The 215000-nt window shown below is 42.0% G+C and overlaps 5 protein-coding genes and 1 pseudogene across 10 annotated transcripts; all 6 read left to right on the top strand.

Moving 5' to 3' along the window:
* Window positions 1-8082: 8082 nt before the first annotated feature.
* Window positions 8083-11346, top strand: LOC144539932 (uncharacterized). The gene is made up of 3 exons (XM_078286281.1): window positions 8083-8416; window positions 8599-8715; window positions 10715-11346. The coding sequence occupies exons 1-3, from the start codon at window positions 8083-8085 to the stop codon at window positions 11344-11346; spliced, it is 1083 nt and encodes a 360-aa protein (XP_078142407.1).
* A 17167-nt stretch (window positions 11347-28513) lies between these two features.
* On the top strand, window positions 28514-98065 carry LOC139917261 (protein NLRC3-like). 4 transcript variants are annotated; one of them, XM_078286342.1, is made up of 15 exons: window positions 28514-28569; window positions 29621-29686; window positions 31696-31798; window positions 31911-32024; window positions 32325-32438; window positions 85493-85603; window positions 85904-86017; window positions 87317-87395; window positions 87583-87811; window positions 88065-89859; window positions 90854-91027; window positions 92217-92390; window positions 95625-95798; window positions 96694-96740; window positions 96985-98065. In XM_078286342.1, the coding sequence occupies exons 3-15, from the start codon at window positions 31710-31712 to the stop codon at window positions 97518-97520; spliced, it is 3750 nt and encodes a 1249-aa protein (XP_078142468.1). In that variant the 5' UTR covers window positions 28514-28569; window positions 29621-29686; window positions 31696-31709; the 3' UTR covers window positions 97521-98065. The 4 variants fall into 4 exon arrangements, with proteins under 4 accessions (XP_078142468.1, XP_078142467.1, XP_078142469.1 ...); XM_078286341.1 differs by lacking the exons at window positions 85493-85603; window positions 85904-86017; window positions 87317-87395; ... (5 more) ...; window positions 96694-96740; window positions 96985-98065 and adding exons at window positions 33012-33090; window positions 33278-33506; window positions 33760-35572; ... (5 more) ...; window positions 52492-52538; window positions 52783-55129; XM_078286343.1 differs by lacking the exons at window positions 85493-85603; window positions 85904-86017; window positions 87317-87395; ... (5 more) ...; window positions 96694-96740; window positions 96985-98065 and adding exons at window positions 33012-33090; window positions 33278-33506; window positions 33760-35572; ... (3 more) ...; window positions 52492-52538; window positions 52783-55129.
* On the top strand, window positions 56384-73343 carry LOC144540752 (protein NLRC3-like). Its single transcript, XM_078286348.1, has 9 exons — window positions 56384-56845; window positions 61608-61887; window positions 62512-64333; window positions 66752-66925; window positions 68103-68276; window positions 69401-69574; window positions 70825-70998; window positions 71903-71949; window positions 72194-73343. Exons 2-9 carry the CDS (start codon window positions 61617-61619, stop codon window positions 72721-72723), a joined length of 3366 nt encoding a protein of 1121 aa, XP_078142474.1. The 5' UTR covers window positions 56384-56845; window positions 61608-61616; the 3' UTR covers window positions 72724-73343.
* A 730-nt stretch (window positions 98066-98795) lies between the features above and the next one.
* Window positions 98796-113332, top strand: LOC144540695 (uncharacterized; annotated as a pseudogene). Its single transcript, XR_013505920.1, has 12 exons — window positions 98796-98904; window positions 100656-100758; window positions 100871-100984; window positions 101285-101398; window positions 102728-102806; window positions 102994-103222; window positions 103476-105294; window positions 106160-106460; window positions 107651-107824; window positions 111059-111232; window positions 112128-112174; window positions 112419-113332. The product of XR_013505920.1 is annotated as an uncharacterized LOC144540695 (transcript).
* A 2253-nt stretch (window positions 113333-115585) lies between these two features.
* Window positions 115586-129176, top strand: LOC144540711 (protein NLRC3-like). 2 transcript variants are annotated; one of them, XM_078286346.1, is made up of 11 exons: window positions 115586-116188; window positions 116301-116414; window positions 116715-116828; window positions 118166-118244; window positions 118432-118660; window positions 118914-120726; window positions 121720-121893; window positions 123084-123257; window positions 126846-127019; window positions 127915-127961; window positions 128206-129176. In XM_078286346.1, exons 1-11 carry the CDS (start codon window positions 115992-115994, stop codon window positions 128745-128747), a joined length of 3657 nt encoding a protein of 1218 aa, XP_078142472.1. In that variant the 5' UTR covers window positions 115586-115991; the 3' UTR covers window positions 128748-129176. The 2 variants fall into 2 exon arrangements, with proteins under 2 accessions (XP_078142472.1, XP_078142473.1); XM_078286347.1 differs by lacking the exon at window positions 123084-123257 and having other exon boundaries at window positions 115591-116188; window positions 128206-129172.
* Window positions 129177-134759: 5583 nt separating this feature from the next.
* Window positions 134760-150500, top strand: LOC144540918 (protein NLRC3-like). The gene is made up of 8 exons (XM_078286354.1): window positions 134760-135156; window positions 138524-140336; window positions 141263-141436; window positions 142328-142501; window positions 143562-143735; window positions 148172-148345; window positions 149262-149308; window positions 149553-150500. The coding sequence occupies exons 1-8, from the start codon at window positions 134880-134882 to the stop codon at window positions 150080-150082; spliced, it is 3363 nt and encodes a 1120-aa protein (XP_078142480.1). The 5' UTR covers window positions 134760-134879; the 3' UTR covers window positions 150083-150500.
* The last annotated feature ends 64500 nt before the right edge of the window (window positions 150501-215000 follow it).

The raw sequence follows: 215000 nt of genomic DNA on the forward strand, positions 1-215000 counted from the left end.
ATTCAGGACGTTAATGACCAGTGACGCGTCATTTTCAGACTCGGGTCTCTAGCATGGGGAGACACACGTATGTGTTACTTTTCATTACAACGCATGTTAATAACATCGTTGTGCCAATAAACAATATGTTGTTATTGACACGTGTTGTATTGAAAAAGACGTCAAATGAGTGTTGAACATGAACTAGAAACATGTTCTGAAAATAAGAGACTTTACTCCACAGCTATGAATCTGAGTTCTGCAACATTGTAGAGGAGGAGGATGATGATGACGATGATGATGATGATGATGGTGATGATGATGATGAGGATGACGAGGATGATGATGACGATGACATTCTATGTGTCTACCAGGTTTGGGTTCTTTATTGATGCTTGTGGGGAAAGCAGCAGCAGATAGTAAAATAATACAGGATAGAGAACCAGAATATAATAAGAAAAGAGCAGATGGAGGTCTGTAAAGATACTCAGAGACAATTTAACACTCGATCATATGAAGTGGAAATGTTTGAAGTGTGACAAAGGTTTACAGGATTGTTGTTTATGAAGAAAAACAATAGCCTGTATGAAGATGCTTTCACTCCCTGAGGAGCCAGAGTGACTTTTATGATGACTTGGACTTGAGACTTGACATTAATGACTTGGACTTGACTTGGTAATCTACATTTAGACTTGGGACTTGACTTGAGACTTGTGCTTCAAGACTTGAGACTGACTCGGGACTCGAGCAAGTCGACTTGGTCACACCTCTAGTTGTTATTGAGGCATGTTCAACACATCTGTCTGATCTGGCTCATGAGTCCCAACAGAAACCCTCTGAACCGGACTGTCTCCACACCGGCTGAGCAGCAGAAGCCTTGGCTGGGAAAAACAAACCAACTGTTGCTGTTCCCTCAGGACTCGGCCTCTTCAGCCTCTATAAACTCTTTGTTTTCCCCGTTTTATTGCACCACTTTCTGTACTGACTCTTTGTCTGGTCTAATGAAGCTGTTAATCTGTTTGTTTTGATTCTGTTTTCAAATCAAATCAGAATGGAATAGAATTGAATAGAATGAAAAGTTGAAAAAAAAATTTTGTTGTTTTTTTATTGATTTCCAATGAGACAACATCAGGCAGTATGAAAAACACAACAGAAAATCCACTGTGATAAGGTAGTGGATTAGGATAAGGGAGAAATAACAAGTACAAAAACAACAACAACAATATAATAACTTTGATACAAGATACAGAAATATGAAAAAGTATCATAAATAATAAATGAGCAAAAATAATAATAAGCAGTCAAAGTGCAGAGGGGTTATTCAGGTAAAGATTCATCAAAGTGTTTGAAAAATGTTTCTGATTGTTTTGTTCAGCACTTCTGTGTTGAAATTGGGCAACCGCTTCCTCACTGTAAAAAACGAAGGCTAAATCAACAGCGACCTCTACCGGGCAATGCGGGTTATTGGTCGGGGATGATCCAATCCGAGCCTGGCTCCCGGGTCATGTGACCTGTGCCGCCGCGGCAGGGAGGAGAGCCGAGCTGCAACAAACATGGCGGTGTGCTCCTTCAGCCTGGCAGCGGACAGGTTCTGGACGGAGGACAAGGAGCGCGCGCTCATCGCCTTCTTCTCCAGTAAGTCGAGCAGTCGGCGGCGTTTTTCCCGCTAAACTGTTAAAGTTCGTGTTTTTGTTGCCGCGTCGGCAGATGCTGCAACATTTAGGGCAACCGTTGCTCGCTGCCAGCGGCCGTTAGCAATGGGCAATATAGCGAGAGATAACCAGCAATGGCGATTAGCAACCGGACCGAAGTTATTCTCCGAAAAGCATCAACAACGAGTTTAAGATTTATTTTCTTTTTATAAACCTGTCAGCCGCCTGGATATTAAACTTTGTAAATAACTAGATGTGCAGAGTAAACCCGCAGAAAGTCAGTTTATGGAGCTTTTCACTGCCTGTCCGGTACAGGCGACAGCAACATCTGTGACATGAAGTCAGCACATCATACCTGTCAGCTGACAGAGTTATGACGGTGGGGTCTTTTGTTTTTGTTTTTGTTTTATCGGGAAAAAAAGGCACAAATAATGTTTTTTCTGAAACTGATTTTTCTATATATTGGTGGCTGTTTGTTTTATGATAAATATAGGGTCTTTAATTATTTTTTTCTGAAAATATGATCGCTTTTTTTATATTGGTGGCTGAATGGCTTATGATAAAGATAGGGTCTTTAAAATGATAAATAAATCAATAAAATGTTTTTTGATTTTCTGAAACGAATTTTTTTTTTTTTTGTATTGGTGGCTGTTTGCCTTATGATGAAGGTAGGGTCATTTATTTTGTAAAGCAGCTCGTAAAATCTGTTTAAGAAAGGTGCTATATAAATACAGTTTATTATTATTATTATTATTATTATTATTAATAATAATAATAGTAATAATTATAATGTTTTCCTGTAAATATAATTGATTTTAGCTCATATTGGTGGTTGATTTCTTTATGATCATGACTGCAGGTGAAAGTTATCATCATTTTTATTAACCGCCACATCATTGATAATATACACAGTCTGCAGTCTGTGGAGACTGATTTGTGTAATTAACACACTTCTTATTTCCCACTGAACTCCATCACTGACTGGACGGATGAATCTGTTTTATCAGCAGACCTGCTGCCAGCTGGTCCAGAATAAGTTTTATTTCACTGTAAATGCCAAAGAACCTCAACGAACTGAAAGCCGTACGGCCAGCTAGAAAAAAAACCAAATCTAAATCTCAGTGTGAACTCGTCCTCTTGTTGCTGGACGCCCTGGTGAACGCTGAGAGTGTGTCTGCGGCGCGGCGGGCTGCGGCGCTGCAGGAGTGAATGATCTGAGTGTTTGTGCGTCTGTCTGTCCGGCGGTCAGAGCGTCGGGAGCCCGCCGCCGCTCAGAGTCTCCTACCCCGGGTCTGTCGTCTCGTTTCAGAGCACAGCTGTCTGTGGAACCACAAGTCGGAGAGCTACAAGAACCGGCAGCTGAGGTGGAAAACTCTGGAGCACCTGAGGATCCTCCTGTCAGCGCAGCACCCGCCTGCTCCGTTCACAGGTAACGTCCGTCCACAGCACACCTGGGCCTCACCTGGGCCTCACCTGGCCTCACCTGGGCCTCACCTGGGCCTCACCTGGGCCTCACCTGGGCCTCACCTGGGCCTCAGTGTTCAGTACTCTAATGAAAACAGCATCTCTGCAGTAAACTGACGCTATTTGACACATACTGTAGGCCTGTCTGTGGTTGAAAAGTGTCTGTAGGTCTGAGTCTACGCCGAGTCGCGCACTCTGATTGGTCGATCATAGGGGCGATCATGACGTCATCCAACTCTTCAAGCTCCAGCTGCTCCATCGCATCCCGTTCCTCCAGCTGTGTTGCTGTAGGTTCAAACCTCCATGCTGCTGAAGTGTCCTGGAGCAAGACACTGAATCCCTACTGGGGATGCTGCTCTCTGACCTCTGACCTCTGACCTCCTGTGGAGGGCAGAATCTGTCTTTAGTTGCGCTGTGCATTACGTCAGTGTCAAACTGAAACATTTTCAGCCTGGAGGGAAGTCGCAGCCTCTTACAGTTTTCTAGTGAGTAACGTTCACTTTATCTTCATCCTCCGGTTCAGAAAGTCTCCTCATCCTCTGTCAAGACGATCGCTGACGTCTTCTTGTCCGTTTTTATTTTCAGCATCGTCCCCTTTGTTGCTTCAGGTGATCTAACTAGCGTTAGCTAGCTGCAGAGCAACTACAATGATGTAGACCAGTGATTCTCAACCTTTTTCATATCAAGGACCCTAATTTAGTCCACATTAGAGCCACAGACCCCCATTTGATGAGCCAAATCTGAGAATATTTTTATTGTCAGATTTGATTTTGTCCAGAATCCCATGACTGTCTGTATTGCAGGTAGAGAGATAACAGAGAAACTATGATCAAAACAGTCTTTCTTCTACATTCTCTAACTGTGTTAACTTCTTGTAAATTAAATAATGCTGAAGTTTAATAATTCATCAGTTTGCTGGGGACCCCCTGGAACCCCCTAAAGCAGAGGTTCTCAATTGTTTTTCAGCCAAGGACCCCTTACAAGATAGAGAATATACCGGGGACCCCCTCATTCTGATTTGTAATTTTTGATTGATGAAAAATTGAATTGACTTGACTTGACATGTATGTCCCTGGGAATAATCTGACGTAGCCTATTTTTTACACTTCTGTAGTCTTAGTCATGTGAAAGAACAACACAAGAGAAATGTATTAGAAAGATATTAGATATGTATTAAAAATATTTGCACCATCTCAACACAGAATACCCATAAAACAATCAATCAATTAGCTGCAAGTAACACTGTACCTAAACAAAATATCGAAGGGAAATCAAGAGAAAAGTGCTAATTTGTAGTGCATTTCAGAACATACACACACACACACACACACACACATATCAAGATAAAGTGTTTCACTCTTAGTTCATACGTAATGATTGATAAAAGTCTAATCATAAAATAAATGCAGGCTATAACAAACTGAACACATGCCTGCATTGCAACATCCTGTATGTATCCAGTAGATTGCAAAACATCTGCAACATCGCTACAATCACAAACCACTTTGTCAGCATCTGTTATTGCTGGCAGTCCTCGCCCTTCCTCGCCCTTCCTCGCCCTTCCTCGCCCTTCCTCTCAGAAACAGACCGCTCTTTTTTTACATCATCTGGATGCTTGGTCTCGAGGCGCCTCTTCAATCTGGCTTCATCGCCTCATTGGCAAGACACCGCAGGCGTATAAGACATTTCGGCCTCCCTTCCACTTCAATAAATCCATATTGGAGATACTCCTCATCGTATTTCCTTACTTTTGTTTTTTTGTTTTTCATTTACTTCATTTGTAGCCGTAACCGGTCGTTTTAAAAATCTGTCCATCTTCGTAGCACGCTAGCAGCCGGAGGCACGCTCTGACCGACGTACCGGTTATTGTTGTTTCCACGGTAACGGGTGACGTGCTTGACTTTTAAATTTATAGATTCGTTAGATTAGAACGTAATCTATGAACTATTTTAGATTTAAAAAATAAAATATTATTCGTTGAACTATGAAGCCTTTTGTAAAAAAAACAACAAAAAAAAACAACTTTTTTTTTATATCAGGATAATTTAAATGAATGAATCTGAAAGCTTTTCACGGACCCCCTGGCAGAGTGCCACGGACCCCTGGTGGTCCCCGGACCCCACGTTGAGAACCACTGATGTAGCGCTCCTTGCGCCCTCTGACCTCCTGCTCTCTCTCTCTTAGCACTGAAAAAATCGTCCTGTCTGATCACGGCCCAACATCTCTCTCTCTCTCTCTTTTCTTTTTTCCAGTGGAAGACATTAAGAATAAGTTCAAGAACCTTCGCACCACGTTTCAGCGTCAGTACAAAATGGTGAAGGCCAGCAGGGCGTCCGGGTGCGACGACGTCTTCGTGTCCCAGTGGAAACACTACCAGCAGCTGATGTTCCTGCAGAACTGCTGGGACCAGGAGGAAAGTCCAGACGACCCCCAGCCGCCGCCGCCGCCGCCGCCGCCGCTGCCGCCTCATTCAGCGGTCTCACAGGAGGAGCCGCTGAAGCTGGAGAGCCAGCCCGTCCTCGCCGGCCCCGGTCTGATCATCTCCTTCCTCCCCTCCACCTCCACCTCCACCTCCTCACCCTCCTCCTCCTCCTCCTCCTCCAACACCATGGGGAAATGTTACTGGACGGAGGAGAAGGAGCGTGCGCTGATATCGTTTTATTCTGGTGAGCACACTGTGTCTGCAGATAGTGTTTTTCATTAAAGGGGCGTTGCACCAATTTCAGAACTCAGTGAACTTTGAAATGTTTTATGTAGGGATCGGTACTGAAAGACAAAACGGTGCCGTCTGAGTTTTGGTTTCCGTAGTAGAAGAATATTATATCGAGAATATTGGATTCTTACAATGACAACACAAGTTTTTTTATAGATAATTTCCTAAGTCTGAAAATCTATTTGATCTCAGATCAGGATGATATTTAGGGTATTTGATGTTACAGAATCACACTTCCTAACTGCAATGAGGAAAAAATCCTGTCTTATCTTAAGATAAGAGTTTAGCTCTTACAGAAGGGTCCGGACTGTCGGCTCGGTCAGGAAACTGGTTCCAGGTTTCACTCCTGGAACCAGTTTGGTCAACCAGTGCAGGTGGAAATGGAATTATAGTTTTCAGAATATATTGGTGAATATTTATGAAATTCAGATCACAGCTGTCTGTCTGTTGTTCTGCTCAGATCACAGCTGTCTGTCTGTTGTTCTGCTCAGATCACAGCTGTCTGTCTGTCTGTTGTTCTGCTCAGATCACAGCTGTCTGTCTGTTGCTCTGCTCAGATCACAGCTGTCTGTCTGTCTGTTGCTCTGCTCAGATCACAGCTGTCTGTCTGTCTGTCGTTCTGCTCAGATCACAGCTGTCTGTCTGTCTGTTGCTCTGCTCAGATCACAGCTGTCTGTCTGTTGTTCTGCTCAGATCACAGCTGTCTGTCTGTCTGTCGCTCTGCTCAGATCACAGCTGTCTGTCTGTCTGTTGCTCTGCTCAGATCACAGCTGTCTGTCTGTTGTTCTGCTCAGATCACAGCTGTCTGTCTGTCTGTCGCTCTGCTCAGATCACAGCTGTCTGTCTGTCTGTTGCTCTGCTCAGATCACAGCTGTCTGTCTGTTGCTCTGCTCAGATCACAGCTGTCTGTCTGTCTGTCGTTCTGCTCAGATCACAGCTGTCTGTCTGTCTGTTGCTCTGCTCAGATCACAGCTGTCTGTCTGTCTGTCGCTCTGCTCAGATCACAGCTGTCTGTCTGTCTGTTGCTCTGCTCAGATCACAGCTGTCTGTGGAACAAGAAGTGTGAAAACCACAACAACCGGCAGCTCAGACTGAGGACCCTGGAGACTCTGAGGAGCCAGCTGTCTGAACAGCAGCCGGTGCCTTTCTCAGGTAAACACTCTGCTTCTGTTGGGGTCAGCAAGGCACTAACGCTGCCGGGGGGGTCGGGGGTTCAACTCCCACCGGAGCTACCCAGACGTAAACTGCCTCAGGTCACAGGATTTTAGCTCAGTGGTTCTCAAACCTTTTGGTTCGTGACTCTTAAATCCTCTTGGTGCCTCCTGACCCCTCCCGGCCCCTCCTGGCCCCTCCTGGCCCCTCCCGGCCCCTCCTGGCCCTGGTCTCAGGTTGCACCAAAAATGATTTTCCCTTTTCAGGTTGTTTCATTGGTTAGAGGAGGCCTAGACACCCAGAGGGTCCCGACCCCCAGGTTAAACATTTACGGGTAATTATGATACTAGCAGAATCATACAGTATACACGTATAGCGTTAGCATATAAGTATGTAAGTTATTTTTCTTTACCACACATATCACAGTGTGGAGGAAATCTGTATTTCTGAACTTCTGTCAATCCAAAAGTGTCTTGTTATGAAGCATTAGCATCAGCAGTAGCCATTGTTTTAGATGAGGAATGCTAAAGATATGATACAGACATATATATGGAAACCTTTTTCCCCATAATAAGCGTTTAACAGGCTAAAATTCAAAATGTTTCTGTTTAAGCCGTTTCAAGCAGATTGGCAGTTTTGAAAATATAGAAACCAAACCAGGGTCAAGTCAAATGGATTTGTGAAGCGCTCTTAACAAACAGGTTTGTCACAACAAGAGGCTTTACTGAGCAGGACCGCTGAGAAAAACAACAACACACAACAAACATCACAAATCTGAGACAGGAGGCCAAGATATACTGCATGAGTATTCCTGCACAGTGACTCCTCTGTTGTGGTTTTGCAGTGGAAGACATAAAGAGCAAGTTCAAGAACCTTCGGACCGTGTTTAACCGTGAATACAAGGCAGTGACCGCCAGCCTGTCCGGCTCCGACAGAGTCTACGTCTCCAAGTGGAAACACTACCAGCAGCTGCTGTTCCTCTGCGAGTCCTGCGACGAGGACGACGGCTCCGAAGACCTGCAGGTCCTGCTTTCACAGGGAGAGAAAGATCTGGAACGTGGAAACCAGGTGAACTCTAACGGCCTGAGCAGCTTCCCCTCCGGCACCGGCCAAACCAGCACCATGTCCAGCTGCTCCGCTCCCTCCGGCTTCACCTGTTCTCCCTCCGTCTCCGGCCAGTACGACTCTAAAGCGAACGCCGCCGCTCCGTACCGCCTCTTCCTCTCAGCGACCCCGGACGGGCTTAAACTCGCCGGCCAGGTCGCCCCCTCCGCCCTGCCCGTGTCTCCGTCCGGGTCGGTGTGGCTGGACACCAAACCCAGCTCCGGGACTCCGAACCCTTCGCCTCTGAATTTCTCTGCATCGAGTCCCGTTCAGCCGGACGCCAGGCTGAGCGCCGACGCCCGCTGCCACTGGACCGAGGCCAAAGTGCGGGAGCTCATATCGTTCTACTCCGGTAAGTGGAAACTATTGACGAGTGCTAAGTGAACGAACGAATGAATTATGGTATTAATAAGAAGCGATGGTAAATATTGGCAACTTTTAAATCAAACGGACATATTGAAGATTGATACTGAAGTGAATGTATTGTGGTAATAACAGAGATAAATAACAGTAACAGAAGTGGTGTCGTTTCAGAGCACAGCTGCCTGTGGAACCACAAGTCAGAGAGCTACAGGAACCGGCAGCTGAGGCAGAGCACCATGGAGACGCTGAGCCGCCTGCTGTCTGACAGCCAGCCCGCCCCCTTCACAGGTCACTGTGCTGGCCAGTCAAGCCATTTAAAGTGCAGAAGTCCCAACACACTTTACAGAAGATAAATTAAAAGAACAATAACACAACGCACAGCACATATAATCCTACTATAAAATGAGGAAAACTCTGTCCATCCGTCCGTCCGTCCGCATCCATTTTGCTCCTCAACGGGTCGGCCAATCGATCTGAAACTGCACATGGGCATTGAGCATTGGCATAGGCAGGGACTGACGAAGCTGATTTTTCCATTTTCCCAAATTTACGCTGTTTATGCGCCTTTTTGGCAAGAGTTGTGGCGCGCGCATCCCCGGGTATGGACTAGTATGATGTAATAACATAAAATAAATAAAACAAGGGAAGCAAGAGAAATCTAGAAAGGACAGTAAACAGCTCATATTACATAGAATATTATATAATGCCATATAAGACAGTATAACACAAGGATGAAACAATGCAAAGGAAATAAAACGATACATAAGGAAGAAGAATGTTACATGATATTGGATATCGGACCAGCTGGACTAATTAGGTTTCACCACGGAATTTACACTAGTGTCACGAGTCACGACACGACAGGTTTGACTTCGATACCAACGCCAAGTGTAATATCTCAAAATTTGATATTGCTTTACCACGGCAAGCAAGGAAAACAATGTCAAGCAATGCCACAGAACAAAGTTACTTCTGTTACCGCACTTTGTTCCACCTTGCACCAGTTTGTGAACCAGTTTAGGTGAACTGGGATCCAGTTCAAGACCTGGTGAACTGTCTGGTGCTGTTTGGCTGTCAGGATCCAGACTGACGCTGCGTTCACAGCTTCCTCCGTTGTTTTAGCGTAGCGTCATCCTCAACACAGTCTCCGCCCCCAGAGAGACGTGCCGGCAGGCTCGGTCCGACGGAAGTTACAACGAAAAACAAACATGGAGGAAAGCTTGGTACTTGGTACATACCTTTATGACCCTGCTGCTGGTAGCTGTCGCGACCGAGCTGCAGCATGGGAGCAGATTTCACTGCAGTTAAATGACCAGATTGGTGTTTAGCATCATATAGTCTACTGGTTTGTTTTGTTTATGCTGAGCAGTGCAGGAGAGAGAGAAGGATCAGTGATTTCCTTGAGTGGTCATTTATCTGAGATGTCAGATAAATAGATATGAAAATGAACTAAACCGCCTCTCAGAACTAACTTTTTGTCTCTTCCGGCTATTTCGACGCTCCGGTAACAACGCAGAGTTTAGGAAAATCTAAAGCGTCCGTCATCCGCTGGCCAGCAGAGCTGCGGCCACTAGGGGCGCTACTCCATCACTGTCCGTCAAAACATCCTCCAGTGGAATTAATGACTTGTGAAGGAGGCGTAACGCTCCGTCTGTTCCCGTCCTCCTCCTCCTCTTAACTATCCCACTCTGCAGGTTTCGCCCTCTGGTGACGCTCAAATGGTTTGTCAGCTTGCAGAACGCATTCGGTCAAACTATCGAACGTTTATAACATTCTGCATTCAATTAAATCTTAAGCAACGGTATCAAAGTAGTATCAAAATTTGGGTTATTGTGACAACACTAGTAGCCCAATAAGCCACATGTGTCATACATGTGTGTGACCCCAGATGGCTTATGAAAACATCTCACCCCAAAAACAACAACAAGCCAATGAGTAACAAATATGTCTAACAAATATGTTTTGACCTGTAATTGTAGCGTGTTTCTGGGTTGATCCGTGTCATTTTCAAAATGCCATGTAAGATCCTTCATTCCCATCATCCAAGTATCAGGAAAATCCAATCAGTGATGTCTGAGATGCATGTCACATGACAAACCTCCTTTGGGCCAATCAGTGTCATTTTAAAAATGCCACAACAGAGAGAGAGATGCATCATTCCTTAATTCATTAAAATCTGCTCAGTGATCTGAGATATTGTGACAGATCTGATAGTGTATTCTACATGTTTTCATCGCCCTGCATTAATGCGTGGAGGCTCACATGTTCTCTATTCTGAATTTTTCAGTGGAAGACATAAAGACGAAGTTCAGGAACCTGCGCACCATCTTCCAGCGCGAGCACAAGGCGGTGAGCTCCAACAAGACGTGCGGCTCGGAGGACTTCTACCTGCCCAAGTGGAAGCACTACCGCCAGCTGATGTTCCTGTGCGACTCCTGCGACGAGGACGACGGCGCCGACGACCCCGACGACCTCCGCTTCCACCAACCGCAGGCGGACGGCCTCCTCGAGCTGGGCAACCAAGCGCCTCCTTCCTCCCTGCACTACCCGGCCTCCGCCGCCGGCCACGCCAGCCAAACGGACGCCAAGCTAAACGTCGCGCCGCGGAGCCACGAGGCCCCGCCCTCCCCGACCCCCCCCGCCTCCCAGCTCTCCTCCCCCTCCTCCTCCCCCTCCACGTCCTCCTCTCACGCCGACCTCAAGGTTTCGGGACGCAAGCGGCCGAGCCGCTCGGCGCCGCCCGCCGGCAGCGAGGCGCTGGATTTTATGAGGAGTTTTTGTCAGAGCGCGACGGTCTCGCCGCACGCCGGGTTCTTAAAGTACGTTGAGGAGTGTCTGAACGAGACGCCGCCAGACAAGGTGAAGAAACTGAAGAAGAAGATAATCGAGACGATCCACAGCGTGTCGGAGGAGTTGTAGCATTCAGCGGTCTGTAGACGTTTGACTCACCGTGTTGCAGAAACACGAGGAAGCAGCCGGCTTCACGCACGAGTCTTCAAGGTCACTGCTGCGTCTTTGACCTTGTGACTGTTGTTCTGCTGGATTCTCCAGAGAGCCTCAGACACCAAAACTCTGATCAGCAGGACTGGACCGGTAGGCTGTGAGAAAAATGTAAACAAATTCACCTTCATCCCCAGTGTCCAGAGCGCCGTCTGACCCGCCGTTCATGTTTATTTCACTAATTTGATTCTTAAATCTCACTAAGAAATCTAAAAGTTTCAAGTAACAAAACATCAGTAGGGCTTTGTGTTGCTTCTATGAAATCTTTCGCCTCATTCAAACTCTACAAACTGGTCCAGCTGCATCTCATCTTGGTCAGTAGATTATATTCTGGTTTTCATAATAACCTCCATGTTAAAACTAAGTGGAATATTGATTTAAATACCGGTGAGTTTTTTCTACTCTACAGGTAACCAGCCGTCATTCGGAGTGATTATTTAAAGTTTATATCTGCAATCCATCTCCTTTTAAAATCTATGCATGTAAATATTGTTTAATGTTCATAAAATCCGTATTCAGTGTTTTACATTTATATTGTCAGTTACTGAGGAAATATTTAGAAGCATCAGCAGTTGATTTTACCACCAGCTTTGATTGACAGCATATTTAAATGCACATTCGTTTCAGAATGATAAATTAACAATCTTTCTTTGGCCTTTGCCTTTTCTGTGTGAATTTGACTTGGTGCCTTTTCACAGTTCCAAAGTGCAGCAGTCTGTCTTGGGGATGTTGCTCCATTTATGTACACTGTAAAGTGTGTGTGAGTACAGCAGGGGTGGAAAATACCAAAATATCCCGCTCAGGTTGAAGTTGAAATTTTACTTAAGTTGAAGTATAATTACCAGTGTAATTGGTAAAAGTAAGAAGTAGCCTATTTAAAATACTTACAGGATCTTTTGGTATTTTCCACCCCTGCTATTATTCACACACACTTTACATTATACTGCACAGAAATGGACCAACATCACCAAGACAAATTCCTGCTCATCTGCTGTACTTGGAAATACAGTTACTGTGTAAAATATATATTATATTATATTATATTATATTTTAAATGAGCTATATCAGTTACTGAGTTCAGTTTTAGAAAAGAGAACGTTGTTATCTGTGATCGTTCCCAGGCAAATCTATAATGATGAGAGAACACAGTTCAACTAGATTATTTATATTGGGGGAAAATAAAAATAATAAAGTCCGATCACTCTGCTCTTCTCAGCTGACTGCCCATTCACTGTGAGTGACAACATTTTGACTTTGTAATAGATGTCATTTAAAATGTAGCAAAGAACAATACTTGAGTCAAAACATACTTAAGTAGAAGTAAAATGTCTGAGTTCATTTACATGAAAAAGCTCAATTTCAGTAAGAAGAGTAATTAGTTACTTCTCTCTTGACCAATAGAAACGCTTCAAACTTTGACACACGTCCCTGAGAGAAGCGCTGTCTTCATTATTCCTGTTTTCAGCACAAAGGGATTTTCTGTCCTGTTGGACGCACTTTACATCTTATATTCCACCTGACTGCTGAAACACTGATGGACAGAAAACTGATGGACAGAAAACTGATGGACAGAAAACTGATGGACAGCCTGAGTGAAAACACTCGTTACGTTACGTACCGTCAGTTTGATTACCTATCACACTCTCTGTCTCACTGTCTCTAATGACGTGAATAAAATATTATTTATTAATAAAGCATTTCCTGTTTATATTTTGAGTTTATTTTCTGACTATATTTTCATGTGCCTGTCTTCCTCTTGCTAAATTGATGTCCTACTAGTTGACTCTCTCTCTCTCTCTCTATCATACCATAAAGATGAAAATGTCTGTAAATCAACGTCGTCATGGAAACTGAAACCCATCAGTTTTCTCCAAACCAACTGATCAAAACGCACATCAAAGTCACAAATGACTAACTATTTTTTATTAAAGTCATCAGGTCAATTCAAAATGAGCTTTATTGGCATGAGTTGAATACAAACAAGCGTTGCCGAAGCAGATTGTGACATCCCATTATCAATAAATGAATAAATACAATGTTAAAATCCATAACATTACAATGTTCCAATCCCAACAGTAATGAAGCCGTATCATTGGATAGAAAAGACACTTAGTGAAAAGGTTCTGTGTTCAGTTGGTACTATATAGACACTATAGATTCAGTAGACAAATTCATAGTGAAAAATGAGAATACGTTACCTATACGATAATAATACGTTAAGGACATTGATACTGGACTATGATGTTAGAGTGTGAATGAAGCTACAACATCCCCCTCCTCCACCATCCACACACACACACACACACACACACACATACAGCAAACCACACACACAACACAGAGAGAGGGATAAACTCGTTCTCTCCACCAGTTTCTCCTCCAGACGACGGTCCAACTGACCCGGAGGCATCGCCGTGTTTCCTCCTCTGTGTGTCTGTAGAGCCTGCTCACCTGCCAGTACAGGTGCTGATGTCAGCCGAAGACAACGCTCCTATTGGCTGTTGACAGTGTAACATTATAAATCGCTTCGTTGACCATCGCACACCTTTTGAGCCAAGACTAAAGACTTAAGATAATATTAAACATGTTTGATTTTGGTCAAGACGAGAAAAAGAGAAAGACTGCATTAAGATGCTCCGACTGAGTTTTCCACCTAATGATTGTGGTGAAGGGAGCGTGATTTTATTCTGACTAAATAAAAAATCGCTTCAAATATCGTCTGGTGTGAGGTCAGCATTAGTTGTAGCCTAGCTAAAGTGACTTGTGTGCAGAAATTGATGACCTTGCACCTCTGTAAACACCTCCCACAGTAGCAGTCACATGTTCGTAGGGGTGGGAGTCTTTGGTTTGACTATTCTGTTTTCTCCTGTTTTTAGAGAGTTATAGAGAATTTTATCCCTTCCCATAATGCTTTGCTTTAGCAGTTGTTCCGATCAATGCGCTACCTGCTGACTGCCGTTCAGTCGTACTGAAGAGAGTGTAATACTGTTGCTGTAACTTAATAAAGTGTAAACAACTATATGAGTGTTAATATGACTTGCATCGGACATTTCCAACTCGTCAGTGGAACACCAAGTACTGTTAGTGAATAAGATTTACTTGAGATATTTGGTCACAGTTAGCTAGGTTAGCTAGGCAGCTAGCCAACGTTGGTTAGCTGCAGTTTAATATAATTCACGCTACAGTGCATCTTACACTGATATATTTGGCAGTACAACTTCATAAATTTAGTTTTGCACGGATTATCTTACATAATGCTATTGATTCTGGTTAACAGTTGTTATCGGCACTATATGCATTTAAAATCCATTTGAAAGAATTAAACGTAGCGTCTTTGACTCTTGTCCACTCATTGATGAGTCGACACATCTCATCCACGCTTTTCTTCTTCAGCTGATCAAAACAACAGACTTATATATTAAACTGCAGCTATACTAACATTGGCTAGCTCCATTTGTTTGTTTACATCTGAAACTGTTCAGATGTGGGAGTTGTTGTACTGTTGCACACGTGGGTCAGTTCAGTGGAGAGATCTGTTCAGACCAAGGAGGTTCTATATTAACTGGAGGATGAATGGAAAAATGGCCGCCCATTCATTTGAACGTAAGCTGCTCACCCAGCGCGTACGCGAAAAAAGTTTTTTTCTTCCTGGTTTACTTTCATGATGTGCGGCCCACGGTGCGTGCGCAGTAGTGTCTGCTTACGTACCCCCGCCAGAAGTAACGCGCCCACGAGCGAGCCCTGCCGCGCTCTCGTCATCAAGTGAGCAGGTCCGGAGCGAGCAGCTGCAGGTCGGGAGCGAGCAGCTGCAGGTCCGGAGCGAGGGAACGGACAGTTTGGTGGAGGAGGGGCGGCTGTGAGAGCAGAGTAGAGAGTTAAAAGTTCATATTTGTCTGCCCCTCAATTCTTAATGTTCATTCAGCGTCAACATGTAGATCTAATTTAGTTTTTTATTTGTAAATAACCTATTCAACTTTTGTAAGAGGATTTAGAAAGTTATGTACAAGATGGAGCTGTTATCTTCGACTCAAACAGGCGTACTCTTAATTAATCCAATCGAATCTGACTTTACATTCTGACATTTAAATGCAGCTTCAGTTCCTTGCTATTTTATTTGAGTTACTTAGCAGAACTAGGTAATGAAAATCATGAGTTGGCTCTGTATCCTTGTTCAAGCATTTACAGCACTTTGCCATGGTAGTTTGACAAGATGTACAGTCAGTTTATCTGTCAAAACTAAATGTCGACCTGGTTCACTTCCCTACACAGCGGCCACACACTTCTGTTTAGAAACACAGTGCAACTCTGACTGGCAGCTAGACTCACAGTCACTATGCAGGCAGGTTAACCACACAGCACCATACAATACTGTCATGAAACTGAATTAGAAATCGTGTACAGGGCAAGTTATTTAAAATCGTTTATTTAAAAAAATTAAAAGAACATAAAGTTAATTCACAACGTAATACAAAAGTGATGAATGGCATGACTAGTTGGGTTCGCCAGACAGACCTGTGGAATACATGTCGAATACGCTAAAAACAAGGCTAATAGTTAGCTTGCTGTCTACATCTCCATGTCTGTATGTGTTCGGAACCGCATACTAACGTACTATTCATACTAAGTATGACGTGAAATTGAGTATGTAGTGCGTTCCAACTGCATAGTATGTGAATTTTGTGTACGCGAGAAATGCCCGGATGTATACTAGATTAGCAAGAATTTCTGAGTATGCGGCGTGAGCTTACTGGACAAACTCAACCGCCCCAAAATGCATTGCGTCTCTTCAGACTGCGGAATGGCGGACTGTGAGGCAGACGGTCCTGGCACCAGCCAGCGACAGAGCGCGTACAAATGTGAGTAACCAAACTATAATACGGCTTGTATGTGGTCAAATAATATTCGAATGACGGGGTTTATATTCATAATGAACGTATCTTTATTGTTGTTGGAATTGTATGTACTGGCCGGGTTTGTTTTCCTTTAAATCTCCGAAAACATTGCAGCAGATTTACAAACAGGCGTTATTTGGATAAACTGACCACATATTGGGAATCTACATGGTTACTTTCTCGCCTGAAAAAATATTAAAACTTAATAAAGTGACATATTAACAGTCGTAGAGCCAAAATTACAACAGCTTTTAGCCTGCTTTAAAGTCGAGATGAAATGAAAAATGCCTTTTTAACCCTTTTAGATCACATCCCCGGTCATACTGTGCACCTATTTAACAATATATGCCAAAAAAAATACAAAAAAATCAATTTCTTTGTATTCTTATATCAAAATTCAATCATGTTTTCTTCCTGTAAAACAAAATATGCCGTGTGCTTACGTAAGCATGCCCATAACCAATTTCAACCAATAATATCATGACATCCACCCATCAATCAATCTTCAACTTTTAGCGCACAGAGCTAAGATTCATTAGTTAGCTAGCTAGCAACAGCACGGTACTTCGGTGTGTCTTCGGGTGTTATGACACGCCCACTTTTCAACGTTCAAATCAAATTCCTCCCAACGTTACGTCCCGCCTGTCTTTCCTGTTTCACTCGGAAATACGTCACGATACGGAAGTTAGATACTCTCGAAATGCCGTTTCACCTCGACTTTAAAATCCCTGCTATCGCTGCCGGCTGGTGCGAAATGCATTCTGGGATACTTGGCTGTATACTTCAGTGTGAACAGTCTGCTGGTAATGGCATACTTAATTTCATAATTTAAATCATTTAGTAGGCAGTATGCAGTACATACTCATTGAGTATGTAGTAGGCAGTACGTTAGTATGCGGTTCCGAACATACGTCATGAACAAGCACAGAAACACACCTAATCCCAAACCTCTGTTTTCGGTGATCTGTTCTTATCTGTACATATTAAATACCGGTGGGCTACTCATGTAAAATACTTCATATTTTAATAAAAGCGAAGCCGGACTGTAGGAACACAGCTGACAGACAGACGGAGCAGCAGAGGAAGCAGGGCGCTCGTCCCCGATGCAGAGCTCAGAGGCGCGTGCTTTGCTCGCACCCTGGGGTGACGTCCCAAACCTCATCATAAACTGATCAAACCGTGGATAACTTCACCCATCATGAAATCCTTGAATTATAAACATAGACTGTACAAAAAATATCTTCTCAGGCCCACTCCATTTAATCTTGTCCAATTTAAAAATTATAGAAATAAATTAAACCATATTATCAGAGGAGCTAAAAACCATTACTACAACGTAGAATTATCTAAACACAAAAATGACATGACCCTTCTTTGGAGAACAATTAACTGTATCCTCAACAAACAAAATAAATACAAGCAGTTACCTAATGAATTTAAGGTTGATGGGGTTCTTATTACTGATCCACAATTAATTGCTAACAAGTTTAATAGCTTTTTCTCAGAAGTTGGTCCAACTTTGGCCTCCAAGATTCCACCTAGTAATCATAGTCCTCTTCAGTTTATGAATTCTCCAATCAATGACCATTTTCATTTCTTACCGGTTACGGAAGATGAGGTTCGGGAGGTCTTAATCAATCTAAAAGATTCTTCTCCAGGTTATGATAACATTGACAGTAAACTACTGATATCCATTCATGAGTACATTGTGAAACCTCTATCTCACATTTTCAATCTCTCATTGGAAAAGGGAATTGTTCCTCTTGAACTTAAAATAGCCAAGATTATTCCTATTTATAAAGATGATGACCCAGCCGTCTTCAATCATTATAGACCCATCTCCATCCTGCCTGCTATATCAAAAATACTTGAAAAGCTTGTCTATCAAAGATTAATCGAACATCTTAATAAGTACAATATTATATATACACATCAGTATGGGTTTAGAAAAAGACATTCAACATATATGGCACTTACACATCTAATTAATGAAATATATAAAGCTAGAGATAGAAAGGAAAACACCATAGGTATTTTTTTAGACTTATCAAAGGCATTTGACACAGTCAATCATATTCTTCTTCAGAAGCTCTCACATCTTGGAGTAAAAAATAATGCACTGCTCTGGTTTACAAGTTACCTTAAAGATAGACAGCAGTTTGTATCCTATAATGGAACAAATTCTCCTTTTCTTCCCATACTCTGCGGCGTACCACAAGGCTCAATTCTTGGGCCCTTGTTATTTTTGATATATATCAATGACCTCCCCAATGAATCAGACAAATTCGCATAAAGATCCTGACACCATTATTAAGGTGTTAAATGAAGAACTTAGTAAGCTGTCTATTTGGTTTAAATCCAACAAATTATCACTTAATATTAAAAAAACAAGCTTCATCTTTTTTGGTTTTACATCAGGGATTTTTAACTCCTCGTCTAAAATTGTAATCAATAACATCTCCATAACTGATGTGCGTTCCACACGATTCCTTGGCGTTCTGCTTGATGAATCCTTATCTTGGAAACCTCATATCATGGCCATAACTACGAAAATGGCCAAGAGTTTTGGTATACTATGCAAAACCCGTCACTTGATCAGCACTAAGGTAGCCACTATGTTATATTATTCTATGGTTTATCCGTATATTAATTACTGTAATATAGCTTGGGCTAGTACTCATCAGACCAAACTTGAGCCCATATACCGTCTTCAGAAACGAGCTCTAAGAATAATAAGTTGTGTACATCAAAGACATTCCTCTCAGCCTCTATTTCTTCATTTAGGTGTCCTCAGCGTTTATCAAGTGAACCATCTACAGATTGGTTTATTTGTTCAGAGTTCCTTAAAAAGAACCCTTCCCCCTTTTTTTCATGACATTTGCATACAATTATCAATTCCATAATTATTCTACACGTAGCTCTTGTCTTATTTTTCCCGAATTATGTTTTTTTCTTTTTCTATTGGGATGCATAATATATCTGTATTAACGTCACAAACTGTGAATTGTGGGCATGTTCCTCAGAAAAGTCTGCTGACATGCAGACTCACAGAGAGACCTACATCATTAAACTCTAACTTTCACCCCAAAATCAGTTTTCTTTCACCACAAAGTTCCTGCATTTTCTTCTTTTGCCAAAAGACATCATTTGAGAGGCAGAGGCTATAGGGTGTAGTTTTACACAATCAAATACCGCTTTTGATTCAACTTCTTGCATTAGTACTGTATACACTGGTATTAGTATATTAAAACACAAAACTCAATCAACCAGCTACCAGACCATTTGTTTTAACCTAAGCAAAAAAGACAGAACTGAAGTTTTCTAAATGATGCTTCATTGAGATAGAGCCAAATTGCAGCTGTAGTTCAGAATCACACAGTAAAAACTGTTTCATTTGTAGCCTGAAAATTCAGTTTTTGGCATTCTTAAAAACTGCAACACTTGTTAAATACTGCCGAACCGGTGATGGTTATTTGTTGCCACCTTGTGGTCAAATCAGACCTTTACCTCCACTTGACTTATTTTCTACACAAGTACTCTGACTTGAGTTAAATCTGACTAATTACAAGTACTACAAACATGGAGAGAACATGCACATTTTTTATTAGGTTACAATGAGAAAACCTAGAGAAGTGTTTTCTTCAAGATGTTCAAGTTATATGGTGAAACATCTGGTCACAGATGAGAAGAAGCGGACGATGGGATGCTTCGGCTTCTTTGGAGGCACTTGGCCACAGTTTGGAGCATCACTGCTGCTTTCTTTGTCCTTCTTTGGTTTGCAGCAGTGCTTTTTGTCTCTTCTCAGGAAATTGAAGAATCTTCTTCCAGTCTTAGGGGAATCAGTCCTGGGAGAGCTGCTGACATTTTCTTTGTCAGAGACTGGTTTCTCTTGGCCACAGTTTGGAGTATCACTGCTGCATTTTCTGGTCTTCTTCAATTTGCAGCGGAGCCTTCTCAGTCCTCTCAGTAAATAACATTCAGATGATTCCTTCTCTGCCCTGGGAGAAGGATATATCTGCAGCTGAGCTGTCAAGGCCTTGACAACAGCATTGTTGAAAACCGGATCCCGATGTGCCACGGCCTTGTGCATCGCCTCATCGGAGCCAAACTGCTGACTAAGTTCGCTGAACACAGCCCTGCGGATCTTTTTCTTACTGAAAGAGTTGGGGCTGGTAATGCTCCTTATGCGATCAAGTTCTGCCACTGTCTTCTCTGACAGACATTTTATCATGTCATTGAATTCTTCACGGGACAGCGGTGTCTGGCCGGTGAAAGCGGTATGCGCTAGAATCCTCACAAGCAGCTTAGAAACAAAGCGGCAGTACTTCGTGCCATTCTCGGACATCACTGCTGGCTGAGAAGTGGCTGTGGCAGAAACAGCTGACTCAGTTGAGGCACTATCACTACATAGATGGCGAGGTAGTGAACAGGATGAAAGAGAGCCCGAAGGACTAGGCAGAGACGCTAGGTCCGAACTCATCCCTTCATATCCAGAGTCGTCTGTTGAGACGGGTGTACAACTCTCAGAACTGTCTTCTGGAGTTGCTGACAAGTTATCAACTACATGACCGGTCGGCATCTTTGAGAACAGATGCTCAATGTCATATAGTGCAATAGACACCCGGTCATAAGGGTGATCAGCTGCCATGTTTGAGCATGGAATATTGGTGTCAACGCGTGGAGTTTGGTTTGGTGACTCCACGGTGAACCAGATGGCGGCCCTCTGTAAGAAACCCATGACTGCAGCCTCTGTCTTTGCATAAAGCAGTGAACGGCATGAGTCAGTGGCTTCCCCTTTTAACTCAACAAAAACGGTGTCAGACAGACTCTGTCCCACTGCCGTTATGGGAAGTGGATAGGTCTGTCCACCCATCACGTGTTGATAGATGCTGTTGGTGAGCTCTTCTGAATATCTGCTGAGCTCGCCATTGGAGATGATATTCTCCATCCTTCTGCAGATAGATGATGCACAGTTGTCGCTTTGTGCTGCCTGCTCTCTATCCTGGAATATCATGTCCACCAGACTGTCAGCTTTGTCACTGACAGCCTGCATGTTGTCACAAGGACAGTCCTCACTGTTATCACTGACTGGGGTCCTGCTGATAGGAGCAGAGACCTTGGTAGTGAGTGAGGCATTGGAAGACTCACATAAATCACCTGGTAGAGAAACTGAGTCCCATGAATTCGGAGAACCATGACGCATTGACATGCTGCAAGACATGGCACGGTCTTCCTTAAGTTTCTCCACCATGTGACTGATGTAAGCTTCGGCAAAGTTCAAAAAGCTTCTTCGGCATCTTTGGTAGTCACCGAGAGCAATTTCTTGTGAAGCTGACGAGTCAAAAAAACCCTTCAGCTTAGTCGCCACTGAATTTGACAAGTGGGAAGTGAATGTGAAAATTCTCCCACTCGTTTTCTTACCTGTGGCCATCATCTGACAGATCTGCTGGTCTTCAACAATTGTTTTGACAATGTCAGATGCTGCAGCATACACACCCGCAGAGGTGCCGTATGACTGCACAGCAGATTTGATCTCAGCTGTACTATCAGTAGCCGAGCCGAGCGTCACAGTGCTTCCTCTAGCCCGATCAACAAGGATTTCACTCACAGCCTCAATTGTTGTTGTGACAAAGCTGTTAAATGTCAGTTTCTCCGTACATTCTGGCTGCACAGAAGAAGTGGATGAGGAGCGGGAATCCTTGCTTGGAGCCAACAGACAGAACAGCGCTGGCACCGCTCTGTCCTGGACGTTGACTGAGGAAATCGTACCGGCACGGTCGTCACTTTTGGGCTGCCAACACTTTTGTCGTGTGCACCGGCCCATGAGTCGAGTCACGGACCTCATCAATATGGTGGCGACGTGGACCACCATATCGCGTAGTGCACTTGTGCAAGAGATGCAGCCACTGTCAGAAACAACAAGCTTCTTATCAGACTCCAAAAAAGGGGCCTGGCTGACCGCAGCTAGCACAGAGTTGACCCTCAGTGCAACCTCTCTCACAACCAGCTCGGTCAGTTTCACCGAGTTGAGAGACGCCTGGGCCCTGATCCTCATGAGGTCAGCAAAGCAGCGCAGGAGGGAGTCCCCCAGGCTGGCGTGGATGAGGTCCTCAGACACGGTGACGCAGGACTCCATGATGTGTGAAGCCTGAGACGCCGGGGGAGAAGGGGTCCTGGACCCCACCTGAGGCAGCAGCGAAATGTTGTCATCGTCGCCGGTGTATCTGGCAGCCAAAGGCAGCGCAGATGCCAGGGTGGCTTCGGCGACCGTCTGAACGACGTCCATGCACATGTTGGCCAGCGCAATCCTCGTCGCACTGTCAGTGTGTCCGACTGACAACAGCCCCCACTGCTTTGTGGTCACTTCCTCTAGGAATGGCTGGATCGCTGAGCGGAGCAGCTCCGGCTCCATCCGAGGCAGGTGCATCGTGCACATCTGTGGTCCCAGTTGGTCCGGCGGATTCTCTTCAGATATTAAAATCTGAAAGACAGAAAACAACGTTAGTATTATATCACATTATGCATCGTAAGAGGCACACTCATCGCTATGATCAAAATAGAACAGAAACAACTGTGTCTCTCAACAGAACGACTACAGATTATTACTTGTCAATAGTGTGCACATTGCTGCCGACCATCTCTTAATATAGAAATTCAGGCTTAAAATCTCCAAACTATTTCCATTCAAATGTTGCCACTAAAGACCAGGAAGTGATTCTGTGATGTTGGTGATTCTGTGTGATGTTTCTTGGAGTCTCAAAATAAAAGTTCACTGCTATGTTGGACTTGAAAAGCAGCCGTAGAATTGACTGTCAACTTGAAAAAGCAATTGATTTTACAAACATGCAATGGAATGAGAGTGTGATGATTTAGAGAATAGTTTTGTCTCTCTCAACATGTGTGATGATGGTAATTACATAACCTTTTACATTTTATATTTGAGCCCCACTGAGATACAACCATGATAATAATTCAGGGTTAAAGTGTCAAACTTGATAGGTATTTATTTTAATACTGTGATGGCCCGGCCATGACAAGAAAGGGAGACGCACGTGTAGAAAGTAATCAAATTTTTTAACAAAACAACAACAAACCCACACCAAAACCATGTGGTGTGTCAATCAGTGGCACTAATGGTGACTCCGCCCACCAGGACCTGAAGGGAGACACACACAGACAACAGGCCCTGACAGAGCAGAGTCAATACTAATATATTTCATAGAATTGAATTTCGTCGTTTTCATAGTAGTTGACGCATTATAGATCTATATACAATGCAATGTAGAGCTATGCAATGTATTTAGTGCAGCAGCCACTATGAAAATGAGAAAAGTCCATTTAATAACCTATATTTCTATTAAAAATGTACAATAATAATAATAATAATAATGAATGTTTAAAATGAATACCTATCAATATTAACTCTTACGCTATGAATTATTACGGTTGTATCATTTAGTGGGACTGTAATTAAAAACAATGTTTAAAAATACCACGACAATCATTACACACGTGAGGAAAAAAACCCTATCCACCAACTCATCACACTGTCATTCTGTTGCACGTTTGCAAAATCAATTGCTTTTTCCATATGGAAGGAAGTGAGTAATACTTAATCGCCAGTAGAGGGCGTTCTTGCACTTTTTGTGTTTCGTCCTGTTGAGTTGCCGTAGTTTTGACTCTTTTGTTCCTCCGTAGCCACCGTAGAGCCAGGTCTGTTTTCAGTGCTATCTAATATTCGTCCGCAACAATCGATATTTAAATGTGTTAGATTGCCCGTCCTTGTTATGTTTTTATATACTATGGTTGTTGTAAATGTGTTTATACAACAGAGAGGATTATTGTTTGAAAATTGAAGCCGAATTTGACACTTTGTTGTATTGTACGGTTGAGCTAGCTAAACACAGTATTGGTTAACATGATAAAATGTTAGCAGGCTAATTAGGCTATTACTTGGTAGGCTATTGATATTGTTTCATATCGACTGAGCATTATTTGAGTCTTGTAAAGTTGTTTGGTCTCAGAAACTTAGCAGTTCTGTTTTGATTTTACAAGACGAGCGGCTGCCTGTCTGCTGTGTGACGCTGCCGGAGAGAAAACAGGCTGTTAATGCAGAAAAGCTGCTCTGCCTCCATCAGGCCTGCTGTCTCCCTCCTGCACCTCTGTCTCCCCCCTCCGTCCACCCCGGAGTCTGGATACTTTCAAATCAACACAACGCAGAGACTGTGCAAGGGGCGCGAGGGCCGGCAGACAGAAGAAAAGGGTTACACATGTTTGACAGCCAGTTCTGTTTTCAAAGGCAACATGGCGTTCAAGTTTTCTTTTGACATCGCCAAGCTGGACTGCGTCCGACATTGGGTGAGTCCGTTTTTGTCCTGTTTCGATCACAGCGGCTCACCGCCTGTCTCCAGACAGAAAAGAATAGCGGCTCGTTATGGACTCTGGTGCACATGAACACAGTTAGTACCAGGGTCCGTACGGGCTGGTACTAGTCTGAGGTGTTAGGCCGGTTATTATTCAACTTACCTGCATGGTTGGCGGCCCCTGAGGCCGTAAGGCGAGCTTGTAGCAGCGGCGTTGGGAGTTAGCTTAACTCACTTCGTTGTCCGTAGAGAAACTTGGTGCGTCGACGTCTCCGAAACGAGTTTGGTGCAGGCATTCAAGTCGCACTGAGCTCTAACGGTCAAACTCCCTCTTTTATAGGGTGGTGTAGGTCAGTGACTTCATCATTATGGAGCTGTTGTGAGGTCAGAGCTCCGCCAGGCCAACAGCTGACACTTCGAATTCTGCCGTTTCCCATTCATTTTTGCCATAGAGACACTGCGGAGCGCGTCATACTGCGAAAGCCACGCCCACCGTGGGGGAAAACAATATCTAACAAACCGGCAAAAGCGGTGAATGGGAGGAAATCTTTTCAGATATGGACAGCCTGACAAGGTTTTTCCTGTTTTCGAGTAGACAAGTCTGTCAAAGAATTATTTCGGCGCACTGCCTCCAACAGAGAGGGAAATGTACATTGAAAAAATGAACTTAATTGGCCTCCATCAATGTCCTTTTTCGTTACTCCAATAAAGCTGGATAAATGATCCCACACAGTGACCTGAAGTGAAATACTTTGAGATTTACCACTACTTAATTTAATCACCAGGTAAGATAATAAATTGACCTTGAATAATTTCACTTAATATTTAAAAATCTGAAATACAGCTATGCTTTTCAGACTATAAGTTTGAGCGACGCTGACGTGACGTTGGTTATTAAAGTGGATTGTTGCTAAGTTAACTATCTTACTTTAGCTAACAAGTCAGTGAGATTTCTCATTACTTTTGCACCCTGGACTGACAGTCAATACAGAGCAAACTATCCTGAGACCCACATGAACACAATTCATCTGTTTTATAGAGAGGAACTGGCTCAGTAATGTTAGCTTAGTAGCAGCCTAATGTTAGAACAGCATGCAGCTTTTAAACACATTTTAACATACAGGTTATCTGACAAGAATATAACTAGATAACTACTGGTAACTTACTTACCAGTGACAAAATACTGGCCACATTATAAGTGTATTTACTGTCGGGGTCCCAAAGTTTCCCCCTCTTCTACCTTGAGCCACTATCAGCACCTCTCTCCTTAGGGTCTGGATCCACAGACTGCAGCTGGATTTCCCACCTATGAACATGCGGTACTTGTCCTTCTCGTTGGCCTTGCAGCGCTCCTGCACCAGGGCGTCCATGCTGCACCCCAGGGTGCTGTGGCGCCTCTGCTCCTCCGCCAGAGCCTCCTTCTCCCGCCGCAGAGCCGCCACGCTCCGCCTCAGCGCCTCGCACAGCTCCGCCTGGTGCCGGGAGGAGAAGAGGATTAAATCCAGACGCTCACTGTTGTTTCAGAGGGTCGATCTGATCTTTAGAGGCATGTTGCTGCTTTCTGGAGGCGGTCTTCAGGTTTTTACTACACTGGTGGTTGTTTTGTTGGTGCGGTGGTTTGTGTGTGTGGTTGTATTTGCTTCTGGCTGCAGGCTGCGTACTCGCTTGTTTTCTGATCAAAAACTGATTCATTCTCCTCACCCAGAATGCACTGCACTGGAGAAGAAGATTCCCCCGGTCAGAGGCTGATGAATCCCCTACAGCAGCCGGGGGGGCGGCAGGCAAACCACAATATTTGACAACTCAACAAAAAAAATGCCAACAGGGTGAAATCTACTCTATGTTTATTGCCCTTTATTTTTAATTTCATGGGAATTTTATTCTGACCCTGAACCGCGAAGATGAATTTTGTGGAGGCTGCTGGGAGTCAAACTCTGGTCTCTCATTGAAACATCAGAATAAGGTGAAGAGAATGTGAGCGCCTTGATCAGCAGATGTTGTCTCACTGTTCAAAACATCATCATTACATCGTATGTGTATTCCCTGTATAGTGACACTATTTATTCATATTTGGTACTTTGGTCAGACACTAAATGCATCTTACCACTGAGCCTGTAAAAAGCCCCTGGATGAGCCACTCAGTCACCACACTTACTGTATACACTGTAAATATTTTCAGGAATCTCTTCTCTCTTTCTTCTTTGTCTCTGATGTTTGATATTTAAATTCAGTTTGTAAAGCTTGATTGCTGCTTGTCTGTGTGTCTGAATGTGTGTATGTTGCTCTGCAGCAGCCTCACCAAGTCAAAGTCCCCATCTGTTCTGAGTCACAGGTTTGAGACGACTGACACATGGATTGTGCAACTAAATACTGACAGGATGCTCCTAATAGTGTCGGACCGATATACCAGTTTCAGGATGATATTGACCTTTTATTAAAAATCACATATTGGCTGGTCAGTGTTGTCCATCTCTGATATGATGGATATGATGCAGTTTGAATGAATGAATGATTCTTATCCTGGGTTTCAGTGGAGAGTTTTAGTGTCCCATGATGGTCCAGATGCTGTTTCAGAGGCTTTCCCATCCTGAAAGAATAAAACTGGAGGAAACACTGACTGGTTTGACCCAGAGGCTCAAAGTGCGGACAGCTCTCTGCACATTCTGATGTTCTGGGTTCAGAGTTTAGGCCTCGAACCTGTTCCTGATCCTTAATCCTAATCCTGCAGACTGAAACACAGAGAATAGTGATTATTATTATAAAATGAAATGAGACAAAACTTTATTGATCCTGTGGGAAATCAGTAAAAAGTAACAGGATACAGTAAAGAAAAATATGATATAGTAAGAATCTATTAAAAAGACGGTTATATAAAGAGAACAGGCAGAATAGAAATATATGTATGAAAGTATGAAAAAGTATTTATTCAAAAATAACAGCAGTGGAGCTTATTGAGACAAAGACAATCAATTAAAAATATTTACCTACCAGGCAGAATAAATATGTGCATTTGAATAGTAAACCTTTGTGTTTATACAGAAGTTTTTATCTATTCTAAATTATCTCATATTTCCGACCCCCTCTGGAGGGTCAAACTGTGGCCCGGGGGCCAGTTTGGGCCCCACAGTCTTAGAGCCTGTTGTTGATGATTGACAGGTTGAAATATCTTTCTTTAGCAACATTTGGTATTTTATTGTCATCTCATCATTCCAAGCTAAACTTCTATCTAGTTTTCTGTAATTGTCAGAATTAAAGTTTCTCCTAAATGAACATTGTTTGGTCTTCATCTTTTCCAACAAGCAGTTTCAACTGTGAGAGAGTGAAAGTCTCCTAACGGCCACTAGGGGGCAGATAGACTCTGACTCTGAGGGACAGGGAGGGACCAACACACACACACACACACACACACACATTTGGCCTGTTAGCCTCATCAGATTAAACATCGCAGGTCGGTGTGAAATGTAACTATAATTACAACTAATCTCATATCTGTTTGGAAACATTTCACCCCATTGAAAATCAATGGAGCAGCCAAACCAATACACACCACTAGAACTGCAGTGCATGTAATAATTCACATTGTTTAGATGGCAGGTTAAGTTAGACTAGAACAGATTCAGCCTCGTCAGTTTAGACCAAAACATGCTGTGGAAAGAAGCTTTAGATTTAATACAGGAACAGAGACATTGATATTTACTGGATCAAACCAGTCCACCTCCCTCTCTCTCTCTCTTTCACTGCCCGCCCCTCTCTCTCTCTCTCTTTCTGTCTGTCTGTCTCTCTCTCTCTGTCTCTCTCTCTCTCTCCCTCCCTCCCCCTCTCGCGCTCTTTCTCTTAGTTTCACTTTCACTTCTCGTCGTGTCGCAGATCATTTTCTCCACCAAAAGGTATTGTAATCATCAGTTTCCATGACAGTTTCCAGTGTATTTTTCTTTCCTGACTCTCTCAGCAGATCTTGTATGTGACTGTTACCGCCTGCTGTTAGCTTATTTAGACTAGAAGAGGAAATCTACAACTCAGCCGTTAAAGGTTTGTCTGTGTGAAAACCGGATGTTTAGCTTCAAAACACAACTCGACGCTCTTCTAACGGGTTTCCAACATCTTAGTGTTAGTGTGTTCATGTTCAAATCTAAATCTACTAAAAGTAGAAGTAGTTAGTAATTAGTTGTGTTGCTTTCTGCCTGCAGGTTTGAGGGAAAAAGCTTCAGTTCCCTTTGACTCTCACTAGCAGCCAGCGATGCTAACAGGAGGCTTTCTGACCATTTCTTAACAAAAACACCAGTTAAAATAAGGTTTATCACACTAGTTCAGCATTAATGATGTTGTGGAAACTATCTTTTCATGTCTTATATTTACTTATTTAACCAGGCTGCTTTCACTGACTTGCTGCTTCAAGGCAGACCGGGCCAAGGAAGACAAATATGAAAGATAAAGCAATACAGACGTTAAAATATAAGAAATGTCACAGAAAATAAAGTGCAATGTAAAACAATGTCATCAAAAGACAGTAAAATCTCAAACAGAAGAGTTTAACTTCCTGTCGCGTGCTCCACCTCGGCAGGAAACGTTTCATTTTGTGTGACGTCAGACAGATTTTAGATCGACACTCTCATTCTCGCTCTGTCATTGAATTTTAAAGCGATATAAATTTCTCCTCCTCCATCATTACATCTGTGTGTGCTGGTCTGCTGTTTAGTTGACTGTAGATGATGTGGTTAATGTCTCCATCTAGTGGACACACAGTAGAACTACATCACCTGATCTGTGATTTCTCTGCCTCAGACCTGGTTTCTGGCCTCAGGTTAGACCGGTTTGGTGTCAGACTGATGTTTCTAGACTTTGATACTGAAGTTATGAGGAAGTGACAGCAGCCTCAGATCAAATGAACACAGACACCCAGAACTGACGAAGGAGAATAAGCAGCGTCTTCTCTGTCAGTGTTTCCTCTACAGATGAAGGCAGAACGTCTCTGGATGTGAATTCACCAGGCAAACATCTTCCAAGGTAACATTACTGTTTGATGAATACACCAGCTGACACTGTATGATGTGACTGTATAGTCGACTGTTGTAAGACAAGCTGCTAAAGTCTTTCAAATCACCTGCTGTTTGCAGATGGCGTTCATAGTGCCATAATATCCAACATTTGTTCCCTTTGTGGCCATAAAGAACATTTTGTTTTATTTGTGACTTTTAGTGGAAGCCTGATAAACTCTAGTTAGGTTGTAATCTCAATTCACTGCATTGGTGAAATATGCAGGAAGTGTCAGAACTAGTGTGACAGCTCAGATACATGTTGTGTTTCTGTTGATACACTGTGTACAAAACACTACAACCTCCACAAAACTGAGGTTCACTCCATTTCACACTAAAACCTTTTGAACCTTTAAAGTCTCAGTCGTCCCCAAGGCTGAAAAATCCTCCTGTCTGTATAAACCTGCTCAGTTCATCTGTTGGAGAGAGCAGGTCTTCCTGCTGTTTTCTACATTCATACATTCAGCTGATGGTTCAATACACAATACTGGGTTCTGATCTCAGTAAAATCTGAATGAAGACAATTACAACTGACAAAATCCATTTTAGTAAAAAAAACAGTAAAGTATTGATCTGCACAACCAGGGACATTTCTGACTATAAAAGTAGTATAAAGAGAAACAACTCAGAGCTGTAAAACTATATTTAAGACTCAATCACAACATTTAACAGATACCAGACTGGAGTTTTTTATTGTGATGTGTGTGTGGCACATTGAAAGTGTATGTATGCAATAGTGCTGCACTATTTCATTCCTAAACATACACCCCCGCCCCATGTTCCTTTGTCATTTTACTTGGGATTTATATGGCTATCCAAGGCAGTCAGAATTTAGAATGCAGACATGGTGAGGTGAGCTCGCGCTGGTTTGTCAGTTGGCAGTTATCAGCAGAGAGAGAACTATATTACCAGCTACCAGCCGACTCACTTCACCATTTAATTGTTATTTTCAGGTCAGTAAAATGTCACCGAGTACCTTGATACAACAATAGTAATGTATGTAAGCTAGCCAAACTATTAATTATGCTCTCATTTGGAAATGTAGTGTTTTGTGGTAAGATACCCAAAATAGCCGTTGGTCGCTGCCGCGGCTAGCAAACGATCGCTATTAGCCGGTCGTGTTGCCACTTAAAATAATATTTGGAGTTAAATGTCGGGTTGGGTTGACTCACCGGCATGTGTTACTTGTTTGGGTTTGTGTGTACTGTTCTATCGGATGATTTTAACTTGAAGGGAAGCCAGAGTACGGGTTCGTTTTGGCGATCGCTGACGCTAACATCCGATCGGCTGTACTAGTGTTTAGACCGTCGCCATGGTAACAGGGCGCAGGGCGGACATCCGCTGTAAATACGTAGTGAATCAGTTTTTATGAATGAAAGTGTAGAGTAACATTGTTATTTATTTGTAGAAACATTATTACATTAGAGAATGATCATTTTTGGATATTGTATATAGAGAATGAATAAGTTAGTGTAATTCAGGGATGTTTTATGAATCTAATGTAATTATAATTTTCTATTGTTGTTGATATTTTGATTATTTCTGTATTAGTAATCACAATGATTTTTACAGTATTTGTTTGTCAGTCGGCAGTTATCAGCAGAGAGAGAACTATATTACCAGCTACCAGCCGACTCACTTCACCATTTAATTGTTATTTTCAGAATAAACACCATTCACAAAATATGCCACTCTGAGTCCAGTTCTGAGGCTCATGAGTGCAACATGTGCAGCGTGTTGCTCGTGTTTCTGTTAGCCAAGGCTCTCTTAATACTTCAAACAGTCTTTGTCTTGTCAGTATTTGTCTTTTTGACGTTTTCTTCATTAACTGGATTCATTTTGTTGAATCCAACACTCAGTGTGTATTTGTCATTTCACTGTCAGGAATGATCCCAACAGCAGAAGTGATATATCCTGTAATGAAACCTTGTTGTAATGAATCAGTCCAGCTAACAGCATGTTGGGTGTGTTTGTGTAAAGGTGTTCGCTCTACTATGAGTCAGTCTGAGGAGAGAGAGGAGGGGCTCCCTCCCTCTAAAACCACTCTGTCTGGGGAACATGACAGCCGGACCAAAGCTAAGAGGTAAGATGAGGATCTCTAACTGTCCATGACTGTTCTCCATCTCAGAGCTCAGCAGTGAAATCATTACAGCATCATTATTCAGAGTAAAAGCTCTGTCTCTGTTGTGTTGAAGCCCAGTCCAGCAGGAGAGACCAGACTCCCCTGAACCCAGCTGTGTGTCCATGAAGAGCGACGGGTCTATGGAGAAACCTCCTAAATTTAAAAGAAAACGTCCTTCTGAAACACAGTAAGTCAACATAATGTTACTATATAATGTTAACATTAACAAAGCATTATAAAGAACAAATCCCCTCTGAAGAGAGTAAGATATTAACAATAATATGTAACATTGCTCTTGTTTTTTAACCTTTTTCATGTAGAGAAAGTTTGTCAGCTACAATAGCAGCTGTTGAGGAAGAGGAGAACGTTTCTCATTCACTCTCCTCTCACAGATTTTCTATCTGGTTCTGGGATTTGAACTGGAGTCAAAATCCTGCTTCACTTCAGGTTCAAACTGCCCTTCTTTTGTCAATCCTGTTTCTATCAGGATCCAGCAGGAGAGACCAGACTCCCCTGAACCCAGCTGTGTGTCCATGAAGAGTGACCGGTCTAAGGTTCGCATTATTAACTCCAAAGATGGACAGCACTCTGCTGAGCAAAGGTAAGAATTTAAAACAGATGAGTTTGTTGTTATCCATCTCTCCTGAGAAGAGGAATCAAGTCATGAGATATAGAATTGGTCCGGCCCTTCATACTCTGTTGATTTAGTTTCCTCTTTCAAAACATTATTTATTTATTATTTATATATTTTGACAGTAAGGTTTGGGACAAAAGGAAATGCCTCTAATGTTTTGATGTTGTGGAGCTCAGAGTTTAGGTTGGACAGTCTGTCTGCTGTAGGATCTCACCTTCACCGCTCCTGCAAAGAGACACTTGAAGTCTCACGACTAGATGAACGACACATTTCATGTGCTGCTTGAGTTGAGAGTTTTTTCAGGAAAGCTTCGTGAAATGAACGAATGTCTTGAAGAATGACTTGAAGATATACTTAGTGCTACGAACTGCTTTGGGAAAGACACTCCAGAGAAACATTTACAGTGGAGTTCACCTTGTGTTTCTGCCAGGATTCATCATGACAAAACACAACACCTTTAACAACCTGAGTGTGTGTGTGTGTGTGTGTGTGTGTGTGTGTTGATATCTGGAGACCTAATACTTAATGTTTTCTCCACAGAGTCCACCAGGAGAGGTCAGAGGTTCCCAGTGGTCAGTCTGCCCAGGAGCATCAAACAGACCTGGACTCCATATTTATGGTGTGTAAATGTTCAACAACACCTTTTACTTCAGCTACAAAGAAAATGCAAAACAACCATTCTGGTCATTATAGTCTCCACGCTGCACTCTGTAGACCAGCGGGCTTTCAAACCCTGCAAGATGGATTTGATGTTGTGTTCCATGATTTTAATATGAAACTTTAATCTATGTAATATTCTGTTCCAGCTTCTTGAGGAGAACATTGTCACTTTTGTGAAGAACGAGCTGAAAAGGTTCCACAGGGTTCTGAGTCCAGATTACCCAGAATGCTCAGAGAGGCAGAGGGAGGATGAGGAGGTGGTGGATGGTGAGGAGGAAGAGCAGAGGAGGAGCAGCAGAGAGGCTTTTCTGCAGATCACACTGCACTTCCTGAGGAGAATGAAGCAGGAGGAGCTGGCTGAGTCTCTGCAGAGCAGTAAGAGGCTTTTAACAGGTTTAACATGATGGAAAGAGGAAATGGTGGAAAATGAGAGAAGTTTACATTTCCAAACTCTGCTGTAAATATGCTGAACACATCTGCATCAGATCTATACAATTCTTCTGGGCTGCACACAGTCAGAACATGTTTGTCCGCTACTGATGAGCTGAATAGATATCATGGAGTGGAAAAATATATACATCCACACTGAAATCCACTCATTGATTTCATTTTTTGTTTGTTCATTCAGAAACTCCTGCTGCGTGTCAACATCAACTCAAATCTAATCTGAAGCAGAAGTTTCATTGTGTGTTTGAGGGGATTGCTAAAGCAGGAAACCCAACACTTCTGAAGCAGATCTACACAGAGCTTCACATCACAGAGGGAGAGAGTGGAGAGGTCAATGATGAACATGAGGTCAGACAGATTGAAGCAGCATCCAGGAAACCAGCGAGACCAGAAACAACAATCAAATGTGAAGACATCTTTAAACCCTTACCTGGAAGAGATAAACCAACCAGAACATTGATGACAAAGGGAGTGGCTGGCATTGGGAAAACAGTCTTAACACAGAAGTTCACTCTGGACTGGGCTGAAGACAAAGCCAACCAGGATGTACAGTTCACATTTCCATTCACTTTCAGAGAGCTGAATCTGCTGAAAGGGAAAAAGTACAGCTTGGTGAAACTTCTTCATCACTTCTTTACTGAGACCAAAGAAGCAGGAATCTGCAGGTTTGACAAGTTCCAGGTTGTGTTCATCTTTGACGGTCTGGATGAGTGTCGACTTCCTCTAGACTTCCAGAACAACGAGATCCTGACTGATGTTACAGAGTCGACCTCAGTGGATGTACTGCTGACAAACCTCATCAAGGGGAAACTGCTTCCCTCTGCTCGCCTCTGGATAACCACACGACCTGCAGCGGCCAATCAGATCCCTCCTGAGTGTGTTGACATGGTGACAGAGGTGAGAGGCTTCACTGACCCACAGAAGGAGGAGTACTTCAGGAAGAGATTCAGAGATGAGGAGCAGGCCAGCAGAATCATCTCCCACATCAAGACTTCACGAAGCCTCCACATCATGTGCTACATCCCAGTCTTCTGCTGGATCACTGCTACAGTTCTGGACCATGTGTTGAAAACCAGTGAGAGAGGAGACCTGCCCAAGACCCTGACTGAGATGTACATCCACTTCCTGGTGGTTCAGTCCAAACAGGGGAACGTCAAGTATCATGGGAGAGCTGAGACAGATCCACACTGGAATACAGAGAGCAGGAAGATGATTCTCTCTCTGGGAAAACTGGCTTTTGAGCAGCTGGAGAAAGGCAACCTGATCTTCTATGAAGCCGACCTGACAGAGTGTGGCATTGATATCAGAGCAGCCTCAGTGTACTCAGGAGTGTTCACACAGATCTTTAAAGAGGAGTGTGGGCTGTACCAGGACAAGGTCTTCTGCTTTGTCCATCTGAGCATTCAGGAGTTTCTGGCTGCTGTCTACAGGTTCCACTGTTACACAAACAGAGAAGAGAAGGTACTGGAGACATTCCTGGGAGAAGATAGAAGAGATAGAAGAGAAGGTAGATCTGAAGACAGTGAACAATCCCTGGATGTCTTCCTGATGACAGCCATGTTCAAATCCCTGGACAGTAAAAATGGCCACTTGGACCTCTTTGTCCGCTTCCTTCATGGCCTCTCACTGGAGTCCAGCCAGAGACTCTTAGGAGGCCTGCTGGGTCAGACAGAGAGCAGACCAGAAAGCATCCAGAGAGCCATCAGCAACCTGAAGAAGATGGACACTGAAGATATCTCTCCTGACAGAAGCATCAACATCTTCCACTGTTTGATGGAGATGAACGACCAGTCAGTACATCAGGAGATCCAACAGTTCCTGAAGTCAGACACCAGATCAGAGAAGGAACTCTCTGAGATCCACTGCTCAGCTCTGGCCTACATGCTGCAGATGTCAGAGGAGGTTCTGGATGTGTTGGACCTGGAGGCCTACAACACATCAGAGGAGGGACGACTGAGACTGATCCCAGCTGTGAGGAACTGCAGGAAGGCTCGGTTAGTCCTGATGTGAATACCAACAGTATAGAACAGTGTAGAGCGACCTTCATACCTGACACCATCAGAATTACAATAAAGATCTATAGTTCCTCAAACATACACACTATTAACTGTTGTTCTACATAGCAGTGGTACGGTGTTGGGCGTAACACGTTACAAAGTAATGTGTCACTGTAATCACATTACTTTTCCCTGTAACAGAGTAAAGTCATTACTGTTCCAGGTTCAGTTTCACATTCCAGTTACTGATCTAACAGATCGGTTGTTTCTTGAGTTTCATTCTTTAGTCTAGTTCAACTCTTTATTGGTGTAATATCTATGAAAGATTCTCCTCGTCTTCTCCTGCCTTCAGCTCATGTCAGAAATATCAGAATTACAGAGAGCGACATGAACGAGCCGACAAAGTGGGAAATACGACTCGGAAAGTTGGAATTTAATGCTGTAGGCTCAAAACCTTAAAAGTAACTAAACCCCAACCAAATCTGTGGTGAAGCCGGACTCTAATGGTGTCAGGCTGTTTTACTGAGTTGTTTTACCAGAAGTTGAACTGAACTGCCTGTGGAGCTCAGGCTGAAATCTCTATCATTTTTCATTCTTTTTTTAAACACTTTTTTACAGAAATGCTTTCATATAATTGCATTTATGTATTCTTTTCTGTTTGGTTTCTGACTATATTATACATTAACCACTTTTGGGAAATTTCAAATTCTATAATACAAATTATTGTCCTTATTATTATTATTATCATTATTATTATTAGTAGTAGTAGTATTAGTAGTAGTACTAGTATGCTGTATAAGTTTTGATTGGTATGCTAGTCTCAGCTCTGCTTTGATAATCTCTTATTATACATTAAATCTGTAAACAGACTTTCTGGCTGTGAACTCTCAGAGACCTCAGCTCTGAAGTCCTGGTCTCAGCTCTGAAGTCCTGGTCTCAGCTCTGAAGTCCTGGTCTCAGCTCTGAAGTCCAACTCCTCTTTTATTCTTTATTCAGACTGAGTGGCTGCAGCTTGTCAGAGACTCACTGTGAAGTCCTGGTCTCAGCTCTGAAGTCCAACCCCTCCCATCTGAGAGAGCTGGACCTGAGTAACAACAACCTGCAGGATTCAGGACTGAAGCTGCTCTCTGCTGGACTGGAGAGTCCACACTGTAGACTGGAGACTCTCAGGTCAGACATCATATTTAATAATGTGCTGATATGAATATTATATGAATATTGTAATTTGAGGACATCTGTATAGAGTCGATCCATCTGAAATCAGACAGGATCTGGTTTTAGAGGCTTAGATCTCAAATTCCTCATGTTGTTTTCACACAATCCTTTTGTATTCAAATGAATAACGATGAACTTTGTTGATGATATTCTCCATAGTTTTAAAGATACAGGAGTCCAAATGGCTCCAAAATGGCCTCCATCTACTGGGGGCAAAACTTTGATGTGAGAGTGTTGGAGGCAATAAAGGAATTAAAGATCAGACTTTTATTGTGGTATTTACCCAAAACGTATAGAGACATAATCACCCAGGTATTGATCCAACTATGGATACACAATGTATTAAAGATATTTTCTTTTGTGTATCTTCAAGGATAAAAGGTGCACTTCGGACACCAGAGGCGTTGCACTTTGTAGGTGTTTCCACAGACTTAAAGGGATGTGAACTCTGGTAGAACCTTGGGTTGTGTCACTTCCTGGACTTGATAAAACCCCCAAATCTGTGATTCACTCTCATCTGTTGCTCCGGTAGAGACGATTGGAGGGTTCGGGTCAGGGCCGGTTTTAGCCTGCTATATTAGGGTGGGCTGGTAGAAATAATAGGTGGGCAACTTGTGGTAGAAGAAGGACTACCTCCGTGACAGGCCTAAGGAACAGCCTTGGGGTACCGTCCCTGGTGATCTTCACTTCAATCTTCCTTACCTTCCCATCATCGCTTGGAAAAGTTTTTGTAACCAGCCCAACAGGCCAGTTATTCCTCTTGGCTTGGTTGTCCCGCAGCAGAACAACATCTCCTTCCTGCATGTTGGGCCTTTCGTTTCTCCATTTACGGCGTCCTTGGAGATCGCTGATGTATTCCCGTCTCCACCGTTCCCAGAACGTGTTGGCCAGACTTTGGACTTGTCGCCACTGACGCCTGAAGAGGTCGCTGTCATCAAACTGACCTGAAGGTAAAGGAGGTGTGCCGACCTTCTGGGTAAGGAGAGTTGCTGGAGTGAGAATTATGGGGTGCTCTGGATCTGTGGAGACTGAAGTTAACGGCCTGGTGTTAACTATCGCTATGACCTCTGCCATGAGTGTCGTCAGAACCTCATGCATCAGTTTTGCAGTTCCAAGTTTGAGAAACATAGCATCTAGGATACGGTGTGTGACCCCGATCATCCTTTCCCAGCTGCCGCCCATATGTGAGGAGTGTGGAGGGTTAAACTGCCACGTGCATCCTTGCCCTGTCAGGTAGGTCTCAATCTGCTTGTTGTTGCAGCCTTCGGAGTCAATTTGGAGTTCTTTGCAGGCTCCCACAAAGTTGGTTCCGCGGTCTGACCTGAACTGCTTCACAGGGCCCCTGATGGCAAAGAAGCGCCTGAGAGCATTAATGAAACTCGAGGTATCCATTGACTCCAGTACCTCAATATATATTGCTCGTGAGCTCATACATGTGAAGATAACTGCCCACCGTTTGCTGTTCGCTTGGCCTCCTCATGTTCTTCGCGAAGTGACGGGCCAAGGGCCAAACACGTCGAGCCCTACATAAATGAAGGGAGGGTCTGTGCTTAGGCGGTTGGCAGGGAGATCCGCCATCTTCTGCTCTTCTTTTTTGCCACGTAGCTTGCGACAGGTCACGCAGTTGTAGATTGTGCTGCTAATGGATCGCTTTCCCCCAACGACCCAAAATCCAGCTGCCCTTACGGCTCCTTCGGTGAAGTGCCGGCCTTGGTGATGAACTTGCTTTTGGAAGTGTCTGATTAACAATGTGACGACATGATGACTGCCAGGTACAAGTACTGGGTGAGATTCATCTGACGTGATTTGTGCCTTTGCTAGACGACCTCCAACCCTAAGGAGACCATGTGAGTCGATGAAGGGGCAGAGTTTGCTGAGTGGGCTTTGTTTGGGAACAGGCTTTCCGTCCTGGATGCAGTTAATCTCTTCTTCATAGACTTCACTTTGCACAGTGAGAATGATTCTAGCTTTAGCCTGGTTGAGTTGCTCTTTGGTAAGAGGCTTATTGCAGGTATGCCAGCCATGGCAAACATTATCTTTGGAAGCTCGGACGAAAGAGTGAGCAACGTGTGAGAGCCGGGCAACAGCTCTTGAGAGAGATCTCCAACTAGAGAAACGCTCAAAACGTGCACCGCCGAGCTTGTTGTCTGAAAGACGAGTAGTGCAGGCAATAACTTCAGGACGTCAACGTCTGTTCCAGGATCTATGAGGTCAAAGGCTTCCTCACGTGGTTGACTCTAATCGGTGAGGAAGGTGGGTCCAGTTAACCAGGAAGACAGAGCAAGCTGACTGGCTGGGATAGCTCTAGTAGCATGATCGGCTGGGTTTAGATCGGTGGAAACGTAGTTCCATTGGCTAGCTTGCGTGGATCGTCTGATGCGCTGTGCTCAGTTGTGGACATAGACGTAGAATCTTCTTGATTCGTTCGATATGTAGCCGAGCACCACCTTGCTATCAGAGAAGAACTTGACGTCGTCCACTTTGGTGTCCAGCTCCTCTAAAATGACTTCTGCCATCTCGACTGCCAGTACAGCAGCGCCAAGCTCAAGTCTAGGAATAGTGAGGTCAGGCTTTGGAGCCAGTTTCGCCTTACCTAAGATGAACCCCACTTCACTCTGTCCTTCTGCGTTTGTCACTTTGAGCTATGCAACGGAACCGATTGCCTTGGTGGATGCGTCACAGAAGACACACATCTCTTTCTTTTGCGCTCCAGAGAATGGCAGTGTTGTGTACAGCCTGGGAATCTTCAACCCCTGAAGGTCTTGCAGTGAATTCTTCCATCTTAGCCACTCCTCCAATTTCTCATTGGGGAGTGGCGCATCCCATTCACAGGCATCAGTAGTAAGCTCTCTCAAGATGATGCGGCCCTGAATGCTAACAGGTGCAGCAAATCCCAGAGGGTCGAATAAGCTGTTGATGGTCGACAGTACACCGCGTCGAGTGAAGGGTTTTGCGCTGGCTGCCACATGAAAGGTGAATGTGTCTGTAGACAGGTCCCATCCAAGCCCCAGACTGTGTTGCATAGGGGGGGAGTCTTGGCAAATGTCGAGGTCTTGTAAGCCTTTAGCAAGGTCTTCTCCTGGGAAAGCTCTCATGACATCAGTGTTGTTGGATGCAATTTTGTGCAGTCTGAGGTTGGACTGGGCCAACATGTCTTGAGCCCTTTTCAGCACATCGATGGCCTCCGTCGCGCTGGAAAATGATTTAAATCCATCGTCCACGTAGAAGTGCCGTACCACAAACTGTTTTGCTTCAGTGCCAAACTCCTTTTCTCCCTCCATAGCGGTCCTCTTCAGGCCATAGATTGCCACAGCCGGTGAGGGACAATTGCTGAACACATGGACCTTCATGCGGAAGTCCACCACTTCGTTGTCAAGCTGGTGGTTGTGAAACCACAGGAAGCGAAGGTAGTCACGGTGATCTTTGCTGACCAAGAAGCTGTGGAACATCTGCTGGATGTCAGACATGACTGCAACTGGCTCAGTCCTGAAGCGGACGAGGACTCCAAGCAGACTGTTATTGAGATCTGGACCCCGAAGGAGCACATCGTTTAGAGATATTTTGTTGTACTGAGCGCTTGAGTCAAACACAACCCTGATTTGCCCCGGTTTCTGGGGATGATAAACTCCAAAACTTGGCAGGTACCAGCACTCTTGGTCCTTTTTCAGTGTGGGAGCTGGTTCGGCGTGTCCATTGCTGAAGACTTTCTTCATGAAGTCCAGAAAGTGCTCCCTCATTTCGGGTTTCTTTATCAGAGTCCGGCGGAGTGCCATGAGGTGTTTGAGAGCTTGCTCCCGATTATTGGGCAATGGGAGGGGGGCCACCCAACTGTTGCAATCATCCTTGGAGAACTCTTTGTTCATGATACGGAGGAAGGATTCATCGTCAACTGAAGGTGCGAGTTTGTCGTCGTCGACCGAATGACTGAAGATGAGTTTGCCTAGGTTCTCAGGAGGAAGTTTGTGTTGTTCATCTGTGAAATTCTCTTTCACGTAGATGCTACTTTCGCACGGTCGGAGTTAGCTGGGGCGTCCGTTTTCCAGGATGCTGGTCTTGAAAGCATTCACAATCGGCTTGTGAGCTCCCCTGAAGCAGACGTCACCCACGATAACCCCTCCCAAGTCGAGCCGTTGGGCATAGGGTGCATTGTGTGGCCCATTGCACTGACTGCGAACCTTGTGGGCACGGATTATGTCCCTGCCGAGCAACAGGAGGATTTCAGCTGAGGGGTCGAGCGGTGGAATTTTGGTAGCCACCGCTTTCAGATGAGGATGGTAGCTTGCAGCTTCTGGCGTAGGAATTTCTCCTCTGTTATTAGGAATGAGGTTGCACTCGATGAGAGTAGGCAGTAGCAGGGACACTTCGCCTTCAGCCGACTCCACCACAAACCCGCTGGCCCTTCTCCCAGTGGTGTCTGTTGTGCCAGAGCATGTCTTGAGGGTATAAGGACAAGCGTTCCCGTAGATGTTAAATATGTCGAAGAAAGCAGACCTTGCCAGTGATAAGTTGCTCTGGTCATCTAACATCACATACATTTTCTTCTTCCTGTCAGGATGTCCCTTAGGGTAGACATTGACCAGAGTTATCTTGGAACAGGATTTACCTTGGATGCCTTCCCCGCAGACCTCAGTGCAATTTGAAGTGGCTACCGCTAAAGCCTGTTCAACTTGCTCCCCGCCATGCTCTGTGGCAGGTGTGGTGGACCCCTTTGCTGCCCAGGTGGGTGGACCGGCATGAAGAGCTGAGATGTGGTGATCACTGTCGCACTCTGAACAGTGGATGTCAGCTTTACAGTCTTTAGCTTGATGGGTCGTCGAGGCGCAGCATTTGAAGCATATGAAATGCTCTTTTAGAAAGCCCTTCCGTTCGTCAAGTGGCTTTTCCCTGAAGCTCCTGCACTTTTTGAGGGAGTGTGGCTTCTTGTGGATGGGGCATTGTTTGTCTGGGTCCTCATGAGACTTGTTTTTAGGGTCTGGGAATGAGGAGCTCTTAACTTCTGTTTTGCTAGCGGAGATAAGTGTCTTAGTTCTCCACTGCTTTGCTGGAGGCCTCTCACTTCTGAGAGTTACAGCGCTGGAAGCTTGGAAGGCAAAGCTGGGGTCCATTCTCATTTCGGCATGACTGTGCACAAACTCGACAAAGAATGAGAAAGGTGGGTATGGAATTTGATGTTCCTTTTTGTATTTTGAACCTCGGGTTATCCATTGTTCTTGGAGGTTGTGTGGTAGTTTCTCTACAATGGGGTTTACCCCTCTAGATGTGTCAAGGAAACTGAGGCCTGGTAAGTAACCCTGGCACTTAGCTGCTTCTACTTCAAGGAGCAGATCCGCAAGTTCTTGGAGCCGCTGGAAGTCTTTATTCTGAATTCTCTGGAAGTTTTCTAGCCTTGTGAAAAGAGATGCTTCAATGGCCTCTGGAGAGCCATAACTGTTAACCAACTGTTGCCACACCATGTTCAGACCGGCCATAGGGTAGTTAACATAGACTGCCCTGATTCTCTTGGCATGCTGCAGTGACTCCCCGCCAAGCCACTTGGTGAGTAAGTCTAACTCCTCGTTGGGTTTCAGGTTCAACCCCGCTATGGCATTGCAGAAACCGGCTTTCCAGGACAGATAATTTTCTGGCCGATTGAACATCTTCAGCCCCGATAAGACGAGGTCTCGACGGGCCAGGTATGCGGCGAGGTCGGAAATATCTGAAGGTCTGGATGTAGGTATGTGTGATGGACTACCTACTCTAGGTGAGTGGTCTGCTGCATTGGTGTAATGTGATGAGGAGAGGTTGGAGGTTTTGACAGTGTAAGAGGAGCTTGTAATCTGGGGCCCTCGTTGATGTAGAATTGTAGGAGGGGGACGTGGTGGGGTCTGAGTGACGTTGTGAGGCTCAGTGTGTTGAGGGCGTGTGGGCCGTGAAGCATGAGCAGCCTGCGCTTCTTCATTTTCTGTATGTTGATTGCATGCGTCATTTTGTTGACTGTTGAAATGCGCATTGACATATTCGCTAGTGCGCAGCAAAGACCGCTGTGCTGATGAGAAGAGGCTAGACTCCCTCATGTGTTCTTTAGCATCTAGGTCTACAGCTGCTTCGAGCACGTTTGCTGCTGCTATAGCAGCCTCAGCCTCTCCTTCTTCCTTGAGAGCATTCAATGTAGCATCTATGCGTGCTCTGTCCACATCGATGCGTGCTTTCTCTACTTCAATGTCTATTTGACGCTTTGCATAAGCTGCCTTTGTACGTGCAGCTTCAGCTTTTGCACGAGCCTCTGTTGCGACCATACTGACTCTAGACTTACTAGAGCGTCGTGATGATGATGTGTTGCATTCTGACCTGACCTCCATGTCGCGATGATCAGTGGAGTTTGGGGCGTTGGACATTGTTGCTCTCAGCAGTGATGCAGGGTTTCCAGTCCACGGGGATGCTCTTGAGGTGAAGTCAATCGTTTGACTCTTCTGCCCTCACTACGCGTTTGTGTACGTAGCTATGCAGTGAGTTAAACACTCTCCCAAAAGTACCCAAGACAGGAGCTGACTTTAGGTGTTTTTAATGGAAGCGGTGTGAAACTGAAAACAGTACAAAAGCATGAGTTCCACATAATAACAATAAATCTCTATGGACATTAAAAAAAACCATAAAAACTACAAATGGAAGAATATGAATTATTGCCAAAAGCATGACACAATGCTATACTCAAAACCAATATGAGCTATGAGATACTAAAATATACTTTACCTCATAATCAACCAAGGAAGATCTAAACAGGTAAGTATTTAAGGTAAGTGTAATACCATGACTTAAAAATGTAACTAGAGTAACATGGCATAGCTTACTGAAGTTATAGGACACTAGCTAACACGGTAGCGCGAAAGACATAACATAGCTAGCATAACAATGTACGAATGTAAATAAACATCTCAAAGTCGACATCCTCTCTAAATAAAGCTTGAAGCTATAACGAGTGTCTGAACAAATATACTCACAGATTATGCTTTACAAGGGCATAAACAAAGTGGAAGGAGGAGATATGTACGTCGAGAAGCTGCATTCTTCAACGTCTAATTGTCCATGAAATGGGGGATTCAAACTCGATAACTTTAAGAGAGAGAGAGAGAGAGAGAATGAAGAGAGGGAGCGGTGGTAGCGAGAAAGCTGGTGAATCAGAGAAATAAAACGTTATTTTCTGATTGTTTCACAGCGGTTACGTTCTAAAGCACAAATAAACACGCCCACACCTCCGCTCAACCCTGCGGGAAGTGCCGCAACGCCTGATTTGGTGTGAATACACCACGCTCTGTGCAGCAGACGGGTCTGCTTCAGAGCTCTGTGTGTTTGTGCCTGAACACGACGGGGGCGGCAGTGGGGACTTTGGAGGCGGGCTGTAGGCTGCCCACCCAATCAGAAGTTAGAAATGGCACTGGTATTTTCTGTGCTATTTTTCCATTGGCTGAACAAAAAATACCACCCCTGCCCATAGCTACTGCTGGCCTTGGTTCGGGTTAAGTTAGGGTCAAGTTAGGGTCCAGTTAGGGTTCAGTTAGGGTCAAGTTAGGGTCAAGTTAGGGTTCAGTTAGGGTCAAGTTAGGGTCCAGTTAGGGTCAAGTTAGGGTCAAGTTAGGGTTCAGTTAGGGTCAAGTTAGGGTCAAGTTAGGGTCAAGTTAGGGTCAAGTTAGGGTTAAGTTAGAGTTAAGCTCCCCATCCAACTCAAATTCTGCTTTTTATCACAATTATTTCAAGAGAAACTGCCATCTGAAAATATTGTTCCAATAAAAAGTGGATTCTGGACCTTAACTAAACCTTTATTTATGTGAAACTACTTGGCATTCAGGGCCCAAACTGCAGATTTATTCATCTGGTCAGTTACAGAATGTGTTCAAGGAAAATGGACCAATCCTGAGACAGAGGTGTGACAGCCTGTCTGGTTTCAGATGGAAAGACTCTATGAGGCCGACATGATGCTGATCCACACTGACAACATGCTGAAGTCCATTGGATTGTGAAACACTGGATTGTTGAAAGTATTCAGGAATATTTTATTTTATTTTATAGCTACATGCTTTATTCTTTATTCAGATTGAGTGGCTGCAGCTTGTCAGAGACTCACTGTGAAGTCCTGGTCTCAGCTCTGAAGTCCAACCCTCTTTTATTCTTTATTCAGATTGAGGTCCTGCAGCTTGTCAGAGACTCACTGTGAAGTCCTGGTCTCAGCTCTGAAGTCCCATCTGAGAGAGCTGGACCTGAGTAACAACAACCTGCAGGATTCAGGACTGAAGCTGCTCTCTGCTGGACTGGAGAGTCCACACTGTAGACTGGAGACTCTCAGGTCAGACATCATATTTAATAATGTGCTGATATGAATATTATATGAATATTGTAATTTGAGGACGTCTGTATAGAGTCGATCCATCTGAAATCAGACAGGATCTGGTTTTAGAGGCTTAGATCTCAAATTCCTCATGTTGTTTTCACACAATCCTTTTGTATTCAAATGAATAACGATGAACTTTGTTGATGATATTCTCCATAGTTTTAAAGATACAGGAGTTCAAATGGCTCCAAAATGGCCTCCATCTATTGGGGGCAAAACTTTGATGTGAGAGTGTTGGAGGCAATAACGGAATTAAAGATCAGACTTTTATTGTGGTATTTACCCAAAACGTATAGAGACATAATCACCCAGGTATTGATCCAACTATGGATACACAATGTATTAAAGATATTTTCTTTTGTGTATCTTCAAGGATAAAAGGTCACATGTCTCCATATTAGTACACTCTTGTATCTTTCACAGTTTAAGCATGATGATATGGAGTTAATGTGTGCAACATTTTATCTCCCTGATAAAATTCCTTCATGGTAAAAACTAATTGTTCTATCATAACTCCAATTTTAATGCATATTTTGATGTAAAATGCACTTCGGACACCAGAGGCGTTGCACTTTGTAGGTGTTTCCACAGACTTAAAGGGATGTGAACTCTGGTAGAACCTTGGGTTGTGTCGCTTCCTGGACTTGATAAAACCCCCAAATCTGTGATTCACTCTCATCTGTTGCTCCGGTAGAGACGATTGGAGGGTTCGGGTCAGGGCCGGTTTTAGCCTGCTATATTAGGGTGGGCTGGTAGAAATAATAGGTGGGCAACTTGGGCGGTAGGTAGCCCAGAGGTTAGAGAAGTAGACTAGTAGTCCGAAGGTTGCCAGTTCGAATCCCTGGCCAGATGGCACAAAAATCTGGCAAAATGACAGCTGGCAACCGGAGGGTTGTCAGAGTCAAGATCAGATGCAAGCTCCTGCCATCGTGCCCTCAGGCCTCTCCAGCTTATGGCTGTGTGTTTGTGTATGGGGTGTTTGGATGGGTTAAATGCAGAAGATTAATTTCCCTATGGGGATTAATAAAGTACTATTCTATTCTATTTTATTCTATTCTAATTTATAAAGAACAATTTGAAGCAGGGAAATTGGGAGGTAGTGAAGCAGCATTTCTAAGTTTGCTGCTACCCTATGATCTGAGTCAGTGGAGGGCAGATTGATTTACCCTAAAATAAAATAAATTCTTCATCCAGATTTTAACATAATCAACTCCATAGCATTTATTTTCATTGGATGAGCTTAGTTCTCAAATAAAATTAAAACCTAATCCAGTGAGTGAAAAGACTGAAAAGTGACAAAGAAAACAACTAAATCAACTAACTCAAGCCTATACTCAAACTTCAATGTGACTATATATATATACACTGAACAAAAATATAAATGCAACACTTTTGTTTTTGCTCTCATTTTTCATGAGTTGAAATAAAAGATCTAAGACTTTTTCTATGCACACAAAAGGCTTATTTGTCTCACATTTTTTTCACAAATTTGTTTAAATCCGTGTTAGTGAGCACTTCTCCTTTGCCAAGATAATCCATCCACCTGACAGGTGTGGCTTATCAAGATGCTGATTAAACAGCATGATTATTGCACAGGTGTGCCTTGGGCTGGTCACAATAAAAGGCCACTCTAAAATGTGCAGTTTTATCACACAACACAATGCCACAGATGTCACAAGTTTTGAGGGAGCGTGCAGTCGGCATGCTGACTGCAGGAATGTCCACCAGAGCTCATGTTGCAGCATGATGATGCACGGCCCCGTGTTGCAACGATCTGTACACAGTTCCTGGAAGCTGAAAACATCCCAGTTCTTGCACGAGCTGCATACTCACCAGACACGTCACCCATTGAGCATGTTTGGGACGCTCTGGATCGGCGTGTACGACAGCGTGTTCCACTTCCTGCCGATATCCAGCAACTTCTCACAGCCATTGAAGAGGAGCAGACCGACACTCCACAGGCCACAATCAACAACCTGATCAACTCTATGTGAAGGAGATGTGTCGCACTGCATGAGGCAAATGGTGCTCACACCAGATACTGACTGGTTTTCAAAAAATGCATATCTGTAGCCCTAGTCATGTGAGATCCATAGTTCAGTGCCTAATAAATGTCTTTTTTCAAGATAAAACAGCACATTTTAGAGTGGCATTTTATTGTGACCAGCCCAAGGCACACCTGTGCAATAATCATGCTGTTTAATCAGCATCTTGATATGCCACACCTGTCAGGTGGATGGATTATCTTGGCAAAGGAGAAGTGCTCACTAACACGGATTTAAACTAATTTGTGAACAAAATTTGAGACAAATAAGCCTTTTGTGTGCATAGAAAAAGTCTTAGATCTTTTATTTCAACTCATGACAAATGGGAGCAAAAACAAAAGTGTTGCGTTTATATTTTTGTTCAGTGTGTGTATATATATATATATATAAATATATATATATATATATATATATATATATATATATATATATATATATATATATATATATATGTATGTGTGTATATATTATTCTATTAACTAATATTGTTATTCACATTTTTTGTTAATTTCATTCCTTAACATTGTCTTTCATAATCGTAATTGTGCTTTGGCAACACATGTCAAATGTCATGCCAATAAAGCCTAATGAATTGAATTGAAGAGAGATATCGGGTTAAGTTAGGGTCAAGTTAGGGTCCAGTTAGGGTTCAGTTAGGGTCAAGTTAGGGTTCAGTTGGGGTCCAGTTGGGGTCCAGTTGGGGTCAAGTTAGGGTCCAGTTAGGGTCAAGTTAGGGTTCAGTTAGGGTCAAGTTAGGGTTCAGTTAGGGTCAAGTTAGGGTCCAGTTAGGGTCAAGTTAGGGTCAAGTTAGGGTTCAGTTAGGGTCAAGTTAGGGTCCAGTTAGGGTTCAGTTAGGGTCAAGTTAGGGTTCAGTTGGGGTCAAGTTGGGGTCAAGTTAGGGTCCAGTTAGGGTTCAGTTAGGGTTCAGTTAGGGTCAAGTTAGGGTCCAGTTAGGGTCAAGTTAGGGTCAAGTTAGGGTTCAGTTAGGGTCAAGTTAGGGTCAAGTTAGGGTTCAGTTAGGGTCAAGTTAGGGTTCAGTTAGGGTCAAGTTAGGGTTCAGTTGGGGTTCAGTTAGGGTTCAGTTAGGGTCAAGTTAGAGTTAAGTTCCCCATCCAACTCAAATTCTGCTTTTTATCACAATTATTTCCAGAGAAACTGCCATCTGAAAATATTGTCCCTATAAAAAGTGGATTCTGGACCTTAACTAAACCTTTATTTATTTGAAACTACTTGGCATTCAGTGCCCAAACTGCAGATTTATTCATCTGGTCGGTTACAGAATGTGTTCAAGGAAAATGGACCAATCCTGAGACAGAGGTGTGACAGCCTGTCTGGTTTCAGATGGAAAGACTCTATGAGGCCGACATGATGCTGATCCACACTGACAACATGCTGAAGTCCACTGGATTATGAAACACTGGATTGTTGAAAGCATTCAGGAATATTTTATTTTATAGCTACATGCTTTATTCTTTATTCAGATTGAGTGGCTGCAGCTTGTCAGAGACTCACTGTGAAGTCCTGGTCTCAGCTCTGAAGTCCAACCCCTCCCATCTGAGAGAGCTGGACCTGAGTAACAACGACCTGCAGGATTCAGGACTGAAGCTGCTCTCTGCTGGACTGGAGAGTCCACACTGCAGACTGGAGACTCTCCGGTAAAATCAGTTTACAGTTTTTCTCAGTTGATTCGACACATTTCTCCAAACTAAGGTCCGTTCTCTTAAAACAGGACTCCTGAATCTGCAAAGGTCGCCCTGCAGGTTTTACATGAGGATTTGAGTTTTATTGATCCAGCTTCATATACACAGCAGTGAAGCTCAGTGACTGAGAGAAGATCATCCATGCTCTGATATCTTGTCATTAGATTACTGGACCGCTCTCTGTTCCTCTCAGCCATAATTCACTGTCACATCTCCAGCTGCTTCAGAATAGAGCAGCTAGATTTTAACCAGTGGGAAGGTGACATCATCATCTGCCCAGTTTTAACATCTGTCCTCTGGTTACCAGTTAGATAGAGAATTCATATTAAAATGTCACTGAACACATTTAAAGCAAGCTAGTTTTGGTCCTGAATTACACTGTGGAGCTCTTAGTTCCCTGTGAGCTGAGAGCCAGCTGAGATCTTCAGGTCCTCCTGACTTTCCCTCAGTCCAGACTCAACACTGAAGGTGGTTTCACTTTAGTCCTCAGGGCTTCCAGACTGTGGAAAGCCTTCCTGAGGGACTGAGGCTGCAGATTCACTATCATCTTTAAAACTCTTTGTAAAACACACTTTTATTGACTTGCTTTTGTGTCATTTTGTGTAATCTTTTTTGTCTCTCCTCACTTCTTCATCTTGTTCTCGTGTTTATATTTTATATTATTATTTAAATCCACTTTTTTTTAAAGTGTTTCCTAATTTATATTCACTTTATTTTCTTTTTTATGGCTCGTTGTGCAGCGTAACAAAGCATGTGCCATTTGGTGGATTTATTTATCCAATCACCTTACAGCACCGTGTGTGAATACATTGTTAGCATGGGCGGCCCAGTGGGAATCAAACCAGTTTCCCTGTCAGTGTTAGTGCTCCAGTCAGCTCAGTATACAGCACCATGCAAACACACTGGGACCTGCTTTAGACCAGGCCTCATCAATACAGTCTGTCAGTAGAAATAATACAATAATGACATTAAATATAAGGGTCAGTTAGCCTCATCAATACAGTCTGTCAGTAGAAATAATACAATAATGACATTAAATATAACAGAGTAACATTTCCACATGTCTTCTTGTCCTTCAGGCTGAGTGTCTGTCAGCTGTCAGAGAGAAGCTGTGAAGCTCTGGCCTCAGGTCTCAGCTCCCAGTCCTCTAGTCTGAGAGAGCTGGACCTGAGTAACAACGACCTGCAGGATTCAGGACTGAAGCTGCTCTCTGCTGGACTGGGGAGTCCACACTGTAGACTGGAGACTCTCAGGTCAGGATCACTGTTACTGTTCAACAGACCGTTTAAATTCTGCTTTACATGCACATTAATGTCAGAGAAAATACCTGAACTGTCATTTTCCTGCTGATGTGGTTTTTGAAAGCAGCTGAGAAACCAACATTCATATATTCTATAAATAGACCATCTTCCATCGCAATTTTGCTGCAAGATGGCGTCAGCTGCCCCCGCGACCGGGGGCGCTCGTTAAGAATTAAAGGGCGACATGGACGACATGTTTTTTGTACACGTTTAACAATGTAAATAACACCAATGCCCCCTGGTGGCGACATCAGGAAGCACATGTTGGAGTTTAGTTTAACACCAGCGACTTACAAAGCAAGACCTTCACATAATGATTCTTATTATGGGGATCAGATCCTTCATGTCAAAATGGTAGAGGTATTTTGAAAGCGCTGTCTGCATGTATGAAATACTTTGAAGCCTCTTATTTTGTTGATTCAGTGTTGTCCAAGATCATGTTGAGATGATGACATCACCTGTGTCTTTCCACACACCTGTGACAATTAAGTTTCCCTACATATAGAGGAAAAAGATGAGTTACTATCAGACACTGATGAAAGCCGGAGGGCCGAAAGCGTTCTGTTATGAAATAAAATAAGTGCTTAACAAAGTAACTTTCCATCGTGTGCGACTCCATCCTTTCAACTAAATAGTCGAACCAAACGTCAATTAAAAATCACAGCAGCAGGATCTGCTGTTGAATCTGTTCACCAACGTGTTCAATGGCAGTTTCCATTCAAATGAATGGGAAGTAAAAATCTGAACTACAAACTGGTCCAGCTGCATCTGGTCTTGGTCAGTAGATTATATTCTGCTTTTCAAATAAATAACTTCATGTTGAAACTAAGTGGAATATTGATTTAACTGAAGCTACGTAAAACTCTACAGTGAAGGAAGTGATGAAATGTTGAATCCATCAATCTTCATGACTAAAACTAGGAAAACAAGGTCCAGGTTGAAAATAACCAGAATTCTGTTTTAAGAGAGAAACTCTGCTGTGATCAATATTATTGAAAATTATCAAGCTGCTTTTATTTTGAAATCGAGGAAAATTTATCAATATTGTCTTATCACCCAGAACTACAAACTATACATCACTGAAGAAAATGCAACAACATGTTGCTGTGTGTGTGTGTGTGTGTGTGGGTGTGTCTCTGTGTGTGTTTCTCTGTGCCTGTGTGGGTGTGTGTGTGTGTGTGTGTGTGTCTCTGTGTGTGTGTGTGTGTGTGTGTGTGTGTTTGCAGGCTGTCAGGCTGTCTGCTCACAGAGGAAGGCTGTGCTTCTCTGGCCTCAGCTCTGAGCTCCAACCCCTCCCATCTGAGAGAGCTGGACCTGAGCTACAATCATCCAGGAGCCTCAGGAGTGAAGCTGCTCTCTGCTGGACTGGAGGATCCACACCGGAGACCGGACTCTCTCAGGTATGGAGAGGCGACGTCCGCTAGAAGGCCGAGAGTCTCGCGCGTTTTCTCCGTCGGACCGGCCGCGGCTAAATACGGCCGTCGCTCCTCAATGGAGCTTCGTCCCGTTCGGTTCGCACACGGTTCGGTTATTAAGGAGAGCGAAGCTTTCTACGACCGAACTCACTACCTGAAACATTCAGGTGTCGATACTGAACCCGAGAGCGGATTCGGTCGGTCCGAGTAGCGTGAACCGGAACCGGACCGTACAGCCACTCGTTATGTGAAGTCGGGCTCGACACTCGTTACGTTACGTAACTTTATCATCGTTAATTTGAAAGAGACGGAGGGAAGAGTTGAGACATTCTCACATTTTCTATCAGTCTGTTTCCTCAACACTGCAGTCGCTCCACCAGTTCTGTGTCTTGAGGCTGAATGTTGCGTCTCTTTAAAGTATCGAGTTCATGAGGTGGAAGAAGAGAAACCACGCCGCTGTCGGTGGAGGTTTATTCAAATCTGATGGATAAACTGACGCCTCTGGTTACTGGTGTTACTGGTGTCCAGTAAACTGAAAACACAGGCGATGGGAGCCGCCATATTGGTCTGCAGTAAACGTTACTATGGTTACAGACATTATTTACAGGAGTGGAGTGACTCCTGTTACCGTACAGACTCAGTCTGGTCGTTTTACTCCGCTCTGCTCCAGTCTGTACCAACATATGAACATTCACTCTGATTCATAAATTCAGTGTGAACGGAGCTGCTGAGAAGCTGAGGAATATTGTTTAATGTTGAATGGAGGATATGAGTGACGGCGTCTGGAAAATCACTCATATGGAAGGTTATGAAGGTTATTTGTTCATTATCAAAGAGATTATGCTGTCTGACTTTATTTACCCCCCCCCCCCCCCCAGTGTGGACCATGATGCAGTGCGGTGGTTGAAACCAGGTCTGAGGAAGTGTAAGTGTGTATTTAGTTTGATTCATGAAAACAAAGCAGCACATTCAGTTTCTATTTAAATAGAAAGCTCATGTGTGACATCTATTCATTCAAATCCTACTCTGAAGAAAGATGGCTGACAAAATGTGTCATCATGAAACTGAAGAAATGAACAGTCAATCTGTTAATAAATCAACCAATAATAAACACAACAGGTGTATTAGATGAGAAGCTGCTGCTGTATTGAGTCTTGTTCTCTCATCAGATGCCTGTGAACTCACACTGGACCCAAACACAGCACACAGAAACCTCTTCCTGTCTGAAGACAACAGAAAGGTGACCGAGGTGAGAGAGGAGCAGCCATATCCTGATCACCCAGAGAGATTTGATAACTGGCCTCAGCTGCTGTGTAGAAATGGTCTGACTGGTCGCTGTTACTGGGAGGTCGAGAGGAAAGGAGAGGTTCATATAGGAGTGACTTCCAGAGGAATCAGCAGGAGAGGAAGGGGTGGAGACTGCTGGCTTGGAGGGAATGAAAAGTCCTGGAGTCTGTCCTGCTCTGGTAACAGATACTCTGCCTGTCACAATAACAGACCAACAGTCATACCTTCCCTCTCCTCCTCTGGCTCTAACAGAGTAGCAGTGTATCTGGACTGGCCTGCTGGCTCTCTGTCCTTCTACAGAGTTTCCTCTGACACACTGATCCACATCCACACCTTCCACTCCACATTCACTGAACCACTCTATCCTGCGTTTGGGTTCTGGTTCAGGTCTGGTTCCTCAGTGTCTCTTGTCAGATAGAGGAGGGAGAGAGAAACACTCACACTGCTGACCAAAGACAGCTGCTGAGATGATAGTTCACTCTGTACAGGAACACACACACACACACACACACACACTTTACTAAATAGAGTGTATTGTGTGTGTTGGGTAACTGAACAGGGTTTTAACAACAAGAACATGGACATTTTATTATGAAAATGAAATGAATGAGAAATGAAACCAGACAGAATCAAGTTCTGGTTGTTCATCTTAGAGTCTGTTGTTGATGATTGACAGGTTGAAATATCTTTCTATAGCAACATTTGGTATTTTATTGTCATCTCATCATTCCAAGCTAAACTTCTATCTAGTTTTCTGTAATTGTTTGTCAGAATTAAAGTTTCTCCTAAATGAACATTGTTTGGTCTTCATCTTTTCCAACAAGCAGTTTCAACTGTGAGAGAGTGAAAGTCTCCTAACGGCCACTAGGGGGCAGATAGACTCTGACTCTGAGGGACAGGGAGGGACCAACACACACACACACACACACACACACACACACACACACACACACACACACACACACACACACACACACAGTTATCATCAGCAGTTTCAACTCTGATATAAATAATGTGATGGATGAAGCTTCTCAGCTGCTTCTAGCTCAGTGAGATCAGCAGCTGCTTGTCATGTAAAAGGTTGCTGACCTCTGACCTCTGACCCCTCTGGTGACATGTGGACATGTACACAGACCGGACAAAATATTAGGAACACTTAACTCTTTTCATGAGGCAAACGGACAAAGTGAATCCAGCTGAAAGAAAACTATCATGTTAAATCTATTTCAGCCTGAAGGAGGAGATGTAGAATTACAACAGATAGAAATGTAAAGTTCACTGAGACTCTGAGACCAGATGTTCCTGACAGTCCAGCTCTGATGTGATGTGTGATGCAGTTTGAATGAATCAATGTGATGATGATGATGATGATGATGATGATGATCCTGGTTTCAAGGCTTGGGCCACTTCAGTGAGTTCTCAAAGCCAACCCAGTAAAGAGTGAGAATCTGAAGCAGAGCCACATCTGACGGTTTAATAAATTATATTATTGCCACACTAACATGAATACTGAAGACTATTCATAATACATCTAGAGACCAGAGAGGTAATACTGATCAATGACATCATATCCCTTATGTAGCTCTGGAGGAATCTGATTGGATGTTGGGGGCAGGCGGGACTGGTGTCAAATATAATAAATCCTTAATCCTGATCCTTAATCCTGACCCTTAATCCTGATCCTTAATCCTGAACCAGAGAATAATAATAATTATACAATGAAATTAGTCAAAACTTTATTGATCCAGTGGGAAATCAGTAAACAGTAACAGGATCCAGCAAAGGAAAATATGATATAGTAAGAATCTAGTAAAAAGACGGTTATATAAAGAGAACAGGCAGAAGAGAAATATATGTATGAAAGTATGAAAAAGTATTTATTCAAAAATAACAGCAGTGGAGCTTATTGAGACAAAGACAATCAATTAAAAATATTTACCTACCAGACAGAATAAATATGTGCATTTGAATAATATACCTTTGTGTTTATACAGAAGTTTTTATCTATTCTAAATTATCTCATATTTCCGACCCCCTCTGGAGGGTCAAACTGTGGCCCGGGGGCCAGTTTGGGCCCCACAGTCTTAGAGCCTGTTGTTGATGATTGACAGGTTGAAATATCTTTCTTTAGCAACATTTGGTATTTTATTGTCATCTCATCATTCCAAGCTAAACTTCTATCTAGTTTTCTGTAATTGTTTGTCAGAATTAAAGTTTCTCCTAAATGAACATTGTTTGGTCTTCATCTTTTCCAACAAGCAGTTTCAACTGTGAGAGAGTGAAAGTCTCCTAATGGCCACTAGGGGGCAGATAGACTCTGACTCTGAGGGACAGGGAGGGACCCACACACACACACACACACACACACACACACACACACACACGCATTTGGCCTGTTAGCCTCATCAGATTAAACATCGCAGGTCGGTGTGAAATGTAACTATAATTACAACTAATCTCATATCTGTTTGGAAACATTTCACCACATTGAAAATCAATGGAGCAGCCAAACCAATACACACCACTAGAACTGCAGTGCATGTAATAATTCACATTGTTTAGATGGCAGGTTAAGTTAGACTAGAACAGATTCAGCCTCGTCAGTTTAGACCAAAACATGCTGTGGAAAGAAGCTTTAGATTTAATACAGGAACAGAGACATTGATATTTACTGGATCAAACCAGTCCACCTCTCTCTCTCTCTTTCTCTCTCTCTCTCTCTCTCTCTCACTGCCCGCCCTCTCTCTCTCTCTCTCTCCCTCCCCCTCTTGCGGTCTTTCACTTAGTTTCACTTTCACTTCTCATCGTGTCGCAGATTGTTTTCTCCACCAAAAGGTATTGTAATCATCAGTTTCCATGACAGTTTCCACTGTATTTTCCTTTCCTGACTCTATCAGCAGATCTTGTATGTGACTGTTACCGCCTGCCGTTAGCTTATTTAGACTAGAACAAGAGGAAATCTACAACTCAGCCGTTAAAGGTTTGTCTGTGTGAAAACCGGATGTTTAGCTTCAAAACACAACTCGACGCTCTTCTAACGGGTTTCCAACATGTTAGTGTTAGTGTGTTCATGTTCAAATCTAAATCTACTAAAAGTAGAAGTAGTTAGTAATTAGTTGTGTTGCTTTCTGCCTGCAGGTTTGAGGGAAAAACCTTCAGTTCCCTTTGACTCTCACTAGCAGCCAGCGATGCTAACAGGAGGCTTTCTGACCATTTCTTAACAAAAACACCAGTTAAAATAAGGTTTATCACACTAGTTCAGCATTAATGATGTTGTGGAAACTATCTTTTCATGTCTTATATTTACTTATTTAACCAGGCTGCTTTCACTGACTTGCTGCTTCAAGGCAGACCGGGCCAAGGAAGACAAATATGAAAGATAAAACAATACAGTCGTTAAAATACAAGAAATGTCACAGAAAATAAAGTGCAAAGTCATCAAAAGACAGTAAAATCTCAAACAGAAGAGTTTAACTTCCTGTCACGTGCTCCACCTCGGCAGGAAACGTTTCATTTTGTGTGACGTCAGACAGATTTTAGATCGACACTCTCATTCTCGCTCTGTCATTGAATTTTAAAGCGATATAAATTTCTCCTCCTCCATCATTACATCTGTGTGTGCTGGTCTGCTGTTTAGTTGACTGTAGATGATGTGGTTAATGTCTCCATCTAGTGGACACACAGTAGAACTACATCACCTGATCTGTGATTTCTCTGCCTCAGACCTGGTTTCTGGCCTCAGGTTAGACCGGTTTGGTGTCAGACTGATGTTTCTACACTTTGATAGTGAAGTTATGAGGAAGTGACAGCAGCCTCAGATCAAATGAACACAGACACCCAGAACTGACGAAGGAGAATAAGCAGCGTCTTCTCTGTCAGTGTTTCCTCTACAGATGAAGGCAGAACGTCTCTGGATGTGAATTCACCAGGCAAACATCTTCCAAGGTAACATTACTGTTTGATGAATACACCAGCTGACATTGTATGATGTGACTGTATAGTCGACTGTTGTAAGACAAGCTGCTAAAGTCTTTCAAATCACCTGCTGTTTGCAGATGGCGTTCATAGTGCCATAATATCCAACATTTGTTCCCTTTGTGGCCATAAAGAACATTTTGTTTTATTTGTGACTTTTAGTGGAAGCCTGATAAACTCTAGTTAGGTTGTAATCTCAATTCACTGCATTGGTGAAATATGCAGGAAGTGTCAGAACTAGTGTGAAAGCTCAGATACATGTTGTGTTTCTGTTGATACACTGTGTACAAAACACTACAACCTCCACAAAACTGAGGTTCACTCCCGTTCACCCACCAAACGAGAGACAATGTACCTCAAAGCCCATTGCACACCGTTTCGAGGAAACATGACGTTCAACCAGGAAACCGTAGCAAAAATATTATGCCTGGTCTTTGAAAAGAGTGGACTCACAAATAGGCTAGACATCTGTGTTATCATTCTGTACTTCTTTGAGGAGAGTTGCATTTATTTTTCTTAATTTTATTCAAGTTTAAACTTTGTGAAACGTGCTTACAGTCACACCATATGAGCTTTTTCATGTTTGGTTGAAAATTGTGAAAAAGTGAGTGATGAATTGCATGAATGTTCAGTATGTTCACATAAAGCAGCATGTTCTGAACAATATAAAATACATTTTTGACAAATTGAATTTTTGTTTATTTGTGTTTGACGCTCGGAACCACAAAAAGGCCATGTCATGCCAACCACCCATATACATATACCTTTGGTTACCTTTGGTTGGATACCTTGAATAGCCAACCTTGCCACCTGGGGAACTGCACCCCAGGGTGAGACTCACTGTTCAACGTCCTGAACATGTAAATTAGTTGTAATGCTTTTAGTGAGGTTAAAGTTCACCATTTGACAGACGCATCATAAAACTGCTTCCTGATTCTCTGCCACAGACTTCAGATTGGACTTTGATCCTGATGTTATCTTATCGCTGCTCCTAGTACTGCTTTGTAAACATTTAAAAGCACATTCCACTTAAACACTACTTCTACTACTACTCATACTTTTAAAGGCATATTCCACTAAATTGTTACTTCAACATATTTATACTTTCAATGGTATACTCCGCTAAAGTGCTACGTCTACCACTACTCATATTTCTAAAGGTCTACTACACTGAAACCCTATTTCAACTACAAGTCATACTTTTACAGTATATTCTGCTAGAACACTGTTACCGTGGCTACCATTGTTTTTTAGATCCATAAACTTCTTTATTTTAACTTAAAATGTGAAAGAAGTTTATCTGCAAGCAAGTGTGGTTGAATGGTATTAAATGCAGATGAAAAGTTGATGAACAACAACCTGGCATAGGTTTTAGGGCCCTCAAGGTGTCTTAGTACAAGGTGTGACAATGTCAAGGAGGAATCCTCTATGCCCCTAAATGCCCTATAAGCAAACTGTAAAGGATCCAGCAAACTGTAAAAGATAGAGGAGGCACATCTTCCAAATGTCAAGAACAAAAACCACAAAGCATTCAGGTACCAACTTACACACAACGCGTTAACAGGTCATATCCTAACAAAATTGGCTATAGCTCATTGACCATTCATCTAATCAAGCCAAAATTTGAAACACATGTTGAGGAGAGTTGCTTGAACACGCCTACAAAAGCATTTTGAGCTCTACCACTAGTGAGCGCTACAAATGCAAAAAGTTTATATCTCATAATTGACTGCATAGATTTTTATGAAATTTTGTACACATGTTGTAGGATGATGTCAAAGTCGACCCATGAAATTTGGTCATGATTGATGAAAGTGGAAGTCAAAACCTCAAAAATTCATAAAAATCAGCCGTATGTCCTGCTGAAATTTTCAGAACATGTCGGCTGAAGTGAGATAAAACTTTCGTACACTGGTACCTACCCCCGATTCTGAAGTCGCCCCCCTCTATTCATAGCAAAAACTGACTGTGATCCCACAGTGTTGTCCTCCTAAACTGTACATTACAAAAAAACAACATGATTTTTGAAATCGTCATACCTTAATTAGTAAACAGCCAAAAAATGTTTATGATATCTTGAAAACTGAGTGTACGGTAGATGGAAATGCGCAGCTGCAAATAGTTTGATAAATTGACAATGTGACATGTTCAAGATAGTTTGATCAATCTTCATCAAACTAAATACAAATGATGTCTGGACTCTCAAGATGGTGTCTGTAAAGCCATGTGTAAATTGATTTATGTGGGGCGCTAGTTATAGTTATAATATTGCTTCTGAGGCTTTCAATATGGGTTGGACTTTCACCTATGAATAATCACTTGTCCCTTTGTTGTGTTTTCTGGCCCATGTGACTCAGTATTGTTTTATTCGTTAACGGAGAGCACTACAAAGTTCTATGAAGTGATTAGAACTGTCAATCATAGGCTGCAGTATCACAATACTTGGGTGGGTTCAAATCCAGGCTTGTCCCTTCCGAAGTCATAAATCGTCAAAAACAAGGGGCATTCTCCAATAGAAGAACTGCAATGAAATGATAAATTTGACAGCAGTCACACTAAGTTGTCTGTTTAGAATGAAGCAAGTTAAGTTGAGTCCCTGCTGCAAGTCAAGTCATTACAGTGGTCATGTTGACTGTTGTTTTCAACATTAATTAAATTAAAACGAAATAAACCATAATGGATTGTATGAAATGGAAATGTAGCCCTATAGCTTAGTGCTTTAAAGTGAAAACACAGAAGTACAAACCAAAACTGAACATCACAATGCTAAGCCTCCTGCCCGACTCCCCCTCAGGAGGGTCACACTGTGTCCTTGTTTTCCTACTTATGTTAACTGTTTTTGTGCACTAAAAGTATTACATCACAGCCAAACATGACTGAATAATGTATAAAATAAACAATTGATACAACGAAGTATATACAAACTAAACATGCATGGTTCAGCAGCTATTTCTCTGGCTGTGTACAGTCTGTGAGAGTAGAGGTTTTGCTGTCTGACCCACTGGCCTTGTCCATGGGTGTTCCTCAGGGGTTCATTCTTGGTCCAACCCCTTTTCAAGATTTACATAAATAATGTTGCCTATGCTGCTGGCACCTCTCATATCCATCTGTATGCTGATGACACCATTCTGTACACCTCCGGCCCCTCTCTGAACACTGCTTTGACTTCCCTGCAGCACAGCTTCAACAACCTCCAATATGCCTTTTTCAACCTTCACCTTCTAACAAACACCACCAAAAAAACAAAATGCATGGTCTTTAACCGGAACCTACCCCAAGATGCCCCCCCCCCCCCAAAAAAAAATAAAAAAATCACCTCTGGATGGATCAGAGCTAGAATTTGTCATCTCATATAAATACTTAGGTTTCTGTCTTGATAGTTCACGTTCCTTTCAAACTCACATCAACACCCTGTTATGCAAAGTCAGAACACAAATTGGTTTCCTCTACCACAATAAAGCATCTTTCACCCATTCTGCAAAACACATTCGTTAAAATGACCATTTTACCAATCTTGGATTACGGTGACCTAATCTACAGGATTGCCCCCAGAAATAGGGTGACCACATTTTCAAACCCCCAAACCGGGACCCTTAAGTGTACCGCATAAGGAGGTTCTATATTATTATTATATTGTTGTTCTATATTATATTATTATATTCTATATTAATTATTATTAGGTTCTATATTATTGAGCGTGGGAATGGACAGTTTGGTGGGGGAGCGGCGGCTGTGAGAGCAGAGCAGAGAGAGAAGGAATCTCCTAAAGTTCATATTCGTCTGCCCCTCAATACTTAATGTTCATTCAGCGTCAACATGTAGATCTAATTGAGTGTTTAATTTGTTAATAACCTATTCAACTTTTGTAAGAGGATTTAGAAAGTTATGTACAAGATGGAGCTGTTATCTTCGACTCAAACAGGCGTACTCTTAATATGGCTCTGGGTTAGACTAGCTGTTTGTGCATCTGGCATTCTAACTCCTTACACTAGGGATGGGCATTTCAAGCAAAAATACTATTCGATATTCACTGGGAACTATTCGACCATATGCTTGCTAGTTTAGACCTATAGTTATAGTTGTATAGTTGTTGATTAACTGTAGTGTTATTGATTATTGATTGATATTGCTAAAGTTAAATAAACTCTGTTATACTTTTAAAGAGAAGTTGTCTGTGATTCCTTGTGCATATGTGTTGTAATAACGGCTGGTTGTGAGGGCCTGTGTACGAATTCACCCTTCACTGTTCACTCATAAATGTACAGTGGTACTTAAACACTGTCATTTGGGGGTGAACAGCCATTATGAGACTACATTAAAGGTTCGGTTATTGGTCCCTGATTCCAGGATGGTGCCCCGTCAATATTGACTCCCGTCAATAATTTTATGAATATTAATAATTTCACGATTATTAATTATTGATTGCTAATAACCAAACCTGCCCCTATCAAAGCCCAACACCACATTGCCATTTGCTTTGTCACCGGTGCCCCCTCAGCACTCATCACTGTGACCTGTATTCTCTAGTCAAAAATCCCATATAATAATCCCTCTGTTCATTACTCAACAGGGCTTAATTACATTACCAATTACTTGTGTGACCTGGCTGATAAAGTGATATTACTATCTTTAGACACACCTCTAAAACATTGGTACTGATGAGATGAAGTCATTCCTGTGGGAAAAATGCATAATTGTTCTTAGAGTTGAATATTTCCTATAATTTTACCAGGGAGCAACGATGGCAACATTTGTAGAGCTGCTCTTCAAAACTTTGGAGGATTTGGGAGACGAAGAGTTCAAGAGCTTCAAGTGGTTCCTGGCTGAGTGCCTGGAAGGGTTCCCAGCCATCCCAAAGAGCCGACTGGAGAAGGCAGACAGGCAGGACACACTGGATCAGATGGTGCAGACCTACAACACAAACACTCTGGAGGTGATCAAGAAGGTTTTAATGAAGATCAACAGGAATGATCTAGTGCAGAGTTTGTCAAACACCAGCTCAGGATCCAAAGGTTAGTCATGGGAAAATTTAAAATGGGGCATTTGTAAAAAGGATCCAATTTATGCAATCATGCATCACATGTAATGATTTATCATATAACACTTCATATCAACAATTTATATAGAGTGCAAGCTGTGCCATCTTTAAGTGTACTTTTATTGGCCTACATCCAGACAATAGATGTGTAAAGAGAGACAGGCAGCCTTGTGAGCGTCTGTGTTTATTGTAAGCTTTAAAGTTTTAATTGTTAAGTTTTTATAGTAGTTAAGTACTTTACATACATGAACATAACAAACAGCACAAAGTGAAAAGGAATGCAGCTAGCTGCTTGGTTAACACAAAGTTTGTCAACACAACCATTAAAGCACAGCTAGCAGAGCTTTATGGGAATCAGCACAGTGTGAATGTGTTTTGAAGGAATCCGATTGGTTGCATGAAACTCCTGGCTGAGTAATAATAAAAGATTCTACAACAGCTACCTTATACCTTATACCCAGTCAGGACCTGTTTGTCCACCCACCAGTAATGAGCCGAATAGATTCCATGGAGTTGGGAATGTGGTCATTTACCAGAAAATGTTTGCATTACTCATTACTCACCTCTCATTGATGTCATCTGTTGTTTATTCATTCAGAGACTCTTGCTGCCATCTGCCAACATGAATTCAAATCCAGTCTGACGGAGAAGTTTAAGTATTTGTTTGAGGGGATTGCTAAAGCAGGAAACCCAACACTTCTGAAGCAGATCTACACAGAGCTTTACATCACAGAGGGAGGGAGTGGAGAGGTCAATGATGAACATGAGGTCAGACTGATTGAAGCAGCATCCAGGAAACCAGCGAGACCAGAAACAACAATCAAATGTGAGGACATCTTTAAACCCGTACCTGGAAGAGATAAACCAACCAGAACACTGATGACAAAGGGAGTGGCTGGCATTGGGAAAACAGTCTTAACACAGAAGTTCACTCTGGACTGGGCTGAAGACAAAGCCAACCAGGATGTACAGTTCACATTTCTGTTCACTTTCCGAGAGCTGAATCTGCTGAAAGGGAAAAAGTACAGCTTGGTGAAACTTCTTCATCACTTCTTTACTGAGACCAAAGAAGCAGGAATCTGCAGGTTTGACAAGTTCCAGGTTGTGTTCATCTTTGACGGTCTGGATGAGTGTCGACTTCCTCTAGACTTCAAGAACAACGAGATCCTGACTGATGTTACAGAGTCGACCTCAGTGGATGTGCTGCTGACAAACCTCATCAAGGGGAAACTGCTTCCCTCTGCTCGCCTCTGGATAACCACACGACCTGCAGCAGCCAATCAGATCCCTCCTGAGTGCGTTGACATGGTGACAGAAGTGAGAGGCTTCTCTGACCCACAGAAGGAGGAGTACTTCAGGAAGAGATTCAGAGATGAGGAGCAGACCAGCAGAATCATCTCCCACATCAAGACTTCACGAAGCCTCCACATCATGTGCCACATCCCAGTCTTCTGCTGGATCACTGCTACAGTTCTGGACCATGTGTTGAAAACCAGTGAGAGAGGAGACCTGCCCAAGACCCTGACTGAGATGTACATCCACTTCCTGGTGGTTCAGTCCAAACTGCAGAACGTCAAGTATCATGAGAGAGCTGAGACAGATCCACACTGGAATACAGAGAGCAGGAAGATGATTCTCTCTCTGGGAAAACTGGCTTTTGAGCAGCTGGAGAAAGGCAACCTGATCTTCTATGAAGCCGACCTGACAAAGTGTGGCATTGATATCAGAGCAGCCTCAGTGTACTCAGGAGTGTTCACACAGATCTTTAAAGAGGAGTGTGGGCTGTACCAGGTCCAGGACAAGGTCTTCTGCTTTGTCCATCTGAGCATTCAGGAGTTTCTGGCTGCTGTCTACATGTTCCACTGTTACACAAACAGGGAAGAGAAGGTACTGGAGACATTCCTGGGAGAAGATAGAAGAGATAGAAGAGAAGGTAGATCTGAAGACGGTGAACAATCCCTGGATGTCTTCCTGAAGACAGCCATGTACAAATCCCTGAAGAGTAAAAATGGCCACTTGGACCTCTTTGTCCGCTTCCTTCATGGCCTCTCACTGGAGTCCAGCCAGAGACTCTTAGGAGGCCTGCTGGGTCAGACACAGAGCAGACCAGAAAGCATCCAGAGAGCCGTCAGCAACCTGAAGAAGATGAACACTGATGATACCTCTCCTGACAGAAGCATCAACATCTTCCACTGTTTGATGGAGATGAACGACCAGTCAGTACATCAGGAGATCCAACAGTTCCTGAAGTCAGACACCAGATCAGAGAAGAGACTCTCTGAGATCCACTGCTCAGCTCTGGCCTACATGCTGCAGATGTCAGAGGAGGTTCTGGATGTGTTGGACCTGGAGGCCTACAACACATCAGAGGAGGGACGACAGAGACTGATCCCAGCTGTGAGGAACTGCAGGAAGGCTCGGTTAGTCCTGATGTGAATACCAACAGTATAGAACAGTGTAGAGCGACCTTCATACCTGACACCATCAGAATTACAATAAAGATCTATAGTTCCTCAAACATACACACTATTAACTGTTGTTCTACATAGCAGTGGTACACAGTGTTGGGCGTAACACGTTACAAAGTAATGTGTCACTGTAATCACATTACTGTCATTACTGTTTCAGGTTCAGTTTCACATTCCAGTTACTGATCTAACAGATTGGTTGTTTCCTGAGTTTCATTCTTTAGTCTAGTTCAACTCTTTATTGGTGTAATATCTATGAAAGATTCCCCTCGTCTTCTCCTGCCTTCAGCTCATGTCAGAAATATCAGAATTACAGAGAGCGACATGAACGAGCCAGCAAAGTGGGAAATATGACTCAGAAAGTTGGAATTTAATGCTGTAGGCTCAAAACCTTAAAAGTAACTAAACCCCAACCAAATCTGTGGTGAAGCCGGACTCTAATGGTGTCAGGCTGTTTTACTGAGTTGTTTTACCAGAAGTTGAACTGAACTGCCTATGGAGCTCAGGCTGAAATCTCTCTCATTTTTCATTCTTTTTTTAAACACTTTTTTACAGAAAGGCTTTCATATAATTGCAGTTATGTATTTTTTCTGTTTGGTTTCTGATTATATCATACATTAACCACTTTTGAGAAATTTCAAATTCTATAATATAAATTTTTGTCCTTATTAATTGTTTTTGATTATTATTATTTATCTTCTCGTGCCCTAAAAGTCTCTGGATCTCAGAAACCATAAGCCCCACAGCAGCCAAACTTTCCACATAGGTTGGAAATCTCACCCACTCCTCAGGAAACAAGACTAGGTCAAAACCTAGTATATGGCTGGGCCGTGTTCCGGCCGACCAATGGTGTAACTTCATCACTCAGTCAGTGACAGACATTCGCGTTTATAGGGCTGGCCCTGCTGTTGCGGTCCAACCAAAAAAAAATTACACCAATCTACCTGAAGGTGGCGCTATAACAGCCCACTTCACGTTTTGGTCCATAACTTCTGAACTGTGAGTCATAGAATCAAAATTCCTTTTTTTTTTTCCATTCCATTTTGAATTTTCTCAAAAACCAATTTTTGCGAACTCCTCCTAGACCGTTGAAGCAATCACCTCCAAATTTGGTGTGCGTCATCTCTGTATGCCCATAATTAAAAGTTATGAAAAGCTTTTTGATATTCCATACCGTTCTGATATAATTAGCTTCCAAAGTTTAGTCAAAGGTTGTGGGCGGGGTCCATTTTACAAAAGTTGCCAACTCATGAGTGCATTGTGCTACCTGCACCAAATTTGGTACACTTGTGCAGATGTCTACTCTGAGATACAAGCCAGAATTTGCTGTCATTTTGCCCATAGGGGGTGCTACAGCAACATTGTAGATTTTAAATGCCCATATTTCAGTAACTATAAATCATAGAAACAAAATTATTTTTTTCCCTGTATTCCTTAGGTGAAGCCACATCATATTCATAGGCCCCGCCCATTGCAGCCATATTAGATTTTCTGCCATTTTGAATTTTCTCAAAAACCTATTTTTGCGAACTCCTCCTACACCGTTGAACCAATCCACTCCAAATTTGGTATGCATCATCTCTGGATTCCCTTGATTAAAAAACATGATACACAAGATGTTTGGTACTCCATATCGTTTGGCCGCTATATGCCAATCAGTTTTAGGGCGTGGCACATATTTGACATCATGAGCCATAACTCAGGAATGCAAAGGCCAACACTCATGAAACTCAACATACATCATCAGGTATTGGCCTCTGGTAAGCCAGCAAAATATGGAGGGTTTTGGCCCATAGGTGGCGCTATAGCAACAATATAACTTTAAATAGCCATACACATTAATTCTATTTATATCTCAGTCATTGTATACAGTATAAACTCCATTCAAATTTCAAAATGCTTAGTATGGCATACTGATCAACCATCCCTAAGCTCATAATGATGACATGTATACTTTATGAGCTATAAAACACGTTATTCGATGGAGCTCCCTTCACTTCCATTTTATCATAGTATCTCCCCTAAATGTATCTTGATCATAGAGACAAAACATGCCACAGGGATCAAAACTTGCACATTGGTCCACATCATGCATTCACCTCAGAGGTCACCAGGTGCTTGGACCCTGTCATTGCCGCCTGCCGCTATATTTATTATTATTATGATTAGTAGTAGTAGCAGCAGTAGTAGTAGTAGTAGCAGTATGCTGTATAAGTGTTGATTGGTATGCTAGTCTCAGCTCTGCTTTGATAATCTCTCATTTTACATGAAATCTGTAAACAGACTTTCTGGCTGTGAACTCTCAGATACCTCAGCTCTGAAGTCCTGGTCTCAGCTCTTAAATCCAACCCTCCTTTATTCTTTATTCAGATTGAGGGGCTGCTGGTTGTCAGAGACTCACTGTGAAGTCCTGGCCTCAGCTCTCAAGTCCAACCCCTCCCATCTGACAGAGCTGGACCTGAGTAACAACAACCTGCAGGATTCAGGACTGAAGCTGGTCTCTGCTGGACTGGAGAGTCCACACTGCAGCCTGGAGACTCTCAGGTCAGACATCATATTTAATAATGTGCTGATATGAATATTATATGAATATTGTAATTTGAGGACGTCTGTATCGATCCATCTGAAATCAGACAGGATCTGGTTTTAGAGGCTTACATCTCAAATTCCTCATGTTGTTTTCACACAATCCTTTTGTATTCAAATGAATAACGATGAACTTTGTTGATGATATTCTCCATAGTGTTAAAGATACAGGAGTCCAAATGGCTCCAAAATGGCCTCCATCTATTGGGGCAAAACTTTGATGTGAGTGTTGGAGGCAATAACGGAATTAAAGATCAGACTTTTATTGTGGTAATTACCCAGAACGTATAGAGACATAATCACCCAGGTATTGATCCAACTATGGATACACAATGTATTAAAGATATTTTCTTTTGTGTATCTTCAAGGATAAAAGGTCACATGTCTCCATATTAGTACACTCTGGTATCTTTCACAGTTTAAGCATGATGGTATGGAGTTAATGTGTGCAACATTTTATCTTCCTGATGAAATTCCTTCATGGTAAAAACGAATTGTTCTATCATAACTCCAATTTTAATGCATATTTTGATGTAAAATGCACTTCGGACACCAGAGACGTTGCACTTTGTAGGTGTCTCCACAGACTTAAAGGGATGTGAACTCTGGTAGAACCTTGGGTTGTGTCACTTCCTGGACTTGATAAAACCCCCAAATCTGTGATTCACTCTCAGCTGTTGCTCCGGTAGAGACGATTGGAGGGTTCGGGTTAAGTTAGAGTCAAGTTAGGGTCCAGTTAGGGTTAAATTAGGGTTAAGTTCCCCATCCAACTCAAATTCTGCTTTTTATCACAATTATTTCCAGAGAAACTGCCATCTGAAAATATTGTCCCAATAAAAAGTGGATTCTGGACCTTAACTAAACATTTATTTATTTGAAACTACTTGGCATTCAGGGCCCAAACTGCAGATTTATTCATCTGGTCGGTTACAGAACGTGTTCAAGGAAAATGGACCAATCCTGAGACAGACGTGTGACAGCCTGCCTGGTTTCAGATGGAAAGACTCTATGAGGCCGACATGATGCTGATCCACACTGACAACATGCTGAAGTCCATTAGATTATGAAACACTGGATTGTTGAAAGCATTCAGGAATATTTTATTTTATAGCTACATGCTTTATTCTTTATTCAGATTGAGTGGCTGCAGCTTGTCAGAGACTCACTGTGAAGTCCTGGTCTCAGCTCTGAAGTCCAACCCCTCCCATCTGAGAGAGCTGGACCTGAGTATCAACAACCTGCAGGATTCAGGACTGAAGCTGCTCTCTGCTGGACTGGAGAGTCCACACTGCAGACTGGAGACTCTCAGGTAAAATCAGTTTACAGTTTTTCTCAGTTGATTCGAAACATTTCTCCAAACTAAGGTCCGTTCTCTCAAAACAGGACTCCTGAATCTGCAAAGGTCGCCCTGCAGGTTTTACATGAGGATTTGAGTTTTATTGATCCAGCTTCATATAAACAGCAGTGAAGCTCAGTGACTGAGAGAAGATCATCCATGCTCTGATATCTTGTCATTAGATTACTGCACCTCTCTCTGTTCCTCTCAGCCATAATTCACTGTCACATCTCCAGCTGCTTCAGAATAGAGCAGCTAGATTTTAACCAGTGGGAAGGTGACATCATCATCTGCCCAGTTTTAACATCTGTCCTCTGGTTACCAGTTAGATAGAGAATTCATATTAAAATGTCACTGAACACATTTAAAGCAGGCTAGTTTTGGTCCTGAATTACACTGTGGAGCTCTTAGTTCCCTGTGAGCTGAGAGCCAGCTGAGATCTTCAGGTCCTCCTGACTTTCCCTCAGTCCAGACTCAACACTGAAGGTGGTTTCACTTTAGTCCTCAGGGCTTCCAGACTGTGGAAAGCCTTCCTGAGGGACTGAGGCTGCAGATTCACTATCATCTTTAAAAGTCTTTGTAAAACACACTTTTATTGACTTGCTTTTGTGTCATTTTGTGTAATCTCTTTTGTCTCTCCTCACTTCTTCATCTTGTTCTCGTGTTTATATTTTATATTATTATTTAAATCCACTTGTTTTTAAAGTATTTCCTAATTTCTATCCACTTTATTTTCTTTTTTATGGCTCGTTGTGCAGCGTAACAAAGCATGTGCCATTTGGTGGATTTATTTATCCAATCACCTTACAGCACCATGTGTGAATACATTGTTAGCATGGGCGGCCCAGTGGGAATCAAACCAGTTTCCCTGTCAGTGTTAGTGCTCCAGTCAGCTCAGTATACAGCACCATGCAAACACACTGGGACCTGCTTTAGACCAGGCCTCATCAATACAGTCTGTCAGTAGAAATAATACAATAATGACATTAAATATAAGGGTCAGTTAGCCTCATCAATACAGTCTGTCAGTAGAAATAATACAATAATGACATTAAATATAACAGAGTAACATTTCCACACGTCTTCTTGTCCTTCAGGCTGAGTGTCTGTCAGCTGTCAGAGAGAAGCTGTGGAGCTCTGGCCTCAGGTCTCAGCTCCCAGTCCTCTAGTCTGAGAGAGCTGGACCTGAGTAACAACGACCTGCAGGATTCAGGACTGAAGCTGCTCTCTGCTGGACTGGGGAGTCCACACTGTAGACTGGAGACTCTCAGGTCAGGATCACTGTTACTGTTCAACAGACCGTTTAAATTCTGCTTTACATGCACATTAATGTCAGAGAAAATAACTGAACTGTCATTTTCCTGCTGATGTGGTTTTTGAAAGCAGCTGAGAAACCAACATTCATATATTCTATAAATAGACCATCTTCCATCGCAATTTTGCTGCAAGATGGCGTCAGCTGCCCCCGCGACCGGGGGCGCTCGTTAAGAATTAAAGGGCGACATGGACGACATGTTTTTTGTACACGTTTAACAATGTAAATAACACCAGTGCCCCCTGGTGGCGACATCAGGAAGCACATGTTGGAGTTTAGTTTAACACCAGGGACTTACAAAGCAAGACCTTCACATAATGATTCTTATTATGGGGATCAGATCCTTCATGTCAAAATGGTAGAGGTATTTTGAAAGCGCTGTCTGCATGTATGAAATACTTTGAAGCCTCTTATTTTGTTGATTCAGTGTTGTAACAAGATCATGTTGAGATGATGACATCACCTGTGTCTTTCCACACACCTGTGACAATTAAGTTTCCCTACATATAGAGGAAAAAGATGAGTTACTATCAGACACTGATGAAAGCCGGAGGGCCGAAAGCGTTCTGTTATGAAATAAAATAAGTGCTTAACAAAGTAACTTTCCATCGTGTGCGACTCCATCCTTTCAACTAAATAGTCGAAGCAAACGTCAATTAAAAATCACAGCAGCAGGATCTGCTGTTGAATCTGTTCACCAACGTGTTCAATGGCAGTTTCCATTCAAATGAATGGGAAGTAAAAATCTGAACTACAAACTGGTCCAGCTGCATCTGGTCTTGGTCAGTAGATTATATTCTGCTTTTCAAATAAATAACTTCATGTTGAAACTAAGTGGAATATTGATTTAACTGAAGCTACGTAAAACTCTACAGTGAAGGAAGTGATGAAATGTTGAATCCATCAATCTTCATGACTAAAACTAGGAAAACAAGGTCCAGGTTGAAAATAACCAGAATTCTGTTTTAAGAGAGAAACTCTGCTGTGATCAATATTATTGAAAATTATCAAGCTGCTTTTATTTTGAAATCGAGGAAAATTGAATCAAGATAATTATCAATATTGTTTTATCACCCAGAACTCTAAACTATACATCACTGAAGAAAATGCAACAATATGTTGCTGTGTGTATGTGTGTGTGTGTGTGTGTCTCTCTCTCTCTCTCTCTCTCTCTCTCTCTCTCTGTGTGTGTGTGTGTGTGTGCAGGCTGTCAGGCTGTCTGCTCACAGAGGAAGGCTGTGCTTCTCTGGCCTCAGCTCTGAGCTCCAACCCCTCCCATCTGAGAGAGCTGGACCTGAGCTACAATCATCCAGGAGCCTCAGGAGTGAAGCTGCTCTCTGCTGGACTGGAGGATCCACACCGGAGACCGGACTCTCTCAGGTATGGAGAGGCGACGTCCGCTAGAAGGCCGAGAGTCGCGCGCGTTTTCTCCATCGGACCGGCCGCGTCCGCGCCGCGGCTAAATACGGCCGTCGCTCCTCATTGGAGCTTCGTCCCGTTCGGTTCGCACACGGTTCGGTTATTAAGGAGAGCGAAGCTTTCTACGACCGAACTCACTACCTGAAACATTCAGGTGTCGATACTGAACCCGAGAGCGGATTCGGTCGGTCCGAGTAGCGTGAACCGGAACCGGACCGGACAGCCGCTCGTTACGTGACGTCGGGCTCGACGCTCGTTACGTTACGTAACTTTATCATCGTTAATTTGAAAGAGACGGAGAGAAGAGTTGAGACATTCTCACATTTTCTATCAGTCTGTTTCCTCAACACTGCAGTCGCTCCACCAGTTCTGTGTCTTGAGGCCGAATGTTGCGTCTCTTTAAAGTATCGAGTTCATGAGGTGGAAGAAGAGAAACCACGCCGCTGTCGGTGGAGGTTTATTCAAATCTGATGGATAAACTGACGCCTCTGGTTACTGGTGTTACTGGTGTCCAGTAAACTGAAAACACAGGCGATGGGAGCCGCCATATTGGTCTGCAGTAAACGTTACTATGGTTACAGACATTATTTACAGGAGTGGAGTGACTCCTGTTACCGTACAGACTCAGTCTGGTCGTTTTACTCCGCTCTGCTCCAGTCTGTACCAACATATGAACATTCACTCTGATTCATAAATTCAGTGTGAACGGAGCTGCTGAGAAGCTGAGGAATATTGTTTAATGTTGAATGGAGGATATGAGTGACGGCGTCTGGAAAATCACTCATATGGAAGGTTATGAAGATTATTTGTTCATTATCAAAGAGATTATGCTGTCTGACTTTATTTACCCCCCCTCCCCCCCCAGTGTGGACCATGATGCAGTGCGGTGGTTGAAACCAGGTCTGAGGAAGTGTAAGTGTGTATTTAGTTTGATTCATGAAAACAAAGCAGCACATTCAGTTTCTATTTAAATAGAAAGCTCATGTGTGACATCTATTCATTCAAATCCTACTCTGAAGAAAGATGGCTGACAAAATGTGTCATCATGAAACTGAAGAAATGAACAGTCCATCTGCTAATAAATCAACCAATAATAAACATAACAGGTGTATTAGATGAGAAGCTGCTGCTGTATTGAGTCTTGTTCTCTCATCAGATGCCTGTGAACTCACACTGGACCCAAACACAGTGAGCAGAAAGCTCTTCCTGTCTGAAGACAACAGAAAGGTGACCGAGGTGAGAGAGAAGCAGCCATATCCTGATCACCCAGAGAGATTTGACTTCTGGCCTCAGCTGCTGTGTAGAAATGGTCTGACTGGTTGCTGTTACTGGGAGGTCGAGAGGGAAGGAACGGTTCATATAGGAGTGACTTACAGAGGAATCAGTAGGAGAGGAAGGGGTGGAGACTGCTGGCTTGGAGGGAATGAAAAGTCCTGGAGACTGTCCTGCTATGGTGACACTTACTCTGCCTGTCACAATAACAGAGGAACAGTCATACCTCCGCTCTCCTCCTCTGACTCTAACAGAGTAGCAGTGTATCTGGACTGGCCTGCTGGCTCTCTGTCCTTCTACAGAGTTTCCTCTGACACACTGATCCACATCCACACCTTCCACTCCACATTCACTGAACCACTCTATCCTGGGTTTGGGGTTGGGTTTGGTTCCTCAGTGTCTCTTGTCAGATAGAGGAGGGAGAGAGAAACACTCACACTGCTAACCAAACACAGCTGCTAAGATGATAGTTCACTCTGTACAGGATCACACACACACACACACGCACACACACACACACTTTACTAAATAGAGTGTATTGTGTGTATTGGGTAACTGAACAGGGTTTTAACAACAAGAACATGGACATTTTATTATGAAAATGAAATGAATGAGAAATGAAACCAGACAGAATCAAGTTCTGGTTGTTCATCTTAGAGTCTGTTGTTGATGATTGACAGGTTGAAATATCTTTCTTTAGCAACATTTGGTATTTTATTGTCATCTCATCATTCCAAGATAAACTTCTATCTAGTTTTCTGTAATTGTTTGTCAGAATTAAAGTTTCTCCTAAATGAACATTGTTTGGTCTTCATCTTTTCCAACAAGCAGTTTCAACTGTGAGAGAGTGAAAGTCTCCTAACGGCCACTAGGGGGCAGATAGACTCTGACTCTGAGGGACAGGGAGGGACCAACACACACACACACACACACACACACACACACACACACACAGTTATCATCAGCAGTTTCAACTCTGATATAAATAATGTGATGGATGAAGCTTCTCAGCTGCTTCTACACTGTAAAAAATAAAATCCTAATTTTACGGAAAATAACTAAATTTTTACAGTAGTTTATGTTTTTTTTTAAATTGTATACAAAACTCTGTAAAATTACAGACATTATCTGTAAATTAACAACACAACTGTTATTTTAAGTATTATGCCAATAATGACAAATTACATATATTTCTCATTTTTGTACAGAAAAATTACTCTTATTATTTATACAGTATTTTTTCTGCTTTCTTAAATTACATACAAATTTATGTAAAATGACAATAATTATCTGTAATTGAATATGTAGCTCATTATATAAAGGTTTATGTCCATACTAACAATTTAACGTTTTTCTTTGTAATTTTAAGGTAAATCTTATTTTTGTATTCATGTGTACTTTTACATTCAAACTCTGTAATTCTGGATACAAATTTAGCAAACTTTGTTCATGACATCAAACATAATGCATAGTCTTTTTTTAAAGAGTACAAAGCTGCACTGCTCTCGAGGTTGAAACTTTCAGGCATGTTGCGCCTCTGGCCACACCCAATCAGTGATGTCACAGTGAGTAAAAGCACATACATGCCAATGAATGTGACAAAAGTAAAACGAGTAAAGGCAAAGTCAGGAAAACAATGCATTGCAATAGTCCAGGCAGGAAGTAGTAGAAGCAAGAATGATAAGCTTCAAGTCCTTTAGAGTAGCAACATGCTTGAAAGTTTCAACCTCAAGAGAGCAGTGCAGCAGAAACTTTTTGCCATATGTGATTTAGTGTGGACTTACTATTAAAAGTGTTCACAATAGGCAAGGCTTCAGAACGGAGAATAACACAAATGAAGAGTGAAGCAACAAACACCCTTTATTTTTAGTCAAAGCCTTGGCAGAAAAGGCATATTACAAAATAAAGCCTTCTTATATAACATTTTCTTGGTGTTAACACTCCTGGACAAACCAGGGAAAAATCAAGGAACATGGACAAACAAATAAAAAGAAATATAGCTCTCATGCTGTTAACACTCCTGGCCAAACTGGGGGACATCAAGGAGCATCAAGAAACAAACAGCTCTCATGGCAACGTCCATAACATCCATATTGTGCTTCTGTATTGTGTCATACGGGGGCTGGGGGGGTCCAGGGAGACCCTCTTTACAAAACTCTTTCCAACATCAGATATCTGTAAGGAAAGAGAAGAAAGCACTGAGTTTGATTAAACCACAATTTTAAAATTGTTGTTTCTTTCCTCTACACAAACTGGTGTTTCATATCAGAAAGTATTTTTCACCATTTTATCAATGCCAATACATGAAGATGAAGAAATGCAGCGGAGAGAGGCCGAGGCTGCGGCTGCAGTGCGCGATGCATGCAGTAGGCACTGCCGGCACCAACTCAGCTTTCTCCCTCAATACAGCACGCACTGAGGAATTTATTGCTTCAGTTGACTACATTTACCATCAACACTGAATTTCCAAGTCACTCCATGTGGATGAACATGAAATGATTTCAATTGTCCATTAGATGTCACTATAGGGCCCCATACAAGTAATCAATCACCTTCATCTGATCTTAATATGAACTACCACACACCAGTAATTCTGGAAACGTTGACAGGTCATAATCACATTTCTGAACGGCTTTTTGCATGTGAGCATGTGCAGGAAAAGAGAGCGGATAAGGAAACTGACACAAAAAAACACAGTTAACAGACCAGGGCTCCAAACGAACGCTGTCCCGACGTCCCGGGAACGGTCAAAAAAATGTGAGGTAACGTTAGATTATCATTCGGGACAGCTTCGGGACGACAATAGAAAAGCCTGTCAGCGGTGCACGCGTGATCTATTGTTGCAAAGCAAACTAGGCCTAGGTTTTGGGACAGTGGGTTTGAGCCCTGTAACACACACCATTTAATGTTTGGGAGAATAAAAACTTAACTGACTGTTCTACATGTTAAAGGATGCTTAATAATTTTATGCCAATGTTACCGTTAAAATTCCAGCAACCTGCTTCACTTACTAGTCCAAATACACAGTGGCTGAAAATCCTTTTCTGCCGCTCACCAAGCTGTCCAACCCAGTTCTGCCCAGAGTGGAAGCTCAAAGAAGCTGCCACAAAAGGCCGGTTATTCAGTGAGTTTCTCCACTCAAAGGACTTGGCTTGGTTTGGTTCCGAGCCGTTTGCTGCATGTCATCCCCTCTCTCTCACCTGCCTTTCCTGTCTCTCTCTACTATCGCTATCAAATAAAGCAGAAATGCCCAAAAAAATCATCTTTAAAAACGCAACTTTTTCAAAACTATTAATGAGTCCAGATTTATAAGCCATTCCACTCTTGAAACATAACCATTCTCAAGTTATGGTAAATTTGGCCTGATCTGAAGCCCAGCTAAATTTCTCATAGAACCAGCTAACCAGCAATGATGTACCCACTTTCCTGCTCAAAATGAACAGAAAATTCCTAGGCTGTTTCTAGGGTGTATCAGATGGTTGATGGATAGTTATAAGCACTCATAAATATCCATAATGCTTTATAACAATAATCATAACACATTATAAAGCATTTTATAATGACTTATAAGGTCAAGTATCATAATACTTCATAATTGCTGGTCACTCACTGACATTTTTTTTGCAAGGATCATAGTGTATTATAATTCTCATAGCTGTAATACATTATAATCATTTTATAATGCATTATAATCACTGTTATAATGCATTATAATGTGATTATAAGTTACTCTAAGTGGTCATTGGGCGCTTTAAGTAAAGTAATGAAATTCCTGAGGTAGAGGCAGATATAATACATTACAAGCTGGTTATAACCGGGCAGAGTTGGACGGCTAGGAAGAAACCACAGATACAGCATTCTAAGAAAGTACAACATACATGAGTCTCTCTCTCTCTCTCTCTCTCTGTCTGTCTCTCTGCCTGTCTATCTGTCTGTCTGTCTTACTTGGCAGATGCACTTTTGAAGAATATTTTGTTGTCATTATTATAGTTTTCAATCCCTGACAGTTTCTTCTAAACCAGTTGATTAGATTTGGTGTTGATCCAGATCTGGGATTTCTTCCAGATTCTGCCAATTTTTTATAACTGTCATGCTGCGTTCAGGAGCTGGTGGGAAAGTCCGACATCTGGGTCTTCCAAGCCGGCTGCTAAACAGCGCTGCTTTCACACGCTGTTCAGTCAGAAAATCCAAAATGGAAGAGAAACGATAAACAAATGAACCGTTACAGAGGCTGCAGCTTTGTCAGATGGGGATTTGTTCAGCGTTGGTGGAGGTTTGACTCTACTGAGAGATTTCTACTAAAGTCTTGAGCTTCAACTGTCTTTTTTTTTTACTTTTACATGTCTTTCTCACTGGGAGCTGACCAGTACAGCCACAGTCTTCTGACAGCAGCTGCTGATGGAGGAGTTTCTCTTCCACTTTCCACACTGAGCTGAGCGTCACTCACCTGTCTTCAGCCACAGAGCAGCGTCCGGCTTCAGAGGAGAAAACACCAAACAGCCTCAGGTTCCCTGCAGGGACGTCCTGAGACACACACACACACACACACACACTGTCCTGTCGGGGCTGGAGCATCGCTGGACCTCGGCCAGGGCAATCTCCAGGCGGGTCAGCGGGTGTTCTCGATCTCGTTCTCTCTCCCAGTGTTGGTGATGCAGAGCCGCGGAGTCGCTGTGGTGTCGGGGAGAAGGGTGAGGGTTCGACTGAACAGTCTGCTGGGCGGGTGGGGCCGCTGCCACCCGGCCCTGGGCGACCCGGGGCGACACCGCAGGCTCCGGATGGACGCTGGGCTGCTCCGATGTTCTGAAGGAAGGGAAGGAGGAGAAGGAGGGAGAGGAGGAGCAGGAGGAGACAGAGATGAAGAAGGAGGTAGAAGGTAGGAGGTAGGAGAGGAAGCAGAGGACATCAAAGGTTATTAGGAATTTATCTTGGTGAACTCAGTACCAATGGCTCAATGATTACTTGGCCATGTGCTGAGATTAATGGCTTCCAAAACTCACTTTCAAACTTTATATTTCGCTAACAACCATGGTGTGGAAAGCCATGGAAAGCTGCAATGCTAAGTCTGGCTGGTGAATTTTAATTTTTTTAATTGCAGGTCCAATAACATCAGAATTCACTTCAACAAATACAGAACTACGAAACAGAGGAACCCCCAAAAACAAAAATAGTCAATATTAGCACTGGACGTAGTTAAAGGCATTAACATCATTTTACACAGCGATTCATTTTCAAGTTAGACTGAAAGGGGGCGGGACCTGGAATCCCTTATTTGGGATGAAAAATTATGTCACGCTTGAGAGGACAAAATAATAAATAAATAACAATAATAATAATAACAATACTAAGATTAATAATAATAATAATAATAATAGATAATGGGTCTGTTTATTCAGTGCATTTCACAACTGAGGGCTTAGGGGCTTAAATCAGCCTCTCCAGACTTTATAATTTAATTGGCAAGACATAATATTTTAACCCAATAAACTGATGACAGAAAAGTAAAACTGTTTGAGAACGACAAAAACTACAGAAAAAGTCAGAGTGTGTACCTGAAGCCACAGAGCCACTGGAGTGATGCCAGGAACCCTTATGCAGTGACCTGAGTGAGAAGTGAAAGTGGAGAGAGAAAGGAAACATTGAGAAGGAGAGAAGGTGATGACATGTAACAAAGGTCCTGGGATGGATTCATACCCAGGATGTTGTGGTTACATGGTACGCCCCTTCGACCGCTGAGCCACCAGGACGTCCCGGAGACTTTCTAACTGTTCTAAGTCAGCGAAAGTTTATCATATCGTTCTGTACCGCATCGTATCGCATTGTATCATAGGATGAGAATCAATATCCGTCCTGATTGGACGAACTCTACTCACCGTAGCGACCGGGCGTGCTCCAGACTAGACCAGGAGTTGGGTCTCTCGTGTCTGTCGTGGTTCCTGATGGCTGCGTAGCTGTCGCTGCGCTGCGGCGGAGCCGGCGCCCCCTTCAGGCTCTCATAGGAACTGCGGCCGGCCGCCTGACCCCATATGGGACCCACGCTGTGCCGGTTTGAAGCCGGGATGCCACCGCTACTACTGCCGCTACTGCTGCTGCTGCTGCTGCTGTTGCCACGGTAACAGACCCCGCCCGGTGACCCTGGAACCAACAGAATAAAGACACAGCAATGATGTCATCACATTAAGGAAATACGTTGTTCATGGGACTAGAGTAGAGGCAAGTCACAGCATGGTTAAAAATGGTTACGAGGGACGTGCCACCACGTTGGAATGACAACCAGAGGTGGGGACTCGAGTCACATGACTTGGACTTGAGTCAGACTTGAGTTGATGCATGAAGAGAAGACTTGAGACTTGACTTGACTTGGGTTCTGGTGACTTGGGACTTGACTCTGACTTGTACTTTGATGACTTGAAAAGGTTTCTAAAGTCTTGACTTGAGATCTTGTCTTTGTGTAAATGACTTAGATTGAAAGTGATGAGATTTGTTCCAGCGGACGACTGAATTTAAATTCTGTTTTCTGAATTTGTATGGAATGATTGAATTTATTGAAGTTGAAACTTATTCTAGAAATCAAACTCATGATGCTCTTACCAAGTTTTTATCCTATTAAAACCATATTGCATTGAAAAGTCCTAGATATTTAGTTTTCTTTAAGATATTAAATTGATACTGGACTCTTGATTTGTTCTGGTGTGGGAGGTAATGTGTGTATTCTGCGTCTCCTCTCTCTCTCTGGAGTGTGTGTGTAATTACTTGCAGGTGGTGGTTCGCGATTGGTGGACCAGGTGCTTGTGTAGGTGTGTCCTGGTTGCTGATTGGCCTGTGGATGACAGCTCCAGGGATAAAAGACAGCTGCTACCTTGGGCTCTCTCTCCCCCTCCTTCCTGGCTTCCAGCGCTGGCATGACCAGTTGATGCAGTTACTGACATGTCATGAGTTTTTAGTCCTGGAGCTGCTCACATTTTAAGTTTCTGTTCAGACTGAGGATCCTGCAGCATCACACATTAAGACTCCAGCAGGATTTTTCCCAGATTTGGTCGTAGTTCCTTGCTGCATCAGGCAGGTTTTCATGAAGGCCGATTTTTTTTAATTTTTTTAATCTGCCTTCATGGTTAAAAAATACTTAATTGAAAGAGTGTTTTAAGGTCTTGTGTGATGTTGTAGGTATCTTCTTAACAGTTTTAGAGGACTGTCTTTTACAATGGCCGTCTATGGGAAAAAAGCTTTTTGGGCCGCAGGTGAATTTTAGGCTGCAGTACCACCGTTGGCCACCATGTCAAATTGGCAGCAAGGCTGAGACCTGACGCCTGGGGGCTGCTTCCAAGTCCTTCTGAGATGTTTTCTGTACTTCCTGGTTGAACAAGGACCCCTCCTCCCCAAGGGTCTCCAAACAATTGCCCGTTTTAAATATCAAAAAGTGAGTGATGAATTGCATGAATGTTCAGTATGTTCACATAAAGCAGCATGTTCTGAACAATATAAAATACATTTTTGACAAATTGAATTTTTATTTATTTGTGTTTGACGCTCGGAACCACAAAAAGGCCATGTCACGCCAACCACCCATATACATATACCTTTGGTTACCTTTGGTTGGATACCTTGAATAGCCAACCTTGGCACCTGGGGAACTGCACCCCAGGGTGAGACTCCCTGTTTAACGTCCTGAACATGTAAATTAGTTGGAATGCTTTTAGTGAGGTTAAAGTTAACTTCAGATTGGACTTTGATCCTGATGTTATCTTATCGCTGCTCCTAGTACTGCTTTGTAAACATTTAAAAGCACATTCCACTTAAACACTACTTCTACTACTACTCATACTTTTAAAGGCATATTCAAAAAAATTAAAATACTACTTCAACATATTTATACTTTCAATGGTATACTCCGCTAAAGTGCTATGTCTACCACTACTCATATTTCTAAAGGTCTACTGCACTGAAACCCTATTTCAACTACAAGTCATACTTTTACAGTATATTCTGCTAGAACACTGTTACCGTGGCTACCACTGTTTTTAAGATACATAAACTTCTTTTCAATCAGAGCTATTCAATCTGTTTCTCATAAACAAATCTCAACAAACAGCTGATCTGTACACACACACACACACACACACACACACACACACACACGTGACTTCAGCCTAATCTTAAGGCATTTGATCCAGGTGATCCAGGTACATGAGAACAGGGAGGGAACAGTAAAACTGAAAGTGTGAAGTCAGCTAGCTCAGACTCATTTTGAGACGACAGAGCAGAGCAGAAAGAGGAGAAGAGGCAGGCTGAGGCAGGGTGAGTGTTATTACAACATTATTATTATTTTAACCCAAGATTTTCCTCCAGACTTCAGTAATGAACCTGCACCCTCAGACACAAAGTAAGAGGACTGTAATGAGGAAATGTTATTGATAACCTACACTACTGTACTGAAAACCCATCTGTCACTACAACCATTTTATTCATCAAATGAAACTTGTTTAGTTAAACTTCATTTTAACTGTAATTCACCTTCATTTCTTCATGTGGTCCCTTCTCACTACACCTGTCTTTGGCCGTGGCTACACCTGCAATCAGAACAGTCAGATCGGATCTCAGATCAGGTCGCATTTATGTGTCCGCAAATGACTCTTCAAATCAATCAATCAATAACTTTATTGTCCCTGATGGGAATTTTTTTGTGCAGCCAAGTATAAAAAACACAAATCACAAACACAGAAAACACAGCATAGACTACAAAGACCATAAAAACAACATAGACGAAAATAACACTACTAAGAGTCACTATCTCTGTGAATTTAAAAAGTTTAATAGCAGTTGCAATAAAAGAAGACTTAGTCCTGTTTAGTTTTAGGCTTGGAGTTCTAAATCGTCTGCATGAGGACTTTCCTGGTAACAGATTTTTTTATACATATCCATGAGCTGAATTTGCTGAACTCCAATAATTTTGCTGGCTGTACTGACCATCCTGCTCAATCTATTTTTGTTTTGCACAGTCAAATTTTCAAACCACGCTACAATACAAACAACACTGATTCAATAAAACTTCTATAAAACAAAGTCATTGTTTTGGGCAGAAAGAACAAACGTTGCTGAACCTTCCTACAGATAACATCAGTGTCAATGTCGATGTCCTGGTTGTTGATCACAGTCTGTGAAAGTTCAGGTGGCGACTTCCTGAAGTCAATCACCATGTCTTTAGTTTTATTGACATTCAGTTGGAGGAAAGATGAGTCACACCACCGTACAAAGTCCTCAACCACAGGACCATGCCCAGACTCAGCCTCCTGAAGCAGACTGACAATCAGATGACAAACAGAATCATCAGCAAATTTGACAATGAATCTGTCTTTATGTTGACTGCGACAATCGTTTGTGTATAAAATATATAGGAGGGGAGAAAGGACACAGCCCCGGGGGGGATCCAGTTGATGAGACTAGCTGTTTTGAGAAGACCCCATTTACTCTCACCTGTTGGGACCGGTCTGTTAAAAAGTCTATTATCCAACCAACAATACCTTGGTCTAACTTAAAATGTGAAAGAAGTTTCTCTGCAAGCAAGTTGTAATGCTTTTAGTGAGGTTAAAGTTCACCATTTGACAGACGCATCATAAAACTGCTTCTTGATTCTCTGCCACAGACTTCAGATTGCACTTTGATCCTGATGTTATCTTATATAGGCTGTTTGTTCATGTTTATCAAAATTATATTGATATGTTATCTGATCATCTTTCCACTCGGTTACTTTATATTTCAATAAAAGTAGGAGGATGAAATACATGCTGCTTAATGCACTTACATACACATACTCTTTCTCTGTATTCTAACACTGTTTCTACAACACATACTTTTAAAGGTTTATTCCACTAAAACACTGCTGCTCCTAGTACTGCTTTGTAAACATTTAAAAGCACATTCCACTTAAACACTACTTCTACTTCTACTCATACTTTTAAAGGCATATTCCGCTAAAATATTACTTCAACATATTTATACTTTCAATGGTATACTCCGCTAAAGTGCTATGTCTACCACTACTCATATTTCTAAAGGTCTACTGCACTGAAACCCTATTTCAACTACAAGTCATACTTTTACAGTATATTCTGCTAGAACACTGTTACCGTGGCTACCACTGTTTTTAAGATACATAAACTTCTTTATGTAACTTAAAATGTGAAAGAAGTTTCTCTGCAAGCAAGTGTGGTTGAATGGTATTAAATGCAGATGAAAAGTTGATGAACAACAACCTGGCATAGGTTTTAGGGCCCTCAAGGTGTCTTAGTACAAGGTGTGACAATGTCAAGGAGGAATCCTCTACGCCCCTAAATGCCCTATAAGCAAACTGTAAAGGATCCAGCAAACTGTAAAAGATAGAGGAGGCACATCTTCCAAATGTCAAGAACAAAAACCACAAAGCATTCAGGTACCAACTTACACACAACGCGTTAACAGGTCATATCCTAACAAAATTGGCTATAGCTCATTGACCATTCATCTAATCAAGCCAAAATTTGAAACACATGTTGAGGAGAGTTGCTTGAACACGCCTACAAAAGCATTTTGAGCTCTACCACTAGTGAGCGCTACAAATGCAAAAAGTTTATATCTCATAATTGACTGCATAGATTTTTATGAAATTTTGTACACGTTGTAGGATGACGTCAAAGTCGACCCATGAAATTTGGTCATGATTGATGAAAGTGGAAGTCAAAACCTCAAAAATTCATAAAAATCAGCCGTATATCCTGCTGAAATTTTCAGAACATGTCGGCTGAAGTGAGATAAAACTTTCGTACACTGGTACCTACCCCTGATTCTGAAGTCACCCCCCTCTATTCATAGCAAAAACTGACTGTGATCCCACAGTGTTGTCCTCCTAAACTGTACATTACAAAAAAACAACATGATTTTTGAAATCGTCATACCTTAATTAGTAAACAGCCAAAAAATGTTTATGATATCTTGAAAACTGAGCGTACGGTAGATGGAAATGCGCAGCTGCAAATAGTTTGATAAATTGACAATGTGATATGTTCAAGATAGTTTGATCAATCTTCAACAAACTAAATACAAATGATGTCTGGACTCTCAAGATGGTGTCTGTAAAGCCATGTGTAAATTGATTTATGTGGGGCGCTAGTTAGAGTTATAATATTGCTTAATAAATAATAAATTGCTTAATAAATTAATAAAGTCCAACCCATAATATGGGTTGGACTTTCACCTATGAATAATCACTTGTCCCTTTGTTGTGTTTCTGGCCCATGTGACTCAGTATTGTTTTATTCGTTAATGGAGAGCACTACAAAGTTCTATGAAGTGATTAGCACTGTCAATCATAGGCTGCAGTATCACAATACTTCTGGGTGGGTTCAAATCCAGGCTTGTCCTTTCCGAAGTCATAAATCGTCAAAAACAAGGGGCATTCTCCAATAGAAGAACTGCAATGAAATGATAAATTTGACAGCAGTCACACTAAGTTGTCTGTTTAGAATGAAGTCAAGTTATTACAGTGGTCATGTTGACTGTTGTTTTCAACATTAATTAAATTAAAACGAAATAAACCATAATGGATTGTATGGAAATGGAAATGTAGCCCTATAGCTTAGTGCTTTAAAGTGAAAACACAGAAGTACAAACCAAAACTGAACATCACAATGCTAAGCCTCCTGCCTGACTCCCCCTCAGGAGGGTCACACTGTGTCCTTGTTTTTGTACACAAAAAGTATTACATCACAGCCAAACATGATTGAATAATGTATAAAATAAACAATTGATACAACAAAGTATAGTAGTTAGTAATTAGTTGTGTTGCTTTCTGCCTGCAGGTTTGAGGGAAAAAGCTTCAGTTCCCTTTGACTCTCACTAGCAGCCAGCGATGCTAACAGGAGGCTTTCTGACCATTTCTTAACAAAAACACCAGTTAAAATAAGGTTTATCACACTAGTTCAGCATTAATGATGTTGTGGAAACTATCTTTTCATGTCTTATATTGACTTATTTAACCAGGCTGCTTTCACTGACTTGCTGCTTCAAGGCAGACCGGGCCAAGGAAGACAAATATGAAAGATAAAACAATACAGACGTTAAAATATAAGAAATGTCACAGAAAATAAAGTGCAAAGTAAAACAATGTCATCAAAAGACAGTAAAATCTCAAACAGAAGAGTTTAACTTCCTGTCACGTGCTCCACCTCGGCAGGAAACGTTTCATTTTGTGTGACGTCAGACAGATTTTAGATCGACACTCTCATTCTCGCTCTGTCATTGAATTTTAAAGCGATATAAATTTCTCCTCCTCCATCATTACATCTGTGTGTGCTGGTCTGCTGTTTAGTTGACTGTAGATGATGTGGTTAATGTCTCCATCTAGTGGACACACAGTAGAACTACATCACCTGATCTGTGATTTCTCTGCCTCAGACCTGGTTTCTGGCCTCAGGTTAGACCGGTTTGGTGTCAGACTGATGTTTCTACACTTTGATAGTGAAGTTATGAGGAAGTGACAGCAGCCTCAGATCAAATGAACACAGACACCCAGAACTGACGAAGGAGAATAAGCAGCATCTTCTCTGTCAGTGTTTCCTCTACAGATGAAGGCAGAACGTCTCTGGATGTGAATTCACCAGGCAAACATCTTCCAAGGTAACATTACTGTTTGATGAATACACCAGCTGACACTGTATGATGTGACTGTATAGTCGACTGTTGTAAGACAAGCTGCTAAAGTCTTTCAAATCACCTGCTGTTTGCAGATGGCGTTCATAGTGCCATCCCATCCAACATTTGTTCACTTTGTGGCCATAAAAATCAGGGCTAAAACCACTCTGTCTGGGGAACATGACAGCCGGACCAAAGCTAAGAGGTAAGATGAGGATCTCTAACTGTCCATGACTGTTCTCCATCTCAGAGCTCAGCAGTGAAATCATTACAGCATCATTATTCAGAGTAAAAGCTCTGTCTCTGTTGTGTTGAAGCCCAGTCCAGCAGGAGAGACCAGACTCCCCTGAACCCAGCTGTGTGTCCATGAAGAGCGACCGGTCTATGGGTCCACCTATACATTTTAAAGATAAACATTGTTCTGAAAATAAGTAAGTCATTATCATGTTAGTATTACAGCATTAAAGTCTTCTTCATAAGGACACAGGTACCTTCACGGTCTTCATAATGTTTCTATCAGGATCCAGCAGGAGAGACCAGACTCCCCTGAACCCAGCTGTGTGTCCATGAAGAGCGACCGGTCTATGAAGAAACCTCCTAAATTTAAAAGAAAACGTCCTTCTGAAACACAGTAAGTCAACATAATGTTACTATATAATGTTAGCATTAACAAAGCATTATAAAGAACAAATCCCCTCTGAAGAGAGTAAGATATTAACAATAATATGTAACATTGCTCTTGTTTTTTAACCTTTTTCATGTAGAGAAAGTTTGTCAGCTACAATAGCAGCTGTTGAGGAAGAGGAGAACGTTTCTCATTCACTCTCCTCTCACAGATTTTCTATCTGGTTCTGGGATTTGAACTGGAGTCAAAATCCTGCTTCACTTCAGGTTAAAACTGCCCTTCTTTTGTCAATCCTGTTTCTATCAGGATCCAGCAGGAGAGACCAGACTCCCCTGAACCCAGCTGTGTGTCCATGAAGAGTGATCGGTCTAATGATCACTTTATTGACTTCAAAGATGGACAGCACTCTGCTGAGCAAAGGTAAGAATTTAAAACAGATGAGTTTGTTGTTATCCATCTCTCCTGAGAAGAGGAATCAAGTCATGAGATATAGAATTGGTCTGGCCCTTCATACTCTGTTGATTTAGTTTCCTCTTTCAAAACATTATTTATTTATTATTTATATATTTTGACAGTAAGGTTTGGGACAAAAGGAAATGCCTCTAATGTTTTGATGTTGTGGAGCTCAGAGTTTAGGTTGGACAGTCTGTCTGCTGTAGGATCTCACCTTCACCGCTCCTGCAAAGAGACACTTGAAGTCTCACGACTAGATGAACGACACATTTCATGTGCTGCTTGAGTTGAGAGTTTTTTCAGGAAAGCTTCGTGAAATGAACGAATGTCTTGAAGAATGACTTGAAGATATACTTAGTGCTACGACCTGCTTTGGGAAAGACACTCCAGAGAAACATTTACAGTGGAGTTCACCTGTGTGTGTGTGTCTCTGTGTGTGTGTGTGTGTGTGTGTGTGTGTGTGTGTGTGTGTGTGTGTGTGCATGGGCGCCTAACTGTGTAAATGCGCAAAATCCGAACAGGGTGGGGGGTTTGGGTTAGGGTTAGTTAATTCATTTTGAATATCATAGTTCTTTTTTTCTCTAACACTATCCTTTTGCTTTGGCATCCTACCTGTTGCTCTGCTGTGCTGACACTGCTAACAGTAGCCTATCATCTTCAATAATCTGTTGAAAACATCTCACTTTACTAGACAGCTTTCCAAATGTTAAACACAGTTTCAGAGAGAAAGACCGAGACCTTCGGCAGTCAGAACACGACATGGAACGTTAGCCAACCTAAGCTTACTCTGAAAAAAACAACAGTTGTTAGCTAGCTAGATAAATGAAGGTCACAATGTGCATGTGCAATGTTAGCTGTTGTTTCATGGTTCAAACAATTCTGCTGCTGTCACTCCATTCACGACTGCATCGTCCCATCGTCTGTGGTACGCAGTGCAGACAAAGCGCAGGTTGGAATATACCACTTGGGTTGGAAAGGGGGTGCAGCAATCCAAATGCAACTATGCTATCTAACTGCAGACAGAGCAGATATTTTACTTAGATTGAGAGATTGAAGATTAAATATTAGATTTTTACAAAATTTTGACTTTTAAAAGGGGTGAAAAGTAGAGGGGCCCTCCTAATTTCCAAGTGGAGGGGCATCTGCCTAAGTTGCCTAATGGTGTAGGCGCCAGTGTGTGTGTGTGTGTGTGTGTGTGTGTGTGTGTGTGTGTGTGTGTGTGTGTGTTGATATCTGGAGACCTAATACTTACTGTTTTCTCCACAGAGTCCACCAGGAGAGGTCAGAGGTTCCCAGTGGTCAGTCTGCCCAGGAGCATCAAACAGACCTGGACTCCATATTTATGGTGTGTAAATGTACAACAACACCTTTTACTTCAGCTACAAAGAAAATGCAAAACAACCATTCTGGTCATTATAGTCTCCATGCTGCACTCTGTAGACCAGCGGGCTTTCAAACCCTGCAAGATGGATTTGATGTTGTGTTTCATGGTTTTAATATGAAACTTTAATCTATGTAATATTCTGTTCCAGCTTCTTGAGGAGAACATTGTCACTTTTGTGAAGAACGAGCTGAAAAGGTTCCACAGGGTTCTGAGTCCAGATTACCCAGAATGCTCAGAGAGGCAGAGGGAGGATGAGGAGGTGGTGGACGGTGAGGAGGAAGAGCAGAGGAGGAGCAGCAGAGAGGATTTTCTGCAGATCACACTGCACTTCCTGAGGAGAATGAAGCAGGAGGAGCTGGCTGACTCTCTGCAGAGCAGTAAGAGGCTTTTAACAGGTTTAACATGATGGAAAGAGGAAATGGTGGAAAATGAGAGATGTTTACATTTCCAAACTCTGCTGTAAATATGCTGAACACATCTGCATCAGATCTATACAATTCTTCTGGGCTGCACACAGTCAGAACATGTTTGTCCGCTACTGATGAGCTGAATAGATATCATGGAGTGGAAAAATATATACATCCACACTGAAATCCACTCATTGATTTCATTTTTTGTTCGTTCATTCAGAAACTCTTGCTGCGTGTCAACATCAACTCAAATCTAATCTGAAGCAGAAGTTTCAGTATTTGTTTGAGGGGATTGCTAAAGCAGGAAACCCAACACTTCTGAAGCAGATCTACACAGAGCTCTACATCACAGAGGGAGAGAGTGGAGAGGTCAATGATGAACATGAGGTCAGACAGATTGAAGCAGCATCCAGGAAACCAGCGAGACCAGAAACAACAATCAAATGTGAAGACATCTTTAAACCCGTACCTGGAAGAGATAAACCAACCAGAACATTGATGACAAAGGGAGTGGCTGGCATTGGGAAAACAGTCTTAACACAGAAGTTCACTCTGGACTGGGCTGAAGACAAAGCCAACCAGGATATACAGTTCACATTTCCGTTCACTTTCCGAGAGCTGAATCTGCTGAAAGAGAAAAAGTACAGCTTGGTGGAACTTCTTCATCACTTCTTTACTGAGACCAAAGAAGCAGGAATCTGCAGGTTTGACAAGTTCCAGGTTGTGTTCATCTTTGACGGTCTGGATGAGTGTCGACTTCCTCTAGACTTCCAGAACAACGAGATCCTGACTGATGTTACAGAGTCGACCTCAGTGGATGCGCTGCTGACAAACCTCATCAAGGGGAAACTGCTTCCCTCTGCTCGCCTCTGGATAACCACACGACCTGCAGCAGCCAATCAGATCCCTCCTGAGTGTGTTGACATGGTGACAGAGGTGAGAGGCTTCACTGACCCACAGAAGGAGGAGTACTTCAGGAAGAGATTCAGAGATGAGGAGCAGGCCAGCAGAATCATCTCCCACATCAAGACTTCACGAAGCCTCCACATCATGTGCCACATCCCAGTCTTCTGCTGGATCACTGCTACAGTTCTGGAGCATGTGTTGAAAACCAGTGAGAGAGGAGACCTGCCCAAGACCCTGACTGAGATGTACATCCACTTCCTGGTGGTTCAGTCCAAACTGGGGAACGTCAAGTATCATGAGAGAGCTGAGACAGATCCACACTGGAATACAGAGAGCAGGAAGATGATTCTCTCTCTGGGAAAACTGGCTTTTGAGCAGCTGGAGAAAGGCAACCTGATCTTCTATGAAGCCGACCTGACAGAGTGTGGCATCGATATCAGAGCAGCCTCAGTGTACTCAGGAGTGTTCACACAGATCTTTAAAGAGGAGTGTGGGCTGTACCAGGACAAGGTGTTCTGCTTTGTCCATCTGAGCATTCAGGAGTTTCTGGCTGCTGTCTACATGTTCCACTGTCACACAAACAGGGAAGAGAAGGTACTGAAGACATTCCTGGGAGAAGACTGGGGATCTGAAGACAGTGAACAATCCCTGGATGTCTTCCTGGAGACAGCCATGTACAAATCCCTGAAGAGTAAAAATGGCCACTTGGACCTCTTTGTCCGCTTCCTTCATGGCCTCTCACTGGAGTCCAGCCAGAGACTCTTAGGAGGCCTGCTGGGTCAGACAGAGAGCAGACCAAAAAGCATCCAGAGAGCCATCAGCAACCTGAAGTGGATGAACACTGATGATACCTCTCCTGACAGAAGCATCAACATCTTCCACTGTTTGATGGAGATGAATGACCAGTCAGTACATCAGGAGATCCAACAGTTCCTGAAGTCAGACACCAGATCAGAGAAGGAACTCTCTGAGATCCACTGCTCAGCTCTGGCCTTCATGCTGCAGATGTCAGAGGAGGTTCTGGATGTGTTGGACCTGGAGGCCTACAACACATCAGTGGAGGGACGATGGAGACTGATCCCAGCTGTGAGGAACTGCAGGAAGGCTCGGTTAGTCCTGATGTGAATACCAACAGTATAGAACAGTGTAGAGCGACCTTCATACCTGACACCATCAGAATTACAATAAAGATCTATAGTTCCTCAAACATACACACTATTAACTGTTGTTCTACATAGCAGTGGTACAGTGTTGGGCGTAACACATTACAAAGTAATGTGTCACTGTAATCACATTACTTTTTCCTGTAACAGAGTAAAGTCATTACCGTTCCAGGTTCAGTTTCACATTCCAGTTACTGATCTAACAGATCGGTTGTTTCCTGAGTTTCATTCTTTAGTCTAGTTCAACTCTTTATTGGTGTAATATCTATGAAAGATTCCCCTCGTCTTCTCCTGCCTTCAGCTCATGTCAGAAATATCAGAATTACAGAGAGCGACATGAACGAGCCGACAAAGTGGGAAATACGACTCGGAAAGTTGGAATTTAATGCTGTAGGCTCAAAACCTTAAAAGTAACTAAACCCCAACCAAATCTGTGGTGAAGCCGGACTCTAATGGTGTCAGGCTGTTTTACTGAGTTGTTTTACCAGAAGTTGAACTGAACTGCCGGTGGAGCTCAGGCTGAAATCTCTATCATTTTTCATTCTTTTTTTAAACACTTTTTTTTACAGAAATGCTTTCATATAATTGCATTTATGTATTTTTTTCTGTTTGGTTTCTGATTATATTATACATTAACCACTTTTGGGAAATTTCAAATTCTATAATACAAATTATTGTCCTTAGCATTATTATTATTATTATTATTATTATTATTAGTAGTAGTAGTAGCAGTATGCTGTATAAGTTTTGATTGGTATGCTAGTCTCAGCTCTGCTTTGATAATCTCTCATTTTACATTAAATCTGTAAACAGACTTTCTGGCTGTGAACTCTCAGAGACCTCAGCTCTGAAGTCCTGGTCTCAGCTCTGAAGTCCTGGTCTCAGCTCTGAAGTCCTGGTCTCAGCTCTGAAGTCCAACCCTCCTTTATTCTTTATTCAGATTGAGGGGCTGCTGGTTGTCAGAGACTCACTGTGAAGTCCTGGTCTCAGCTCTGAAGTCCAACCCCTCCCATCTGAGAGAGCTGGACCTGAGTAACAACAACCTGCAGGATTCAGGACTGAAGCTGCTCTCTGCTGGACTGGAGAGTCCACACTGCAGACTGGAGACTCTCAGGTAAAATCAGTTTACAGTTTTTCTCAGTTGATTCGACACATTTCTCCAAACTAAGATCCGTTCTCTCAAAACAGGATTCCTGAATCTGCAAAGGTCGCCCTGCAGGTTTTACATGAGGATTTGAGTTTTATTGATCCAGCTTCATATACACAGCAGTGAAGCTCAGTGACTGAGAGAAGATCATCCATGCTCTGATATCTTGTCATTAGATTACTGCACCTCTCTCTGTTCCTCTCAGCCATAATTCACTGTCACATCTCCAGCTGCTTCAGAATAGAGCAGCTAGATTTTAACCAGTGGGAAGGTGACATCATCATCTGCCCAGTTTTAACATCTGTCCTCTGGTTACCAGTTAGATAGAGAATTCATATTAAAATGTCACTGAACACATTTAAAGCAGGCTAGTTTTGGTCCTGAATTACACTGTGGAGCTCTTAGTTCCCTGTGAGCTGAGAGCCAGCTGAGATCTTCAGGTCCTCCTGACTTTCCCTCAGTCCAGACTCAACACTGAAGGTGGTTTCACTTTAGTCCTCAGGGCTTCCAGACTGTGGAAAGCCTTCCTGAGGGACTGAGGCTGCAGATTCACTATCATCTTTAAAAGTCTTTGTAAAACACACTTTTATTGACTTGCTTTTGTGTCATTTTGTGTAATCTCTTTTGTCTCTCCTCACTTCTTCATCTTGTTCTCGTGTTTATATTTTATATTATTATTTAAATCCACTTGTTTTTAAAGTATTTCCTAATTTCTATCCACTTTATTTTCTTTTTTATGGCTCGTTGTGCAGCGTAACAAAGCATGTGCCATTTGGTGGATTTATTTATCCAATCACCTTACAGCACCATGTGTGAATACATTGTTAGCATGGGCGGCCCAGTGGGAATCAAACCAGTTTCCCTGTCAGTGTTAGTGCTCCAGTCAGCTCAGTATACAGCACCATGCAAACACACTGGGACCTGCTTTAGACCAGGCCTCATCAATACAGTCTGTCAGTAGAAATAATACAATAATGACATTAAATATAAGGGTCAGTTAGCCTCATCAATACAGTCTGTCAGTAGAAATAATACAATAATGACATTAAATATAAGGGTCAGTTAGCCTCATCAATACAGTCTGTCAGTAGAAATAATACAATAATGACATTAAATATAACAGAGTAACATTTCCACATGTCTTCTTGTCCTTCAGGCTGAGTGTCTGTCAGCTGTCAGAGAGAAGCTGTGAAGCTCTGGCCTCAGGTCTCAGCTCCCAGTCCTCTAGTCTGAGAGAGCTGGACCTGAGTAACAACGACCTGCAGGATTCAGGACTGAAGCTGCTCTCTGCTGGACTGGGGAGTCCACACTGTAGACTGGAGACTCTCAGGTCAGGATCACTGTTACTGTTCAACAGACCGTTTAAATTCTGCTTTACATGCACATTAATGTCAGAGAAAATACCTGAACTGTCATTTTCCTGCTGATGTGGTTTTTGAAAGCAGCTGAGAAACCAACATTCAGCTCTACTTTCTCTCCTCTGAGAGAATATTTCATTATTTCTCTCCTCACTGCCTCTGTTGGTGAAACCTGAAGTAAAGGACTTGTCAGATTCTGTCAAACTGAGTCCAGAACTGAAATGAAAACACAAACCTGATCCTGGGGTCAGCTGTTAATATTGGAGACATATCATATATTATAATATTATAATAACTGATTTCAGAGCAGTTCATTAACGAGAAAATCCAACATGTAACTGTTTTTAAACAAAGAGTTTCCACTGAGAGCTACGATCTGTTTTTCAGAAAACCTGTTCAAAAGCTGCAAAAGCTCAAAATAAACAATAAATAACAAACTATTAGTGCTGGGTGATGAAGCTGAAAATGTTATTACAATAAAAATGTTCATATCAGGCGATGTCGAGTTTTATCACAATATGTAAAATCACTATTTCTGTCGAGTTTAAAGGGTTAATTTTGCTCCTGAATAAAAGTTGAATAGATCAGTCAACTTTCATTTAAAACATTCTTTACTGCCAGAATAAAACTAAAATAAGGATTATAATAATAATAATAATAATAATAATAATGATAATAATAATAAAAAGCGGGAGTGAAATGGTTTTTCAGTCTTATTTTTCAACACTATAACCTCATATAATATTTAAATAAGAATAATGAAACAAAGCAGTGAAGCCGTTCTTCTTCCAGTTTGACCTGAACGCAGCAGAAAACCAGCAGCCAGTGAAGTAAACAAGGAAGTGTGTGAGCAACCTAAAAAATATCAAATGGACTATTATAAGTGAAACATCATAAGTGTTCAGTCGCAGCTGTTTAAAGACGTTTCACTGCAGAGTGTTTCTGTGTTTTCATCACTTTTGGCTCCAGCTGCCGGAGAGTGTGTTTGCTGTGTGTGTGTGTGTGTGTGTGTGTGTGTGTGTGTTGGACAGCAGCGCTCCTGTTTAAAGCAATACTCCACTTAGTTTTAACATGGGGGTTATTCAGCACCTGACCGCCATGAAGACCAGAATATAAACTACTGACCAGGACCAGATGCAGCTGGACCAGTTTGTAGAGTTTGAATGAGGAGAAAACCTCCTGAAAACTGACATTGAACACGTTGGTGAACAGATTCAACAACAGATCCTGCTGGAAGACAATAAAGCAGCAACTGGTCCGCAGTTCCATTGCATTTCTGTTCTTGGTTCACACTAAAATTAGTATTTAAAAATAAAGTAGATCCGGTCTCCCAAACAGGAACTATCTCTCCTACATGGTATCCCTCCGCTGTGTTCTCTTCTGTCAGTAAAGATGCTGTTTGGTTGTAAATAGCAGTACATGTAATCGTAGACTGTTCGGTGCGGTATCCAGTTATTAGATCATATAAGTTGAAAAGAATGTGCAGATCATGTACTTCCTGTAATAATATGGTGAAAACCAACAGGTTTATCAATCAACATACCGGTAAGGAATACACAATAAAATCACTCATCACATGCAACACTACCAATGTTATATATCTTTTCTTTTGTAAATGCAATAAATACTATGTCGCTCAAACCTCACGGAAGCTTAACGTCAGACTTAAGGAACATAGAAGTAGCATCAGGAGAGGAGACATCACTTCCCCAGTTGCCAGACACTTTTTAAATAAAGGACACAGATTGGAGGACTTCAAATGTACAGGCATTGAGAAAGTAAGGTTGAATCGCAGAGGGGGTAACAAGGAAAATGCCTTATTGAAAAGGGAATGTTTCTGGATACATACCTTAAATGCATTGCATCCTAATGGGTTGAACGAGGAATGCAATCTGACGGTGTTTTTATGAATGAACGACTCTTGAGGTCGGGCTCCCGTGTGAATATAGTAGCCGAATGTTGAAACTTAGAGACTGTTGGTATGTCTGATTTATGAACGGCTGACCACCTGATGTCTGCAGAGATCCCATCGTTTTTTGACATATACAGTATATATATTGTTTTCTGATATTTTGCATCATCTTAAAGGGCGACATGGACGACATGTTTTTTGTACACGTTTAACAATGTAAATAACACCAATGCCCCCTGGTGGCGACATCAGGAAGCACATGTTGGAGTTTAGTTTAACACCAGGGACTTACAAAGCAAGACCTTCACATAATGATTCTTATTATGGGGATCAGATCCTTCATGTCAAAATGGTAGAGGTATTTTGAAAGCAGTGTCTGCATGTATGAAATACTTTGAAGCCTCTTATTTTGTTGATTCAGTGTTGTAACAAGATCATGTTGAGATGATGACATCACCTGTGTCTTTCCACACACCTGTGACAATTAAGTTTCCCTACATATAGAGGAAAAAGATGAGTTACTATCAGACACTGATGAAAGCCGGAGGGCCGAAAGCGTTCTGTTATGAAATAAAATAAGTGCTTAACAAAGTAACTTTCCATCGTGTGCGACTCCATCCTTTCAACTAAATAGTCGAACCAAACGTCAATTAAAAATCACAGCAGCAGGATCTGCTGTTGAATCTGTTCACCAACGTGTTCAATGGCAGTTTCCATTCAAATGAATGGGAAGTAAAAATCTGAACTACAAACTGGTCCAGCTGCATCTGGTCTTGGTCAGTAGATTATATTCTGCTTTTCAAATCAGTAACTTCATGTTGAAACTAAGTGGAATATTGATTTAACTGAAGCTACGTAAAACTCTACAGTGAAGGAAGTGATGAAATGTTGAATCCATCAATCTTCATGACTAAAACTAGGAAAACAAGGTCCAGGTTGAAAATAACCAGAATTCTGTTTTAAGAGAGAAACTCTGCTGTGATCAATATTATTGAAAATTATCAAGCTGCTTTTATTTTGAAATCGAGGAAAATTGAATCAAGATAATTATCAATATTGTTTTATCACCCAGAACTACAAACTATACATCACTGAAGAAAATGCAACAATATGTTGCTGTGTGTGTGTGTGTGTGTGTGTGTGTCGCTCTCTCTCTCTCTGTGTGTGTGTGTGTCTCTCTCTCTCTCTCTCTGTGTGTGTGTGTGTGTGTGTGTGTGTGTGTGTCTCTCTGTGTGTGTGTGTGTGTGTGTGTGTGTCTCTCTCTCTCTCTCTGTGTGTGTGTGTCTGTGTGTAGGCTGTCAGGCTGTCTGCTCACAGAGGAAGGCTGTGCTTCTCTGGCCTCAGCTCTGAGCTCCAACCCCTCCCATCTGAGAGAGCTGGACCTGAGCTACAATCATCCAGGAGCCTCAGGAGTGAAGCTGCTCTCTGCTGGACTGGAGGATCCACACCGGAGACCGGACTCTCTCAGGTATGGAGAGGCGACGTCCGCTAGAAGGCCGAGAGTCGCGCGCGTTTTCTCCGTCGGACCGGCCGCGTCCGCGCCGCGGCTAAATACGGCCGTCGCTCCTCATTGGAGCTTCGTCCCGTTCGGTTCGCACACGGTTCGATTATTAAGGAGAGCGAAGCTTTCTACGACCGAACTCACTACCTGAAACATTCAGGTGTCGATACTGAACCCGAGAGCGGATTCGGTCGGTCCGAGTAGCGTGAACCGGAACCGGACCGGACAGCCGCTCGTTACGTGAAGTCGGGCTCGACGCTCGTTACGTTACGTAACTTTATCATCGTTCATTTGAAAGAGACGGAGGGAAGAGTTGAGACATTCTCACATTTTCTATCAGTCTGTTTCCTCAACACTGCAGTCGCTCCACCAGTTCTGTGTCTTGAGGCCGAATGTTGCGTCTCTTTAAAGTATCAAGTTCATGAGGTGGAAGAAGAGAAACCACGCCGCTGTCGGTGGAGGTTTATTCAAATCTGATGGATAAACTGACGCCTATGGTTACTGGTGTTACTGGTGTCCAGTAAACTGAAAACACAGGCGATGGGAGCCGCCATATTGGTCTGCAGTAAACGTTACTATGGTTACAGACATTATTTACAGGAGTGGAGTGACTCCTGTTACCGTACAGACTCAGTCTGGTCGTTTTACTCCGCTCTGCTCCAGTCTGTACCAACATATGAACATTCACTCTGATTCATAAATTCAGTGTGAACGGAGCTGCTGAGAAGCTGAGGAATATTGTTTAATGTTGAATGGAGGATATGAGTGACGGCGTCTGGAAAATCACTCATATGGAAGGTTATGAAGGTTATTTGTTCATTATCAAAGAGATTATGCTGTCTGACTTTATTTACCCCCCCAGTGTGGACCATGATGCAGTGCGGTGGTTGAAACCAGGTCTGAGGAAGTGTAAGTGTGTATTTAGTTTGATTCATGAAAACAAAGCAGCACATTCAGTTTCTATTTAAATAGAAAGCTCATGTGTGACATCTATTCATTCAAATCCTACTCTGAAGAAAGATGGCTGACAAAATGTGTCATCATGAAACTGAAGAAATGACCAGTCAATCTGTTAATAAATCAACCAATAATAAACACAACAGGTGTATTAGATGAGAAGCTGCTGCTGTATTGAGTCTTGTTCTCTCATCAGATGCCTGTGAACTCACACTGGACCCAAACACAGTGAACAGACACCTCTTCCTGTCTGAAGACAACAGAAAGGTGACGAGGGTGAGAGAGCAGCGGCCATATCCTGATCACCCAGAGAGATTTGACTGCTGGGAACAGCTGCTGTGTAGAAATGGTCTGACTGGTCGCTGTTACTGGGAGGTCGAGAGGGAAGGAAGGGTTCATATAGGAGTGACTTACAGAGGAATCAGTAGGAGAGGAGGAGGTGGAGACTGCTGGCTTGGAGGGAATGAAAAGTCCTGGAGTCTGTCCTGCTATGGTGACACTTACTCTGTCTCTCACAATAACAGACCAACAGACATACCTTCCCTCTCCTCCTCTGACTCTAACAGAGTAGCAGTGTATTTGGACTGGCCTGCTGGCTCTCTGTCCTTCTACACAGTTTCCTCTGACACACTGATCCACATCCACACCTTCCACTCCACATTCACTGAACCACTCTATCCTGCGTTTGGGTTCTGGTTCAGGTCTGGTTCCTCAGTATCTCTTGTCAGATAGAGGAGGGAGAGAGAAACACTCACACTGCTGACCAAAGACAGCTGCTGAGATGATAGTTCACTCTGTACAGGAACACACACACACACACACACACACACACACACTTTACTAAATAGAGTGTATTGTGTGTGTTGGGTAACTGAACAGGGTTTTAACAACAAGAACATGGACATTTTATTATGAAAATGAAATGAATGAGAAATGAAACCAGACAGAATCAAGTTCTGGTTGTTCATCTTAGAGTCTGTTGTTGATGATTGACAGGTTGAAATATCTTTCTTTAGCAACATTTGGTATTTTATTGTCATCTCATCATTCCAAGCTAAACTTCTATCTAGTTTTCTGTAATTGTTTGTCAGAATTAAAGTTTCTCCTAAATGAACATTGTTTGGTCTTCATCTTTTCCAACAAGCAGTTTCAACTGTGAGAGAGTGAAAGTCTCCTAACGGCCACTAGGGGGCAGATAGACTCTGACTCTGAGGGACAGGGAGGGACCAACACACACACACACACACACACACACACACACACACACACACACACATTTGGCTTGTTAGCCTCATCAGATTAAACATCGCAGGTCGGTGTGAAATGTAACTATAATTACAACTAATCTCATATCTGTTAGGAAACATTTCACCCCATTGAAAATCAATGGAGCAGCCAAACCAATACACACCACTAGAACTGCAGTGCATGTAATAATTCACATTGTTTAGATGGCAGGTTAAGTTAGACTAGAACAGATTCAGCCTCGTCAGTTTAGACCAAAACATGCTGTGGAAAGAAGCTTTAGATTTAATACAGGAACAGAGACATTGATATTTACTGGATCAAACCAGTCCACCTCTCTCTCTCTCTCTCTCTCTCTCTCTCTCTCACTGCCCGCCCTCTCTCTCTCTCCCTCCCCCTCTTGCGGTCTTTCTCTTAGTTTCACTTTCACTTCTCATCGTGTCGCAGATTGTTTTCTCCACCAAAAGGTATTGTAATCATCAGTTTCCATGACAGTTTCCACTGTATTTTCCTTTCCTGACTCTATCAGCAGATCTTGTATGTGACTGTTACCGCCTGCCGTTAGCTTATTTAGACTAGAACAAGAGGAAATCTACAACTCAGCCGTTAAAGGTTTGTCTGTGTGAAAACTGGATGTTTAGCTTCAAAACACAACTCGACGCTCTTCTAACGGGTTTCCAACATGTTAGTGTTAGTGTGTTCATGTTCAAATCTCTACTAAAAGTAGAAGTAGTTAGTAATTAGTTGTGTTGCTTTCTGCCTGCAGGTTTGAGGGAAAAAGCTTCAGTTCCCTTTGACTCTCACTAGCAGCCAGCGATGCTAACAGGAGGCTTTCTGACCATTTCTTAACAAAAACACCAGTTAAAATAAGGTTTATCACACTAGTTCAGCATTAATGATGTTGTGGAAACTATCTTTTCATGTCTTATATTTACTTATTTAACCAGGCTGCTTTCACTGACTTGCTGCTTCAAGGCAGACCGGGCCAAGGAAGACAAATATGAAAGATAAAACAATACAGACGTTAAAATACAAGAAATGTCACAGAAAATAAAGTGCAAAGTAAAACAATGTCTTCAAAAGACAGTTAAATCTCAAACAGAAGAGTTTAACTTCCTGTCGCGTGCTCCACCTCGGCAGGAAACGTTTCATTTTGTGTGACGTCAGACAGATTTTAGATCGACACTCTCATTCTCGCTCTGTCATTGAATTTTAAAGCGATATAAATTTCTCCTCCTCCATCATTACATCTGTGTGTGCTGGTCTGCTGTTTAGTTGACTGTAGATGATGTGGTTAATGTCTCCATCTAGTGGACACACAGTAGAACTACATCACCTGATCTGTGATTTCTCTGCCTCAGACCTGGTTTCTGGCCTCAGGTTAGACCGGTTTGGTGTCAGACTGATGTTTCTAGACTTTGATAGTGAAGTTATGAGGAAGTGACAGCAGCCTCAGATCAAATGAACACAGACACCCAGAACTGACGAAGGAGAATAAGCAGCATCTTCTCTGTCAGTGTTTCCTCTACAGATGAAGGCAGAACGTCTCTGGATGTGAATTCACCAGGCAAACATCTTCCAAGGTAACATTACTGTTTGATGAATACACCAGCTGACATTGTATGATGTGACTGTATAGTCGACTGTTGTAAGACAAGCTGCTAAAGTCTTTCAAATCACCTGCTGTTTGCAGATGGCGTTCATAGTGCCATAATATCCAACATTTGTTCCCTTTGTGGCCATAAAGAACATTTTGTTTTATTTGTGACTTTTAGTGGAAGCCTGATAAACTCTAGTTAGGTTGTAATCTCAATTCACTGCATTGGTGAAATATGCAGGAAGTGTCAGAACTAGTGTGACAGCTCAGATACATGTTGTGTTTCTGTTGATACACTGTGTACAAAACACTACAACCTCCACAAAACTGAGGTTCACTCCATTTCACACTAAAACCTTTTGAACCTTTAAAGTCTCAGTCGTCCCCAAGGCTGAAAAATCCTCCTGTCTGTATAAACCTGCTCAGTTCATCTGTTGGAGAGAGCAGGTCTTCCTGCTGTTTTCTACATTCATACATTCAGCTGATGGTTCAATACACAATACTGGGTTCACTGTTTCATATTGTCCCGATAAAATCTGAGTCAGTAAGTAAGTAATCTGAGTCTGATCTCAGTAAAATCTGAATGAAGACAATTACAACTGACAAAATCCATTTTAGTAAAAAAAAACAGTAAAGTATTGATCTGCACAACCAGGGAAATTTCTGACTATAAAAGTAGTATAAAGAGAAACAACTCAGAGCTGTAAAACTATATTTAAGACTCAATCACAACATTTAACAGATACCAGACTGGAGTTTTTTATTGTGATGTGTGCAGCATGTTGCTCGTGTTTCTGTTAGCCAAGGCTCTCTTAATACTTCCAACAGTCTTTGTCTTGTCAGTATTTGTCTTTTTGACGTTTTCTTCATTAACTGGATTCATTTTGTTGAATCCAACACTCAGTGTGTATTTGTCATTTTACTGTCAGGAATGATCCCAACAGCAGAAGTGATATATCCTGTAATGAAACCTTGTTGTAATGAATCAGTCCAGCTAACAGCATGTTGGGTGTGTTTGTGTAAAGGTGTTCGCTCTACTATGAGTCAGTCTGAGGAGAGAGAGGAGGGGCTCCCTCCCTCTAAAACCACTCTGTCTGGGGAACATGACAGCCGGACCAAAGCTAAGAGGTAAGATGAGGATCTCTAACTGTCCATGACTGTTCTCCATCTCAGAGCTCAGCAGTGAAATCATTACAGCATCATTATTCAGAGTAAAAGCTCTGTCTCTGTTGTGTTGAAGCCCAGTCCAGCAGGAGAGACCAGACTCCCCTGAACCCAGCTGTGTGTCCATGAAGAGTGACCGGTCTATGGGTCTATCTATACATTTTAAAGATAAACATTCTTCTGAAACAACGTAAGTCAACATAATGTTACTATATAATGTTAGCTTTAACAAAGCATTATAAAGAACAAATCCCCTCTGAAGAGAGTAAGATATTAACAATAATATGTAACATTGCTCTTGTTTTTTAACCTTTTTCATGTAGAGAAAGTTTGTCAACTACAATAGCAGCTGTTGAGGAAGAGGAGAACGTTTCTCATTCACTCTCCTCTCACAGATTTTCTATCTGGTTCTGGGATTTGAACTGGAGTCAAAATCCTGCTTCACTTCAGGTTCAAACTGCCCTTCTTTTGTCAATCCTGTTTCTATCAGGATCCAGCAGGAGAGACCAGACTCCCCTGAACCCAGCTGTGTGTCCATGAAGAGTGACCGGTCTAAGGTTTGCATTATTAACTCCAAAGATGGACAGCACTCTGCTGAGCAAAGGTAAGAATTTAAAACAGATGAGTTTGTTGTTATCCATCTCTCCTGAGAAGAGGAATCAAGTCATGAGATATAGAATTGGTCCGGCCCTTCATACTCTGTTGATTTAGTTTCCTCTTTCAAAACATTATTTATTTATTATTTATATATTTTGACAGTAAGGTTTGGGACAAAAGGAAATGCCTCTAATGGTTCTGATGTTGTGGAGCTCAGAGTTTAGGTTGGACAGTCTGTCTGCTGTAGGATCTCACCTTCACCGCTCCTGCAAAGAGACACTTGAAGTCCCACGACTAGATGAACGACACATTTCATGTGCTGCTTGAGTTGAGAGTTTTTTCAGGAAAGCTTCGTGAAATGAACGAATGTCTTGAAGAATGACTTGAAGATATACTTAGTGCTACGACCTGCTTTGGGAAAGACACTCCAGAGAAACATTTACAGTGGAGTTCACCTTGTGTTTCTGCCAGGATTCATCATGACAGAACACAACACCTTTAACAACCTGAGTGTGTGTGTGTGTCTGTGTGTGTGTGTGTGTGTGTGTGTGTGTGTGTGTGTGTGTGCATGGGCGCCTAACTTTGTAAATGTGCAAAATCCGAACAGGGTGGGGGGTTTGGGTTAGGGTTAGTTAATTCATTTTGAATATCATAGTTCTTTTTTTCTCTAACACTATCCTTTTGCTTTGGCATCCTACCTGTTGCTCTGCTGTGCTGACACTGCTAACAGTAGCCTATCATCTTCAATAATCTATTGAAAACATCTCACTTTACTAGACAGCTTTCCAAATGTTAAACACAGTTTCAGAGAGAAAGACCAAGACCTTCGGCATTCAGAAAACGACATGGAACGTTAGCCAACCTAAGCTTACTCTCAAAAAAACAACAGTTGTTAGCTAGCTAGATAAATGAAGGCCACAATGTGCATGTGCAATGTTAGCTGTTGTTTCATGGTTCAAACAATTCTGCTGCTGTCACTCCATTCACGACTGCATCGTCCCATCGTCTGTGGTACGCAGTGCAGACAAAGCGCAGGTTGGAATATACCACTTGGGTTGGAAAGGGGGTGCAGCAATCCAAATGCAACTATGCTATCTAACTGCAGACAGAGCAGATATTTTACTTAGATTGAAGATTAAATATTAGATTTTTAAAAAATTTTGACTTTTAAAAGGGGTGAAAAATAGAGGGGCCCTCCTAATTTCCAAGTGGAGGGGCATCTGCCTAACTTGCCTAATGGTGTAGACGCCAGTGTGTGTGTGTGTGTGTGTGTGTGTGTGTGTGTGTGTGTGTGTGTTGATATCTGGAGACCTAATACTTACTGTTTTCTCCACAGAGTCCACCAGGAGAGGTCAGAGGTTTCCAGTGGTCAGTCTGCCCAGGAGCATCAAACAGACCTGGACTCCATATTTATGGTGTGTAAATGTACAACAACACCTTTTACTTCAGCTGCAAAGAAAATGCAAAACAACCATTCTGGTCATTATAGTCTCCATGCTGCACTCTGTAGACCAGCGGGCTTTCAAACCCTGCAAGATGGATTTGATGTTGTGTTCCATGGTTTTAATATGAAACTTTAATCTATGTAATATTCTGTTCCAGCTTCTTGAGGAGAACATTGTCACTTTTGTGAAGAACGAGCTGAAAAGGTTCCACAGGGTTCTGAGTCCAGATTACCCAGAATGCTCAGAGAGGCAGAGGGAGGATGAGGAGGTGGTGGACGGTGAGGAGGAAGAGCAGAGGAGGAGCAGCAGAGAGGCTTTTCTGCAGATCACACTGCACTTCCTGAGGAGAATGAAGCAGGAGGAGCTGGCTGACTCTCTGCAGAGCAGTAAGAGGCTTTTAACAGGTTTAACATGATGGAAAGAGGAAATGGTGGAAAATGAGAGATGTTTACATTTCCAAACTCTGCTGTAAATATGCTGAACACATCTGCATCAGATCTATACAATTCTTCTGGGCTGCACACAGTCAGAACATGTTTGTCCGCTACTGATGAGCTGAATAGATATCATGGAGTGGAAAAATATATACATCCACACTGAAATCCACTCATTGATTTCATTTTTTGTTTGTTCATTCAGAAACTCTTGCTGCATGTCAACATCAACTCAAATCTAATCTGAAGCAGAAGTTTCATTGTGTGTTTGAGGGGATTGCTAAAGCAGGAAACCCAACACTTCTGAAGCAGATCTACACAGAGCTTCACATCACAGAGGGAGGGAGTGAAGAGGTCAATGATGAACATGAGGTCAGACAGATTGAAGCAGCATCCAGGAAACCAGCGAGACCAGAAACAACAATCAAATGTGAAGACATCTTTAAACCCTTACCTGGAAGAGATAAACCAACCAGAACATTGATGACAAAGGGAGTGGCTGGCATTGGGAAAACAGTCTTAACACAGAAGTTCACTCTGGACTGGGCTGAAGACAAAGCCAACCAGGATATACAGTTCACATTTCCATTCACTTTCAGAGAGCTGAATCTGCTGAAAGGGAAAAAGTACAGCTTGGTGGAACTTCTTCATCACTTCTTTACTGAGACCAAAGAAGCAGGAATCTGCAGGTTTGACAAGTTCCAGGTTGTGTTCATCTTTGACGGTCTGGATGAGTGTCGACTTCCTCTAGACTTCCAGAACAACGAGATCCTGACTGATGTTACAGAGTCAACCTCAGTGGATGTGCTGCTGACAAACCTCATCAAGGGGAAACTGCTTCCCTCTGCTCGCCTCTGGATAACCACACGACCTGCAGCGGCCAATCAGATCCCTCCTGAGTGCGTTGACATGGTGACAGAGGTGAGAGGCTTCACTGACCCACAGAAGGAGGAGTACTTCAGGAAGAGATTCAGAGATGAGGAGCAGGCCAGCAGAATCATCTCCCACATCAAGACTTCACGAAGCCTCCACATCATGTGCCACATCCCAGTCTTCTGCTGGATCTCTGCTACAGTTCTGGAGGATCTGTTGAAAACCAGTGAGAGAGGAGACCTGCCCAAGACCCTGACTGAGATGTACATCCACTTCCTGGTGGTTCAGTCCAAACTGCAGAACGTCAAGTATCATGGGAGAGCTGAGACAGATCCACACTGGAATACAGAGAGCAGGAAGATGATTCTCTCTCTGGGAAAACTGGCTTTTGAGCAGCTGGAGAAAGGCAACCTGATCTTCTATGAAGCCGACCTGACAGAGTGTGGCATTGATATCAGAGCAGCCTCAGTGTACTCAGGAGTGTTCACACAGATCTTTAAAGAGGAGTGTGGGCTGTACCAGGTCCAGGACAAGGTGTTCTGCTTTGTCCATCTGAGCATTCAGGAGTTTCTGGCTGCTGTCTACATGTTCCACTGTTACACAAACAGGGAAGAGAAGGTACTGAAGACATTCCTGGGAGACGATAGAAGAGATAGAAGAGAAGGTAGATCTGAAGATGGTGAACAATCCCTGGATGTCTTCCTGATGACAGCCATGTTCAAATCCCTGAAGAGTAAAAATGGCCACCTGGACCTCTTTGTCCGCTTCCTTCATGGCCTCTCACTGGAGTCCAGCCAGAGACTCTTAGGAGGCCTGCTGGGTCAGACAGAGAGCAGACCAGAAAGCATCCAGAGAGCCATCAGCAACCTGAAGAAGATGAACACTGATGATATCTCTCCTGACAGAAGCATCAACATCTTCCACTGTTTGATGGAGATGAACGACCAGTCAGTACATCAGGAGATCCAACAGTTCCTGAAGTCAGACACCAGATCAGAGAAGGAACTCTCTGTGATCCACTGCTCAGCTCTGGCCTACATGCTGCAGATGTCAGAGGAGGTTCTGGATGTGTTGGACCTGGAGGCCTACAACACATCAGTGGAGGGACGATGGAGACTGATCCCAGCTGTGAGGAACTGCAGGAAGGCTCGGTTAGTCCTGATGTGAATATCAACAGTATAGAACAGTGTAGAGCGACCTTCATACCTGACACCATCAGAATTACAATAAAGATCTATAGTTCCTCAAACATACACACTATTAACTGTTGTTCTACATAGCAGTGGTACAGTGTTGGGCGTAACACGTTACAAAGTAATGTGTCACTGTAATCACATTACTTTTTCCTGTAACAGAGTAAAGTCATTACTGTTCCAGGTTCAGTTTCACATTCCAGTTACTGATCTAACAGATCGGTTGTTTCCTGAGTTTCATTCTTTAGTCTAGTTCAACTCTTTATTGGTGTAATATCTATGAAAGATTCCCCTCGTCTTCTCCTGCCTTCAGCTCATGTCAGAAATATCAGAATTACAGAGAGCGACATGAACGAGCCGACAAAGTGGGAAATACGACTCGGAAAGTTGGAATTTAATGCTGTAAGCTCAAAACCTTAAAAGTAACTAAACCCCAACCAAATCTGTGGTGAAGCCGGACTCTAATGGTGTCAGGCTGTTTTACTGAGTTGTTTTACCAGAAGTTGAACTGAACTGCCTGTGGAGCTCAGGCTGAAATCTCTATCATTTTTCATTCTTTTTTTAAACACTTTTTTACAGAAATGCTTTCATATAATTGCATTTATGTATTTTTTTCTGTTTGGTTTCTGATTATATTATACATTAACCACTTTTGGGAAATTTCAAATTCTATAATACAAATTATTGTCCTTAGCATTATTATTATTATTATTATTATTATTAGTAGTAGTAGTAGTAGCAGTATGCTGTATAAGTTTTGATTGGTATGCTAGTCTCAGCTCTGCTTTGATAATCTCTCATTTTACATTAAATCTGTAAACAGACTTTCTGGCTGTGAACTCTCAGAGACCTCAGCTCTGAAGTCCTGGTCTCAGCTCTGAAGTCCTGGTCTCAGCTCTGAAGTCCTGGTCTCAGCTCTGAAGTCCAACCCTCCTTTATTCTTTATTCAGATTGAGGGGCTGCTGGTTGTCAGAGACTCACTGTGAAGTCCTGGTCTCAGCTCTGAAGTCCAACCCCTCCCATCTGAGAGAGCTGGACCTGAGTAACAACAACCTGCAGGATTCAGGACTGAAGCTGCTCTCTGCTGGACTGGAGAGTCCACACTGCAGACTGGAGACTCTCAGGTAAAATCAGTTTACAGTTTTTCTCAGTTGATTCGACACATTTCTCCAAACTAAGATCCGTTCTCTCAAAACAGGATTCCTGAATCTGCAAAGGTCGCCCTGCAGGTTTTACATGAGGATTTGAGTTTTATTGATCCAGCTTCATATACACAGCAGTGAAGCTCAGTGACTGAGAGAAGATCATCCATGCTCTGATATCTTGTCATTAGATTACTGCACCTCTCTCTGTTCCTCTCAGCCATAATTCACTGTCACATCTCCAGCTGCTTCAGAATAGAGCAGCTAGATTTTAACCAGTGGGAAGGTGACATCATCATCTGCCCAGTTTTAACATCTGTCCTCTGGTTACCAGTTAGATAGAGAATTCATATTAAAATGTCACTGAACACATTTAAAGCAGGCTAGTTTTGGTCCTGAATTACACTGTGGAGCTCTTAGTTCCCTGTGAGCTGAGAGCCAGCTGAGATCTTCAGGTCCTCCTGACTTTCCCTCAGTCCAGACTCAACACTGAAGGTGGTTTCACTTTAGTCCTCAGGGCTTCCAGACTGTGGAAAGCCTTCCTGAGGGACTGAGGCTGCAGATTCACTATCATCTTTAAAACTCTTTGTAAAACACACTTTTATTGACTTGCTTTTGTGTCATTTTGTGTAATCTTTTTTGTCTCTCCTCACTTCTTCATCTTGTTTCTCGTGTTTATATTTTATATTATTATTTAAATCCACTTGTTTTTAAAGTATTTCCTAATTTCTATCCACTTTATTTTCTTTTTTATGGCTCGTTGTGCAGCGTAACAAAGCATGTGCCATTTGGTGGATTTATTTATCCAATCACCTTACAGCACCATGTGTGAATACATTGTTAGCATGGGCGGCCCAGTGGGAATCAAACCAGTTTCCCTGTCAGTGTTAGTGCTCCAGTCAGCTCAGTATACAGCACCATGCAAACACACTGGGACCTGCTTTAGACCAGGCCTCATCAATACAGTCTGTCAGTAGAAATAATACAATAATGACATTAAATATAAGGGTCAGTTAGCCTCATCAATACAGTCTGTCAGTAGAAATAATACAATAATGACATTAAATATAAGGGTCAGTTAGCCTCATCAATACAGTCTGTCAGTAGAAATAATACAATAATGACATTAAATATAACAGAGTAACATTTCCACATGTCTTCTTGTCCTTCAGGCTGAGTGTCTGTCAGCTGTCAGAGAGAAGCTGTGGAGCTCTGGCCTCAGGTCTCAGCTCCCAGTCCTCTAGTCTGAGAGAGCTGGACCTGAGTAACAACGACCTGCAGGATTCAGGACTGAAGCTGCTCTCTGCTGGACTGGGGAGTCCACACTGTAGACTGGAGACTCTCAGGTCAGGATCACTGTTACTGTTCAACAGACCGTTTAAATTGTGCTTTACATGCACATTAATGTCAGAGAAAATACCTGAACTGTCATTTTCCTGCTGATGTGGTTTTTGAAAGCAGCTGAGAAACCAACATTCAGCTCTACTTTCTCTCCTCTGAGAGAATATTTCATTATTTCTCTCCTCACTGCCTCTGTTGGTGAAACCTGAAGTAAAGGACTTGTCAGATTCTGTCAAACTGAGTCCAGAACTGAAATGAAAACACAAACCTGATCCTGGGGTCAGCTGTTAATATTGGAGACATATCATATATTATAATATTATAATAACTGATTTCAGAGCAGTTCATTAACGAGAAAATCCAACATGTAACTGTTTTTAAACAAAGAGTTTCCACTGAGAGCTACGATCTGTTTTTCAGAAAACCTGTTCAAAAGCTGCAAAAGCTCAAAATAAACAATAAATAACAAACTATTAGTGCTGGGTGATGAAGCTGAAAATGTTATTACAATAAAAATGTTCATATCAGGCGATGTCGAGTTTTATCACAATATGTAAAATCACTATTTCTGTCGAGTTTAAAGGGTTAATTTTGCTCCTGAATAAAAGTTGAATAGATCAGTCAACTTTCATTTAAAACATTCTTTACTGCCAGAATAAAACTAAAATAAGGATTATAATAATAATAATAATAATAATAATAATGATAATAATAATAAAAAGCGGGAGTGAAATGGTTTTTCAGTCTTATTTTTCAACACTATAACCTCATATAATATTTAAATAAGAATAATGAAACAAAGCAGTGAAGCCGTTCTTCTTCCAGTTTGACCTGAACGCAGCAGAAAACCAGCAGCCAGTGAAGTAAACAAGGAAGTGTGTGAGCAACCTAAAAAATATCAAATGGACTATTATAAGTGAAACATCATAAGTGTTCAGTCGCAGCTGTTTAAAGACGTTTCACTGCAGAGTGTTTCTGTGTTTTCATCACTTTTGGCTCCAGCTGCCGGAGAGTGTGTTTGCTGTGTGTGTGTGTGTGTGTGTGTGTGTGTGTGTGTTGGACAGCAGCGCTCCTGTTTAAAGCAATACTCCACTTAGTTTTAACATGGGGGTTATTCAGCACCTGACCGCCATGAAGACCAGAATATAAACTACTGACCAGGACCAGATGCAGCTGGACCAGTTTGTAGAGTTTGAATGAGGAGAAAACCTCCTGAAAACTGACATTGAACACGTTGGTGAACAGATTCAACAACAGATCCTGCTGGAAGACAATAAAGCAGCAACTGGTCCGCAGTTCCATTGCATTTCTGTTCTTGGTTCACACTAAAATTAGTATTTAAAAATAAAGTAGATCCGGTCTCCCAAACAGGAACTATCTCTCCTACATGGTATCCCTCCGCTGTGTTCTCTTCTGTCAGTAAAGATGCTGTTTGGTTGTAAATAGCAGTACATGTAATCGTAGACTGTTCGGTGCGGTATCCAGTTATTAGATCATATAAGTTGAAAAGAATGTGCAGATCATGTACTTCCTGTAATAATATGGTGAAAACCAACAGGTTTATCAATCAACATACCGGTAAGGAATACACAATAAAATCACTCATCACATGCAACACTACCAATGTTATATATCTTTTCTTTTGTAAATGCAATAAATACTATGTCGCTCAAACCTCACGGAAGCTTAACGTCAGACTTAAGGAACATAGAAGTAGCATCAGGAGAGGAGACATCACTTCCCCAGTTGCCAGACACTTTTTAAATAAAGGACACAGATTGGAGGACTTCAAATGTACAGGCATTGAGAAAGTAAGGTTGAATCGCAGAGGGGGTAACAAGGAAAATGCCTTATTGAAAAGGGAATGTTTCTGGATACATACCTTAAATGCATTGCATCCTAATGGGTTGAACGAGGAATGCAATCTGACGGTGTTTTTATGAATGAACGACTCTTGAGGTCGGGCTCCCGTGTGAATATAGTAGCCGAATGTTGAAACTTAGAGACTGTTGGTATGTCTGATTTATGAACGGCTGACCACCTGATGTCTGCAGAGATCCCATCGTTTTTTGACATATACAGTATATATATTGTTTTCTGATATTTTGCATCATCTTAAAGGGCGACATGGACGACATGTTTTTTGTACACGTTTAACAATGTAAATAACACCAATGCCCCCTGGTGGCGACATCAGGAAGCACATGTTGGAGTTTAGTTTAACACCAGGGACTTACAAAGCAAGACCTTCACATAATGATTCTTATTATGGGGATCAGATCCTTCATGTCAAAATGGTAGAGGTATTTTGAAAGCAGTGTCTGCATGTATGAAATACTTTGAAGCCTCTTATTTTGTTGATTCAATGTTGTAACAAGATCATGTTGAGATGATGACATCACCTGTGTCTTTCCACACACCTGTGACAATTAAGTTTCCCTACATATAGAGGAAAAAGATGAGTTACTATCAGACACTGATGAAAGCCGGAGGGCCGAAAGCGTTCTGTTATGAAATAAAATAAGTGCTTAACAAAGTAACTTTCCATCGTGTGCGACTCCATCCTTTCAACTAAATAGTCGAACCAAACGTCAATTAAAAATCACAGCAGCAGGATCTGCTGTTGAATCTGTTCACCAACGTGTTCAATGGCAGTTTCCATTCAAATGAATGGGAAGTAAAAATCTGAACTACAAACTGGTCCAGCTGCATCTGGTCTTGGTCAGTAGATTATATTCTGCTTTTCAAATCAGTAACTTCATGTTGAAACTAAGTGGAATATTGATTTAACTGAAGCTACGTAAAACTCTACAGTGAAGGAAGTGATGAAATGTTGAATCCATCAATCTTCATGACTAAAACTAGGAAAACAAGGTCCAGGTTGAAAATAACCAGAATTCTGTTTTAAGAGAGAAACTCTGCTGTGATCAATATTATTGAAAATTATCAAGCTGCTTTTATTTTGAAATCGAGGAAAATTGAATCAAGATAATTATCAATATTGTTTTATCACCCAGAACTACAAACTATACATCACTGAAGAAAATGCAACAATATGTTGCTGTGTGTGTGTGTGTGTGTGTGTGTGTCGCTCTCTCTCTCTCTGTGTGTGTGTGTGTCTCTCTCTCTCTCTCTCTGTGTGTGTGTGTGTGTGTGTGTGTGTGTGTGTCTCTCTGTGTGTGTGTGTGTGTGTGTGTGTGTCTCTCTCTCTCTCTCTGTGTGTGTGTGTCTGTGTGTAGGCTGTCAGGCTGTCTGCTCACAGAGGAAGGCTGTGCTTCTCTGGCCTCAGCTCTGAGCTCCAACCCCTCCCATCTGAGAGAGCTGGACCTGAGCTACAATCATCCAGGAGCCTCAGGAGTGAAGCTGCTCTCTGCTGGACTGGAGGATCCACACCGGAGACCGGACTCTCTCAGGTATGGAGAGGCGACGTCCGCTAGAAGGCCGAGAGTCGCGCGCGTTTTCTCCGTCGGACCGGCCGCGTCCGCGCCGCGGCTAAATACGGCCGTCGCTCCTCATTGGAGCTTCGTCCCGTTCGGTTCGCACACGGTTCGATTATTAAGGAGAGCGAAGCTTTCTACGACCGAACTCACTACCTGAAACATTCAGGTGTCGATACTGAACCCGAGAGCGGATTCGGTCGGTCCGAGTAGCGTGAACCGGAACCGGACCGGACAGCCGCTCGTTACGTGACGTCGGGCTCGACGCTCGTTACGTTACGTAACTTTATCATCGTTCATTTGAAAGAGACGGAGGGAAGAGTTGAGACATTCTCACATTTTCTATCAGTCTGTTTCCTCAACACTGCAGTCGCTCCACCAGTTCTGTGTCTTGAGGCCGAATGTTGCGTCTCTTTAAAGTATCAAGTTCATGAGGTGGAAGAAGAGAAACCACGCCGCTGTCGGTGGAGGTTTATTCAAATCTGATGGATAAACTGACGCCTATGGTTACTGGTGTTACTGGTGTCCAGTAAACTGAAAACACAGGCGATGGGAGCCGCCATATTGGTCTGCAGTAAACGTTACTATGGTTACAGACATTATTTACAGGAGTGGAGTGACTCCTGTTACCGTACAGACTCAGTCTGGTCGTTTTACTCCGCTCTGCTCCAGTCTGTACCAACATATGAACATTCACTCTGATTCATAAATTCAGTGTGAACGGAGCTGCTGAGAAGCTGAGGAATATTGTTTAATGTTGAATGGAGGATATGAGTGACGGCGTCTGGAAAATCACTCATATGGAAGGTTATGAAGGTTATTTGTTCATTATCAAAGAGATTATGCTGTCTGACTTTATTTACCCCCCCAGTGTGGACCATGATGCAGTGCGGTGGTTGAAACCAGGTCTGAGGAAGTGTAAGTGTGTATTTAGTTTGATTCATGAAAACAAAGCAGCACATTCAGTTTCTATTTAAATAGAAAGCTCATGTGTGACATCTATTCATTCAAATCCTACTCTGAAGAAAGATGGCTGACAAAATGTGTCATCATGAAACTGAAGAAATGACCAGTCAATCTGTTAATAAATCAACCAATAATAAACACAACAGGTGTATTAGATGAGAAGCTGCTGCTGTATTGAGTCTTGTTCTCTCATCAGATGCCTGTGAACTCACACTGGACCCAAACACAGTGAACAGACACCTCTTCCTGTCTGAAGACAACAGAAAGGTGACGAGGGTGAGAGAGCAGCGGCCATATCCTGATCACCCAGAGAGATTTGACTGCTGGGAACAGCTGCTGTGTAGAAATGGTCTGACTGGTCGCTGTTACTGGGAGGTCGAGAGGGAAGGAAGGGTTCATATAGGAGTGACTTACAGAGGAATCAGTAGGAGAGGAGGAGGTGGAGACTGCTGGCTTGGAGGGAATGAAAAGTCCTGGAGTCTGTCCTGCTATGGTGACACTTACTCTGTCTCTCACAATAACAGACCAACAGACATACCTTCCCTCTCCTCCTCTGACTCTAACAGAGTAGCAGTGTATTTGGACTGGCCTGCTGGCTCTCTGTCCTTCTACACAGTTTCCTCTGACACACTGATCCACATCCACACCTTCCACTCCACATTCACTGAACCACTCTATCCTGCGTTTGGGTTCTGGTTCAGGTCTGGTTCCTCAGTATCTCTTGTCAGATAGAGGAGGGAGAGAGAAACACTCACACTGCTGACCAAAGACAGCTGCTGAGATGATAGTTCACTCTGTACAGGAACACACACACACACACACACACACACACTTTACTAAATAGAGTGTATTGTGTGTGTTGGGTAACTGAACAGGGTTTTAACAACAAGAACATGGACATTTTATTATGAAAATGAAATGAATGAGAAATGAAACCAGACAGAATCAAGTTCTGGTTGTTCATCTTAGAGTCTGTTGTTGATGATTGACAGGTTGAAATATCTTTCTTTAGCAACATTTGGTATTTTATTGTCATCTCATCATTCCAAGCTAAACTTCTATCTAGTTTTCTGTAATTGTTTGTCAGAATTAAAGTTTCTCCTAAATGAACATTGTTTGGTCTTCATCTTTTCCAACAAGCAGTTTCAACTGTGAGAGAGTGAAAGTCTCCTAACGGCCACTAGGGGGCAGATAGACTCTGACTCTGAGGGACAGGGAGGGACCAACACACACACACACACACACACACACACACACACACACACACACACATTTGGCTTGTTAGCCTCATCAGATTAAACATCGCAGGTCGGTGTGAAATGTAACTATAATTACAACTAATCTCATATCTGTTAGGAAACATTTCACCCCATTGAAAATCAATGGAGCAGCCAAACCAATACACACCACTAGAACTGCAGTGCATGTAATAATTCACATTGTTTAGATGGCAGGTTAAGTTAGACTAGAACAGATTCAGCCTCGTCAGTTTAGACCAAAACATGCTGTGGAAAGAAGCTTTAGATTTAATACAGGAACAGAGACATTGATATTTACTGGATCAAACCAGTCCACCTCTCTCTCTCTCTCTCTCTCTCTCTCTCTCTCACTGCCCGCCCTCTCTCTCTCTCCCTCCCCCTCTTGCGGTCTTTCTCTTAGTTTCACTTTCACTTCTCATCGTGTCGCAGATTGTTTTCTCCACCAAAAGGTATTGTAATCATCAGTTTCCATGACAGTTTCCACTGTATTTTCCTTTCCTGACTCTATCAGCAGATCTTGTATGTGACTGTTACCGCCTGCCGTTAGCTTATTTAGACTAGAACAAGAGGAAATCTACAACTCAGCCGTTAAAGGTTTGTCTGTGTGAAAACTGGATGTTTAGCTTCAAAACACAACTCGACGCTCTTCTAACGGGTTTCCAACATGTTAGTGTTAGTGTGTTCATGTTCAAATCTCTACTAAAAGTAGAAGTAGTTAGTAATTAGTTGTGTTGCTTTCTGCCTGCAGGTTTGAGGGAAAAAGCTTCAGTTCCCTTTGACTCTCACTAGCAGCCAGCGATGCTAACAGGAGGCTTTCTGACCATTTCTTAACAAAAACACCAGTTAAAATAAGGTTTATCACACTAGTTCAGCATTAATGATGTTGTGGAAACTATCTTTTCATGTCTTATATTTACTTATTTAACCAGGCTGCTTTCACTGACTTGCTGCTTCAAGGCAGACCGGGCCAAGGAAGACAAATATGAAAGATAAAACAATACAGACGTTAAAATACAAGAAATGTCACAGAAAATAAAGTGCAAAGTAAAACAATGTCTTCAAAAGACAGTTAAATCTCAAACAGAAGAGTTTAACTTCCTGTCGCGTGCTCCACCTCGGCAGGAAACGTTTCATTTTGTGTGACGTCAGACAGATTTTAGATCGACACTCTCATTCTCGCTCTGTCATTGAATTTTAAAGCGATATAAATTTCTCCTCCTCCATCATTACATCTGTGTGTGCTGGTCTGCTGTTTAGTTGACTGTAGATGATGTGGTTAATGTCTCCATCTAGTGGACACACAGTAGAACTACATCACCTGATCTGTGATTTCTCTGCCTCAGACCTGGTTTCTGGCCTCAGGTTAGACCGGTTTGGTGTCAGACTGATGTTTCTAGACTTTGATAGTGAAGTTATGAGGAAGTGACAGCAGCCTCAGATCAAATGAACACAGACACCCAGAACTGACGAAGGAGAATAAGCAGCATCTTCTCTGTCAGTGTTTCCTCTACAGATGAAGGCAGAACGTCTCTGGATGTGAATTCACCAGGCAAACATCTTCCAAGGTAACATTACTGTTTGATGAATACACCAGCTGACATTGTATGATGTGACTGTATAGTCGACTGTTGTAAGACAAGCTGCTAAAGTCTTTCAAATCACCTGCTGTTTGCAGATGGCGTTCATAGTGCCATAATATCCAACATTTGTTCCCTTTGTGGCCATAAAGAACATTTTGTTTTATTTGTGACTTTTAGTGGAAGCCTGATAAACTCTAGTTAGGTTGTAATCTCAATTCACTGCATTGGTGAAATATGCAGGAAGTGTCAGAACTAGTGTGACAGCTCAGATACATGTTGTGTTTCTGTTGATACACTGTGTACAAAACACTACAACCTCCACAAAACTGAGGTTCACTCCATTTCACACTAAAACCTTTTGAACCTTTAAAGTCTCAGTCGTCCCCAAGGCTGAAAAATCCTCCTGTCTGTATAAACCTGCTCAGTTCATCTGTTGGAGAGAGCAGGTCTTCCTGCTGTTTTCTACATTCATACATTCAGCTGATGGTTCAATACACAATACTGGGTTCACTGTTTCATATTGTCCCGATAAAATCTGAGTCAGTAAGTAAGTAATCTGAGTCTGATCTCAGTAAAATCTGAATGAAGACAATTACAACTGACAAAATCCATTTTAGTAAAAAAAAACAGTAAAGTATTGATCTGCACAACCAGGGAAATTTCTGACTATAAAAGTAGTATAAAGAGAAACAACTCAGAGCTGTAAAACTATATTTAAGACTCAATCACAACATTTAACAGATACCAGACTGGAGTTTTTTATTGTGATGTGTGCAGCATGTTGCTCGTGTTTCTGTTAGCCAAGGCTCTCTTAATACTTCCAACAGTCTTTGTCTTGTCAGTATTTGTCTTTTTGACGTTTTCTTCATTAACTGGATTCATTTTGTTGAATCCAACACTCAGTGTGTATTTGTCATTTTACTGTCAGGAATGATCCCAACAGCAGAAGTGATATATCCTGTAATGAAACCTTGTTGTAATGAATCAGTCCAGCTAACAGCATGTTGGGTGTGTTTGTGTAAAGGTGTTCGCTCTACTATGAGTCAGTCTGAGGAGAGAGAGGAGGGGCTCCCTCCCTCTAAAACCACTCTGTCTGGGGAACATGACAGCCGGACCAAAGCTAAGAGGTAAGATGAGGATCTCTAACTGTCCATGACTGTTCTCCATCTCAGAGCTCAGCAGTGAAATCATTACAGCATCATTATTCAGAGTAAAAGCTCTGTCTCTGTTGTGTTGAAGCCCAGTCCAGCAGGAGAGACCAGACTCCCCTGAACCCAGCTGTGTGTCCATGAAGAGTGACCGGTCTATGGGTCTATCTATACATTTTAAAGATAAACATTCTTCTGAAACAACGTAAGTCAACATAATGTTACTATATAATGTTAGCTTTAACAAAGCATTATAAAGAACAAATCCCCTCTGAAGAGAGTAAGATATTAACAATAATATGTAACATTGCTCTTGTTTTTTAACCTTTTTCATGTAGAGAAAGTTTGTCAACTACAATAGCAGCTGTTGAGGAAGAGGAGAACGTTTCTCATTCACTCTCCTCTCACAGATTTTCTATCTGGTTCTGGGATTTGAACTGGAGTCAAAATCCTGCTTCACTTCAGGTTCAAACTGCCCTTCTTTTGTCAATCCTGTTTCTATCAGGATCCAGCAGGAGAGACCAGACTCCCCTGAACCCAGCTGTGTGTCCATGAAGAGTGACCGGTCTAAGGTTTGCATTATTAACTCCAAAGATGGACAGCACTCTGCTGAGCAAAGGTAAGAATTTAAAACAGATGAGTTTGTTGTTATCCATCTCTCCTGAGAAGAGGAATCAAGTCATGAGATATAGAATTGGTCCGGCCCTTCATACTCTGTTGATTTAGTTTCCTCTTTCAAAACATTATTTATTTATTATTTATATATTTTGACAGTAAGGTTTGGGACAAAAGGAAATGCCTCTAATGGTTCTGATGTTGTGGAGCTCAGAGTTTAGGTTGGACAGTCTGTCTGCTGTAGGATCTCACCTTCACCGCTCCTGCAAAGAGACACTTGAAGTCCCACGACTAGATGAACGACACATTTCATGTGCTGCTTGAGTTGAGAGTTTTTTCAGGAAAGCTTCGTGAAATGAACGAATGTCTTGAAGAATGACTTGAAGATATACTTAGTGCTACGACCTGCTTTGGGAAAGACACTCCAGAGAAACATTTACAGTGGAGTTCACCTTGTGTTTCTGCCAGGATTCATCATGACAGAACACAACACCTTTAACAACCTGAGTGTGTGTGTGTGTCTGTGTGTGTGTGTGTGTGTGTGTGTGTGTGTGTGTGTGTGTGCATGGGCGCCTAACTTTGTAAATGTGCAAAATCCGAACAGGGTGGGGGGTTTGGGTTAGGGTTAGTTAATTCATTTTGAATATCATAGTTCTTTTTTTCTCTAACACTATCCTTTTGCTTTGGCATCCTACCTGTTGCTCTGCTGTGCTGACACTGCTAACAGTAGCCTATCATCTTCAATAATCTATTGAAAACATCTCACTTTACTAGACAGCTTTCCAAATGTTAAACACAGTTTCAGAGAGAAAGACCAAGACCTTCGGCATTCAGAAAACGACATGGAACGTTAGCCAACCTAAGCTTACTCTCAAAAAAACAACAGTTGTTAGCTAGCTAGATAAATGAAGGCCACAATGTGCATGTGCAATGTTAGCTGTTGTTTCATGGTTCAAACAATTCTGCTGCTGTCACTCCATTCACGACTGCATCGTCCCATCGTCTGTGGTACGCAGTGCAGACAAAGCGCAGGTTGGAATATACCACTTGGGTTGGAAAGGGGGTGCAGCAATCCAAATGCAACTATGCTATCTAACTGCAGACAGAGCAGATATTTTACTTAGATTGAAGATTAAATATTAGATTTTTAAAAAATTTTGACTTTTAAAAGGGGTGAAAAATAGAGGGGCCCTCCTAATTTCCAAGTGGAGGGGCATCTGCCTAACTTGCCTAATGGTGTAGACGCCAGTGTGTGTGTGTGTGTGTGTGTGTGTGTGTGTGTGTGTGTGTGTGTGTGTGTGTTGATATCTGGAGACCTAATACTTACTGTTTTCTCCACAGAGTCCACCAGGAGAGGTCAGAGGTTTCCAGTGGTCAGTCTGCCCAGGAGCATCAAACAGACCTGGACTCCATATTTATGGTGTGTAAATGTACAACAACACCTTTTACTTCAGCTGCAAAGAAAATGCAAAACAACCATTCTGGTCATTATAGTCTCCATGCTGCACTCTGTAGACCAGCGGGCTTTCAAACCCTGCAAGATGGATTTGATGTTGTGTTCCATGGTTTTAATATGAAACTTTAATCTATGTAATATTCTGTTCCAGCTTCTTGAGGAGAACATTGTCACTTTTGTGAAGAACGAGCTGAAAAGGTTCCACAGGGTTCTGAGTCCAGATTACCCAGAATGCTCAGAGAGGCAGAGGGAGGATGAGGAGGTGGTGGACGGTGAGGAGGAAGAGCAGAGGAGGAGCAGCAGAGAGGCTTTTCTGCAGATCACACTGCACTTCCTGAGGAGAATGAAGCAGGAGGAGCTGGCTGACTCTCTGCAGAGCAGTAAGAGGCTTTTAACAGGTTTAACATGATGGAAAGAGGAAATGGTGGAAAATGAGAGATGTTTACATTTCCAAACTCTGCTGTAAATATGCTGAACACATCTGCATCAGATCTATACAATTCTTCTGGGCTGCACACAGTCAGAACATGTTTGTCCGCTACTGATGAGCTGAATAGATATCATGGAGTGGAAAAATATATACATCCACACTGAAATCCACTCATTGATTTCATTTTTTGTTTGTTCATTCAGAAACTCTTGCTGCATGTCAACATCAACTCAAATCTAATCTGAAGCAGAAGTTTCATTGTGTGTTTGAGGGGATTGCTAAAGCAGGAAACCCAACACTTCTGAAGCAGATCTACACAGAGCTTCACATCACAGAGGGAGGGAGTGAAGAGGTCAATGATGAACATGAGGTCAGACAGATTGAAGCAGCATCCAGGAAACCAGCGAGACCAGAAACAACAATCAAATGTGAAGACATCTTTAAACCCTTACCTGGAAGAGATAAACCAACCAGAACATTGATGACAAAGGGAGTGGCTGGCATTGGGAAAACAGTCTTAACACAGAAGTTCACTCTGGACTGGGCTGAAGACAAAGCCAACCAGGATATACAGTTCACATTTCCATTCACTTTCAGAGAGCTGAATCTGCTGAAAGGGAAAAAGTACAGCTTGGTGGAACTTCTTCATCACTTCTTTACTGAGACCAAAGAAGCAGGAATCTGCAGGTTTGACAAGTTCCAGGTTGTGTTCATCTTTGACGGTCTGGATGAGTGTCGACTTCCTCTAGACTTCCAGAACAACGAGATCCTGACTGATGTTACAGAGTCAACCTCAGTGGATGTGCTGCTGACAAACCTCATCAAGGGGAAACTGCTTCCCTCTGCTCGCCTCTGGATAACCACACGACCTGCAGCGGCCAATCAGATCCCTCCTGAGTGCGTTGACATGGTGACAGAGGTGAGAGGCTTCACTGACCCACAGAAGGAGGAGTACTTCAGGAAGAGATTCAGAGATGAGGAGCAGGCCAGCAGAATCATCTCCCACATCAAGACTTCACGAAGCCTCCACATCATGTGCCACATCCCAGTCTTCTGCTGGATCTCTGCTACAGTTCTGGAGGATCTGTTGAAAACCAGTGAGAGAGGAGACCTGCCCAAGACCCTGACTGAGATGTACATCCACTTCCTGGTGGTTCAGTCCAAACTGCAGAACGTCAAGTATCATGGGAGAGCTGAGACAGATCCACACTGGAATACAGAGAGCAGGAAGATGATTCTCTCTCTGGGAAAACTGGCTTTTGAGCAGCTGGAGAAAGGCAACCTGATCTTCTATGAAGCCGACCTGACAGAGTGTGGCATTGATATCAGAGCAGCCTCAGTGTACTCAGGAGTGTTCACACAGATCTTTAAAGAGGAGTGTGGGCTGTACCAGGACAAGGTGTTCTGCTTTGTCCATCTGAGCATTCAGGAGTTTCTGGCTGCTGTCTACATGTTCCACTGTTACACAAACAGGGAAGAGAAGGTACTGAAGACATTCCTGGGAGACGATAGAAGAGATAGAAGAGAAGGTAGATCTGAAGATGGTGAACAATCCCTGGATGTCTTCCTGATGACAGCCATGTTCAAATCCCTGAAGAGTAAAAATGGCCACCTGGACCTCTTTGTCCGCTTCCTTCATGGCCTCTCACTGGAGTCCAGCCAGAGACTCTTAGGAGGCCTGCTGGGTCAGACAGAGAGCAGACCAGAAAGCATCCAGAGAGCCATCAGCAACCTGAAGAAGATGAACACTGATGATATCTCTCCTGACAGAAGCATCAACATCTTCCACTGTTTGATGGAGATGAACGACCAGTCAGTACATCAGGAGATCCAACAGTTCCTGAAGTCAGACACCAGATCAGAGAAGGAACTCTCTGTGATCCACTGCTCAGCTCTGGCCTACATGCTGCAGATGTCAGAGGAGGTTCTGGATGTGTTGGACCTGGAGGCCTACAACACATCAGTGGAGGGACGATGGAGACTGATCCCAGCTGTGAGGAACTGCAGGAAGGCTCGGTTAGTCCTGATGTGAATATCAACAGTATAGAACAGTGTAGAGCGACCTTCATACCTGACACCATCAGAATTACAATAAAGATCTATAGTTCCTCAAACATACACACTATTAACTGTTGTTCTACATAGCAGTGGTACAGTGTTGGGCGTAACACGTTACAAAGTAATGTGTCACTGTAATCACATTACTTTTTCCTGTAACAGAGTAAAGTCATTACTGTTCCAGGTTCAGTTTCACATTCCAGTTACTGATCTAACAGATCGGTTGTTTCCTGAGTTTCATTCTTTAGTCTAGTTCAACTCTTTATTGGTGTAATATCTATGAAAGATTCCCCTCGTCTTCTCCTGCCTTCAGCTCATGTCAGAAATATCAGAATTACAGAGAGCGACATGAACGAGCCGACAAAGTGGGAAATACGACTCGGAAAGTTGGAATTTAATGCTGTAAGCTCAAAACCTTAAAAGTAACTAAACCCCAACCAAATCTGTGGTGAAGCCGGACTCTAATGGTGTCAGGCTGTTTTACTGAGTTGTTTTACCAGAAGTTGAACTGAACTGCCTGTGGAGCTCAGGCTGAAATCTCTATCATTTTTCATTCTTTTTTTAAACACTTTTTTACAGAAATGCTTTCATATAATTGCATTTATGTATTTTTTTCTGTTTGGTTTCTGATTATATTATACATTAACCACTTTTGGGAAATTTCAAATTCTATAATACAAATTATTGTCCTTATTATTATTATTATTATTATTAGTAGTAGTATTAGTAGTAGTAGTAGCAGTATGCTGTATACGTTTTGATTGGTATGCTAGTCTCAGCTCTGCTTTGATAATCTCTCATTTTACATTAAATCTGTAAACAGACTTTCTGGCTGTGAACTCTCAGAGACCTCAGCTCTGAAGTCCTGGTCTCAGCTCTGAAGTCCTGGTCTCAGCTCTGAAGTCCTGGTCTCAGCTCTTAAGTCCAACTCCTCCTTTATTCTTTATTCAGATTGAGGTCCTGCAGGTTGTCAGAGACTCACTGTGAAGTCCTGGTCTCAGCTCTGAAGTCCAACCCCTCCCATCTGAGAGAGCTGGACCTGAGTTTCAACGACCTGCAGGATTCAGGACTGAAGCTGCTCTCTGCTGGACTGGAGAGTCCACACTGCAGACTGGAGACTCTCAGGTAAAATCAGTTTACAGTTTTTCTCAGTTGATTCGACACATTTCTCCAAACTAAGGTCCGTTCTCTCAAAACAGGATTCCTGAATCTGCAAAGGTCGCCCTGCAGGTTTTACATGAGGATTTGAGTTTTATTGATCCAGCTTCATATACACAGCAGTGAAGCTCAGTGACTGAGAGAAGATCATCCATGCTCTGATATCTTGTCATTAGATTACTGCACCTCTCTCTGTTCCTCTCAGCCATAATTCACTGTCACATCTCCAGCTGCTTCAGAATAGAGCAGCTAGATTTTAACCAGTGGGAAGGTGACATCATCATCTGCCCAGTTTTAACATCTGTCCTCTGGTTACCAGTTAGATAGAGAATTCATATTAAAATGTCACTGAACACATTTAAAGCAGGCTAGTTTTGGTCCTGAATTACACTGTGGAGCTCTTAGTTCCCTGTGAGCTGAGAGCCAGCTGAGATCTTCAGGTCCTCCTGACTTTCCCTCAGTCCAGACTCAACACTGAAGGTGGTTTCACTTTAGTCCTCAGGGCTTCCAGACTGTGGAAAGCCTTCCTGAGGGACTGAGGCTGCAGATTCACTATCATCTTTAAAAGTCTTTGTAAAACACACTTTTATTGACTTGCTTTTGTGTCATTTTGTGTAATCTCTTTTGTCTCTCCTCACTTCTTCATCTTGTTTCTCGTGTTTATATTTTATATTATTATTTAAATCCACTTGTTTTTAAAGTGTTTCCTAATTTGTATTCACTTTATTTTCTTTTTTATGGCTCGTTGTGCAGCGTAACAAAGCATGTGCCATTTGGTGGATTTATTTATCCAATCACCTTACAGCACCATGTGTGAATACATTGTTAGCATGGGCGGCCCAGTGGGAATCAAACCAGTTTCCCTGTCAGTGTTAGTGCTCCAGTCAGCTCAGTATACAGCACCATGCAAACACACTGGGACCTGCTTTAGACCAGGCCTCATCAGTACAGTCTGTCAGTAGAAATAATACAATAATGACATTAAATATAAGGGTCAGTTAGCCTCATCAATACAGTCTGTCAGTAGAAATAATACAATAATGACATTAAATATAAGGGTCAGTTAGCCTCATCAATACAGTCTGTCAGTAGAAATAATACAATAATGACATTAAATATAACAGAGTAACATTTCCACATGTCTTCTTGTCCTTCAGGCTGAGTGTCTGTCAGCTGTCAGAGAGAAGCTGTGAAGCTCTGGCCTCAGGTCTCAGCTCCCAGTCCTCTAGTCTGAGAGAGCTGGACCTGAGTAACAACGACCTGCAGGATTCAGGACTGAAGCTGCTCTCTGCTGGACTGGGGAGTCCACACTGTAGACTGGAGACTCTCAGGTCAGGATCACTGTTACTGTTCAACAGACCGTTTAAATTGTGCTTTACATGCACATTAATGTCAGAGAAAATACCTGAACTGTCATTTTCCTGCTGATGTGGTTTTTGAAAGCAGCTGAGAAACCAACATTCAGCTCTACTTTCTCTCCTCTGAGAGAATATTTCATTATTTCTCTCCTCACTGCCTCTGTTGGTGAAACCTGAAGTAAAGGACTTGTCAGATTCTGTCAAACTGAGTCCAGAACTGAAATGAAAACACAAACCTGATCCTGGGGTCAGCTGTTAATATTGGAGACATATCATATATTATAATATATTATAATATTATAATAACTGATTTCAGAGCAGTTCATTAATGAGAAAATCCAACATGTAACTGTTTTTAAACAAAGAATTTTCACTGAGAGCTACGATCTGTTTTTCAGAAAACCTGTTCAAAAGCTGCAAAAGCTCAAAATAAACAATAAATAACAAACTATTAGTGCTGGGTGATGAAGCTGAAAATGTTATTACAATAAAAATGTTCATATCAGGCGATGTCGAGTTTTATCACAATATGTAAAATCACTATTTCTGTCGAGTTTAAAGGGTTAATTTTGCTCCTGAATAAAAGTTGAATAGATCAGTCAACTTTCATTTAAAACATTCTTTACTGCTAGAATAAAACTGAAATAAGGATAATAATAATAATAATAATAATAATAATATAATGATAATAATAATAAAAAGCGGGAGTGAATGGTTTTTCAGTCTTATTTTTCAACACTATAACCTCATATAATATTTAAATAAGAATAATGAAACAAAGCAGTGAAGCCGTTCTTCTTCCAGTTTGACCTGAACGCAGCAGAAAACCAGCAGCCAGTGAAGTAAACAAGGAAGTGTGTGAGCAACCTAAAAAATATCAAATGGACTATTATAAGTGAAACATCATAAGTGTTCAGTCGCAGCTGTTTAAAGACGTTTCACTGCAGAGTGTTTCTGTGTTTTCATCACTTTTGGCTCCAGCTGCCGGAGAGTGTGTGTGTGTGTGTGTGTGTGTGTGTGTTGGACAGCAGCGCTCCTGTTTAAAGCAATACTCCACTTAGTTTTAACATGGGGGTTATTCAGCACCTGACCGCCATGAAGACCAGAATATAAACTACTGACCAGGACCAGATGCAGCTGGACCAGTTTGTAGAGTTTGAATGAGGAGAAAACCTCCTGAAAACTGACATTGAACACGTTGGTGAACAGATTCAACAACAGATCCTGCTGGAAGACAATAAAGCAGCAACTGGTCCGCAGTTCCATTGCATTTCTGTTCTTGGTTCACACTAAAATGAGTATTTAAAAATAAAGTAGATCCGGTCTCCCAAACAGGAACTATCTCTCCTACATGGTATCCCTCCGCTGTGTTCTCTCCTGTCAGTAAAGATGCTGTTTGGTTGTAAATAGCAGTACATGTAATCGTAGACTGTTCGGTGCGGTATCCAGTTATTAGATCATATAAGTTGAAAAGAATGTGCAGATCATGTACTTCCTGTAATAATATGGTGAAAACCAACAGGTTTATCAATGAACACGATAAAATCACTCATCACATGCAACACTACCAATGTTATATATCTTTTCTTTTGTAAATGCAATAAATACTATGTCGCTCAAACCTCACGGAAGCTTAACGTCAGACTTAAGGAACATAGAAGTAGCATCAGGAGAGGAGACATCACATCCCCAGTTGCCAGACACTTTTTAAATAAAGGACACAGATTGGAGGACTTCAAATGTACAGGCATTGAGAAAGTAAGGTTGAATCGCAGAGGGGGTAACAAGGAAAATGCCTTATTGAAAAGGGAATGTTTCTGGATACATACCTTAAATGCATTACATCCTAATGGGTTGAACGAGGAATGCAATCTGACGGTGTTTTTATGAATGAACGACTCTTGAGGTCGGGCTCCCGTGTGAATATAGTAGCCGAATGTTGAAACTTAGAGACTGTTGGTATGTCTGATTTATGAACGGCTGACCACCTGATGTCTGCAGAGATCCCATCGTTTTTTGACATATACAGTATATATATTGTTTTCTGATATTTTGTATAATCTTAAAGGGCGACATGGACGACATGTTTTTTGTACACGTTTAACAATGTAAATAACACCAATGCCCCCTGGTGGCGACATCAGGAAGCACATGTTGGAGTTTAGTTTAACACCAGGGACTTACAAAGCAAGACCTTCACATAATGATTCTTATTATGGGGATCAGATCCTTCATGTCAAAATGGTAGAGGTATTTTGAAAGCGGTGTCTGCATGTATGAAATACTTTGAAGCCTCTTATTTTGTTGATTCAGTGTTGTAACAAGATCATGTTGAGATGATGACATCACCTGTGTCTTTCCACACACCTGTGACAATTAAGTTTCCCTACATATAGAGGAAAAAGATGAGTTACTATCAGACACTGATGAAAGCCGGAGGGCCGAAAGCGTTCTGTTATGAAATAAAATAAGTGCTTAACAAAGTAACTTTCCATCGTGTGCGACTCCATCCTTTCAACTAAATAGTCGAAGCAAACGTCAATTAAAAATCACAGCAGCAGGATCTGCTGTTGAATCTGTTCACCAACGTGTTCAATGGCAGTTTCCATTCAAATGAATGGGAAGTAAAAATCTGAACTACAAACTGGTCCAGCTGCATCTGGTCTTGGTCAGTAGATTATATTCTGCTTTTCAAATCAATAACTTCATGTTGAAACTAAGTGGAATATTGATTTAACTGAAGCTACGTAAAACTCTACAGTGAAGGAAGTGATGAAATGTTGAATCCATCAATCTTCATGACTAAAACTAGGAAAACAAGGTCCAGGTTGAAAATAACCAGAATTCTGTTTTAAGAGAGAAACTCTGCTGTGATCAATATTATTGAAAATTATCAAGCTGCTTTTATTTTGAAATTGAGGAAAATTGAATCAAGATAATTATCAATATTGTTTTATCACCCAGAACTACAAACTATACATCACTGAAGAAAATGCAACATGTTGCTGTGTGTGTGTGTGTGTGTGTGTGTGTGTGTGTGTGTGTGTGTGTCTCTCTCTCTCTCTCTGTGTGTCTCTGTCTCTCTCTGTGTGCCTCTCTGTGTGTGTCTCTGTGTGTGTCTGTGTGTGTGTGTGTCTCTGTGTCTGTGTGTGTGTGTCTCTGTGTGTGTGTGTGTGTGTGTGTGTCTCTGTGTGTGTGTGTGTGTGTGTGTCTCTCTCTCTCTCTCTTTCTGTGTTTCTGTGTGTGTGTGTGTGTGTGTGTGTGTGTGTGTCTCTCTCTCTGTATGTGTGTCTCTCTCTCTGTGTGTGTGTGATTCTGTGTGTGTGGGTGTCTCTCTCTCTCTTTCTGTGTCTCTCTGTGTGTGTGTGTGTGTGTGTGTGTGTGTGTCTCTCTGTGTGTGTGTGTGTGTGTGTGTGTGTGTGTGTTTGTTTCTCTGTGTGTGTGTGTGTGTCTCTGTGTGTGTGTGTGTGTGTTTCTCTGTGTGTGTGTGTGTGTGTGTGTGTGTGTGTCTCTCTGTGTGTGTGTGTGTGTGTGTGTGTGTGTGTGTGTGTGTGTGTGCAGGCTGTCAGGCTGTCTGCTCACAGAGGAAGGCTGTGCTTCTCTGGCCTCAGCTCTGAGCTCCAACCCCTCCCATCTGAGAGAGCTGGACCTGAGCTACAATCATCCAGGAGCCTCAGGAGTGAAGCTGCTCTCTGCTGGACTGGAGGATCCACACCGGAGACCGGACTCTCTCAGGTATGGAGAGGCGACGTCCGCTAGAAGGCCGAGAGTCGCGCGCGTTTTCTCCGTCGGACCGGCCGCGTCCGCGCCGCGGCTAAATACGGCCGTCGCTCCTCATTGGAGCTTCGTCCCGTTCGGTTCGCACACGGTTCGGTTATTAAGGAGAGCGAAGCTTTCTACGACCGAACTCACTACCTGAAACATTCAGGTGTCGATACTGAACCCGAGAGCGGATTCGGTCGGTCCGAGTAGCGTGAACCGGAACCGGACCGGACAGCCGCTCGTTACGTGACGTCGGGCTCGACGCTCGTTACGTTACGTAACTTTATCATCGTTAATTTGAAAGAGACGGAGAGAAGAGTTGAGACATTCTCACATTTTCTATCAGTCTGTTTCCTCAACACTGCAGTCGCTCCACCAGTTCTGTGTCTTGAGGCCGAATGTTGCGTCTCTTTAAAGTATCGAGTTCATGAGGTGGAAGAAGAGAAACCACGCCGCTGTCGGTGGAGGTTTATTCAAATCTGATGGATAAACTGACGCCTCTGGTTACTGGTGTTACTGGTGTCCAGTAAACTGAAAACACAGGCGATGGGAGCCGCCATATTGGTCTGCAGTAAACGTTACTATGGTTACAGACATTATTTACAGGAGTGGAGTGACTCCTGTTACCGTACAGACTGAGTCTGGTCGTTTTACTCCGCTCTGCTCCAGTCTGTACCAACATATGAACATTCACTCTGATTCATAAATTCAGTGTGAACGGAGCTGCTGAGAAGCTGAGGAATATTGTTTAATGTTGAATGGAGGATATGAGTGACGGCGTCTGGAAAATCACTCATATGGAAGGTTATGAAGGTTATTTGTTCATTATCAAAGAGATTATGCTGTCTGACTTTATTTACCCCCCCAGTGTGGACCATGATGCAGTGCGGTGGTTGAAACCAGGTCTGAGGAAGTGTAAGTGTGTATTTAGTTTGATTCATGAAAACAAAGCAGCACATTCAGTTTCTATTTAAATAGAAAGCTCATGTGTGACATCTATTCATTCAAATCCTACTCTGAAGAAAGATGGCTGACAAAATGTGTCATCATGAAACTGAAGAAATGACCAGTCAATCTGTTAATAAATCAACCAATAATAAACACAACAGGTGTATTAGATGAGAAGCTGCTGCTGTATTGAGTCTTGTTCTCTCATCAGATGCCTGTGAACTCACACTGGACCCAAACACAGCACACAGAAACCTCTTCCTGTCTGAAGACAACAGAAAGGTGACGAGGGTGAGAGAGAAGCAGCCATATCCTGATCACCCAGAGAGATTTGACCGCTGGAAACAGCTGCTGTGTAGAAATGGTCTGACTGGTCGCTGTTACTGGGAGGTCGAGAGGGAAGGAACGGTTCATATAGGAGTGACTTACAGAGAAATCAGTAGGAGAGGAAGGGGTGATGACAGCTGGCTTGGAGGGAATGAAAAGTCCTGGAGTCTGTCCTGCTATGGTAACAGATACTCTGTCTGTCACAATAACAGATCAACAGACATACCTTCCCTCTCCTCCTCTGACTCTAACAGAGTAGCAGTGTATCTGGACTGGCCTGCTGGCTCTCTGTCCTTCTACAGAGTTTCCTCTGACACACTGATCCACATCCACACCTTCCACTCCACATTCACTGAACCACTCTATCCTGGGTTTGGGGTTGGGTTCTGGTCTGGGTCTGGTTCCTCAGTGTCTCTTGTCAGATAGAGGAGGGAGAGAGAAACACTCACACTGCTGACCAAACACAGCTGCTGAGATGATAATTCACTCTGTACAGGATCACACACACACACACACACACACACACACACACACAGGCACACACACGCACACACACACACACACACACACACACACTTTACTAAATAGAGTGTATTGTGTGTGTTGGGTAACTGAATAGGGTTTTAACAACAAGAACATGGACATTTTATTATGAAAATGAAATGAATGAGAAATGAAACCAGACAGAATCAAGTTCTGGTTGTTCATCTTAGAGTCTGTTGTTGATGATTGACAGGTTGAAATATCTTTCGTTAGCAACATTTGGTATTTTATTGTCATCTCATCATTCCAAGCTAAACTTCTATCTAGTTTTCTGTAATTGTTTGTCAGAATTAAAGTTTCTCCTAAATGAACATTGTTTGGTCTTCATCTTTTCCAACAAGCAGTTTCAACTGTGAGAGAGTGAAAGTCTCCTAATGGCCACTAGGGGGCAGATAGACTCTGACTCTGAGGGACAGGGAGGGACCAACACACACACACACACACACACACACACACATTTGGCTTGTTAGCCTCATCAGATTAAACATCGCAGGTCGGTGTGAAATGTAACTATAATTACAACTAATCTCATATCTGTTTGGAAACATTTCACCCCATTGAAAATCAATGGAGCAGCCAAACCAATACACAACACTAGAACTGCAGTGCATGTAATAATTCACATTGTTTAGATGGCAGGTTAAGTTAGACTAGAACAGATTCAGCCTCGTCAGTTTAGACCAAAACATGCTGTGGAAAGAAGCTTTAGATTTAATACAGGAACAGAGACATTGATATTTACTGGATCAAACCAGTCCACACCTCCCTCTCTCTCTCTCTCTCTCTCTCTCTCTCTCTCTCTCTCTCTCTCTCTCTCCCTCCCCCTCTCGCTCTCTTTCTCTTAGTTTCACTTTCACTTCTCGTTGTCGCAGATCATTTTCTCCACCAAAAGGTATTGTAATCATCAGTTTCCATGACAGTTTCCAGTGTATTTTTCTTTCCTGACTCTCTCAGCAGATCTTGTATGTGACTGTTACCGCCTGCCGTTAGCTTATTTAGACTAGAACAAGAGGAAATCTACAACTCAGCCGTTAAAGGTTTGTCTGTGTGAAAACCGGATGTTTAGCTTCAAAACACAACTCGACGCTCTTCTAACGGGTTTCCAACATGTTAGTGTTAGTGTGTTCATGTTCAAATCAAAATCTACTAAAAGTAGAAGTAGTTAGTAATTAGTTGTGTTGCTTTCTGCCTGCAGGTTTGAGGGAAAAAGCTTCAGTTCCCTTTGACTCTCACTAGCAGCCAGCGATGCTAACAGGAGGCTTTCTGACCATTTCTTAACAAAAACACCAGTTAAAATAAGGTTTATCACACTAGTTCAGCATTAATGATGTTGTGGAAACTATCTTTTCATGTCTTATATTTACTTATTTAACCAGGCTGCTTTCACTGACTTGCTGCTTCAAGGCAGACCGGGCCAAGGAAGACAAATATGAAAGATAAAACAATACAGACGTTAAAATACAAGAAATGTCACAGAAAATAAAGTGCAAAGTAAAACAATGTCTTCAAAAGACAGTAAAATCTCAAACAGAAGAGTTTAACTTCCTGTCGCGTGCTCCACCTCGGCAGGAAACGTTTCATTTTGTGTGACATCAGACAGATTTTAGATCGACACTCTCATTCTCGCTCTGTCATTGAATTTTAAAGCGATATAAATTTCTCCTCCTCCATCATTACATCTGTGTGTGCTGGTCTGCTGTTTAGTTGACTGTAGATGATGTGGTTAATGTCTCCATCTAGTGGACACACAGTAGAACTACATCACCTGATCTGTGATTTCTCTGCCTCAGACCTGGTTTCTGGCCTCAGGTTAGACCGGTTTGGTGTCAGACTGATGTTTCTAGACTTTGATAGTGAAGTTATGAGGAAGTGACAGCAGCCTCAGATCAAACGAACACAGACACCCAGAACTGACGAAGGAATCTCTATAATCAGGGGTGTCTCCAATCTTGGAAAAAAAGAGTGTGAATCTCTGAAATGTGTTTCAAACCACTTATCTCATTGGTGTGTCCATGCTCCATATCAGGTTTGAAAACTCCTGACCTGAGTGCCTCAAAGCACCATTTTCAGATTTCAAAACAGTCACCAGAGGGTGTTTTGTAACACTGTATGTTGTCTTCAAATGCCAGGACGTGATTTATTGAAACACTGAGGAAAAAACTAGTAAGAGCAGCTCCTGACCACAGCCAGGCCTGCTGACTGTTCAGAAGTGAAACAACGATTGTGTCTCATCAGGAGAAGCTTCTCTGACCTGTTGTCAGACAGTCTGTTCCTTCTGGAGCTGAGCAGCAAACTTCCCGAACTGAACAGCCGCCCCACAGGCGCTAGATGGGGGCGGGGTAAATGTTTTTATGTTTGAGAACTGGTTGAGGGTCTCAATCCCAAATCCTCCTGACCTCAAATAATCCATCACTTCTTAGTAGCTGTCCCCCACCGTGTCCTGCTCTGAAATCCAGCTGCTGTTGTTTAGTCGGAGTGTGTTTGTTGTTGGCAGTTGATCCTCCTTGTCGGGTTGTTTTTCCCCGAGTTTCTCATCGCTGTGTTGTCGTGTTAGATGCTACGATAAGTTGGATGTTGTGTTTTTCGCTGTGGAAAGCGGTTTGCTGCCACACAAAGTTTACAACGGACGATAATGTGCTTTGCATCCTTGACTGAGATCAATTCAAAGTAATGGGAAAACTTCCAGCTGTTGAAAGTCTGCGTCTCACACTTGCTGTTTTAGCTAGTAGCCGACGTAAACTGGCTTGCGCATGACCTTAAGATACATATGAGGAAAAAAACCTTTGAAAAGGTTGACGGGGGTTCAGGCTTAAGTAACGCAGTAACGGAGCGTTACTGGGATTAGTAACTGTAATGTAATTACTGAATTTGAAATTGTAATCCCTTACACTACTCTTTACCGAAAAAAGTAATCACATTACCGCCAAACACTGCCTATAATGGTGAGCAGAGTCGCCACCACTTTTTGGGTTTCAAAACACTTTCTTCTAACAGTGCAGAAGATTAGAGAAAAATAAGCTTTTTATGGAAAATTAATGGGATTTAACTCAGGAAACATGCGACCAAAACTTTACATGTTGCATTCATATTTTTGTTCAGAATAGTTTAAAGCTCCATATTCTCCACTCAGTGTTTTATTTTGTGTCTTTCTGTCCATTCAAAGCTGTGTGTGTGGTGTCATGAACCAAAAACACTCTCAATCCATTTCTCCACGTTCATTTTCCAGCATCTCTCTGAGCCTTACCAAGAACAGGCCGTTTCTGTCGCCGTGTCTTTAAGGCTCATTAATATTCACGACCCCTCTGTTCCGATTGGCTAACCGTTTCGAGAGCGAAACGTGAGACGCCGCGGCCCGGCGGCTACAGGTAGGGAAAACTCTCCGGTAATAAACGATGACGACCGCTCGACCGCTTTGAAAAAAACACTTTGTTAGTCTATTATTTCTTACAGAAATGATAATGAGCGAACCTTTGTGACGCCACAAAGTTACGGAAGTCCAAACGGCTCGTTTAGAGGCTCGCTTTTCTAATATGGATTGTGTGGATTTAGTTTTGATACTTTCACCATGTTTAGATACACATCCAACTCCTTTATCATCACAGAGGAGAGGGAGTCCTGCTTTACACCATGTGGAGCTTTAACTAGAACACTCACTGAGAGATGGAGGACACAATGACTTCAGCTTTTTATCACATATTTTTTCAGCACCACCCTTTTCTTTGTGTTTTTTTGCTCTCCATGTTGCTTTGGTCCAATCCCAGACCAGCCCCGACCCACCACCGCTCCACCACCAAGTCACTCCAAATCAAGTTACACTGGCAGCTGTGGAGGGCCTTCTGATGAAGGGGGAGGGTAGAAATCGGGTAGAAATACAAACTGTAGGACGCCTTCGCCAATCTACCGGAAGAATTGGAAGCGGTCGTCACCACGGCAACCGATAGATGTTTTGCCGGGGCAAATTTTACGAGAGGCAAGGATAACAGGTTGCAACTGTCCTGTAAACCCATAACATCCAAAACCATGAGAATGACATGTTTAGTAAATTGGACTTTTTTTATGTATGCATGCAAACCCTTTTCTGTACGCTGGCGGTCTGACTGCAGCTCACACTCTGACTTCCGGCCGCTTACTTCTTCGGGTGTTATGAGGCTCAGGAACCAAATAGTTGTATTAGCGCCCTCTGTGGCGACTGTTGATATAACTCTGTCCGACTCACAAATAATAAGAACTCTGTCATTCAGATCTTAGCAATGTGTGTGTGGCCGAATGGGCCATGCAGGCCGGCGCCGTCCTGGAACAAGCGGCTGTTCTGGACTTCTCCAGAACTTCCAGATGGCCGATCATGGACCCGACACGATCAGTTTATGGCCGTGATTCCACCTGTCTTTGCTTACACTGCTTTTTCCTTTTTGCTTTTGGTTTGTCAGTACAGAAAAGGAGTGAGTATAGAGCGGTCCGGTTTTGAGTCCTAAAACCCAGAAGTGAGTCAACATGTTTGAGCCATGGTTCCCTCGGCTATACTGTAGGATTTCAATGGGGTTTTGGTTAAAAGCCTGAAAATAAGGTCTGTGGTTAAGACAAGCTTAAGAAAGTTTTCATGTTTTGTTTTGGAGATAAAATAAACCATTAAACATCCCTCACTGAGTTGAGCGTGTACGGCATAAAACTCAGTCCTTCCTGCAGCGACCTGGGTTCGAATCCGGCCCGCGGTCTTTTGCTGCATGTCCTCCCCTCTCTCTCCCATACAGGGACGTGCAGAGAGTTCTTCAGGGGCTCAAATGAAAAAAGGGGAATCACAGTGTCAAACAGTCTGTGGAAGAATCTGTTTCAGGAGTGCAGCAATGCAGCGTTGTTATATCCCTTTACTTTACTCATCTGTTATATTTGCTTCTATCTCTTGTCTTTCTGTCTCACTGTCCTCTTCTTCCCCTCATCTCTCTGCATTTCTGTCTGCCTGTGCTAAATATTAAATAAAATTATATATATATATATATATGTATATATATATATATATCTCAGTGATGAATACTCAATTATCTTATTATATTTCTATCATAATAGTACAAGCTGAAGACTCTAAACAAAATGTAACAATCTTTATTGGATAGATTTTAAGATAAAGTCACTAAATCTATTTTTTCCTTGCATGATGAAGGTAAGTCAGCTGCCCTGCCACCGTCTGCCTCTCACCTGTTGTCTTGAGTCCCTCCAGCTGCCTGCTGCTTTACTTTCTGTTTTACTTTCGCCCTTCTTGCTTTCGAGGGCGTCTTGCAGCCACTCACTATATAATATGTAAAATATTGGGGGGGGGGTCCACATGTGAGAAGGACAGAGAAGGGGAAATGCACTGTGCACTGTGCAAACAATTCATTTGTGTTTTGCAGTTGCTCAAATACTTTCGCTCGTATCGCTACAATTTATGAACTATTCGGAAAATTGTTAAAACAAAATAATAAATTTAGATTGGAAGGGGCATTTTGTTCAATTAAGGGAAAAGGGGCATAGCCCCCCCCCCCCCCCCCCCCCCATGTGCCTGCTCCCATACCTTCCTGTCTCTATCCAAAATAAAGCATAAAAATGCCTAAAAAAAACCTTTTGTGAATTGTGAAGCTTTTATGCACCCTAATAAAGTAAGTGGCTAACTGTCAAAAACGTAATTACAATGTTTTGTTGCACAGTAACACATCATTACATCTGAAAGTTTGGGTTGGTTGTGATGCAGCGATCTCCAAATTGACCTCTTGGCAGCACAGACTTTCCACATGTACTCCGTACTCTGACCTAGCTGAAGAAATGCATATGTATACGGGTACTGTGTGTTTGTAATGAAGGGGTAGATAAGGTTAGATATTACGGATAAATAGGATAAATATTACCAATTACATTACCGATTACTTGTGTGACCTGGCTGATAAAGTGATCTTGCGAAGAGATGAATCTTAGTCATTCCTGTGGGAAAATTGCATAATTGTTCTTGGAGTTGAATATTTCCTGTGATTTTACCAGGGAGCAACGATGGCGACGGATAAAGAGAAGCTCTTGGAAACGCTGGAGCATTTGGGAGAAGAAGAGTTCGAGAAGTTCAAGTGGTTCCTGCAGCAGGATGACAGCCTGGAAAGTTTCCCAGCCATCAAAAAGAGCCGACTGGAGAAGGAAAATAGACTTTACACAGTGGATCAGATGGTGCAGACCTACAGCAGAAACACTCTGGATGTGACCAAGAAGGTTTTAATGAAGATCAACAGGAATGATCTAGTGCAGAGTTTGTCAGACAGCAGCTCAGAACCCGAAGGTAAGTCACGGGAAGATAAAAAAAAAAAAAGGGACATTTGAAAAAAGGATACAACTTATGCAATCATGCATCACATATAATGATTTATTATATAACACTAAACCAACAATTTATACAAAGTGCAGGCTGTATCATTTTTATATCTACTTTTGTTGGCCGACATCCAGACAATAGATGTGAAGAGAGACAGGCGGCCTTGTGAGTGTATGTGTTCATTGTATTGTATTTGTATTTATGTAATTTCTTTAGATTTTAATATACTTTATTGATTCCCCAGTAGCGCCGTGGCAATTATGACATTTTAGCTGATCAGTCACACAAATAATCGCGATCAATGATTTAATTGACTTTTTTTTTTTTCTTTTTTTTTTGTAAACAATATAACAGTGTAAGGGCTCAGATAAACGAGTGCGTTTCTGGTCCATCTGTTCACGTCAGAAGGGTACGCAGCTATTTACTTCAATGCAGCTGCTCAGCTGGCTGCACGCAGCAAGCTGCCAATGTGGGACAGAGCTGGATTTGAGCCATATAACTGACAAGATTTTGCTTATTATAGTAATTTATCATCATGTCAGTAATCAAAATATAAGATACATAAACCAGTGTGACTTAAATAAATGTTGGAGACGAGGTTATGGATAGCCACGGAGAAGCCTTCATCTATAAACAGATGTCGGACATGGTGATATGACAAAACAAAATTAACTAAACCGCACAGAGCGTGGCACGAAGACAGAAGTGTGATGGAACCATGGTATGACAACCTTTAATCACGCCGTGCCCATAATGTTTGGGCTTACCCCACAGCATCCTCAATACATTTCTGCACAACAAAAATGCCTCCATCCACACCCGGGGCCTTTCGTGCTTCCTTCTCAAGCAGAGCAGCCTGCTGGAATATTCCACAACATCGCAATAAACGAACAGTGACCATGTAGGCTGCAGATAAACTGATGCAAACATCACTGAAGGAAGCCTAACATGAATATCAGCAACAGATGGGTAAATATGAGACTCAAAAACAACTACACATGCAAAAAAAAAAAAAAAAATTTTCAAAACTTTGTTTTAATTGATTTTCATCATTTAGGCTTTGCGTCTTTTGTTTTTTTTTCTGCGCACTGTGCATGATACAATAAAGTGGACATAGCCTTTGTGTGGCCTATTATTTAAGGTTTAATAAAAAAAATTGTTTGCATATGTTTTAATTGAACGAAATAATGTTTTGCACAATAGCAGACCCGCTTGAGAATTTTAACCTAAATAGGCCTACCAAATCTTCACAGTGGGGAACAACCGCAAGAAAGAAGCGGCCGTTGTGTGCTCCGGTCCAGACTGTCCCGGTATAGCCTGCATTAAGCCCGATAGGCACACGCCTTAATAGCATATTGTTGGGAATTATAGACGAGTGTTATATTGATAATAGGCCTACTGTAAAGACTATTATAACTAATCATGGAATTCAGGGCAAAAAAAAATCTTTCTGTGTCAGGAGCGCTGCTCCTTCGGGACCGGTTGCAACCGGGACAAGCAAGCACTAGCCTAGTCTATTTGACTAAGATAAAATAACATGGAAAACTAAGCAAAACTACATAATTCTGTTCACTTACCCAGAGGTAAAATGTAGACAGGCGCAACACAAGCCTAACCCTAACGCAGACCACGGCGGAATGAGAACGGACCTGGTGCAGCAGCTTAAAATGCCGCTTGGATACAGAAATCTTATGCATGCTGTGTAGTTGAGGCGTTAGCCTAATTATTATTGATCCTTTAAGGAATGACAGACTGCAGTTATAGGCTACGGTCACAGGAAGGATAGGCTATTTGGTGTCGGCACATTTCAAAGAGTGTGTGCTGGGTTAATATTAGTTTCATCTCTCACTGCAGTGCAGAGTTTTAATTTAAAAGCTTGTTAGAGTAGTGAAACTATTTGGGAGACAGGTACACACTTGGGTTTATTTATGTGGGTTTATTTATTTAAGAGAAAACAAAAAACAAACCGAAACTTAGGCACTTTATGGAATCAGACGATTATAGAAAATAATCGTCAGATTATTCATTACATGATTTCATATAATCGCGATCATTGGCACAGCCCTATTCCCCAGTGGGTGAATTCTCACTTCGGCCTCTAGTTGGGGTGCAGGGTCAGCCAGGTAGTTCGGTGCCTCTGCAGCAGGTCGGGGTTAAGTATCTTGCTCAAAGACTGATCACAGTTGTGCACGATATAACAATAATACCTGACAGTATCTTCTACAAGACAAGTGTGATGCAGCCTTGTACATGTTGCATCACCACTTGATCCATAATCCCAGTAAAGAAGGTCCTCAGGGGTATCAGGGCTTTTATACAATCATTACTAATGCATGTGTATTGTCTGAAAAGTTTTCCCCAAAGTAGTTTACATACATGAACATAACAAACAGCAGCAAGTGAGTGCAGCTAGCTGCTTGGTTAACATAGAAGTTGTCAGTGCAACCAATAAAGCACAGCTAGCAGAGCTTTATGGGAATCAGCACAGTGTCAATGTGTCTTTAAAGGATAAAGCTGGTGTTTTTTAATGCATTGCTTACCGTCAACAAATCCTATGAAAATAACAAAATCAACAATGCGTTTGCTGTACTCCCGTTACTTTCTGACTTCCCACGTACCCTTTTTAGCCGTCACCCCGGAAGTCATTGGCTCCAATTGTAAGCTAAAAACCTTTAAATACAGCTCACAAAGACATAGTTTACATCTTAAAAATCGCTAACTGTTACCATGAAAAGTCAGACTGTTGTAGTTATTACCAAATCAAATTCAAATGGGAACAAATTCTTCATTACGCCGGGGACTATTTTCTGTGCTACGGAACTACTTTCCTGAGATGGAAAACGTGTTTACGGTCGGCTTATTAAGTCGTTTGAGGAAAAAGTCGTCCAGCCCGGTGCATCGTGATGATGAAATATGCTGCAGAGCAGCAGCATGGCTCTGTGACGGGTTTTAATAGTTTTTTAATACAATGCAGTTCTATGGCTGCTGGGACATGAGGCTGCACTGGGCACCGCTACATGGACCAGACTTGTTAGCAAAACAAATTCATTGCTGATTTTGTTATTTTCATAGGATTTGTTGACGGTAAGCAATGCATTAAAAAACACCAGCCTTTAATGAATCCGATTGGTTGCATGAAACTCATGGTTGAGTAATAATAACCGACTCAACAACAGCTACCTTATACCTTACACCCAGTCAGGACCTGCTTGTCCACCCACCAGTAATGAGCTGAATAGAGTCCGTGGAGTTGGGAATATGTAAATTATCAGTAAATGTTTGCATTACTCATTACTCACCTCTCATTGATTTCATCTGTTGTTTATTCATTCAGAAACTCCTGCTGCGTGTCAACATCAACTCAAATCCAATCTGAAGGAGAAGGTTCAGTGTTTGTTTGAGGGGATTCCTAAAGCAGGAAACCCAACACTTCTGAAGCAGATCTACACAGAGCTTTACATCACAGAGGGAGAGAGTGGAGAGGTCAATGATGAACATGAGGTCAGACAGATTGAAAAAGTATCCAGAAACCAGAGAACAGAAACACCAATCAAATGTGAAGACATCTTTAAACCCTTACCTGGAAGAGATAAACGAACCAGAACATTGATGACAAAGGGAGTGGCTGGCATTGGGAAAACAGTCTTAACACAGAAGTTCACTCTGGACTGGGCTGAAGACAAAGCCAACCAGGATATACAGTTCACATTTCCGTTCACTTTCCGAGAGCTGAATCTGCTGAAAGGGAAAAAGTACAGCTTGGTGAAACTTCTTCATCGCTTCTTTACTGAAACCAAAGAAGCAGGAATCTGCAGGTTTGACAAGTTCCAGGTTGTGTTCATCTTTGACGGTCTGGATGAGTGTCGACTTCCTCTGGACTTCCAGAACAACGAGATCCTGACTGATGTTACAGAGTCAACCTCAGTGGATGTGCTGCTGACAAACCTCATCAAGGGGAAACTGCTTCCCTCTGCTCGCCTCTGGATAACCACACGACCTGCAGCAGCCAATCAGATCCCTCCTGAGTGCGTTGACATGGTGACAGAGGTGAGAGGCTTCACTGACCCACAGAAGGAGGAGTACTTCAGGAAGAGATTCAGAGATGAGGAGCAGGCCAGCAGAATCATCTCCCACATCAAGACTTCACGAAGCCTCCACATCATGTGCCACATCCCGGTCTTCTGCTGGATCACTGCTACAGTTCTGGACCATGTGTTGAAAACCAGTGAGAGAGGAGACCTGCCCAAGACCCTGACTGAGATGTACATCCACTTCCTGGTGGTTCAGTCCAAACTGGGGAACATCAAGTATCATGGGAGAGTTGAGACAGATCCACACTGGAATACAGAGAGAAGGAAGATGATTCTCTCTCTGGGAAAACTGGCTTTTGAGCAGCTGGAGAAAGGCAACCTGATCTTCTATGAAGCCGACCTGACAGAGTGTGGCATCGATATCAGAGCAGCCTCAGTGTACTCAGGAGTGTTCACACAGATCTTTAAAGAGGAGTGTGGGCTGTACCAGGACAAGGTCTTCTGCTTTGTCCATCTGAGCATTCAGGAGTTTCTGGCTGCTGTCTACAGGTTCCACTGTTACACAAACAGGGAAGAGAAGGTACTGAAGACATTCCTGGGAGAAGATAGAAGAGATAGAAGAGAAGGTAGATCTGAAGACGGTGAACAATCCCTGGATGTCTTCCTGGAGACAGCCATGTTCAAATCCCTGAAGAGTAAAAATGGCCACCTGGACCTCTTTGTCCGCTTCCTTCATGGCCTCTCACTGGAGTCCAGCCAGAGACTCTTAGGAGGCCTGCTGGGTCAGACAGAGAGCAGACCAGAAAGCATCCAGAGAGCCATCAGCAACCTGAAGAAGATGAACACCTCCAGTCTCTCTCCTGACAGAAGCATCAACATCTTCCACTGTTTGATGGAGATGAACGACCAGTCAGTACATCAGGAGATCCAACAGTTCCTGAAGTCAGACACCAGATCAGAGAAGGAACTCTCTGAGATCCACTGCTCAGCTCTGGCCTACATGCTGCAGATGTCAGAGGAGGTTCTGGATGTGTTGGACCTGGAGGCCTACAACACATCAGAGGAGGGACGATGGAGACTGATCCCAGCTGTGAGGAACTGCAGGAAGGTTAGTCGGTTAGTCCTGATGTGAATACCAACAGTATAGAACAGTGTAGAGCGACCTTCATACCTGACACCATCAGAATTACAATAAAGATCTATAGTTCCTCAAACATACACACTATTAACTGTTGTTCTACATAGCAGTGGTACAGTGTTGGGCGTAACACATTACAAAGTAATGTGTCACTGTAATCACATTACTTTTTCCTGTAACAGAGTAAAGTCATTACTGTTCCAGGTTCAGTTTCACATTCCAGTTACTGATCTAACAGATCGGTTGTTTCCTGAGTTTCATTCTTTAGTCTAGTTCAACTCTTTATTGGTGTAATATCTATGAAAGATTCCCCTCGTCTTCTCCTGCCTTCAGCTCATGTCAGAAATATCAGAATTACAGAGAGCGACATGAACGAGCCAGCAAAGTGGGAAATATGACTCGGAAAGTTGGAATTTAATGCTGTAGGCTCAAAACCTTAAAAGTAACTAAACCCCAACCAAATCTGTGGTGAAGCTGGACTCTAATGGTGTCAGGCTGTTTTACTGAGTTGTTTTACCAGAAGTTGAACTGAACTGCCTGTGGAGCTCAGGCTGAAATCTCTATCATTTTTCATTCTTTTTTTTAAACTTTTGGGAAATTTCAAATTCTATAATACAAATTATTGTCCTTATTATTATTATTATTATTATTATTATTATTATTGTTATTATTATTATTATTATTATTATTATTATTATTAGTAGTAGTAGTAGCAGTATGCTGTTTAAGTTTTGATTGGTATGCTAGTCTCAGCTCTGCTTTGATAATCTCTCATTTTACATTAAATCTGTAAACAGACTTTCTGGCTGTGAACTCTCAGAGACCTCAGCTCTGAAGTCCTGGTCTCAGCTCTGAAGTCCTGGTCTCAGCTCTGAAGTCCAACCCTCTTTTATTCTTTATTCAGATTGAGGGGCTGCAGCTTGTCAGAGACTCACTGTGAAGTCCTGGTCTCAGCTCTGAAGTCCAACCCCTCCCATCTGAGAGAGCTGGACCTGAGTAACAACAACCTGCAGGATTCAGAAGTGAAGCTGCTCTCTGCTGGACTGGAGAGTCCACACTGTAGACTGGAGACTCTCAGGTCAGACATCATATTTAATAATGTGCTGATATGAATATTATATGAATATTGTAATTTGAGGACGTCTGTATAGAGTCGATCCATCTGAAATCAGACAGGATCTGGTTTTAGAGGCTTAGATCTCAAATTCCTCATGTTGTTTTCACACAATCCTTTTGTATTCAAATGAATAACGATGAACTTTGTTGATTATATTCTCCATAGTTTTAAAGATACAGGAGTCCAAATGGCTCCAAAATGGCCTCCATCTATTGGGGGCAAAACTTTGATGTGAAAGTGTTGGAGGCAATAAAGGAATTAAAGATCAGACTTTTATTGTGGTAATTACCCAGAACGTATAGAGACATAATCACCCAGGTATTGATCCAACTATGGATACACAATGTAATAAAGATATTTTCTTTTGTGTATCTTCAGGGATAAAAGGTCACGTGTCTCCATATTAGTACACTCTGGTATCTTTCACAGTTTAAGCATGATGGTATGGAGTTAATGTGTGCAACATTTTATCTTCCTGATGAAATTCCTTCATGGTAAAAACTAATTGTTCTATCATAACTCCACTCCACTTTAATGCATATTTTGATGTAGATTCTGTGGATTCTGGACCTTAACTAAACCTTTATTTATTTGAAACTACTTGGCATTCAGGGCCCAAACTGCAGATTTATTCATCTGGTCGGTTATAGAACGTGTTCAAGGAAAATGGACCAATCCTGAGACAGAGGTGTGACAGCCTGTCTGGTTTCAGATGGAAAGACTCTATGAGGCCGACATGATGCTGATCCACACTGACAACATGCTGAAGTCCATTGGATTATGAAACACTGGATTGTTGAAAGCATTCAGGAATATTTTATTTTATAGCTACATGCTTTATTCTTTATTCAGATTGAGTGGCTGCAGCTTGTCAGAGACTCACTGTGAAGTCCTGGTCTCAGCTCTGAAGTCCAACCCGTCCCATCTGAGAGAGCTGGACCTGAGTATCAACAACCTGCAGGATTCAGGGCTGAAGCTGCTCTCTGCTGGACTGGAGAGTCCACACTGCAGACTGGAGACTCTCAGGTAAAATCGGTTTACAGTTTTTCTCAGTTGATTCGACACATTTCTCCAAACTAAGGTCCGTTCTCTCAAAACAGGACTCCTGAATCTGCAAAGGTCGCCCTGCAGGTTTTACATGAGGATTTGAGTTTTATTGATCCAGCTTCATATACACAGCAGTGAAGCTCAGTGACTGAGAGAAGATCATCCATGCTCTGATATCTTGTCATTAGATTACTGCACCTCTCTCTGTTCCTCTCAGCCATAATTCACTGTCACATCTCCAGCTGCTTCAGAATAGAGCAGCTAGATTTTAACCAGTGGGAAGGTGACATCATCATCTGCCCAGTTTTAACATCTGTCCTCTGGTTACCAGTTAGATAGAGAATTCATATTAAAATGTCACTGAACACATTTAAAGCAGGCTAGTTTTGGTCCTGAATTACACTGTGGAGCTCTTAGTTCCCTGTGAGCTGAGAGCCAGCTGAGATCTTCAGGTCCTCCTGACTTTCCCTCAGTCCAGACTCAACACTGAAGGTGGTTTCACTTTAGTCCTCAGGGCTTCCAGACTGTGGAAAGCCTTCCTGAGGGACTGAGGCTGCAGATTCACTATCATCTTTAAAACTCTTTGTAAAACACACTTTTATTGACTTGCTTTTGTGTCATTTTGTGTAATCTTTTTTGTCTCTCCTCACTTCTTCATCTTGTTTCTCGTGTTTATATTTTATATTATTATTTAAATCCACTTGTTTTTAAAGTGTTTCCTAATTTCTATCCACTTTATTTTCTTTTTTATGGCTCGTTGTGCAGCGTAACAAAGCATGTGCCATTTGGTGGATTTATTTATCCAATCACCTTACAGCACCATGTGTGAATACATTGTTAGCATGGGCGGCCCAGTGGGAATCAAACCAGTTTCCCTGTCAGTGTTAGTGCTCCAGTCAGCTCAGTATACAGCACCATGCAAACACACTGGGACCTGCTTTAGACCAGGCCTCATCAATACAGTCTGTCAGTAGAAATAATACAATAATGACATTAAATATAACAGAGTAACATTTCCACATGTCTTCTTGTCCTTCAGGCTGAGTGTCTGTCAGCTGTCAGAGAGAAGCTGTGAAGCTCTGGCCTCAGGTCTCAGCTCCCAGTCCTCTAGTCTGAGAGAGCTGGACCTGAGTAACAACGACCTGCAGGATTCAGGACTGAAGCTGCTCTCTGCTGGACTGGGGAGTCCACACTGTAGACTGGAGACTCTCAGGTCAGGATCACTGTTACTGTTCAACAGACCGTTTAAATTCTGCTTTACATGCACATTAATGTCAGAGAAAATACCTGAACTGTCATTTTCCTGCTGATGTGGTTTTTGAAAGCAGCTGAGAAACCAACATTCAGCTCTACTTTCTCTCCTCTGAGAGAATATTTCATTATTTCTCTCCTCACTGCCTCTGTTGGTGAAACCTGAAGTAAAGGACTTGTCAGATTCTGTCAAACTGAGTCCAGAACTGAAATGAAAACACAAACCTGATCCTGGGGTCAGCTGTTAATATTGGAGACATATCATATATTATAATATATTATAATATTATAATAACTGATTTCAGAGCAGTTTATTAATGAGAAAATCCAACATGTAACTGTTTTTAAACAAAGAGTTTCCACTGAGAGCTACGATCTGTTTTTCAGAAAACCTGTTCAAAAGCTGCAAAAGCTCAAAATAAACAATAAATAACAAACTATTAGTGCTGGGTGATGAAGCTGAAAATGTTATTACAATAAAAATGGCGATGTCGAGTTTTATCACAATATTTAAAATCATTTTTTCTGTCGAGTTTAAAGGGTTAATTTGGCTCCTGAATAAAAGTTGAATAGATCAGTCAACTTTCATTTAAAACATTCTTTACTGCCAGAATGAAACTAATATAAGCATTTTCAACACTATAACCTCATATAATATTTAAATAACAATAATGAAACAAAGCAGTGAAGCCGTTCTTCTTCCAGTTTGACCTGAACGCAGCAGAAAACCAGCAGCCAGTGAAGTAAACAAGGAAGTGTGTGAGCAACCTAAAAAATATCAAATGGACTATTATAAGTGAAACATCATAAGTGTTCAGTCGCAGCTGTTTAAAGACGTTTCACTGCAGAGTGTTTCTGTGTTTTCATCACTTTTGGCTCCAGCTGCCGGAGAGTGTGTTTGCTGTGTGTGTGTGTGTGTGTGTGTGTGTGTGTGTGTTGGACAGCAGCGCTCCTGTTTAAAGCGATACTCCACTTAGTTTTAACATGGGGGTTATTCAGCACCTGACCGCCATGAAGACCAGAATATAAACTACTGACCAGGACCAGATGCAGCTGGACCAGTTTGTAGAGTTTGAATGAGGAGAAAACCTCCTGAAAACTGACATTGAACACGTTGGTGAACAGATTCAACAACAGATCCTGCTGGAAGACAATAAAGCAGCAACTGGTCCGCAGTTCCATTGCATTTCTGTTCTTGGTTCACACTAAAATGAGTATTTAAAAATAAAGTAGATCCGGTCTCCCAAACAGGAACTATCTCTCCTACATGGTATCCCTCCGCTGTGTTCTCTCCTGTCAGTAAAGATGCTGTTTGGTTGTAAATAGCAGTACATGTAATCGTAGTACGGCCGCTGCGCTCAGACTGTTCGGTGCGGTATCCAGTTATTAGATCATATAAGTTGAAAAGAATGTGCAGATCATGTACTTCCTGTAATAATATGGTGAAAACCAACAGGTTTATCAATCAACACGATAAAATCACTCATCACATGCAACACTACCAATGTTATATATCTTTTCTTTTGTAAATGCAATAAATACTATGTCGCTCAAACCTCACGGAAGCTTAACGTCAGACTTAAGGAACATAGAAGTAGCATCAGGAGAGGAGACATCACTTCCCCAGTTGCCAGACGCTTTTTAAATAAAGGACACAGATTGGAGGACTTCAAATGTACAGGCATTGAGAAAGTAAGGTTGAATCGCAGAGGGGGTAACAAGGAAAATGCCTTATTGAAAAGGGAATGTTTCTGGATACATACCTTAAATGCATTGCATCCTAATGGGTTGAACGAGGAATGCAATCTGACGGTGTTTTTATGAATGAACGACTCTTGAGGTCGGGCTCCCGTGTGAATATAGTAGCCGAATGTTGAAACTTAGAGACTGTTGGTATGTCTGATTTATGAACGGCTGACCACCTGATGTCTGCAGAGATCCCATCGTTTTTTGACATATACAGTATATATATTGTTTTCTGATATTTTGTATCATCTTAATACTCTTCAACCCTAGGCCTATTTCTCAGGCCTCCTGCCCGAAATGAATCATGAATAGCTCCTCAACCATAAGGCCTGTATGTATATTTCTGGTCTCCTTTGATAGGTAAGAAGCTAAGGAATATGAATCCAGTGTAAGTAAACCTATATCTATTACCATTCCAGAGTAAATGGAGATGCAATAAAGGAAAAAAATAATATTTTCATCCTCGCCTAGTATATAATCTAAATTTAAAAGGCAATATCACCATTATAACCAAGATCCCATAGATAATGATGCAACTGAATGTCTTCTCCTACTCTTTGACTACAACTGTAACTGTAAATTTGATGAAAATACACTAAAATACAACATTTATGATACAATTTATAAAGATATACTCAGGCGGTCTCCATGTTTTGGCCATGTTTACTGTTTACATGTTGACTGTTTACTGGGAATTTTACTTCAAAACACTATTTATTTCAACATAGCCATGTTACAAATGACATAAATCTCCCAAAAACATTGAAATAGTAATAAAAACAATGAATATTGATCAATATTGAATCTTCATATATGGGCCACAGAGCTCCATTCTATACAGGCAGATTTATGGAGATCGCTGGGGTCTTTCCTCACACGTGACCTATCGTTGTTTTCAGCTCAGTCAGACGAATCCAATGGTATAAGGCTCATTGGTGTCAGTACTTCGATACAGCCACCAGATGGTGACGAAAGCCTGAGCTCCCTCCATAGAGCTCCATAGAGTTTGGACCAAAATGGCTGGTGAGGAGAGCTGGAAGATCGCTGTGAGTCAGAAACAGTCTCAAACTTACGGTAGAAACGTGAGTAACTAAAATCTGACGTTTTTGGCTAAAATAACATAAGCTTTGGTGAAATATTTTGGCAAGAACATAGATTTTTGTCAGTATGACTATAAAATGTGAATTTTGACTGCTACTTTTCCCCGGAAATGGCGGACATGTATCGTTCGAATTCGTGGTGCGTTTAGGGTCATTGGAAAGCTCGGAATTTCTACTTTCCAGCGATACCAAGCATGTTATTGTAGACTGACGAGAAAATTATCCCGGATCTTTTGATCACAACTTGCTCTTATATTTACGAAGTTTATATTTGTACGACTTCATTGTTAAAATACTTTGTAATAAGACATAGTTTGGTCAACATACAATTGGTTTACAGATTCTGAAAGCTGAAGACCCCATGTTTTCAAAACAGTATAACATTCATATATTCTATAAATAGACCATCTTCCATCGCGATTTTGCTGCAAGATGGCGTCAGCTGCCCCCGCGACCGGGGGCGCTCGTTAAGAATTAAAGGGCGACATGGACGACATGTTTTTTGTACACGTTTAACAATGTAAATAACACCAATGCCCCCTGGTGGCGACATCAGGAAGCACATGTTGGAGTTTAGTTTAACACCAGGGACTTACAAAGCAAGACCTTCACATAATGATTCTTATTATGGGGATCAGATCCTTCATGTCAAAATGGTAGAGGTATTTTGAAAGCGGTGTCTGCATTTATGAAATACTTTGAAGCCTCTTATTTTGTTGATTCAGTGTTGTAACAAGATCATGTTGAGATGATGACATCACCTGTGTCTTTCCACACACCTGTGACAATTAAGTTTCCCTACATATAGAGGAAAAAGATGAGTTACTATCAGACACTGATGAAAGCCGGAGGGCCGAAAGCGTTCTGCTATGAAATAAAATAAGTGCTTAACAAAGTAACTTTCCATCGTGTGCGACTCCATCCTTTCAACTAAATAGTCGAAGCAAACGTCAATTAAAAATCACAGCAGCAGGATCTGCTGTTGAATCTGTCCTGAACCAACGTGTTCAATGGCAGTTTCCATTCAAATGAATGGGAAGTAAAAATCTGAACTACAAACTGGTCCAGCTGCATCTGGTCTTGGTCAGTAGATTATATTCTGCTTTTCAAATCAATAACTTCATGTTGAAACTAAGTGGAATATTGATTTAACTGAAGCTACGTAAAACTCTACAGTGAAGGAAGTGATGAAATGTTGAATCCATCAATCTTCATGACTAAAACTAGGAAAACAAGGTCCAGGTTGAAAATAACCAGAATTCTGTTTTAAGAGAGAAACTCTGCTGTGATCAATATTATTGAAAATTATCAAGATGCTTTTATTTTGAAATCGAGGAAAATTGAATCAAGATAATTATCAATATTGTTTTATCACCCAGAACTACAAACTATACATCACTGAAGAAAATGTAACATGTTGCTGTGTGTGTGTGTGTGTGTGTGTGTGTGTGTGTCTCTCTCTCTCTCTCTCTCTGTGTGTGTGTGTGTGTGTGTGTGTGTGTCTCTGTGTGTGTGTGTGTGTGTGTGTGTGTGTGTGTGTGTGTGTTTGCAGGCTGTCAGGCTGTCTGCTCACAGAGGAAGGCTGTGCTTCTCTGGCCTCAGCTCTGAGCTCCAACCCCTCCCATCTGAGAGAGCTGGACCTGAGCTACAATCATCCAGGAGCCTCAGGAGTGAAGCTGCTCTCTGCTGGACTGGAGGATCCACACCGGAGACCGGACTCTCTCAGGTATGGAGAGGCGACGTCCGCTAGAAGGCCGAGAGTCGCGCGCGTTTTCTCCGTCGGACCGGCCGCGTCCGCGCCGCGGCTAAATACGGCCGTCGCTCCTCATTGGAGCTTCGTCCCGTTCGGTTCGCACACGGTTCGGTTATTAAGGAGAGCGAAGCTTTCTACGACCGAACTCACTACCTGAAACATTCAGGTGTCGATACCGAACCCGAGAGCGGATTCGGTCGGTCCGAGTAGCGTGAACCGGAACCGGACCGGACAGCCGCTCGTTACGTGACGTCGGGCTCGACGCTCGTTACGTTACGTAACTTTATCATCGTTCATTTGAAAGAGACGGAGGGAAGAGTTGAGACATTCTCACATTTTCTATCAGTCTGTTTCCTCAACACTGCAGTCGCTCCACCAGTTCTGTGTCTTGAGGCCGAATGTTGCGTCTCTTTAAAGTATCGAGTTCATGAGGTGGAAGAAGAGAAACCACGCCGCTGTCGGTGGAGGTTTATTCAAATCTGATGGATAAACTGACGCCTCTGGTTACTGGTGTTACTGGTGTCCAGTAAACTGAAAACACAGGCGATGGGAGCCGCCATATTGGTCTGCAGTAAACGTTACTATGGTTACAGACATTATTTACAGGAGTGGAGTGACTCCTGTTACCGTACAGACTGAGTCTGGTCGTTTTACTCCGCTCTGCTCCAGTCTGTACCAACATATGAACATTCACTCTGATTCATAAATTCAGTGTGAACGGAGCTGCTGAGAAGCTGAGGAATATTGTTTAATGTTGAATGAAGGATATGAGTGACGGCGTCTGGAAAATCACTCATATGGAAGGTTATGAAGGTTATTTGTTCATTATCAAAGAGATTATGCTGTCTGACTTTATTTACCCCCCCCCCCCCCCCCCCCCCCCCCCCAGTGTGGACCATGATGCAGTGCGGTGGTTGAAACCCGGTCTGAGGAAGTGTAAGTGTGTATTTAGTTTGATTCATGAAAACAAAGCAGCACATTCAGTTTCTATTTAAATAGAAAGCTCATGTGTGACATCTATTCATTCAAATCCTACTCTGAAGAAAGATGGCTGACAAAATGTGTCATCATGAAACTGAAGAAATGAACAGTCAATCTGTTAATAAATCAACCAATAATAAACACAACAGGTGTATTAGATGAGAAGCTGCTGCTGTATTGAGTCTTGTTCTCTCATCAGATGCCTGTGAACTCACACTGGACCCAAACACAGTGAACAGAGACCTCTTCCTGTCTGAAGACAACAGAAGGGTGACGAGGGTGACAGAGGAGCAGCCATATCCTGATCACCCAGAGAGATTTGACTACTGGCCTCAGCTGCTGTGTAGAAATGGTCTGACTGGTCGCTGTTACTGGGAGGTCGAGTGGAAAGGAACGGTTCATATAGGAGTGACTTACAGAGGAATCAGTAGGAGAGGAAGGGGTGATGACTGCTGGCTTGGAGGGAATGAAAAGTCCTGGAGTCTGTCCTGCTGTGGTAACACTTACTCTGTCTGGCACAATAACAGAGAAACAGTCTTACCTTCCCTCTCCTCCTCTGATTCTAACAGAGTAGCAGTGTATCTGGACTGGCCCGCTGGCTCTCTGTCCTTCTACAGAGTTTCCTCTGACACACTGATCCACATCCACACCTTCCACTCCACATTCACTGAACCACTCTACCCTGGGTTTGGGGTTGGGCTTGGTTCCTCAGTGTCTCTTGTCAGATAGAGGAGGGAGAGAGAAACACTCACACTGCTGACCAAACACAGCTGCTGAGATGATAGTTCACTCTGTACAGGATCACACACACACACACACACACACACACACACACACACACACACACACACACACACACACACACACACTTTACTAAATAGAGTGTATTGTGTGTGTTGGGTAACTGAACAGGGTTTTAACAACAAGAACATGGACATTTTATTATGAAAATGAAATGAATGAGAAATGAAACCAGACAGAATCAAGTTCTGGTTGTTCATCTTAGAGTCTGTTGTTGATGATTGACAGGTTGAAATATCTTTCTTTAGCAACATTTGGTATTTTATTGTCATCTCATCATTCCAAGCTAAACTTCTATCTAGTTTTCTGTAATTGTTTGTCAGAATTAAAGTTTCTCCTAAATGAACATTGTTTGGTCTTCATCTTTTCCAACAAGCAGTTTCAACTGTGAGAGAGTGAAAGTCTCCTAACGGCCACTAGGAGGCAGATAGACTCTGACTCTGAGGGACAGGGAGGGACCAACACACACACACACACACACACACACACACACACACACACACACACACAGTTATCATCAGCAGTTTCAACTCTGAAATAAATAATGTGATGGATGAAGCTTCTCAGCTGCTTCTAGCTCAGTGAGATCAGCAGCTGCTTGTCATGTAAAAGGTTGCTGACCTCTGACCTCTGACCCCTCTGGTGACATGTGGACATGTACACAGACCGGACAAAATATTAGGAACACTTAACTCTTTTCATGAGGCAAACGGACAAAGTGAATCCAGCTGAAAGAAAACTATCATGTTAAATCTATTTCAGCCTGAAGGAGGAGATGTAGAATTACAACAGATAGAAATGTAAAGTTCACTGAGACTCTGAGACCAGATGTTCCTCACAGTCCAGCTCTGATGTGATGGATATGATGCAGTTTGAATGAATCAATGTGATGATGATGATGATGATGATGATGATGATCCTGGTTTCAAGGCTTGGGCCACTTCAGTGAGTTCTCAAAGCCAACCCAGTAAAGAGTGAGAATCTGAAGCAGAGCCACATCTGACGGTTTAATAAATTATATTATTGCCACACTAACATGAATACTGAAGACTATTCATAATACATCTAGAGACCAGAGAGCTAATACTGATCAATGACATCATATCCCTTATGTAGCTCTGGAGGAATCTGATTGGATGTTGGGGGCAGGCGGGACTGGTGTCAAATGTAATAAATCCTTAATCCTGACCCTTAATCCTGAACCTTAATCCTGATCATTAATCCTGATCCTGATCCTTAATCCTGATCCAGAGAATAATACTAATTATAAAATGAAATTAGACAAAACTTTATTGATCCAGTGGGGAAATCAGTAAACAGTAACAGGATCCGGCAAAGAAAAATATAATCTAGTAAGAATCTATTAAAACCAGTTTATATAAACACAACACGTTGAATAGAAATATGTATAAAAGTATGACCAATATTTATTCCAAAATAACAGCAGTGGATCTTATTGAGACAAAGAATCAATTCAAAATATTTACAATATGAAAATTTACCAGAAAGAATAAATATGTTCTGTATGAAAATATAAAAGAGCTGAGAGTAAACAGAGAGTGAGGTTACAGCAACAATATGGATCATATTCACACTTAATATTCAGTCCTAATAATCAATAATCAACATCATGACAGGTTTAAAGACCTGGGCCAAACCGGACCTGGTTGGACCCAGTTTTGACCAGAGACCGGTTTCACGGGTCCAGGTTCTGCTCAGTGAAGTCAGGAGGGAAACTGCAGCAGCGGCGGCTTTATGGATGAGAACAATACGCTCACACCTGCTTTGTTGTGAAATCTACCAGATTGTTCGGCCGAAGACGTCGTTGCCTTGGCGACCAGCCGTCGATCACAGAGAGGAGGAAGCTTGACGAAGCTACCGGCTCTTTCTGAGAGTCGCCTCCACGACGATCTCTTGTCTCGTTTGAAACGTCTCGCCGGTCTCATCTCTGGATCTGTAGCTGCGAGCTCTGACTGTTCACACCGGACGCTGTACAAAACACGCAAACATGTTATTAAAGTTAAATGACACACGCTAACATGTAACAGAAAGAGGAGGAAGAATACTTTACTAGCTACGTGACCTTCGACCTGCATAACGTTATTAACAACGTCAGGTCACTAGACAAGAGACTGTAGACCTGCGTAGTCTTGGATGTGATCCTTAATAAACAGCTTGTAGCTCGTCAACCCTCTGAGTAACTTGATGTTGATCAGCTGTTTAACAGACGTCTCCATGGTTCTAGACGTCGAGGCTGAGATGAGGCTCCGCAGGGTTTAAGACTGAAAGTTTAGTAATGTGTACGTCTTCGACTGCGTCCTGCAAGGTGTAAAACCAGGCGGGACGTTCCCAAAAAGATCCTGGGCGATATGAGAGCTAAAGCAGAGACCTCAGACTGTGAACAGATGGAGCGGTGAGTGATGTCACCACAGTGAGTGATGTCATGATGATGTCACCACAGGGTTCTGAAGGGTTTGAAGCCTAAAGATCTGGTTTACGATCTCCGCCATGTTGACGTGTTTTGGAGGCGGAGCAGCCAGAGAGGCTGAGGGTCGACACAGAGCCGCAGCTCCGCCTGAGCTCGGTCTGTAATCGACAACCTGCTGATCACTGGACAGACGACCTGTCAATCACTAGGAAAACAACCCTGTTTTATAACCGTTATATCTGTTAATGACAGTTATTTTGAAAATCTCCATAAGGACACACATTAGAAGAGGTTAAATTAGCTGCTGAGACCAAAACTTCTTGTGGAGAAAATGTCTTGATTTATATTTGATCAGAAGTTGGTTGTGGTGCAGAGACTTGATGGAGTTGGCGGTTTGGAGTCTTTCTGGACGTCAGAGGAACCGCCGCCTGCCGCCACTTCCTGATTGGCTTCAGAATTCACCTGAGGTTTTGGCCGCTTGACAGATCTGGCCCAATCCCAAACGGGGTGGACTGTTAAACCCTCCGATAGCGAGTCGAACGTCGGCTAGCAGGAAGCGCACCTGCAACAGGAGACTGGAGGAAACACCAGACAAATGTTAAGTTCCGTCTCTCTACTTTGTCAAGTATTTGTGATCATTCACACACGCCTTTGTTTTCCTCACGCTGACTCTACAGCCTCAAACTAAATCACGGAGTGTGTGGAAAGTTTAAAACTAAAAAAGGAGAATATCACTTTGTCCCTCAGGTCGCTGACTTGTAGCAAACCCATAAAGGCCTTTATGCATGCAAACATAAAAAAGTCCAGTTTACTTCACGTCATTCTCATGGTTTTGGATGTGATGTGTTTACAGTGACAGTTGCAACCTGTTATCGTTGCCTCTCTAAAACTTGAAACGGCAAAACAGCTGCGCGAGCACGGCATCTATCGGTTGCCACGGTGATGACTGCTTCCAATTCTTCCGGTAGAGTGGCGAGGGCGTCCCACAGTTTGTCAATTTATTTCTACCCTCCCCCTTCATCCGAAGGCACCTCCATAGCTGCGAGTGTAACTTGATTTGGAGTGACACTTGGTAGTGAAGTGGTAGTGGGAGGGGCTGGTTTGAGATTGGGCCAGAGACTCGACGCTGAAACGCCGTCTTGCTCTGTGGGAAGCTCCGCCCTCTCTGTGATCGACAGCCGCTCCACCAGGAGAACCAAGTCTTTGGTTGAAAATCTGCCAGATTCTCATTCATAGTTTACCTCCGATGACGAGTCCTGCTACCTAGCGCCGGCTCCGCCCACCGGTTTGTACTTTAGGCCGATCACCAGCGAGCAGAAGCGACTGAGGCCTACGAAGTCGCAGCAGAGGATGTTGACTCCGCCCCCCTGCGGCCCCGGCTGCTGCTCGCTCGCCCAGCGCAGCAGAGGAGAGAGAGCCTTCAGCGCAGGGCCGCTTTTAGCCCGCTATATTAGGGTGGGCCGGTAGAAATAATAGGTGGGCAACATGGGTGGTAGGTAGCCCAGAGGTTAGAGAAGCAGACTAGTAGTCGGAAGGTTGCACAAACTTCTGAAACCTGAAAATCCATATGTACAGTATATCATATACATTTCTTTCTATCTATCTATCTATCTATCTATCTATCTATCTTTCTATCTATCTATCTATCTATCTATCTACAACATCAGTCTCCTGTTTCCTTTGGCAAAAATTCTAACAAATGCATCCATGTCCCCGTTGTTGCGCCCGAGACATAGGAAGGAAAGGAGGGATAGGAGGAGGCATAGGAAGGAGAGGAGGGGTAGGAGGAGGCAGAGGAAGGAGAGGAGGGGTAGGAGGAGGCAGAGGAAGGAGAGGAGGGATAGGAAGGAGAGGAAACACAGGAAGGAGAGGAGGGGGTAGGAGGAGGCAGAGGAAGGAGTGTGCATTTCATTTGGTCGCCTGTCAGTGGCGTCATATCCTCTTTACCCCCTAACTTACGGGGAAACACGGGAAACACCAGCTGATACTTCAGAGAGTGAGGAAGGAAGTCGGCCAACTAGCTAGCTAGCCACTCTGTTGTTTTTTTCATTCTATTGTTTTTATTGCTCACTCGTGATGGATCACGATTATTCATTCCCGTTTGCTGCGTGTTCTGTCGCCGAAGCTGTCCCCGTAAAAAAAACTCCCATGATCCCACGCTACTTCACGACGTCATCAAACTACGTCTTTTGTTATTGTTTTGATTGAGAGACCGCTAGCGGCAGAAATTACATACTGTGCGTTTAAAGGATAAGGCCGGTGTTTTTAAATACATTTCTTATTGTCAACAAATCCTATGAAAATAACAAAATCAACAATGCGTTTGATCTAATCCCGTTAGTTTCCAACTTCCCACGTTCCCTTTTTAGCCTTCAAACTGGAAGTCATTGGCTCCAATTGTAAGCTAAAAACCTTTAAATACAGCTCACAAAGACATCGTTTTAAAAATCTCTAACTGTTACCACGAAAATTCAGGCTGTTGTAGTTATTACCAAATCAAATGGGAACAAATTCTTCATTATGCCGGGGACTATTTTCTGTGCTACGGAACTACTTTCCTGAGATGGAAAACGTGTTTACGGTCGGCTTATTCCAGTTTTTTTTGATTGCTAAGACACATTTCTTGAAATTTTGCTCCATTTCCCAAAACTCTAAACACAAATGCATAACTGCACACTCATCTTCACAAACTTCAAACTTCCACGTCAAAACCAAACTCTCCACTCAAAACCATGTAATCTTACATCTAAACCAAACTTTGCCTTCAGACATCACACAAAATATCAAACACACACACACTACAAAACAGCCTTTACACACTGGTGAGATCAATTCACAACACTACCGTAAAAACCTGTTACTGCAATGAATAATGGCGCTTATGTTTTTCCCCCAGAACAACCTCTTTACATGATGAACACAATATAAACACACAACACATGTATACATTTTCAACATGTTTAATTCCTCAATGTACTGTAGTAAAATAAACTGAAATTGAGTGAGAAAGTAAATGTACTGTAAAAATATGCAACTGATAAAGAACGTAGAATACAGTAAAATAATTTCCATGTATTTACCAATATAAACCAATGAAAAAAAAACAACAGTTTGTACATAAAGAAAGAAATCACATTTATTCTGCCTCAGCATCCCGTCTCTGGTCTGGGTCAGGCCAGATTCTCATCAGCATCACATCACAAAACAAGTGAACTGACCCACGGCCCTTTGATCTGTCTATCCTGAGCTTCTGATTGGTGTGTGAACAATTTAGACTCTTAGTGTTTGCACCTGGGGAATTGTGTGTTAATTGGGTTCGAGCTGTGATGACTTGAGTTAATGATATTGAATGCCGGTGCTTTCTAAATGAGCACATGGTGCAGCCGGTGATATATGAAGGGATTTGTGTGTAGAGTTTTTCACAAAAAGTTCAACAAATCTGAATCATGTGTGGAAACAGGGGAATAGTGTTTATAGTTTTGGGAAATGTGTCTGTCTTTTGGTAGATGGCATCATGGTTTGGGATGTTTAGTTAATAGGCCCAGTTATAGTGTGTAAGAGATCAGGAAAAACTATAAGTTGTTTGAGGAAAAAGGGTTAGGGTTGAGGAAATATAGTTTTTTAATACAATGCAGTTCTATGGCTGCTGGGACATGAGGCTGCACTGGGCAGCGGCTACATGGACGAGACTTGTTAGCAAAACAAAATCATTGCTGATTTTGTTATTTTTATAGGATTTGTTGATGGTAAGAAATGCATTAAAAAACACCAGCCTTATCCTTTAATGATTAAAAAATACCTAATTCATAGAGTGTTTTTTTGACTTGTTTGGTGTTGAATGCAGCTACAACTAATGCAATAAAAACTGTATTGAAAATCTTTCTTGAAGCAGTTTACACCAAAAGTACAGAAAAATCGTGCTAAGATTAATCATCGGTGGAATACTTCCTGTGGTAACTTTTACACCTTAATTATTCCATCTTTCTACATTAAGGGTTCAATTAAAAAATACATTTCTTTCAGAAAACAATCATCTTGAAGTTCATTATTCGATATATCTAAACTCTAGAGGATCCGGACTGTAAAGGGTTATAATTTTGTCAGCCAAGGATCCTTTATGAAGTACCATCATTTCTTTTAGTTGTGTGGCAATAAAAAAGACCTGTAAGGGGATGTGGACGTATCATTTTGGAGCGAAAGCCTGGATATTTAGTGACATGGAGTTGAGTGGAGCGGAGCTGCTGGTCAGAATGTTCTGTATGTGGAGAACATGTGAGCCGGCAGGAGGAACCAGAGGAGACCGGGACAGACTGTCCCGCTCTATTTTTACTGCAACACGCTGCATACATTTATGGGCTATAAATCAGTATCGGTTTAGGATATATATACAGTCATACATACAACCCCACCCCACCCCACCCCACCCTCCACTTTAAGACTCATTAACAGTTAGCTGAGGAGGGTCTATGTGCTGAGTGATGATGTGTTTTCAGTGTTGCCTGAGGTCCAATTCCTTTAGTTCAGCTCAAATTACGAATTCATCGGTACTTTCTCTTATGAAAATAATAATTACAGCAATGTGTTCTTTGAATTTATGTATACTGTATAAGGGTTACGCAGGAAAGACTATAAAATCTAAAACACTATTATAAACAGGTATGTTATCAAGAGAGGTTTAAAAGATAACGCCACACTGGTAAGGTGATTAAAGGAATAATTCACCCAAAAATAAAAATTCTGAAATGAGGAGAAAAAGGTTTTATAGGATCAGGAGCCCCGTTTGGACTCATTGGGCCTCATTCACGAAACTTTTCTTAAATTGTTCTTCCTTTTGTTCTTAAGAAACATGCCTACGCAAAACCAACGTGGGATTCATGAAACATGCGCAGAGTCTCGATTTTTGCGTATTCCAGGTGTATCTGATGATGAACGCCACATGTTCCTTAATTGGATGCGCGTGCCTGTTGATGCTCATTAGCATAGGTAGACGCCCCGGCAACTCCATAAAAGGCCTGCTGTCTGAAGGGTCGTGCGCTAATGGAAAGCATTACTGGAGCGGTGGAGAACGGCAAACAGACCCAAGAAGAAAAATTCTAACTATGAAATAGAAGTGTTGTATTCGGGAGTGAGAGAAAAAAATATATATACTTTTTTAAAAGTGTAAGCGGTGGAGTGACAGCAACTGAGAAAGAAAACATGGCAAGAAATGACTGATGCTGTCAATGCTGCAACATCAGAAACACACACCTTGAATTAAATTAAAAAGAAACCGTTTGACTTACAGTTAGAATCTAAAAAGCGAGGGCGATAGTCTAACTCCAAATAGATGCAGTTTAGTAGCTCCAGGCGCAGGGCAGGGTGCTGCCAAAATGTTTGGGGAAATAATATGGAGACTGTGCTGTCAGGTGTCCAGTCATCAGTGGAGTTGGACACTGGTTTAATTTAAGCAGCATCTCCATCTGATGGTAAGCTCAGACTTTAGGCTTTATAATAATACTGCTGGTTTTGACTGTAGCTCTTGACAGGAGCTTTCTTCCTGCGGTGTCCAAACTCATCACAGCCTTCCAGCTCAGTATGCTGCGCTCGCTCTGTGGCGGAGCGAGTGGCCGTATGATAATTATATGATCGCTGCTGAGGGGTCTGAAGGTTTATCAGGTGTGTCATTAGCAATGTGGTCAAACCTCTATCACCTAGAGACAAACTAGTCATGATGGGAGGGAACAAGCTGAAGACTCTAAACAAAATGTAACAATCTTTATTGGATAGATTTTAAGATAAAGTCACTAAATCTATTTTTTTCCTTGCATGATGAAGGTAGGTCAGCTGCCCTGCCACCGTCTGCCTCTCACCTGTTGTCTTGAGTCCCTCCAACTGCCTGCTGCTTTACTTTCTCTTTTACTTTCGCCCTTCTTGCTTTCGAGGGCGTCTTGCAGCCACTCACTATATAATGTAAACTGAAAAAAATGATGTTTGCAAACGAGAGAATCTGGGCTACTGGGCTGAGAATATAGCAGCAGCATCGAACTAGCTAGCAGCAATAGTCAATTTGGTCCAAGTTTCAATAAGCTACACTGATTCACTGACAGCCTACATGCTAAGAAATAATTGCAGGATATGTGATTTTTTTGCCAGGTTTAACTAATGGCTGCAACTATATTTATTAAACTAATCGATACCTATCACAGGTATCGGTTCCATCCTCAGGAGAAGCCTCACCAGTGGAGGGGGAGGGAGAGACGACCAGCCCACTGGAGGTGGATGCCAGTGCTCATTCCTCTGTTCCAGCATTTCAAAATTACACTGAATGCTGCAAGGGGGCGCTGCAACATTTTGTTTAATTAATTCTAAGTCATGCACGATATCTTGGATGATGATGCCGATTAGATTTTCATGAAACATATGGGAATGATATGTGTCATTTTTTTTTCGTTTTTTGATTGCAGGCTGGTGCAGACAAGCAGTGGATAAATGAGGTAGATACATATATAAACACACAGATGTGGAGATATTGGCATATATCTGTCATTTTGAGGTTAAGGCTTCAAATCCCTCTCACATCACAGATTTGACGACCGTTAACTGTAAACTTGGAAAGGGCGCAGCGGGGAACGAGTGTGCAGGAGGGCGTTGTATCGTCCTGTGTGTGTGTGTGTGTGTGTGTGTGTTGCAGAGTGTGTGTTATTTTTAGTTCGGACAGCCTCTTCCCCGCTGCTCAAACATCTAACACCAGGTTAATTACTCTCAGCGCTATATAGGAGCAGAACCGTCTGCAGCGAGGCTGAAGTCTCACACAGTTCCAACACACACACCAAGGATCACTGGTAAGGAACTTCACTTCTTCTTCTGCAGAACAAATGATCCAGGACTGTAAAACATTAAATCGTCCTGCAGAAAATAATTATGCTCTTTCTTTTCTTTTCCTTCTTTTTCTTTTTATTGGTTATTTATCTTATTTTATTATTTTTACAAGTGTCAAGTCAAATTCATGTAGCTGTAAAGTAAGATTTTCTTTTGTCAATTTGATATAAGCTAAAATATTCACCCCAGTGCAGCAGAGTAAATTAAATTTCAATTCTTTGCTGATTAATAATTACAAATCCTAATGATTTTTGCTGGTGGACTGTTGCTTTCAGTTCAGTGTAATTGTTGATGCTTTTTCTGATGAATAATTATTGTACAGATTCATGAAGCACAACAAAACTCTTACATGATTTGTATCTACAACTTTTATGACAGAAACTTGATATGAAATAAGTGTCTTTGTCAACCTTTTTGTCTCTTGGTATTTCTCTCTGTTGAAGTCAGAGAAAGCTATTATTAGGGTTCTGTTAGTAGAACCGGCGGTGTGAGCAGAGAACCCTTGTAGAACCCCGTTGTTGTGTGCGTGCAGCCCGGCCGAGCAGACAGGATGTCGGGGGAGAAGAACCCGGAGGTGGTCGGCTGCGACGCCTCCATCATGAAGAACGTCTGGGAGATCCGACTGAGAGAGTACGGACAGAAGACCCAACAAGAGCAGGAGCGAGTCGACAAGAGCGCTCTGCCTGCGTAAGGATGGAGACCTGTCTGTCTGTCTGTCTGTCTGTCTGTCTCTCTGTCTGTCTCTCTGTCTCTCTGTCTGTCTGTCTGTCTGTCTGTCTGCCTGTCTGTCTGTCTGTCTGTCTGTCTGTCTGTCTGCCTGTCTGTCTGTCTGTCTGTCTGTCTGCCTGTCTGTCTGTCTGTCTGTCTCTCTGTCTCTCTGTCTCTCTGTCTGCATGTCTGCCTGCCTGTCTGTCTGTAGTTGTCTGTCTGTCTGTAGTTGTCTGTCTGTCTGCCTGTCTGTCAAAATATCGGTACTGGCCTTTAAAAACCTAACCTTCATATTGGTCAGAAACCTACTAGAAGTAGATGTCTGTTCCCTACTGTTCTTTAAAAAGTACCATCAATTGGTTTAATGTGTTATCAGTCAATCAATCAATCAATCAATCAATCAATAAGGGTGGGTGTCGCTCTCAGCTGGTGGATAACTGGTGGATATAAAGTGTTTTGCAGAAAGTTACTCATTACATTTCTTTTTAACCACCTTCAAAGAGGACGGTGAAAACTAAGGCGGCCTGCGAGGGACAGTTGATCCGTCAGAACACTGACAGGTTAGGAGTTAGCTCCGATATCAGTACATATATCTGTACATCTAGCAGGACAGATCAGATGTCATGGACACACACACACACACACACACACACACACACACACACACACACACACAGGCCTGAAATATTCTCCTAGCCTTGACAGCTGAAGAGATTTACAAGGAGAGGTGAGGAATCACTGTACAAAGTCACTTAAATAGTGTTTTTACAGTTTACACTTAACACCAAGGGCAGGTCACTCAGTGTAGCGTTACAGTGAAAATATTAGGTTTTATGACTAAGTATGGTTTAGAAACGTCCATCAATGTTTCATAAAGTGAGGCGTTTTAAACCCACTTCTCAATATTTAACTCTTTTCTTGTTAAAAGTTTAGTTCAGTGATAGAAATAACAGTGATAAAACACTGATAAAGTCACAGAAAGAAGAGATGCAGATGATTAATTTGTGAAGGTTAATTCCCCCAAGGAGTTATTAACAGATATTAGTGACTAGTTTTCCCAAAGATAGGTGTTCATTCACCAAAACAAATGCAGATAAACTGATTTTCAACACTTTTACAACATTATAGGCCAAACATAACTGACTGTGGTGTCCCTCGTGAAGTAGAAACAGTGATTATACCATTTTCATTTTATTCTTTGCTCTTATCCAGAGTGACTGATAGTGAGTGGAAAAGTAGAATAAGCTTCAATTCATAGAGGTCTCAGCTCCCTGACTGAAATGTAATATTAGTTGGATTCACAGACATTTTCAGATGTTTGTCACTGTGAGAGCACAGCACCAGAGTCTTGGATTTAAAGTCATAGTGTAATGAAAAAATATTTGCTTTGCCTTATTAGCTAATATTCTGTGTCATAGTATAAACCTATAATAAATAAACAATAAACACTATGCATTTTATGTCAAAATCCCATTACCTTTCCTTAGCTGGAAAACAGTGTATTTTTAACGGTGACCTCATGCTGCACCAGGAGGCGTAAATAAAAATTCCAACCAATAAATCTATCACAGATTTTTGAACAATTCCCCAGGAAATACACTAAATTATGTTAAATTATGGCAGCATGTTGCTCTCAAAATGCCGTTTCACTGTGACTTTTAAAAGCATGGTGCGTTTGTAGTTCCTCTGCCATTTGTTACACAGCTGTACTATTGCTTCACCCAGTAACATTTCTCTATGAAACATCACAGCACAAGAGTCCTATATTTAAACATGTGGTCAGCACAGTTCCAGAGTCCTATATATATTCATACAGCACAGTTTTATTAGCCGCATGGTATGTGCCTTAGGTTTGAATGTGGCCCAGGACCTTTGTCGCATGTCGTCCCTTTCTCTCTCTCCCTCTCCCTCTCTCTCTCTCTCTCTCTCTATCACTTTCAACTATAAATAAACAAAAAAACACGGTTTTATTAGCCAGTGTCCTGTGTGGAGTATCGATGCATCGCTGAGTAACGTTACCTCACACTACAGTTTGTCACCAGAGGCCTATATTTAAACAGTTCAGTCACATGCTTCTGTACTTCCTGTGTGGATATTAATACAACATATTGTACATAACCCAATGACACAGCCCCTCCTTACTGTACACACACACACACACACACACACACACACACACAGACAACATTCGGTCATACAAATAGCCTTGGCCTACTTTCTCCTGTTGCCTGCTGTTACGTAATGCTGCATCACTGTGTTCTAGTGTTCGACTGATATGAGTTCTTGAAAGCCGATGCCGATATGGAAGCTGCCGATACCTGATATTTTGTGCCAAAATCCAATATATTTACATTCAATAATTTTCATGCCTGAAAAATTCCCCAAGTATTCAGTGCTTCCTCCTGACTTTTCTTCTTGCTAGAGTGGAAAAGCCTCTGAAACTACATTTAGACCTTCATGGGACACTAAAACTCTCCATTGAAACCAGAGTGATTAAATTCTTTTAGTGTTAGCTATTCAATGGTAGGGAAAATCTGGGATATATTACTGCTTTTAAATTAAGAGTTATTAACAAAAAACATTATTGATCAATTCAATTAATGAATATAATGTGCAAAGAAAATGTCACTGCAAGTTTTCCAGACTATTTTTCAGTAGCTGTGGTCAGGGAGGAAACTGGTAGATCACATGTCAAGTCAATTTCCAATATTTAATAAAAGTTACAATGTACAGTATTAATATTCCCCAGAAGGATATTTCTGGACCATCATGTAACTGAATTGTCACAGAATCGATCCCCCCCCAAACAGCCAATGTGTCCATCAACACTCATGTATCACTGAACCTCTACCTGCTCACTAATTGCAAGTCACTCTGGATCAGACTGTTAGCTAAATGACGCATTTGCAATTATCATTAAACTTTTGTCTCTGTTTCCGCAGTATTAACCAGGACTGGGCCAATCGTTTGATCGCCAGACAACAAAACTACAGGAGGGTGGAGAGGAAGGCCAAGCCTGTCGAGACCCAGACAGACAACAGCAATGTTGTCAACAACAAACGACCCCAGGCCCCTCCTCGAGGCCTGGGTTCAGGTCCAACGGGCCGCACTGGAGGCCCGAGCAAAAGCTTCTCCACCCCAGTCCCCAGTTACAAGGACAAGAAGGGCAAAGACAAGAAGAGCAACAGGCTGCATTTGCTCATGTTCATCACCCAGACTCAGCCTTCTGCTATGGTATGGGGGAAGTCATGGAAGTACAACAAATGCTTGCCACCACCAACTGAGGGCACCACAGCTGCACCAGACTGGGGCCAGTGTTGGATGTTCGCCTCCCAGCAGCCTCACTCTGAAGCAGGCAAGCCTTGGGCAAACGGGCCCAACGAGATGGATCCTCGCAGCCTTTGTCTCTGGGACAAATCTGCTTACAGGATGATGGAATCACAGGAGCTAGACCTGAGCCTTCCTATGGAGGAGTGGCAGATGTCCTGGAAAAAATTGCAAATGCAGAAAGAGAAAGGGGAGAAGTCTTCCTTAAATGAAGGAGAGGATGTCCCTAAATCTTGGATGTTCACCTCATTAGTGGAGACTCAGCACCACAATGAAGCCTTGTGTTCATCTGAGTGGAACGAGTCATGGAAATCCACCAAACCTCCAAGCCAGCAGGCTCCTGCTAATGGTCCAAATAATGATCTGATCAATAAGGCTGTAAATAACAAGCAGGATGAGAATGGGAAGCTGAGCTCCAAGTGGGAAGAATGTTGGAGATTTGTCAACCACCATCTCCATGACAAGTCCAAGTTGCCATCCCTTCAGAAGTCTCAGAGTCCAGAGTGGGTCAACTCATGGAGAGCAGCCACGTTGGTTTCCAACAACCACAAGAAACCTGACCCCTCTCTTGGCCAAGGTCACAGTGATATCTATGAGTCACATTTCCATAAAGTCATCATGTCTGTATCTCGTGAGCAGAAGTACAGAGATCTGTGCAGCTTAGAGCTCTGTAGTGAACTAAAGCCTCTCTCTGAGTGGAGCAAGTCATGGGAGGTGACCAAAAACAACTCAAAACCATGCGAGGAAATTGAGAAAGTCCTGAAGGCCTTGCCACCAAAGATGGAGGGTAATTTAGAGGCTCAAATGGTGGGGGAGAAACCAAAGGAGCATTATTCAACATCAGAGAAAACAGACCCATGCTATGAGCAACTAAAACATGAGGTGATTTATTGGCCAAAGAAAGAATTCACACACAACATGCTGCTTCACCTGAAACGCCTGAAAAACACCTTGACTGTCTCAGAATGGACGGACTCATGGAAGACTCTGAAACACCGTATTAGGATGGAGAGAAGAAGAATGAGGCCTCACCCCTCCAGGCCCTTCAGAGAGCCCGAGGAGGGAGGAGAGAGGAGGCCCACTGCCTCCGAGTGGAAAGACTCATGGAAATTCACCAGTCAGCCTTTGCGTCAGGAGGCTGAACTTTGGCAGCAGGGTTGGTCTACCATGCCCCAAATCCAACCCAACCGGGCCAGGGACCAGAACCACTTTGTGGCCATGGGAGTTCCCCGAAATGGGCCGACTGGGGAGCAGACCTGGGGAGAATCCTGGAGGTTCTCTAGGCATCAACACCGATCAGAACCTGGGCAGGGCACACAGCAAACCAGACAAGGAAGGCAGGGTGTGGCTTCCCACCACCCTGAAGACTCACAGCAGACACAGAGGAGGATGGTGAGGTCAACAGCTGACTGGCAGGAGGCCTGGAGGGTCTCAGAAACTCAGTTCCACCATGACAGACCCTCCCTCACCCAGTGGATGGAAGCCTGGAGGTGGTCCGCCTTCCACGCCGAGCGCTGGGGCGAGCAGATGCCGAGACACAACTGGATGGACAAGTCAATGGAGATTCAATCCCGGAGAGAGAAGCTTCCTTTGCAGAGAGCCAAAGCCAAGATGAGCCGGTCCTTCGACAACCAGGTCTTCAGGGAGAGGTACCCTGAGAAACAGTGGAGCTCGTCATGGAGAGCTGGGTCTCTTCTGAGTCTGAGTCATCAGGGATCTTCAGGGATGCTTGGGAAGAGCTTGCAAAGCTCTTCCCAACAGCAACAAACCACCGCCAATGGGCATGGATCTAAATGGGGAAGGTCTTTCAGGCTCGCCAACCCCATGCCCCACATGGAACAACACTGGGTGGAATCCTCTGCCAACCCAAGCCACTATATGGTGATGTGGTCAAGAGGCAAGTTCATAAGAAGCCACCTCTACACCAACTTCAACAAAGACCCCGCAGCATCCAGGCTTTGGGGAAACTCATACAGATTCCTGCAGGGGGCCGGCACTCAGCTCAAAGCCAAAGTGAAGTCCATGGAATCTGATGATCCTTGGGTGATAATGACAATGAACACCAAAGCGAGGAAGTATATGTACTCCAACATTGAGAAAGAGAAGGGATCAGACAGGAAGTGGGCTGGATGCCACCTATTAGGTAAAACCCAGCCACGTCCGAAGAGAGGTTCTGCCTTGGTAAAGAATCCCAAGATGGAGGAAGAGAGCAAAGACAAGTTCTTTGAAGAGTGGGCAGAATCTTGGAGGTTCTTCGTGCGGCCGGGGAGCCTGAAGAAGCAGATGCCTGTCAAGTCGCTGTCAGGTTGGGGTGAGTCATGGAAGTTCCTCCTGCCACCGTACCCGCCTCAGAACGGACACAAGGTCAAGTAGGAAACATGGCTCACTCAGAGGACGGGGTTCAGTTCCACACTCAGTTCAGTCAATTCAGAAACAGTATTTTCTTCAGAATCCAAATATCTAAAAGCTTGAAGCATGAACATTAGTCACATACAACCCATTAAGAAATAATTGGAGAGTGAATGCTCTACTATTTGCAGTTTGTCTTCATATTTTATAAATCCAGGTAGTCACACTGAGATGAAGAAATTCACAAAAAAGAAAAGAGTAAAGTTGTAGTCTAATAATCAGCAGGTCCAGGGATAAATGTATTTAATCTTGTCTAAAAGCATAAACATAGAAAAACCATATTCAGATAGAGATATATATAGACAACCAAATGTTATAATACAGCTAATAAAAAAAATAATAAATCAAAACACTGTATTTGGCCCCATGCAGTTGTCCCTCCTATTGACATACAATTATGACACAGTAGTCACAAAAAACAAACAACAGTTTCTATTCCCCTTTTGAATTGAAAGAAATTTGACATCATGTTCATTCAGCTTTTTGCTTTTTTTATATTATCAAAAAGTGTTGTTGGTTGATTGATAATGTTCATTTCAGAGCGCTAAATCAGCAACACACCCACAATGTAATGAGCAATTAGTCTCTTATCAGTACCTGGGCAGGTAGGCAGGGACGGACACGTTGACTGTTGTAGGGACTGAGCCTGTGGTTATGGGACAGTCTCTCTAACACTTATTTATAATTTCAGTAAGATGAATGTTAACACATGTCGGTGTAGTAATGGATGAACAAAATACATACAATAAAACGTGAGAAGAGAATGTGTTGAGAAGGTGACTAAGTCAGGGTTAGATACTGTTTTGGAAAGGTTTTGAACATGTAGCAGATGTGAGGACAAAGCGCATGTCTTGCCATGTGTGGAAGTTATCTAAGTGTGTATAATATCAACATATTGTATCTTATTAAAGGATTTTAAACCTAACCATTTGTATTGTGTATTCTGTTCCACCTATATTATCTTATGCACCTTACCAGAAAAATGTGGAGTATCCCCAGGTTTTATGGATTTACATTACAAAACAATATTAAGGCATTATAAATCGTATTACTACAAATAGTTTATAGATTGCAATACTCCTAAAAGTCATTCCCATGCTCAAAGAGTTCTTCTCAGGATCCAAAATTAAGAAGTGCATCATCTGACAAGCATTTTATTTTATTTTTAAGTGTATGTACTGCTAGCCTGTCACCTTACAGTACTGGATTCAGGCTGTTATTCATCAGAGGAACTTGGGTATTATGGGGTTATGACAACATGACATACCCAGTAGCTTCATATAAAATTATAATATTCCAGCCAAAGAACATCAGCCATGTCTCCATAATAATTTGGGGGCCTTCTCTGGACCAACTATGGATCCTGACCCAGGTTCTGAAAATCGTTGTCATCAGAACTCAGAGGTGCAGCATGACTAATCTACATCTACGCTAATCATTTAACTTGAGTATGATTTGAGCAACACTATTTTGGTTCTTTTCAAAGTTTGCACTTTTACTGCAACTTGAGTACATTTTTGTATTTACTCCTACTTTTACTTTTACATAACTTAGTTATTTTAGACATAAGTGGTGAGTACAATGAGATCTATGAAAAAAACATTCTGGACTTTTCCTCCCATACCTCTCCATACTGATACTGGCTTTTTAATATGGGCTGATATATATACTTATACAGTCAAGTTTCTGAACATAACAGATCATGTCTGCTCTATCTGAAATTATATCTGATAAACTGTTAAAAAAATAAATCAGACAAGTGATGTTGAGCCTGGCTAGCAGTTTCACTCTGTAGTCAAACTTTGTGTTTTCTTTAAAAGTATTTGTTTTGGATTGCTGTCTCTGTTTTGTGTTTGATGAGCCTGACACAAGCCAAAGAAAAATCTACATGTTGCTTGCAATAAAAGACAATGTTTTCTTTAAATCTTGAATCTTGAAACAAAATACGTTAGCCCTAGTTGGCCCTGTAGTGGAAACCAGACTTGATTCATTCTGTTGTAGTGCAGAATGTTCCACTGTGAGCTTAGTGGTTACACTCAGAAACACACGGACACATGTCTGTCTTTTATAATGCATTTATTTCAAACACAACTTACAAAGCCTTGTGATCACCAAGCAAACTGACAAGAAGTTCAGTGTTGGAGGAGAAATGGGAGAGGGGGTATAGGGGGTGGAGGTGGGTGGGGGGATGATGATGATGATGGGTTAAGGTAGGGATGATGATGACGAAGGCTGAGTGAGATGTGCCATGTTGAGAGGGACGCTGGTCTGTATTGTTTTCAGCCGTTCTCCACTGAAGTTACAATGCAGCCGTCCAGTCCTGGGGAGAAAGTTCACACACTGCAAAACTGTCCATCTAAAGGAAAAGTGAAGTCCATCCTCACATTACACTGTTAGATCTCTGAAATCTGTGAAATTTCCCAGAATGCCTTTTGACAACCCCAGAGAAGGGGTGAAACTTGCTGCATTTAGCTGTGAGTTGTATGTGATTGGAGTAAAGTTAGCCTGATATTGAATTTTGGATATTCTGTATTCTGATATTCATTTTCCCAACTTCAATAACTTCAATAAGTAAAAGCCCAATAATGAATATATTTGTGTTTTTTACAACACAATGACTACCAGAAGGTTCTTCACAGCAAAGTAATTGAAAGTCCATTCAGTACACACTTTGGTGATTGACAGCTTACTTCACACTATCTGAATTGTTGTGATGTGGTAAACCCCACCCATCTGGTACTCCAAGACGGTTAAAACAAACATCAAGAATTATTAACTAATACAACTTAATCCAGGTCTGTGCACACTCACATAAACACACACACACACACACACACACTAATCATGCACTGAGACTTACCTTCAAATCCCAGGACACACATGGGACAGAGTTAGACACCTAGGAAAACAGAAATAATTTCCTCACTCCTAATACACATCGGACGAGCTGACAAAGAGCGCACAGTTTACAGCCTTGGTGTGTGTGTGTGTGTGTGTGTGTGTGTGTGTTGACAATTAAATGCTTTGCTCAAGGGCACCTCGACAGTGGCACAGAAAGTAGAAAAACTGACTTTTGTATATGAAAAAGTTGCAGATTATCAATTTAAAAAACAGGTGGGGGATTTGCATGGCGCCCCTGCTAAACCTTCAGCAGCCTGCGGGGGCAGCAGGGAGCAGCTCGGTGCAGAGCCATGAACGCCAAACACAACTGGATTACCATCTGTTGCTGTGAATGGTTTTATCTTGTGACTAGAGTGACCTGACTGAATGTTAGTCCAGTATGAGGCAGATTTAACAGTGTCATCATGGACAAGGATCAATACAGACCTTCAGCTGCAGCGTCTCCTCTGTGCGAGAATTTCTGCATCTGTTCACCTAAAGCTTGTTGGACGTTGGGCGGCAGCTTGTTGACTAGTTCACGGAACCGCTGAACCCACTGATCCTTTAACTCTGTAACCCCTGTTGGTGGTGTGAGACGGGACAGACAGAGAGAGATAAACAGAAAGAGAGAGAGAGAGAGAGAGAAAGAGAGAGAAACAGACCATTAGGGATATTTCAATTAGAATCTGGTTAAATGATTCAGTTCCATTATGAAGCCAATCCTTCTTTATGGAAGTGAGATTTGGGGAGCGACTTTAGACTTGACTTGTAAACATCGGTTCAAGTGTTTGACTGAACAAACGCAGCTGGAGTTCACAAAACTCCTGCTGGGAGTCCATAGAAACAGCCAGACAGCCTGTTCCCCTTCACACTGACATTAAACAACCATCATTTACATTTTGGGAACATCTGAATCTTGCTGATAAAAACTTCCTTTATTTATATGAAAAAGTTACTTGTTACTTTACAAAACATATTTTAGTCCAATATGAGACAGATGAAAAAGTCTCATCTTAGTCATATGACAAAACAAATTACAAAATAAGGAATTACAATTATAAATCATATTACACACACACACACACACACACACACACACACACACACACACACACACACACACACACGCCATACTCTGAGACTTACTATCTCCAGCAGCATCCTCAGCTGGGGAATCTGTCAGAATAAAAAATATTTAGAAACTTCACCTCTACTATATTACATAAATTGCAATTTAAGTAGTAAACCATATTATGCATGCACAAACACACAAAGAAACACAAACACACTTTTCTGGTAACCATGACTACCATCAACAGTATGAAGAGGCTTGAAGTGTCCACAACTCCAGGACTTACACCTCGTGACACAGAGGTGAAACATTTTCTCTCTGCAGATGATTTGGTGCTAATCTCGAAAACCAAGGAGTGACTCTGACAAAGTCTTAATAAATTGGATAAATATTGTAAAAATTGGGCATTGACAAACATAATGATCTTTCAAAATAGACCCAAACGTTCAGAAAATGAACATATTTTATCTGAACAACTGTGAAACACCCAGAGCTTTACTTACCTTGGACTGACAATATCAGAGCCAGGAGGCTTCAAATGGCAGTACATGTACTGAAGAAGAAAGCTAGAACAGTTCACACTGTTGTGTGTGTGTGTGTGTGTGTGTGTGTGTGTGTGTTGATAATTAAATGCTTTGCTCAAGAGCACCTCGACAGTGGCACAGAAAGTAGCAAAACTGACTTTTGTATATGAAAAAGTTGCAGATTATGACTTTAAAAACCAGATATGGAGCTTGGCGTTAGTTCAGGCAGGACACAGAAGTCAGGTGTTGCTAGTCATCAATCAGCTGATCGCTACACACACCGATCACAGTCCATTCTCATAACCAGGCGGTGTATTTAAACAAGCTCCTCTCACACTGATTCTTGCTCCACCAACCGCTGCACCCGCTCTGCTGCTCGGTGAAGCTTCACCTCCACCTGCTGCAGTCTATCCAGCGGAGCCTACGCCGGCTCCTAAAGTGACGACACGGCACGGTGTCGCTGCTCTGCTCTGCTCTGCTCTGCTCTGCTCTGCGGCACCATGGGAGATTTGCATGGCGCCCCTGCTAAACCTTCAGCAGCCTGCGGGGGCAGCAGGGAGCAGCTTGGTGCAGAGCCATGAACGCCAAACACAACTGGATTACCATCTGTTGCTGTGAATGGTTTTATCTTGTGACTAGAGTGACCTGACTGAATGTTAGTCCAGTATGAGGCAGATTTAACAGTGTCATCATGAACAAGGATCAATACAGACCTTCAGCTGCAGCGTCTTCTCTGTGCGAGAATTTCTGCATCTGTTCAGCTAAAGCTTGTTGGACGTTGGGCGACAGATGGCTGAATTGTTCATGGAACCACTGAACCCACCGATCCTTTAACTCTGTAGCCCCTGTTGGTGGTGTGAGACGGGACAGACAGAGAGAGATAAACAGAGAGAGAGAGAGAGAGAGAGAAACAGACCATTAGGGATATTTCAATTAGAATCTGGTTAAATGATTCAGTTCCATTATGAAGCCAATCCTTCTTTATGGAAGTGAGATTTGGGGAGCGACTTTAGACTTGACTTGTAAACATCGGTTCAAGTGTTTGACTGAACAAACGCAGCTGGAGTTCACAAAACTCCTGCTGGGAGTCCATAGAAACAGCCAGACAGCTTGTTCCCCTTCACACTGACATTAAACAACCATCATTTACATTTTGGGAACATCTGAATCTTGCTGATAAAAACCTTCTTTATTTATATGAAAAAGTTAATTAATACTTTAAAAAACATATTTTCGTCCAATATGAGACAGATGAAAAAGTCTCATCTTAGTCATATGACAAAACAAATTACAAAAGAAGGAATTACAATTATAAATCATATTACACACACACACACACACACACACACACACACACACACACACACACACACACACACACACGCCATACTCTGAGACTTACTATCTCCAGCAGCATCCTCAGCTGGGGAATCTGTCAGAATAAAAAATATTTAGAAACTTCACCTCTACTATATTACATAAATTGCAATTTAAGTAGTAAACCATATTATGCATGCACAAACACACAAAGAAACAAAAACACACTTTTCTGGTAACCATGACTACCATCAACAGTCTGAAGAGGCTTGAAGTGTCCACAACTCCAGGACTTACACCTCGTGACACAGAGGTGAAACATTTTCTCTCTGCAGATGATTTGGTGCTAATCTCGAAAACCAAGGAGTGACTCTGACAAAGTCTTAATAAATTGGATAAATATTGTAAAAATTGGGCATTGACAAACATAATGATCTTTCAAAATAGACCCAAACATTCAGAAAATGAACATATTTTATCTGAACAACTGTGAAACACCCAGAGCTTTACTTACCTTGGACTGACAATATCAGAGCCAGGAGGCTTCAAATGGCAGTACATGTACTGAAGAAGAAAGCTAGAACAGTTCACACTGTTGTGTGTGTGTGTGTGTGTGTGTGTGTGTGTTGATAATTAAATGCTTTGCTCAAGAGCACCTCGACAGTGGCACAGAAAGTAGCAAAACTGACTTTTATATGAAAAAGTTGCAGATTATGTTAATATTATATATTCTTAAAGTGACGACACGGCACGGTGTCGCTGCTCTGCTCTGCTCTGCTCTGCGGCACCATGGGAGATTTGCGTGGCGCCCCTGCTAAACCTTCAGCAGCCTGCGGGGGCAGCAGGGAGCAGCTTGGGGCAGAGCCATGAACGCCAAACACAACTGGATTACCATTTGTTGCTGTGAATGGTTTTATCTTGTGACTAGAGTGACCTGACTGAATGTTAGTCCAGTATGAGGCAGATTTAACAGTGTCATCATGAACAAGGATCAATACAGACCTTCAGCTGCAGCGTCTTCTCCGTGCGAGAATTTCTGCATCTGTTCAGCTAAAGCTTGTTGGACTTTGGGCGGCAGCTGGCTGAATTGTTCATGGAACCACTGAACCCACCGATCCTTTAACTCTGTAACCCCTGTTGGTGGTGTGAGACGGGACAGACAGAGGAGAGAGAGAGAGAGAGAGAGAGAGAGAGAGAGAGAGAGAGAGAGAGAGAGAGAGAGAGAGAGAGAGAGAGAGAAAGAGAGAGAGAGAGAGACAGAGAGAGAGAGAGAGAGAGGAAGGAGTGAGACAGAGCGAGGGAGAGAAAAAGACAGAGACAGCATCAGACCATATCTGTGCCTTACATAATGTAATTGGCAAAAACATAAATTCAACCCAACAGAAAATATTTGCATGTTTTGTTGATTTCAGCAAAGCATTTGATTCAATTTGGCATGATGGCTTATTATATAAACTTCTCCAAAATGGAATAGGTGGTAAAACATTCAATATTATTAAATATTTTCTTTTCAATACATTGCAGAGTTTTATATATGGACTTATAACATGTCATGACATATTTTCAATACGTCAAAGAACAGGGGCAATATGCTATTTGCATTGCACTCATGTTCATTTTCTATCTGAGTCTCATCTTACTTACATGGTAAAACAAATTACAAAAGGAGGAATTACAATTGTAAATTATATTATACACACATGCACACACACACACACACACACACACACACACACACACACACACACACACTTGCCATACTCTGAGACTTACTATCTGGAATACTATCCTCATCTGGGTCGACGCGTAGGGAATCTGTCAGAATAAAAACAATTTAGAAACTTCTTCTCCTCTACTGTATTACATAAATTGCAATTTAACAAGTAAAGCATATTGCGCATGTACAAACACACACAAACACACACACCACATTTTTGTTTACCTTGACTAGCCTCACCAATACGAAGAGACTTGGCTTTAAGCCCGGCAAACAGACCGAAGAGCAAGAACACAATCAGAGTCTTCATCCTCTACAAAAACAAAACAGCAACAGCAAGTCAGAATACAGACAGACGCTAAATCACCAGCAATCCCACCAGGTTTTAATTCTCATCATTTTACAGTCTGGACAGCAAAATAGGGTATAAAATTGAAAGTTTAGTAGGTGACTGGATGTTAAGACTACTTCCTTTGGGGTACTTTAATGCAGCTGTTTATTCATTGTTTAAATATGAAACAATGTAGCCTATTTACTGCATGGTCTAAAACTGGGCTATACATAGCCAAAAAGATCCTGGGCTGTATGAGAGCTAAAGCACAGACACAGCATTGACAAACATGATCTAACTTCTGGTGTTGCACAAGGAAGCTGTCTTGGTCCCCTGCTTTTCTCACTATACATGCTTCCATTAGGTGATATCATCAGAGAACATCATGTCAATTTCCATAGCTATGCTGATGATCAGTCCCACCAGAGTTTTTTTGTGATTATTGCGGCCAAAAATGTTTGCAAATGAGGTTTTATGTGCTCTTTTTGCGGTAAAATTGCAGGAATTGGGAAAAATTGCAAGCAAAGGAAAAAAAAAAAAATTCTCTCACTCTCTCTCTCTCACGCACGCACACACACACACACACACACACACAGCCTCCCCCTATTCTCTCCCACTCTCCGTTTAAGCTATTAACTCTTCCAAGAGCTTGAATTTTGCACTCACCTCGATTCTTGCTGCTTTTGTTTTGTTTTGCACGGTCTATGGCAGTCATTTTTGTTGGCAGGTGAGTTTTGTTCATCTTCCATCTGAATGCGCGCTGCGATGACGTAAGTTACCACAACAACGAATGCGACAATTGGTCCAAATCACAAGCGGTCTGTTAATTTGGCCGTTTCATGCGGAAAAGTTGCGGCAAAACTGCAAGCTCTCACAAATATTGCGGAGATTTCTTGAATTTGCGTTAATTATTGCGATCGCAAAATCGCAAGTTCCTGGAGGGACTGGATGATACACAACTATACATTTCTGTAGAGCCAAATCGGGCAGATGGCTTAAGCTCCCTCACTACTTGTTTATTTGCTATCAACGATTGGATGAGTACAAATTTCTTCAAACTAAATGAAGTAGCTTCAATTGAAAAGTGTCGGTGCTGGTATCAGCCTTAAAAACCCATATCGGTCAATCCTAGCATTTTACTAGCAATACAGTCTGCATGGTGAAGTAACTCTTGTAACGGAGTTTATTCAGATCGCACGACGACGACCACCTGACGTCAAACTCACACCTGGAAATACATTCAAACACATTCTGGACAGAAGCTTTAAGAGCGAGGAAAGAGCTGCAGTAAAGTAGAAATAAAATCCGCCTCAGTATTTAAACTCACCTTCAGCAGCTGGTAGTCGCTCCTTTCAGGTGAGATGATCGTCTAGGTGATGGATTTGAGTTGTATCTCTCAGACCGTCCACCTGCAGTATATATCCTAAAATGACTGGCCTCAGGCTTGTGTTTGTGTGTGTGTGTGTGTTAGCATTAGAGGTCATTTTTAAGGGCCTACAGGCTATGTAATGTCAAAAAACCCCTGAATAAACTGGATATTAAAAGTTTTAATTTTAATAAATAAAGTCAATATTTTAGTGTTTGCACTGCATAACCGTAACGCTTTGAGCCTTTCTCCTCACTTTCTCAGGTCATCACAATCTGGGTCAGACAAAGAGATGATCAGTTTAAATCAAATCAATAACTTCAATTAGTTTTATGCTGAATGAGAACAATGTTGCAACAAACCAGGACATTAGAATTTGTCTTGTAACTATCAGGGACTAAATGTTGCTGATGTTGGAGTGTTTTTATTTTTTATTTTTTATTTTTTTTTACCAGAGATCATTATATTGCATTTCTGCTTTATTACAGTATTATTAGAGTATTTTTATGACTGACAAAAGCAAGAACCTACATCCTGGGGAACCTACAGAGGCTCCCATCACTCTGCTATCTAGAAACACTGACAATTTAATCATAAATTCCATCTGGATTAGCATTAGAAGTTAAAAACAGGACATCTGAGTAACATTTAATAGTAATGTACAGTAAGAAGATCATAAAATTGCCCTCCAAAATAGTCAGTGAGGAAAAGCTTGGTGGTAAAACATAATTTCAGTCACCAGACAGTGGCTCACAGCAACAGGTGGTTACTCTTAAATGGGCTGGTCATACTGGGCAAGTCTGGTGGGAAAATAATACACAATATATTAATAACATTTACGACATTAGTCCAAGTATGTCAAGTCATTTAGCCAAAAAACAAAAAAAATATATAAATTGTCATTGAATTTTACACTTTATTTTACACGAAGTTTAAGTATATACACCATGGGCAATACACAATATCTATGGATTATCTAATCAGATCATTAGATAATTTTCTCCAAACTTTACCTGGTACTCCAACACACACTCATTCAGCCTGACTTAACAACAACAACAAGGAAAATGTTTCACCCTTTGAGGCAAGAAGGCAGCTAGTTCTGTTACCACAGCATCAGCGGTGGTAATCTATTGTTTCTGGGGATTCCTACTAGTATTATTATTACTATTCTGTAATCAGTCCAATAGCTAAGATAGACCTGGTGACTCATAACCTGGACACAAAGAGCAGTACTGACTAACACATAGGGGGCGCTATAATAAGCCCTCAAAGTCTCAGGCTCAGCTCCGCCGCACCGTTAGTCGTAGAGATGTGAAACTTGGTACAGATATTTATGTGGACATACTTTTTCCTGTAGGACCCTTAATGTCCACCATCAATTCTAGGCTGCCATTTTGGGAACCTTTAAAAATCTTCTAATGAACCAAATTTGGCAGGTACATTAATTGGGTTTGCTTAGTTTGTAAAAAGCTAAGGGATCGGTCCAAAAGTTAGTGGCCCACCTGGCCAATTTATTAATCAATTTTGTCAGCGTCAATTTTTTTTTAATTTGTAAAAAAAGTTCAACCGACTGTAAAATCATAACAAAGTAATCAATCCGGTTGGTCAGAAACATAAGTTTAAAGATATTTTCCAAGCCACATGTGATATGTTGAAATGTGAACAAAATACAGCCATTTCAACTTCTGTTGTGTTGTTATAATTACAAAGACTCTAATACCCACAATGCCTCGTTGGGCAGTTAGGGAAGTCTATGCATTCTTTGTCAAGCTGTGGTAACCTGTATGCTTTCTCATTATTGTTACACATAAAAGTATTAAGCCCTGGACAGAGAGAAAGCATCAGACGCTAGCATCAACAAACGCAGCCATTGTTCTCAATGGCTACAGGTAAAACAAATGAAATCATACAAAATCGATATACCAGCAAGAATATGGTTGAAATCTTTTGACCGTGTAATTCTGCCCATTGCTCTCTATGGTAGTGGTCTGGGGACCAACACAACATTTAGACCACAATACAGTTTTTCTTTCACTGGAGTGACTTCAGTGAAAGTGCACCTGTATGTATTTTCGGATATAGTGAGGGGAGCTTTATAATTATTTTTTTCTTTTCTTTTATTTCTTTTTCTTTTCTTTTATTTCTTCACTTATGAACGGCATTGGGGTTCAGTTCTTCAAGTTTACATCCTACACCCTAAAATCCATTGAGATTCCATTGAGACTTGTTATCAGCTTTTGTTGGCTAAAAAGGCAGAATAACTACAAATTACAATAGTTATTAAAAATTAAATGTAGATCAAATATTGTCAGTGACACAATTTAGCTTAAGGTGTGCACTTACTTTTGCACTTGCACTTGCATTTTTTTTTGCATTTACTGTATTTTAATTTTCTAACTTCATAAAAAAATATATAGAATTTTCTCATTACTTTAGTGTAATAGAAAATATTGTATAGGTCTCAGACAAAAAATTCAAATAATTTCATTGTAAAATCATTTTGTAGCCCAACAAATTGTGCAAACGTTCATGGCACTGTATACAGACTACACAGTCTGTCCAGTTTTGATGCAAATACTTCACATTTTTTGTGTCTGTGTGTTTACGCAATGGTCAAAGGGTGCTATCCATTTGGTGACAGTGTTGTAGTGATTGACCGACTTTGTGTATGTGGTTAATGTTTTGTTTTTGTTTTATTTTGCACGGGTGGTATAGTGTTGTGAGAAATGCTTTTACTGTTTTGGGAATTGCACTTAGAGTTTTGAGAATGAGGTTAGCGTTTGGGAAAATGCATCTAAGTGATTGAAAAAAAACTGTAAATGTGACAAAAACACTATAGAGACACTGCAGTCAGAACTTTGTTGCAGTGTACTGCAGATACAAAGGAAAACACCCAATAACCTGTGCAGGGCAGAACTTGGAAGATCTCCTCTTAATATTTGCATTGAAAAGAGAACACTGACATTTTTTAACAGTTTCAATTTAAGCCCAGTTGATACTCCTTTATGGGCAAAGGAGTAAGGGGTTCTTTCTCTCTTTTTGACCTGAGAAATGTATCTATTTTCTGTATTCCTTTTTTCCTTTAGCTTTTAAATAATCCTACAACCTACATATACAACTTTTGCACACGTCTAAGTGGAGGTTTTGGGTAAGGGAGCTGAATATGCAGCACACCAGCTCCACCACTAAAGGGATACTGATACACACACACAAACGAACACACACACACACACACACACACACACACACACACACACACACACTGATACAAGGGAGAGGGTAAAATACATTTTTACTTAATGTCTTATAGTCCATTATATTCAACATTGTAATCAACACTTTGGCAATGCAGTTTGTGTAAACTTGCCAGTAAAACATATTGAATTGAATTGAAACTGAAATTGCTACTCTATTTCCCAACTCTTGCAGATCAGATTATCATGTTTATTTTAAGGTTTTTACTGGGTGGATAGTCTGGATCATTTGGCCACAGGTTATCTTAAACAAACTTCTAAACTGGTATTGTCAAATTTATAAGTCTCCTGATAGCTTCAGCCTTGGGCATGTGTGTTTGGGCGTGGTAATGATGCTTATCACTTGTTTTTCCTATTATTATGGGACTGTGTCCAATATGATGGACCTGAGGCAGCTGACACCATCAGGAAGACCGCATGCGTTATAATGTAGATCCTGCTGGCTTGGAGGATCTACTGTGACTGACTTAAGATTTAGCTGAGGTTCTTGAGACTACTTCTGATTAGTGGTGGGTTGATTCACATATCAACCGTTCTTTTGAAAAATTCTTTAAACAGGGTTGCCACACTAACATGGACATCAATTTCAAGGCATTGCTTGGTGAAATTCAGGGACTCAAAATTGGCATGTTTTGGGGTAAAACATGGCATTAGTCAATTTTATTAATGATCTTATTTTAGTTATTATTGTTTTGAATCATAGTCAACAGGTATAAATACTGTATGTAAAAAAAAGTTAAACATAAAGTCAACAGGTAATGGATAAAATAGCATTTGTCTCCAGTGCAAATTAATATACTGTAGCTTCAAAACGTAACGTGTCTAGCCTTCAAAATATTTTTCAAATCATACTCTTTAGGTCTGACATGAACTTGTCACGTCAGATCAGACCAATCACAATCTAAAGAGTAGACCATTCTTATTCCCCCGCCCACATCAGCCAAGTTTTTGGTGTGGCAGGTTGTCAGGGAAACGGGGCGTCAGTAGCAGTGTGTGTGTGTGTGTGTGTGTGTGTGAGTAATAATAATAATAATAATAATAATACAACTTTATTTGTATAGCACCTTTCTAAAAACAGAGTTTACAAAGTGCTTTACAGAAAAAAAGAGTAGTACAGAAGACAGACAGTAATACAGAAGACAGTAATACACGACAACAATAATAGCGCAGAGTAAAAACATAAGATTTCAAAACAGGATAAAACAATTACATGAAGGCCAATCTGTAGAAATGTGTCTTGAGAAGTGATTTGAATGAAGACACAGACTTTGCTAGCCTAATTTCCTCTGGCAGGCTGTTGCACAGTGTAGAGGCTCTAAAGGCAAATGCCCGATCACCTTTAGTTTTCAATCTGGACTGAGGAACAGTCAGCAGAGCTCTGCCTGAAGATCTCAAGCTGCGCCCAGGCTCGTAAGGGGTTAGCATGTCTGAGATGTAGGTGGGTGCTAGGCCTAGACGAGCTTTAAATGTGATCAAAAGAATCTTGAAATCTATTCTAAAAATTACCAGTAACCAGTGGAGGGACGCAAGGATAGGAGTGATGTGATCCCTACGTTTGGCACCTGTTAAAACCCTGGCAGCTGCATTCTGGATGAGCTGGAGGCATGAGAGGGACTTCTGACTGAGGGAGGAGCAGAGGGAGTTGCAGTAGTCAACACAGGAGAAGATGAAGGCATGAATGACCTTCTCTAGATCAGTGGGAGATAAGAATGGTTTAATTTTGGATGTTTCTCAGATGAAAGAAACAGGACTGCATTACCCTCTTCACCTGCTCGTCAAAGGTCAGGTTGGAATCAAAATAAACCCCTAAGTTTCTGGCTACTGGCTTCAAGTTAACAGAGAGGCTACCAAGTTTATTTGAGAGTAAAGTAGTAGTGGAAGGTGGACCGACAACTATGATTTCTACTTTGTTGTCATTGAGCTGTAAGAAATGTTGAGACATCCAGGACTTTATGTCTGTAAGACAGTTGTGAAGGATGTCGAGGCGGTCAGGGTCTGTAGGTTTGAGGGGAAGGTATATCTGGGAATCATCAGCATAACAGTGGAAAGAGACATTGTGTTTGCGGATGATATGACCAAGTGGGAGCATATACAAGGAAAATAGGATGGGGCCTAAAATTGAACCTTGTGGAACCCCGCAGGAGGAGTGTGGAAGAGGAAGACGAATGATGACAGAGAACTTTCTACTGGTGAGATAGGAGCTGAACCAGAGAAGTGCTGTGTCAGTGATACCAACCCAATGCCTTAGGCGGTCGATCAAGGTTGCATGATCTACTGTATCAAAGGCAGCGGTTAGGTCTAAGAGGATCAGGATAGTACAGTCACCTGCATTGGCAACTAGTAAGAGGTCATTAGTTACCTTGAGCAGTGCAGTCTCTGTGCTGTGAAGTGGTCTAAAACCTGACTGAAAGTTCTCAAATATGTTGTTATTGTTCAAAAAAGGCAGCAGCTGGGTCAAAACAACCTTCTCCAGAATTTCCAAAACACTCGAGTGAGAGTGTGAAGCACAGAGAGCAGAAGGGAAGTCATGTTAACGGACGGTGCTGCAGCAAGGTCAGCCTACATGATGATTATTTGGGGTCAAGAAAATTTGCTGACCCCAACCCCATCACTGGCCCAACAACAACAGCGTCCCACAGGGAATCTTCCCGGTTCACCCGATTGCCCACTCCGGCATTGGTTAGGGGCAAGGTTTTACTGGCCAACTATGTACAATGATGTTAAGCATTTCTATGCCACCTGTCCTGAATGCCAACTGCCACACCTACCAAAACCAAGCTTGCACTTTTACATCCAATGCCCATCATTAGTACCCCTTTCCAGCGGATAGCCATGGATGTGGTTGGTTCTTTGGAGAAGAGTAGCTTGGGGCACCTGTATATTCTTGCCATCTGTGATTACGCTACATGATTGAGAGATGATTTCTCCTTTGCAGTATAAAGACCTCCAAGACTCCAGTTCCCTTGTGCAGCTGTTTTCTCGTGTGGGTGTACCAGAGGAGATCATCATGCAAGGGAACCAACTTTACCTTGGGTTTGATGAGGCAGCTTCAAAAGGGGGCATTCAAGCTTTTTAACCACATGTTGAAGCAGAAGATACGTAAGTTTGTAACTGATACTGGTTGCGACTGGGATAAGTGGTACCTCAAGCCTCAACTGGTTGTTCCCCATTTGAACTTTTTTATTGCTGGCCAGTGCAGGGGTCCCTGGATCTGTTGAGGAAAGAGGGGAAGACAAAATAGACCTAAAGGGATCCTGTCATATGTGCTCCAGATGAGGACCGCCTCAAAAGGCACTGTGAAGAAGCCTGAGATAACCTGGAGAGATCACAGAAGGAGCAGAAAAGGTGGTATGACCAGGGAGCCCACCACCAAGAGCTACAACCTGGCCAGAAGGTGTTGATTGTGCTTCCTTCAAAAACTGCTGTGGCACCTGAATTTCCCCCATCGGATCAATTAAGTGCAATCTTATCTTATCTTCCCAAAAAACAGCTGAAATCTTTCCTTGGTCTAGTAGGATGGTACAGCTAATTTATACCCCAGTTTGCTACCCCTCTCACTTACTTCAGCCTAAAATCTGCACCCAATCCTGGATCCCTGAATGTCAGCAGTTGGATTGTGCTCTTATCTTTTTGGACGGGAGTTTGACTTAGAAACCAACCACCGACCTCTCACATGGATCAATACCATGAAAGATCATAATGCCAGAATACCCTGATGGTGTCTTGCTTTGCAACCCTTCAGTTTCAGGATCCGACACAAAGCAGGAAAGTTCAACAGGCTGGCAGTCTACCTGTCCCGGTTTAATACCCTGGCTACTCCAGGAGAGGGGAAGGTAATGTGGCAGATTACCCTGCCACTGTAACCATTCATGACAAACACAGCAAATTCACAGTACAGTGCAGCCAGGTAACTTGCTAAAGCTAGACTAGTGTGTGCACACACTAGGCTTAATTTAAATAGCAGTCTCCTGTGCCATTAAATCAGGGCAAATGTTTAAAGAAAGATGATAACAACTGTGAAAATATAAACTTTTCTTTTAACCAATACATATAATAACTAGGGGGCTCTCAGTCGAGTGCATACCTCCGCCAACACTATGCAACTGTCAAGATACACCAGTTCCATATGTCGGATTTTCATCACATTTCTTCCATGCCCCATTACCAACTTGTTTCACATTAGGAGATGCACACATTTTCATGGCTGGACCTGAAATGGCCCAGCCATTGACTCTCTACTACTCAGGAGAGAACTATTTTGGATCTATACTCTTGGGGCCCTTGCACCAAGAGGTCTGAATGAGGACTTTAGTATCAGACCATATTTGTAATTATGTAGGCCTATTGCTATCCGGCATATTGTGAGTTTCTGTTTGATCCTCATTTGTGTTTGACTTTTCTGTATGGCCATTAGGAAGTTATGATCTGCTTTCCCCTACAGATAGTTGCATTCTCCTATATCTAACTGTATAGTATATAGAGTATAGAGGCGCCTCCACTAGACCTGGCTTTAATTGAGTGTATGACGGCTTTGTGCCTGATGTTTTTCTATTTTTGCATAGGGGACGTTCTATAGTTCTATGGACATTGTAATAATGTATATATTTGATATATGTATGCGTGTCATGATTATTATGTTTTTGTTTCTTATATATATAGAAATATTGTATGACTTAACTGAGATGGTGAACTTAACCACATCATGTGACTTACCCCAGGTGGCCCGAGTGAGCTAATTATCTGGTCAATTTAAGGTGCCAACTGTATACCTTTTTCAAGTCTGAAGAAGAGCAGTGTGCTTGAAACATCACTTACTTTGTGGTGCCAATAAAGCAACAAAAGGGAGCTACAGTGTGCGGACTTTCCTTGTTAGATATAATACTACTTCCGGGTCCAGCACCTGCCTTCAATGGTTTTGGGATGTGCGCGGCTTTCCTATATTGTGGACCTGAAATGGGACATATGTTATTGCTACTTTAAAGCATTTTAGCTGATTATTGCAACACCACATGGCCAATCAGCTCTGTATCTGTTCAGCGGCCATTAGTGCTGCCCTTCTACTGCTGTACCAAATTTTGGAAAAATTTGCAGCTTGGTTCTGCTAAACAGAAAATGAGCTCTCCAGCACCCCCATGTTGGTTGATTGGGCCAATAATGGGGGATTTGCCTCTTCTTCTGTCTGCTGATAGGCCACAAAGTTTCAAGGTGTTACATGAATCTGTTCGTATATTATATGCCTCTTTGTGCGAAATCACACCCACCACCATGCCCCTCTTTGGCCAATTGCTATGACAAGTTAATCAGTTTTTCTTTGCCCCATGACCAATCTTTCCACAAACTTTCATGCAAATCCATGGATAACCTTTTGAGATATCCTGCTAACAGGATGTCTCAGGATTAGCAGGATTAGGGTAAAACAGATTGTGTTTTTTGATTGTGTCAGGCCATTCTTTTGTATGTTTCTGTCATAAGTCTCCATACATTACTGTCAGTTTTAAATCAGTTGTTCTGGATTAAATTGTTCCAAATCTTTTGTTGTTTTGGGTCAGTCAGTAGTCAATGAAATATAACTTGTATTTTAGAGTCAGAAAGGCAGCACAGCACACCACAATTTACTCTGGCATGTGGGCGTCTCATTATCGGCTTCTGTTTACCTCGGAATGTTTGAATTTACCCCGCCTTATCGATCCCATGATACACCACAGTGTTTTTAATATGACGTAAAAGTGAAGTAGGGCCCTTAACTGTCCAAATTCTCTCATTAATCATGTGTGATTTACCACTAATTAGGGCACTAAATAGATTGCCCTACATAGAGCAATACAAATGAGGGAATAGGGATCCATTCCATCACAGCCATGATTTCCCTGACCAAACCAATGCTGATATCCATGACAACATTATCAAACATTTCTATGGCAGCCATCTCGAGGTGTACCAGTCAAATGACAGTGCTGATTTGATTAGGTATATTGTAATCAGTCCAGTCCTGTGATGAAGACTGATGGGTGTGGGTGGGGAGAGGCGCACCTGAAAATTTACAGGCAATTGCTCATGTAATACCTTCAGAATAATAGTTTTAGTGAAAGACTGAGGACAACGGTGTGAGGTGAAGGTGATTTATGTGCAGGATGTGCTCACTCAAGCCTCCAGATCTCCAAGTCCAAGGAATGGTCCACATCTCCTCCAAGGTGTCAGTAGCATCCACCAGCTGTTTAAGTTGATCCTGGGTCAGGTCAAGAGTCAAGTCGAGTCAAGTTTAACTTTATTATACATTTAGGAAATTAATCTGGTCCCTGGTGCACAAATATACATACACACTAACAATAAGACATCAACAACATCAACAAAAAACAAACAACAGCAAATCTAAAAATATGAACACACCCGCCGTGAGCCTGTACAGGATCTGTGCTTGTTCCAGAATATGTTGGTCTAATTTTCTATGTTTTGACTTGCATTCTGTCAAACATTGCAAACATTTTATTTATTTATTTATTTATTTATTTCAAGGTCTTTTTAAGCACTTCCTCACATAACAGGAATACTTTCCAGGTATTCCAATACTTACATTTTGAAAAGTTAAATTCAAAGACCTTAAGCACTTTAAGGACCTTGTGCAAACCCTGTAGTTAGGTCTGAAGTAGTTATAGTCTAAAGTAAATAAATGGGTTGGTAGCAGTACAATTATTTGCAAAGCACAAAGCTTATGAGATTATAAAACAAACTTCAGCACTGACTGTTTAATACATTAATGGCAGCAGGAACAAAGGACTGCTTGAACCTGGTTGTTTTAATTTTGCGCTGCAGTGTTCTGCCTCTCTGACTCACTTTAAAGAGTCCTGTATACCAGTGTACTTGAACTTGGATTGTAAAAATGTGTTAACAGGGTGATACGACATGAAAAGAGTCATGCTGAGAAACAATATGCGTCCATTAAAGCCCTCTCCCAACTCTGGAAAACAGGCAGGATGGAGCGCTTAGCAACAGCTACTGGACACCATCAGCAGTGACAGCATGACATCTAGTGGTAGAAAAAATAACTGCAGCAAGTAACTAATGAATCCACACATCCAAACCTTACACATGGCAGAGCAAATGATTTAAACATAAACCAAGTAGGATGATACATCAAAAATTGTACTTAGATTGATGACCTGCTTTGTAAAAACCGTTGGATATACTGTATACTCAAAGGATGGTCTGTAATTCCAATACAAAAGAATCCGATCCTTTAAAGATCTACTTCACAATAATAAAAAAAAGCTTAAGAATTTCATCTCACACAGACTGAAAAAATATACATGTTTGTTTTCAGCCTATTCATAGTATTCCCATGATGTCACATGCATTTCCTACCAATATGGGCTTTACAATACACACAGCTCATTGGCTGTGTTTGTCATTTGACAAACTGGCAGAAAGCCACAGCAAACCAGATCTGCCTCCCCACGGGTTCAGAAAATACTCATCTTTGTAAGGTCAAATAAACTCCTGTACTTCAGTGGGAAGCCTGGAGTTTTTCCTTGAGAGATTCAGTTAAAGAACTCATTGATATATAACACATTTCACACAGCATGTGAATACTTGCACTTGCAACGTTTCTAATTAAGGAACGTCCTGAAACATCTATAAGGGTCATCTAATAGCATTGGCCTCATTATTATTTTACTCTATACCACAAACCACTACTAGGTGTCACCTAACTTCAACCAATACACTATCAAATAATCAAAAATGGCAAGAATAACTATTTGAAACACTGGGACACTGAAGCTAAACCTCAAAGTAAATTTGAATGCTATCGGACCCTAAAAAGTGAGTATGAATTAGAAGAATATCTTTTGACTATCAGAGATAACAAGTAGAGATAGATCTTGACCAAATACAGGCTTAGTGACCACAGTCTAGATATTGTTTATTAAAAGGAAACAAAGATGTGAAAAACAAACAAAAAATAAAATTAAAAAGAAGTAAACTGCGAAACACTAAACAAGCTAAACAAAAAAATTCAGCCAAAGGAATATAGTTGCCAAAAAGCTGCAATTGAAAAAGAAATGACAGCCCTATATCTTACAGTTTTCTTCAAGAAATTTGATTTTGGTCGAGTGCTATCATCTGCCCCCTACTGGCCCCTCTTGTGAAATGATAATGACTGTCTGGACTGTAAACTATCAGTCAGGCTTACATTTGTTCCTTGTGTCTTTTTGAATGTGTATTTTAAATTGTTCTCCCAAATGTCTGATGCCCATCTACTTCAGTGTCATTAGAGGAGTTATTTCCTATGACTCCTCCTACATGATCATCCCTATCATGTTGAGCCTCAACACACTGAACACTATCCATTCCTTGATTGTGTAGGTGGTCTGCATAACTGACTGATTATCATCCTCCTCACCAATGTGTTTAGTACACTTTTTGAAGGCTTATCTTTTTCATTACATTCAGAAAAGTCTTTCTTTTCAGGGGAACCCACTGATTCCTGATGATCGACCATCAAGTATTCATCCTCCTTAGCACTGTCATCATCCTGAATGTCATCAAGATTCATTTCCGTCTCTTCTTGGTTTTGGGGGGAACTCTCTGATACTGTTGAGGCCATTATCCTCTTTGCTATTGGGTTCTTGTTAATTGACTGATGTGTTGTCATCACTTATGTTTTCCCTTCATCCAATCACTGACATTATCATTCTCTGCAGTCTCAAACCTGTGATGACCTTGCCCTTGGTGGGTAATTAAAACAAAAAAAATCATAAAATTAAAGCTTAAAAATATTCTGCCTCAAATTGGATAGACAAAATATCAAGTACCAATCAAACGTATTGTTTTATATGAATTCTGTTTTGCAATCCTGTACTTTTACATTACAGGTGAACAGTAAACATGTTGCACTGATGCACAGTAAAGTAAAACTATGAAAATTACATTGTAGCCAGACAGTCAATCCATCCATACAGACAAACTATGTAGTGACCCCCAAATCAGTGTAAACTAGATTGAAACTTCTCAAACATGCTGTTGGTGTTAATGAAATCGGTAGAGAGGGTCCAGATTGGGCTTCTTTAACAGTCTTTACACTAGTATGTTTAAAACGGGAGGGGTCCAATGGTCGACTTCTTTGAGCCACCTTGGTCATGTGGCAAACTCCACTGGTACACAGGAGCACATTTGTCTCAGATGGTCGGAAAGGCTGTTTACAATTTTAGAGGGTAATCTGAATATTAAAGGACCTTGCAACTAAATTAATAATAGCTTTCGGACGGGGTCATCCCTATGTTCCCTCAGCCCTATGTGTTTAGGCAAGGAGCTCGTATGGTTGAGGTTAGGGTTAGGGTTGCTTGCGGTCAAGTGGTTCCAGGGCAGATGAGGTGGCTGGGTTGAGGCATGAGGTCACTGAGGTTAAGGTTAGAGCAAGCTTGCGGTCAAGGCTGTCAGAAGGTAAGTTGGGATAGGGTTGAGGGAACATAGGGCTGAGGGAACATAGACACGCTCCCCTTTTGGACAACCCCCAAATACACAAGATGCATGTAGGCCACAGGAAACTGGGATATCATGCCAATTCCGCACTCTTCAAAAGGATCATGGTGGTGTTCGTCATCTACTCTGTGTGAATGATTCATCACTCTGGCCTCAAATCAGTCAAGGGATATAACATTCTCCCATCTATGCACTGTGCACATTTATCGCCATTATGAGTCTTGGTGTTCTTAACAAAAGACCTGGCAGGAATGTCTCAGATTACAGTGTCTAATTTGAGAAATAGTCTTTTACCTTTAAAGTCAAAACCTTTCTCCAAGTCTTGCAGCTCAAGAGTCCAATAATTGGCCAAAGCTGAGCTTTTAAACAATGGTAGCCCATCTATATTGATTTGAAGCTTGAACATACAGCCTTCAGCAACTGAGTGTGCAATCTCAGACAGTGTTTTCTTAAGTAAAGTCAGGATGTCAAAGTAATGGTACAGTCTACCACAACCCCATTACCTCACCTCTTGCACAATGGATTCAATTAAGGTATCATGAGAATGTGTGGCCCTTAATTGAATCAGGTGTGCAAGAGTAGAGTTGGAGCTAAAACTTGCAGGACAGGGGTTTCTTGAGGACTGGGCTGAGAAACACTAGCCAAACCCAGCCAAAAGCTTTTGTTGCCTAAACCTAACCCTAACCATGACCAAAGTTGTTTTACTTGCCTAAACTTTACTGTTCAAGTCATTTTCCATCAGTTGTGTCATAAATAAGCAACGCAAAGAATAATTATACGGCAAAATTGTCTTGTAAAAACTATTCATTTGTCACAATGTGATTTTGCGACACTAGCCATAATTTCAATAAAGAATTGCGCCACCGTAAAAAAGACTAGTTGGATTCAACATCATCAGTGATGATGACCTTGTATTATACTTTTAACAGAAAGAGAAGATAACGATTTTGGGTGCATCCAATTATGGAGGGGAGGAAGGAACATGAGGAGATCCGCTGTCTGATCTAGGAGCTCAAACTGTACCATGGGCGCTTCAGACAGTACTTCAGGATGACATTGGGACAGTTCGAGTATCCTGGATACTTGCACCCCATGTGAGAAGACAGAGGACAAACTTCAGGTATATACTGTCTCAGGGATATAAAGTAGATAAAAATATACGCACTATATGTTAAGGGTGTACCCGAATCTGAATATCATATTTGGCAAAGCACCAATTATGCCTTTCATACGAACATTTTTGCCTCTCCAATTTTTTTTACACAACGGGTAATAGACATTCTGCATGTGATTGTTTCTGTGGCTGTTTTCGCTGTCAGTTATTCCTATGTAATCAAATACAATGACACTATGCTGTTCTTTCTCCACATGTACAGTCAGTTCAAGTAAATGCAAACAAATCACTCACATTTGTACTGTGTCTTTTGACCAAAAGTTGCCACTGCCTACCCACCTGAACGGTTCATTCAGTCTGACGCAGCAACTGAACGGTTTGTTTAGGTTGAGTGAAAGATGTCCATTCGGCAACTGAGCCACACACCAGCAATTGAACTGCTGAACGAATTGAACAAATCGTACGGCATCGTGCCTGTGCCATAAAGTGGTATGCTGTTTGGGTGTCACATGATGATGACCACTAATGAATGGAGAAGGAAGTTTGAGAATTTGTGAGCTTGTTGGACCATTTTTAGAGAGTAGCCAGCCAGCATTGAAGTCATTGCCAAGGTAACAGATAACAACTGTCTTTGTCCTGAACGCTTTGTGTTTACAAGTGTGTCGGCTCGCTCTGAACTGCAGGGAATTCAGTTCAACCACAGACACTGAACCAGTTTTTTAGATTCAGTCATGTAAACTGATTTGCCTCATTCACTTTATTCCCATGGGCTTTGAAAATCCTTGGGTTCCCACGGGCTTTGAAAGATTGTGGATTTGAAAAAATAAACTAAGGCCTTAAAAGTTTTTCAAAATGAATAGATGACATTTGAAAGTACTTGATTTTTTTTATTGAAATGCAGCACCCAAATTCATCAATATGCCTCAGCTCTCTGGACCGCTCTCTGTCCTAGCATCAACAATACATTCTGAAGAAAACCCTAAGATGGATAGATAGAAACCATTCAGTTTTTCACTATGGTTCCTTAGTTTGACAAAATCATGAGTAAAAATAAAGCCTCTGATGTCTAAAATTGGCTAATGTCATGTCTTACCCCAGAACATGCCCATTTTGAGTCCCTGAATTTCACCAAACAAGGCCTTGAAATTCATTGAAAAGTCCCTGAAATTGATGTCCATGTTAGTGTGGGAACCCTGTTTAAAGGGTTGAGACTACTCCCACCACTAATCAGAAGTAGTCTCAAGACCCTCAACTGAATCTAACTGTAAGTCAGTCACAGTAGATCCTCCAAGCCAGCAGGATCTACATTATAACGCATGCGGTCTTCCTGATGGTGTCAGCTGCCTCAGGTCCATCATATTGGACACAGTCCCATAATAATAGGAAAAACATGTGGCGAGTATCATTACCACGCCCAAACACACATGCCCAAGGCTGAAGCTATCAGGAAACATCTTCAACAAACTTCTAAATTGGTATAGTCAAATTGATATAACCTGTGTTATGTTCCACTAAAAACATTAAAATATACATTAGAATCGTATCTGCAAGAGTTGGGAAATAGTAGCAATTTCAGTTTTAATTCACTTCAATACTATATGCTTTACTGACATGAATGTTACACAGACTGTATTGCCAAAGCATTGATTACAATGTTGAATTTGATGGAATATAAGATAATAAGTATTTCTATGGTTTCTGCTTTGATTAATTATTCTTGATGCATTGAATTGTATATTTAAATTTTACTATTTTATCATGTACTCAGGTCTCACTTGCAAATGAGATCTTGATCATACTGATGAAATAAAGGTTATATATAAGTGAAAATGTATTTTTACCCACTCCCTTGTATCAGTGTGTGTGTGTGTGTGTGTGTGTGTGTGTGTGTGTGTGTCAGTATCCCTTTAGTGGTAGAGCTGGGTTGCTGCGTATTCAGCTCCCTTACCCAAAACTTCCACTTAAGTGAGTGACAGATCTTCTTACTGTATATTACTACTAAATGGTACTCAGATGTTTTCAACTTTTAATGCTAATCCAGACTGAGTTTATGATTAAATTGTCAGTATTTCTAGACAGCAGAGTGATGCGAACCTCTCTGCCTCTGTAGGTTCTTGCTTTTGTCAGTACGATGTAGATGTTGTACTTTCCCAGCAGAAATCCAGAAATCTCTAAAACCTTTCTAAAAACTAACAGATAGAAGATGGACTTTTTGTGTCCTGCTCATTTTGTGGGTGCAACACTATATCACAGGCATCAATCAGCCACATTACACAGATCACACACACACACACACACACACACACACACACACACACACACACACACACACACACACACACACACAAAAAAGAATGGATACAAGTATGCCATCCTGTTTTTCTCTTTCTCTTTTTGTCAGTCATAAAAATACTGTAATAATACTGTAATAAAGCAGAAATGCAATATAATGATCTCTGGTGAAAAACACTCCAACATCAGCAACATTTAGTCCCTGATAGTTACAAGACAATACGATACGAAACGAAATACTTTATTAATCCCCCAGGGGGGAAACTGAGTGCCACCATACATATAGGACAGACAACAGGTAGGACAGTAGGAAAAGGCATGCATCTCAAGACAGTACAAAATAAGGGGAGAGCACAACACCATAATACATAGTGTAAACATCAATGTGACTGTACTAGTATATGTTAGTGGTTATATAAGATATCAACATATTCATAGACACCAACATTACCGCACTCCTCAGTACAACCACCATCCTAGTCATCAACATCAACATCAGATCATCATCGTCATCAACAACAGTGACAGTCAGCGACAATGTTCAAGACAAATTCTGATGTGTTGGTTTGTTGCAACATTGTTCTCATTCAGCATAAAACTAATAGAAGTTATTGATTTGATTTAAACTGATCAGTATTAGCCAGCCTTGATCTCATCTCTCTCCTTGAAAACCCTGCTGAGCCTGTTAGATGAAGACAGACTGTGATGCTCTGAGAAAGTGAGGAGAAAGGCTCAAAGCGTTACGGTTATGCAACGCAAACACTAAAATATTGACTTAACATATTTAAATGAAAGCATTTAATATCCAGTTAATTAAATGTTGAGTTAAATGATATTACATAGCCTATGGGCACCTTACCTTAATGCAAACGCACGCACACACACACACACACACACACAAAAGCCTGAGGCCAATCATTTTAGGATATATACTGCAGGTGGACGGTCTGAGAGATACAACTCAAATCCATCACCTAGACGATCATCTCACCTGAAAGGAGCGACTACCAGCTGCTGAAGGTGAGTTTAAATACTGAGGCGGATTTTATTTCTACTTTACTGCAGCTCTTTCCTCGCTCTTAATGTGTTTGAATGTATTTCCAGGTGTGAGTTTGACGTCAGGTAGTCGTTGTGGTGCGATCTGAATAAACTCCATTATAAGAGTTACTTCACCATGCAGACTGTATTGCTAGTGAAGAAATTGGGGGCACAGCAGGAAAACTGATGCTCCCCTCGACTGATATGGGTTTTTGAAGGCTGATACCGACACCGACACTTTTCAATTGAAGTTGCTTTCTGTATTGTTAATAATAATATTAATACAAATTCTAATAATAATAATGATAATAAGAATGTTAATGCATACTTGTGTGGCATAGACAACCAGTGTAGTATTGATGAATTCAACAATAAAAATGTAATCAATCAAACTGCATCATATCAGAGGTGTATGACACTGACTGGCAATATGTGATTTATATTAAAAGGACAATATCAACCCTCCTCTTTTCATATATTCCAGTGTTAATTCAGCCTTACACCACAGACAAACTCACAGAGATGTTGGGATAAGAAAAAGGGAAAAGAAAAGTAAAAACCTGCCAGCAGAGTATACTCATCTGTCGCTCATAGATTCCTATCCAAACCACATTGTTTTAAATCATGGAGAACCGACTCTCCTCGTCATGTTCGCCGGTCATGATATTAGCTTCTGTGGCTTTCAAATAGTTTGCTGTACAGACTGTGAAGTGATGAGGATTAAAACCCGGTGGGATTGCTGGTGATTTAGTGTCTGTCTGTATTCTGACTTGTTGTTTTGTTTTTGTAGAGGATGAAGACTTTCATTGTGTTCTTGCTGTTTGCTCTGTTTGCCGGGCTTGAAGCCAGACCAGGTAAACAAAAATGTAGTGTGTATGTGTGTGTGTGTGTGTGTGTGTGTGTGTGTGTGTGTGTGTATGTATAATATGTTTTACAATTGTAATTCCTTGTTTGGTAATTTGTTTTCCCATGTGACTAAGACGAGACTTTTACATGATAACACTATTAACTCTGTTTCATATTGGACAAAAAATGTAAATATAAAAGTAAAGTAAAGCAAATAAAAGTAAATAATTGACTAAATTAACTTTTTCATATAAATAAATTGAGATTTTATCAACAAGATTCAGCATTTTCGCCTTTATTTGACAGTTGAAAGTAGAGACAGGAAAGATTGGGAGAGAGAGGGGGATGACATGCGACAAAGGTCCTGGGTCAGATCCAAACCCAGGACGTTGTGTCTATAAGGCACTCGCCCCAGACCACTGATCTCAGGACCCGGGCAGATAACTGGTGCAGTGTTTTATAATTCCTCCTCCATCAGTGAATTGGAATAGTTTGCCCTGAGATCTGGACCTCTTGTGGAATATCATGATCCTTTTCCATGTTGACTGTTAAGACCCATCTCTCTCTCTCTCTCTCTCTCTCTCTCTCTCTCTCTCTCTCTCTCTCTCTCTCTCTCTCTCTCTCTCTCTCTCTCTCTCTCTCTCTGTCTGCCCCGTCTCACAACACAGGCTACCGCTGCCGTGGCTGCCATAGCCATCTGTCGCTCGAGGATGAATTAGACTTGTCCGAACAACAAGGAGACTTCTCTGAACTGAGGGACGGAGAAGGCGCTCCAGCTGAAGGTCTGTATAGATCCTTCTCTCTCTCTCTCTCTCTCTCTCTCTCTCTCTCTCTCTCTCTCTCTCTCTCTCTCTCTCTCTCTCTCTCTCTCTCTCTCTCTCTCTCTCTCTCTCTCTCTGTTTGTGTCTCTCTCTCTCTCTCTCTCTCTCTCTCTGTTTGTGTCTCTCTGTCTCTCTCCCTCTCTCTGTCTGTCTGTCTGTCCCGTCTCACCCCACCAACAGAGGTTCCAGAGCATCAGCGGGTCAATAAAGTGTTCAGCAACCGTCCGAACACCAAGAGTTATCTGAACTGGGGGAGAAACACACGCCGCTCCTGATGACACTGTTAAATCTGTTTCATATTGGACTGAAAATGTGTTTTGTAAAGTCACAAGTAACTTTTTCATATAAATAAAGAAAGTTTTTATCAGCAAGATTCAGATGTTCCCAAAATGTCAATGATGGTTGTTTAATGTCAGTGTGAAGGGGAACAGGCTGTCTGGCTGTTTCTATGGACTCCCAGCAGGAGTTTTGTGAACTCCAGCTGCGTTTGTTCAGTCAAACACTTGAACCGATGTTTACAAGTCAAGTCTAAAGTCGCTCCCCAAATCTCACTTCCATAAAGAAGGATTGGCTTCATAATGGAACTGAATCATTTTACCAGATTCTAATTGAAATATCCCTAATGGTCTGTTCTCTCTCTCTCTCTCTCTCTCTCTCTCTCTCTCTCTCTCTCTCTCTCTCTGTTTATCTCTCTCTGTCTGTCCCGTCTCACACTCTCTACAGAGTTAAAGCATGAGTTGTATCAGCAGTTCCATAAACAATTCAGCCATCTGCCGGCCGACGTCCGACAAGCTTTAGCTGAACAGATGCTGAAATTCTCGCACGGAGAAGACGCTGCAGCTGAAGGTCTGTATTGATCCTTGTTCATGATGACACTGTTAAATCTGCCTCATACTGGACTAACATTCAGTCAGGTCACTCTAGTCACAAGATAAAACCATTCACAGCAACAGATGGTAATCCAGTTGTGTTTGGCGTTCATGGCTCTGCACCAAGCTGCTCCCTGCTGCCCCCGCAGGCTGCTGAAGGTTTAGCAGGGGCGCCATGCAAATCCCCCACCTGTTTTTTAAATTGATAATCTGCAACTTTTTCATATACAAAAGTCAGTTTTGCTACTTTCTGTGCCACTGTCAAGGTGCTCTTGAGCAAAGCATTTAATTATCAACACACACACACACACACACACACACACACACACACACACACACACACACACACACACACACACACGAGTGTGAACTGTTCTAGCTTTCTTCTTCAGTACATGTACTGCCATTTGAAGCCTCCTGGTTCTGATATTGTCAGTCCAAGGTAAGTAAAGCTCTGGGTGTTTCACAGTTGTTCAGATAAAATATGTTCATTTTCTGAATGTTTGGGTCTATTTTGAAAGATCATTATGTTTGTCAATGCTCAATTTTTACAATATTTATCCAATTTATTAAGACTTTGTCAGAGACCCTCCTTGGTTTTCGAGGTTAGCACCAAATCATCTGCAGAGAGAAAATGTTTCACCTCTGTGTCACGAGGTGTAAGTCCTGGAGTTGTGGACACTTCAAGCCTCTTCAGACTGTTGATGGTAGTCATGGTTACCAGAAATGTGGTGTGTGTGTGTGTTTGTGTGTGTGTGGTTGTGCATATGTAATATAGTTTACTCGTTGAATTGCAATTTATGTAATATAGTAGAGGTGAAGAAATTCCTAAATTGTTTTTATTCTGACAGATTCCCCAGCTGAGGATGCTGCTGGAGATAGTAAGTCTCAGTGTATGGCGTGTGTGTGTGTGTGTGTGTGTGTGTGTAATATGATTTATAATTGTAATTCCTTCTTTTGTAATTTGTTTTGTCATATGACTAAGATGAGACTTTCTCATCTGTTTCATATTGGACTAAAATATGTTTTTTAAAGTATGAATTAACTTTTTCATATAAATAAAGAAAGTTTTTATCAGCAAGATTCAGATGTTCCCAAAATGTAAATGATGGTTGTTTAATGTCAGTGTGAAGGGGAACAGGCTGTCTGGCTGTTTCTATGGACTCCCAGCAGGAGTTTTGTGAACTCCAGCTGCGTTTGTTCAGTCAAACACTTGAACCAATGTTTACAAGTCAAGTCTAAAGTCGCTCCCCAAATCTCACTTCCATAAAGAAGGATTGGCTTCATAATGGAACTGAATCATTTTACCAGATTCTAATTGAAATATCCCTAATGGTCTGTTTCTCTCTCTCTCTCTCTCTCTCTCTCTCTCTCTCTCTCTCTCTCTCTCTCTCTGTTTATCTCTCTCTGTCTGTCCCGTCTCACACTCTCTACAGAGTTAAAACATGAGTTGTATCAGCAGTTCCATAAACAATTCAGCCATCTGTCGCCCAACGTCCAACAAGCTTTAGGTGAAAAGATGCAGAAATTCTCGCACAAAGAAGACGCTGCAGCTGAAGGTCTGTATTGATCCTTGTTCATGATGACACTGTTAAATCTGCCTCATACTGGACTAACATTCAGTCAGGTCACTCTAGTCACAAGATAAAACCATTCACAGCAACAGATGGTAATCCAGTTGTGTTTGGCGTTCATGGCTCTGCACCAAGCTGCTCCCTGCTGCCCCCGCAGGCTGCTGAAGGTTTAGCAGGGGCGCCATGCAAATCCCCCACCTGTTTTTTAAATTGATAATCTGCAACTTTTTCATATACAAAAGTCAGTTTTGCTACTTTCTGTGCCACTGTCAAGGTGCTCTTGAGCAAAGCATTTAATTATCAACACACACACACACACACACACACGAGTGTGAACTGTTCTAGCTTTCTTCTTCAGTACATGTACTGCCATTTGAAGCCTCCTGGTTCTGATATTGTCAGTCCAAGGTAAGTAAAGCTCTGGGTGTTTCACAGTTGTTCAGATAAAATATGTTCATTTTCTGAACGTTTGGGTCTATTTTGAAAGATCATTATGTTTGTCAATGCCCAATTTTTACAATATTTATCCAATTTATTAAGACTTTGTCAGAGTCACTCCTTGGTTTTCGAGATTAGCACCAAATCATCTGCAGAGAGAAAATGTTTCACCTCTGTGTCACGAGGTGTAAGTCCTGGAGTTGTGGACACTTCAAGCCTCTTCAGACTGTTGATGGTAGTCATGGTTACCAGAAATGTGGTGTGTGTGTGTGTTTGTGTGTGTGTGGTTGTGCATATGTAATATAGTTTACTCGTTGAATTGCAATTTATGTAATATAGTAGAGGTGAAGAAATTCCTAAATTGTTTTTATTCTGACAGATTCCCCAGCTGAGGATGCTGCTGAAGATAGTAAGTCTCAGAGTATGGCGTGTGTGTGTGTGTGTGTGTGTGTGTGTGTGTGTGTGTGTGTGTGTGCGTGTGTGTGTGTGTGTGTGTGTGTGTAATATGATTTATAATTGTAATTCCTTCTTTTGTAATTTGTTTTGTCATATGACTAAGATGAGACTTTCTCATCTGTCTCATATTGGACTAAAATATGTTTTTTAAAGTATGAATTAACTTTTTCATATAAATAAAGAAAGTTTTTATCAGCAAGATTCAGATGTTCCCAAAATGTAAATGATGGTTGTTTAATGTCAGTGTGAAGGGGAACAGGCTGTCTGGCTGTTTCTATGGACTCCCAGCAGGAGTTTTGTGAACTCCAGCTGCGTTTGTTCAGTCAAACACTTGAACCAATGTTTACAAGTCAAGTCTAAAGTCGCTCCCCAAATCTCACTTCCATAAAGAAGGATTGGCTTCATAATGGAACTGAATCATTTTACCAGATTCTAATTGAAATATCCCTAATGGTCTGTTTCTCTCTCTCTCTCTCTCTCTCTCTCTCTCTCTCTCTCTCTCTCTCTCTCTCTCTCTCTCTCTCTCTCTCTCTGTTTATCTCTCTCTGTCTGTCCCGTCTCACACTCTCTACAGAGTTAAAGCATGAGTTGTATCAGCAGTTCCATAAACAATTCAGCCATCTGCCGGCCGACGTCCAACAAGCTTTAGGTGAAAAGATGCAGAAATTCTCGCACGGAGAAGACGCTGCAGCTGAAGGTCTGTATTGATCCTTGTTCATGATGACACTGTTAAATCTGCCTCATACTGGACTAACATTCAGTCAGGTCACTCTAGTCACAAGATAAAACCATTCACAGCAACAGATGGTAATCCAGTTGTGTTTGGCGTTCATGGCTCTGCACCGAGCTGCTCCCTGCTGCCCCCGCAGGCTGCTGAAGGTTTAGCAGGGGCGCCATGCAAATCCCCCACCTGTTTTTTAAATTGATAATCTGCAACTTTTTCATATACAAAAGTCAGTTTTTCTACTTTCTGTGCCACTGTCGAGGTGCTCTTGAGCAAAGCATTTATTGTCAACACACACACACACACACACACACACACACACCAAGGCTGTAAACTGTGCGCTCTTTGTCAGCTCATCCGATGTGTATTAGGAGTGAGGAAATTATTTCTGTTTTCCTAGGTGTCTAACTCTGTCCCATGTGTGTTCTGGGATTTGAAGGTAAGTCTCAGTGTATGATAAGTGTGTGTGTGTGTGTGTGTGTGTGTGTGTGTGTGTGTGTGTGTGTGTGTGTGTGTGTATATATGTTTTTATGTGAGTGTGCACAGACCTGGATTAAGTTGTATTAGTTAATAATTCTTAATGTTTGTTTTAACCGTCTTGGAGTACCAGATGGGTGGGGTTTACCACATCACAACAATTCAGATAGTGTGAAGTAAGCTGTCAATCACCAAAGTGTGTACTGAATGGACTTTCAATTACTTTGCTGTGAAGAACCTTCTGGTAGTCATTGTGTTGTAAAAAACACAAATATATTCATTATTGGGCTTTTACTTTGAAAGTTATTGAAGTTGGGAAAATGAATATCAGAATACAGAATATCCAAAATTCAATATCAGGCTAACTTTACTCCAATCACATACAACTCACAGCTAAATGCAGCAAGTTTCACCCCTTCTCTGGGGTTGTCGAAAGGCATTCTGGGAAATTTCACAGATTTCAGAGATCTAACAGTGTAATGTGAGGATGGACTTCACTTTTCCTTTAGATGGACAGTTTTGCAGTGTGTGAACTTTCTCCCCAGGACTGGACGGCTGCATTGTAACTTCAGTGGAGAACGGCTGAAAACAATACAGACCAGCGTCCCTCTCAACATGGCACATCTCACTCAGCCTTCGTCATCATCATCCCTACCTTAACCCATCATCATCATCATCCCCCCACCCACCTCCACCCCCTATACCCCCTCTCCCATTTCTGCTCCAACACTGAACTTCTTGTCAGTTTGCTTGGTGATCACAAGGCTTTGTAAGTTGTGTTTGAAATAAATGCATTATAAAAGACAGACATGTGTCCATGTGTTTCTGAGTGTAACCACTAAGCTCACAGTGGAACATTCTGCACTACAACAGAATGAATCAAGTCTGGTTTCCACTACAGGGCCAACTAGGGCTAACGTATTAGCCTAGTTTACACACAAACAGAGCTAGCCAAGGCTTGTTTTTTATACTAGTTTCAATTTAAAGGCACATTTTTTTTGGCTTGTGTCAGGATCATCCAACAGAGACAGCTATCCAAAACAAATACTTTTAAAGAAAACAAGCAAAGTTTCACTACAGAGTGAAACTGCTAGCCAGGCTCAACATCACTTTTGTGATTTAATTTTTTAACAGTTTATCAGATATAATTTCACATAGAGCAGACATGATCTGTTATGTTCAGAAACTTGACTGTATAAGTATATATATCAGCCCATGTTAAAAAGCCAGTATAAGTATGGAGAGGTATGGGAGGAAAAGTCCAGAATGTTTTCTTCATAGATCTCATTGTACTCACCACTTATGTCTAAAATAACTAAGTTATGTAAGAGTAAAAGTAGGAGTAAATACAAAAATGTTCTCAAGTCGCAGTTAAAGCAAACTTTGAAAAGAACCAAAATAGTGTTGCTCAAATCATACTCAAGTACATTGATGGGAATGACTTTTAGGAGTATTGCAATCTATAAACTATTTGCAGTAATATGATTTATAATGCCTTAATATTGTTTTGTAATGTAAATCCATAAAACCTGGGGATACCCCACATTTTTCTGGTAAGGTGCATAAGATAATATAGGTGGAACAGAATACACAATACAAATGGTTAGGTTTAAAATCCTTTAATAAGATACAATATGTTGATATTATACACACTTAGATAACTTCCACACATGGCAAGACATGTGCTTTGTCCTCACATCTGCTACATGTTCAAAACCTTTCCAAAACAGTATCTAACCCTGACTTAGTCACCTTCTCAACACATTCTCTGCTCACGTTTTATTGTATGTATTTTGTTCATCCATTACTACACCGACATGTGTTAACATTCATCTTACTGAAATTATAAATAAGTGTTAGAGAGACTGTCCCATAACCACAGGCTCAGTCCCTACAACAGTCAATGTGTCCGTCCCCGCCTACCTGCCCAGGTACTGATAAGAGACTAATTGCTCATTACATTGTGGGTGTGTTGCTGATTTAGCGCTCTGAAATGAACATTATCAATCAACCAACAACACTTTTTGATAATATAAAAAAAGCAAAAAGCTGAATGAACATAGTGTCAAATTTCTTTCAATTCAAAAGGGGAATAGAAACTGTTGTTTTTTGTGACTACTGTGTCATAATTGTATGTCAATAGGAGGGACAACTGCATGGGGCCAAATACAGTGTTTTGATTTATTATTTTTTTTATTAGCTGTATTATAACATTTGGTTGTCTATATATATCTCTATCTGAATATGGTTTTTCTATGTTTATGCTTTTAGACAAAATTAAATACATTTATCCCTGGACCTGCTGATTATTAGACTACAACTTTACTCTTTTCTTTTTTGTGAATTTCTTCATCTCAGTGTGACTACCTGGATTTATAAAATATGAAGACAAACTGCAAATAGTAGAGCATTCACTCTCCAATTATTTCTTATGTATTTCTGTATGTGACCAATGTCCATGCTTCAAGCTTTTAGATATTTGGATTCTGAAGAAAATACTGTTTCTGAATTGACTGAACTGAGTGTGGAACTGAACCCCGTCCTCTGAGTGAGCCATGTTTCCTACTTGACCTTGTGTCCGTTCTGAGGCGGGTACGGTGGCAGGAGGAACTTCCATGACTCGCCCCAACCTGAGAGCGACTTGACAGGCATCTGCTTCTTCAGGCTCCCCGGCCGCACGAAGAACCTCCAAGATTCTGCCCACTCTTCAAAGAACTTGTCTTTGCTCTCTTCCTCCATCTTGGGATTCTTTACCAAGGCAGAACCTCTCTTCGGACGTGGCTGGGTTTTACCTAATAGGTGGCATCCAGCCCACTTCCTGTCTGATCCCTTCTCTTTCTCAATGTTGGAGTACATATACTTCCTCGCTTTGGTGTTCATTGTCATTATCACCCAAGGATCATCAGATTCCATGGACTTCACTTTGGCTTTGAGCTGAGTGCCGGCCCCCTGCAGGAATCTGTATGAGTTTCCCCAAAGCCTGGATGCTGCGGGGTCTTTGTTGAAGTTGGTGTAGAGGTGGCTTCTTATGAACTTGCCTCTTGACCACATCACCATATAGTGGCTTGGGTTGGCAGAGGATTCCACCCAGTGTTGTTCCATGTGGGGCATGGGGTTGGCGAGCCTAAAAGACCTTCCCCATTTAGATCCATGCCCATTGGCGGTGGTTTGTTGCTGTTGGGAAGAGCTTTGCAAGCTCCCAAGCATCCCTGAAGATCCCTGATGACTCAGACTCAGAAGAGACCCAGCTCTCCATGACGAGCTCCACTGTTTCTCAGGGTACCTCTCCCTGAAGACCTGGTTGTCGAAGGACCGGCTCATCTTGGCTTTGGCTCTCTGCAAAGGAAGCTTCTCTCTCCGGGATTGAATCTCCATTGACTTGTCCATCCAGTTGTGTCTCGGCATCTGCTCGCCCCAGCGCTCGGCGTGGAAGGCGGACCACCTCCAGGCTTCCATCCACTGGGTGAGGGAGGGTCTGTCATGGTGGAACTGAGTTTCTGAGACCCTCCAGGCCTCCTGCCAGTCAGCTGTTGACCTCACCATCCTCCTCTGTGTCTGCTGTGAGTCTTCAGGGTGGTGGGAAGCCACACCCTGCCTTCCTTGTCTGGTTTGCTGTGTGCCCTGCCCAGGTTCTGATCGGTGTTGATGCCTAGAGAACCTCCAGGATTCTCCCCAGGTCTGCTCCCCAGTCGGCCCATTTCGGGGAACTCCCATGGCCACAAAGTGGTTCTGGTCCCTGGCCCGGTTGGGTCGGATTTGGGTCATGGTAGACCAACCCTGCTGCCAAAGTTCAGCCTCCTGACGCAAAGGCTGACTGGTGAATTTCCATGAGTCTTTCCACTCGGAGGCAGTGGGCCTCCTCTCTCCTCCCTCCTCGGGCTCTCTGAAGGGCCTGGAGGGGTGAGGCCTCATTCTTCTTCTCTCCATCCTAATACGGTGTTTCAGAGTCTTCCATGAGTCCGTCCATTCTGAGACAGTCAAGGTGTTTTTCAGGCGTTTCAGGTGAAGCAGCATGTTGTGTGTGAATTCTTTCTTTGGCCAATAAATCACCTCATGTTTTAGTTGCTCATAGCATGGGTCTGTTTTCTCTGATGTTGAATAATGCTCCTTTGGTTTCTCCCCCGCCATTTGAGCCTCTAAATTACCCTCCATCTTTGGTGGCAAGGCCTTCAGGACTTTCTCAATTTCCTCGCACGGTTTTGAGTTGTTTTTGGTCACCTCCCATGACTTGCTCCACTCAGAGAGAGGCTTTAGTTCACTACAGAGCTCTAAGCTGCACAGATCTCTGTACTTCTGCTCATGACACACAGACATGATGACTTTATGGAAATGTGACTCATAGATATCACTGTGACCTTGGCCAAGAGAGGGGTCAGGTTTCTTGTGGTTGTTGGAAACCAACGTGGCTGCTCTCCATGAGTTGGCCCACTCTGGACTCTGAGACTTCTGAAGAGATGGCAACTTGGACTTGTCATGGAGATGGTGGTTGACAAATCTCCAACATTCTTCCCACTTGGAGCTCAGCTTCCCATCCTCATCCTGCTTGTTATTTACAGCCTTATTGATCAGATCATTATTTGGACCATTAGCAGGAGCCTGCTGGCTTGGAGGTTTGGTGGATTTCCATGACTCGTTCCACTCAGATGAACACAAGGCTTCATTGTGGTGCTGAGTCTCCACTAATGAGGTGAACATCCAAGATTTAGGGACATCCTCTCCTTCATTTAAGGAAGACTTCTCCCCTTTCTCTTTCTGCATTTGCAATTTTTTCCAGGACATCTGCCACTCCTCCATAGGAAGGCTCAGGTCTAGCTCCTGTGATTCCATCATCCTGTAAGCAGATTTGTCCCAGAGACAAAGGCTGCGAGGATCCATCTCGTTGGGCCCGTTTGCCCAAGGCTTGCCTGCTTCAGAGTAAGGCTGCTGGGAGGCGAACATCCAACACTGGCCCCAGTCTGGTGCAGCTGTGGTGCCCTCAGTTGGTGGTGGCAAGCATTTGTTGTACTTCCATGACTTCCCCCATACCATAGCAGAAGGCTGAGTCTGGGTGATGAACATGAGCAAATGCAGCCTGTTGCTCTTCTTGTCTTTGCCCTTCTTGTCCTTGTAACTGGGGACTGGGGTGGAGAAGCTTTTGCTTGGGCCTCCAGTGCGGCCCGTTGGACCTGAACCCAGGCCTCGAGGAGGGGCCTGGGGTCGTTTGTTGTTGACAACATTGCTGTTGTCTGTCTGGGTCTCGACAGGCTTGGCCTTCCTCTCCACCCTCCTGTAGTTTTGTTGTCTGGCGATCAAACGATTGGCCCAGTCCTGGTTAATACTGCGGAAACAGAGACAAAAGTTTAATGATAATTGCAAATGCGTCATTTAGCTAACAGTCTGATCCAGAGTGACTTGCAATTAGTGAGCAGGTAGAGGTTCAGTGATACATGAGTGTTGATGGACACATTGGCTGTTTGGGGGGGATCGATTCTGTGACAATTCAGTTACATGATGGTCCAGAAATATCCTTCTGGGGAATATTAATACTGTACATTGTAACTTTTATTAAATATTGGAAATTGACTTGACATGTGATCTACCAGTTTCCTCCCTGACCACAGCTACTGAAAAATAGTCTGGAAAACTTGCAGTGACATTTTCTTTGCACATTATATTCATTAATTGAATTGATCAATAATGTTTTTTGTTAATAACTCTTAATTTAAAAGCAGTAATATATCCCAGATTTTCCCTACCATTGAATAGCTAACACTAAAAGAATTTAATCAGTCTGGTTTCAATGGAGAGTTTTAGTGTCCCATGAAGGTCTAAATGTAGTTTCAGAGGCTTTTCCACTCTAGCAAGAAGAAAAGTCAGGAGGAAGCACTGAATACTTGGGGAATTTTTCAGGCATGAAAATGATTGAATGTAAATATATTGAATTTTGGCACAAAATATCAGGTATCGGCAGCTTCCATATCGGCATCGGCTTTCAAGAACTCATATCAGTCGAACACTAGAACACAGTGATGCAGCGTTACGTAACAGCAGGCAACAGGAGAAAGTAGGCCAAGGCTATGTGTATGACTGAATGTTGTCTGTGTGTGTGTGTGTGTGTGTGTGTGTACAGTAAGGAGGGGCTGTGTCATTGGGTTATGTACAATATGTTGTATTAATATCCACACAGGAAGTACAGAAGCATGTGACTGAACTGTTTAAATATAGGCCTCTGGTGACAAACTGTAGTGTGAGGTAACGTTACTCAGCGATGCATCGATACTCCACACAGGACACTGGCTAATAAAACCGTGTTTTTTTGTTTATTTATAGTTGAAAGTGATAGAGAGAGAGAGAGAGAGAGAGAAAGAGGGAGAGGGAGAGAGAGAAAGGGACGACATGCGACAAAGGTCCTGGGCCACATTCAAACCTAAGGCACATACCATGCGGCTAATAAAACTGTGCTGTATGAATATATATAGGACTCTGGAACTGTGCTGACCACATGTTTAAATATAGGACTCTTGTGCTGTGATGTTTCATAGAGAAATGTTACTGGGTGAAACAATAGTACAGCTGTGTAACAAATGGCAGAGGAACTACAAACGCACCATGCTTTTAAAAGTCACAGTGAAACAGCATTTTGAGAGCAACATGCTGCCATAATTTAACATAATTTAGTGTATTTCCTGGGGAATTGTTAAAAAATCTGTGATAGATTTATTGGTTGGAATTTTTATTTACGCGTCCTGGTGCAGCATGAGGTCACCGTTAAAAATACACTGTTTTCCAGCTAAGGAAAGGTAATGGGATTTTGATATAAAATGCGTAGTGTTTATTGTTTATTTATTATAGCTTTATACTATGACACAGAATATTAGCTAATAAGGCAAAGCAAATATTTTTTCATTACACTATGACTTTAAATCCAAGACTCTGGTGCTGTGCTCTCACAGTGACAAACATCTGAAAATGTCTGTGAATCCAACTAATATTACATTTCAGTCAGGGAGCTGAGACCTCTATGAATTGAAGCTTATTCTCCTTTTCCACTCACTATCAGTCACTCTGGATAAGAGCAAGAATATAAAATGAAAATGATATAATCACTGTTTCTACTTCACGAGGGACACCACAGTCAGTTATGTTTGGCCTATAATGTTGTAAAAGTGCAGAAAATCAGTTTATCTGCATTTGTTTTGGTGAATGAACACCTATCTTTGGGAAAACTAGTCACTAATATCTGTTAATAACTCCTTGGGGGTATTTACCTTCACAAATGAATACTTTGCATCTCTTCTTTCTTTGACTTTATCAGTGTTTTATCACTGTTATTTCTATCACTGAACTAAACTTTTAACAAGAAAAGAGTTAAATATTGAGAAGTGGATGTAAAACGCCTCACTTTATAAAACATTGATGGACGTTTCTAAGCCATACTTAGTAATAAAACCTAATGTTTTCACTGTAACGCTACACTGAGTGACCTGCCCTTGGTGTTAAGTGTAGACTGTAAAAACACTATTTAAGTGACTTTGTACAGTGATTCCTCACCTCTCCTTGTAAATCTCTTCAGCTGTCAAGGCTAGGAGAATATTTCAGGCCTGTGTGTGTGTGTGTGTGTGTGTGTGTGTGTGTGTGTGTGTGTGTGTGTCCATGACATCTGATCTGTCCTGCTAGATGTACAGATATATGTACTGATATCGGAGCTAACTCCTAACCTGTCAGTGTTCTGACGGATCAACTGTCCCTCGCAGGCCGCCTTAGTTTTCACCGTCCTCTTTGAAGGTGGTTAAAAAGAAATTTAATGAGTAACTTTCTGCAAAACACTTTATATCCACCAGTTATCCACCAGCTGAGAGCGACACCCACCCTTATTGATTGATTGATTGATTGATTGATTGACTGATAACACATTAAACCAATTGATGGTACTTTTTAAAGAACAGTAGGGAACAGACATCTACTTCTAGTAGGTTTCTGACCAATATGAAGGTTAGGTTTTTAAAGGCCAGTACTGATATTTTGACAGACAGGCAGGCAGACAGACAACTACAGACAGACAGACAGACAGACAGAGAGACAGAGAGACAGACAGACAGACAGACAGACAGACAGACAGACAGGTCTCCATCCTTACGCAGGCAGAGCGCTCTTGTCGACTCTCTCCTGCTCTTGTTGGGTCTTCTGTCCGTACTCTCTCAGTCGGATCTCCCAGACGTTCTTCATGATGGAGGCGTCGCAGCCGACCACCTCCGGGTTCTTCTCCCCCGACATCCTGTCTGCTCGGCCGGGCTGCACGCACACAACAACGGGGTTCTGCAAGGGTTCTCTGCTCACACCGCCGGTTCTACTAACAGAACCCTAATAATAGCTTTCTCTGATTTCAACAGAGAGAAATACCAAGAGACAAAAAGGTTGACAAAGACACTTATTTCATATCAAGTTTCCGTAATAAAAGTTGTAGATGCAAATCATGTAAGAGTTTTGTTGTGCTTCATGAATCTGTACAATAATTATTCATCAGAAAAAGCATCAACAATTACACTGAACTGAAAGCAACAGTCCACCAGCTAATAGAAAATAAAGAAAAAATCATTACGATTTGTAATTATTAATCAACAAAGAATTGAAATTTAATTTACTCTGCTGCACTGGGGTGAATATTTTAGCTTATATCAAATTGACAAAAGAAAATCTTACTTTACAGCTACATGAATTTGACTTGACACTAAAATAAGATAAATCACCAATAAAAAGAAAAAGAAGGAAAAGAAAAGAAAGAGCATAATTATTTTCTGCAGGACGGTTTAATGTTTTACAGTCCAGGATCATTTGTTCTGCAGAAGAAGAAGTGAAGTTCCTTACCAGTGATCCTTGGTGTGTGTGTTGGAACTGTGTGAGACTTCAGCCTCGCTGCAGACGGTTCTGCTCCTATATAGCGCTGAGGGTAATTAACCTGGTGTTAGATGTTTGAGCAGCGGGGAAGAGGCTGTCCGAACTAAAAATAACACACACTCTGCAACACACACACACACACACACACACACAGGACGATACAACGCCCTCCTGCACACTCGTTCCCCGCTGCGCCCTTTCCAAGTTTACAGTTAACGGTCGTCAAATCTGTGATGTGAGAGGGATTTGAAGCCTTAACCTCAAAATGACAGAAATATGCTAATATCTCCACATCTGTGTGTTTATATATGTATCTACCTCATTTATCCACTGCTTGTCTGCACCAGCCTGCAATCAAAAAAACGAGAAAAAAAAAAGTATATATCATTCCCATACGTTTCATGAAAATCTAATCTGCATCATCCAAGATATCGTGCATGATTTACAATTAATTAAACAAAATGTTGCAGCGCCCCCTTGCAGCATTCAGTGTAATTTTGAAATGCTGGAACAGAGGAATGAGATGCATCTTTCCTCCAAGTTTCATCAAAATCTAGTTTGCAGTAGAGGATTAATTCCCTTTGTTTCATGCGGGCTGAATTACCACACTGGCAGGACATGTTACTCAGATATTTACATTTTAGTTGTTTAGCTGGCTCTTATCCAGAGTGACATACAGTGAGTGACAGGTAGGGTTTCACTGTTTTAAGGAGACTTAGACAAAACTCTGGGTTATAAGAATGGCGTGACGTTTCAAATGAGCCACGCCCACAAAGTGCGGTACAAGTGATATAACCCGTTCTGTCTCTATGGGCAAAACAAAAAAATCAACATTTTCTGTGGTTGTTTTTCTGTGTTCTGATAATTTATGTGAAATGTATATGGTGTAAATAATTTGTCATTACCTTTTCACAGTTATCAAAGAACTGCATGATCATTAAAAAAAAAAAATGTTCTGCAAGTCACAAAATGCTAACAAGCTAGCAAACTTCCGTTCAAGAGAGGAGTCGTGTTGCATTTTGAGACTTCATCTTGCTGTTGTTTGACAACAATGAAAACGACAAATTATTTACACCGTATACATTTCACATAGATTATTAGAACACAGACAAAGCAACCACAAAAAATGTTGACTTATTGTTTTGCCCATAGAAATTGATAGGGTTTCACACTTGTACCGCACTTTGCAGGCGTGGCCTTTTTGCTGCGTCATCGCCATTCTTATCTGTTCCATCATTAAGGAAGTTCCAAATGGTTAAAAGACACATGAAAGATATTTTTTATTGATTTTTACATAGGAAAAGCACAAAGTCCACATGGGTCTGTAGATAAATGAGCATATCTTTTATGACATGGCGTATATGGCGTTTACCAGCCAAAATGTTCATTTTAGACACTGCTGCTGACAGGTTCTTAAGTATTTTCACATGGAGGCGCCAAAGGCTGAAAAAAGAAACTGGACATTGAATGAGTAGAAATGCAGGAGTCTAAACATGGAGAAACTGTGAAAACTGACAGCCAAAAAAATTAGATTTTAGGTTCAGTAACCTCCTGGACCCTGGGCCTGAGTTTGATCCAAACCGCTCCAGTTCACATCAGAGATCACGGTCCGATGAAGCCAGCAGGACGACATCATCCTCAAACAGCAGAGATCCTCCCTAATGTCACGGACCTGGACTCCCGACCTTGATCTCCTCAGAATCAGAATTATTTTATTATGCCAAGTATGTTTGCACATACAAGGAAAGTGACTTGGTGTGGTTGGTGCATAAGGTACATAAATATAGCAAAATACAATAAATATCAAAATATTAACAAAATATTAACAACATATATACAAAATATATACGATGTATTGCACATGTTAATTGTATGGTGAGGTGGGAGATGTTGGTGTTGCAGGAAGTCCATGAAGATCACAAACGGGATAGCAGACAAGCAGCATCCTTGTTGGAGTCTGATGCCACTTTGAACCAGCTTGACTTAAACCTGCAATAAGCGATTTCAGACCCTGTAACCAATCCTGAAACTAACATGTGCTACGTGGAGATTTCCGTGAGATGTAATGATGTAAACAAATAGCCACACAGCAGCAGCTTGTTGTTTTCACCTCTTTCCTAAAGCTTGTCGGCCTGAGTAATGGCGAATCAATGAAGCGAGCGAGTAAACGTTTTCAACTAGTAAACTTGCTACCTGCCTCTTCACTTGTCATTGTGGGTCATGTGACCTTCAGCAGGGGGGAAAAGTCTGGCAAAGCGAGACTGGTAACCGGCGATATTTCTCCGTATGTACGTTTATTTTAGCCATTAGCCTTTATGCACGGTTTGTCCTTAAGGGCTTCCGTCACCTAGTAGCTTTGCTGTGTGTTTACAAAATGTGTTGCGGTTTCTGTCGCCCTCTAGTGGTCAGACATTTTTTTTTAGTGTAGCTTTAATTCCAAGGCTGCATTTGGATCCACATAACCATGTTGTTTTCCCTTCAGTTCACTCCCTAGTGATGAAATGTCTACAAGTAAACATAAGGTTTTCAGGGGGAAGAAAGGCGAGGGATCAACACCCAACTGAACAGCCTCACTGCTTTATACAGGAAGGAAGTTCGATACAGAATAATAAAAGGATTTTCCAGCCAGAAGTTTTACTCTTGTGTTTGAAAAGTGTAGCTAAAATTGTTTAGTATCAAATCAAATAAAGCCTTTTTGAGGATATTGGATTTTCGAAAACCTTAAAACGCTGCATCTTTTAACAACCTGCCCACTTTTGAACAGTGCAGCATTATGAAAAAATGAAACAGAGAAACTATACTATCAAAATCGGAAGCTGCCAAATCAGTTTGTATTTATAGGATCTGCACAATTTCTGTCAGCCATCATTCTGTTACATTCAGCGTGGATTCAGCAACCGGAGTGGAGCAGTGCATTGTGGGACACACTTCATGCTTCATTTTCCTTTGTGGAAGAGAGGAAACATGAGGGAACGAGGGAGAAAGAATGTTCCCTTGTTTAACAGAAGTTGGAACCGAATTCCACTTTGTCAGACATTTTTCATCCTGGCATTTTGGGGATTCCCCCCTCGATTCAGAGGAAGACAGCAGAAGAAGAAAACATTTTACATAGAACCTAATTTAGTCCAACAATACAAACTCATCTCTCTGTCTGAGTGGTCAGGCAGCCCGTACTGCCACAGTGCATCCTACAGGAAACCTCAGAACATGTTTGTTGGCCTTTTCCAAATCCACAAAACACATGTAGAGTGGATTAACATTTTTACGGACTGGTTTTTATGTAGTTGGCTTTTACCTATTTTATTTTTTATTGATTTTGCCTGTTTCGTTTTACTGTAACCTTGTTTTTCCCAAGGCGCAGCCAAGGGCATCACAAGGTCAGTCAGTCAGTCAGGTAACGCTTAGTGAGATGATGCACTTCGTTAGATGGCCTCTAGAGGGCGTCTTTGACTGTGAGATGCAGTGTTTCCCATACAGAGGCACAAAATCAAGTTGGTCAGTGTATAGTAACTAGTCCCTACCCGGGGATGCGCGCGCCACAACTCCGCGCAGACTTGCCAAAAAGGCGCATAAACAGCGTAAATTTGGGAAAATGGAAAAATCTGCTTCGTCAGTCCCTGCCTATGCCAATGCTCAATGCCCATGTGCAGTTTCAGATTGATTGGCCAACCCGTTGAGGAGCAAAATGGATGCAGACAGACAGACAGAAGGACAGAGTTTTCCTAATTTTATAGTAGGATTGATCTCAATCGATCTCTGATGTCGCATCATGTCATGTCTGTAATTTGGAGATGTACACACAGCAGACCACCAGCACTGAACTCAAGAGTCTGCTGGTATGAAAACAAAAGTGAAACTTAACATTCCACAATTTGCTCCAAACTCGCCTGTGCTAGTAATGACATTTGTAAACAGTAACTCATCTTCTGCTGCCCTACAAACTTTAATGATAGGTAACGTTATTACCTTGTGGTATTTAAGTAACATCAGTGTTTCAGTGCATAGAATTGAACACATGCACCGTGGGTCTGTACAGGATCTGTGCTTGTTAATTCTTGTGTGACATTTGTTCTCTTTATTTACCAGCTGTGAATTAATTTAGTATTGTGTGTAAAGTACATTTCAACTGTTTGCTATGCAAATGAAGTTTATTGTCATTATTATTAGTAGCAGTAATTGTACCAGCAGTTCTAGTAGTAGTAGTAGTACTGTAGTTGTTGATTGATTGATTGATTGATTGATTGATTTTGTTTGACAGCTTTTAAAACATACATAAGGTAGATAACCCTTAGGCAACAACCACACAATATAGATGAGTTTCCAGTTTACAAACAGTCGAGGATGCAGAAAAGCCGCTGTGGTTATCGTTGCTATAGCAACTTAGCTGTAATTTTCGCACTGATAACAACAAACAAACGGACAACAACGGCGTACCTGGCTAGTTTGTCAGACTCTGATCGCGCAGATAATTTAGAAAAACATGTTTTAAGTACTGGTGAATGACTGCTGGACCCTTATTCAATCCCAGTTGATGAATGGCTTGTAGACATGGCCAAGTGGCCACCGATCCAATGGCCAGACATACTGTATATATGTATCTGATTGAAAAGCCTAGCGTATACAAAAGCCTCCGATCATACAAATCTCTTGATGCTGTAAATTACGTAGTATGTGGGCATGTGCAACAAATTAGACATTACATCTCTGGTGAGTTTTGTGTGTTCAGAGCAGATCTTACCCAGCCAGCGTCAAAGTGTGAGGGCAAAGCCCTGTGATGCCTGGGTGTACGTACTGGAAAAGGCGACATCCTGACAACAAATTGTACATGTATGGCCCGGTAAGTGTCAGCCAGGGGGTTTACTATGAAGCTAGCTAACTGAGTTAGCTGGATTACTACTCCAACAGCACCCAGCTGCAGACCGGAGAAGCCTATAGGCCAGGCAGGTTAGGGATCGGGGTTAGGGTGAGTGTGCTATGCCAAGTCAGGGGCTTCTCCAGGGCTGCAGCTGGACCCTACTGTAACTGCTGATTTCGGGGGTTGCTTTTATTCTTTTCAGTCTAGGTTGCAACTGCGACTAGCAACCAGCAACGGCGAGGCATGATGTTAAAATATATGGCCACTTACTGAACTAAAATCTTTGCTATCGCTTCTGGGAACTCAGATTACTAACTAACGTGAACTGAGTGGCTACCGGTAGCCTTTCTGCCCCTGAGATGCGCGCGCACACTTTATGTGACGTTGCTCAGAAACTCATCTATAGTAAAACTGTCGAGGAATTTAACAGACAAAAAAGTCATAATGACTTATTTCCATTGCAATGGTCAGCATGGGCAGGTCTGACATTAATCACTTAAACATAGAGAGGAAAAATACATATTGTACATTATATACAGTATATATACATTTAAAGATGTTGTAATTATTACAAATGTCATCAGAGAAAATAGTGATTAATTCCTAATTTGAGCTGAACTAAAGGAATTGGACCTCAGGCAACACTGAAAACACATCATCACTCAGCACATAGACCCTCCTCAGCTAACTGTTAATGAGTCTTAAAGTGTGTGTGTGTGTGGGGTGGGGTGGGGTTGTATGTATGACTGTATATATATCCTAAACCGACACTGATTTATAGCCCATAAATGTATGCAGCGTGTTGCAGTAAAAATAGAGCGGGACAGTCTGTCCCGGTCTCCTCTGGTTCCTCCTGCCGGCTCACATGTTCTCCACATACAGAACATTCTGACCAGCAGCTCCACTCCACTCAACTCCATGTCACTAAATATCCAGGCTTTCGCTCCAAAATGATACGTCCACATCCCCTTACAGGTCTTTTTTATTGCCACACAACTAAAAGAAATGATGGTACTTCATAAAGGATCCTTGGCTGACAAAATTATAACCCTTTACAGTCTGGATCCTCTAGAGTTTTAGATATATTGAATAATGAACTTCAAGATGATTGTTTTCTGAAAGAAATGTTTCAGAATCACCCAAACTAACAATGCATGGTGGTACTGAAAGCTTTAAAAACCTTGTTGCTATATGTCTGACTGTATAGAGTGGTACTGAAAGCTGCTTTGGATAAATGCTTTGACCCAAAGACAAACCGTTATTGGTGTCATGTGTCAAATTTGGATCCTGAGCCAAACTTTAAGAAACCAGTGCTTGGTCTACATGCAAGGTTCAGTTCAAATATGCCATATTGTTTTTGTAGAAAAACAATTGCAGTGCTCAATGGTTCAAAAATATAGGTGGTTTTGCTGTAAAAAAAAAAGAAAAAAAAAGAGAAACATTTTCTAATTAAATCTAAAAAATTGTGAAAAGATTTAATTTATACAGAATAATTTTTGTAAGATTGGTGTCACATTTTACCATTTCACATTTTCACATTTTAAGGTGTAATTAATCAGCAGACCGTCCCTCAACCAGAGGGATTCAAACCCTGCTGACGTTTCCTGAAGCAAGACACTGAATCCTACCAACTCCAGACCCTGACCTCTGACCTCTGACCCCTGACCTCCCTGTGGAGAGGGGCAACAGAAAATAGAATTTCCCTACAGGGGGAAAGCTGAAGAGAAATTCATTTAAAATCCATAAAGTCACTTTGTTAAAGCCTGATGGTCCACAGAGAATTTAGTGCATTGATGACAAAGCCATTAAATGAGCGTTACATTGTTGTCAATTATTTAAGAGTAGGATTCACTTTTTATTTAATTTTGGAACAATACTTCTCATAAATTCACTTGTCAAAGTAAAAGTAAAAATGTAAATAGTAGTAGCATAATATGCTATGAATACAATTTTGTACTCAAATTATTAAAAACTGTTGACTTTGTTCCTGAAATGTGTTTTTCTGTCATGTCTGCAATCATGTTTAAAAATGTTGCCGTGATTTTCGTTTCATTTTGGAATTAATCTTCATATACAAATCCGTAAATTCACATTGTAAAAGCACCTTAGAAATTTATTTCTAGGCAAAGCAATAAAAATATCTAAAATACAGAAGACTTTTCCATCAAAATCCATAATAAAGGTTTTTCTAAATTTATTTCTGCAGTAAATTGTGTCACTCTTTGTGATGAAATTCTTAATACGCCGATTTCCCACTGCCCGTCTCCCTCCTCCCCTCTCACATGTTAAACCACGTTACATGTTTAACATGTTTAACACGTTATTTGCATACAAGACATTCCTGAATGCCGTGACATTTTCACCTGGTCGGCCCCCAGTGACTCCAGCCTGACGGTCAGATTCCTCTCTACTCAGTCTCATAAAAATCTGTAGTTCTCCTCCTTGAACCCCCTGCTGTACTCCTGAACCTCATTCAGACAAAGGCTGCGTTCACAGGCAGCATGTTCAGATCGGTTTATCTGAACTCTGCAGCGTTTCCTCCTGTAGTTGATTGGTTTGTCCAGGTGAGAACAATGACCTTTGAACTCTGGTGGCACCAAATAACGACAGCGAGACACCGTTAGGAGTGAGAGCGTAATCCAACCAACTACAGGAAACCACCACAGAACGCAAGGGATTATGGGTAGAAGGAGATGGATGTTGCCATCTGGAATTTGGAGCTGGAATCAAACTTGTTTTGACTCCCACCTCACCTCCAAAATCTGAAACCTGCAGGATGACAGGTTACCAATACTGT

Source organism: Centroberyx gerrardi, chromosome 2 (assembly GCF_048128805.1).
Source record: "Centroberyx gerrardi isolate f3 chromosome 2, fCenGer3.hap1.cur.20231027, whole genome shotgun sequence".
NCBI classification, from domain to species: domain Eukaryota; kingdom Metazoa; phylum Chordata; class Actinopteri; order Beryciformes; family Berycidae; genus Centroberyx; species Centroberyx gerrardi.

Coding starts and splice junctions, on each gene's coding strand:
- LOC144539932 (XM_078286281.1), top strand. CDS start 8,083: ATGTCCAGCTGCTCCGCTCCCTCCGGCTTCACCTGTTCTCCCTCCGTC. Junction 8,417..8,598: donor GCTCATATCGTTCTACTCCG/GTAAGTGGAAAC, acceptor GTGTCGTTTCAG/AGCACAGCTGCCTGTGGAAC. Junction 8,716..10,714: donor CCAGCCCGCCCCCTTCACAG/GTCACTGTGCTG, acceptor TGAATTTTTCAG/TGGAAGACATAAAGACGAAG.
- LOC139917261 (XM_078286341.1), top strand. CDS start 31,710: ATGAGTCAGTCTGAGGAGAGAGAGGAGGGGCTCCCTCCCTCTAAAACC. Junction 31,799..31,910: donor AGCCGGACCAAAGCTAAGAG/GTAAGATGAGGA, acceptor GTTGTGTTGAAG/CCCAGTCCAGCAGGAGAGAC. Junction 45,108..48,678: donor TGTAGACTGGAGACTCTCAG/GTCAGACATCAT, acceptor TTCTTTATTCAG/ATTGAGTGGCTGCAGCTTGT.
- LOC144540752 (XM_078286348.1), top strand. CDS start 61,617: ATGGCAACATTTGTAGAGCTGCTCTTCAAAACTTTGGAGGATTTGGGA. Junction 69,575..70,824: donor TGTAGACTGGAGACTCTCAG/GTCAGGATCACT, acceptor GTGTGTGTGCAG/GCTGTCAGGCTGTCTGCTCA. Junction 71,950..72,193: donor GAAACCAGGTCTGAGGAAGT/GTAAGTGTGTAT, acceptor TTCTCTCATCAG/ATGCCTGTGAACTCACACTG.
- LOC144540711 (XM_078286346.1), top strand. CDS start 115,992: ATGATCCCAACAGCAGAAGTGATATATCCTGTAATGAAACCTTGTTGT. Junction 116,189..116,300: donor AGCCGGACCAAAGCTAAGAG/GTAAGATGAGGA, acceptor GTTGTGTTGAAG/CCCAGTCCAGCAGGAGAGAC. Junction 118,661..118,913: donor GGCTGACTCTCTGCAGAGCA/GTAAGAGGCTTT, acceptor TTGTTCATTCAG/AAACTCTTGCTGCATGTCAA.
- LOC144540918 (XM_078286354.1), top strand. CDS start 134,880: ATGGCGACGGATAAAGAGAAGCTCTTGGAAACGCTGGAGCATTTGGGA. Junction 143,736..148,171: donor TGTAGACTGGAGACTCTCAG/GTCAGGATCACT, acceptor GTGTGTTTGCAG/GCTGTCAGGCTGTCTGCTCA. Junction 148,346..149,261: donor CGGAGACCGGACTCTCTCAG/GTATGGAGAGGC, acceptor CCCCCCCCCCAG/TGTGGACCATGATGCAGTGC.